The following is a 203,990-nucleotide window of genomic DNA, read 5'->3' on the forward strand; positions in this document are numbered from 1 at the left end:
GGGCTTTGGAGGGTTGCCGAATCGTGTAATCTGGCGATGAGGCCAGGGCCTGCGCTTTCTCTCTCTCTCTCTCTCTCTCTCTCTCTCTCTCTCTCTCTCTCTTGCTTGCTCTGCACGCGTACGCACGCATTGAGCATGAACATGCACATGGACACGCACACGGGCTTGTTTGGCGTTGAGTAGCGGAGGAAAGCTTGAATGGGATGAGGGAATGCGCTGTGTTGGCCTCACCCTCAATCCCCTCAGCCCTGGGTGCCGGGTGCATGAAACACCTAATATAGCTGCCATTTGCTATAAGCCCAGCTTTCCGGGACTGAGACAGCTAACAGTAGAGAGCCCAAAGAAAACGTGGAGAATGGGCTATAAGAGCCGTGGTATAGTGGTAGCAGGTAGGGGACGGCGGGGAAGCCGGTTCAGCCGTTGCTGCCAACTGGCTCCAGCGCCCACCGGAACGCGCAGAAGGCCCAGAGTTCTGCCCGGAGAGCCCCCACTGCCTGGAAAGACGGGACGGTTGATACCGCTAGCCTCGAAAAGACCAGACGAACAGGGCGTTTGGGGCTAAGCGGCTAGTAGGTTTTAGGACAACCAGGTGAAAATACAGCACTCTGGCACTACCATGAGCAGGCAAGCCGCCCAGTCGACTTGACATACTCAGAACCTCATACGACCCTGATCCGACCTTGGCAACAACTGGAAAGACACACGACGACGACGACAACGACGACGACAACGACGACGACGACGACGACCGCAGAGACGACAACAACCCCGACAGGGTGGTCCGACGTCCGAGGTTCGGGTAATCTCTACGTAAGCCAGCTCGTCCAAATTTTCACCAGCACGCCAAGTTTCAACTCCCAGAAGTTGGCAGGACTAGCACGCAAGTAGACATAGTCCCGCAGCGCTTGAACGACGCTTCACCGGGTTTCCGCGGCCATGACAAGGACAGCGATTGCTGTGGCCATGACTTACATACATTGCCTACCCTACCCATGGTGGATCAATGCTACCTATCCACGTTGTTGCGAACGATGACATTCCATTGCTGCTACTACAGGGTAGATCCTCGCGATGCGCGCCTGTCAGCCAGTCTAGCTATCCATCGGGGCAGGCATTCTCGTCTGAACTTTGCATTGGGGTTTTCCTCAGCCCTTTGGTTTGACGCCGGGGTCGTTTCGCTCTTTGCATGCGTGTGCATGTCTGTGATGAGAATGCCCCCCGTATATACATAGTAGACGGACAGCTTTGAACCCATTGATCTGCACCAGCATTTGTGACCGAGGAGCACCACATGCAACTTGGGCGCGTAGTCGTTCAAGCCTCGGCACCTGGCGGCGATTCATGACTTCTGGCATGGCCCTTCCCTATCCCACTCTCTCCCTCTCTCTCTCTCTCTTATCTATACGCCCCCGTCTTCCTCAGGGGGATCGAAGATGTCGAAGATGAAGACGTGGCTGTATAATGGGTCAGGTCCTGGCTGCCCCACAGCTATTCGTTTCACTCGCTCGTCGTCCGTTAGGACTTCCTGCACCCGATCCAATGCTGCACGCGCGCCTAGCGACCGCAAGAGCCTTTGCCAGACTGTAAGACTGTAACCGTAACAGTCTTCCTTCTACGGCGCGGTTGGGCACCATCTGTCTGCAAGGCGCAGTGGTGTAGGGGGTGTGCCAAACTACCTACATACCTACCCAACCTGATCAGGGGAGCTTCTAAGACGTATACGATGCGCACCTATTTGTCGAGGGGTTCTAGCTTAAATCGCTTCCCACGCCACACCTCTGGAGAGAAATGACTTCATACAATCTACGCACACCTGCTTGCGGGCTGCGGCGAGACGGGTTATAGGGTCGCTTCGACGTCGTGAATAGGGCGAGTGCTGCTGATCAAACACGCTGCAGGAATATCAGCGACCTACTTACATGAACGACACGCAAAGTATTTTCAAACGCCTAGCTGTACCCCATGTTCTCGGCAAAGAATCCCCTGCTCAATACGAAGTCTCCGCCGAGACTTCGTTTTCTTCGTCTACGCACATCTTAGATATGAGCATAGACGTTGCCCGTCATGCAATGCGAGACTACTATACAAATCCTGGCCAGCGGAGGCTATTGCTCCTCTTTTCTCCACAGACGCACCTATGGGTCTCCTGGATGCATGTATGGATGCATGTGTAGGTCTAGCCAAGTACGTGTAGATTGTACGCATGATGCTCAACACATACATATGCTTGTGTGTACCCGGTCCAACCTCGGACACACGTAACGGATGTGCATGATACGGCCATGTACGTACAGATAAACCGCATACTGAAGTCTCCATGAACCGCCCTGGGTTTTTAGTCTGTCGCCCACACCCGCCCTCTCGCATCAACCTAGCGAGGAGGTTTCCCGAGATGAATAAGGATCGCGCCACCGTTTCTCATCTAACCTTACTTGCATACCAAGGAGGTGCGAGGAGCAGGCGGGAAAGGGTGACAGGCAGGCAGGCGAGCAGCCTCTCCCGGCTGTCATACCAGCATACCCCACAGGGGCGAAGCTCGCTACACATACACGCAACTGCTCCCTTTGGGCTCCTTTGCACGACGTCTTCATGGGCCCATGACTTGAATCAGCCGCATGCTGCTGTCGACCGTTACTGATCGAGGCTCTAGCTAGACCTTTTCGGAATCACGCGTCGCTTCCTACCCTCCTGGGAAGTCTAAATATAGGGAAGTCGGTGCGACCTCCGCATCTAGACCCTAACGTCGCCCTGCCATTCGACTTGCTCTTGGAGACGTGAGTCCCATCTCAGGGATTTCAAAGCAAGCCCCTGTGAACATGCTCAAGCAGTTGGCGACATTCTGCCAATCTCGACCAATAATGGCAGCATCTTGGTGCACAGGCTGCGTATCCTCCGCTCCAGGGACGGACTAGGAAAGCACACAAAGGGTATCGTCCGGCCGAGTGGCGGAGTTGGAGAGCGTACATGGCTCGTTTGTCTAATTTTAGGCCAACTAAGATTGTTCTATGTTTTCGAAAGGCCCGTACGTCACCGAAGAAGCCCCCGAAGCGTTCGGATTTAGTAGATCACGAGCCGGAACTGCACTGGATATTACTAGATAGGATCAGCAGCTGCTAATTCCAATATCCGAAAGTCAAATGTCAAGAGCACAGCACGCGCGTAATAAGAGTCTCAGGGCAAGCAAAAGTTGCCACAACAATCAGTCCGCCACCCCTTGATTTCCCACCTGTTCCCACTTGTTCCCACCTGCGATAAACGACGTCGATACTAGTCTAAAGAATAGGAGCAAGAAGAGAGATATGGAGTCGTCTACCTCCCGATCGACATACTTTGGGCTTCTAAGCTGATATGACAACACGTGGATAGCAGGTACCACCCAGACAACGCTCCAGTACCTGTGTCCCCAGCCCCTATCTCGTACAGGTGCTTTTTATTATACGGAGTTCACGAAAGTCCGTCCATGTAGACTGCGTGACACAGTATCGCACAGAGAGAACGAAGTATCATACACATCGAATACGCGGCCCTGTTCCATACACATAGACACGTCTCTCATTGCAACTTGCTTCTCTGGTCTGGGCCAACGATCACGTTGTTGGCCTCCGGATGAGAGGTCTAGATGCTGATGGTTTCGTTGCCGCATAGGATGGAAACCGGACAGCGTGTTTGAAATAAACGTACCTGATTCGACGCCGCTTGAGATCTGAGCAATACGCGCATCCCTCCAAGAGTGTTAAGTCAGCTTGTACTCAGTTCACGAGTGAAGCCTATTTCATTGTATACACTACACATACTGAAGTGAAGCTAGCTGCATCCTACTCGCCACCCTCTTGCGAATACATAATCGACAAAAAGAAAAAGAAAGTGGTATATCCATACGTTTCCCAATAGTGTCAGCTAACCAAAAGTTCTCATTCGTCTGTGCGGATACATCCAATGGTTATAAACAGAACTCGCGCCTCCCACTCCATAAAAGCGAACACCCCTGACTTATAACGCCGTATACATGCCATACCCGACTGCTTTCTCTCCGAATCCAGGCGACATCAACGCCTGGCCCTCTGTATTAACGTGACACCAAAATGGTCCAAGATATACTAGAGTTGTAAATTCTTCTCTAGTCGCGTGGTACATCATGAGCTGTACGTGCATCGAGTCAGACACAAATAGGAGGGATGATCGCCTTTTGCTTTCGGGTGATCATGGCTAGCACAGGGACGCATATGAGATTCAGAACATGCCCCGTCCGCTCGCTAGCCGCACGAAGCTATACGGTACGTTTTGGCCAACCAGAAGCCTCAAGGTTTCGACCGTCGTGAACGCCGAAGAGTCCGCAACGCCGTAAGCCGCAAATCCGCTCTGCTCTGCCACAATTCCCGGGTCTCCTTTCCGCGGTCCCTCAGCCAAGTCCAAGAATACTTTCTGTGTGTTCGGGGGCTGCGAACTCTTCGATCCACCAAACACACGAAGCAGCATGCCGACGATGTTGCTCTTATCCGGGCTTAAGGCAGAAACAATAACAAAAGGACTCGCCTCGTCGCCTACCATGCGCGCACGCTGCAGGCTCTCGAGACTGTTAAAGGGTTCGATATCCATGCCTCGAGCAAGCGAAAATGGTGTCTTAAACCCAACAGTGTAAACCTTGCCTATCCTCAGGGCCTTGAGGGCGTAGATCGTGGATGCGGCATCGTCAGAATTCGAACCAAGCACCAGGGCGGATCGGCCAAAATAGGCCGAGGGGGCCAGGTCGCGTGTAAGTGTACTCAGTATACCACGCCAGCTGGCGTTGTCGAGAATTAGGGTAGAGCTAGGGTGCAGGCCGGAATTGGCAACCTGAAACCCTGAATGATTCGAATCACCACGCCGACTTGGACTCGAGGGGATGGAAGCTGGCGCGGAGTCGGGTGTTGAGCTTGCCCCTGAACGCACAACAATGGTGTCGATCATGCCGATAATCCGCGCGGCATCAGTGAGTACTGGGCCGGAGCCTTCGCGTAACCGAGCGAAGAATGGGTTATTGCGCACCAAGCTAGAATAAGGAACAGGCGGGCTTAAGTATGCACCGCCAAAAGATCTCTGATCGCACCACGTTTCAATACCGCCCGCTTTTGGGTGTCTTTCTACCACGGAAAATGCATGAGGCAATCCTAGCTCATTGAAACATTTCTCATAAAACGGCGCTTGGGGTGTGGCGACACGTGAAGCTGGGGTACTAATTCCGTATATGCTCCTTTTCGGTAATTGACCAAGCAGCGAGAGCGCAGCGTTGATCTCGGCTGCACTCATCTGACCCGGAGCAGCGATGATGGGAAGCAGGGGATGCGTTATAGGCGTGAACACTTTATTGAGCGTACGCGATAGCTGCCCCGTTTCGCCCATGTTTACCATAGAAAGGGGCGGTGTCTCCGGATATTCTGCTTGTATTCTAGAGCGAAAGTATTCGAGCTCAAAATTTTCGTTATGTTCACTGATGAAAGCAATCATCTTGACGATGTCTGCGTATTTTCTTGATTCGAGAAAGACGGATTGAGCCTGAGCCGAGGGCCACTTGAAAGTACTTGAGAAATCATGAAATGCGGACATGATGCGACTGTTTCCCCTTTTCTCGTAAAGTTTTTGTCGTATAGATTCTGGGAGCCAAACTTCCACGTCGATATACTCCACGCCCCACTGGATTGCGCGGTATAGGTACTCGTAGTACAACTCTGGAGTTTCCATGGGGAAGCGGCCGTTTTCTCTGGTGCAGCGAGTAGTGAAGATGAGAGGCAATTCTGTCCTCTGTCGCAGCAGCATGACCTGCTCGCCCACATAACTCAAACTGGGCACCGCCGAGAAACTGCCGTCATCGAGTGGTTCCTTGAGCAAGTCAACGCGTATTTCTACAGCATCGGCCCCGACCGTTAGTATATCCAGGTTCGGAAGCGCTGCTCGCACATCTGGGAAGGTGGTCGAGATGAAGTAAGTCCGAGGTTTTGCCATTAGCTCCTCATGGTGGTTGATTTGACCGAGGACAAAAGACGTGAATCGTGCCAGGTCCCTACGGAAGAAAGGGGATTCCGTGTATAGAAACTCATAGTCGCAATTCGATGACAAGGCTGTATCTGGTGGCATGCCAAGGGCCACACAATGCGCATTGATGACGACCATCAGAGTCTTGTCGCGGGCGGCTATGCCCGCCTTGGCCTTCTCCGCAGGAATACCGACCACGGATTCTGCATCTGCGGACGTGACATTAGAGGATTCCTGTGCCAATCGAAAGGGCTTCCCCAGTACATCCGCAAATATCGAAACGATTTGTTCCTGGCCCGACCCATAAACAATGACGGGAATTCTTGTGTCGCCTCGTTGTGGTCCGCTACCGAACCTGACCCCGTTCGTCGCAGGTAGCTCCGAACGACTGTCGATTTCCATCTCAACCGCTGGCGCCGTCGTTGCCCCAACCATACTTCGGGGACGAGGCGTAGACGGCGTTGGCGTCGCCTGGAACTGATGCACTGTGGTCATGTTGCGTGCGGACGGCCGACGGCGTTTCTGACGATAACACCACAAGCTAGCCGTCAAAATCCGACCAGAATTCGCTAGCCCAATTTCACGGACAGGATGAGTACTGCCCGAGGTTAGATGGTCACGCGGTTGTTGCCTGATGATGAGTCCTAGCCTCAAACCGACCAAGAGGTGATCACGTACCCCAGAGGAGTATCTTTATGGCGTCAACGTTGAATCTCGCATGACAAAATTGATGGGGGTGGTCGATGCGCAGTGACGATTCAGGCGGCTAGATACACGATCGCGCTTGCTGCCGAAGGTATTGGGGAGAACGCCGACCCTCGTGACGGGCAGATATCTAGATAAGTGAGAATCTGGAAACCGAGGCAAATCGTCAAGTGGGAACGAACCAGCGGGTTATTGGTGGTAATAGATTGCAGACACGGCACCGTCACCTGTCACGAAAAGGTGGGGTGTGAATCGACCGCGATGATCTTCAGTGGATGAGGTTCTTCCTTGACACCAGCGTCTGTATGGCTTATTAAGTCGAGGCAGAGTCAGATCGAATTACAGCGTTGCAAGCCGTGGCGGGGGAGCACAACGCTATCGCAGGGAGACGGCGAAGTGATACCACCTATACAAGGCGAGATAAGATAGATGACCGGAATAATATGTCTGAGCGGCCAGAGCCGATTGTGAGTCGTGTCCAGGAAGCGGTGGCTATAATTATTCCAGCTACCAAATCGCAGGATTCTCCAAGACTCGGCCTCGGCGTAATCGGGTTGGTTGGCTGGGGATAAGCCTCTCAGCCCACCTCACCTCAGTCAGGGCAGGCTGCCGGGGTCGAGGGTGCTCGTCGTGGAGGGGGCTGCTGGGGTAGCAAACCTTGAAACGAAGCTGGCTCTCTTGTTGATATATGTTTGTTGCCGTTGTTCCTGCTTCGCTTTGAGGCCGGATAGTCGGAGATCTGGATCTGAGCTTCCTTTAGGGGCTTTCCCTTTGATGGCCAGGCCAGATACAGCGTGATAGATGTCCTCGTCGCGTACTGGATGGATAAAGCCGGGTAAAACCGAGGCCAGCTTAATTGCCCTGAGAAGCCAGGCAGGCTGAATAGGCAAGATAGGTATGTATGGTTGGGTGGAGGGCGCGCATACAAGCAAGCGAAAGGTGCTTACCTCTTTTTAACATCTGGAGAAACCCAATGCAGACAGGCCCAGCTCCAAGCCCCCTTGCAATTGCGAGACACGTCTAAAAGCGATCTGAAAGAAAGTTCGTGGAGATGCTTGGGGGGCCTTCGCTAGCCCGTGGGGAACGTGGTCCACCACGAGCACGCCAAGCTCAAGCGGAATAAATCACCAACGCCCCGACGGCCGGAGTTCAGCTGCAGGCAGTACGGAGCCGTATGCTGTTGCCCATGGCGAAGATAGCACGAATCCAACGGGTTGAGACTCGAGACTGGACATTGGTCTTTGGATGGGATGCAACACTATGGTGGACGGAAAGAATGCAGCACGCAAGCACGCAGGCAGGCAGTAGGCAGCTTCCCCTACCCAGGGGCCTGGGGCGGGCCCAGGCAACGGTGGGGTACTACCCAAGTAAAGCACGTGCAGTGAGTGCATGTTCCCAGCCTTCCTCTTCACACTCTTCTACTGTCTCTGCTGCTGATCAGGCGTTACATAACTAGAATCCGCTGGGTGGCCGGATAAATTGTTGGCAGCTTGTCAACGTACGTTCGTCGGGTTTCAGCTCGATGAACATGTACAGGTAGGGGTCATGCGCCTTGGCTCTGATACGTCTTTTCCTCCAGTCACGACGTTTCCGGATCGATACCAACGTCCTTTTCAAGCTTCTACGACCTGTGGGTCTTCCACTTATAGAATCTTGGGCCGTCGAGGCTTGGGAGGGAAGGATGGGGGCATGCGACAGCAGGTGCTCTCATAGGCTCGCCGACGTTCCAGGTAGACAGCGGCTTCGGTATATCCAATGGGAAGGAGTGTATTCGAGTTTCTGTCCGATGTTTGGTGTTCACAGTACCGTGCTATAAGTAAGTAAGCCCGCTACTGCATCGGACATTTCTTTTCCAAGACCAATGATGGACGGGACTGAGGGGTCTTCTACAGTGGGGTTAGCTGTCATCCATCCCAAAACTTGGGGTCCTGCCAAGATTCGCCGTCCGCGTTGATTTCTCCGCCAATCACGTCCCTCCGAATCTACCAGGTTTGATAACGAGAGAGCGGCTGGATATCCCGACGTCCCAAATGTATACACCTTGGCGTTCACGAATTGTGTTTCGGGTTCGATCCTCGATAGGTTTCAACATTGCTTACAGGCGATTTGGCCTCCTGGAGATATCAATTGGTGGACATGGCCTCTTTGTCCGAAACAAGCCCGCGTCGTTCGACATGCCTCTAGAACCATCGGCCCACACATAGCCTGGTGCGTAACATCCCGCAAGACGGACACTTATCTCGATTGCGGTCCTGCAGGAGAATGGCAGGGAGGACAACATCATCATGCTATGTACGTGTCACCCGGGCCTCGGCTTAACGATGACCGATTGCTAGTTAGTCTCAGATATATAATGTGAGCTTCATATATAGAATACTGTATGCTCGTTAGTGGTAGGGCAGGCTATCTGCTTCCTTCTTAAAGGGGTGCTCGCAATATGTAGTTGGAAATATATCCGCTGAGACAGGTTTGCATACAGTAAGGAGGAATGGCATGAGTGGACTAACGGAAAAGATCCGCATCTGTCCCGATCTCCTCGAAAACACTCAACCCTTTTCTACCGAGGGCGGTAGCCAGTCCAACCGCTCTAGCACCGGCTCCTCTCATTCTTCTGTAACCAGCACCGTCTTCCACGCCCCCTGTACCGATGATAACCACATGCTTGGTCAACTCATCTTGATCCAGCATCCTCCTCAAAGTCGATACGTTGCCCAGAGCCAGCGGGTGCAAAGGTGCCCCGGCCATTCCCCTATACCCAAGCCAGGAAGCCGGGGCTTTCCTGGGACGTTGATGTGATCGGCTAAAACAAGACACGACCCTAAGGTATTAGTTGCTGTCAGGAAACTGAGAGGACACGGCGAGTCTCCAGGCGTCAGGGCAGATATCAATGTCGTGAACTGCTCTATGTAGGTATACGGCGGAGTCTTAAGCCCGAAGGGTAGTCGTGAAAGGTCGGGCGCTGAGCCAATGACAGTCTTCAGAGCGGCCAGGTACCGATAAATAGCTTCGCCGGAGTATGCTGGCGGCGGCGCATTGGGTATATTCGGACAGCTCAGGTTGACCTCCATAGCCAATGGCATGTCCACGGTGAGGCTGTGCTCCGCAATGAGGCGATAACATTCGGCCACCTCTTCCGGTGTACCGGTCACGGAAACGATGATTAATTTTCTTGTCGGTGGCGACTGCTCTGTGGAGATATCACTTATATAGGAGAGGTACGTTCGGAGCGGAATTGGACTGTAACCCAGTGTATTGAGGCTTGCTGTCTCAGAAACAAGAGCGGACGAAGATGGTGATCCCGCGGCGCCATGGGTGACGTGAGTCACCGGGTCGAAGAACGTGTGCTGGTGGATGTCAGGATCATGGTGAAACCCCTCGAGCAGAGACGTCCTGATGGTAATCGCCCCCGTGAATGAACAACGGAAAAGGGCCTGCAGGTCTTCCAGGGTCGTGGCCCACGGGCATGCGGAGTTGAGGAGCGGCGGGGATATGTCGATCCGCGGCACACTATGCGACATGACGACCGAACTTGATCCAAAATGCTAGAAGAAAATCGGAATTGAGATACCTGATGCCATGCTTTTCAGAATATCTTCTAAGATCAATGTGATGCATGCAGCAGAATAAGACATCCCAAACTCCGTATCAGGATGGCACCTCCAAATATCGAGATAAGATAAGCTTTCGGTCTTCGGCAGGCGCCGCTCTAGTCCACTCACTGGCGCATGCCTTGGTGGGTACATTCGAGAGGTGGCCATGTCGACGACGATGTCGACGACGATGGGAGAGCTTGCTGCTTGCGACCGCTGGAGGTGGGCTTGACGGCGACTCTGCGAAACCTGCCACCACTTTCGCCCCGCTTCGTATTCCAAGCAGATTTCCAAGGACCTCGGGAAGTGCCATTCCAGCCCACATCTAGGAGTACGGCGGCGCCGACGACAACGCTAGTCTGTTAGTTCTTCTAGGACACGCCAACGACCATCATGCCCCGAAGATGCCGCGACGGTATTTATTGCAAGTGCCGGCCACGTACTATGTATATACTGGCCGCGTCTATCTCGCCTCGGTGTTCGGCGCTCAGTTGAAAGGACCGATTTCTGCGAGTAGTTCCAAAACGCAGAAATGCCCGGCGGGCAGGATTAAGTTCATCCTGTCACACACCCCAGAGAACATACCCACTCAACCTGCCAATGCCCGCCGGATACGTGGATGTTGAAGGGGTAAAGACCCCCCATGGTGGGCGACTTGTTAGCGCCGTCGTGTCATGAACTTGGACGTATAAAGCAGCCCGACCTACCACAGCCCCCGCCCCCCCTGGCAGAATTTCTGTATATTGTTGTTGTAGCAGCTCTTTTCACTAACCATCATCATCATGTCGTGGACCAACCCGCCAACGGAGAACAGAAGCATCGCCATCTTGGGCGCCGGCGTCCTGGGCCGCCGCATCGGCGCCGTCTGGGCCGCGGGCGGCTACACGGTGCACCTGCGCGACCCGGACGCGAAGCAGCTGTCGGCTGCGCACGAGTACATTCTGGAACACGCGCGTGACTACAAGGAGGATGTACGCAGCAGCGACCTGCGGGTCGAGCTGTTCGAAGAGCTCGAGCCCGCAGTCCAAAACGCTTTCATCGTCGTCGAGTGCGTGCCCGAGAAGCTGCCCATCAAGCAGGAGACCTTCTCGGCGCTCGAGCGGCTGGCCCCCGCCGACGCCGTACTGACGACCAACTCATCGTCGTACAAGTCGCGCGAGATGTCGCGGCACCTGCAGCCCGAGACGCGCGCGCGCCTGCTCAACATGCACTACATGATGCCGCCGCGAAACCGCGTGGTCGAGCTCATGACGTGCGGCGACACGCACGAGGCCATCTTCCCATGGCTCCTAGAAATTCTCAAGACGCTCACCATGGTGCCCGTTCAGGCCCGCAAGGAGTCGACCGGTTTCGTCATCAACCGCATCTGGGCCGCCATCAAGCGAGAGTCTCTCATGGTGCTGGCCGAGGGCGTCGCGACGCCCGAGGACCTCGACGCCGTCTGGCACGAGATGTTTGTCAAGAGCGAAATCCCGCCCTGCGGCGGCATGGACCTCGTCGGACTCGACACTGTTTCTTACATTGAGAAGCACTACATCGAGGAGCGCGGGCTTCAGGACCCGGGCGTGATCGACTACTTGCAGAAGCACATTGACGAGGGGAGGCTTGGCAACAAGACCGCGGATAAGGGCGGATTACACCCACCCAAGGCCCAATAATGAGGCTGGATCAAGGCCAAAGATCTTAGTGTATTAGAGGTCGCTACGAATGACACGTGAACCCGAAGATTGTTTGCTCCGTTATGATCGCTAAGTGCATACGATTCCTAGATGAGAAAACAGGCTCGCATGGTTGTATCTCCTGCGTATTATTCGGCACCATGGGAAAGGTTTGCCACTTTTCATCTATCCTCGTAGCCAGTCACGAAGTATGTTCCCTCACCTCCTATTTGTGGCGCATACAAACATTACGACCCTACGTCCATCAACCACATTGCGAAACGAAAACTGGCCTCACTCTGACGACCCATCACCTGGAACATATAAGGATCGTCCAAAATAGATGTTGAATTTGTACTTGTCATTGGGGGATGGAAGAGTGTGTGACTTGCGTGTTTTGCTGGCTTGGCTTCCACGCCTCCCGCTCGGCGATCCCTTACGTCCCCATCACACGCATAACGAGCCGCGCGATTGGCTTTCGGCAGATGTGAGAAACGGCGGCGTATCGGTATTCCAGAACCAATGGTTCCTCTCGCAGCCGATACCTATCGTTCATGGTCTCCAGGTTTTCTCATCTGTCCCTGTTCTAGGGCACGCTTAGAATGCCTTGACGCGTAAGGCAAATTTATGGCCGGCAGCATCCACCCCGTCCACATTGGAGTAGCCCATGCAAAGGGAAGCGATGACTCCCTTCCTTTCTTTGCTGTGAGCGAGTCGCTTCTCGCTATTTGTAATCCCTTTGGCGGCAACCTCCATGGTTGGCTGAAGCAGCCTACCTACTATGCTAGAAATGCATGTAATCTAGATGTACTCGCCTAAAGCAATAGTGGATTCATCATCACGACATCGATCCCAATAATTGTCCCGTGGCAAAGCATGTACAACAGATGCTACCTTTTATCCAGTTGCGAAAGCTAGATGCCAGGATATAGAGAAACAAGTAGTTCAATTTGAGTATTAGTGACCGGAACTCCATGCGCGCACGAGCTTTGGTATCAATGAGCGACAGGTCGAAAGGCGACCATATAGACAGTAATTCCCACCAAAACAAAATTCCAATCCCAAATGCCAATCCGTCTGATAGAAAAGAAAAAGCCCTGGGCCTGCCCCAGCCCCAGCACCACAATCCCCAGAAACGTCGATGCCAAGGGCCTGTTCCTCCGGGCGAGATGTGAGTAACGCGATAAGTGTAGAGGGTATCTTGAAGTGTGTACTATGATTGGAATTTCAAAAAGAGACGAGCGAGCTGTTGGGCAATTCTTGTTGAATCACCAAAGAGCTTCACTGTCCACCATGTTCTGCTGCGGAGAGTTGTATTTCCTAGGCGAGTTGCGAGGCGAGTAGCTCTTGCTGGACTTGATGCTCTGACGGTAGTGTGTAGGCGCATACGTCGGTTGCAGTTGGACGGGCGCGGTCGGGTATGGTCGCTCAGGTCTACTAGCGAATCGGCGCTCCTGGATCGAAGCTGAAGGCAGCGTTGTGCCAAGGAGCCTCCCAGGAAAGGAGACAAGAGCTGCGACTACAGCCAGGAGGACCATAACACCGTCTAAAACCAGGAAGGAAACTTCATCCTGGGCTACTGGGCTAGAAAAGCCTTGTGAGATGGGGACGATCCGGTAGATTGCTCTGATCGTGAGTAAGAATGCTGCAATAGTCAGACCTTTGGGGTTTGGTTAGTTCAGGACGTTTGTCGTATGGCGTGCTGGCTTACCAATCAGAAACGTTTTGAACCTCCGAGTCTTGTGCACCGTCAACTTGCTCGCATTGAGTATATCCTTTTGTTGGCGCACGGCAAAAGCGAAGCGCAGACCAAGAAGCACGAACAGAAGGATGCTCAACAGGTGTATGGCAAGGCCGGCTACGAGAAGCCGACTTCCGGTATCAAGCTAGGAGAGATCAGTCGCAGCTCTTCCTTATCATCCTGCTTCGAACTCACTGTATTTGGGTCTGTTGGGACAGTGGCCAAGACAGCACCGGCCACCTGCAAGACAACACAGACGGCCGTGAATGCATAGAAGACAGAGTTGTGCCATTGTGGCCTCCATGTCTGAAAATTGTCTCCGTACGTCGCCACGATGGGTGGCAGAAGTCGGAATAAGGCCAGTGCTATGATGGTCGGGGCCAGTACCGTCCCGACTAGGAACAAGATGAAGTCTGTCTTGGTTGAAGCATCGTCCACCGCCAAAAGAAGTCGACCTATGTAGCCGAGGACTTCCAACGCGAGTCCTGTGATGATGGTCGTGGCGAAAATGGAGGTCTGGTACCGGACGCCGAGTGCGAAAGCGATGGGTATCAGGATCGCGAATATGGCTAGGAGAACGACAGAGCCAGCCAGCGAGGGCTTTTCATGGAAGAAGGTCTCGGAGCAGCCGACGGTCGTGCTGCAGTTTCCTGTAGTCACCACCATTTCGTCTGATGTCTAAGTATTCATGTCTTGGCTGAAGCGAGGCCAACAGTAGGAAGGACCCTCAGGTAGGACGATGGGAAAGGTCTGCATGTGGCGCCGAGACCCGGTAGATATATAGATCTCGAGGCTGGGGGATGCTCATGGCCCAAGATAAGAGAAGGGGGAAGCGGGTGCCTATTTCGCCCTCTCGCAAGTGGGAAGACCATGCCGAGGGGGTGCAGGCAAGCACCGGACCGAGTGGAGTTCATCCAAGCATGACCCGATGCCACCAACCCTGTCTCTCATCATGGAAGGCGAATCGTCTTTCAACGATGGAGCTCCCTCCCATGCCTGCATATGCGGTGTCACCCGGTGTTGGGAGTTGCCAACCATTTTAGCTCCCCCTTTGGATAGGGCAGTGATCCGCCCCTCCCTACATCAGAGCATCCTGGACAGGAAAACGGACGTGTGCTGTACGGATGGCACTGCCGGGACCATCCCTAGCTTCAAGTAGAGTAGCTTGTAGATGGCAACGTCCGGCATGGGAGTCATCTATGACAAGATGGGCGATAGCACACGAAGTGTTACTACTGTCGTACCGTGGGTCGAGCGATGTTTGTCTCCAACTCCAATAGCTTTGAGGAGGACGGTTCCCGGCAGTTTGGGTCTGCTATAGAACCCCTGATCAGCAGCAGCCAATGAGCGGCCCGGCAACATATTAACGCGGCTATGGAAAGCGGCCGTGTGGACTCGCTTAGCGAAGCCCGCTAAATTGCATATACAACCGCGACATTGTGTTGGCCTGTTGGTTGTGTTGGTTCGGAAGCAGAGGGGCCTTGGGGGCCTAAACCTTGACGGACAGCAATCAAACTCGTACCATGGCTGCAGATGGGCGTCGCGATCAACAGTGGCCTGCACCCGTTGCGGCTGTCAACAGGGTTGGGGCCCTCCCAGAATCCCACTGTGACTATGAAGCCGTCCGGCAGCGAACACGATAGGGACAAACAAGGCCAGATTGGGGGGCCGGCCCCACCAGATCAGATGTGTGTGCTGTGCTGTGCTGTGCTGAAGGCTGTATGCGAAAAAGCGGCGGGTGGTTCGCGACGACAAGCTCTTGTCCAGCTGTGCAGGAAGACCAGTCGGTGGTGGTGGCAGGGAACGAGGTTGATCCTGTGACTGTGCCTGTATGTGTGTTGGTTGCCAGATAGATTAATATGCCGGGACCACTTCTTCATCTAGATGCGGTGGCACTGGGCTGAGAGCCATTGCTGAATCGCTGAATGCTCAGCCCCCCACAGCGGTCAATTGCTGCTACGGCGCCGGCCCGTAGGGAAGCAGCCGAGCCTAGTAGTTGTAGGACCAGGCAGCATCTACGCCCGAAAAGGTGCACAAGGGTGATCAAGTTGCGCTAGCGACGTGACATCATCCGCCTCTTTTGCATATCACGCTGCGCGCCAAACCCTCCAATGTCGGGATGCCAAAACCCCCATACACACACGCACACATATACATGTGAATTTCGGTTTCTGGCGGTGAGCACGTCTCGATCGTCCGCTAGCAAACCAACTGCGTATATCCTGCTGTGCTAAGGGTCGCAATGACCCAGAGCACGAGCAGATGCTTATCGGCTCGCTCTATTAGCCACCTCTGCCGCCCGGCTCGAATCGCTGCCATTACGACCCGGTCTGTTCGGCCCTCTGTGCGTCAATGGCCCTCGCCGCCTGCGCCGCACCGCGGTTACTCTACCTCTGATGACGGCGATCCGCGACTGAGGGAGCTAGGTCGGCGCATACAGGACGACTACGCCTATATCAGAGATAATTATGGTGAGCCCCTCTGCCCGCCTCCCCCCAAAACATGCGTGTCCCGCCATTGCTATTGCTGACCCAACCGCAGCCACCCCGAAGCACCCCATCGTTCTGGCACATGGCCTCCTGGGCTTTGCCGAGCTAAAAGTAGCCGGGCCTTTATTCCCGGCCGTCCAGTACTGGCGTGGCATATCAGAAGCCCTGAGAGCAAATGGCGTCGAGGTCTTCGCCTCCGCCGTGCCACCCTCCGGCAGTATAGAGCAGAGGGCCGAGAAGCTCGCCCAAGGCATTGCCGAGGTGGCCAAGGGCAAAAGTGTTAACATCATTGCCCACTCGATGGGCGGCTTAGACGCGCGCTACATGATATCGAACCTGCAGCCCGAGGACGTCGATGTCAAGTCGCTCGTCACAGTGGCCTCCCCGCACCACGGCAGTGCCTTTGCGGACTACCTCTTTGACGAAATCGGCTCGGAACGTTTGCCGAGTGTCTACAAGCTCGTAGAGGGCGCAGGTTTCGAGACGGGCGCCTTCTCACAGCTAACTCAAAAGTACATGAAAGACAAGTTCAACCCAGAGACCCCCGACGACCCAAGCGTGCGTTACTTCTCGTATGGCGCCATGGTGGAACGCCTGCCATTCCTGAGCCCCTTCCGCCTCTCTCACGATATCATGAAAAGGCTTGAAGGACCAAACGATGGTCTTGTTAGCGTCAGCTCAAGCCAATGGGGGCAGTACAAAGGCACTCTGGTTGGTGTTAGCCACCTGGATCTGATCAACTGGACAAATCGCCTCCGGTGGATGATGCGGAAGCTTTGGGCAGGCAGAGATCCTCAGTGAGTTTACATGACCCTGGGCGACGGAGATGCCAGTTTACTAACGTGACGGCTGCAGTTTTAATGCCATTGCATTCTACCTCGATATCGCAGATATGCTTGCGAAAGAAGGCCTCTAATTGGCCCTGTTTCCAACTACCTGTTGTATGTGTTCATTAGTTGGATGGTCAGACTTTACCATGGACAACAAGACCGTAACACATAGATGAACATACAAAAGAAAGTAGAAGACTGCATGCTTTCCTTTTTTCTACGTCATTCCAGCAAGCGATAGATATATATGGAATTGACATCACGTCCAGGTTCAATATCATGAAGTGAGCACGCGAGGAGCATATCTAGATACATGAAGCTTGCTAATCACATAGCTCTCTTGATGAGAGCGGTTGAGCCAGAACCTCAGGGCTGTCCCGCCTCTCAATTTGGCAATTCGTCAACCCCCATCCCGTAGCTGCCGCTTCTCCTCTCCATCATCAGACCCTGGAACACGCGCACCGCCTGCTCGTTCTGGCCCCGCACGTCGAACTGGTTAGTAAAGGCCGCCATCTCGGCAAAGAAGGCCTTCATCCGCGCCGGATCCTCGTGCATGCCGTCCTCAGCGTACGCGTAGACGCGGCCGAACCGGCGCGCCAGGTCCACGACGGCCTGGGACCGGGGGCGGCGCACGGTGTCGTAGGCCGCGAATATTTTCTCGGCTACGCCCTCGTCGTGTAAGCTGGCAGAGAAGGAGGAGGTCGACGGGGAAAAGGAAGCAAAGAGGGTATGCAGCACGGCCGCGTCCTCGAGCGCTTGCGCCGCCCCGTTGCCCGCGAAGGGAAGCGAGGCGTGCGCCGCGTCGCCCAGCAGGCACACGCGGCCCCGGCAGTAGGTCGGGGCGTGGTCGTGGTCCGCCGCAGTCCAGGACGCGCTGGTATCGGCGGCAACGAGGCGGACGATCTGCTGTGCCTCCTCTGTGTAGTCTGCGTACAGGGCCGGGTCCAGCGTTGGCTTCGACTGCGGATTGTCCTCGTCATCCGGCGCGGCCGACGAGAGGGTACGGAGGACGTTGCCGCGGACGGCGACGCCGGCGCTGAGCCGCGTGTTTTTGCTCAGCGGGATGCAGTTGATGTGGCCCCGGGGTCCCATCATGATGGGCACACTAGTCGTCCACTTGGGGTTGATCTTCTGCCGCGCCTCCTCTGTCGACACCAGCGTCCGGTAGACGGCCCAACCGTCGTGATTCTTGGGCTCGGTGGCCGGGTGGTCGGCGCCCAGGAGGTATCGCCGCGCGGCGCTATGGATACCGTCGGCGCCAATCAGAGCGTCCGCCTCCGCGGTCGTGCCGTCCTTAAAAGACAGCTTGATTACCACGCCCCCAGGCTTAGAAGTAGCTTCCTCTGAAATCCCCTCGAGCCGCTTCCCGAACTGCACCGTCTCCTCGGGCACGAGCTCCAAGAACCCCTGGATAAGGTCGGATCGCGCGATGGACTTGCGGCCCTTGGCACGCCCCAGCTCGGCAACTGTGGTGCCGGCATAGGGCCCCTGGGCCAGAATGACCGTCGTGGCCATCTCGGTGTCCTCCTCGGCGGCCATGGTGAGGGCCCGTTCAAAGTAGGCACGCTGCAACTCCGGGCCCAACAAAGCCATGGCCTTGATGGCATTGAGGTGCAGCGCGAGTCCCGCCCCGACGTCCTTGTACTCGGGCACGGCCTCGTAGACGCTAACGGCTAGCTGCTCGTGGCAGGACTTGGTCAACGCCGCGGCAAGAGCGAGGCCTGCGATGCCGCCGCCCGCGATAGCCAGGCGGAATTTGGGCTTTTGCTGCGTGAACGGCATGCTTTGTTCTCAGGTGTAAATCCTAACAATGCAATATGTGCTAAAATCAAACAAAAGCAGTAGGGGGTCGTTTTGCTTTTTCACGCCGAAGCAAGTACTGACCGATACCACAGGACAAACAAGAGGATGCGGGATATGATTGCCAGTGAAGAGGTATCATTCATGAAGATCATCTACAGGTAATGCCAACTACGTCCTTCCAACGTTTCTAAGCTGAGTATCTCTTTCCTCACGAATACGCGGTAGAACAGTCTTGATAATACCGTGGGGGTGTCCGTGTTACTGAGACAGATCGCATAGTAACTTCAGACCAGAGCAGCCCCGACTAGTGCTCAAGGTCGCAGTGGCGTGCTTCGGGTTACGAAAAAGAAACTCAAACTCATTTGTCTTTGAACTTCATGTCCCAGTCGCAAAATAAGGGCTGCTGGTATTTCATGATTAGAGTCATGATCTGCCCGCCATGGTCCATATCATTGACCCTCACGTTTCGAAGTAAAATCAAAGGGCCGGCGGAATGTTGATTTTCCGTCAGAGGTGTAAGGTTTTCAATGATGAGTATATAGAAATATAATGCGAGCGGATCTAGCCAAAGTCAAGAACCCAGGTTTCGGATAAACACTGTGGTCATCGTCATGAGTAGATGTAATCATGTCTCACTACTTCGAATTATGTAAATCCTAAGTGCGGCTAGACGAACCTGCCTTCGTCTTCTCGTGGGCGACTTCGTCTTCGTCACTGTCATCGCCAATGTCGTAATGCTCCTTCCTCGCTTCCGTCGGTGTCTGAACATGGAGATCATCCAATTCGCTTTCGTCAAAATCGGCAGCCTCCACATCGCGGTGCGACCTCTGGTTGCGGAATGTCTCCAAGCCAGTGCTTCGAGCCCGATTTGCAAGACTGGACAATCCCTCGTAGCCTTGGGTTCGCTGGCGACCTCGCCAGACAAAGAAGCCCCAAGCGCCGGCTGCGACAATGACGATGATCAGGACGAGTTCACCAGACTTGTAGTAGGCAGACCACTTCGCATCCTCAACCTCCTTGTCCTTTGCGGCTTGGTCTGCGCTCGTGTTGTTACTTGAACCACCAACCGTAGTATCTGGCAATTTCGCACCATCCAGCACACTTTGTGCAGGGGTTCCGCCGATGCTACTGATATTGACATCCATGAACCGGTCCAGCATGTCGCGCGTGCGGCGAGAGTAGTCGAAAGGCACCATGTGCGAAGAGTTGTAAAACAAGACGTATGTCAAGTTCCGTGCCTCTTGCCAGAAACCGGCCTTTTCGCCCTCAAAGGTCCAATCTCGTCGCGGGGCCCAGTTTCCAGGGGTGATCTCGAACCCTTTCCCTCCGCTCCATTCCATGTTGCTAATGAAAGCCTCGGTACCCTTATGGTTGCAGATGAGGTCCTCGGCTCCGGAGAAGAGCAAGATCTCAATTTCTTGGAGCAATTCTGGGAAGAATGTGACTGATGGTTTCGAGTTCTTCGCCCCGAAAGCAGCGCCGACGCCACCGTTACACTCTTGCCACCCGGTGTTCAGTTTGTCGCTGATATGGAGCGCGGCGGTAACATCGGTTCTTCGGAGGTAGGGCGTGACGTTTTCCAAATCCGGAGGCCAGTTCATGCCGCAGCTCGGGTAGGTGTCATCCAGGCGGACGTCGTACATGTTGACGCATCTTCCATTCTTCTGTGTCAGGCGGAGCATATCCTGTAGAACGGCTTCGCAGCTCTGGTTGTCCACCTCTTGCAAGTGCTTAGAAGCCATCTCTCTTGAACAGACACGATAGGAATTCTCAAGTTGTTGCGAAATATCGGAGCCCTTTTTCACGAGGCCCTTCTCATAGGCAAAGGTTAGGTAAGCCTCGTACTGCTCCGGCGGCGAAACCCAGCCGTTTCCAATCAAGATGCCCTTTAGATTCCAATTATGCATGTCGTTAGGGCTATTGGGATTGCCAACAACCTGTGGGTTTTTGTTTCGTTTCAGGATAGCGCGAGCAATATACGGGATGTGTTGGCCAGCGAATGATTCCCCGGCAATGTAAAGCTGCATTACTTTGTTAGTGCATGTTGGCAATGGATACTGGCGACTTTCTCACATCGTCGTGTTCGTATTGGGGGAATAGCTTGAACCATTTCTCTAGAAACTTGACGAACTGGTCGGCCATTTCGTCCAGCTCGTGGATATAGTGGTTGGTGTCGACAAAGCTGAACCCAGTGCCGACTGGGTTGTCAACGAATAGGAGGTTTGCGAATTCGTGCCAGGAGCCATTGTTGGGCACCAGAGTGTCCTTATCTTTCGTCCGGAAAGGGCCGATCTCCATCATTGCGCCATCCTCGGAACTACAGCCAGGGCCACCGTTTAGCCAGATGACGGTTCGCTGTCGGTCAGCGATGTGCTGGTTCTCGAAATGCCAGAAGAAGAGGTTTCCATTGGTTTCGGGGGTGACTTCGATGTGACTGGAGCCATTAGGGTCAGCATCAAGCATTAAGGTCAAGAGTGCTGACGGGACGATCTTACCCAGCATGCATCTTCACCAACGTGTCCTTGGGCGCGCCAGGCAATGAGTGGACAAAGTAATCGGCCGCCGTCTTCTCTGCGCCGGCTGCCAGAACCCGTGAGGCCAGGGCAAGCAGCCCGAAGGCGGCCAGCCGTATGGGAGAGGCAATTGAAGCCATGTCTGCTAAGCTGTCGCGTAAGAGCGACGGCGGAGTAGGGGCGACTTCAATGCCCCGGAAGGAAAACGGGATGGCAAGGCAAGACAAAGGGGGACAAAAGCCGGCCACTCCCAGTCTCAAAATGGACCAATACAGGAGTCGAGAGACGCGAAGATGAAAGAAAGCCCAGGACAATAACAGATTGAAGAACAGGCCGGAAAGCTGGGCTTCTGGCGATGTCGAAACAGAAAGGCAGGAAGGATGAAGTGGCCTTTCAAATTCTCGTCAGCCCCCGATACGTCCGATGGCGATGTGTTTGGATTGGGGGATCAAAGCAGGGACGTGGTTACCTAAAGCTCTCCAGGGCCCTCGTCCAAAGAGGCTCCAAGGCCCCGTGGCTGACGAACGCGACGGGGACTAGGACCCGGTTTTAGGGGGCATCCGCCATACCGGTTGGGCCATTTCAGTGCTAGAGATTGGGTTAGTAGGTTGGGTAGTTTAGGCGTGTTCCAAGTGGGACTGCGGCTGCTGGGCAGTGAGGTCTATTTACGTACACGGCATAGCATTCAGCTCCAGCTCCAGCTCCAGCTCCAGCTCCAGTGCGACCAAAGAGGTAGCTGCATACGCCTATGCGTCTGTTCATGTGGTCAACGAGGCCGATGGCATATCCATCACTCGGTCGGTCTGCTTGCTGTGCCTGGATTTGCTTGGATCCGTGGCTTGAGGTTTCGGACGAGGTCGTCCATGTTTGCAGGTTAGCGGGACGTTTCATGATTGCTGTAAGTCAGTTGTTCGTCAAACTCGCCACCTCCACCTCCACCTTATGTTCTCGGCCAGCTGCGACCCCAGCGAGCATGCGAATAGCGTCTGAACCGCCCACCGGCGCTACTAATTTGGACTCGTCAGGTCAAGTCAACTGTTCCTGTGTCAACCGGATGAGCTCTGCACCTCACTTTCACTCGGGCCTTCGAAGTTGCGGCAAGCCTTGGCATTGAGTCTTGTCTGATATGTCCATGCAAATGAGGCCTGCATATAGATGGCCTATTCGCGACTGGCAATCCACCCAACACCGCCAACCTTCTATTCTAGTAGGTACATCTACCATCAAGCAATCAGAAGACGAACTACAGAGTCAACCCGTCTATCAACCCGAACAAGCCATCACGGACCTTGGCAGGAGACGAAAGCGGCAGACAAATCCCAGTACCTCGGCGCGAAAGCGACATGCAGCAACCGCATTAGACATTACAGGTAATAACTCGTCATACTGTCATCACCCATTGCCACCGCCATCACCCCCGTCACCGAGGCGCTGCTAGTATTATGTTCATCATCGCATCGATCGCTCGATCCCCCTCATCCTCAGTAATTATGCCCAGTTCATGCAGCGTCATCACCACATCGCCAACCCAGTGCTGGCACCCCCAGCTTGGGTCATCGTTGTTGATCACGACCCCCTTGATCGTGTCGTGCAAAGATGTACCCGCGACCGACGTGGCGGGCAGTGTTGCGACATGGATCTGGGAGCGGTAGTCGGGCCTCAGCCGGGGAGCCGCCAGATTCGGCAATTCGCCTGCTCTATAACTTCCGGGCCGGCCATCTAGTCGAAATGTGCTGTTCGTGTTGCTGTCATCACTCGCCGCCACATATAGATCTGTGATTCGTGCCGCTGGCGTGTCTTCGGGCCGTCCTCTGAAAATCAAGATGGAAAGAGTTTGGGAACGATTCCGACTTGGCGCGGCCGCTGCGTCGGCACCATGATTTCCTGCCGGCGTTTCCTCCTTCGCTTGCTCGGCGCCGGGTTCCCTTGCTGCGATCGAGCTGCTCATTGGAGTCTCGCCGTGCAGATAGAAGAGCCGCCTCCTGCGCGTGACCATATACCAGCCGTTTAGGCCTTCCGAAGTGTGGTGGTCCTGCTCAAGAGCCACAGATTGCGCACACACAATTTCGAGGGACTAGTGGTGGGTGTGCCTGTTTCAGAGAGAGCCAACTCCAGCCGCTGTGATGTTGATTTATGACGAAGATGGGTGAGTTTTCCGCCCGGTTCTCAGGATCGGAGGCGGAAAGTCTTGCGGTAGATTCGGGGTTCAAAGGGGGCGAGCGAGGGAAAGTTGTGTGGTGTGCGTGTTTAGACGTGCGTGGTTGTTACCTTAACACACCCACTCGCACAGCTTGGCTGGCGGCAGCGGGCTTGATATTGCTTGCTACACACTAAAGAGCCCGAAAGCACCAAATGCAGCTCGCTCAAGTAATCATACCACCTATTCCTTTCCTATGCAAAACTAGGCGATCGTTTCTATAAATCAGGGGACCATGCATAGGATCGACAACCGTCTTAGCCTACAATTGATCCACCCTCCTTTGCTTCGGTTCCTTGTTGTCAGCGCGCCGGTGGCTTGTGGCCTGTGGATCTGAGGATGAATGAATGCCCGCTTCTGTCTTCTGGAAGCCCGTCAAGTCACCTTGGCCCTGGTGGGAGAGCGCTCGGGCTGGGGGAAACGGCCCAAGGTCGGCCGTGGGACGCTGGGACGCTGGGACGCTGGGACGCTGGGACCCTGAGTGGCAGCACGTAGGTAGGCCTGGCAGGCTTCCACGGGCGATAGGGCGTACTGTAATGTATGTATGTATGTATGTATGTATGTACGTGTGTATGTGGTAGGTAGGCAGTAGGGTTGCCTGGTTGCCTTTTTCTAGACGTCCGCATTTCATGCATGCATGGCCCACCCCACCGAACGGCCTAGACTCTTTCATCACCTCAGATTGACGAGACAAACAACGGGCGAGAGACATCCAATTTGCCCAAAGAGGATTACGGGCTGCTCTGCTCTTCAGTCTTTCGTGTTCGACCCTTCCCCTCCAAGGGCAAGCCTGCCAGCCTGCCCACCGCCCACCGAGGCGGCGCCGGGCCCCTCGGTGCTATCGACAAGTTTATTAAACACGGATTGCGACGAGCTTAATCCACGAGTTGCAATCTGCGACACCCACCCATTGGCTATCGGACCTACCGCCATCCCTACACAGAAATGTGTATTTGAAACAGAGCCCTACATGATCAACAATGCACCGTTGCGACCATTTGCCATGCAGTTGATATCGGAGCTGTCAGCTTCTGCCCTGCCTGCAGCAGTAAGTGCCCTGGACAGGCAACCACTGCATTATCACCTGTAGCTGGCTGCCAGCAACGCCTACCAAGTTGCTCCGTCAGCGCAATGATCCGAACCCCATCGTTTGCGGCTCAAGAAACGACTGCTATGGGCTAACGGCCGGCACTGGAGGACAAATGGTGGCCCGCTAGGCTCCTCTTTCCTTTCTACCTTGGCACCGTTCCAATCACGCAAGTTTGAGCCCACGAAAGTGCCGAGGTAAAGAAGAATCTGTAATGGATCAATATCAGAGACTTTCTGGCCGCCATTTTCCGTCCGGACTACTTACTGCCCGGACGAAATAGCAATGATACACCGAGCAAGTACTTTCCAAAGACATGCGTCCTCGGCGGTCGGCACAGCTCTTGTCAGATGCATTGGGGGAGAGGGAGCAGTATATGCCTAATGGGACTCGCTCCATGCATGCTGCAAGCAAGCATCTCTGTGTCGACTGACCACCAGCCCGCAGGAGCACACGGGCGGCTGGGATACGTATGCAAGGCCCTTGATGAGGACTCGAAAAGCATCGGGGTCATTCACAAATTGTTTCGCCCGTTGACTCACTGTTGCCCACAGGTAGGTGATTTATGATATGCCAATGGGAAAACCGGTGTGATCTCGCCAAGAGAAAGCGGCTGAGCGGATCCAGAACCCGAAGCCACAATATCACAAAAGGAGATATACACATGTCAGCAAGCTCCCCTGTTGAGTGTATGCCTGGTGTGTCGGTCAGGCTTCGTAAGCCATGATGATAAGTAACATCATCAACTCACGGCATCCTCGGCATACAAACTCATCGATGCATGAGACGTTGTTGACCGCCCCCGTCTCTCACAAGAGATGTTTCCTGTAATGTCATTTGGGCACAGGTTCGGACATTTCAGGTCCTAGGATGAGCAATACGGCACATCCATTACTCTTAACTTCTCATTAAATTCCGAGGTGGTGATTGTTTCCCTTGCTCACGGCGGCATGCAAGGACGCCCACGCCTCCGGCGATCATTTATTGATCTTCTCGATGATTGGAGTCACTCACGCTGAAACATATGATTAGGGAGCTGGTGTCTGGCCGTAAAGCATATGATAGCATCCAGATAGGCAATGCCAACTCATCCCCGGTTTCTTCAGACCCATCTAGAACTATGAGAGTATTGCGACTTTGGCATGACTATGTTTGCTTCTCCAAGAGCAGAGCGCTCAGCCCCTTATTGTTGCTATTACTGCTACTGTCATCGCGATCTGTTTATCCCAGATGCTGCCGTATATGGGGACGACTAGCTTCGCAACCAGTTGCCATGTTGCCTCTTTGAACGAACCGGACACGACAAGAACAGTTTACCATTAGATATGAAGTCAGTATTTTGGGTATCGGGCCGAGGGTGACCTGGGGTATGCACCTGCCAGGGCCCGCACCCGATCTCTCGGCTCTTTACCGAGTCACCAGGGAGGAGATGCAGAGCTTTTAAAGCTTTCTACAGCCAATGCACACAAACATCACCCCTGCACTTTGCTACTGGCTGGGTCTTGAGACATCCATATAACCGGTCCATGTAGCCAGGGAATAACTACCAAAGTATGGCTTTAGTTCAGTCGCGTGTCTTTGCAGCGTTCAAGGAGCCCTCTCCGAAGCCTATCGAATCTACAATCTGTGTTGAGGCTTTGACGGGTAGCCCTCGAAAACCACTTTCTAGTGTGTCTTCATAACCACAACTCGGATAAACTTGCTATGTCCCTGGACAAGGCACTGTGTTCGGGTCCTCAGTCAACGATGGCGCGATTCGTCTCCCATCCTCCGTAAAAATGTTCCAAGCTTGCCGTAGTAGACAGTTGTGGCAGTTCTCTTCTATAATCCTATCGTGCTCCCATGTTAGATTCGTCGTTTGAAGGGGTACATCTCAACACTAAAGAACCAAAGGCCACGGGCTAGTTATAAGCCCCCCAGCCGGAGCCCATGTGACAAAAGAATATGGCAGCTATAGATCATTGTTCATGTTCAGGGCATATCTATTTGTCTGTCATCTGTAGGTGGTTGTGGGCAGCCGACGCATGGGCGTAACCATGGCGTTTCCCACCGATTTGGTCTCAGCCTTGTCCGAAACCCATATATGCTGAGGTAGTCAGCCTCGCAAACGCATGGATAGGGTCTACCATCTTTTGACACATAGGTAGCAAGGGGAGTGAAACAAGCGTGTATCTTTCTTGTTTGTATCCTTGAATGGCCGAGTCCGACTGTGCAGAGTCCAGAAACATCCACAAAACATCTGCTATCCGGCTTATCCCTCACCCCCTTCCCCCTTTCATAGACCTCATGGGTTCATTTCGAGATCTTGGTAAAGTTCTTTCTCGACGCTTTGCCAATTCATAAGACATTCCAAATACCGATAAAGACCCCGAGGACATCTCTAGTGAAATCTGGTTATGATGTAATGCGCGTCTTGCAGGCCTCTCGGGTACTGCTTTGTTGATTGTTGCCGGGGAATTAGGCACACGGGGCCCAGGCAGAAAAGGCCAGGGAATAATACTAACGAAAAAAAGAATCAAGGAAAAGGGAATATTGATGCGACAGCAGTGTTGTCAGGCCGGTATATGAGCACAGTATGAAAGGAAGAACAAAAACACCCCAGAAAGGAGCTCTCACAGAGGCTTCCACAAGAAGGAATGGGTACTATTGCCAAAATATGCGTGGATGCCCGCTCGGTTTGCTGTCGTATATGACACAAGAAGATTACGTTTATAAGAACAATCAAGAAGGTTATCAACCGCCTAGAGTAGTGATGGGTCATGGACTATGAGCTCCCAGTGACCCTCATGCGCTCTGTGGAGGGGGCTTGGGATGAGAGAAAGGACAGATTGCCGCCTTTCTCTTCGAATGCAGCCTTCCGAGCGCTCGAACTTTCCACGCGCTGAAGTCCAAGCTTCTCCAAGCCTGAGACAGCACTATCAACTTCGCCAAAGGAGATGCCAAGGCCATTCTGTTTTTCATCGTCGCCCTCTGGAGACTCAGGGTTCTCGGCCTTTTCGTCAAGGTTCATCAATGCGGGTGGTCGGTGTCGCATTTGGCGGGCTTTGGTGAGCGATATTGTTTTCTGCTGGTAGGTCGACGTCATGGGCTTCGTGTCGTCGCGATCAATAGTCGCCTTCATTAATGCGGCCATCCATAGACGACCTTGCTTTAGATTGGAGCAGGCAAAGTAATGTACTGTCGGTTTCGTGAAGTTGACGGCTCGCGATAAACCGGCTCGGGGCGGCATTAATTTGAAGATGAACATGGCATCGTCACCCTTTTCCAGTGTTTCCGAAGCAAGGTTACTATCAGCGGGCGTCACCGGGGTGTTGCTAGCACCTGTGATGGTGGCGTGAAGTCCCGTCAATCGATCAGTATCAGCAGGAAGAACACGATGGAAGGAGATGTCAATGAGGCCCTTCTCCTCTGTGTCATCTTCCGAGTAAAAGTAAGACAGACGCCGGCCCTTGAGAACAAAGAGTCTCGGTTTCCAGGTTGTCATGAGATTGCTGTTTTTCTTCTTCATCCAGCCACTGTAGTCTGCTCCCTTAACAGCCTCGCGTGGCGAGATCTTCAACAATCCTCGCGTATAAGCGCTCGTCTCTTGCTTCGTCTTCTGCTTGGGAGCCTTGCGATTTTGACTCCCCGTGGCAGAAAGAGGGCTCTTGGCGGCACCAGGCGACTCCAAGTCGAGGCTTGGCCCGCCAGATGGCGTACTAGACCCCGTTGTCTTCGCAGAGTCACGTAGGGACCCATCGCTTGGAGACGCAAGTTTTGCCCTCTCGGTTCCAGTTACAGCATCCGATATGGCGCGCAGGCCACCAAACCCGGACATCTTGGCTGGCTTGGCAAGCCAGTCGCCGTGCAATCCTTGTCGGCTCGCAGGAGAAGTAGGCGGCGAGCTTCCCTCAACTTCTCCGTTATGTAGCTTCGTCACAGTGGGTGCAGGGCCGTCCTTCATTGGCGGAACAGGTCGGAATGAATCTGTAGTCGCGGTCGATGTCCTCCGTTGTGACCCAGATCTACCGTAGTACGTCTGAGCTGCAGTTGGTGGATCTCTGGAGGAGTCAACGCTTCCGAACCGGGAATGTCGAGATAGAGCTGTCGCACTTCTAACACGTTGTTCTTCGGTATAGCTTCCCTTGTGGGAATGCCCTGCGATACTGTCGCTTCGTTTCTTGAGCGTATTGCGCTTATTGCGCCCGTCCGCATCGGTGCCTGAGAAATAACCCCGGTCAACGTCCAAACCTGAGGCAGCCGCAACATTCTCCGCCGATGTGTTCAAATCTTGCATCCCAGTCGAAGACAGAGGACGAGCGGGAAAGGCAGTAGTCGTCGACGCCCCACCCATAGTCCAATTGCGATCGAATGAAGGCTGCTTCTTATGACTCGATGGTTGGCTCTGGGCTAAGGGACCGACCGACGAAGTCTTGACGCTACTGTTCGCCACGGTAGTTCCTGTAAGACGATAGTCTGTGGACGAATGGCGTCGCGAATGGTGCAGGTCTCGCACAGAGGCAGCCGAAGGCCTCTTTTGATGTGACGGCCTAGTTGGGCTGTCCTGTAGAAGATGTGGAGAGATCGGTGTAATGGGGCTCATGGGGTCAACTTTGGGCGTAGATTGAGACAAACGCCTGTTATGATCAATCGACCCCATTCTGTTGGAATTAGTCAAAGTGTTGGTTCGACTGCGCATCCTCGAGCCTTCGCTTCCAGCGTCACTTCCATGCGACGCCGTATTCCTCCGGCCCATCGAGATGCCGTTGACCTCATCTTGCAGGTTCTTGACTTTCTGCCATGTCTTCAGCCTCCGGCCTACAGAGCCGAGATCGAATGCTTTAAGGAATAGCGAGGACTGATCCATGCTGAGTAAGACCTCGCCGGTTATTTCTTGATCGCGGAAGACTTCACAGTGTTTCTTATCAACGCCGATGGTGAATAAGTACTCGGCCACATCATCGGAAGTCCATGCTTCGACTTGTGCTCGTGTATGCGCATCGTCTTCCTCCTCGTCTGTCTCTTCGCCTTGTATGTAAGAGAGCCGGTCCGCCAAGGGGGCGCTGTACTCGCTACTCGAATCGTTGGCAGTGTGGTGGGCTCTGCTGTTAGGTTTCCCGTGTAAGTCGTTCATATGCTCATCAATGACAGTCAGAGTCTCGTGGAGGACGGGACTGTCCTGGCTTTGCGCGTGACTTCCTAAGCGACCAGCGGCGGCCCCGCCATATCCTGAGCTTCCTGACATGCTCCTACTGCTGCCCGACGTATTGGAATTGACAGTTGCAACAGGTTTGCTTTCCGACTTCGTCGAATTCAAGGGAAGGGTAACTGGGTCGGGTTTGGTTGAGGATCCATTGGCCGTAGCTGGACGAACATCGCTTGCCAGAGGGGCAGCTTTGGTCGACAGGTGTACCTCCCCATTTTTGGCCGCAGGTTGGACCGCTGGAGCAGTTTTGGGTGCTGATACGGTGGATGTTATACCTCTGGGCGCAGGCCGAGTGTAAACTACATCAGGCGACTGTGTTAACAGACGAACTCAAGCGTATTCATGGTGGCTGCAATCGCATGGAGAGTAGGGCACGAACCTTCTGGAAAGAGCCCACTGTTGTCGTTATTTAGATGTTGGCCCAAGAACCAGCCATCACCAAACTCGTCGTCTCGTTCGATTAACTTGATACGGTCACCCTTGGCTAGACTTAACTCGTCGGAGCTCCTAGCTAAGAAATCATCTTTGCCATAAATGGTCAGCGAAGGTGTGCATATAGACAGCCGCTTTGTTGATGGGGAAATATGGCCTTGACGTCGAAGTTCCCAACGAGCAATTCAAGAGATATGGTTGGTGAGACAAGTGAGCGAACAAGGGAGGCCACTTACGAATGACCACAAGGATGTCGCCGACGTCGGGTTTTGTCTGGAATTCTGAACGTGACGCCATCTTTCGCTTCCTTCAAATATGACGAGACCAAGAGTCTTCCAGGTGCGCCCAGGAATGAGAGCGGAAAGGGGGCGCAGACGACGATGGAATAAACGGATGCGACACCCAAAAGTTGTTGGCGGGAGGCCTTGGTGCGCACACCAGGTTAGGCTGGCCTGACTGAGCCTGAAGAAGCGAGTGACCCAAGGTGACGTCCAGTGTGTTGTGCTTGTCGCTTGCACGTCCGATGCAATCAGCTTGTAGGGCAGATGACAGGCAATAATAATCGTGCCGGTCGAGGGTGGTCTTGGTGCTCGGCGTCTGATTCGCTCAATGTTTCATCGACGGGTTGAATGCATTGAAGGGGGCATCGAGGATCGCAGCCACAGCCGTGGATCCAAACAGCGAAGGAACTGTAAGGAAGGTGGGAGGTGTGCAGGTTTGTCTCTAATTCAGGCGTCCGATGTTGAGCCACGTTTTGGCTGTTAGGGTCGAGTGATTCCTTTTCCTCTCCTTCTTCGCGTCGCTTGCTGGGATTGGGTATCAGTCCCCGTTGTTGTGTGTTTTGACCCGATATATCTCGCTACGAGGGATTATGGCAACGAGGGCGGGCGGGATCCTCGAATGCGAAAAAAAGGGCAGAGGATTCAATTGAGATGAACGGGGGGCAGTAGAGGCGGAACTCGCTCTACCGTCGAGTGTCAATGTCACGTCACACTGGGCGCTACAAATATCCTTTTGGCCCACCAGCTATTTCGACGGGTGCAACAACTTCAGGCAGATGTGCAAGCAGAGCGATGTTGAGGAATTTCCATGCACAAATGGAGTGGGATAAAGATTAGAATTGCTGACAGACAGGCCTACCTGCTACGTAGGCGGTTGTAAATGCACCCTCCCTCAGCTGCTGATATCCACCGATGCTATCTGTGCCTGCTCTGCTCGCTAGAAAATCACACTGACTGCTTGGGCAAAGTGGGGTGATCCAGGCCATGGTACCTGGGCCCCTCGCCAGGAAGGCGCTGAAGACTCTGGCTTTCTGGGAGTTTGCGTACCCCAAGCCCCGTACCCAGGCCGTGATGGTCGTGATACAATAGCGCTCGGCTGCCCATGCTTTAATCAAATGTTTCTCCCCACTTCTGCCTTTCTTCGACGGACCACCTCCCATTACGGGGTCCTGTCCGATTTGATAACTCTCCCCAACCCTCCCAGGCACTGTTGAGTCCGAAGTCTAGTATACGCTGCCAAGGTTTCTCATTGGACGTTGCCGACTTGATCGGTTATTAGGTTTTCGAGTATGTCGCTTGTTATAAGATAAGGCACACCACACCACACACCGTCGAGGCAAGGACATGCTGCACTCTTAAGATGGTTCCAAGCGAAACAAACAATCCTGTACTGCGACTTCACCAAAGTCCACTTCCGTGGATTATTGAAGAGATGGCTTGTATGCTACGTTGGTTAGTCGCGATCTAAAGGGGATTGCCGACCTTGTGTGGCGGGGTTCAGTCATAAGCTCATCGGCAGATCAGGTACACGATTTGTACATAAAGTATCAACCAGGTAGTATGTCTGTGAGCGGCGTCAGTGTGAGAGTGTCCCATCCAACATAACATACATGTAGGATTCCAAACAGACCTAAACTCGGCATGCAAGACTGCATCTTACATCGTGCACCCACCCGTTTCCACCGCTCAGACATTCCAGTCGCTTTATATCCGAGTGTCGTGCGAAAATTGCAAACTACCTAGCCATGGCGCTCCGAGAAGCGGGAGCTAGCAAGATTGCTGTGTCCTGGTTAATTGCTGATGTCTGCCGGGCTAAATAACTTGGCACAAGGCACGACCTTTGATGGCAGGCAAAGCATGGCAATCCTGGCTATGGCCTCAGCACTGCAGAGTAGGGATTTCAGCTGTACAATCACCAGAAGGATGGATCTTGAGGTGAGCTTTCGCTCTTCCTTGTCTCTAGAACAGAACGTAAAAAAGAAAGAAGAAGAGAGAAAAAGAGAAAGAAGGCATACATAGTTCGTTATATCTTTACTACAGCTCAGCCAGCCAGTTTTGCGCACTTCGCTTGGACAGGGGCTGAAGACAATCACAGCTTTGTACCTCGGAGCAACACCCACCATGGTCCAAACGCTCTCTTACAATCCAACATTTCACAATAAAGATGATGTTGGCGAGGTGGCTACTCATTGCCATAATCGGTGCCATTCGTCGGCACCTGGAACTTGTTCTGGATACTGGAGACATAACGGGATCTTCATCCTACTGCCCCTGCCTGCCAAGTTGCGCGCACTTTGGGACTCCTTATCTCGACACGGAGGATATGGTTCTGGTCAAAACATCAACGTCTCGGTAGGTTATGCCGTATAACATGGTAGCCCGAGGACAAACAACGTTTTTCATATCTACCTATACACCTCCATCCGGGTCATGATCTCCATGTTCTCGTTTGCAACGATGTCTTAGCTCTGAGGCTAATGAGATGCATCTTCTCGGGGCTCACGTGACCCCATGTTTGGGGCTGACGGACGTAACTGGCATATTCCCATTCGACTGCTGGGCCTACAATAAGAGCAGGTTTGGTTTGCTATATTACATGTAGATGCTTGAAGCACCTGGCCGCGCAAGCAATGCTTAGTCAGGTGTGTAAGTAACACCCTCCACTGGATATTAGCTTCCCTTAGCCAGCTGGCCAGATGCTAGGGTGGTTATGTGAGTGTAATGCGAGTGTGATACACAGTCTATTCGGGTTCTGGCTTGTGAACGGTACATTACTACGGGCTCTTCCCCCTCCTCCTTCTTTCGCCTGATGCCACGTACATATAGCTTCGATCTTCTATGGCCTGCTGGATACATCCAAGGCCTTCACCCCCCCCTGTCAACAACAAGTACCCTATAAGTCTTCATAGTGTAAGTATGTAAATCTCGCAGGTGTAAGATCGCAGATGTATTGGGCGACCGGTCAAACAGGGCCCCTCTTCCCGAACGCGGCTATGAGTGAAAAGGGCAAAGTGCGGATGCAAGGTGAGGGTCTTGGGCGCAAAGGCCCGCCAGCCCGCTTCAGCCCGGGAGCCTCCAACACCAACACCAACACTAACATACTATAGAGGTATGAAGGTATGTAAGTAGGCACGAGATGTTGAGACGATTGGCCGGGGTGAGAGAGAGAGATAGAGCTTCAACCGGACTGGACCACTGCAGGCGTAAATAACTAAACTAATTCACGCGCACTTGCATTCAATCCATTGCAGGAGATATATTCTGCAACTGCTCATTTTCAAATGGGGCGAGCGGGTGTCAGTCACACTGCGAATCTTATTCATAACCTTCTCCAGCCATTCGACGGTGTTGAGTCACTAAAACTTGCTTGCCGCGATCCTGACGAGGGAAGAAAAAGCCCTGCACAACGCATGCCGATGCACGAAATGTTTTGAGTTGTGCTTGAATCGCCCTCACAATTGATATTTTCTTCTGTTCAACGGCAAATACGGTGATTAACTCGCTGGCGGCGCCAGACGAGACCTGCAGCTTCGACAGCCCAAAAAAATACAACATAGGATTGCACGCGCAACACCCCGATCACTCTATCGTATGTATGTGGCAGGCGGCGTATTGGCCACTTGACACGCTCGGAACCGGGGAAAGATAACAAACTGCGATGAATGCGTGGATCCATGGCGCCTGCTGGGGGCAACAACCGTCTGCGCCGCGCAGGGCCTCGGGCTCTGCTCCCGTCAACTATCGGCAGATTGCCGAAGCGAACTCGACTGTCGAGACGTTTTTAGGTGGACGTAAGCCTTCATGGATGAACAACGCCGCCGCTACCAAGCCCACACCTCGCCCTGCTCACTACCAGGCCCCGAAACCTTTCACGCAGTCGGCCCAAGCTGCAATCCCCGTCGCAAAGCAGACACTACAGACACTACAACCAACACGCGACAATCAAACTGTTTCTTCCTTATCATCAAAGCAGCCTTTGTCGGGTCAAGTCGTGTCTTCGCTCCCTCCGTCTGTCCCGGCTCGAGGCTCCGCGTCGTAAGATTACCTGATCCGTCATCCGAAATTTTCAGCTTTGATCGTTTCTTTACTTGCTGTGGATTTAACGTTGTCTTTTCAGGGCCTCAACTGCTCCTGCGGTACTTCCGTCTCCAGCTCCAAGTGACGAACCAAGCCCGGCTGTGTCAATACCACCATATGAAGCATTTAGCCCCCCGAAAAGTACAGCTGCGAACCCTCTCCCGAGCACCACCGAAGCGCGTTTTGAGGTGAACTCCGCCAGCGCGGAAGCAGTGCACGCTGCCCACCCACTGAGTGACAACACTCTACCGAATGGGTCGATATCGCCCCCCACCGGCGAAGTCAGACCTATGTTGACCTCGACGACTTCGCCCGCAGTTCTCGTAACTTCAGCTGGGACCTCACTCCAAACCCCACCGACACCGAGCATACCTATATTCAACCATGCGACTGCTCCCCCGTGCCAGGGCAAGATCAAGAACACCCAGCGAAACGGCGCCGAATGGTTACTGGGTGAGTAGAGGTTCTTTCTCTCTTTTGGGTGAGGCCCTAGTTGCTGACATGCGTGCCACAGGTTAAGTCTTCTCCAAGCCCTCAAGGCGATTCCTGTCCTCGATGCGCAGATACGAAATAGTGGTGGAGCCGAGGCTCTGGAAGCCACTGTAGAAAGACCACGATACCAACTCCTGAAGGAGGCGTGTGAAGATGGAGACATTTTCTTCGTCGTTCTTCACCAGATATTCTGTCTATGGTCGACCAACCCACGCGAAACACACAAGCTTTACACCCAAGGCGTACATGATCCTGCTTTGATTGATAGCGCATTTGGACAGATGAGCACGATTCTAAAGAGCAATTCTCTAATCCGTTCTGAGCAACTTGATTGGTTTGTACAGTTTCCCGGGCCTCTCGATGTACTGCGTAATACATTCTCCGAATACAGCCATGTTGTCCGACTCGTGCTGAACTTCTTGATTCGACTCACGCAGTACTGGATGGTTGTCAACAACGAACATAGGAAACTAGGATACCCGTTTCTTGTCGATGAGTTGCTCAGCACGTTCCAACTGTATTCAACTGTTCTTCAAACCATCGTCTTTAGAGCTTCCAGGCGGACGTGTGGTGTTCATGATGGAGTGATTGGCACACAAATGGACAGGCTGTTCTTGGAGGACCAGGCGCAACATCGACAGAGCAACGGCTCTTTCGTGGTCAGAACGAACCGGGACTTCGACAAAGAGCCAATCAATCAGATCATTATTCAAAAATACCAAGCACTTGCTGCGAAACAGCAGATGCCCAATAATGCCGCATATATGCCGTATAATATGTCACCTGACCTTCGGCAGCAGGCAATCCAACAACAGCAGCAGAGGGTAAACAATTCGTCGCCTTTCCAGGCAGGGCCTCCAACTTCCCATGCGCAGTTTGTCCGAGCGACGGCCTCTGCTTCTACATCGGCTGGTCCGTCACCCGTGATACCAACAGCACAGCTTGGGTCGCCGGGCACGCATGGCGGTGCACCTTCACCCCCAGAGCAGCAGAGTCAATCCCCCTTAACACAAGTACCCGCACAATTTCTGTTATACTCCAATTCGCCATCGGTACAGAGTATACCAGGAAATGGTCAACAGCCTCAGGCGAAACACTCGCCACATATGGCGCAGGGTCACTTAAATCAACCGCAGCAGATGCAAGGGTTTCAGCAACAACCTACGCCGATGCCACAATTTCATCCATATGGCTCGAGACGTCCTTCTCAGAATCATGCGCAGGGAACTAACGGCAGGTCTCCCCAGCTTCAAAACATTGCTTTTTTGCCATCTCAGTCACATAATTCTTATATCTCTCCCATGAATGGCCAGAACCAGCAGAATCGTCCTGTCAGTCACGCATCACCAAACCTTCAAACCTTCATGCAAGCTCCTGTGACATCCCCTCAGATGAGCAACACGACTATACCAATGCCGTTGGAAACGACGGTTGGAAATGTGTCAAGAGCTCTGGCCCCAGCCGGCGCTATGGATCAGTCTGGCAACGATGGCCAGTTGTCACAATATAATCAGCAACAAATGCAGTACCGTCTTGCCATTCAGCAGCAGCAGCAGCAGCAGCAACAACAGCGCCAGGTGCAATATGTGCAACAGCATCAACAGGCCCGTTTGCAAATGCAAACCCAGGCCGTACATCAGCGTTCGAGGCAGCCACAGCAGCAAGTTGGACAACAGCCAATCCCTGTTAATGCTGTGGGCCAACAGGGCCGTGTCAGACCTCCGGGCGCGAGAGGTAATTCGCAGTTACAAGGCGATTCATCTCGTGTGCATGGACGCAATCAGCCATCTAGGAGCATCCTCTTCCCACCCATTCCTCTGATAGACTACCCGCACGACCCTTACGACCGAAAGTCTGTGGCAAATTCACTACACCAAGCTGACATCAGAAGTCCAAAGCGCGTGTTGAGTGGCAGCTTCAAGCTGTTAAGTAACGAGAGATATTACCAGTTCGTCAAATACTTGGCATTGAGCCCCTCGGCCATCCCGCCTCATGCCCATTTGTATACATTCAGTTTTAGCCTTTCCACCGAGGAGCATGCCAGGATATCCAGGGACTCAATCGGATCTGATGGCTTTGTTTCTGCAATACCGGTCAATGTGTTCTCCAATAGATCCTTGCGTCTCCGGCTACGATGCGTCTGTCGAAGACCAGACGTGGTATCAATTCCGGAGGCGCTGTGGGTTAAGGAGGATACTGACTGGCCCGATCAAATATTCATACAATTGAACAATTATAACCTGACGATAAGGCGCAAACAGCACTATGCTCAAGACCAACCAATTGAGATTGGCCATCTTGTTAATCCAGGTCCCAATGAGCTCAGGATCTCTGTTCCTCCGAGCATTTCCAAGGAGAGGCTCAAGAAGAAGCCATTCGTTGCTGTCGAAGTCGTGGAGAACCTCAGCCATAGCACCATCCTTGCGCTAGACAACTTGAACCCTGTCTCCAAGATCCCAGCCGAGAAGACTTTGAGCGTCATCAAGAAGCGTCTAGGAGGGCCATCGGGTGGTACAGATGATGACGAGATCGCTATAGTGGCCAGTGATCTGACGATCAGAGTCGCCGACCCCTTCAGCTCCTGCCTCTTCAATACACCTGTCCGTGGGGTTAGCTGTGAGCATTTGGAGTGCTTTGATCTCCAGACGTGGCTTAACACACGTCCAAGCAAGAAATCGTGTGTTTGCGGTAGCCGGGAAGCTCATTGCAAAGTCTGTCCTCCAGAGCCCTCGTCCGCCGACAAATGGAAATGTCCCATCTGCGGCGAAGATGCACGGCCGCAAGTACTTCGTATCGATGGCTTCTTGTCCGACGTAAGGGCGTCATTGGCAGCGCAGGGTAGACTTGATACCAAAGACATCGCTGTCTCTGCGGATGGGTCTTGGAAACCAATAATGGACTCGGACGATGAGGGCGACGATGATAGTGACGTCGACGTAATACCGACTATAGCCCGATCAGCCCGATCACGTTCGGCATCTAAACCGATGCTACAGCGAGCACCCGTCGAGGTTATCACGCTCGACGATGACTAGGACAGCGCGAGATAAGGATATTTCAGTCCTACATTTTGCTGGAGTTCCGGAGCAGCCCTCATGGGCAGCAATACGCTCAACATATGAGCGTGTAATTATCAAACCCATGTTTCTTTTCTTTTCCGACCCTGAGTAAGCGAGCAAGGCGTTGTAAGGTATATGGGAAACAAGGGTCTACACTACAGCATTTCTCATAGGAATGACGGAGTTAGGATCAACGCAATAGCCAAAGCGCGTTAAGGAACGAGGAGGACCTGGTTTTGCATGGCCATGATTTATCTGACTTGAAATGTATGTAGACTACCCGGCGGCAAGTGGCAATGTCATATGCTCATCTTTCGAGGTAGATTCACGAGATGCTCGTAAAGGGGGTTTGCACCGCACTCTGTTGAACATAATGATGAGCTACTTGCCCAAAGGATTTTGTCCGAGTGGTGGATGGATGTAAAAGGTGGACCGCATGAATGAAGCAAATGAAGAAGGCATTGGAGGCTATTCGGCCTTTAGTTTGCAAAGCCCAAGCCGCTAGACGAACTCGGCATGATGGCTGAGGGTCTAAGAAATCCTGTTTCCCATTCTCTTGATCTGGCATCATCTTCAACAGCTCGACCGCAACAACTACACGGCAGCAGGGCTGCTTAGATTGCCATTTTGCTGTGTCTACGGCGACCCGAGACACTTCCGCAAAAACAGCTTCGCATCGTGGCTTATGACTGCGCCAATATCCCGTAACAGTAAGCCCGATGAGATGGGCCGAAGACTAATGAGTGCACGGGGCCGTAAGCTTCGTCTCGGACCAGGCGGTGTTGAGTCGAAGCTGGTTGTTCTATTTCGGGAACGGCTCTGCCTAGACTAGGACTTAGCCAAACAGCTAATACAAATACAGGAGTCTTGCTATTCTAGACGCTCCGTTTCGAAAGATTCAGTATTGCAACTTGCAAACAACACACCTCGTACTCCCTTTGTCTCTCCCTTCCTGCTTCAACTCTAGGATACACATTTTCCAAAGCAGAAACAAGCAAGAATCTACTTGCCCACCCACAGGCATAGACACGTTTACCCGGAGATACAACAGTAGCAACAGCAACACACCACAGCAACCATGTCCACCAACCTGACCCTGGGCTCAACGGACGGCTACTCGTGCACTATCGGCCGCATTCGTGAGGCCACGGTGCCCGCTGGCATCTCGGTTGGCGAGATCGCCTACTGGCCGTCGCGGAATCCCCAGGGGAACGCGACACGGCCGCAGGACACGTACGAGTGGAAGGCGCTGGCCCCTTGCTGCGAGAGCGCCCAGAATGTGACCAAGGTGGACGACGACTGCGTGCTCTGGTGCGAGCTGCCGCGCGACAAGTTCCCGCCCAACCCGTCGCATGACCCGCCGAAGGAGGGCAAGTACATGGACCGCTTCACGGATTGTCTCAAGAAAAACCTACCCAAGGGCTTTGACGACTACGCCACCTTCGTCCGATACCCCAACAACGTGAACAAGACCAATGGCGACAGGCCGGCGGCGTCGACGTCGACGCACCTGCCTTCGCCGACGGCGGGGGCTCCCAATGGCTCGCCGAGTGATAAGAGCGCTGCGGTCTCGGTGTTGAGGACGCCGAACGTGCTTAGTCTGGGACTGGTTACGGTTATGGCTGGGGTGTACACGATGCTGTCCTGAGGTGCGCGTATTCGATAAGATGGGAGGGGGCTGAGAGAGGCGGTTGAGGGGCGCTTGATATGATGATGATGATGATGCTGCTGTTGCTGTTGATGTTACACGAATGGAGACTTACTAATCGGCGTGCCTGGGTATCTCTTCCATTGAGCACAGCGATGGCGTTTGCAATGTATAGATGTTATGGTTTTGGCATTTAGAGCTCCATGTTTTTCTCATGTTGATAATTGTTTCCAACCCCATTGCCGTCCCACCCTCCCCCGACGCAGCCAGTGTGTAGGTTTGCCAGAAGATTGCTGGGGATCCCGACTTTTCTCAACCATCGCTCGATCTGGCTACTCATACATCAGCTGCGCATACTAGCCAAGTGTTTAGGGCTCGTCCGTACCGTTATTATCGCGAAAGCAGGGAGGCAGCAGTCATAGGTGAGCCCAAAAATATATATTCAGGTAGAATCTAAAAGGTATTTATGTGCAAGATTGCGGGCTCGTTTTGCTCGACCAACCATCTAGTTTTGACGTATGTACAAGATATCATCATCATCAACAAGACTCCCCCATGTTTCACCCCCGGCATCACCAGAAGGAGAAAACACTTTCCACAACTCAACTCTCTCCTCCCATCCAGCTACTCTTCTCCCAGCGTCGATTCATGTTCTTCGGTAAACGTGCTACTACCGCTTTACTGGTAGGGGTTGTAGCCGAGGCACTTGGCGTAGTCGGCAGAGCAAAGGCTCTGGTTGGCGCCAGGGGCGGTGCGGCAGGCATCATCAGCCTTCTTGCAGCTTTCCTCGCTGCGCTTGGCGTAAGGGTTGGAGCCCAGGCACTTAGCATAGTCGGCAGAGCAGAGGCTCTGGTTGGCACCGGGGGCGGTGCGGCAAGCATCAGCCTCAGCCTTGCAGCTCTCCTCGCTGCGCTTAGCATAAGGGTTGGAGCCCAGGCACTTGGCGTAGTCGGCAGAGCAAAGGCTCTGGTTAGCGCCAGGGGCAGTGCGGCAGGCGTCGGCCTCGGCCTTGCAGCTCTCCTCGCTGCGCTTGGCGTAAGGGTTGTAGCCAAGGCAGTCGGCGTAGTTTGCCGAGCACAGCGACATGTTGGCGTCGGGAGCGGCGCGGCAGGCATCGTCAGCCTTCTTGCAGCTCTCCTCGCTGCGCTTGTGGAAGGGGTTCTCGCCCAGGCACTTGGAGTAATCGGAAGCGCACAGCGACATGTTGGCATCGGGGGCGGTGCGGCAGCCGTCGTAGGAGCTGTAGCAGGCGCTGTGGCAGGCAGCCTGGTCAGCGGAGCATGCGGACATGTTGGCATCGGGGGCGGTGCGGCAGGCATCGTCCTTGAGCTTGCAGTCGGAGGCCGAGGGAGCGGCGGCAGCGACGTAGCTGAGGATGGCGATGGCGATGGCTTGAGTGAACTGCATTTTGGCGGTTGGTGTTGAAGTAGCAAGAACGATTAGAGATTACTGGCTATGGGGGAGGTGTTGAAGGATGGTGATGGTGGTGATGTAGAAGAAGAAGACGATGGTGGTGGTGATATCGGGTTTTCTGTCAGTTAGAGGGGGACATCCAGGACTTCTTTATACGTCGAATGGCGAACCGGTCTTGGCGAGTGGTGTTCCCTTTCTCGAAGCAAGGCCACTGGCAAGACATCGCCAATAACTCACCCCAGTCGCCCACTCGAGCTAAGATCGTCATATGCCGGCGCTACTGTGCCTGGCTGCGGAGCCGTTCTCGTATTTGACGGCGGGACGGCACTCCGCTGAGCCCCTTTGTCCGTGCCGACTCCATAGCAACGTGCCCACCGCGACCCGCCCTGCCGCCCCTGGCGATGGTTATGCTTGCTGGCAATGAACCGTCCTTTGACCTGCCTACGTGTGTGGACGTGGGTTGCGCGTGACTGAAAATAGAAGCATCGCATACATACATTCATACATTCCTACATACATACATGCATACACACTATCACGACGGGCTCGCTAAGAGTTGGATGCTGCAAGGTAAATCAGTCAAACACCTGTTATGTAAACGATATATTGGCTGGATGCTGGACCCCCTGACTCACCCCTGGACCAGAGTGGACACGAGGCTGTGAAACAGTAAGGATCGGCGTTTTACAAGGTGTTCACGCACTGCATGCTCTTTCTTCGGCCCCCTAACTACATATGCGGAACCGGGTTGCCGGTAGTTCGCAACGGCCTGGTTTGAAATCACCCGGCAGTGTATGCATGCACGTACATGTAACCCGCATTTCGACCAAGGGGGTCGGAGGACCCCCTGCCCAGCACCCCGTCCACGGCCACTTACGGACAACACAAAGATCCAATCCCGAATTCCAGAGGTGCACCAAACCCGGCCCTTCCCTGGCCCCTGGTACCGAGTATATCGGCTTTACAAACAGCTCAAGCTGTACCTACCTACAAGTATGTAGCGGCGGCGGTGTGGAATGTGGAAGAAACCCCTGCGTTCTGCATCTATGGCATTTCTCGAAAAAGCGGCATCTGACAATCGTCGAATAGTCTCCCCAGAAGCCTCCCCCTGCGTTAGTGTATGATTAGGGCCATGCACGAGTGATCTGGCAGTCGTGATTCCATTTCAGTATCATCTTCATACTATGCAATGGTCTAGAGACAAAGGAGTTGAGTTGGTTGTGTGCCGCACGGGCTCAATATCACTGTGATCTGCATTGCAGAAAACTCCAAATTTCCACTTTCCTCGTATATGCGTTGAGGGAAGACGATTGTATTGGGAAAACTGGATCTGCATTCTGTCCATCAGGGGAGATAAGACCATCGAATCCTATGTAGGGCTGTCCTATTTCTATTTTTAACGGCTTCGACTGGCGATCGTTCGATACAACCAACGCCGACATAGTATATACAAATGCTCAAGAACATCTTACAGCTCTCTTGGATAGAGGTTTTTCCATCGGGTTTCTGTAAGGGCCACAGGGGGTTATTTCAAGTACCGCACCCTGCGAGGTTAATCACATACATTGACACCCATCGCACGCACTCCCAGTTGGATGAATACATCTCCATTAGCAATTTCCCTCGACCTACAAGGGTAAGATCTCAGCCAACTCCGCGCTATAGCGTTTGCAAGAAATAGAATGAGAGACTGTGGGTGTACAACGACTTTATAATCTGCTAACACGAGAGCTGCCCTGACCTGGATACGAATCCATCAAGATTTGTTTCTGGGCTTCGGGGGAGAGAGCAACCTTCAGCTCTTCTTTCTTCCAGCTAGTAAATGCCTTTTGTCTATTCAACCAACCGTGACTGGCTGGGTGTAGCTTCATGTCAAAGTTCCAGATGACACGAGACAGAATCGTTTTGATCTCGGCCATTGCAAGGCTGATTATCCCAAATTAGCAAGGCAGGAGCATATCTTCTCCCGGGGGTCGCATCGACTTACTTCTTGCCAATGCAGTTCCTTGGGCCGTACGAGAAAGGCTGGCAGGCAGCTTTGTCATCCTTGACGAAGTGAAGATCCCCGAGCCACCTTTCGGGCAGGAAAGACTCGGGATCGGCAAAGTTGCGGCTCGATCGATCTGCTGCGAGCTGGTGAACCCCCACAGTAAAACCTCCGGGGACGAACTGACCGCAGACGACTCTGCCTCCCTCGGGCACCACGCGTGGGAACACGGCTGGGCCTGGAGGGCACATTCGCAACGATTCCTGCACCACCGCGCTCAGATAAGGAAGCTCTGCAGTGCTTTGTATTGTGATGTCGTCTTCGCTGCCAAACCGATCCTCGATTTCCGCAGTGAGCCGCTTGAGGGCCTCGGCGTTCTCCAGGAGAAGAGAGGTTGCGCCAGTCAGCGCCGTGGCTGTGGTCTCGCTTCCGGCTACGATCAGCACTTGTGCGCAAACATAGGTCTCTTCCATGGACATGGCCTTGTCGCCCTCGGCCTTCAGGATATATGAAACTACAAACGAGTCAGGTTGTTAGATCCCCACGCCACAATGCGGCTGCCCTGTTCCAAAAAGGAGCAACTTACGAAAATCAGGTCGGTCCGTGGTCATTTGCAACCGTCGGTTGACACGCTCCACGGTGAACATGAACTGATCCATCCGGTTCTTGACCAGTTTCTTCGGGACAAACAGCCAGGCCAGAATGCTTGGAAGCGGCCACGAAAGGCGCCTCGCGGCACGCATAAAGACACCGTCCTGGAATAGATCGAACACAGCGTCGAGCCACCAGTGGTTGACGGCTTCCCAGAGGCAGTGAAAAGGCTCGCCGAAGGCCAGGTCGCCGATAATGTCGAACGTGGTGAAGTTGTACCAGGCTACCATGTCTGTAGTGGCGGTGCCCGGGTCCGACGCCAGCCCGTGCAGCTTCTGAATGAGCAGGTCGATGTACCCCTTGATGACGCTCTCCTGGGACCGCAGAGCCTTATCCGAGAAGGCTGGGTTCTGCAGCCGCCGCATGAGCCGGTGGCCGTCCTCGTCGGCATCTACGATGCTGAGAATACCCGAGGGGGCTTTGTTCCACCACTGGGGGTCCTTCTCGAAGTTGCCCGTGCCATCTTTGTTTGGGAAGCCTAATAGTAAAAGATTAGTATCTTCAGCACAATTGGCAGTTTGTGTTCTTCCCTCCTCATCTGACGCTTACCGTAGATAGCCGGCCACGCCTGACTGTCGGTATACGATAGCTCATCAGGGGCTATACGGACGACAGGCCCGTACTTCTCGTGCCAGTCCTTGACTGTCCAGACACTAACGCCGCTGATATCGTAGTAAGCGTGGTAGAGCCTCGTGGCCCGAGCCAAAAGGGGGCCAGGATACGACGCCAATGGGTGGAAGTATAAGTTGTATACCGTTTTACCGATAGCGCAGAGGAGAAGTGCTAACGGCACCGCGCACGCGATGAAAGGCGCTCCTGATATGGCCCGTTGGGCAACAGACTGCATGAAGTCCGACATTGCCAATATGATGATATGACAATGTCTCGGAGACGCGGCGGAAGTTGAATAAAACCGGCTTATGTCAGACCTTCTGACTTGCTGGCAGAGAAGACGGAAGGAGCTTTGCTACAGCAACCCTTATAGAGTATCTTCCATAGAGCATTTGGTATCCAAACTATATTCTTACCTACTCTGCTTGCGTATCGGGCACGTATCGGAAGTGGATACCCGGAAAATGCCGAGCCCTTGGCCTGCATCAAGGGATTCCTTGGTCTGACGGGAGCGAGCTCGAGTCAGTCGCTATCTTGAGTGCTTCGGAGCTACTTACTTACAAGAGAAGCAAGAGAAGCTGTCAGGGAAGGCAATGGGGCCCGCTAAGCATCCCAGCACCAGAAAACCCATGCAAGACCGGGATCGGCACGCCTTCAGACACACTGACGGAACCTCCCAGGCTTACTTGCAAGGTCAAGGACCACGAGTGTTCCGATAAGGAATTGGTCTGGAATGTCGACAAGGCCTTGGGTGCACCCAGATGCCTGATTAGAGCCGCTGCAACCCACGCTGACACAATCTCTGCGTTGTCAGGGGAGAAAGGCCCCAAGAAGCACAAGCTGGATGATCTGGACTGGAAAGGGTTACCATCGAAATGCCCGTCTGCACCACCTGGTCTTGACCCATGGCAGTGGGATGGGGGTGGACTCCGGGGAAGACGAGGCGGGTGTAAGATGCTGTATGCTGATCTCAGACCTTGTCCAACCCTGGTAGAAACCAAGCGAACCGGAGTACGCCTGGGAAAGAGGTTAGAGAATGTCTGAGAAATAAGCGTGTATAAGGGACTTCTGAAGTCACCGAGAGTGTCCAAGGAACAAATGGGCATCGGCTTACCTGCTCGTTCCCATCTGCCTTCCTACCCTTCTACACTTCCATACCAAACCTGTTGGGAAAATGCCAGAAGTTACATTGGACACGCCTTGCCACACCCCCTAGGGAGGAAGATGCTTTGGCATTCCAGACTCCTATTGCCAATGAGCCTTGGTCACAGCTCAACCGAGTCCTCACCTTTCGCTTCACAGATGCCCAGTTCTGGTGGAACAAGACAGGCCACGTGTTTGCCAGGCTCCTGCAGAGAGCAGGATACACGCCTGCGGAACAGTACAACGAGCTTATCTTCTATGCCCTTTTCGTCGCCCCTGAGCTGGGCCTGGCACCGGACGAGAACGGCAACGTCAGAGGCTGGCGGAGTCCCGGCACGCCGGACTCGACGCCCATCGACTTCAGCTGGGAATGGGGCTCTGGGGGCCGCGCCACCATCCGCTACTCTTTCGAGCCCATCGGCGCCCACGCCGGCACGCCCCTAGACCCTTTGAACCGGACCGCCACCAACCGGTGGATCGCGAAGCTCCGCGAGCAGAACATGGTGCCTGGCCTGGACCTGGAGTGGTACGACCACTTCACCAGCCAGATCCTGCCGCACAAGGACATGGAGCGCACCAAGACCGCCGACGTCTTCGTCGAAGAGACGACGCCCAAGGCGGGGACCGTCGTGGCCCTGGACCTCGAGAAGTCGGGCCCCGTGATGAAAATGTACATCTACCCGGGTCTCAAGGCGGAGGAGCTCGGCATCACCAACCTGCAGCTTGTGCAGCAGTCGATCCGCCGTCTGCCGCAGTACGCGTCGCTGCGCGTCGAGCCCCTGCTCGAATACCTCGACGAGGGCACGGCCAAGTACGGCTTCGAGACAGGCATCGTGGGTATCGACTGCCTCAAGCCCCAGGACGCGCGCATCAAGATCTATGTGCGCGCCCCGCACACCACCGTCGACTACATGATGGACGCCCTCACGCTGGGCGGCCGGCTGGAGATGAAGGCGAGCGAGGAGTGCCTCGCCGACCTTCGCGGCTTCTGGAACGCGTTCCTGGCTGACGCACCCGCCGTGCTGCCCGCCGACGCCCCCGGCCGCGCCAGCCCCGGCTTCTACTACACCGTCGGCTGCGACAGAGACATCTCGCCCAAGGTGTACATCTCGCCGGGCTACTTCTGCAGGAGCGATGCTGACGTGCTCGATCGGTTGCGCAAGTTCTTCAGCACACGCCGCTCGGACGGCATGATGGACAACTATGAGAAGGCGATGCGAGATGTCTTCGACGCCCAGACGCTCGCGAGTCGCTGTGGAAGCCAGTACTACGTCGGCTGCGCTCTCCACCAGAACAAGTTGCGCGTGGTGACCTATCTGAGCCCACAGACTTTTGATTGTGAGCGAGACGTCGTCTCTGGCCGACAAAAGTAGCTGGGCTCCTGGGTAAGGTCTGGGAGGTTGGACACTTTGGTGTACTTGGTAATGGGGTTTGTCTATGGGTTTCCCATCTTGTTAAGCATATTATTATATTTGATATACAAGATATATTGATGCGCTGTAGAGGACAATAACAAGTGCCTCTGTTCCTCTCTATCCACGCTTTTCTACACGAGACCGAGCGATAGCATCTTCCAACATCTGACAAGCCTTGGCTGCCCCACCTTGCCATCTCAACTCGTCGCCAATCCTCACGGCGCTCTCCTTGTACTTGGCGTCCTCCAGGACCGCCTTCACGGCCGACTTCATGCTCTCGACACTGGGCCTCTCCGTCCCGAGGTCCACGCCGGCACCGACGTATCGCACGCGCGCCGCCGTATCCTTCTTGTCCTCGGACGTGCCCGCGCACACCAGTGGCACCCCCGACGCGAGCGCTTGCGTCACGCTTCCGTAGCCGCCGTTGGTGACGAGGGCACTGCACAGAGGCAGCAAATGGTCGTACGGGACCCAGGGTGCGATACGCACGTTGTTGCTCTCCTGGGAAGCCCCGCCAAGATGGGCGCGAATGGCCTCCTCGTGAGGAGACGGCACGACAAGCAGAAGAGAGGGGTCGTCTCGCAGCGCCTCAATGGCGGGGATCAGCAGAGAGGTTGGATCCATGGCGAAGGTGCCTTGCGTGATGCCTATGATGCGCCGACTGCCGGTGGACGCGGCGCCCAGGACGTCGTCCCACCACACTGGAAGCTCGGGGGCTTTGGTTTGCTGACTCACGAGTGGCCCAACATATTGCGTTTGGGGCATGGGCTGGTGATACTCGAGCGACGGACACGAAGCTTGGATATGCAGTTGCGTGCTGTACTGCACTACGTCGGGTTCGGAGAGAGGCTTGAGTCCCAAAGCCTCTCGCTGCGGATTGATCACCGGCAGGGTCCAGCTGTGCTGGGTCATGAGAGTTCCAAGCGCGGACGTAGGGGCGTGCTCCCCAGCGTCGGGCAGGTACAGAGGGACGACGCCAAGAGTGGCGAACATCGGGACCTCGCCCAGGTCATACAGCGCCGCGGCCCCTGCGGGAGCGCATCGTTGAGTAGACAATCCGGCGAGTACGATGCCAGAACGCGACGCAGATCGGCAACCTGGGCAGTCAGGCGGCCCCCGAAAAGCACATCGACACACCCTTCGAGCGTGGTAGGCTCTGTGGTCTTGAGAATCGTGTCGACTTTGACGACCTCCTCAGTGGGCACAAATCTGGCCCCCGAAGCCTCAACGCGCGCTTTCTGGTCTGGGCTTGCTAGCCAAACAACCTCGTGTCCCCGCTGAACGAGCGCTTGCGCCACGGCTTGCATGGGAAGTACATGGCCGGTAGCATAGAAAGTGTGTAGAAGGAATCTGTACCTTGGCTTATCTCCTAACAAGGGAGCATCAGGTTGGGCAGGCATATTTTCTTGGTACGTTTTCAGCATTAGAATTGGACATTGTTGAGAGCTCCTTGAGATACACCTCTATGGCTGCCTCTAGACGGCCCTGGGAAGGGCTCTTGTAGACTGTCCCGCCCACAGGAGATGCTAGCCAAGACGATCGAGATCATCATGACCCAATCCTAGTTCGGGGGTCGATACCAACACCGGCGGGATTGCAGCTTGAGTCAAGAGAATGCGTATTAGTAACTAGCCAGACACAGCAGTGGGACTTAAGGTTCTTTCCGGATCGCGATCCACCATCAACACCACGCCTATACCGGAGCGGGTCTTATCGTGAAGACCCAGGGGTGTGGTTGTTGGGCCCAGAGTCAGGGGTCAGGGGTCAGGGGTCAGGGTCAGGGGTCAGGGTCAGGGGTCAGGGTCAAGGCCAGGAATCAAGCCGGACCAGTGGGTGGAGCAGTTGGCCTGCCAAGGAGATTGTCGAATGCTTATCTTGGTGCTGCTGCTGGTGTTTGCTCAAAAAGAACAGCTCGCCGAGGATTTGCAGTCACTGACCAGTGATCCAAGGTCAAACAACTCCAAATCGCGGAAATGTCTCGAACTGCACTGAACAAGCTGCCAGAGCCCTCACCACTGCACCAAATGCGGGTGGTCGGCCTTGGTGCAAGTCGGTGAGTGTGCCTCTCTCGTAGCATTTCGAGAAAATCCAGACTGACCGGTCTTGGAGGACCGGAACATTGGGCGTGTTCCTGGCCCTCAAGATGCTCGGCTACAGGCCATTCCACATATCCGAGCTACTCCCCCATGGCGTTCGACAGATGCAGGCGCTCGAAGAGGCCATGGTTGCCAGCTCCACAGACACCCCTTACACCAGAGCTGAGCTTGACAAGCTCTTTGGAGACTACGACGTAAGTTGGGCCGCAAGAGGTGGCAAACCTCAACAAGCATCAGGCAAAGACGCTGACCAATTGGCAGTGCTTGATAGAAAGCCCGTGTTACTTGGGTGCCAGCGGTATTCAGACCTACGTTGATGACCCTAACATCAAGTTCATACTCACACAAAGGAGCCCCGAATCCTTCGCGAAGTCGTTGTCCGGATCACTGGGTTGCTACTATGCAAAGCTCCACGAGTGGCCCCTGACAGCGGCACGGGTATGCGACGGCTTCGTCTGGGAGCTAGAGAGAATGTTCCGGCTGATGACCTTTCGATGGTCCCACGGGTTGCACCCGTCCGACCCCGACTTCCGGAGCGCTTTGGAACAAAGCTACCTTGAATAGTAGGCTGTCGCTTTCCATGCCACGATCTGATATGTCCTGAAGACGCTAACTAATCGACGTAGCATGAAAACTGTACGCTCGCTTGTCCCGGCTGAGCGAGTCCTCGTACTCGATTTAGATAAGGGATTTGGCTGGGAGGAGATATGCAACTTCCTTGAGTGTGAAGTTCCAGAGGAGCCATACCCACGATCAAACTCCATGGCTGAGTTCCATGTGGCTGCTGAGGTGGTCTTGGCGCCGGCAGTGCGGAAAACCATGGTGCTCCTTGCTACTTCAACCGCTGCCCTTGTTGGATTCGGTGCATGGTATCTACAGAGATTGCGCAAATAGTATTCTTAGCATCCACTAGGTACAATCGAGTCATAGATAACGCTAGGAAGGCTTTGCCCCTCATATAATAACGAGTGGTTGAATTCAGGGGTAACACATACGAAGCACACCCTTTAAACAACATATTTCTCTTAGACTTGTGAAAGCTCATCTTCAAGCGTCGCGTGACAAAAGACAAAGGACCAGGTAGTTTGTCTTGGTTTACCCCTGATATCCCGGAAGTCGCCTCTTTCATCTGTGGTGACTTTCGCTTCGCATGACTCGTACAGGGTGATAACACATACAGGGGTAAATAGCCCCCTGTCTTGCGGAGTACCCCAGACCCCAGCTTGACATCCATATGGATCTCCATAGACCCATTGCTAAAAACCCTATAGGCGAGAAAATGTTGGGCATCTCCTGGCTCGAAGGTCTACTGTCTCCCGTGATAGAGGTTCCATCAATGGCCAGGTCAATGCTAGGTGACACACATACTAGCAGGAAAAAAGACGGTGAGAGCAAGATCTGCATCTCAGTCATGCAAATGGACCCCCAACACGAGGATCAGGGGATTAGAAGTGGAAACTACCGAACATAGCTATGATATGTCTAATAGAGAACGGTCAAAGGGTAGATTCTAATCCTGCTCATAATCAAGTATCAATTGTACGTCAATTCCATACGCGAAAATGGCCGCATCTCAGGAAAATCATAGAGAGGGGGTAACCACAACGATCGACTATTTTGATGATCCCGGTGTGCCCTTGATTCCCATGGTGATTGGAGGGTATGTGGCTCTTCACTCACTTTCCCCCTGATGTCAGCCAGTGTCTCAGAACAGCTACTGACTATTATACAACAGCCCTGAGAAACCCAAGCGCCAGCCCAAGATTGCAACGCCCGTGACTATCAAAAATGTTCGAGGACAGGAGGACAGCTTTACTCTTGACAAACAAGGGTTTCAGTATGTCAAGCACAAGTCGAAGTTCACCAGCTTCGACGACGCCGAGCTGGTCAAGCGGGAGCACTATCCCGAATTGGAAGTGATGCTGCGAGAAGTTCTTGAAAACACCAAGGGGCTGTAAGCTATATTCTTTCTGCTTCATTTGCTTCGACCAAGCCACTGACCCATAACTCCAGACCCAAGCCCTCCAGCATTCACATGATGACACATATTCAGCGGTATAGCCCGGTCGAAGGCGAGGCGCCCAAGGGGCCCGCGGGGCCTCTTTACGGCGTGCACGTAGACCAGTCCTTCGCGGCGGCCGAGGGCGTGGGGCAGCGCTGGCTTGGCGACCGGGCCGAGGAGCTGCTGCGGAAGCCGCGGTACATGATCATCAACATCTGGCGGCCGGTGCAGACCATCACGCGGGACCCGCTGGCCGTGTGCGACGCGCTGTCGGTGCCGGACTCGGACCTTGTCTTCGTGCCCGTCCAGTTCCCCGATCACAAGACCGAGGCCGTCGAGGTCAAGCCACCGCGCGCCACCGAGGCGCCGCACCGCTGGTACTTTATGGACCGGCAGACGCCCGAGGATGTACTGCTCTTCAAGCAGGTCGACTCTTGCGCGACCCCCGGCGTCCCGCGCCGCACTCCCCACTGCGCGTTCAAAGACACGAGGCTCGCAGAGGGCGAGGGGGAGCCAAGGCAAAGTATAGAGATCCGGGCTTTTGTATTCTTCGACCAAGTATTAGCAGATGAGGAGTAACTAGCATATACTGCAAGAGTGGATAATTATGCGCTTAATAAATTAGAAGTCTTAAGCTATATAAGAAATATATTAAAATTTATAATTCTATAGCTAAAATATAATCTTAAAATTATAAACTATAGTAGTTAAATCTTATATAGTATACTTTATTAAAGAGGGCTTTAAATCTATTAAGGTATCTCTTATAATAAGTCTTACATTTATTATCCTTTTAATCCTATACTACCTCTATAACTTTAAGAAGATTACTAAGCCCCTTTCCCAGAACTTGAAGCCTAGCCACTGACAAAGCCTATGTTGAACTTAAAGTGCTGCTCTAAAATCATGGCCACATCTTTGGGTGCAAACCGGGGTAGATCATTTCCCTAGCGCATCGACCTATTCGAAGGGCGGGTTGTCGACTGACGTGCCAACGGAGATAGCTGATGCCACGTATTTGGGAAGATGAAATTTGTTCCTGGCTTTGATCCCTTCTTTCTCCCGCCTCCGGCGTTCCGGGGAGGTACTGGGAAACCAACTCCAATAATTATGGCTTGGCAAGATATGCTCAAGGGGACTGTTGGTTCGTCCGGAGCTCAGCTAAAAGGCCATAGGTTGGGTTGCGCTTATTTACTTTAATTTGAAAAGTAGAGTCATAGTTTGTGCATCACTTCGGGGTCAGAGGCACCCTGGTGGATATATTGGGAGGGAGCCAAGTGGACACATACAAGTCGCTGACGGGCTAGATGTACGGATAGTATCAGTAATTTCGTCCTCGACTAATGACCCCTTCAACTCTAGACTAATCTTTAGAGGGATGGCCATACAACTTGAGTAAGGACGGGATCAATACGCCTAACTCTGTTAAGGAGACGCATCAGATAGAATATCAACCAGGACATCAGAGGGAGTAAATTATGTAAATGGCATTCGATTGCACTGTAAAACATGACATTATGTCGGTTGACGACTACACTCATCAGCTGGATCTCGTTTTCCGCTAGCATCAACGGCTCTGCGGTACTTAAAGATGGTTCTGTACATCTTCGTGGCCTGCACTCATTGCTGAAACTCAAGTTTGTATGGATATCAATATACATTGCAGTTTATACTGGACTGCTCGCTCCAAGATAGGGCTGGAAATCCGAGCCTCTATCCAAATCTATGACCGTGACCTGATTTTAGTACCTAACGCCTATACATGCCTATCATAGCTGAACATCGTTGTTCAACAGTCGAACTTCCTCTCCAGGCTTGAAAGCCGGCATGCCAATGTACGGACACCCGTCACACCTGAAGGCATCGCCGAGCGAGCAGTTGCCACATGAACCAACCTTGCCTTTGACGGTAAAATCCACCTCGGTCAGGTCGTCTGCGCCGAGCTTCAACGACTGAAGCTTGGAGTCGGCCTCTGCTCGTTTCTTGTCATCCTCTTGAGCCAGGCGTTCTGCGAGACCACATGTGCAGTCCTTGCAGGCGCGGCGCCGCTTGCCGACCTTGGGAACACACTCCGTAGCTACACGGGATGTTAGTAGGCTTGCTTGCTAATAGCTAGGAGAGGTACTCACGTATCTCCAGAGGCTTGTTAAGATCCTCCTCAGTCAAAAGCGTATCCTCGTCGATCAGGTCATCATCGCCTTCGACTAAGTCGAAGTCATCACTGAAATCGACGAGGCCCATGCCAGCCGGCTTAGCTGCGGGGGGCTGCATGTTGAGCTTTGTGTCGGTACCGTTGGCTTGGTGTACCATCATACTCTCAACGGCGGGCCCAGCAGTGCTCTTTTTCTTGTTCTTTCCAAATCCGAGCTTCAGCGGCACTGCCGCCTCGGCTTCGTCTGCCTTCGAGAAACCATTGTCAGCCGCGACGAGGCCAGCGAGCACGGCTTCGCGCACATCCGGGCCGTTATTGTTGGCGCCGAAAGAGCCGTCTTGTGCCTGGAACTGGCCACCCACTTTCAAGGCCGGTACGACCTTGCTGAAGACGTCGCGATTGAGAAGAAGCGTTGACTCGGCTCGCGTGCCATCAGCGTCTGTCAAGACCAGGATCAGGTCGTAGGTGGCATTCGGGAGCGAGACGAGGCCCGCAGAGAGGCGGTCAAGCATCTGCAGGTCTGTGGTAGATCGCTCGTGGGCGGCGAGGACATCGCGTAACTTCTCCTCGTGGCTCGCGATCGATGGCGGGGCAAGGAGCAGAGTGCGGGCGGGGGCAGCCCCTCCTTGTGCGGCCGCCGAGGGCGCGACGAAATCGCCGGTGTTGTCGATGGTGACGGTCGCGGGCGACATGTCGGAATATGGTGCAACGGCGCACGAAGGCGTCGTAATCGGCTGAGGGAATTTACCGCGAATTTTATCCTCGTGATCTCTTGGAGATCTAGATAATGCAGAATGGGTGGGGCCCAAAAAATGGGCGGTTGATGAGGCGAGTGAGGGGTGTTCAATGCGAGGCTCTTAAGTTCTCGTACGAGCAACAAACAATTCGGGAATCAGTTGACTTCGAAATGGAGATGGGACCCAATGCGCAAGACGGCATGTGCAAGGAAGGCGACAGATAAATGCTATCAGGTGGCTTACAAATGCCTGTTCGATGATTATGTGCAGTATTTTCGAAGCGGAGATGCTGACACGATTAGTCAGTCTCCCATATGGGCAGCGATGCAAACAAATTTTCGTTCAGGTCGCAAGGCTTCTCCGGACAAGCCCGCCCTCCACTGCCGTTATCAGATCCGATAGCGGCGGCCGTGGGGTGGCAGAATGGGTGACGTCGGGGCTCTTCTTACCTCTGGCAACGCCTGCTGGAGAGACACCACGCCCCTCTGCGCAATGCGCCATACATGGCGCACATCGTCTATACCACCTCCCTTTTTCCAGACACGGAATGCCTCTTACTCCATATATGATCATCGTTGAAGAATTGACCTCCATGTTCTTGCTCTGTTCAGGCCTCTCCCAAGAGTGGGGCTCATTCGTTGGACAGGCTTCTACATACCCCTGATTTTAGCACCCCATGGAGCAAGGGAATTTTCAGCCGCGGCGAGGAACGACTTGCAGCTGAGCCTACGCTATTTCCTGTGACCACTATACAACAACCGATTCGCGGCGAGGATGTTGGCTTCGTGTTTTCGACGTCTCTCCAATGCTGGCGAAGTTGTTGCTGTTGCTGCTGTCTAAAGAAGCCACTAGAGAATTACCAGGTGAGGACAGACGAATCAAGTGGTGAAACGAGTCAGTCGTCTATTGACTTCTGGCTGCAAATGGTTTGCAAGGAGCAAGGCAAACGACCAATCAAGACGGCGAATCCCGATTGACGACAAACTGGAGAGGGAAATCGTCATGTTTGCGGGCAGGCCGGAATACTGACGGTCTTGCAGTACCAGACAAAGTGGGTTCTTCCCCGCATCAAGGATTCCAGCTGGCGCAGGCCCCTAACTTTAAAGAGGCTAGAAGGCACGTCGCGGATGCGGATGGAGACCTGTGACATAAACGTGCAGCTCTGGTGTCTGGCCAGGATCCGGCCTCCGTCGATGCTGTTTGCTTTTGCTTTTGCTTCTGCTTCTGTTTCTCCTCACCCCCAAAAACAATCTTTGATGCACGGCTGGGAAGAACCCAAGCAACCAATTGGCCGCGTAATTGCAATGAACCAGACCTGCAGCGTGATCACCAGCAACGGCCACATCCCTGTGCGTTCCGTTTACGTAGCGGGCGCTTTCAAGGTTGGGAGGTTTACGTACGAACTGCCCGCTCTCTGCTGCCATGGCAAGACAAGCTTACAACATGGCATTCCGGCGAAGCGTGTACTGCTACCGACACGTACATTACTCACTGGTCTTCCGCTAATAAACTGGGGTTACGGAGGCGGCGCCGTTAAATGTCGCGGCTACTTTAGCAGTTGTCGCACCCAATTTCAAGGGAGGCAGGAGGAGCAATCGGCCATCATCTGATGATCGCGTGGGGAGTTGCCTGAGGGTCACGCGACTTAGACCCCGATGCTTGGCTTCCTCCTGGCTCGCCCAATGGAAGGATTGCAAACCCGCAGCCATTGACTTTGTAACTCTGCCGTACCTGTTCTTGCAGAGAGCCACATCGTCGCTAGGTCCAATTCCCTCAACTTGTTGGGGCATTGAGCATCTGACTGCCGGCAGCGGCATCTCGTCCGGTCTCTGGTCTCTGGTCTCTTGTGCGGTTGATGCCATGGACGGTAGTTAATAAAAAGAGCAGCAGCTTCCCCCAAACCCAAACGCTCTGCCCCTACTGTACCTTCCTCCTGCCCATCCATCCTCCTCTCCCCCAAACCAAAGCAGAGCAAACATCGTATATTCCAATAGAGAAACACGGTCTGGCCTGCAACCCGTACCAATTGTATCAATCAATTGACCGTGTTATCAATTGATTAGCTGTTGGAAGTACTGCACGGCACGTAGGCTTCAAGGGAAACGGCATCCGGCACCCCCACCCACCACCTCCAGCTCCAGCTCCAGCTCCAGCGCCCAACGCCAACTTCACTCGCACCCATCCCCGTCAACAACCCCAAACAAGCATCCGGTTCTATTTTCTCTCCCAATCTTTTATCACCCTCCAACTTCCAATCTCAACCCGCCTTATTCTCCCATCAACTCCATCCATTCCCATCTCCAATCCGTCGTCATCCAAGTATTCCAACAACCAACAACCCCTATCACTCCACTCCAGCCATCACCAGTAAGTCTTCCTCGGTGGTATCACCATCTCCTTGATTATCCCCAAACCCCGCATGATTGCCCTCTGACGTGGCCTTGATCTCGTCTGACTACTTGTCTGTTGCTATCACCATGAATCCTTCCTATGCCTATCCCATCTATCAACTAAGCAGGCTAAATATCATACCTGTCGGCTTCACATACAAGCGGTTCGGCATGGGAGCTTTCGCCTGATATACTACATGTCACCTATCCTCTGTAAGCGAATGAGGTGTATTGATTGCTGACGTTGATCACCCTTGCAGTGACTCGATCTCACAAGTACAACGAGAAGGACCACGCCGGCCTGGCTGAGGGCACTGTTCTGCCCCAGGACAATCTTCCCAAGTTCTTCGCCAAGAACGGCTTCGACGGCGTCGACCCCAAGAAGACGAAGAAGAATGGTGGCGGTCGTGGCAACTGGTGAGTTTTCTTAATCTCTTTCTTCATCGCCAATACCGCCGTTCAGGCGAAGCCCATCTATCGGGGTAGGGGCTCACCATCTCCAGGGGTGGTCTTGGAACCGAGGTAGTCGATGAGGAGTTCAGCTTCACCAACGCCCGCCGCCGCTCCAACAGCAGCGGCTACTCAAACCATCTCCACGACTTCAAGACAAAGTTTGAGGTCAACGAGCCCGAGCCCGTCTTCGAGGAGAGCATCCATGGCCCTGAGCATGAGGACGACGACGCTCTCACCAAGACCGAGAGCTCCTCGAGCGCCGGCAGCTCTGTGGACGAGAAGGACCACAAGTAAGATGTAATATTTCTCAAGCTCCCCAGAAGGGACAAGCACATGCCCCAGCACCCACATATGAAACAACATAAGCACCCGACATCTTTGCTGTAAGCTGGCACACTAGGATTGACACTGGCGTCTGAAACGGCATTGTTACGAGACATGATCGGTCTCCTTGCGTTAAGTTTTGATGGTTGCAGAGATGTCTACAAGGGTGGCAGGGGCGTCACTGAATGTAACAATAGCCACAGCTCGTGGAGTCTTTGGCTCTCCAAATGAGATATGACAAATCGACCTTGTACCAAGATTATGTCTGACTTGTTCTCAAACCAGTGCTTGTAGTAAATGTTGAGACTGAGTAAGCCAACTGCAATATCTTTCAAAGCGGTTGGAAGACAGACTATTTACTCTTGACTGCTAAGGCCTGCCACTTGATACTATTCCCAAAACCCAAGATATTGATTAGTATTATGTTTAATATAATGGTCGAGAACTTGTTTTGCAGGCTTGGCACTCGAGCCTTCAACTTTCAAGCGTTCAACCCTCAGGCAGCGGAGCGGACCTTCCAGTAAGCTTTCAGGCCTATCAAAGAGATAGATGCTGTCATCGCCTTTTTTCGGCGATATACCACAGATTGCCGAACTTGGCCAGAGCTGGTTTCTGCCAGGACTCGACATGCGTCTCCCAGATCTTCAAATTTCGAACGGATATGTCCGAGCGACTGTTAGGCATGGTTTTGATCACAATATCGTCATCAACTTTGTCTAGAACAACGCGGCGGGTCCGTTCAACAGTCCGTTCAACACCCTCCTCGGATCCCATGACGCGGAACCAAAGAGGTCCTATAACGCGCTGTGCAAGCACAATGGAGTCGATGATGCCTGCGCCCTCTATGTGGTTGGGATGTACTTGCCTTTCCGTGGAGCGGTGCTTCGCAAGCTCGTCAGCCTCGTTTGATTGTGAGGTGACGAATCTGTAGAGGTTTCGGTCTTCGGGGAGGATCTTTGGGGCATACAATGCTGCTGCAGACTTGCCCTGGCCCTGGTTTTGGCGATGCTGTTCCTCAAGTGGTGGGACATGCACCCCGTCCCGCAGACCCTGGACGAGCATCTGGGCCCCAATGGGCGTGGCGAGCTCGAGGAGCTGCGGGTACGTGCACTTGGGCGGGATCTGGATTAGATCATCGTCTCGGGATTGGGCGAGCACCAGGCCCTTGTCGAACTCATGCGGGTGCATAGTCTGGAGCGTCACGCCCGTCGCCTCCAAGCGGCGCAGCAGGGCATGGTACAGCGGCGCCGGGCCGCGTAGGTCGGGCAGCAGGGAAGGGTGCACGTTGAGCCCGCCATACTTGGCGGCCGCGAGGAGACGCGCGGGTACGAGCAAGCCGAAAGAGACGGCGATGATCAGATTGATCGCTGGGGGCATCTACAAAGAAGCATCAGCCTTCTGGTTCGCATAAACAACTCGAACGGGCACGACTGTGAGTGCGGAGAGGGAAGTGGCTATTGGAGCTTGGAGATGGGCGGCAAGAGGTTGACGCAAATGGTGGTGACTCACTTCCCATTTGGTGAAGGTATCTCGCTCATGGACGGGAAGCCATAGCTCATCGGCTACGGCCCTGATAGGCGCTGACGGCGATGTTAGTGTACGTGGCCCTCTATGTGCATCAGATGGAGAAAAAGGCAGTAGTGAGTGAGTGAAAGGCCGGCGATCAAGAGTGGTGCAGGTAGAAGAGCTGTCAAGACTCACGATGTTTTGTTAGCTTCAATCCCCGACCGTAAGGTTTTCCCGGCCGGACCACGACGTCTATGGACTCGACCAGGCCAGGGTTTTGCAGCTTCTCCTCGTACAGGGCTCGCAGCGAGGCGCAGCTGAACGCGTCGGTGCCGCAGAACAGAATGCGCAGGGGGTCGGACTGCTTCTTCGGCTGCTCTTGCAGACGGCGAGCTGAGGTAGAGAATCCCCTTGGAGTAGAGAAGCAGCAGTAGTGCCACCGTAGCTGGTGAGAGGGGTGTGCATGGCAGCACGCCGCTCGCAACGGCCAGGGGACGGCGTATCGCCATTGTCCTGCTCATTGTGGGCGCGCCTGGTGGATGATTGGCTATGCTTCCAACACCTGGCGTACCATGGGTGCCTCCTTATACAACTAATTCAATTGCGTGTGTTGCCAACCTCGTGAAATATGAAATGTGAAATCAATCAATGTGGATCCAAGCTTGACGCGCTTCCAAATGCTATGGGCCCGCTTAATACGATATGCATTTAACAGTGACTGCCTTCTAAAGGAAGCCCCTTTTCTCCAAGCGTTAAGTACTTCTTCAAACCCAACATTCCCAATATTCACGCAGAACACAAATCAACCAGTTATGGCACCTATGCATGATATATTAATTCACGAGAGGTACTCTGTTTTCTGTACTCGGTTTGGTGTCAAGTAAGCCACTTAGTGAAACCCAAAAACTCGTACTCATCAAACCTCCTCCAATTATCAAAGATTGACAAGAAGAGAGCGGCGTGTCCAGTGGCCTCGAACCCTTCATCATCGAACCAGCCTGTGTGCTCTCCCCGTAGATCGGCATTATATCAGCATCAACATCCAAAACGATTTTCAACGAGTGTCCCTTTCCTTATTGCTCCTCTTGTTTCAGTGATGTCATACAAGAGACTCTATCCAGAAGCAAGCTACTAGGCAGGGCTTCATGGGCTTGAGGCCACTCATCTGAATCAGACTTAGAGTTTCATGGGGCATGGAGCTCTACCACCAGGTGCTTTTTGGAGGCCGTACTTGAAATTGTCGAAAAGAACACCATAGCCAGTAATAGGGTTGCCCCCGAGCAGCTGAGCGATGCTATCAGGAAGATAAGTGACCTTGATGGCAAGCGCCGGAAGAAACTGAGGCTTGCTAATCTTGTGTGTATCGAAGTCGTCGTCTTTCAAGGCCGACAGCTCGACCCGCTGCTCGCGCTTGTACTTGAACGTGTCGATGGCGGGCTTGGTGAGGTCTTGATTGTCCAAAACTTCGATGGTGCAATCAATCAGGTAGTTCACAAGGGCGGCGCCGGTCCGGGCAATACAGACCGTCGAGTACTGCTCCAGCTTTAGCTGGGAGAAGCTCACGGCGTCAACCCTAATGCGTGGCGTTACCGTCAGGCTGTCGCCATTCGTAAAGAAGATGAACCTGTTGGGGTTGAGGATCTCCTCGATGGCGGTGCTCTGATAGACGCCGAACTCGGGGGAGTATTCCAGTCCGCGATAAGGGTTTGGTAGCTTGTTGTCCATAGGGATCGTGGCGCTTAGGGCTCCCGCTCGGAGAGAGGGGTCTTGGAACTATCGAATATGCTAGGTCAGACGGCCCCTACGAGCGACTAAGCAAGGCACAAAGTGTTTAGAGAACGTACATCTATCGTGACCTCGCAGTCCACCGGGTCGTTGGTGCCAGAGACAGCGGCCGAGAAGGCCAGGATGGCAACGAAGCGCAAGGAAAGCATGTTGAGTCCGTGAACTTCAGTTTGTTGTCTGTTCGAGTTGGTGATTGCAAATTGTATTGAAGATTGAGTCTGATTTCTAAACCTGTATATCTGCAAAGCCGAGTCCGGGGTCTTTATATAGCTGAAAGTAGGGCCCTGAATGTCTATATTCATGTAGCCATGACTTGAGGGGCTTGTTATTGCGAAGCCATTTTATCACAACACGGCCGTAGGATAACTTCTCTGTCACACCGGCAGGGAAATCGAACCTGACATGGTCCTACTGAGGCCATTCTGGAGGGGAAGTTCGATGTGGTACTCGTTTTCGATCGTGGGCCCAATTCAACAAGAAGCTTCAAAAGCCGCTAACAACAGCTGAGATGTTTGTGTTATCAAGTCGGTTGCAATAACTGGACACACAACACCGGGTCCGAGAGACACTGTAAAGTGGCTGTCTGGATGGTGTACAGACCCAATAGGTCCAGGTCCTCGGGAGACACGCCGATTCCTCGCGTTCAACAGATCCGGTGTGGCAATAAGGCGTAGCTGAGAAAGTTGAGAAACACTCCATGAGGGCTAGAACGTTCCTTTGGTCCCCGTACAACTTCAAGCAATCTGTCATCGAACTCTCGCATACGAAACAATCGAATTTCGTGTTATCCAGCCTTGGTCTGCAGTTAGGTTCAGAGCAAGGTATACACAACTTCGCAGAGCTAGTAATGAGAATGGCTTCTGGCGGCAAGATCATCTCCATGATTCCATTTTATCTGAACAGTAGCAAGACTGATTCCCCACACTCCGCTCTTCCAACTCGAATTGCCAGTAAACGCCGGTGTGAGCTTATGACATCGGCTTCTTCGCCACCATAAGGTACATGGGGGTAAACAGTTTTCTCTTGCCACCCTCCACCAGCGCATCCGCCGCCTTTCCCAGACTCTCGGCAGTCTTCCGCGTGCCCGCCGGTACGACCCAAGCCGCCTCGAGGATGCTGAGGAAGTTGTGCGAGATGATGCGGCCCCACCTGTTCATACGCAGCATCGTGAGAACATCGCCCAGCGTTTGCGCGTGCCGCAGGTCGCTGCCGAGGGGCCAGTACCATGGGGCCGCCGATTGTATCCCTTCGTCGTCTTCGTCCGCCGCCGCCAGGTCTTGGTGCAGTTCAAGCTCGAAGCCCGCGGCCTTGATGGCCGCCAGCCCGTCGGCGACCTTGAACATCTGCGGAATGCCGTCCCCTTGCTCGATGTCGAGACGGATCCGCCGGTGCTCCAGATCCTCGTTGTCGTACGCGTCCGTCATGAGCCACTCATACACCCCGAAGGTGCCTCCGGGTTTCAGGACACGCCGGATCTCGCTGTAGACCCCTTCGAGAGATGGGGCGTGGACCGTGGCCTCTATGGCGTAAATAGCGTCGAAGGAGTTGTCGGGAAATGGAATATGCTACAAAAAAAGACGACAAGAGTTTCTGGCGTTAGCTTCTTGGGCTTCAATGCCAATATTTCTGGGCGGTGGGATTATATCAAGCTTACCATGAAGTCGCCTTGCACAAAGTCTAGCTTGTGTGAGAGTCCCTCCTTCGCGGCATAACTCCTCGCTCGCTGGACCTGGTAGTCGTTGAGGTTCAGGCCCGTGACGTGACACCCGGCGAACTTGACGATCTCGCGGGCTGGCCCGCCCACGCCGCATCCAACGTCCAGGACGCGCATGCCACGCTTCAGTCCCATGCTGTGGGCCAAATAGTGTTCGTGCCGTGCTATCGCTTTCGAAAAGGCTTCGCCGTATGCGAACCGGCAGAAATGGAAGGATTCGCACCAACCATATTCATAGAGATCGGTAGCTAGGTTGTAGTATCTATTCGCGGAAGGATGGAAGATCGTCAGCCTTCGCCTCGTTTGAAGTCGTGGGTGCAGCAGTGGAGGGCAACTTACTGTCGGCTGATAGTTGCGTAATCGGCAGTCCTGGCTTGTCGTATCTCATCCGTTTCATCTTCGGCCTTTTTGTCGTCCCAATGTTGGAAATACTCCTCAACGGCTATATTCTGGGCCGCGCTGTTTTTGTTCCTCATGGCTCGAAGGCCGCCTTGGGCTTTCTTCGAATTTCGATGTAGGGCATTGTCGAAGGCCGACATCTTGGCCATGTCGGCCGTGATCAGCTCTTTGCTCTTGGACATGATGGGAAGGTGGTGTTTTGATTTGGAGTGACTGGAGGATATGGGAGAAATAAACACACTGGGTGATAGATATCAGGATGTAATATTTATATAAGGGCGTTTTTGTTTTGTAATGTCTATGTCCTTCAATAGTGTTGTCCAGATGTTTAGATCCATATACTTGTTCTATAGCGCAGAGCGATTGCTTAGTCGTGATTGGTCGGACTGTAGTATAATAGGATCCGAATACGAACACGTCTTTTTAAACGATTGGCTCAATGAGAATATCTCTCCGCGGCGTAATTTATTAATTTAACCAATATACGAATACTATGGTCTCAGTCGTCCGTATACGACGTATTCGTAACCATTTCCGAATCCGTGTTCGGCACGCATTAAAATCTGTACGAAGTCGCTTCTCGATTCACACATCATAATCAGTTGCAACGCGATTCGTTTGTGCCTCATTTTGGACTTTAGCTGACAACTCCCAGTTGGTCACTACTTTGAAATGACAAGTAGCTTAGCAGATTGTCTTGCATAATTACTGTAAATATGAAATGGCGCAGCCATCATGTACATCCAGACCTACTCCATGCCCCCTGAGATGCCGGACCCTAGAGCGGTTGCCTTGAGCTTGCCGGTTTCTACTTTGTTCCGCACATATATTAAATCGCCATTTCACACCTTGGACGGAGGGCCAAGAACTCATTATAACTAGTTGATGCTATAGGAAGACGGGAAAGTCGATTTATCTCAAACTTACTTCTAACCGTCTACGTGCCGCAACATGGCTATACCTGAGTTCCACAGCAGTGCTTTCTTAGTACGAAGTACGTACGATCCTCACTACCGTCACCCAGTGAGTCGTTTACTCCAAGGATCTTTCGCAATCGGCATACACGTCATAGCTGGGGCAAAGAATTAGCGATTCTGCCGAAAGCGACAACCTCGGAGCTACAAGGGTATCATACTTGGAGTCATGCACAAAACGTTCGTGAAGTGACGTTGGCGCCTTGGGAACCGTCTCATCCAGATATGGCCCCATCTTGTTTGCAACTTTGCTTTCGCGCCCAGCCCGTACACTTGATAGGATTTGTATGCGGGCAACCCGGTTTCTGCGGATGGTCTGGAACAAAGAAAGGGCGCTTTCGGTTTCGACACCATCCTCGCTTTGGCTCTTGAGCAGAACTCCCAAGGCGGCCCCATCCTCCATCCCCTGGGCAGCGCCCTGGCCGCCAAACGGCAGCATGGGGTGAGCGGCATCACCGATGAGCACAACGCGCCCACGGACCCATGATGAGAGTGGAATGTGGTGGAAAAGGGGCCATCGTTTGATGTGGTTGGATAACGCGATGATTTTCTGGACTTTCGGGTCGAAGTGGCTGAACTCGGCCATCATGGCCGCCTTGAGCTCTTCGGTGTCGTCCTCGATGGTTGTCGAGCTCGAGGGATGGAAGCCCACGAAGTTGAGCAGCTCTCCGCTAGCCATTACGTTTTAGTTAAGTTCTCATTCCAAGATACATGGAGAACTGGCATAGGGGCAGTCAACATACCCATGACATGTATACCATACCATGTGCCTCTCCTTCACCGTTTCGGCCGGATCCGCCAGTATGTGCACCGCATCCATCGACGTCTCCATCCACGATGCAAGATATTCATCTGCCCGTATCGTGGCGGATTCGATAAGAAAGCGGAACGCTGCTATACCAGAGAAGCCGGCCCTCCCCGCCTCCTCTCCCGCAACGTATTTCTTTGTCACAGAGTGTACGCCGTCAGCTCCAACCACCAGATCGCCACGCACCTGCTCTCCGCTCTCCAACACCACTCCCATGCCGTCTTCACTCACACACCTCACCTCGCATCCTACGCGGATTTCCACGGGCGGGCCCCAAGACAATGACGATGAAGACGCAGGATCAGCCTGGCACTCTGGCGCGTTCATCGTGGCAAGCCGCAGCAGCTCCTCGTTCAGATCGGCGCGGTGCACGGCGAAGTTATCGCCCATCGGCGTGGAGTTCAGCTGGCGTAAATCGGCACCGTTGAGGATATACGCGTAGCGTTGGGGACAGACGCGGGCTCGCGCCAGATCGAAGCCGAGACGCGCGAGCACGCGGCCGCCATTGGGCGTGACGTTGATGGCGGCGCCGGCCACGTTCGACACGGCGTACTTTTCCAAGATGACGATCCTGTGGCCGGCTTGCCTTAGCGCCGTAGCGGCAGTGAGGCCGGCGATGCCAGCGCCAACGACGACAATATGGAGGGGCATGATGACTGGATATGGGTGTAGTAAAATATCGCAGAGCACTCAAGAGCTAAAGCTCAGCCCAGGAACTATACGTAGGGACATTCGTGACGCCAGAGATTCATCGCATGGATATTATTCAGACCCGTCAAAGCCCATCAGAGCCCATCGAAGCTGACCAACAGGGACTTCCAGCTCTTTCGGAGGGCCTGCATGCTTTGTTTCATTTTGCTTCCGGGCATATGCCGCATGCTTCACTCGATCAGCAGTACGCTCCGCGGCGACCAAGTCAGACTGCAGCATGCAAGTATCCGACGTATGCATGTATACGAGTATGGAATTAGCAGATACAAGGTACAAGGCGTGATGGCATATGACATAGCCCAGAGCGGCGTGCTTGCATTACGTGGGGTAGGAGGCTGAGCATCCCGAAGCTTCCCTTGGATCCTCGGCGACGCCATCGTCGACTTTTGCGATACAATGCGCCCACACTGCTCGTCTTCTTCAAATACCTCTAGGCTGGTTCTGTGCTCTCCCGATTTCTTCCCAGTATGACCGGATAGTCTCTGCTTTTAGCATTCCCACCACTCGGCCGCGCAACAAGAATATGTTCTTCTACGGAATCAGCCCATTGTAGAGCCGTCTTACCCGGCAAACACATCGAACCGAATCGCATCGTGTACCTTGGCGACCGACCCTCCAACCTCGCTCGTTCACCACCAAAACGATAGCTGTACTTGCCCACAATGTCGATACGAATATCGCTCGACAATGCGCCCGACTTCTTCACCAACCTCGATTTCGTTTCCGGGCGAATCCTCTTGGGCATCAACAGGCCGGAAAATGTGGGCAACATCGTAGTCAAGCTCGAGGGGGAAGCGAGGACTGCGCTCTCGGCGCCAGAGTTCGTCGACTACGATCGCCGCCGTGCCTCTATGCCAGGCCCCGGCTCTGGCGATGTCGTTACCGAGAACCACAAGCTGCTTTACATGGTGCAGCAGATATATCCCGACCAGAGAACCCTCGGATCGTCATCTATGAACTCGATGCCCGGGGTGCTACATCCTGGACAACACGAGTTCCCCCTTCAAGTTCAAGTTGCCTTTGAACAATATATGCGGCGACACCAACGCCATGGCGGCCCTGAATGGCGTGGGCGGGGTTGGAGGCTCGTCAAATCAGGGCTTGCTGGGTTTGGGCGGCTATAGGACCATGGATGGAACCAAACAATTAATGCTCCAGCACGTCAAAACTACGCTGCCCCCTTCGCTGACCGGCTTCCCTCGCGAAGCTGAGATACGCTACTATATTAAAGTCACCATCCAAAGACCAGGCTTCTTCAAAGAGAACTGGCGTTACCAGGTTGGTTTCAAGTTCCTCCCAGTCGAGCCGCCGCGACCTCCCAAGACCTCCCAAGAGGCCTTCGCCCGGCGGCCATTCAGCTTCAAGCCACGATCGCCGGCGCCTATCAAGCCAAAGCGCTCTTTCTTCGGTTCCAAAACGAACCTGGAGAATGCGGACGAGGCACAGGAGAAGCCTCCGCAAATAGAAATGTCGGCGCGCCTGCCCTTCCCCAGTATCCTCACTTGCAACCAGCCCGTGCCTCTACGCCTGATCGCCAAGAAGCTCGAGCAGTCCACGGCGCAAATCTTCGTTATCTCGCTCGAGGTCGCTCTCATCGGCTTCACCAGCGTGCGGGCGCACCATCTGCAGAACACCGAAGTCACGCGCTGGGTCGTCTGCTCCGAGTCGAATTTGCAGATCCCCGTCGGCAAGCCCGCGGACGCCGTCGACTCTGAGTTCGTCATTCCGGACGGGCTGTGGGCAAACCGGCCCCTGCCAAACACCATCGCGCCCTCGTTTACTGCTTGCAACCTCCAGCGGCGGTACGAGCTCGAGGTCAAAATCGGTCTGAGCTGGGGCCTTCCCAACCACAAGGGGAAGGATGTCACCATGTATCCGCAGACGCTGTACCTACCCCTGAAATTGTCCAAGGTGGAGGTTTTCTCGGGCATCTCGCCCCCTTCACAGCTTCTCGACTCCTCTAGCTACCGACCTCAGCAGGCGACGGCACAGCAACCTCCCCTGCCGCCCAGAACGTCGGGCCCAGGCGCTACGGTTCCGCAGCAGCAGCAGCAACAGCCACCGCCAGCTGATGCACTTTACCCGCCACAACTAGGTCCGAACAACATGCCCGGTCACGACGATGCGCCGCCGCCAAGCTATGATGAAGCAATGGCACAGGACCTTACAGCTCCAGTCGAGCGCCCAGCGTACAGTGGAGTGACGGCGGAGAATGCCCCGAGTAGCATGCCGCCGGAGAAGTCGGGTCTACATTAAAGGCCCTTGATCAAGAAGAGTAAATAAAGCAGCTATTGGTTTTGGTGGGGAGTGAATACCAGCCTTGGCCTCATGCCTAAGCAGTCGTACGGCGCATGGAGGGAACAAGAGTGCAGTGTAAAAGCTGGCATGGCAATTATACCCAGGAGGATGGCGTTCGGTGTGCAGCATTGCAGTAGCGTACATAACGAATAATGATGATTGTGCAGCCTAGGCATCAAGTCACTTTACCAAGTTTGCTGGGATGAAGACCATTTGCAGAGGGGGTGAACCCTGGGAGTTCACTGTCAAATTGTGTCGTGACACACGTATGCTAGTAGTAGAACGTTGATGACCAGACCCTACGCCGACCAATCCATTTGGCAGACCAGCCCCTGGTCAGACTCCTCCGTTGTGAATTGCAAACCACCTTCGAAATTGAAAAGAAAAATTCTGTATGCACACTGCAACACTGGTAGCTGAAATTCGTTGTGCGCGAATAACTGACCGAGCTGATACCGTCCACAAAGCTTAACCTTGTGAAACGTTAGATTGAATTATTGCGGTACAACTATTTCAAATCTAACTCCGGTTAGACCTCGTCCTCGAGATACCTATAGGCGAACTTAAAGTCGGCCTTGCGACGATTCATCCTGTAAGTATTGTTAGCAATCTGCTCAGTACCTTTCAGGTATCATAAATTGATCGGCCCCTCATGCCAACTGGAGTTAATTGTCACCGATAAAGTTCAGTGAAAGGGGTAGGGAGAACATTATGAGAACAATACATAGGGTACAAACTCCTTCCTAACTGAACACTGGGGTATAACAATACGAGAGGAGATAGAAAACCACAGTCGGAAACAAGAAACTGTGTACAAAGAACCCGATGATACACAGAATTCGGTACACCAAAGCTCACTTTCTCTTTCGCTCTCTCTCTCTCTTTCTCTCTCTAGTGCACTAGCACTGTGCCTCATCAAACGCAGCAAAATTAAGGGCTTGCGAGAAGAGTTTTACTAACCATGTGGACTCGTAGTCGAAGAAGCGGTAAGTGCCTTGCTCAAACTCCTCCGTAATCGACTTGGGCTCTTCATGTCGTTGAAACCATGTCTGGTATTGTTTGTGGAACCTCCAGCTCTGGTCCTTCAGCGCCTTGGCGGCGAGGTACTGTTGATACGTTCCCTGCTTGTAGTAGAAGACATAGAATAGCGTATCGGGGTCAATCCGAGAATAAAGTCGCGGGTCATCAAAGATGGCCAGGGGTTCCTGGGGATATTGAGACAGCGAAGAATGACGATTCTCAGGTCGATACTTCCGGGGGGCATCGGCATCCACAAGATCCGGGGTACTTGTTTGTGACGCGTGCATCATCCTAAGGTGCGCTTGCGAAGACACCGGCAGCTCGCGTTTTCTAGTTACGTTGAACGAGTCAAGTAGATCTGAAAGAGACGCAGGCAGATGATAGATGGACTCTTCCTCGTCCTCCTGGTCGATGGCCTTGACGCCGTTGGATGCGCCATTCGTTTGCGGGGCTATCCAAATAATTAGTAATTTCTTGTAGCAGTGTGCGTGACGGGGTCACCTACCTTTGGACAGAGAAACAGGCTGTGCCGGGGACTTGCCTGCGGCCCTGGAGGCCGCCTTCTCTTTCTTAGCCACAGCTGCAACAGCCGGTATGGGCTCGGATATCCTGGAGTCGGTGATGCTGGATGGCGCAGAAGGCCTCGACTCTGAAGGGGCGGGCTGTATGGATGCGATGCTTGGTGAACTTGTAGCACTTGTCCGTACACCGGGTAAAGGCGAGACGCCCGTCGAAGGCAACACCGGCAGTGAGCCCGGAGGCGGGGGTAAAGGAGCAATACCAAGGTTGTTCTTTTCCGCTGCAGCCGCTGCAGCCGAAGCATATTTCAAACCCTCCCCAACAGGCCGTATCGGCAAAGGAGCCGGCTTTATACTTGTGTTCGTGCTGCTACCATTAGGAACTGTCGCCAAGGGGTTGTGCAGCGTTGCCAGAGTGGGCAGCGGGGACTTGAGTTGTGCGGACGGTCGTCGACCAGCCGCCGCAACTGCATCAACTGCCCGCGATGGTTTTCCTGGCAAGCTACTTGGCCGCGGCTCAGGCTCCGGAATATCGTCTTGTATTGACTGGGCATCCTGGGAAGAGACACGGTCGTCGGGGTTTAGTCCAAAGACCTCCTCGTCTTCTTGCAGCTCCAACTCGTCGTAGAGCTCCTCATCCTCGGCAAAGTCATCGTTCATGCCATCGGATACGTAATAGCGAATGCTTTCTTCCAGATCTGTGACCTGCTCCGATTCGACACCACCGTTCTCCAGAGAGCGCCGGATTAGCTCCATTTTGGATTGATGCCACTTGTGTCGCTCGATGATATGCTCAATTGCTGCTATCCGGTCCGCCTTCGCTGTGTTGGCCTTGCCCTTCTTCATGGTGGCTTGTATCGACTCGCTCTCGGCTTCCAAGGCCTCGATCTGTTGTTCCAGCTCGTCCACCATGCCGGCCAAGAATTCGCTCGATTCGACCTTGGCCTGCTCTTTGGGGTCGAGTTTTGCTTGAGCCGATAAACCCTCTTTGGAGTACGCTTTAGTCTTCATGGCCTTCTCCACGGCCTTGAACCTCTCCATTTGCTGGACGATGATATTTTAGCCATGTTCAACTGCACGTTCAGGTAGTATTAGGCACCAACCGTTTCTATCAGCTTGCGGTGCTCCAACAGCGGAGCCTTGTCCTTGATGTCATTGCTTGCCGCCCAAGTCTTTATCTGGTCTCGCAAGCGCTGGAGCTTCTTGATCTCACGCTTCAAGTTGTCCTCTAGCTTCTCCTTCTGGGCGGGATTATTCGATTGCTCTATCTTCTCATAAATCGCCTCGAATTCAGCTACGCCCTCGGCCACCTTCTTGAAGCATTTGTCAACTTCTTGTTGCAACTTTCGTGCCGCCATTGTGACAAAAGCTCCTGTGGCGGAGGATGATAGGACGGGATAGAAATGGTGGAAGTAATGATTCTGGAATCGGGCTGTGCCCCGGGATTAGATGTTTAGTTGCGAATCAATCGATCGTCGATGAGCTCGGGATGTGTCGTTCGATCGAAAGGGTTCGATGCTTTCACACAGAGTGGGCGCCCTGTGATTATTGCCGAGACGGGTGGTTGTTCGGCTGAGGTGGCAATACGGGGATGAGTTGGCCAGCCAGGTGCCTGATGTGATGCTGCTCGGGTTTCGAGTTGGAAAGGCGATCCAATCGCAACGAGATAGCCGGGCAAGACAAGCAAAACCAGTTGCCGCTGGAGGGGTCGGTGGGAGACTGAACAGCGTGCAAAAGCTGCGATGCGACTTTGACGTTTTGTCGCTCGGAATGGGTTGAACCGAGAGAGAAAAACACGAAACGTTGCGAACGGGAAGTTGGCAAGCCGTTTGTTCCTTCGGCAAGGCAGGCGCAAGTGACGGTCGAAGTGAGGCTGGGGCGTGTGTGCGGAAAAAGATCTTGTAACAGAGCTCTCCGACCGGAAGTCAGATGGGCGGCGACCGATCAAGCAATCAGTCTAATAACAAAAGCTGATAGATCAATACGAAATCACCATGCGACGGCGTGATCAGCTTGGCTGCTGAAGCGTGCTCGCAATTGCAATTTTAGAGCGTCGATACGTACAACGTGGATGCTGTAGGCATTTGGCCTTGTGTCAGAGGTTACGTGAGGTGAGGTGGAATTAGAAAGGCCGGGCCACTTATTCCTGCTAGCAGCGAGTAATGTTAGCAGCTGGGTTGATTTCTGCTGGAACAATGAACGTCAATCCAATCAGTAGCGCAGCTCTCTTGTCGGAGTACAACTAATACGTGCTGCGTGCTGCGTGCTGCGTGCAACTACAGTGGGCGGGGGGCCCTGGAAGCAGCTTTTCTCCTCTCGTTTGCACGGCTGGGCTTGTTGGTCTTAAAGGCACTTCAACTTCAATACTCTATGTGATGTGTGCCTTACAGCTAACTGCGTTTGCCAGCCTGCCACCAGCCTCACCCGTTTCCCCAGAAAAGAACGTGGACTTTTGCAATTGCACATCTGCATCTCTCCGTGACCTAGTGACCAGCCAATCCCGCCCCCTCCCCCACGTTCCTCTTTGCCTGCCTGGACATCGAACCTTGCCAGCTTTACGGTTAGCTATCTTCAAGCGCAATCCCGCACGCCGCACGCGCACACGCACTCAGCTGCTGCTGCTGTTTCCTCTCTCATACTCTTAAAAGGGACATAACACCAGCCCAAGGCGAAGATGAAAGGTATGTGTATAAGAAAGCAAACAAGACACACAATATGGAGAGCCGTTGATGTCCTGACTTCGTGTTTGTCTCTTCGATGCAGCCATCCTGCAGCGCGTGCTGTCCGCGTCCGTGACGGTGGATAAAGAGGTAGTCTCCTCTATCGGCAAGGGCGTCTTGGTATTCGCTGCCGTCGCGCCGGGCGATACGAAGAAGGAGGCGGACTCATTAGCAGCCAAGGTGCTGAAGATGAAACTGTGGGATGACGAAGCCGGTGGCAGAGTACGACATAGACCCTTTACACCCCCTTTCTTGATCGTGCTGCTCCCCCAACCCCCTTTGGCTGAGGCTCAGCCCAGGTTCTCCGTTAACTCCGTTACGGCTCACTTATAGTGGAAAAAGAGCGTACAAGATATTGAAGGCGAAGTGTTATGTGGTAGGTTCCAGTCGCTTTCATGGGCCCCGAAATGCATGTTGTCGTCGTTTGCTCATTCATTGACTCCCTTATAGTATCACAATTCACGCTTCTGGCCCAGACGAAAAAGGGGAACAAGCCTGATTTTCATGGCGCCATGGGAGGCGATGAAGCTAAATTGTTATATGATTACTTCTTCTCCAAGGTGCAGCAAAGCTATAATCCAGAGAAGGTGAAGAACGGCGTCTTCCAAGCCATGATGGAAGTGGCTCTGGTGAACGACGGACCGGTAAGAGGACTTCTAATCCCAGTCCTTTTCAACGATGCAGTAGTCGCTTACCATTTATTGCAGGTCACTCTCGAGTTGAATGCTGGTAAGAATACGCCCGCATAATTTAACCACCAAGTTCTGTTGGAAATTCAAATGGTGGCGTGCGAGAAAAGTCCTTCATGCTCGGTAGATCTGAGGTACCCTACGCGCATTAATTCCCATAATACACACCAATGGCCACGTTGGCTTTTGAGGGAAGAGATGCGTATATAGAGATTAGATCCTGCGTTATGCCCAAACATTATATAATGCTCATAGAAGAAGGGTATCGACAATGTTGGTAACCAATCTAGACCAAGCAGCAGCATTTGCCTTACCGAACACCAAATAACTCCAGAGACAATCCATATCTCAAAACCCAAAAACTCCAGTAGTAAATCCCCTATGGCTTCTGGTCGTGACGATATTCGGGTGCATGAGTAACCACAAAATGCTTCCTAACCAACGCCAATATGTGACTTAATTAAGTCAGACCCAATAACAAGACTAATACATGTATGATCAATAGGTACCAGTAAATTCATCACAGCCCTCGGCGAGAGGGCCGTGGAGCTTTGTGGGCTCTTCTCTTGGCAACGACTGCCGGGTCCCACGTGCCCGAGAAGATATCGTCGCATTCATCCTCGTCCTCTGAGTCGAAGACGATCGGCTCAGCATCCATCGTCTTCTTGGGTTTCTGAGTCGTCGCAGTCGCCGGAAATTCCGGGACTCCCAAGCTGGTGGTGTCATCATCCCAGTGTTTAAAGTCAACCGTCCGGTTGGTTTCCAGTATGTATTTTCCGACTTTGTATTTCTGGGCATCCTCCTTGGCATCGACGTACTTCCATCCCAACTTGGCGTGGCATATGTTGCAGGTTATGTCAGCCACGTCATGCGAGCCTGTTACCAGCATGCGCGATTCGGTTTTTCCAATCTTAATATTTATGAGTTTCCCCGCGCCTGGTTCCCCCTGCCTTCGCCACCAGGTGGCGAGACGAGGTAGGCTCTGCCATACCGACCGGTGAAGCCCTTACTCACGATCTGCGAGGCGAAGGCCAGGTCCGTCGAGCACGTCGAGCACCTGATCGTGTCCGGGTAAACTTTCAGGAGCCTCGAGTTCCCAGGCAGCGACTGCGCTTGCACCTCTACGCTTGGGACGTAGTCGTCAGAGGAAGAGGCGAAGGAGGGCCGCGAAGGTGCGTATGAAGACACCGAGGAGCTTCCGACCGAGCTCGAGAGTGTAGACTCTGTGGGCGAACTGGAAAGAGGTGGCACGGCGTTCTCAGCAGGAGGGGTGGAGAAGCAGGGGGTTCACCGGCGAGACTTGTCGTCGCTTGAACGGGAGACTAAAGCTCGGGAGTAGATACGACGCGTATCGCGGCGGCGGACCGGCGGGAATGGGAGTGCCGTCGGCCATATTGAGTTAGCACGTTGTGTTTCAGGTTGGTTGACGGACAGTCAGGCCTGTGGGTAGGTTTTTATTGCCGGTTATGGTGCTGCTGGACCTTACTCAGTAACACAGAAGTCGAAGGGTTGTGCTATGGCCGTAACAATGTGAGGTCAGTGAGGTAGGTAGTTGGTACCCGGCCTAGAGGAGTGCTATGAGCGTTCCCCACGTCACAGAGAGAGGAGTCAAGAACCAAGTCGGGTGAAACCATAGCACCGTCTCTATGTTTCTTGACTTGCATAGCAGGGGAGTGAAGAAGAAGAGGAGGAAGAAGAAGAAGAAGGAAAAGAAGAAGGGAAGGCAAGCCTCAACTTATCAGTAGAGGGGGAGCGAGCCCAGTATGGATAACACGCTCACGAGATTCACAGATAAACGCGCTCTTAGTAGCAAGTTAGCAAGAATATGGTGCCCGTGGCTTGTCATCAGGTCAGGTCTGGAACTCCCCCTCCTGCTTCTCTCCGCTTATCGTTGCAACCCAAAAGTCAACTTTATTAACAATTATGGCCATGCCGCATGCCTTCTGCCATGCCGGCAGCAGCCAGAATGCCCCGGTCACCCGTCTCCCGTGACCCTTGTTTAGGTCATGCCTTATCGATGCCCATTTCCGCTTAATGGCAAGAATGGCGAGAATGGGGAGTGGAGACCCTCCTCCGCCTGTGAATGCGGGGCATGCCGTCTGTGTTTCTTCCCCAAGCAGTCAGTACATACACACATACCCAAGTGCGCCCAAGTGCCCCCTACTTCGGACGAGACCAACCACACACCCCCAAAAAAGCAGATGTGGAACAAAGTGGGTGGCAGGACGCGAGGGAGCGGGTGGCATGCAGGAGACTAGGAGGCTCTGGAGCAGTATGTAGAGTGCTAGATGCATGATGCCTTCATGCCTCGTGCAGCACACCAAGCAAAGTCCCGATGGCTACGGGGATGGAACCGTTGAGTAGGACAAGGGACTCTACCAGACGCCAAGCGCTTGGTCACTGCTGGACCAGCAACCGGCCGTCTCGGAACCCAAGTCGGGACGCTATGGAGCCAAACCAAATAGTCAATGGAACCTTGGGAGTCGATGATTTTGACGTCGAAGAGTGCGGTGTAAGCCGAAACAGATGACTCGAATGATGGGAAGGGTACCGGCGACCGGTGTGCTCCAATATTGCGTTCCTGCTAGACCCCAGCGCCGAGCTCTTACCGGCCATGATAGTCATTGATAGCCCAGCCAACATCTGTTCTCCGACACTTGGCACTTGGTGACTCAACATCGAACCACTGTGTAGTAATAGACCCCGGTGTTTCTGTCCCGAACACTTGGGATTGCTTGATTCTCTCGTAATCTGTGGTGTAGTATGACTGACTGTAGGAGTGAAAGGAACTGATTGAATGGACGGATGAATGAGTGAATGCATGCAAGACGGTGTTGCCACTACTACAGGCTTGGTAAGTGCTGGAGTCAAAAGGCCGTTTCCAGAACTTAGCTTGGGATTGGTGCACTGGCCGCCCAATCAGATCCACTCCCCTGCAATCTGCACTGCTATTTCTCCTCCTCCTCCCTCCCCCGTTTCTTACTTTCGCTTTTCCTTTTGACCGCTGTCACCACAACACCGACTTCCCGAACACCACCACGTCGAACCCATTTTTCGCACACAAACACAACCCTCTTCGCCTTCGCGGTTGCATATCCGCAAAGCCAATTGACGCAGCAACATCGCTTTCTGCACACGAGTCAGACAAGACCAACTCCGAACACCCAGCCAGCCACTGCCGCCGACTGTCTACGGACTCGCCTCGCACCACTTCACCCGAAACCCTTTCCCCAAGAACAGCCCTGGAGTCAATCGAGAGCAATGGCGCCAATGAAAAATAACAGTAGTAATAATTTAAGTAGTAGCTATGGCGAGGCCGTCGCGCGCCAGGCCAATGTCCTCGCCAGTTGCTACCTCGTCGACCCTTCGGCGTCGCTGAAGGGCATGCACTACTGCACTACCGTGGCTGCAGGGGCCGAGTGGTATTCCTGAGGTTCCTATCTCAGGCCTACCATCCCCTCCGACAAGTCCCCCCTCGCGGCCATCACCTCGAACAACGAGCTCGCTCTGAAGCCCAAAGCCAAGAAGCACACCAGTTCGACACGCCGCCACACCACCAGCCGCCGAGGGGGGCAACACTCCAGATCAGGGAAGAATGTGAGAGATTCTTTTGCGAGACCATGAAAACCGTGTTCCAGGTTGAGGGGAACATGGCCGGTAATGGCTCCGTCCTGACGGGTGTTCAAACACCACCTACACCACCTGACGATTACTTCACCCCACCGTCTTCCTATTCCTCCAGCGTCGGCAGCCACATGATGATGAAACATGGCGCCGCAGGACTCTGTGGATGGATGGAGTTCTGGGACTACGTTGGAGGTGCTAGCTTCCGCGCATTCCTTGCCGACGACGGAGAAGAGAAATCACTCTTTGCCTTCTTTGACTCGGGACTGATCGGCCGCGACTTGAAGCAAGCGTATGTTTTCTCCCCCTTTTCCAACCCACCTACCTAACCTCAGTTCGTGTGCTAACTTGCATTACCTAGCCTAATCGGCCTGATCGAGCTCGCCGACCCATTGGATTGTTCCCGTGTCGTCATTTGCATGGAACGATCGATACCGGAGGACGACGCCAAAGCACTGATGAGAAGTCTTCAGTGGGTTGGCTTCGAACTCACAACACTGGACCACTGGTCCAAAGACTTGGACACCACCAGCAGCAAGTGGTTGTTCATGGGCATGGAAGTCTAAGAAACCCAGCCCAGCATCTGTCAACTCGCTAAGAGTTGCAGCTTTGCCAACGGCATTTTCCTTGTCCATCGCTCGATACCGTCATTTTCGATTGCATCGTCTGTTTGGGGTTTCGGGACATCTGCTAGCCTTTCGCGTATCGTGTTTTAATGGTTTTCTCGCGTTCTTCTTCTGAGGCTTAATTAACTCTGCATTGGCGACACCCATGCATTTTGGCGTTTCTTTCGGGAAACCAACATCTTAAGTACGTAACTCGTGTTAGTCAGATTGTTGGTTGCCAAACCCAGTCTATACTTGTACTTGTCTTTGTCCATTTGGTTCTTTGGGGATTGTGTTTCGGGTCGTTTTGTAACAGGTGAATTTGGCCATCGGTTTCATACATAGTTTTCACGAGAGGGTAAAAGCTTTCAATACAGCGATTTGTGTTCCTCGGATATCAATCAGTAGCTTTTATAATATGTGCTATGTGACATGAAGACACGTTTACTTGCGTGTGTTACTGTTGGATGTGGTGGTACATTCGTCTACCCAGAAACCTCTATTCGTCCTAGACTTCGTAACCCATAAGTAGGAATTGATATCTTATGCCATCGTTTATACGTTCCTCTCCATAATGCCCAATGAACTTCAACCTTCTTTTTCCATGCCGTAGTTGCCACCCATTCATTCACCTTTCCTCAGACCCCTATAACTCACCCTCGAACTGCCTGACCTCGAGCCCCTTTTCGGCCAGGAAATCCTTGACTTGTTGCACCGTGTACTCGCCTCGGTGGAACATACCCGCGCCCAGCGCGGCGTCCGTGGGGGTCTTTTTGGAAGACCTCCTCAAAGTGGGCCGGGTTGCCGGCGCCGCTCGAGGCGATGACGGGAATGCGGATGGAGCTCTTGACCTGGTTAATGAGCTCGAGGTCGAAACCGCTGTTGGTGCCGTCGCGATCGATGCAGTTGAGAAGGACCTCGCCAGCGCCCATCGCCTCGACGGCCTGGACGAGCTCGACGACGTCCATGTCGCGGGTCTCGCGGCCGCCCTTGATGGTGCAGGCGTACCAGCAGTACTCCTCGCCCTTGGGGCCGGGGAAGGCGGTGCGGATGGTCGCGTGTCGCGTAGCGTCTTGCTTGGGCACGAAGACGCGCTTGGGGTCGATGGAGACGACGACCGCCTGGTTGCCGTAGGCCCGGCTGATCTGCTCGATGGCCGTGTTGCCGAACAACTTCCTGCCGAGACTGTAATACTCCTCGGCTGCCAGTACGGCGTCACTTCCAATGCTTACTTTGTCGGCGCCGCTCTTGAAGTACATGGTAGCGATCTCCAGGGCTGAGACTTTGGTACCGTCAGTATCCACAGTGTCACGGATGCCCCCGCCAATCGTTAGGGGGACAAAGACGGTTTCTGCCGTGCGCCGCAGGATTTCGAGCATGGGAAGATCTGCAATCGGGCAGTCGCGGAAGGAAGTAATGTTCAAGAACGTTACTTCGTCGGCGCCTTGCTCGTAGTATTTCTTGGCCATCTCGACGGGCTTGCCAAGATTCCGCACGCCACGGTCGTCACCCTTTTCGCGCACATCGTATTGGTCGCCCTTGGTCACGACCAGGTCACCCTGGTCGTTCGTCCGCACATCGAGACATGCTATCACGCGACGGGTCAGTCCGCCGGTCGGCGCAGGCCCGGAGAGCTGCTGGCCCAGCGACTTCACGCCTTCGCCGGTGAGGAAGGACTTGAGGACCCTCAGACCTGCGACGCCGCTCTTCTCGGGATGGAATTGCGTGGCCAAGATGTTGTCCTTGGCTACTGCGCCCACGAAGGTCTCTGTTCCATATGTTCCTGTGGCCACTGTCCACCCTTGGGCCTCGAGTTCGCCGGCCTTATAGGGGTACTTGTAGCTATGCACATAGTAGTACTTGCTTCCCGGCTGTAAGTCGTGTAAGCTTTTCGAGCGCGAGTCGGCACAGTTCCAGCCGATGTGCGGTACACTCTTGTCCTTGTCGTCGAACCGATCCAAGTTTCCCTTTATGAGTCCCAAGCCTGGGACGCCTGGATCCTCCACCGAGCCTTCGAATAATGCTTGTATGCCGACGCAGATGGCCATGAATGGCTTGCCGGCTGCGATGTGGGCCTTAACGGCGGGCAGGTAGCCAGCCGATGCGAGCTGCGACAGGCAGTGGCCGAAGTGGCCGACGCCCGGGAGGATCAGCTTGTCGGCATTGGCGACCTCTTCGGGGGAGCGGACCCAAGAGACAGTGTAGCCACACTTTTCGATGGCGTTGGCGAGGGAGCGAACGTTGCCCGCTACGTAGTCGAGCAAGTAGACTGTCGGCATAGCGGCCGGTAGGTGTAGTTACTTTTTCCTACACGAAATAGGCAAACACGGGGGCGAATTCGTATACAAGAGGGGCGGCAACGGACGAGTAGGGCTGCGGCGCAGTTTGGGGGAGATAATATTGTATTTGCTTGGAGAAATACGTAGGCAAAGGATTTTATAGGTTACGAGGCGGCTCGAGATGGACCTAGGTTCGGATATGAGTCAACGGGCGGACCGGGTGGGTGGTGGTATCGGAGTAGAAAACATTAGCACGGCAGCCCTTCAGCTGATGGAATGGATGGTGGACGGTGGATGGTGGATGGTGGATGGTGGATGGAGGATGGAGGGGTAGCAAAGCGCTGACTGAATCGACTTGGTAAAATAAATGCCCCGCCATGTGATGGAAACCCGTGTCCACCCAGAACCAGCAGCAAGAGCAAGCATCTTCATTCACATACACACAAACACACACACACACACACACACACACACCTTACAAGCCAGCCAGCACGTTTAGTAGCCGAACATCTCTCAATGCAACCCCCCTTCAAGCCCTCAACCTACTCGACTGCCAGACGCCCAGATGGATAACCTTCACCCGCCAGGGGCTTTCTCAAACGCCGCTAGGCAAGATCCCAACCTCACTAACATCCCTGGTGCAGTACCGCTTGACAAGGAAGACGACGACTCGGAATGGGAATATGAGTATTCTACTACAGAAACCGAGGTGAGTTTCCCAACATGACCACCGCCTGCTTGCCGTATGGATTTGCTCACATCGACTAGACATACTATGTGACCCTAGATCTTTCCAAGACTGATTTCATCAGCAAACAACAAAAGACTGTTATGAACGGTCGCGGTGGCCTGAAGGAAAAGTCTCACGATGACATGCTGGCAATTCGATTCAGCGAGGATCGTGCCAAGTTCAGCCAGGACCCTGCCGCGGATGACGACGAGGAGAATGCCGCCGAGGCTGGCGATGGGGAGTTTGCCGACCAAGGCGACGATCCTGACGCCACCGAGGAAGTGCAAATTCTCGAGCTGCACTCTGCCAACCCTGTAATATCCTACCGGGGTCGGACATACGAGGGTCAATGGTCGGAGAACGTGGGGACCGAGCTGCTCCTCACTCAGCACAATGACGCAGCACCGCTGCCGGCTGTTCGGCAGCTAGAGGGCGATGTCGACCTCCTTGCCGTCTCGTCGGCTAGAATCATGACCTCGGAGAAAGTGCTGCAGCCGACCAACGAGAAGACCATGCGCCGGCAACGTAAGATAATGTTTGACGAAGACGACTACGAGATCAGTGACAGCGAGAACAACCAGGAGCTCCTGGTCCCGAGGCCCGAGCCGGGCGCTTCTCGGGAGAGGGTCGAGCAGGGCAACTTCTTAGCTAATTTCATCAAGCTCAAGAAAAGATGGGGGAGACGGATGAGGTAACCGTTGTAGCTAAGACGCAAGACAATAAGTGCCGAAGGAAGTCCACCAAAAGAAAGCCTCGGGAACAGCGTGCGGATGGAGGTTTGCTACTGCAAGGCACTCAGCCTCAAGAAGACACGAGCGCCGGAGGGCGAGCTGTTTCTAACTCTAGAACCGTAAGCTCGGATGAACACGAGTCTCGAGCAACTCCAGTTCCTCGGCGTGAGTTTCGTGGTGCCTCTGCGATGAGCATAAATCAAGACGATGAGGGTCAGATGGACAGTGAAAATACCTTGGATGAAGGCAGCGACCAAGACGAAGACGATGAAGATATGGACATGGATGAGAACTAGGCAAACCTGCAAACCCACAGAAGCAGATGTGCCGCTTATTTTTCACACGCATCATGGAGTCCGCAAACCTCTACAAGGATGCACTGGATGGTAAGCACAACAAAATCAGTTCTACATACACCTCCAAGTACTTATAAGCACGACTATGTACAGTTTACTTCTAGCCGAACAACAAAGGGAAATTATTTTACGGAAGACACAGGATCCCAAGCTTTCGTCATCTATCTCGGAATAGAGATCGTAAGGGTCAATTCATCCAAACAAGCCGCTTTAAATTGCCAACACACGGCTCAACAACTCAACGAAGCTGTTGGAAAATCGAGACTCGCCATCAGGCGGAGCAGCTAAAGTGTCTCTCGTTAGACAGGAATGGGCGGGGAAAACTCGTATCCGCGAATACCAGGAAACGCATCGTATCGTGCTGCCGCGCGTGCCCAGAGTAGCAGGGTCGATCTGCGGTATCCAAGGGGCGTGATCGTGTCCAGAGCTTGTTCCTATGGCGATTCGTCTCATGCCCTCAAGCTCTCGTTAGGGGGAGTCAAATGGACCAGCCAGAGGTGGCCATCAAAGTGCGGACGAACAAACCTTCCAACAACGAATGACTCGAGGGTCGAGTCCCTGCTGGATGAACTGTGATCTTGCTTCCGCATTGCCGACATTTCATACCACTACGGCTACTTAGTATTAGCAAGGCCTCTGTATTTCAGCCCACTAATAAGTACCAACTGATTATCGAACAAACCTTCCAATTCGGGATCTAGATCAGTCTTCTTTCCGTTGTTTACTTACACGTATGATCGGTTCAAACTAGTGGGTTGATTCTTTTCACTACAGTTGACAAAGTAGTCAACAAACTGTTGATTCCGATCAGAGGGATAGTATAACCTCTCCGGGCATCATTGTAGGCATTTGTATTTTGCTATCGATTCATGCCCTCCTCGAGGTCCTGGGGGACGGCAGAGATGGTGACGTCCGTGTACGATACGATAGTTGCCTAACCCTTTCCTTTGTTGTTGTTTTCCTAACCCGGCCAAATCCTGGCAACTGTGATTGGCTTTGCGGCTCCAGGCAGGTCCTTGGATTCTGACCGAGTCTCGTGGCTGGCTAGCTTGCGCGTTCGTCCGTCCCAAGTTGGTGGCCAGGCGTGCCAAATTCTCCGTTCACTGACGTACCACTTTGTTTTCATTTGTCAATGGAGGGGAGGCGCCTTCGCAATGTCATAGAGCCTTGGTATATATCGTTGCCACATATTCGTCTTCTTCTTCTCCCTTCGGCGAGATCTAATATAATATGATTGCCGCAAGATGAGCCCAAACGTCTTCTAGCCTCCCAGCAGCAGCACCATCTCCACAGACGGCATAACATTTGCCGCAACGACAAATCTAACACTCGCTTATTGCTCATACTAGCTCGCCAGCCAGCGATCATGAACTCTCGTCGGCACCTGGCGGCCATATGGTGGTGTGCTGCTGCTGTTGTTTTGGGGTGTGCTTTAGCCAACGATAACCCCGATGGCTATAGCTATGGTTACGGTTATGGTAGCGAGGGTGCAAACAAGTGTCTAATGGTGGCCATCAAAGAAGTCCCAAAGTGTGCCCAAAAGTGTTTCATGAAAGGAGCCCCGGATATAGGGTGCTCTGGTACCGACTTCGGCTGCCAGTGTGGACAGAAGGCGTCCATGATGGCAGCTATTGAGGGCTGTGTAAAGGATGGATGTCCCTCGGCGAAGTACCAAGCCGTCATCGACGGTGGCCAAGCAGGTCAGTCGTATTCTTAACTTCCTCCTCCCAGGCCTTTCTCCTGCATAAGAACAGAGAACGTCGACTGACAATTAACGTGACGAGAGCAGTATGCGATTGCGTCAAGACTTGTAAGAGTTCGGCCCCAGGGGCTGCCAGCGTCTCAGCCTCAGGCGCGAGTGGTATGGGCAGTGCCGGCGGGGGATACAGTGCCTCGGCCTCGGCAAGTGCGGTAGCAAGTGGTGGCAGAGGAGGTGGCGGCGGCGGTGGCGGAAGCTATATGACAATAGTCCCGACCCCCGCGGCGACATATACGACGAAGGCGCCGTCGACTCCTGCTGTCTCGGTCTCGGTGTCCGTGACTGCTGGATCAACTGGTGGCGGCGGCGGAGCCGGAGGAGGAGGTGGTGGTGGTGGTGGTGTATCAGTAACCGTGTCGGTCACTGCTGGGGCTACCAGCGCAAGTGGAGGCGCCGGTGCTAGCGGAGGTGGCAGCACCTACATGACTTCTTCGTCACCGGCCGTGGCATCTACTACCCTAACAACACCTCCCCCTGCTGTGACGGCGGCCGCGTCGGGATCTCGAGCCCCTATCAGCTTGGTGGCTGGTGTTGCTGTGGCTATGGCCTTTCTCTGAGACGGTACATCATGATCGCTTCCTGGACCATGGGACATTATTGACCTACGGGTGCATATGACTGAGAGAGCCCCAGAAAGGGGCTTGTTTGAGGAGGCTCTACATGGAGGGCTGTCTGTCTCCGCCTGTGCGGTAAGCATACTGCCTGCGGATGTTGCTGGCCAAGCTGGGCTAACAGTCCAAGTGACACCACCACGTCTTGCCTCCTCACTACGACTACCTGTTTGGCGTAAATGATTTACAAGAGTGGATCAGCAACTGTGTTATGGGGATAGGGGTAGTAAGAGGTGGTGATACGAAGAGTTGTATTGGAGGGTCACTTGGAGTGAAGCGAGCATGGACGTGGTTCTTCTTCGCGAGATCATAGCAGAGAGCGGCGATATCGTAAGGCCTTGTTTTATACCAAACGGCGCTGGCGCTCAATTTGACGTCTATGTTATGAACCCCCTTTTCTGACTGGCAGCAATGGCTGATTGGTTGGCGTCTCTCTGGCAAGGGACGCCATGCATTTCTTGCCCAGTCTTGTTTTCTTCGAAGATTAGTAATCATGTTCCACGACGTATTCCAATAAGATAGACATGGAAAAAAACACCGATTGCCTTTTTTATTGTTACGTTGACGTTGAGTAGCACATGAACCCCAAGTTTCCACAACTTCGACGGCTTGATGTTTGTGTTTATGCTCATTATATCGGTGAAACAGCAAGCAAAGGAAAATCGGGGTTCTCGTCGGTCAAGTTTGAGTGATCCATCGTACTCGACCAGTACGATACCTAGTGGTTGTGGTTTCCCCTCACCGGGGTTCCTAGGCCTTGATTCCGTGGGACTCCTTTGGTCAGAGGTTGGAGGTTCTGCAAACTTGTCGTCAGCTTTATTGAGGTGAGGCGAAGGTGTATCTATTGATCACACTGGCAACAGATGGTTCCCTCATCTGAATTACCAGTCTTGTTTCATGACGGGAAGCAATCGGAGCCCAAGTATCACACTGTTAGCAACTTGTTCCTAGAAGGTGTTGCCACAGCAAAAATAGGTAAATTGAGCCGGTACCTAACTCTGGTGCGAACGTGTTGCTCTGTTGGGGCGGCTGCACCTATCCACTCATTCCTGTAATCTTACATAGGCATTTCCCGCGGCCCATGGGCGTGTGTGGGCAGGTGTATGTAATTTTTGGGTGCAAAGCACGCATGCCGTCGATCAGATAGACGAGGCGACGGCATATGAGAATGATTTCCCAATCGAGAGGTTGTACCTTAGATGCAGCAACAAAACGAGCACTGCCGTCGAATATGAGGCAAGGCAACTTATTTCTCCGTAGGACCCTTCAGTGCAGGGAGGATATCTGATAAGGCAGACCTTCTTTCCTCATTCGTTTTGTTCCCGATAGTTCCGAATGAATCCATACGAGATTGGCCCGCTCGTGCCTACGCACAATCGAGAGCCGCGTACGCACTGCTGTGCAGCCAGCCAGGGGACACGATTTCTTCTGCTCATCCAGTTACGGTTAGTCAGTAGAGCCTGACAAGGGTGGTAGACACCCCTATCATCTTTCAACAGTCCTATGCGATGTGCAAAATATTGTTTTGAAGATACGCATCACAATTTGGGGCGGATGACAGCGTTCCACACCTTCGATAGCCTGCGAGAATGTTGCTTGCTACCGTGTCTTCTGGCCAGGTACAGCCCTGCCTACAGACGAATCGAATTATCGTACTCGAGCAGATCAGGGCGGTCTCTTCACAAGTCCTACCAACCCACACTGTTTGGGTGGAGGCTTAGCCAGCCTGGTCCTAGAAGCCAAGTGTCGTCCAGTCTGTCAGAATAAAGCCTTGCGTCGAATCGGTGGCATTGCGTAAAAGCTACCATATGTGGCGTCGGTCATGATGGCCAAGCCATACAGTGCCAGACCACCATACTCTCAGGGCATCCGAGTAGAGTCAATACCCCGTTCAGATGTTGTAACAGCCCAGACAGAGTGATGATTCGCCGACTGGTCACTTTAACACATACTTGCCTTTTCGACAGAATGAACTGGGCCATGTGTTCCACCAAAACATATCGTCGGAGGGACAGAAGGTGAAGAAGCATCAAGCCGCCAGCCAACAGGGCGTCAACGTCATGCCGAGAAAATAATCGAAGGACGTATGAGATGTTAGTCATTGTGCGGGGCCCGACGCGCCTCATCAGCTAACGGAATAAGTCTTTGTATTACATCGACCCTTCAAAGTTGATATCTGTAGAAGTGGTGTTGGTGGTCGAAGGACAAGGCCCACCGCCGTGATCTTAGCGCGAGGCTATACGGGCATCTTCTCATTGGTTTGACAACTCAGTATAGTAAATATCATCACGTAGACAGAATACAACATGATATATGGCTACATGAGGGAAATGACTAATGGTCACGTCCATTGGTGCATCGCTTAAGACTCGTTGGTGCTTGGAGGAACGTGGCACCACTTGCGGAGTAGCCAAAGTCTGGTTGAAGTACATTGATAGCTATTAAAAGCAATTCTGGGTTACAATGATTGGTACATGCGTTGGTGCCCAATGCCAGTTAGGGAGCGATACAGTCCTAGTATAAAATCGCAAAATCGTAAAATGGTATAAAGCAAACTGGCATCAGTCAAGTTTTGCCAGGAGTATTTGCTGGACAATACGTATCTGTTGAATATGTGTAAGTCTTACCGAGGATGACATGGAATTGGCTGACATTTAGGGTGCTGCTGTATGCGAATTAGAGCTTCTTGATCGGCAAACTTGAAGGTTCGATGCAGTGGCATTGCTGCCAGACACACACTTTTCAAGTAGCTCCCATCTTGGGGCTGCAGGATCGATCGATTAAGCGTCGGCCACGGCATTGAGGGACAGGACAGCGAAATGGGAGGCTTTCGGTGTCCAAATGGGTGGCCAAACATCCTGTGGTGCTGACACGGCAGCTCACCTCAATGGACAAGAACGGAACCGGGATTCCAAAGGGGGAGACGCCAAAAGCTTTGCGCTGACGACTTGGTCGCTGGGTGGAAGCTATCTTGTAGTGGGAGCAAGCCCATGTCTCAGTCTCGCCTCACTGTTGTCAGGCCCTCACCATGCGCTCTTTTACGCACAACAACATGCACCGAAGAGTCAAGCAGGGGAAGGGATTCACAACGAGGGTGGTGGTACTGGACTTGAACGCATGCAGTCATTGCCCATCTACCACGACGCGGGCAAATGGGCATCAAAAGGAATCGTAACCACCAGGTGTGTTGGCAAGGCAGCCTGTGAGGGCAACCTCCAGGGCAAACAATCGACTTTGCAAAGTCTTGACCGATCCGGTCACCGCCCGCCTCCGGAAACGAATGAAACCAGAGCATTTTGAGAACCGGGCAGACAGTGTGTAAGTGACAGAGTATTTGCATGTTTGTTTGGGCCAGGGGGGGAAGGCCTGCATCATTACTAGATGAACGAAGAAACGGATGGGCTTCCCCGGATGCAATGCAAACCAAGGGGAGATAAGGCTCATCAGAATCAGAACGCAGGACCGCCCACGCCAGACGGGAAGATGCGCACTCATCCATGTATGGAATACAACGGCATGGCATGGCTGTAATTCACATTCGTTAAGGAAGGCGAAGGGAACAAAGTCCGGAGAGTCATAAGAGCCCAGTTGAGGCTGTGAGATTTTTAAGGTTTAGGCAGCTATCTACTTGGCCATGAGCTGGTCCGGTTTGATTGGCCGGCCCTCCTCCTCCCTGTAGGATTCCAACATGTCGCGGTTGCGAGAACACAACGGCTCCCTTCAATAAACATGGGAAGGGACGTCGAGCAGGTCATGGGGGTTGGGGTTGGGGATTGGGGGGGGGTGCTCATTCAGCATCCAGGCCAATTGAAGTCCCCTTCGGTACCGATAGACGACATGTCAGCTCGACCTACGCAGATGTGTACACCCTACACTAACCCAGATGAACAGCAAGGCCCCTTTTCTTCTGTACTTGACCGACCAAGCCGCAAGCCCCATATTCCAGAAAGATAAAAGAACCCTGTGTTGATTGGCGAGTGGGGGTTACATCTCACAAGGCAGACTGTCCTCGTCTTAGGCGTTCTGCCGGAGAGCTATCATATGTGTCAAGCAAAGCGTGAGCAGTCCCCATAGCCACAATGGCCTAGCTCCCCGATAGGCCGCCGACGACGACACACCGAATCTGATGCCATGCTGGCGACATGCCGGAAGGGCCCAACTCAACAGAGCAGGCCCATGTGTGAATCTGGAAGGCCTAGGGCTTTGGCTGATTGCTTTTTTGGCTCCTTGGCCGCATGCTCCCGCGATTGGCTGGTGAAGGCACGCTTGGCTCCCAATCCCGAGCTCGACTACATCCCATAGCCGTATCGAGTCCATTGGCGACCCTCATGTACCTTCTCCGGCATGCGCAATAGCTAGGATGAGTGCCATGACATGCCGTCTGGGCGAGCCTGCTCTCATAGCTCGGGTGCATGCATGTTAGGCTAGTATTTGGAGGCATTAGATGCGTCGACCACCTTTACACCGGACGCCATACACACCATACTGCCTCGATCTATGCAAGCCTCACTAAATGGAAGTGCAATTGTTTCGGTTTCCAAAAGTCCAAACAAGAGAATGCACAACTTGTTACGCCTCAATACATATACCCATGTGTCTGTCCCTCTGCCCCTTGGACCTCATCCCATCTTTTCGCCAAACAATCCTTGTTACCATCCCGCAACACAAACACCCAAAGTCCCTACAGCACTTGTCATCTAAGTTAAAGGGGATCAAATATCCCCCCACCAGTTCACTTAAGTTTGCTCCCAATACTAAATGGTTGAACCGGCCTAGTTCGCAGGTCACACTGCTATATCTAGGAGAGCGGACTTCGCTATTATATGTGTGCCTTGTCCTAGCTGCCTCCCCCATGCCGGACCAACAGAACGGCAGAAACGTAACGACAGTATCATCCCTCCCTGTTGCAGCCGGCAAAGCAGAAGCAACAACATGGACAACAACACATTCTACTACCATCCCCAAGCCCCAGCTTACGACTACAATCTAGGTCTACCTTCAGGTGATGCGGCAAGCTACTCACCTACCACCCCGCCACCTCCTATGAGTCGTGGTGGTTCCAACGAATCATACCACTCCTCCTCGTCCAGCAGTACCCAGTATCCTGAAGTGCGCGCCAACCCTATGCCAGAGGAAATGTCATACCATGACAACAACGCAGTGTACAGCGAGTACAGCCAGTTTTATCCGTCAGGAGGTGTAAAGCGCGAGGATGATGAGTGGCAGACGACCTTTTCTCCCGATGAGAGCCATGTATACTACGAGTTCGCGGCTTCTGAGCCTGTCCCGCCGAACTATACTACATCTCCCGCGTCCGCCATGCCTCTTTCGCCATGTCCTCTGGAAGATACGATGTAGGTGATCCGCCATTGATTGAGAATTGAGAACCAAACCGCCACACATGCTGACTGGTTATCCCTGGACAGTCCTCGCACCGAGCCTATGTCGCCGGTAGGCCAGCCCGAAGGGCACACCTGCCTTTTCCCTCAATGTGACTCCAAGCCCTTCAAACGCAAGGCCGACCTGGACCGGCATTGGGAGCATGTGCATCTCCCGCCCGATCAGAAGGCCACCTACTTCTGCGACTACTCCAAGTGTTCTAGGCACGAAGAGCCCTTCAATCGGTTGGACCACTGCCGAGACCACTTGCGCGAATACCACAAGGAAGACCTGGTCCGCAAGAACGGCAAAGAGGACGACGAGTGGTACCGCAACCGCAAGGTATCGTCCAAGTGGTTTCGCTGCACCAAGTGCCTCCGTCGCAACCAGATCAGGGATTCTGGCTGGGCCTGCCTGCACTGCAATTCCGCTTGTGATAAGAAGCGACAAACGCTGCGAGCTCGTTAAAGAGCAGTACTACAATCCGATGCGGTCCCCAAAATACAAACTGGCATTGGAATCTTGCCACGGCCGCAGATGCGATGATCGCGGACTTGAGTGGAATTGCTCCCCCCCTTTTAAGCACCCAAAATCCCAACCCGGCGGCGCCAGCCCCCATGGACGGTCGGGCTTCCATACGGATATGGCTCAATTCTGACATCCTACCCCCTTTTTACGTCCATTGTCTCTTTTTGCATCACGGATCGCGAATGGAATTGCCTGTACGACGATGACGAGTTGCATTGTTCCTGGAGTTTTTTATGGCCAGAATCTACGATTTCGTCTCCTCCTCAAACAACCACCACCACTATTTTCGAAACCCTACGGAGCCAGGTGGACACACTCTCGCTGACGAATCTGGAATTTATTGCCTTTCCTTTTTGTCTAATTCTTTCTAGTACTTACGATGGGAGCCTTTGGGGAGGTAGCAAACATTTGCGCATTGTGGTTGCTGATTTTGGTGTTTCGGTTCAAAAGGGTGGTGTGGCGCAGCTTGCATGTGTAGAAACCAAACCAGGTTTTTGAGGGGTAGGAAGGGGAAGAGGAGGTACGTTAGAGCTGCATGGCGCGGTTCAGCCTAGGCGGACCAGGCGGCCTTACCTGCAAGCTGCATGCGTGGATGCGACGACAACGACGATGCAGAAGGGGAGGATTGCTCATGATTTTCCAAAGGACTTTCGCGCGATGATCACTCATCGATTCTTTCTGATCTCATTGGCTTGGGTGGCACCGCGTCATGAGATTCTTGAGACACAAGGCTGAGGCGGGCGAGGGGGTGGGAGAGCACGCATGCAGCATGCCGTCGATCGTGAGGCCAATTGCCTGACCTAGGCAGCACTCACCCAAGCCAGCCGAGTTCTTGCTGCTTTCTGCGCACTCGGGCTGATTTCAACGTTTATTAGGTGATAAGATAGAGAGATACCCTTCCCCGGCTCAGAATGCCGAGGATACTAAGCCATCAATCAATACAAATAAAGTTAAAGATTACCTAACCTACTAACCTCGCGTCTCTATCGAATATGCAGCATGTCATTACCTAATGTCAGCAAGTCGAGGGTAGTCAGTAGTCGGCGCAGTAGTCGGCGCAGCTGGCGGCGGCGGTACTAGTATATTTCTTTTGGCTGGTAACCGACAGACACACCAGCGTTGACGTGCATCTGACAGCCGCTGGCTAAGGTTTGCAATTGAACGTAATGCCCACCCGCCATCCACGGAATGATATTGCTACTGTACCATCATGACCGATGCTGGCTGTCTGTGTCTGCCGTTCGTCCGAGAGCCCTTTGCCTCGTGGGCAGGCTACTGACGACGTCTGTGCCTTATCAGGCAAGTCGCCCTTTTTGCAGGCAGACCCATCACCATCTCCGCGAATCGGCAGAATGTGGGGGATACAGACCCTTGCCAAAGGGTCTGCGATGATACGGTGCTGGCTGCCCCTCTTTTAGCCCTGCAGACTTTTGCCTATGTGTGAAGCAGCGGCGGAGCATCACACGATCGATGGGCCCGAAACTCATTCCGGTCCTAGCTCCGACTGTGCCTGTCGTCAGTCAGTCCGATATCGAGCGAGGTGGGAGGTGTTGTGTTGCGTCGACAGGCAAAGCATTGCGTATGTCCAGCACCGAGTGCACATGCGCCGCATCTCTCTCCTCACTCAGGTTCCTTGCACTTGCAGCGTTGCGGAATATCGCTAGTATCGTATCTCTTGGGGGCTTGTCATCCCTAATCAACCTGTAAGCCAGGTAGTAGGTAAGAATTGATCAATCGGCGTGTGCTATATAATAACCCCGAAGGCACCTCTCTTCTGTCAACATCCTACCGGGCCTGTTGGCAAGCTTCTTCGTGTCACCACCAGCCTCAATTGCTGTTCCCAGTCTTGCTTATAGTCAGTCGTCCCTAATATAGATCGCGCGCCTCATCGGCTTTTCATTTTCCGCCGCCACCCCTACGCCTTCGGTCGCCGCTCCCATACGGCTCTTCGGTCAACTCCCGAGCTCAAAACCGCCCGCAGACATAACCCGACCCACACGAGCTCTCGACTTCATCCTCGGTTCAGCGTCTAAGCAGGAAACCGCGCTCGACTATAAATACAGACTTCCGCAGTTTGCGCGCATACCCTCGGAAACCGCCACCATGAGTACCTTCTACGCCGGGGCCGTTCGATCTATCCGCCCTACTGCCGCCGCTTTCTCCAGAAACCCAAGGCCCGCGTTGTTCAAGGCCGCCCTGAACTCGCCTTCGCGACCTGCCACTGCTGCTGTTCCCGTCGCCTTCTTCCACTATACCCGACTCAACATGGCTGCCCAGAAGATAAAGGTCAAGAATCCCGTCGTGGAGCTCGACGGCGATGAGATGACCCGCGTCATCTGGCAAGACATCAAGGACAAGTTCATCCACCCTTATCTGGACATCGATCTCAAGTACTACGATCTGGGTCTTCCCTATCGTGACGAGACGAACGACCAGGTCACTCTGGACGCGGCCGAGGCGATCAAGAAGTACTCGGTTGGAGTCAAGTGCGCCACTATCACCCCCGACGAAGCGCGCGTAGAAGAGTTCAAATTGAAGCAGAGTAAGCCACCCTATGGCCACCCTATGCATGCATCCCCAAACTCTCGGCATGCCCGTTGTCTTACTTGCTCTTACTTGCGCATCACCCCGCATCTGCGGTCTGTGCAGACACAATGCCGTTGCAGTGCATCCGCATAGCAACCTAATCTCTACCTCTATTGCAACTACAGACTTGCATTGCGACGAAAGACTTGGAATGCTGATGTCCTGCAGTGTGGCTTTCCCCCAATGGAACGATCCGAAATGCACTCGGCGGCACCGTCTTCCGCGAGCCCATCGTCATCCCCAGCATCCCCCGCCTCGTCCCTAGCTGGAAGAAGCCCATTATCATCGGACGACACGCATTCGGCGACCAGTACCGGGCCAAGGACCGGGTGATCTCTGGCCCCGGCAAGCTCTCCATGGTTTTCACCCCCGAGGGCGGCAAGCCGGAGGAGATTGAGGTCTTCCAGTTCAAGGACGGCGGCGTTGCGCAGACGCAGTACAACACAGACGAGAGCATTCGCGGATTCGCGCACGCCAGCTTCAAGCTGGCGCTCGATAAGGAGCTCCCCCTGTACATGAGCACCAAGAACACCATCCTCAAGAAGTACGACGGCCGCTTTAAGGACATTTTCCAGGAGATTTACGCCTCCACGTACCAGAAGGAGTTCGAGGCCAAGAAAATCTGGTACGAGCATCGCCTGATCGACGACATGGTCGCGCAGATGATCAAGAGCTCGGGTGGATACATCATGGCGCTCAAGAGTAAGTGATCAAAAGACTTGCCTAAAGTGCTCTCTGGGACAAGGCTAATGGGTTTGTGCCAGACTACGACGGTGATGTGCAATCCGATATTGTGGCCCAGGGTTTCGGCTCGCTGGGTCTCATGACCTCTGTGCTTATTACGCCTGACGGCAAGACATTCGAGTCCGAAGCCGCCCACGGCACTGTGACTCGCCACTTCCGCGAGCACCAGAAGGGCCGCGAGACTTCAACCAACCCTATTGCTTCCATTTTCGCATGGACCCGAGGACTGATCCAGCGTGGCAAGCTCGATAACACGCCCGAGCTCGTGGCCTTTGCCGAGAGCTTGGAGAAGGCTTGTGTTGACACGGTTGATCAAGATAAGATCATGACCAAGGATTTGGCTTTGGTAAGTTTCCCCTTGCGCCTGACAAGACGACTCGAGAATTATGGCTGATATTTTGGGTGCCACAGGCTATGGGCAAGACAGCTCGCGAGGACTACGTCACCACCACCGAGTACCTCAATGCCGTAGAGAAGAGAATGAAGGGATTACTCAAGGAGAAGCTGTAAAAGGTATGATGTTAGATACATAGAATGCATTTGAGCAGAATTATCTTCCGTAAGAGCTGCAGGAGTTGAGGATGCCGCTTGCCTTGATAGCTCCCGAGATTCGTGGGGGTGGGGCGTTTTGAGGCAGTCATGCACTGGACAGAACGGGGGGCCGAGGGGTTTGTTTGCTTTTGCCTCCTGATGCAGCATATATTTTATGCTTCTTCCCTTGGGTAGACCTTAAGACCAGGGGACTGTAAATAACAGCTACGCTGTATTCTGGTATACACAATATATATACTTGGAGCATCGCATGAGCGGCAATCTCGTTTGCCCAGGATAACAACTATTCCGTCATTGGTTCGTGTTTGCCATGAGATGGCACACCCGGGGGATTGTGGAGATCGCCCCTCCGTATATGGACCACTGCCAGACTGCCGTCTTCAGGTTCCCAGCCAGCTTCCAAGCCAGTTCGCTTCATCTTTTTTCTTTGGACGGCTTACCAGTTGGTTCCTTGATGCAGGCGCAAAACACGATGCGCTTGACCAGACACCCGAATCTTCGCCATTCAGCGCGCGCTCGTTAACTAATCCAATCGGCCAGTGCTCAGCGCTTCAGAAATACACAAGAACGTACGTACGGCACGGCTGGCCATCTCCTTCACGTCGTAAGGGCAAGGGTGCCTACAATGCACCGTCCATCTGCACCTCGATTTGATTACCAACCTCGGCATGAAATGCGTCGGAGTGCTTCCACCCCGGTTCTCTATATATATATCTCGTCCTCGTGGAAAAACAATAGGCCGCGCTGATCTGAACCCGATCAGCGACATAGCATGCATGCAGCCCTGCCTGCGACAATCCGCAGATGTATGTCAGATTATAGATCCGCTGCATTCAATTGATGTTGACCCGGCTACTTGGGAGTCATCATCATCACCCGCCTATAGTCTCCCTCTCATGGACGTTACAGTGAGTTCACTGCCATCTCCAGATGTTCCTTTTAATTGTTCCCAGTCCTCTCACGGCGTGGCATGAATTACCAAAACGCTTACGGTTCCAAAAAGTTGCCTTCTCGACACAAAAACATCAATAAGATGAAGGCCCACGGTCCCTCCATCACCATCATGCCGCCTGCTCAGCAACAGCAGCAGCAGCAGCAGTGGGCGCGGCCCTTCGATTGGAGCCTACGCCGCAGCATCATTACCCAGCTTTACATACTCGATGACTTCCCTCTGAAAGAGGTCGAGGAGATCATGAGAAACGACTATCAATTCTATGCGACGTAAGTTCCCCACCGATCCCGGTTTATCCTTCTTTGTGAGCTTTAGTCATCTCAGAGTATACGTGCTGACTTGCGCAGTCAGAAAATGTACAAGGTGAGAGCCTCTGCGCCCCCTTCTAGCTGTGTCCAAACACACCCTGAATCCTTCCAATGCTCGTGGACGGAAGCACGTCTGTTGCCCCAGAGCATGTCACGGATGATCTCTCTGATCTACAGTCATTAATTTCCTACATTCTCATCACTGATCAACTACGAAGGATCACTTCAGAAAATGGGGTTTGCGGAAGAATCTTAGCTCCCAGTTTGTTGAAGATCTCTTGACCCGCAATGGTCAACGAAACTCGCCCGCCTCTGCACATACCCCTAATGGCGCCTTGATAGTACGCAACTTGAACAGGCGCGTGAACAGATATGTTCGGTCCGGGCCCGGCTTGGGTCCCAATGCCGAACTGGTCCATCTTCTAAATGGCATGAATCGCCCTCTGCAGTTTGGATCACCGGGCACCCTGGGACATGCCGAACGGTCCAGTATGTTATCTTGCCCCGAGTGGCCGCCGTCTGTCGTTGGCTGTGTTCGCCTTGCTGTGATGGCGTTTATTAGGACGGTGCTGACTTCCGGTTGTCTTAGTGTGCATGATACGCGACTATGTCACAGCTATGGACTCCATGTCCAGTAGGGGCCCAAAAATCCGGCCCCTTGGGGCCGGCCTATAACACGGCGGCGGGGACTACTTACTATTGGATAACACTCATTGGGATAGCCCGAAACTTTCTACATGAGAATCGCTTTGAGCTCGGCTTCGCACTACTCAACCAGTGTTTCGATATGTTCACGAAGATGCTCGACCCCAGCCCGTGGCTCATTCTCGCAGCATTTTATGGGGCGTACGACCTAACCCGAATCGACCCTCGGCTAGGAACAATTTTTATGCAGTACATCGACGACCTTACCAACGTTGGGACTGCCGCCGCGCCACATGCTTTCCATACGCTGTTCAAAATCTTACGACAGTCCGGCGCGGAAGGGGTGCTGGAAAGCTTCGAGGCGGTCGTTCTGGAATGCTTCATGAACCTGATGGCAAGCAGTTTCACCGGAAAAAGACCGGTGTTTGATATCATGCGCAGCTTCTGCCGTGGCTTCGTCAAGGCCTACCCGATCACTGCGCCTTGCATCGAGGCTCCCCGCGCCACAGTGGTGAAGGCCTTTGATAAACTGAAAGGCAAGCCAGACTCGTTGTTCATCAAGCCGATAGCTGTGAAGGGCCGGCCAAGCAGTGGGCTAAAAGCTATTGTGTGCTTTCCGAAGTTCCCCATGGACAATTTCCTTCGAAAATGGGCCAGCACTCGTCCGTCATCGTCCAGTTCTAGCCCTCCTTCCACCTCGTCGTCCGAGACGTCAACAACTGAATCGGACCCTAAAGGGCATGATAGCAAGAGGGCAGAGAGCCCCCTGGTTTTTGATCCGTCGCTGGCCGAGCTCATTATTGACAAGGTCATCGGGGAGACGCTAGTGGAGCTACACTCAGGCAACCTCAGCGTCTCGGCTCGGTTCATGGATCTGAAGGATTGCTTTAACCCATCGCCTTCCGTGAAGTACACCGATATCGAGGAGCTCAGGCCCGCATACCAGTATCTGAAAGCGTTCTACGGAAATAACGCCAGTATCTACCTCCAGTAGAAAAAAGAAAAAGAAAAGCCACAACTTCAAGCAAGTTCGGACATCGACAACATGTACAGATGATAAATGGCAAACGAGAAGAGGTAATACTTGGTGGACGTTCACTCGGGAACGAACAGAGCACCCGTGGCGTGTTTTAGAGGCGTTATAGCGGCTCGCTCTTTCTAAACACAGGGGAGATTTCCCTGCATCCTCGCGTATAACCCGACCTGCCCACCTTAGGACAGCTCACATGGCGTTTTGGGTTGACAGTGCGCATTACTTGTGGCTGGGGAAATGGCTGCAGGCAAGCCGCGATGAGGCAGTGCCTTGCAAAAAGGAACTGTTCATGGCGCTGTCACAGAACGAGGGTCGACGCTGCTCTCACCTACGCACAGCAGATGCATCCTTGGCTGGCTGGCCAACAAGAAGAAGCACCTAATAGGCGACTCGAATTGAGACGACGTTGGATAGATACCCCGTTTTCCGCGCTAGGAATGCCTGAGTTTAATATAGGGACAGTATATAGATATCACATGGATATCGACGTGTAGTAATGCGAGCTAGAGGTTCTTCAGCTCACGATATGTTGTATACCGAAACCAACCACACGGTGCGTTGAAGTCGCCGTTGCGCTCCATTCTTGGCTAGCCACGTCCAATGGAGCTCGGAGGTCGGCAGTATGCACATATGCGCTACTAGGGATGCGTGTATTTTCCCTCCCAAAGTGCCGTCTACCCGAATCGGCTCGCAACTGCCCGGCATCTTCCATTTTCTCCCGTGCGGCCTACCAGCAATGGTGTGCATGTATGGCTTGGCAGATTCGCCGTCACGGGAGCGTCCGCGAGCTGCCATGGGGGCTGTGTGCGTCTGCAGTGTGCGTCATCCCTCACAGCCAGCCGCCGGCTTTTTGCCAATCAGACAGCCGCACACGACAATGCATGCTGACCTGAAAACAAAACGCCCCGTGGCTCCCGAGATTCCAGATGCGCAGTCGTTCGCAATCGGTCGCAAGCACGCCTGTCTAGCTGTCTGGGGCCTTCGGAAAGCGCCAAGTTTAAGATTGCCTCTTCCCGGGTTTGCTTGTTGTCCATTGTCCAATGTCCAAGAACCCCACCCCTCTACTAAGTCTAGGTTCAATAGAGAGAAAGCACGCCTCGGCCGGTCGCTTTCTTTCGCATTTTTGACACCTCGCAGTCCCGGGCTGGCAACCTGCGCATCTCCAATCCTGTCCACCACCCCTTCCAAGCGTGTACGCAACAATGGCCCAGGCGGAGGCGAACGGAGAGGAGCAGGCGAAGCACGAGCGGAAACGCGACAAGTTCAACGCATTCCTGTAAGTCGATTGCGACAACCAGCCAACCCCACTCTCCTGGCGAGGGAACCAGGTTCTGGACTGACCATGACGGTATATCGACCATGGGAGCAGAAAACAAAGCTATGACAAGGCCGAAGAAGGCACCGTCAAGGGATTCCTGAAGGGCAAGCTCGCCCTGGAGCAAAGCCTGGGCCTGGGCCACCGGCCCAACGCCGTGCCGCCCATGGAGGCCGTGGCCCACGGCCCGCACCGCAAGGTCGAGATCGGCTGGCACCCGGTGGCCGGGCTGGCGGGCAAGTGGTTCGCCGAGCAGACGGGGCTGGGCAAGATGATCACGGAGAAGATCCGTTCGTACCCGGACCCGACGCAGCACTGGGCGCTGCTGGTCGGCGACTACGCCCACCAGCTGTGGATGGACGAGCACCTCGACGTCATCTACACCAACGAGCGCATCGACCCCCAGCACCGCGCCGACGGCACCTGGCGCACCTTCGAGGTCGGCGAGACGCGCTTCAACGACGAGGCGCTGCGCCAGGCCGCCGAGATGGTCATCCACAACATGCGCGAGCGCCGGCCCGCCTACAACCTCATCAGCAACAACTGCCAGAACTTCGCCGTCAACCTGCTCGACGTCATCCACGTCGGCGCCCACCGCGAGTTCGGCACCACCTTCGCCATCTACCAGCGCGCCACCGGCAAGGGCAGGATCATGGACCTCTTCGCCCAGGAGGACGCCGACGACGTCCAGGCCGGCGCCGAGGGCCAGCCGCCGGGCGAGGCTCACGCCCAGGCCGTCAACCACGCGCAGCAGGTCATGGATGACAACACGCAAAAGCTGGATACGCAGCCGGCGGAGAGGGGCCTGGATCCGGGTCAGGGCGAGGGCGAGGGTCAAGGACTTGTCAAAAAACGTCCCTGGTGGCGTCCAAGGTAAAAGGGGGCTTTTCACTCATACCCATTTTACGGGCAGGCACACTCTGTGTGCGTTTGCCTCTTGAGCGGCTGTGGCACCTTGGTGGTACACTGGAAAGCCAATTTGGGCTGGAAGTTGGGAAGAGGGGTGTGTATTTGGCTTTTGACATGATGGAATTAAGCGAGGGAGTTTCGACATGATACCCATACTCGGCATGGGACAGGTAGCATCATATAATATACCGTATTGTTTAATCATAAAGCCACATGAGTTAAATGTAAATGTAGATTGATTTTACGCCAAGTATTTCCATTCTTTTAGAGCGTGCATACTGGTTGGTCGTCGATGCATTTAGAACAAATCATCGATGCTCTTATCCGCATCCTTCTTGATCAAGTCGACCATGCCCTGGAAAGCCAAGGTGTTAGTGGCGTTGCCAGCCGGGGAGGATAGCAGAAGAAAAGGAAGAGGTGTAGCTCACCTCGGGCATTATCGGCTTTCCGTCTTTGCCCTTGACGTAGCGGAACGGCATCTCGGTGCTCTCCTTCTCGCCGAACTTGAGCTCGGGGTGGTCAAGATAGGGAATCATGTCCAAGGTGTCTGGACCCGCCCTCGATTAGCCACGTTGATATCACAAGAAGCGAGGTTGGTCACTTACATTGCTCTTCGACCACCATCCGCGTCACTCGGACGGCCGTGTCGGTCGTCATCTGGACGGGTCCCAGCCGGCGGCCCGTGAAGCCTTTCTTGCGGAGTTCTGATGTGCGATCTAGAGGGAACAGACATGCCAGTGTGTTAGTGGACATCTCCGGTTGTGTGCCGGTCATGGACCAGAACTGGGGAGATGGGACATACCGCGTGGCGGGTCGTCACCTTTACCATACGTCAGCACAGCGTGTACAGATTGGCGACAAGATCCGCGGGAACCAAGCAAGCAGGGAAGCAAGACTCACCTAAGATGCCGCCAAACAGGAACACGTCAAAGTCCCGCTTGTCGTCCGGGTTCAGGTCCTCGTCGGCGGCCGGGTCCAGGAGGCAAACCCGCTCCTTGCCCTTGCCGGCCGGGTACAAGTCCTCGACGCCGCGGGTCTCGGCGCGGAAGGCCTTCTCCTGCTTCAGCTCCTCGGGGACCTGGAAGCCCTCGGGCAGCGACGAGAGCATAAAGACGCCGTTGCAGCCGGCCGTCTCGCGCGCGATGGCGCGGTACTCGAGGGACGACCAGGGCCCGAGCTCCGGGTCGAGGTGCTCGACTATGTACGTCTTTTGCTCCGGCATATTTGCGGGTTTTCTCCAAGTGATTCTGTGTCTGAAGTCTCGAAGGTACTCTATGCCAGACGACTGTATGCAAGCCGTAGATGTTCTCTAGAGAGGGATAGAGAGGCAGTCGGTTGTAAGAGACGAGTTTAATATGGGGGGGGATTTGACTATAAGAAAAGATCGGGCAGGGTGGAGATGACGTTTTCATGTACCGCCTACTACATGCAGTGTGGAAGTACACTATAATCAGGCCTTCGCAGCTCCCACGAGGATCAATAGCAGAGCCCAATAAGCTCCAACAGACTTGTATATCACTTGGCTTTCTCTGTGACGAATCCTCTCAGGATCATACCAGTATCGTATTGGAGTTCTCGGTCGCACAACACCTCGTACGGAAAAAGGTGACGAATGCTCTACTTTTGCCGGGGCTTTTACTGCAGAATCGATTCGTGCATTTGGAGGGATGGCCACGACCAATAGGGCATGGCGATGTTTGAACCTTGTTGGCATCACGAAGCCATTCAGGCGTAGCGAGTATTTGTCTTCAATTTAGGGAATCCTGCCCGGGAGTCGTGGGCCGCTGGAAAAGCCAGGTACTTTCCTATATTACAACATCTCCCTATCAAATTCATCCGACCCCATTCCGCACCCCGTGTGCCATGAGTTCTAGTAGTACATCCGGTTTACCTACCGAAGCGCCGTCAAGTGCAGTTTCGTATCGTACGCGTTGAGTTGCAAAGACCAGTAACGACCAATCCGTTGCCTGTGCAAACTATGGGATCGACTTGCGAGCCCTGGGCGTGCTCGACCCCAGATCTCTGCTCTTGCGCTTCTTGGTGGGCCGACTTGCGCCTCCCTTTGGGCGGTAGCCTGGGTCCTCGTCATTTCTCTTCCGCTTGCCTCTCGCACTGCCCATGGCCGAAGCATCATAGCCAGCCTCCTCTTCCCAGTCCATGCTCTCCGCAGCATCCTTACGACTGGCAATAGATTGGCGCTTGCCGCCGCTCTTGGCGATGCTCTTACGCTTGCTGCCGCCGTCCGCCTTGTCGCCATGGTCGTGGTCCTTCTCCTTGAGCTTCTCCTTGTCCTTTTCCTTCTCCAGGTCTTGCAGGAATGTTTTGGGTGCATGCCGTCTGAGCCAGTTGTAGACACTGGTGGGATTGCGCAGCGCGAAGTTGGCAGCTGCTCCGCTGTGACTGGGAATGCTAGAAGCAGCAGGGGGTACCGTGGGCTTGGCCTTGAGGCCCAGGCGTGCATCGAGTTCGGCAACGTAGTTGTCGACATCCTCGGCTTTGAGGAAAGACGTCGGGTAGAGTTCGGGGTCTTTGGGCGCAATCTCTTCCAAGACCTCGGGGGAAGTGCTCTACGGTGTCAGCGAAGGAATTGTGCGGCACCTCTTCAATCAATCGCCTCAGGGACTTGGCAGGCTTCTGGGCTGCGGCCTCCTCGTCTTCGGTCTCGTCGTCCTCGTCTTCCACATTCAAGTCTATGCGACGCTCCGGGGGGATTTGGGGCGAGTCGTTGATGCTGATCAGCATGTCCATCAAGCGGCTGCAGGGGCCCGGTCAGTAACATATTCAGAGTGACGACGGCGATGGCGATGCTCACTCGTTTTCGATGGCCAGGCGCTTGGCAGTTTGAAGGGCCTTCTGCTCCAATTGATGCAGATCCTCGCTCTGCTGCATGCGGTTGTCGAACTGCAGGCGCATCTTTCTGTACTTCTTCTTCCACGACTTGTAGGATGGTTTCGCGTCGCCTTTATCCTCGTCATCGAGGCTGCGATCCCGAAAGCCAGGCTCGGCTTTGATGCTGGTGTCATCCATGCCGAAGGGCGACGTGACGTGAATTACGTGGTGTTTGTTATGGTGCAGGGAGGTAGAAGTGGCCGCGAGACGAAATCGATGAACGGTACGGTACGTTGGTGTTGGGTTGGTGTCAGGATTGTGCACTGCGCTTCTTTTGAGCGCGACAGAAGTAAGCAAGGCTTGGGTGCTACTACTAATGGATGGGTTGAGGGTGGAAATCGTGACAATCAATACATAAAACGGAGTAAAAGGGAAAGAGGACTTTTGTGTTGGCACTGCAAGTAGCTGATGCAGAGGAGAAGAAGAGAAGTATCAATGATCAGGCTTCCAAATCAGACGTTCGGTCCCGGATGCAGCCCCAACATTGAACGAGAATGAGTCCATCATTTCAATGTTCCATTGCTAAATGCGCCATGCCGGTAGCTGCTCTCCCAATTTCTGGGGAGCGTGTGTCGCGTTCCATTTCGAGGGCGCCATGTTCTGCCGACGCCGACGCCGACGCTAAAAGCCCCCAAGCAGGACACGATACCAAAGTGCAAGTACCCTGAAATCCCATCAACCCCACCATCCACAGCTACTGGCTATAGTACCTACTGGTCGATCCGGCCATCCCACCTTCTGCCAACTACCACCTCCATTTCCGTCCCCATCCCAACAGAGACAGAGATCGAGACAGTCGCCAGCACCACTACCGCCACGTTCGAAATCGCATGCTCCGCAGCGCCCTCAAAATGGCCGAATCAGCATCCAAGCGTCTCAAGACCGAAGGCTCGTCGGGCCTGAAGATCGGCACCCACAATGGCCACTTCCACGCCGACGAGGCCCTGGCCGTCTACATGCTGCGCCAGCTGCCCGCCTACCGCGACGCCGGCCTGGTGCGCACCCGCGACCCGGCCCTGCTGGAGACGTGTCACACCGTCGTCGATGTCGGCGGCGAGTACGACGCCGCCAAGAACCGCTACGACCACCACCAGCGCACCTTTGCCACCACCTTCCCCGGCCGCCCGACCAAGCTGAGCAGCGCCGGCTTGGTGTACCTGCACTTCGGCCGCGCCCTGGTCGCCCAGCAGCTGCAGAACAAGCACGCCGAGGACAGCGAGGAGGTCGGTCTGCTGTGGAACAAGCTGTACGAGTCCTTCATCGAGGCCCTTGACGCCCACGACAACGGCATCTCGTCCTACGACCCCGCCGCCATCGCCGCCGCGGGGCTCGAGAAGCGCTTCTCCTCGGGCGGCTTCACCCTCGGCGCCATGGTCGGCCGCCTGAACCCCAACTGGAACGACCCGACCCCGTCGGACCCCGCCGAGGCCCAGGCCGCCGAGGACGCCCGCTTCGTCGAGGCCAGCGAGCGCATCGGCACCGAGTTCTCCCGCGACCTCGAGTTCTACGCCAAGGCCTGGCTGCCCGCCCGCGAGATCGTCCGCGCCGCCTACGACAAGCGCCTCGAGTACGACCCCTCGGGCCGCGTCATGGTACTCGAGGGCCAAAGCGTGCCGTGGAAGGACCACCTCTACACCCTCGAGGACGCCGAAGGCAACGTCGACAAGAAGGTGATGTACGTCCTGTATGCCGAGAAGCCGGTGCCCGACGCCAAGTGGAGGATACAGTGCGTGCCTGAGACCAAGGACTCGTTCCAGAGCAGAAAGCCTCTGCCCGAGCCCTGGAGGGGTGCCAGAGACGAGGCTCTGGACGCTATCACAAGCATTCCCGGCGGAGTCTTTGTTCATGCAGCTGGCTTCATCGGAGGACACAAGACCTTTGACGGCGCCAAGGAAATGGCTATCAAGGCCCTGACTTTGTGATGCTGGACATCAGGAAACGCCTTCGCCTAGTTATGGGTGGAAGACTTCAGGATATGGCTCTTATGAACAAAAGAAAAGGGTCGTTGCACGTTAGTTATGAGTCACGGCATAGACAAAAAAAAGATACGAATAGAGGCGACGGTAGCTGTTGATAAGCTTCACGCCATCTTCCCCATGATCGACTAATTCGTCGTCTTGATGGCGATTGCATATTCATGATGGTGCAAGACGTGAAACAGCATGACTGCATATCTTGTGGTTTATCCGTAGCATCTGCACCACTAGTAACATGTACGACGAATGCAAGTGATAACTCTCGATGGCTGGCAGGCTGCTGCGCGACGGATATGTCAAAACAGAGGATGGCGACCGCGCGCAAGGTCAGCGGCGGGCAACAGTGGCAATGACGGAATAACAAAATCGGGTTCGTAGAGTACCACGTGATTCTCGTGCCTTGATATCATCAGAGCAAGGAAACAAAATAAACATCGACCCCCCAAAACGCCATGAAACTTGTTTCCCCTCGTAGCCTTTGTGAAAACAGAACCACAAGAACCCTTCTCCTCCTCACCATCGTCACCAAAATCCCTGTGCTGCAGATCTTCTGTGACCCCCCTCTGGGAGATATAAAAATTCCCATGTTGGAGGTCTTGATACACTATGCCGATAGAATAGCGACTTAACTCCAGAAGCGAGCGTTTGTGGCCCCGGGGCCATGTTTGGGCGGGATATAGAAATATATCTCCCATGGGATAGATAGACCTTTCCCAAAATCTGGCGTAGACCGCCCAATCTCCTTCTCTCGAAAGTACACCGACTTTTGAGCGCTATTGTTTCAGATTTGCCGAGATCTAGAGTGTGCCTGTGCCTGTCTTCCAACGCCGCGCGTGGGAGTCCAAAGCTTTTGGGAACGGCACCGTCATTTCTCGGCCCTTTGGTCTTTTTTGTCTTTGGCCGACTTCTCTTCATTTAGCTGAGAAGGGCTACCCAAAAGAAAGCCTGTTTGGGTCCCATCTATCTCCGGATCGGGATAGCCTGGGCCTCAGTTTCCGTAGTAGTAGTAGCAGGAGCTGCCTCTGTTGTCGCGGCGGCGGCGGCGTTCCCCTTTTCCTCAGTGTCGTCGGCGCTGGTCTCGCAGTTGAGGAAGCTGCTCTCCTTGATGGGGGAGGAGCTGTTGCCCGGGTGGCCCGCCAGTGGGCCACCTCCCACGCCGCCGGGCGAGGTGCCCGAGAAGCTGCCGTGGTGCTGGGCACCGTGGGCATTGGTGCCGTTGGGAGAGTTGAGGTGGGGGATGTTCTCGGGGGCCGGGTGCTGGGTGCCCACGGAGCCCGTGTCGACGCTGTCGCCCTTGCCGGCCTTGGACATGGCATAGTCGCCCGAGTCGAAGTACTTGCGGTCCTTGAGGTGCTTGGCGAAGTGGTCTGACTTAGAGGGCAGCTTGCCGTAGAGGCGGAAGAGGCGCTGCTCGTCAGGCGAGAGCGACTGTGGCACGTTTAGTAGGACGGTTAGCTAACAGGTCTCTCGAATGGGGGCAAACAAGAGATGGGGTTCCGGGAAAAGGTAGCCATTGTGCAGCAGTACATCACGTAGACTTGGTTCCCCGGCTCCTCAAACTTCTTTGTGCTGCTGTGCCATGCCGCTGGGCGTTGGGCGCAGGTTGGAAGATGGGTAGCGGGCGGATGAGGTGGGGTGGGCTGATAGCATGCAACAGGCAAAACGAGGAATTGGGAGAGCTCACCTTGACGTCAATCTTGTTCTTCTGGTGAGGATTCATCTTGCCGGTTCAGGGTCGAATTGGCTGTAAGCGAGAAAGGAATGTTGTGTGCAGGTGTGTGTTTGTGTGTTTGTGGGTGTGGGAAGGCGGAAATAATTATTTGGTGTCGTTGCTGGTGCCCAGTTTGGTAACAAGTTTACTGGCGGTAGAATGGGCTTTGGCTGGGTTTCGCAGGGTTGGGTTCGTTGTTTGAAGTTCCTGGGCTCCGAGGGGGGGTTGGAGTCGAGTGGAAGCGGGGGATGAAATAATAATCTAGGGGACACACACACAGCTACGGGACTCGGGACAGCCTAGCGTAATGCGTTGCGTTGCGTTGCGCAGGCCTGACCGATCGACTTGGGCTGGCTTGTCAATTGATGGATGGATGGGTGGATGGATGGATGGGTGGAATGTCGCAGTGGTCAGTCAGTCAGTCAGTCAAGGTATAGGGTGGGAGGTGATGGTGGATTGCCCGTGGGTTTGGAAGGGGGTCTTGGAAGTCCAATCAAGGGCGGGTTTGGAGCCTACAGTAGGCTAAGCTGCCGGTCTTGTCCCTTCTTTGTTTATGGGCAGTCTGGGCAGTATATCCCGTTTGTATCTCTCTCGAACAGAAGGTGGCTTCTGCGGTGAATCTTATTTACCTAACCTAGTGCCTAGCTACATCAGTATAGCACTGGCTGGAAACTTCCAGGGTTCAACTGGCTTGCTGGGAGCCCATCGAGCCAATCTGGCATCCTTTGCCATGCCAAGCAGCAGAGCTGAAGAACTAAGCGTTGTCTGTCGTTCATGCATCTGGTGGAGAACATCGTCCACGCGGCATGCTTGATCACGGTATAACATATCATATATATTCGCTGTTGATGGCATTGAGGATCTCGATAGCTACATAGCGGACTAGCCGACTCCTCCAAGTCGATCACTAGGGGAAGATCACCAGAGCTATTGCGATCCGAATGGCAACTGGCCTGGGGAAGAAATGCATCAAGCAGCAAAGCAGCAAGCTACTGGCCGACCCTGTCGATCCTAGCTTCTCCTGATGCCTCACAAGACCGGCGAACGGATGCATGGGCTTCTTCTCTCTCTTCCTCCCTCTCCTCTCCTCTCTCTCCCTCTCCCTCTCCCTCCCTCTCTCCAAATCCCCATCCCCAAAGGCAATTGACCCCAAAAGCTCGCACTCAGCACGTCGACAAGGATTGTGACGTAAGGCTACGCAATACCACTCAACTTATGTCCCTGCGAACCTTACCTCTTCTCACATTCCACCAATGTCTTGGCGCCACCCGAGTCTAGATCGTCGGCGGCATACTCCTTTGTCTGGGGAGGCTTTTCCACTGCCGGCCCCCCGACCCCCTAGCCCCCTGCACCTGGCGGGTGAGACTCCAAAGACTTGCGACCGGCCACTACCGACTTACCTTTGGATTGATACAAAGTAGATCGAGAGCATGGCAACTGTGGGCCATGAAATAGAGTTCGCTAGATGGACGCACTCGGTGCGTATAGGGGGTCGGCTCGACATTTCCGTTCGCAGCAATCCCTCGGACTGCAAGTCCTGGCTACCAACCTACTGCTTTCACTTTCTCTCCCGTCAGAAACGTAATATCATGTCTACATGCCTACATGCCAGTAGGAGTAGGTGTGCCACTCTGCTGCCAGTACGATATCGTCTGACTATGCGATGCTAGCCATGCAAGGAGGCCTGCACGGCAGATGCAGCTAGCTAGTCCCCCCGACGGCTTCTAATGGCTGAACTGCTTGGTCGACACACCTCGATCATGCGACCCCGTTGTAGCTCGAGATGCGGCGCCAGAGGCATGCATCCGGCCGACGCATCAGCTCTGTACTTACCACGAAGCCAATTTGGTACTGTTGTACATTGGTGGCTATCTTTCACTATTCCCAGCCTGTCATAATGCCCCGGAGGCTGAGTGGAAAAAAAAGCAAACTGGCAGCACCCCTCATGGCAAGTGCAGTATCTTAAAAGTCGTAGGGCGGAGTCGGTCCTCTCCGCATACAGTAGAATCCGGCGGCAACTCATCCGCTTGGATAGAAGGAGAGACAGGCGAGCCACCCGGCTTCCGGCTATGTATTAGTACGTGCGTGTTCATTACGTCGACAACTGTGAAAGTCCGACTGCTGCCTCTCACACCCTGTGGAAGGTTAGCTACCAATCGCAGTCCAACGGCATCACCGCATCTACTGCTGCATCGAGTCGACTCCCCTCAAGGTCGCAAAACTGGTCGCCATGTCCCCGCAATCGCAGCCGCAGCCGCAGCCGACGCAGCCCGTCCATCTGGCCCGGGCCGCCGACCTCCAGACTTCGGGTGGCCAGACGGACGGCATGCTTCGCCAGAATGCCATAACCGATCTTTGTGACGGAATTTGCGCTTCCCGTGTAAGTTTCTGTCGGCAATTCTGCCCCTAATGATCGACCGGCTCATGGTCCCTCCGCACAGATGATAGCCAAACCCCACTCGTCGTCCGCCGTGCATCACCACGGCGCCCAAGACACGATTGTCCTCGCGCTCTCGGGCCACGGCACTGTCGTCAGCGAGGGTGGCAACAAGCGCGTCGATCTGAAACCGGGCGACTTCTGCCTGATCCCGGCGTGGGCCGAGCATCAGGAGGTGAACGATGGCAACGAGGACGTGGTTTGGGGCATCGTGCGGAGCGGCCGCGCGCCAGAGGTGGTGAATCTCACGGGATGGGGCGGTGACGTAGCTGGCGGGGGTAAATGAGGCTGTGGTTTCTGTCTACTTTCCAGCTTAGGTGTGGTTCGTGGCCGACCGAAGTGCCATCATCAGTAAGACAGAGCTAGAGCTGGCTGATGACCCGACCCTTCACACTATCTGGTATCTGATAGTCGCTGCTTTCACCATCAAATCAACGATAGTCGGGGGATGTGGTCTAGTGGTATGACGTTTCCTTAGCATGGAAAAGGTTCTGGGTTCGATTCCCAGCCTCTCCACGATAATCACTTTTGCCTCATCTAGAGGTGACCTTGTCTTTTTGATCTTCTATTCCCACAGCTTTCACGGTTATTTCCATTACGTGGGACCGTGTTATGCAGGTTGGCCCTGGTGGTCGGGAGCGCACTGATACTCTGCAGCGTGTATAGCATCGCCCTGTCAGCGTCATGTTGTACAGTCGAGTACAAACAAAGAGGGTTGACTCGACCGTGTTCTTAGTGAGTCGTTAAGCTTGCCTTTGTGCCCAAACAAGGTTGTCAATGGGAAGCCAACATGAAAACAGACTCTTTGAAGCGTCTTTTGGTGAGAGCTGTGCATGAAAAGGCTTTCATGAGGACATGAATACATTACTTGATAGAATGTGACAGAGCATGAGGTACCCTGGTCTGTAAATGCCATTGCATAGGAACAGTACACAAGAAGTGTCGCTTACAGGACAAGAGAGAAAACTGACGAATAATGGACGATCCGGCGAAGGTTACGACGTCGACCGGGACCCAGCTCTCCAGCCCCCTTGTGACGAACCCTGACGGCGAGCAGAAGAAGGAGAAATGGCATGACTGGAAGTATATGTACAAGCAGATCGAATCAATCAAGGCTGAAGACATTGAGTCGTACAGGGATGGCGGATTCCACCCGGTGAAGCTAGGGGACCGCCTTCACAGCGATTTTGAGGTGGTGGCCAAGCTGGGAAACGGTGGCTTCGGGACAGTATGGCTTTGCGAGGAAGGGTACGCCTACGAAGGCAACACGAACTGGAAAGCAGTGAAGGTTATCGCGGCCAGCGAGTCGAACGAGGACAACCCCGAACTAAAGACCATCCGGGAGCTGCAGGACCAGGGCGTCACGCGGGCGCAGTGGGAGACGGCGGGCATCATGCTGCCGTCGCGGCACTTCTGGATCGAAGGCCCCAACGGGCGGCATCTGTGTCTGGTGTTCCCCGTCATGGGTCCTAACCTCCGGTCCCAGCTCGAGGCCAGCAGCGAGACCATCAAGGACATCCTCGCGCAGGCGGGAAGGTCGCTGCAGTTCCTCCACCGCCACGGCATCTGCCACGGCGACTTCCGGACCGACAACATCCTGCTCCACGTCAACGACGTCGAGAAGCTCAGCAGGAAGGAGATGATGACCCTCCTGGAGGCGCCGCGGACCGAGCAGGTGAAACTGGCCGACGGAACCGACCTCAACCCGGCGCCCGACGAGGTGTGCCGCGCACCCCCTATCTCGTCGAGGCGAGCGACCTCGGCATCTTGGGCCCCAAGACCCAGACCGCCACCATCGACTTCGGCATCTCCTACCGTACCGGGGACCCCCCAGGGTTCGTCGGCATTCCCGCGCAGTGGGCGGCGCCCGAGGCGTTTTTCAGCACGGGCAACACGGGTGAGGGCAGCGACGTGTGGTCTTTTATCGCCATGATCCAGGAGATCAGGTGCCGGGGCGAGTTCTGGGACGACTCAACGCGGGCCGCTTACGTGCTAGACCTCGAGACTCTCCTGGGGCCCCTGCCCCCTCGTACCGCAGGGAATGGAAGCGAGATTTGGCGAACGAGGGAGTAATTGATGCCAACCTCGACGATGACAGCAACGACGGGGATGTTCTCCAGCCCGTATCCGAGACCGCGGCGGAGCTGGAGGAGCGCAGGCAGTCCATGATAAGGCTGGCCGGGTACGCCGACTATCTTCAAACACTCATCGGGGTCGACCGCGGGCACATGCAATACCAGCGAGACGTCGACTACGTCCCGTCACCGACCTTCGTGCCGTGGAGGGTGCCGGAGGAGGAAGTATACCAGCTTGCCGACCTGTTCGGGAAAGTGCTCCGGTATGACCCAGGCGAGCGCATCAGCATAGACGAAGTGATGCAGCATGAGTGGTTCAAGACGGTCGCGGAGAAAGGAAAGAAAGGCGGTACCGTCCCCAACTCCCCGTCGTCCAACAACGCATCCCCGCCTAAAGGAGCGAAGGGAGAATCTTCTGCTTCTCACGGTAAAAGCAACCCCAAACCCAACGACCCTTCTAAGGAAACCCCAGTTTCAGCCCCTGAGAGCAACGCAGCCGTCCATAATCACCATCATCTGTCCGCCGGACAACAAGCCCTCGACTACTGCATCCACCTGATGGTCTACCTCATTCTCCTCGGCGCCATTGCCATCGTTATGCTGCCCATACTTCTACCGATAACAATGCCGGCACCACCGCCGCCGCCGCTGCCATCTAGCAGCGCCCACGCCCACCCAGCATCCCACTTTTCCAACATCGTCGCCATCCGCCAATTCTGGTGTGCCACCCACGGCGGCTGCGGCAGCGACAACATAACAGCGGCAGTGCCGATCCCGTGGTTCCAAACCCGTAGCGTCTCGCCACACTCCGTTTTTTACGAGGGCATTTATGAAACTACATCGGCCCATGGTTCAAGCCGCCAGATCGGATCAGGGGTTGGAGAAGGCAAGAAAAGGTTTGAGGGCTTACTTGTTATTCCGAGTGTATAGACATCAATGCGGCTTGAGACTGCGAGTCATGTTATGTAAAGGATTCAACAGTGTTCAGAGCAAGGTCATCAGGCAGGCAGGCGGGTTATGGTTATAGAATATGGAAGAACGGCATATCATGACAAAAGCCCTGTGACATCACTCTAAACCACCGAATCAAGCTTGTGGTATTTCCTATCTATAATTTCTAAACTTCCTTCAAAACGCCAGCCGATGCAAGTTCCTCAGGAATGCCAACTGCCCTTCTTCCCCTCGGAGAGACTGTGTATAATCTTGCACCTCCACAAGATGCACATCTTCTCGCGCCCCAGATTCTTGTGCTTAGGGCCTGTCGGGCCCGTTACATAATGGTATTGGCCGAATAAACGGTATTGCCGGGTATCATCTAGTCCATATAATTTGTCTCCCCAAGGCCCCCCGTAATGAAACCAGTTCGTCGGCTCGTCGGGGTTCTCTTTGGTGGGCTCGAGGCCCTGGGTATCGTCTTCTTCTCCTTCTTTCGTATAATCGTACCAGTAAGATCTGATATTTCGTGCCGGATCCCACAGCGGTCCACGGTCCGTCTGGTCTTTGAGCAGGTTGAACGGCAACACATAGGGGTGATCACCAGGCGCGGCGTACATGGCGTGGCTGCCAACAGCGCTGTAGATGACGGGCCGCTGCACTTGCGAGGTTGCGTTTTGTCGCTTTTCTACTGCGTGCCAAGCGTATGCCTGCCCACCTTCGTGCTCGCTGAAGAACACACCCCGCGGCATGCCATGTTCGAAGCGTATCATGCAGTGCTCCCAGTCTCCTACATGGTTCCCAAAGCGCATGCCCATCACAGTTTGCCCCAGATTGTAGGCATAGAAAAAGAACCAGAACGCGTCAACTATGCCTGAACCTTTGTCCACCAGGACCAGTGTGGCAGGAGCCTTGGAGTGGCCAGACTCATCTGGTTTGTACTGGGGCGTAGAGGGGATCGAGCTAGCATCCCTGCGTGACCAACGAGGAGCACCCCGCCCACGTTGCCCAAATAGGCCTTGGCGCTTGCGAGGATCAGATATCCTGCGAAGGGGATGTTTGCGATCAACTTCGTACCAAGTGGTGCTCTCGCCTGGTCCTGTTCTGCCCTCTTCGTGGTCTGGCGCAGGCATTATGCCATCCTCGTCGTCGCCGCCATCCTCTGGGAAAGGCGCAGGTATGTTTGAGTGGCTATGCAGCCATTCTGGCCGTGTCTCTACGTCATCGTTGCTCTTCAGATACACGAAGCCTGGTTCCGCATCCAGGCCATGCATGGAATTCAAGGTAACTGTGCGGGACATGTTGGCGTGCGTATCGTTCACATACGGGGACATGTGCTTGACGTGCTCGGCGATATCGGAGGGCCAGAAGTTCTCGCCAGAGTACAAATGTACCAGCGGCGCAAACTTAAGCACATAGTCGGGTATCTCTTTTAGATTGCTCTTCGACCCGACGGGTGGGGATTTGGTGGAAAAGGTATCTTGGAGTTTCGGATCGTAATCGAAGTCATTCAGTGACCGTAGTTCTATGTTCCTGAGTTCGCCCTGATCTGGGTCGTCATCGGCGGTGTTCCTCAAAGCCGCAGGATCCGAACGTATGTGGAGCACGCCGCATACGCTCAGCCAGCGACAGGCCTGCCGGTCAAGCCAGTAAGGTGAAGTGTCGATCCATAACTTATTCTGTTCGCGCTGCTCTTCGCTCGGCTTAACCGGATTGAGCGCACGCGGCAGATATGTGACGAGGGCGATCAGGCCGGAGAATGCGACGAAAGCGATCGCCAATCGCCGAATGGTGAACATCGGAGGGGCAGGGTGTTGAGCGGCAGCTTCGGAGAAGCCGCATCAGACGTTAGGGAGTTGGTTGCGAAGAATAAACGGTAGGAATGACAGGTGCCAGTATATTCGAACCAGCGAACGAGCGTAAAGAGCGAGCTTCCAAAGCACTCCTTGGTTGCGATCAAGAGATAGGTCGGGTTGGGTACGGCCAGGGCGTACAAAGCAAGCCAAGCAAAGACGGCTTGGCGAGGTCCTCCAACCTGTAGACAAAAAGCAGCAAAGAGAACACACTGGTTGTGAATGGCAGTAATTTGTCTCCCTGAGATGTAGCAACAATAAAGGAAAGAAACTCCGTCGAGGAGCCAAGGTGGCTGGGTGTTGCGCCAGGAAGGTAGATTGAAGTATACGGATCCGCGATTTGGGGCGGGAGCGAAGAAGGAAAGGCAATGTTGAGGCTGTATATAGGGTAGGCGGGAGGAAGATGGGATGGTTTATCGAGTACGGAGTAAGTACTGTCAACTGGACTGCGCTCTACGGCGGACCTGATTGCGACTGGTGGGGGTGCTTGTTCGGTTCTTCTGGGCTGCTTTCTGGGCCCTTTTTGGATCTTTTTAGGGGGCCTTTTAGGGGGTTCTTTTGGCCTTGGGGGCGCCGGCCAGGACGGCCAGAAGCCGGCAGCAGGGCGGGTGGATCGAGTAAGCAAGACAGTGGCTCAGGTGCCAGTGAAGATCAGGGAGATCAGGGACTTGCATGCTTAGCAGTGACTTCATCGGCCCCGATCCCGTCGGGCTTGTTGGCGGGGGTTTGACGTGTTTCGACAAGTACCTCTCTATCGTGCATCCCTCTCGAGCTCTCAGCTGCTGCGTGTCAACGTTCTAGCTCGCATGCAGGAGTGGCTTGGCAGGCAACTATTGCCAACTCTGTCCAACCATGGATGCCGGTTCCCGTAGGACGTGGCTTACCCGTTGGATGGGATTTTCCCCATTTGCGCTGAGCCACCACCGCGTTCCCAGAATAGACAAACCTATCGCTGTCTTTAGCATCAGGTTAATGCTTCTGACTCTGGCTGCCGAGAATAGCATGAGCCATATAAATGCATCTGAGTCGCGCGGGCTCGTGTCATTTACATCGAACGGGCCGAAGAAGGTTATATCCCACAGGTGCGTTTCGCGATGCATGTAATGCACGTTTTCGTAGGCCTGCTTGACCGCCCACACGTCCGTCTCCGTCATGCCACATTGCGACTGTGCCCCCTCATGATTCTACCGATATGACCGGACCAACTGTCGATGGTGGTGACAGTGTCCTTGTGCTTACATTTTCCATGCTCTTGTATCATTCGATACTTTTTGTTGAGGCACGAAGCACGCAGCACGCAGCACCCGAGTATAGGTATGCATGCACTGGGACACCGCTATACTCGATCGTCCCAGAGTGAGAAGATGTTCCATGTTTCATTCCAGTGGACGTTGGGGTAACAAGACATGACGCAAAACCCCCATACGTGCTTTCGTATCTCATACTTACAATACCTACTTAGCCTACGTAGTATCTGCCCATGTCCTGGAAACGACATGTCTTGACATTTGCACAAAAACAGCACCGATTCGTCGTCGGCTCGCAGCGATGATGCACAAACAGTCCTATTGTATGGGACAACAGTCGTGGCCAGGGACTCGGAGAAGCCAGATGGCCGTGGCGGTTTGTAGTGGAGGAGTCCCATCGACTGGGAGGAAGTATGACGTCGCTATGAGTCGATGTCGATTTCTTCTCATGTCTCTGGGCTCGTTGTTGGATATATCTGCACGAACGAGACCGGGGGGAGGCCAGCCCCGACAACGCGTCCACATTGAAGAGAAAGGCCCATGCTAGTCTTTGCGCCGCATAATGAAACAGTGAGGGCGACCAATTGTTGTATTAGTAGGTGGCAGCAATACCCCATCCTCGGGTAGAATCCAACCTCTGAGAGTTGCGGTTGCAACATGGGTAACTTACCAAGCAGCTGGTCTCGTGCGGCGCATTCGGGCCATTGCTTCCTGAGTAGGAAGGCTTGGCCGGTCAGCGGGAAATTGGTCGTCTCAGCAACATCTTCTCATACGAGCGAGTAAGAAAGAATCGGGTGAAGTGTTCACATGGCTGGGAGTTGGGAGTTGAGCAAGAGAAAGCGGCGTGAACAAGCAACGAGCAGTCCAATGGCCACCCGGTGGTGCATCAGGATACAGAAGACGAATCGAAAGACGAACGCCCTTTTCACTTTCAAGCCGAGGGAGCTTGTCCTCTTCTCCAAAACTGCCATGTCACCTTGGGGTAAATACTGGGGGCGGAGACCGGGTCTCCCCGCAAATATACCATTTCCCCAGACCAAACCCAGATTCAGGCGTTGAAGCCCGACGATATCTCTGTACGGCATTGGTGCGCCTGTACACACCCCGGTCCGTAACCATCCCAGACCATGCGATTTCCCACAAATCCCCCGGCCGCGGGACCTAATAACTCCAGCATCCATCACATGTTCACCCAGTCCGTTACCCGGGGAATGGGGAGACGATGGAGAAGTTTCCGCTTCGGCCGTCACGGTGCCGCTTCAGCGAGTCGCCTTATATAGCCACCACGCGACGCTGTCGGTGTGACTTTCGCTCTGCCGAGCATTCTTCTACCTCAGCATCTCCAACTTTTCCCTGCTGTTTGTAGGTGAGGACTACCAAGATGCCTCTCTCACCCCATACCTATCAGGTAAAGAACCCGCTCACCGATGTTGAGGCTGCCCTCCACAGCAGTATGTGCTAACAGTGGTGGTTGACAGTTCCTCGTCGGCGTATTCGCGTCGGTGGGCTCCATTCTCTATGGATACGATCTCGGAGTCATCGCTGGCGTTATTGGGAGCCAGGTATACAAAGACAGGTTTTCGCCTGGTGTGCCGGAGGGTGACCCGGTGAGGAACGGTGCTGTCGGTACGTAACCTTGGAATGAACCAAGGTATTCTGGGCCATTCTGGGGAGAACATGCTAATATCTACGGTGTACAAGTGTCTCTCTTCACCGGCGGCGCTTTCTTCGGAGCCTTCTTTGCCGGTCCCTCGGGTGACTGGTTCGGTCGACGTTGGACCATCTTTATCGGCGCGATGATATTCATCCTAGGTGGCGGTCTCCAGACGGGCGCCCAGTCTTACGAGTTCCTCTATGCTGGGCGAGCCATGGCTGGTCTCGGTGTCGGCTTCTTAACCATGATCATCCCCGTCTACCAAGGAGAGATCTGCCATCCATCGATCCGAGGCCGCGTGACGGGTCTGCAGCAGTTCATGTTAGGTATCGGCGCCTTGGTCGCCACATGGCTGACTTGGGGCACGAACGTCAACCTTCACGACGAGCGCCAATGGAGGATCCCGCTTGGTGTCCAGATTATACCCGCTGTCATCCTGGCTGCGCTTATATTCATGTGAGAAGATAACCTATGCTCGGATGGGCCCTTTATTAGACGGAAGCCCTTGCTAAACTAGTTCCCCAGTTTCCCCGAGTCCCCGCGATGGCTCATCGACCACAAGCAGCCCGAGTTGGGCCTACACACCCTGGCCAGGCTCCATGCCAATGGAAATATCAACGATCCGTGGGTGCAGGCCGAATATGCCCAGATCCAGGTGAGTCTCATTTGTATACCCAACAACCCACTTGGAACTCGGCGGCTGACGCCGAGACAACAAGGAAACTATCAACTTTGAGCACGAACACGAAGCCAAGAGCTACATGGAGCTTTTCACCAACAAGTCGGCCTTCCGTCGCCTCTTCCTCGCCGTCGCTTTGCAGGCCTCCGTACAGATGACGGGTGTCTCTGCCATCCAGTACTTCTCCGTCAACATCTTCAAGCAGATTGGCATCTCGCAAGAGAATGCGCTCAAGTACCAGGCCATCAACTCGATCCTGGCGCTGATTGCCCAGATGTCCTGCCTCTTCACGATCGACAAGTTTGGCCGAAGGTGGACGCTCATCACGGGCAACCTCGTGAACTGTATCATGTTTATGGTAGCCACCGTTTTACTTGGTAGGTACCAGGACTGAAACCCGATAAGGGGCTTGTCGCTAACATATGAAAAGCCATGTTCCCTCCAGATGCCGAAGGAGGCAATGGAAGCGCCGGTTGGGGCTTCATCGTTGTGTAAGCCCTCAAAATTTCCACGTGGATTCGTCCCCAGAATCGCCGCTGACCTTGACTTTTAGGACTTGGCTGTACAATATATCATTTTCTTATGCATGCGGGCCGCTCAGCTGGTAAGTGCATTGTGCATAGTTCCTCAGCGTCCTTTCCCGCCCCCCCTTTTGGAAGGATATAAGCTAACATCCCCTCCCTCCCAATAGGATCATCCCCGCCGAGATCTTCGACACGCACACTCGCTCCAAGGGCGTCTCGATCGCGACCATGGTCTCGTTCGCCTTCAACACCATGATCGGGCAGGTGACGGACATTGCGATCCAGAACATCGGCGGCTGGCGCTACTTCATCGTCTTCACCGTCTGCAACTTCACCAACGCCGTCTTCTTCTGGCTCGTCCTGCCCGAGACAAAGCAGATCCCTCTCGAGGAGATGAACTACCTCTTCACCAACGCGCCCTGGATCGTCGTCGGCGCCGACAAAAGCAAATACCGCGACAACCTCGGCCAGGATCTCGAACGGCGTGCCGCCGAGGTCCGGGAGAAGGGCATTCACGAGGAGTACCACGAATAACAGATGAATAATTAAAGGCCCACTCGAGACAATAAAATACAAATAGACACGCCGCGTACGCAAGTGCCGGCAATAGTCGTATATTCATCTAGATTTTGCTGGACTTTGTCACTGATACTACGTAGCACATGTTGGTTTTCGTCGACACTCATGAAAGGCCTCAAACTTGACCTCTACAACAGATGAACTCATCACTTCAGATAATCACTTCGGACATATAGCCAGCCCACGTCAACATACTGAAAGTAATAGAATTCCATCCGAAAGGTTCATCATTTAAACAAACCATTATCCACGGTCCTCCAGCTAGCTACAAAGCTGAGTACGCATGCTGCTTACATTTAAACAGATACCCGTGACACCCAGGTCTCATTCTTCGTCTTCTATCATTCTCTCTCTTTCCCCATTTGGATGGGCTCTAATGGAACTGATCCTCCGTGACGCCCTTGCCCATGGCGCTCGTGCTCGAGATGCCGCCCGTGACCATTTTGAGCAGCTCGTCCGAGTAGTTGGCGCCGCTCCACTTCTGATGCTTGACGACGTCGACGCCACCCTCCATCTCGGGCTCCTGGACGCGCTCGCCGTAGGCGCGCATACCCTGGGCCGCGTAGGCCTGTGCGAACTGGTGGCTGATGAGCGCCGTCGTATGCAGGCCCGCCAGCGTGATGAACTGCCAGCAGTAGCCCAGCGTCGCGAGGCGCTGAATGTACGTCTCTTGCTCTTCGCGCGGCATCGCCGTCTTCCAGTTGAAGGAGGGGGAGAGATTGTAGGCCAGTCTGATGGTAGCGTCAAGCGTTAGTTGTATGGCATCGGGGAGATGAAAGATGTACGAGGGTTTATGGAAATATATACAAAGAGAGACTCACTTTTGCTCGGGCCAGACGGCATGCACGCCCTTCGCAAACTCCTCGGCCTGCTTGAAGTCGGGCAGCTTGCTCTCCATCCAGATGGCGTCAGCGTAGGGCGCGTAGGCGATGGCCCGGTTGACGGCGCAATCGCAGCCGCCCTTGAGACGGTAGTAGCCCTCGCGGGTGCGGGGCGCGTCCCAGTCGAAGAAAACGTCGACGCCCGTGATGCCGTGGGCGACGGCGCGGGCCTCGGAGTTGCTCTTGCCCTTGGACTCGGCCATGTAGCGGGCCACGAGGCCCTTTTTGTCGGCGTACGACCCGGCGTTAATGGCGTCGACGACGGCCTCGTCGAAGCGCTTCAGGCCGGCCTGCTGCAGCCAGGCGTCCTCAATGGTCTGGAGCTGGTCCCCGTTCTTGCCGGCGCGCTCCGCGGCCACCATGAGATCGTTGAGGGGCTGCAGGCTGGGGTTGGTGGCGCCCATGATGAAAGCGTGGTCGCGCGGGTCAATGGTGGTGGTGATGAGGGTGGCGGCCTCGGCGTCGGTACGGGCCACGGCTAACAGGTCGGTGCCCATGATGTCGGCCTGGGCTCGGATGGCGACCAGGCGGTTGATGTGCTCGCTGATGGGCACCAGGACCTTGCCGGCCATGTGTCCGCACTTCTTGGTACCCGGGGCCTGGTCCTCGATGTGGATCCCCGCGGCCCCGGACTCGATGAACAGCTTTGTCAGCTTCATGACGGCCGTCAGGCCGCCGTGGCCCGTGTCGGCGTCGGCGATGATGGGCCGCAGGTAGTCAATGTTGGCCAGGTTGGCGCGGGCAGACTTGGGGGTGCTGACGCGCTCGTTCCGCTGTTTGCGGTCGTGGAACATCTGGGCCATGAACAGGTGCTTCACCTTGTTCGGTACTGTGGTCTGTTTGCGGTGATATGTCAGCCTTCTCGTGTGTTCCCATCAACAGTCCCGCATCAGACCTAAAGAAGCTTACATAGGGGTAATCAGCCAGGTCTGGGCCGGGCTCGTCGGACGAAGACGCGGTCGAAGAGGATTGCCAGCCAGAGACGTAGACGGTGTCCAGATACTTTGCCATCTGCGTGACCATGGTGGGTTCTAAGCACCCGTAGGTGTAACTGGCGTCGCGGTTCTTTGTTCTGTCAGTGTATACGAGGGAGTACTATCGTCGGGGAAAACAGTGCTCACCTTGAAGCGGCCCTCGAGAATTTTCCAGAGCTTCTTAGACTGGGAATTGCTGGGATACTCGACCTTCAAATGCCCCCCGTTTCGAGACGATTTGCTCGGCTGTGAACGGTCTCTTGGTGTACCTCCATCTCGAATCTGACCACCATTTCTGGGCCTCTTCGACCTCCTTCCTGAACAGCTCATCTTCGATGTTGGGATCGACGGCATTGTTGATCATGTTGTTGTACGCCATGATGGGCAAGCGTGTGTCTGCGAGTATCCAACGCAGGGTCCAGCGGTATGTACTTCGAAGTGGATAGATGTACAGGCTACGTCAAGCTAGGGAATGGATGGAGGATGAAGAGAGAAAGGGGAACAAGTCTATCCGACAGAGCAAGAAAAGACGGCAGTTATTGTATGCATCTATATGACTCCCCTCGCTCTCACGGCAGGGCGCATGCTCGGCCAAGATCCGAGTGACGTCTCGGGAAGGGTCGGTCGAGCGGCTGCATGGCCCAAAGGCAAGCAACATGCCAGCCACGAAGAGGTACATGCAAGTACTCTTTAGAAATCACCCAGGCCCCAAGGCACAGGGCCTTCCAAGGGCCAAGCAGCCAAGGGTCGCCCTCGGCGTCATGGCGTCCTGGCGTCCTGGCGTCCTGGCGCCCGTCACCAAAAGTCGCAGCCAGTTGGAAGGTCGACGGATTCGGCCCAAAGGGGTGTTAGTCAGGCTGGGAAGTTGCCGTGATTGGCCGCAATGCCGAGCGCGAACTTACATCCCCGCAATAATGGCATTTGACAATCGCCAGCATATAGGCAGTGGTTATATCGACATATTCTGCCCGCTACGTGGTGCGTGGGGTAGCTTGAGGTAGCTTGAGCCGCCGCCCACGGATGGTTCTTGCTTTGCCATGGCCCCAAAACATCATCCTGACATGTGAAGGTTTGGGTAGTCAGTCGCCCAAAAAGACAACATCAGCACGACCAACAACAACATATTACATACTGTACATGCTGGAGGTGAATGCAGCTACTTAGCTGTACTTGCACGAGAATGCATCAAAGACATGCTTCGAGGTGCGATTCAGCCGAGATGTCAGCAGGTTTCGTTTCACACGTCTAGCTGCTTGCAGAGCCTCGGCTTTGGCATTCGTTTATTGGAGAAAGGACTGCCGGATGACTTCACAGCCATCCCATCCGATGCAGGGAGCTCGACCCGTTGTTTGTCACATGCCCGAGCGCTCTATTCGGTCCCTGACTCTCCAAGCCACTTCCTACCTAAAACTGTCGGATCCCTTTCTCAGTATGGGACCTGACAGTGACATTCGTCAGTTGCACATCAGCTTCTAACGCATCCCCAGGCCCTCCGACATTGGCTTTCACACGGGATGGAAATGCAGTCACAATAGAGACACAACCCCCAGTTGCAACTATAAATGCTTGGTTCTGTATACCTGTAATCACGTTGATTGTTTATCTTCGTTGCCGATTTCTCTATACCAGGTCCGACAGAATCTTCTCCTCTTTCAGTTGCTGCGCCTTTTCGTAGGAATCCCACGGAGTCAAGGTCCCGAGTGCTCGCTTCATCTCCGTGTTGACAAATCCAAGGCCGTAGACGTAGCTGGCATTGACCCATCCAAATCTGCGAAAAGTTAGTCAGCAGCCGTGATTTGGCGGGCATCATGGAATAGACATACCCTTCTTTAGCAACGCCCTTGAAATCCGATCCCTGGTTGCCGTACTCCGCATCAACCCGGTGGGGGTCAACCGGACGGGTCACGTCGTACTTCTCGACAACCACGCCGTTGAAGTCGAAGAAGGCCTTTGTCACCATGAACAGCCATCGGTACGCCAATCGCTGAGCTAGGTCTTGGTAGCCGTACCGATAGAGACCGGTCCAAGCCAGCATCTGCTGCGGCGCCCAGCCGTAGGGATAATCCCACTGTCGGTTGGGCCTTTCCAAACTGACAGCCCCTCGGGACTCTTCTGTGCCCGAGAGAAGACCTCCGTACGCTTCGAACTTGGGCACGGCATTCTTGACAACCTTGGCAGCCCTGTCGGGATCGGGCACACCTGCCCAAAGAGGCCAGAACGTTGTACATGTTTCATACGTACACTGTTCCTGCTTAGCTGTATCGTAGTCAAAGTACATGCCCTTCTCGTCGTTCCAAAGGTACTTGTGGATCGCAGCACGGCGCCTCTTCCATCTGCGGTCCCAGATGGCCGAGGTCTCAATTTGACCAGGCTTCATTGTCCCATCGCACCACTCGGCAGGGATTTCAAGCTTGTCCCCGAAGACTTGGCGAATGATACGCGCAATGTCCATCTCATACTTGTAGATCAAGGAGTTCAAGTCAACCGTGGCGAGATCGGCGCACACGCGCTCGAGGCGGTAAGACGTATCGTGGCCAGACTCTCGAACGGCGCGATCATGGAGGAAATAATCGTCAAGCTCCGGCTCTGAAACTTCCTGGTGATTGTACGCTCGGACAAATTCCTTGAACGTCATGCCATGCCTCTTGGCATAGGGCTCCAGGATGTGAACGAAGTGAGAAGCCTCAGTCTCGGGGGTACACCACGTCCCTCGGGACGATATCGTGACAGACCCGTTTTGGGGTCCAGCCGCGGCTCCGCCATCCATACACAGTAGTATTCCTTGATCGCAGCCAAGAAGGCAGTGCGAAGGAACTCCGTAGCGCCGGGCTCGTGCTTGATCTTTTCGTACACCCGGAGAGTCATGTCGGTCAGGAATGGAGGCTGGGACCGGCAAAGGTAATACGATCGGGTGGCATTGAGGATCTTGCCATAGTGCCGGATGCAGAAGCAGAAGTTCTGGACCATTGACTTGGCGAGATGCACCTTGTCGTTGACCAACAAACCCAGAGACTCCATGTAGCTGTCCCAGCCATACAACTCGTTGAAGCGGCCTCCAGGAACGACGAAAGGAAGACCACGCAGGGTCTCCTCTCCAGTCCGGGGGTCAGTGTAGTCCTCCATAGCTACTGCGAGCAGACCGGGTTTGTCATTCATCTGTACCACCATCTCGGGAGTGATCTTCTCTGGGAGCTCGACGACGTCCAATCGCATTTCCGGGCGGTCAATTGCCACCTTCTGGTAGAACTTGAGTTGCGCGGGAGCTCCGGGCGGAACGTAGATTCTGGGGCGAGGATCGTCTGTCCAATCTTTGGGATCCTTGGCGGCGATTTCAACAGTGGACGCATCAATCCGGCGAGTCAGGCGCTCCCAAAATTGATCTTTAATAAGGCGTGAAAGACGGTTCACGGGGTTCTCGTTCAATCTTCCGATATCGAGAATGACCTGTTTACGACCAAATTCCTTGGCCATGTATAGTTCTTGCAAGAGGTTCGAAAGCATGTAGGTTCCCCGGATATCAAAACGGTTATGGCCTCCGGAGGCTGCTGTCCGCAGCGAAATGACCTTGGGGCCAGAGTCTTCAATTGTGATTTGCATGTTGTTGTCGGTATCCTCCTGAGCCTGTAAGCTCTCGAGGGTATGGTCGACATCGACTAGGAATTGGCGCTGGTGAGGCCTGCTGGATTCGTCTGAAGGTTTCAGGTTAGCAACTTGGTCATCTCAGGCAATGGGAATAGACATCTCATACCGTGACTACCTCTTCGGTGAGGTTCTGCCAAGCCTAAGCGTTCCATCTGTTGCTCCAAGCCATTCTAGTTGCCAATTAGCTGCCGAATCCCCGCATCACAGGCCAAAGGCCGCGGGGTAGGACTTACTTGAGAATATGTGCGAGCTCTTGCATGGTGACGACCGGAGTCGCGTGCTTCAGCAGAATAGTATGTTTTGGCATCCTCGTAAATGGAGGCTTCGTCAACAGAGCTGAAGCTGCCGTCCTGTCGGCGTTGTCGAACTACGGGGGCCGGAGGAAGGGGCATTAACAAGTCGTCTTTCGTGGGAGGCGCCATTCGTGCGGTTGGGCGCGATAGCGAGAGGAATCAGGGAAAGGGCGGTCGAGCGCGTAAAGTGATCAAGAGAGATGGTATTGCAAGCCTCGGAGGTGGATCGGAGCTGCTTATGTTGTGGGGGGGGTGAATGTGATGGCAGCGTTCTGACCAGCTTCCTTTCAGTCTTAGCAGCGAACTGGTTAGAGGCGATGATAGGACCGGAATTGAAAGGCAAGGTCCGCGCTGTAGCCAATGCAGAAATGCGGTCTGAGGTCGGAAAGTCGCCGAGAAGGTGGTGCAGACGACAGCGAGACAGGATTGCTGGCAGTCGTACCGTAGATGGGGAGTCGAATGTCGAGGGTCGAAACAAAGAAAGCTGACCGCCACCCCACGCTGGAAGGAGGGGCACTGGGATCAGACACCGGCCGTGATCTTGAGACAGGGCAACGTAAGATGAGTGGTTATGTATACTCGGGGTAACTCAAAAAGGTGCGTGTAGGTGGATGTTGACAGAGATGGGTTTTGCAGGAGAGGCCAGGGAAAGGCAACGTCTATTTGACGACGGACAGCTGAATCGGTGTAGTGAGGGGTTGGCGGATGATAAGTTTGCAACATGCCTCCGAAGAATTTTGAAGCCGTTCGTTTTCTCTGCCCACGATCGATGGGAGGATGATATCATCGCGGTACTTGGGACTTGAACTGAGTAGCGAGGTTCACAATCGTTGCCTCCACTAAATGACGCTAGCAGTGGGTTCTGCTGTCTGGCTGCTGGTAGGCAGTAGGAAATCAGATATCTCTCGCCATACCCGGTCATATCTATTCCGGGTCTTTACTTGCTCTCCCTGCTCTTTATGCCATGTATGTACATACATCTTCCCATGCATCCTGGGCAACTGGGCAACTTTGGCAGGGGGAGCACAGATTGTTGCCCGACAGACAGCTGTTGTCCGCCACCCCCAATTGCCAATGTCCTACTATTAAGTTTGTCTCTCGAAACTGCGTCATGAGGGCGGCCCCTCGATCCCACCTAGCCCACTACAAGCTTTCTTCCTATGCATTTGCCGCTGGCTTGTGTCGTCAATTGCTAATAGAATTGCCCATCGTGTCACACTGGAAACCCTGACAGCTGAGGCTGCTACGCCTGCGCAATGACAAAGTGCTACCCCACCAAAACGGCTTGTCTGTCTGGTCGCACCAATGGGAATCGCCATGTTGTACATGAGCACACCCTCAAGTGACGGGCGTCGCAACCGAGTGGTTGACAATTATCGTGCGGCTTAAACCAGGCACGCACATGCTACCCACGATCGCTTCACTTTCTAGCCATGATCTCGTACCTACTTTGCATATCTCGCTGTGCACTGCTTGACGAAGTCAGCGGGTGGCTAGAAACTCGCCTGACACACTGCCGCAGGGCTATTTCGGTGCTTGAAGCGGCTACTCGATCTTGGTGGCCGTCCTACCATGTCACAAGTCCCCGAATCGCCCGTTTACGTACACACGTACACGGTGTCAAGTGTATAGATACTCGACGGCGTAGACAGCCAGCTGTTCTGTGGCCTTCAGGCTTTGGGCGACAGGATGAGAGACAACACACCCGAGTGCTCTAATCGGCACATAGGACCTATAGCGATTATCACCATAAGGGGAGAACGAGCTCTATTTCTATTTTCGGTAGTTCTGGCACACGTGAGCATCATAACTTATACATTGTGGTGAGTACGGGGGATAGACAAGCCTACCAAGAGTGTGTCAGTATCAAAATCGCCCTATACAGCGCTGAGTATTGACTTGCTAGACCCCTCCGAGTTGAGACCGGATTTAAGAGGCGCTGTCTATTCCTCGACGTTCGGGCATATCTATACGTGCGTTATCGTTACTACAATACTTCGAACTTACTTATATGTCGATTACCTTTCATTGGGCCAGCGTGATATTTACCGTTGATTTGTCTACAGCCGGTCGCTAGTGGACGGTTGCTAGGAGGAAACGTATGCGCTTAGCTACATACATGCTGTCGAACTATGAACGATGTTTTGCAACAGAATGAATTTAATACCTGCCATAACGGAAAAGCTAACGATCCATCTTTGGCGCGACAGTGACACGAACTAATCTTTCTCACAGCCAATGCCTACAGCCTCTTAGCGACGCTCTCGTGCCTTGCTGACCGGGTGATACTTCACACGCCCAGGAGGAACTGCAGCTTCAATAGTGGTGAGTGGCGTATAAGGGATGTTAACGAGTGTACATACCCTAAGGTTTCTAGTCCGAAGAAAAAAAAAAGAGAAACACGGACAATAAACGAAATGGATGGGCAACAAAATGCGAAAAGAGTAAAAAATATAAACGACCCAGACGGGATTCGAACTGAATGGTGATGTTAGTAGATGATACAGTGGACTAGTCAGAGTTGGTAGAACATACCCCGCAATCTTCAGAGATTGAGATATCGGTGAACCGAAATCTGACGCGATACCATTTCGCCACCAGGCCGTGTTGATGGTTGCCCAATCGATGAGAGAAACCTTTGTTAGCAGAGTATACGTATGATAGCACAGCTGTGAGGGGTAGCCACTTTGTACATCTAGACTTGCATTCTTATCAATTGGCCGGAACCAGATGCTAGCGCCTGCTAGCGTTCGCTAAAACCCACGTGCCTTTCCTCAAAAAAACAGATCCAGGATTCAGCTCAATTAGTGAGGTTGATACTCAAAAGTCAAGTAATCTGTCTGCACCGGAAGCACGCAGGTGTTACGCAATAATCCAAACTCGGAGAAGAGCTTCGGCATGGAAAGGAAGCATCAAGGAACCTGAGTGTTTGACTCGAAGAGACCGGGCGAGCCGACAAGACCGACTACGCTGCATGTCCTCTTGTGGATAGCGATCGCAAAGTCTTGACTCGGGTGGGCAGAAAACGGATAACACCCCCGCACCGCCGCCGCACTCATTCCGTGCGACCTATCGCACTGGGTGCTGGTAAGCTAACAGCAGAGACTTTTTTTGAACTTGTCGAGAATACTGGGGGGAGGGCCATGCATGTCCTCTTGTCCTACTACGGCTCTGCCAGGAGGGAACCTTCAACGCACCCAACCAACCAGCCCGTGACATGCGGCCTGTCCCAGCACATTTGGCGCTCAGCAGTCGTGTCATGGCGTTCTACCTGCAGCAATAGACCTGCAATAAAGCTACTCTTACACACACCCGGCTCCCGGACGATAATGCAATATTGGTGCTCGTAACATTGACGCTACCCAAGACCACTTTTCCTCCAGTTCTTCGGAGATCCTGCGTCGACATGAGAACAAACAGCAAAGTACTCGATCCCCCTCGAACTTGCACAAGTCTTCCATCTACCGAGGCAAGCCCGCGGTCCGGCAAGTCTAAAAGCAACAGCCGGCGCTGAGCGGAAGATTTGAATCAGAAATCTCTGAAGTCGAACTGGATGCAAGGGAGGGCCTTGGTTAGCGTGCGGCTCAGGGCCGAATTCCCTTTGCGGATAACAAAACGCCTCCAGAGCGCAGCTGAATCGACAATCTCTATTGGGAAGCGCCTCGGCAGTTTCGAAGGTGCTTGTAGCACAATCCACAGCTGCCATGGTCGCGCCTCTTTAATTTTGCTAAATCAGTCTCGACCCGTTCACGATCCGGCAGCTCGGCGCTCCCAGCAGCCTGAGCGGAGCCGGGGCTGAGGAAGGTTAAACTTTGATACCACGTAAAATCGTCTGGACTTGATCGCCCGATCCTGGCCTGGGTGTTCATCCCAGGGGCCAGGAGTATTAGCCCCCGAACTCTTTTCCCAGTAAAAGACGGCTAGCCGGGATCCAGGGGCCCGCCGTCCGTCGACTAGCAAACCTGAAATCTATGTAACAACCCACAAACACACACATTTGCTGAGGCTTCCAATACCGCGATGGGAGTCGACCATGAAATCTGGAAGTGCATGCCTGCTTGCAAGCGGGATTTGCTGGACTGGAAACATGGACAGAAAGAACAAAAGTTCGTATCCGTTGGATCATGGGATGATGTGCTGGCAGATATCCAAGAAGAGAAATTTGCTGTTAGTCCTGAGTAGACAAGGCACATTGTCAGATCCGCCACTAAAGAGCAGTCTGGATGGAAAAGCAAGATCGAGTACCAGTCGGGGCCGTCTTCCGTCTCGAGTCTCTGCAGCGCAGCGGCTGGTTTCAGGCCGTGCTGCCATCGAACAAAAAGTCCTTTTTCTTTTAGCGACCCCCTCTCAGGCGGCCACTATCGAAATCCCGCTATTTTTAGTTTCTCGTGAGCGAAAGTCTCAGGAGACTGGACAATCGTGCCCTCCTTATCAGTTGTTGTTGGGCCTGTCCGCCCTCTCTCGAAATCGGATTGGACCGGCGCGCCTGTATCTGTACGACCTGGCATGCACTCGACGTCGTATTCCCGCAGTAGCCATGTATCCCCCCTCCCCAAGTCGGTATGGGCCGAGTCCCGATCCACCAAAACCTGTTCGCCTAGTGGTACACCGTCTGCTCGTTCGGTGCAAGACGGTCTGCCAGACTTTTTACGTCGATCCTCTCAACGAGCTCGAAAGTCTACGCTGTCATTTCACTGGCATCAGTGTGGGCTCCTGTCCTCACAGACTGACACATGGGCGATGCGACAAAGTATTGTTCTGGGCTGAACCCAGAGACCACCGAGAAAGTGACAGTAGTCGAGCTGCCAGGTTGTAGACGTTGCACCACGTTTTCAGGTGTGCCAATACATGCCATATCACCCACCCCTGGACTAAACTCGATAAACGTGCCAGGGGCCCCGGCGACTATCCATGTAGCGCATCTGCAGGGCTGCTTCGTAATTTACACCACTGCCTGTGGTTGGCCCGGCCGGCTACCACGTACGGTCGAGTCGCCCGTCCATGGCCAAAGAACTCGAGGGCAAGATCAAGATGCAACCACACTTCAGGAAACCAGACCATTCCCTTGGCTGCTTGCTCGTACCCCCCTCACAGCTTGGAGCATGTCAGATCAGGTGGGGTCGCTCAGAATTCCAACCCGCTCTGTAAAAAGGCATCGTTCGTGGTGGGCAGGCCCGTCGTGATGGCTGGGCTTTTGTGACTTATCGCGTCCAGTGTCTAGACAACGACCGATCCCCGACTATCTCGACTAGCCACCCACACCCACGCCAGCGGACTATACTGCGGCTGGATCTGATCCGGAGTCATGGCGCTCTAGAAGAACGCGCTACGATTAGAGCGAGCGTATCCCATCATCGCTGCGGTTCCCGTTCCTGGAGCTAGCCTGTGGTGCCTGTCTAAGTTATTTCCTCTCTTCCCTCCCACCCCCGGGACCTGGCTTTTACTTCCAGTTTCTCCTCGCTACTTGGGATTTCATCTTCGACGAGTAGGAGGACAGTCACTCGTTTTTCTTCACCACTCCTGTCAAGATGGGCATCAAGTCGTACTTTGCCCCCGGGCAGAAGAAGGAAGACGAGAAGAACGGCCATGACAAGAAGCCGTCGGGCACGGTCGACCTCAAGACATTACCACCGGCCAAGCAGGGAGCAACCCCAGGAACACCCGCCCCGAAGCCGATGTCTGGTCTTACCACGCCCAAGAGCCCGTACGGCTCTCGCCCCGGCTCGCTCTATTCTAACCACCGCGCGTCATACTTCCCGCAAGGTGACTTTCGAAACCAGCCCGACAACCTGGCCGACGTCAAGGCCGATGTTATGTGCAGTTGGCTGTACCAGTCCCAGTTGGAGAGGCAGTATGCCACTGGCATGCTCCCGGGAGAAGGTGTCGTCCTGAAGAAGGGCAAGAACAACTTCGCCTGCTGCCCACCCCAGCTGCGCGACATACCCAATGGCCTATACGAGTCGGCCATGGAGCTGAACGTCAGAGTAAGTTGCAGTACCTACCCCCTTTTCTCGAGAATGGTTCGCTGATTCATTGACAGTGCGCCATGACAGTGAACACCAGAGTTATCGGCGTCATTCTAGGCTCTCGGAGGACGACGGCTGACTACATTCCAATCTCGGATAATTTGCAATTGCAAGTGCTCCCGTCTCTGCGCGAGCTTCCCCGATGCCAGAAGCACCACTTCGCAGCCTTCATTCAGGATCAACAAATCCTTGTAGTCTGGGACGACGAGCCGAAGAAGGTGCTGGCGCGTGCAGATCACCTCGAGCGCCAGCTGATGAAGATGATCTGGGGCACTGGGGAAGAGGAGGACGTAGAAACAGACGAAAAGGATGAGAAGAACCCTGTCGAGGTCGGCGTCTCAGCTGTCGACCTCGAATCCGCCCTCCATGACGAACAAAGGAGGATCAAGCTTACCAATCCTTTCCAAGTGGCCCTTGCCGCGGCGCTTTGCTTGTCGTGTATGGGTCTTGGATACCGGAAGCTCGCCTTGGAGGTCGCAACGGATGGCAACTATTTGCGCCTGCTCATCCTCATCTACGTCCCAATATCCATCTTCATCTCCGCCTTCTTCTTCAACATCATTATCAGTGGCTTGTACCAACTGTTCGGGCCCATCTCGCAGGTCGACCAGAACTCCCGGAACTATTCTGGCAAGGCCCCTAAGCGTCTGGATCGCAACTACCACAACATCCCGCACATCACCATCCAGATGCCCGTCTACAAAGAGGGCCTGAATGCTGTCATCAGGCCCACGGTTCAGTCTATCAAGCAGGCCATTTCGACATTCGAGATGCAAGGCGGGTCTGCCAACATCTTCATCAACGATGACGGTATGCAGCTCATTTCCGAAGAAGACGCCATAGCGCGACGCGAGTTCTACGAGGAAAACAACATCGGCTGGGTCTCTCGACCGAAGCACAACCCCACCCCCGAGGACGGCTCGGCTCCGTTCCAGCGTCGTGGCAAGTTCAAGAAGGCATCCAACATGAACTATGCCATGATGGTCAGCAACCGTGTGGAAGACAAGCTGTTGCACGTCCCCCGCGGGTCGCATTGGAACCAGGCCGAGGAGAGTGCCGCCTACCAAAGGTGCCTTGCTGAAGTCTTGCAAGAGGACGAAAACCGAACCTGGGCCGAAGGCAACATTCGAATCGGCGACTACATCCTCCTCATCGACTCGGACACGCGTGTGCCGGCCGACTGCCTCCTCGACGCCGTGAGCGAGATGGAACAGTCGCCCGAGGTCGCCATCCTGCAGTATACTTCTGGCGTCATGACCGTCACCTCTTCCTTCTTTGAGAGTGGTGTAACCTGGTTCACCAACCTGATTTACTCGTCCATTACCTTTGTCGTGGCGAACGGCGATGCCTGCCCCTTCGTTGGCCACAATGCCTTCCTCCGTTGGTCCGCCCTCCAGGACGCTGCATCATACTTCGACGAAGATGGCTACGAGAAGTTTTGGTCCGAGTCACACGTGTCCGAGGATTTCGACATGTCCCTGCGCCTCCAGGTGGCCGGCTACTATATGCGCTTCGCCAGCTACACCGGCGACGGCTTCGAAGAAGGTGTCTCCCTGACCGTCTACGACGAACTGGCCCGATGGGAGAAGTACGCCTATGGTTGCAACGAGTTGGTATTCAATCCCCTGAAGTACTGGATCACCCGTGGGCCTATCACCCCTCTGTTCCGAAAGTTCCTTGGCTCCAACATCCACTTTCCCAAGAAGCTTACTATCTGCGCCTATATTGGGACGTACTACGCCATTGGCGGTGCTTGGATCATGACTATTGTCAACTACTTCCTAACCGGATGGTTCTTTGGTCTGTACGACAAGTGGTATATGGATTCGTTCGCCATTTATATCTCTCTCATTGTTGTCTTCTCGGGTTTCGGCAACGTTGCACTAGCCGTCTTGCGATATCGTCTCAACCAAAAGTCCCTCCTTTCAGCCCGTAAGTATAGTCGATCCGTCTCCTTGCCCGTCTACTCATCTTTCACGAGAATCACTCACATTATTTTTTCGTACAGTGTTCGAAAACTTCAAGTGGGTTCCGCTCATGTCCATCTTCCTCGGCGGCCTCTCGCTGCACGTTTCGCAGGCGCTGCTCTCGCACTTCTTCTCCATTGACATGACGTGGGGTGCCACGGCCAAGGAGCTCGAGGAGGTCAACTTCGTCGAGGAGATCCCGCGGCTGCTCAAGCGGTTCAAGGGCACCTTCGTCTTCTGCTTCCTGATGACGGCGCTCGTCATCTGCGCGTACTACGTCTTCCCCTACAATTGGCAAATCAGGACGTTCGCCTCCATCTACCCCTTGTGCAATATCATCGTCTGTCACTTCCTGCTGCCCGTCGCCCTGAACCCTGCACTCATGGTGTTCAACTGGTAAAGGATGGCAGCAGGAGAGGAAGAAGACGGGGGAAGGAGATGTGTCTGTGTGTGTAGCTGGGAGAGAAAGAGCGACAGAGCCGAGGGACGCAAAGCAAAGGAGCACACGCTCTCTCTCCTCAGATCAGCTGGTAATGATAAAGTACATAAGGTACCATAATGTTTAACTCGGTCGCACGGTGTTTTAGGGATAGAAATGGGCATGCATAGATATGAAGTTACTTTCTGGATAGTTGGCGTGTACAAGTCGTCCTTTCCCCGTCTCTATCTGCTTCGCCAGGGCATATCAAGCAGGGTCTCATTCGTTTGACGCTTCGAATAAAATTATTATTACTACTGCCAATACAACACAATACGATATTTGTTTCGGGAAGACACGAATACTTTCTTGACGAGTTGTACATCTATATGTATGTATTGATCACCCCCACATCTGCAGGTAGCGGCAGATCAGCACCGATCAGCTAGTGCTACCGACTTTACTTTACTTACGTACCTGCAAGGAGGGGCAAACCCGTCGACAGCCTCGACCTCGAAGCAAGCTTGAGTAATCCCCCATCTCGAGTTCACTGCTCCGTCGAGTGACTTTGCCAGAGACGAAGCATATGAGAATAGCCTCGTTTCAATGTGGCAATAGCCTTAAAATAGAAAGACGAAAGGACAGGGCACATTTATCTTGGTATCATTGTTCGGTCGGTCCTTTTGTGCATGCTTCGCTTCACGACTGCACCCCTCCACCACCGCCATGGCTATATTCGTGGATCTAGACGAAGAGGACGAGCCGACCAGCCCCGCGAGCCACCTGAACCACAACGGAGGCTTCCACGAACTTCCCATCGCTACCGCCACAACGGGCCCAAAGCCATGGGCTCGCGATCCGGACGGCGACAATAGTAACGCCACTTTCGAGGGCTCTCTCCCCACTACCTCTACATCTACACCCTCCCAGCAGCCACCGCCGACGATGCCGACGCCGACGGTCTCTTTCAGCAATGGAATGACGGAGGCTCTCGGATGCTATCCGTAGGCTCATTCCCTCTCCTCGTGCTATTCTTGACGAGCAATGCGCCTCAAGGAATACCAAACACGTTGTTCTTTCCCTCCCCACTGATGGGCAAGGCAAATAAACAAGGGAATAAAAACATGAAAACCAAAACAAAAAAACGCAGCTGTGTATAGTAGGAACATCTATAGAAGGCTAACAAATGGAACCTCTCTTTGCAGTATCGCCATGGCCGTGGCGTCCTTGCTGGACCTCAACGCGCTGGACAACCTCTCGCGGACCTGCCGGGGCGTAAGGCAGGGTCTCCTACAATATCGCAGCTCCCTCGTCACCCATACCCTCCACTGCGTCAACGAGGATATCGTAGTCGATCCAGAAGACACGTTCCGCTACCGCGCGCGCGCGGGCAACTGGTTCTACATGCAGGAGATGGGCGGCGACCGCTACAACGGGAAGAGCGGGAGCTGCGCGCGGGACATGGTGGCCGAGTGTCGGCGGTGCGCCAAGGTGGTTTGTCGGGTAAAGTTTTTCTCTCTCCCTCTCTTTATTTTTATTTATTTTACCTCTTTACCGTTCTCTCTCCCGCGACATCGATGAAAACGCTCTCTCCTGCGTGCGAGGACGGACATAAAGGGGTGGGAAGGGGGGATTAGTATTCTACGTTGGTGACCGTACACTCACACACAAGAGGATTCCAGAACTGTGCGATCAAGCCGCCAGCTCCGATCGTGCTACGGGATCGACACCGACGCCTATGTATCCCATGCACCAAAGCACCGCTCGGCACTCTCGCCAAGCCGCCGCTGTTGCCTGAGACCCCCCTCGATGCGGATCTCATGAAGAACGCGATTTGCACGTGTCAGAACGAAGGAGTCTGGCTGTGCCACCCATGTGGACGAAGTATCCGCGGTACGGATCATGATTATCAGTCGTATGTGCCAGAAAACCTTCCCCGCCGATATCACCCATTCGCTCCCCTCGCATATTGTATGCACAATAACACTAGAAACACAAAACTGGCTAGTTTTCCTGGCATGAAGAAGCCAAAGGGTTTTGTGGTGCATTCACCGCCATAAGGTTAAGTAAATACAACAAAAGACTAACTTGTTATAATTGAAATAGCATCTGGCGTTGGCGCAATCAATATGGCGAGGTCCTGGGCGGCCTGGGGACCGGTATCGGCGATGGGGACCGAGGAGTCATCTGTGGCCGGGACTGGGAGTGCGTGGCCTCGAAAGAGCGCGAGCAGGAGACCGACTGCGATGCCGAAGACGCTCGCGAGCGGTCCCACTGCAACACGCCTCTGCCGTGGATAGCCACGGTGACGGCCACCTCCACCACGGTATCCTCGTCTCTTCCCTCCTCGTCATCGACGGCCTCTACCAGCGCTCTCCGCCCACCATCCTCGGCCTCCACTTCGAGCTCAGGGGGCGGCGGCGGCGAAGTGACCGGAAACGTCCAGCAGCAGCCGCCGCAGTACTCCTCCTCCCCGCTGGGACCGGGTTACGTGCGCCACGAAATCGAGGGCATCGGCGGCGTGGTCAAAACCAAGCGCCTCACCATGGTCAAGGTCGGCGCCTGCGTCCCCGAGTGGGAGGATGAGAAGAACCGCGGCGAGATCCTTGGCCGCGAGGTCAAGGGCATCGCGCGGAGCTGGTGCGGCTGGTGTTGGCGAGTCATTCCTGGTAAAAAGGACGTCGAGGATTCATCAGCAGCTCGACACAGCTCCGGTCCTAGCGGGACGGCGATTTCGGGAGAGATGGTCGTCCGCTAGGCTCTATAGGGGTTTTGCGTAAAGGTGTGTGTATATGTATAATAGTCGTGTGTTCATACAGTGAGGGCATTGATGCCTTAGCTAACCAGCCAAGGCAAGGGATAATGGATCCGGGTAAGGATCCTGTTATGCAGTGGACATACCTCGCTCCGTTCTCCGGGCGCGCGCAACATGGGTGTGAGAGAGATGGATTTTGGGGGGTTGACGGAAGGCAAAGGCGGACAATGTTCAGTATTTGGATATAATACGATATACGGAACATCACGGACGCATGATATCTATTCCAAATGACATATTCGGGAAACAATACAGTTATCCCAAACATGAGGTTGTTATGTCATATTGTTGATTATCTGTTTATACAAGGTTTATCTGCTCTGATGTACAGTTTGTAGTAGCGGAAGGTAGAAGGGAGATTCGGCTCGACGAAACTGCGCCTCTTTCCGTCTCTCCATGACATGGTGCTACCTCCAACGTCATGAGTTTGGCTGTGCCAGATGCATGAGGATCAGTGTATGTCGACCCGCGTACCCCTTTCTCATCGGGTTCTGCAGTCCTTTTAATATCGTCACCTCCGGTTTCCGTTGATAACAATGCCGTCTCCCTTATCGTACAGCTCCCTCTTATACCAAAGGTTTAAGAAAACCATGGGTTTTTCTGTAAAACCCGCTCTCCTAGGCCAAAACTTGACTCATACCGTTCCTCATGAGTCCAGCTGCCTACGAGTCCCCCTTCGGATATCCTTCGGGTATCGTGGCCGAGCCATACTGACAGAGCAGTCCAAGTCCCACAACGTGGCTACAGCTTTCCGAGCGAATGACCGCTACTACGCTATAGTTCACTCCGCAGCAGTAAAGTGCGTCTCTTCTTGCGGTCCTCGCGAGCCTGTGTCCGGATAGGGCCCCAGCTCGACTTGATGGCCTCTTTCCGCTCGCGCTCCTTCGCCTGGTGCTCGGCACTGGCCTTGCAGCACATCATGACGAAGAGGTTCGAGCACTCGAACTTCTCGGCCAGTCGCACCACACTCCACTTCATGGGGTCGGCCGCCCTCAGTGCCCGCATCTCCGCCACCTGCTCTCGGGTCACATTGTACTTGGGCGTCGGCGTCTGGTGCTTGTCCTCCAACGCGGGGATCGACTGTGTCGTCGTTGTCGCAGGAGTGGCCGAACCGCGCAGAAGGGTTGAGAGCTGGGCTTGCCGCCGCGGGTCCGAGGGGTGGGAGGAACTTGAAGGGAGTATGGTAGACGTTCGGCGCAGCGCTCGGGGGTTGTAGATAATATGGTCCGCTTCGGCGGCAGAGGCGAGGAAGGACGGGTGCGGCGGGAGCTTCAGGGCCTTCTTGGTGCGCCGTGTCGTGGACTGGAGACGCGTTTGGCCGGCACGGCTGCAGCTGCCGAGGAGCGTCTTCAATGGACGTAGAACTGGTCGGTATTCCATATTTCTTTGTGTATCTCCCTCAAGCGAGTCGGATCGGGGTTGAGAGAAGCGAGAGAGAAGCGCCAGCAAAGACGCTCGTCAAAAAGTCTGAGGCGAGGTGGGGGACAAAAGAAAGATGTGGGTGAAGAAACAGCTGAGGCGTGCCCAATTGATGTGTTCGCCGATAAACCGTATCTCTAACCGCCTGTTTCTAACTTGCTAGTTGCCTCCCTAAAGCTTCCACGCAATCTCTAGACGCAGGACATTTGCTGGCGATAGCTTCAGTCATTCGAGGTTTCTCGGAGAGTGGGATTGAGAATTTCCACGGAGCTTTGACGGCCCGGCCAGCTGGTTCAATCGGGGATGGCACGTGCTCTCCACAAAGACTTCGGAGTTGCTGGCATCCTTCATCGTATTCATTGGCCGAAGCTTACTTAATCAGCTACTTGCCAGCCTGCTGAACACAGCACACAGCAGGACCTTCGTCAATGGCATTTCTTCGTTGAGCCATCTAAGTAATTGGGTACAATGTTTCTTACAGTATGGCTCTCAATTAGTATAGATTGTGAATCAGAGAGCTAAGGGCTCATGAAGCTTATGAAGATAGTCGTAGCAAGCAACACCTGAGTTTCTGCCGAGATGAGGACTCTGCTAGGAGACGATTCAGCGTGTCTTTAACAACGGCACCAGAAAACGCAGCATGCGACTCGCAATTTGCGAGTGGTCTTTTCAGGGCGAGATTCTTGGAGAGGCCACAGGAATGGCCAATCGAGATCCCCGATCGGATGTGGCAGGACTCATGATCAACCTGAATCGTATGCTCAAGAGCGCCGAGCCCAGTTGCCAGTATCACGCCTCGTCGGCTTCACGGGGATTTTGTGTCCGCCACGAGATCAAGACGAGATTGGCAAGATATGACTCAGAATGGGAAGAGCCGGCGATACCCCCATAATCGTGCGCCTAGCACGTTATACCATACATACTGACAGACCAGACGTCAATCAGAAAATACGCCTTGGAGTTATGTATTATGTGTCTGAAAATAGCCCGCCCCACTGCCCACCAACCTACAACCTGCCTGTTTCAAGGATACCTATCGTAATGTTGGTGGTCGAGATTCTTGGGAAAGCGAACCCCTCTTTCCAGAGATCTTCTATTGTCCATGCTCTGTGACGTACCCCCTGGCGCCAAATCTCGGTGGGTTGATTGCCTTGGGGTGTCCAAATGGATCTTCAGGTGCAGAAATGCACTCGCCTGAACCAATCTGGACATGTACTACTATGCTTGTATGTATGTAGGCAGTCCCAGATGGAGGTATGGCATTTCAGCTTACATGAGTTGAGTTGCAGTGTGATGTGGTGCAACTCAATAGTGGCCATGACCGAGTCGCTGTGAATGGCGTTGTCAGTCAGCAGATGCGTTGGAATTGGAATGGCTCTATTTCGGGGTTCTCCCATGAACCTCCCGCGAGTGAGTAAGCAGCAGACCGGTACATTGGGTACCTGATAGAGTCATCAATCTGAGACTGTGCCGGCCCATTCCCCCTATTGATGCCCTCGCGAATTGAAACATGCTGATGACGACTTCTGCCATTTGAGGTGATCAATGCCCGACAAGCGAGCCCTCTATTAGAGTTTCAGTGGATGTTGGCATCGATCCTGCTTTTCTAGTTTGTTTCTGCGGGTCCGTTGATCTTCAGGGTATCCCGCTAACACTTCTACATACATAAGCCCATTGGTAATCCAGGCGGCAGGGGGCGGCTGTGCAGAAGACAGGACAGAGCAGAGAGGCAGATATGGCCAAGCTTTCTTCGCTTCGTGTTAGGTGTCTGATGTCGTGGGAGTACTGGTGGGAGGCCAGAAGGATGGGGCAGAGATCATTCCACTTGCTTCCCCATGATCCATCCCTACCAAATACAACTCGACGGCACAGCAATGGTAACTAAAGCACCTGGCGCCTGGCAGCCTACAGGGCCGCAGGCTGTGACAAGACCTATTTGGGGCAACGCTGACCGGCACTGGCCGCGGGATTGACCGCATTGCATTGACTTATGCTATGCGATGGCCACTGGCAACTGGGTGGTCGTTAATGAGGAAGTGCATCGTATCGACCTCCTGTGAGCTGAGCACCAAGAAAGACCCTCTTTCCAGCCCAACCAGTGTTCCCTGTTTGTCTCCAAGTCTGGCCAACAATCTTACAGAAAATGACCTGGAAAGGTCGGGCGGTTCAGCTTGAAAACGGCCGCTCCCTCCTGTTTCTGTGTGACCGGGAGAGGCAAGAGGATTGATTGACTGGTTGACTATGTGATTGACAGACGGGGGTCTTATTAAAGTACTGCACTCGAAACACCCTGCTCAGCCATACTGGTATGAAGTGATGTTTCCGCTCTGTTCCTGATTTGCCTACCGACGTCAGGCAAGCAGTTTCTGCAAGTAGGTCAAGCCTTCCAAGTATATAGCACCTGGCGATCCCAAGATCTGCCGGCCGCTTATCAGTGTTAGCCAATACATCAATTCCAATTGTCTAACCAATTCCCCTACTAGTCGGCAATTCTACCAGGCGAGACCAACCTCAGAAGCGTCACCTACTACACCAGAAGAGTATCCAATAAGTAGACACTGCGGAAGTCTCCAAAGCCAAACCTCCAACTGTTTGGATCCTGCTTGTCGCTTCAACAACCGACAACAAACCACTCTATCCTGCCCAAGTACCCAGCGCAGGCACTTTATTTCTTCTCCGCCATCAGCAGGAGCAACTTGGCGTCTCCTCGTGCTGGGCATCCCAACCGGCCAGGCCGTGAGCATTGATTTGTGTGCCGGGTACCTGAGCCTGCGCCCTCTTGGCGACATATCCAAGAAGAAACGAACTCAACAACAAGAGTGGCTTGGAAGGACTGTCTGCATCATTGCGTCTTCATCCCGCATTGCAGTGCATTAGCCACCGAATCAACTGACACTCGTCTGGGTTGGTTGCAAGTTCCAGTAAGTGAGGTCCCTCCGATACTATCCTTTCCGCTCTTTGAAACGCGAAAGCACCTCCCCCGACAAATTGATGCCTTGTCATCCATCCTGCCGCCAACTCGGCTTGCCCTCGTGATCGAATCCCGCTCTTTATCCTGTCGTCCTCTCTCGTCTTTCATTTCGCGCCCGGAACTGGTGCCAGAAACAGACCTCGTGGTCCGCAGGCATTGCTTACTTGTACTCGTGTGCCGGTGCCCTTGCTGTTCCTGCTCTAACCTTAGGCGGTTCCTCCTGCCTCCCCCACAATTGACCGTTTCCCTGATAGTGGGACGACCGTCACTCCCTCCGCCTTGTCTTTTGGCTATAACACCCCACTGATCGATGTCGCCTGTCGCCTGAGCTGCCCGCCGCCGTCCATTTATTATCTCGAGCTTACTAACTGTAGCTCCGCGCTATAGTTCCTACTACTGTCTCTAAACCTCCTTGATTTGGAAACCGTCACGATTACGAATACAACCCAACTCAAATCCTACAATCACAATGAGTCTTGCTCCCGCACCTGAAATACAGAAGGGCTCTGTTGAGGGTTCCATGGCCCCTCCACCCCTCAACGAACAAGGCGCCGAACGCAACTCGGCCAACAACGAACCGGCTACCAAGAAGAAGCGAAGTCTATTTGGTTTCGGCAAGAAGAAGACGGACGATAAGGCAACCGCCGCGGATCCCATCAAGACGACGTCGAAACCAGAGACAAGTCTCCCCAGTCCTCCGCTTGGTAGGGATTTGTCCCAGCTTTCCTCCGCTCCGTCGGCGACGACGTCTCCCATTCCAATGGATGCATCACACAAAGCACCCTCGTCCCCTGGCCGGGGTATGTCTTCGTCGCCCCGGCTGTCCTCGCCTGCGACCTCCCAGATCTTCGAGCGAGATGTTCAAGAAAGCTCGGTAGCCATGCCTAATTCGCCAGCCATTCCGTCGCATATTCAAGTGGAGAACCACATCCCCCCGCGCTTGATGCGACTTCGGAAGCCATCACGGATGACCACCTCAACCCCGACAGTGTCGAAATTGTTACACACGCTTCGCACCAACCCGCCGCCGTCACCGTCACTGGTGCAGGCCCTTATGACGCGCAGAGCTCTTCATGGGTCGATGAGTTGCAATCACTGGCTGAGAAGGACGAAGCAGCCTCCAATTACGGGTCCCTGGACTCTACCGACATACGCCGCCTGAGCTTCATCTCTTTCGCAGATGTCGTTCAAGCAGAGCAAGGAAATAATAACGTAGCTGCCAGCAGTCGAGAATCGATGCGAATCCCCGGTCTGACCTCTCTTTCATCGGCCGCGATCAACCGCTCCCCCTCACCGATTAGATCACCCATTTCCTCTCATGCCGAAACGTCACCGCCTACCAGTAAATCTGGGTCGATCAAAGGACTGGACATGTCGCCCAGTAGACGGCCTCTGGGCAGCCCCTCTTCTGGTGCCCACACCCTCGGTGCGACGACTGGCACTGATTTGAACATTGAGACAATGTCCCAGGCTTTGAGGCGTACTGGAAGCACAGACTTGAGCACCGCTCGCAGCCCCCCAATCAGCCCCATCGACGGCCCATCCCGTTAGACGCGGGCACGATCGTACGGGAGTCCTTCCCTGAGCCCTGGATTCTGGAGAGGAAGTGCTCCTGTGGCGGATAACCTTACCACCTAAAATTCTGGACCGTGACTATCGAGATGTCATAGCCAAACGGCTGGCTCACTTTTGGGAAGTTGTTTGGAGGCGTTTGCATCATGGTGACACCCATTGTTCTGGCAATGGGAAGCGATGCAATCATAGAGGGGGGCGGCAACTCGATTGGAGGTATCCGACAGCCCGTTGAGTTTATCATGAACATCTGTGGATGGCTGGAATCAAACTAGCCTAGGGTCCAGAAAGATATTCATTTCAACAAAGCTGGTCTGCTACGGGTACATTTTGGCGCTTTTTTGTTTTGGTTTTTGTTTTTTGTTGGTACACACGGCTAGTTGAGGAGGTAGGGGAAGTGAACGGAAGGAGAGGTGACCTGGGAAGGTCTGGCTGGCTTCATTTTTATTTTTCGAATATATTCCCCATTGAGCGTTCAACTGAGAAAGAAAGCGATGTTAGGATTTTGGTCAGGGGAACAAACTGGTACTTGAAGTTCTTAGGGCGGTTTGTGGTCACATACATAGGCATAGTGTAACTGAATTCGGAAGGAGAAGTTGTATATGCATTCTTATTTCTGCTCTTTGCACCAGGATCTCCCCACGTGGATTCTATCCGTGATCTAGTTGAATGCCGGATTAGCCACGGGTACCAAAGAGCATCCTATATCTAGTCCGGGGTTTAACCAAATCCAATAAGCCGTGTATTCAGCATCTGTTGTCGTCCTCGGGACATCTACAGCAGCCTGACCTCCAAAGCACCATCTGGTTAACGCGCCGCTACCACACGTAACGTCATATACCTTACATTCCCCATCTTAACCTACTTGAAAAGCTTCAACCATCTCTGGCGAGATAAACGGCAAAACATAATAGACCCACGAAACGACTTCATGTCGGATCGTAAAGCCAGAAGCAAGAAAGAGACCCGTGCTATCAGGTGTACAAGCCCAGCCTGCTAACTGTGACCGAACATGGCATCCGGCTTGTCAGCTTACTGGTGGTATAGTTTCGAGGAGCCAGCCGACGTGTGGAACTAGGGGCAGCTCGTATATTTCGTCCCAGAAAGCCAGGTAGGGAACAATCATGAATCGAGTCAAGATAAAATGAGCATTTCTCTCAGCAGCGCTTTGCAACTTGGTTATCTCGTATAGAGATGCCCTGCTTAGGATTGACATGTTCACGACAGCAATCAAACATATGCTTAGTGTCTAGGCATGAAATATTTGCCCGTAGTATGCCTACGAGGAGCTCGACAGTATATCTTGGAAGAAAACCAATTTGGTGGCTTGAAATCAGCAACCCAGGTGTTTATGCCGGTTGTCACACATGAACATCCCGCCCTTTCAATGAATGAACAAGACGACTTGAGGGGCCTAGGACAGAACACCACGTGTACGTAGATTTGAGAAGTAGTCATATAACCACACCAGTATAACGCGGTGATACATAGGAATAGGATACCCTCGATGACTTCTCATTGCCTTTAAGACCATGGAACACATATGTCAAGGGCAGTCTACATTGAGCCTATCCCCATTCATGTTTCCAGTGAGCCTGGCTAGTTCAATATTAGAGTACCGAGTAGTTACTTTCACTAGGCCCTTTCACAGCCACCGGGTTGAGGGATGGATGAAAGTTTCAAAGACTTGGTGTATATGTTTCAGGAGCTCACCAACACCTTACGTAACAATCTACACTTCCTCCAGTCCATATTTGCCAGTAGGGAGTCAAACATTTTGTGAGTGATTCAATCCACCATCAATATGTCGAGTCGGTTTGCCGAATATGGTTACTCATAACGCCCTTGGCTGGTCATCCGTTTCCACGCCATTCTGCCAACCAGAAGTCGAGAGGTGGCTCCCCTGTCCAGTTGGTTTACGGATGCATGAAACGCATGGCCGGCACTCGTCGAAGCCAGGTAAAGAGTCTCTCATCTCGCCTACGCTAAAGTGAAATATGGGATTTCGGTCACCTGCATGAGGTTCAGCCCAAGCCACAAAGTGACTAACACTTGCGATTTCACGCTCAGGCACCAGGCGATTGCTTCCACCGGGCTATCCAAGCAAGCACCCCGGCCACTCCCTGTTCTTGAGACTTTGTTAGAGGCTCGTCGATCGTCGCCGCTATCTCAGCTAGAGTCGGCACCAAGACTTGTGCGGAGCCCTCTTCGGCACCTCTTTAGGACTGTTTGCAGGACTGCAAACTACACTATACCATTTCTTGGCCAAGAAGGGCGATTGTATATGGATGTGATATAGTGGAAAGGAGTGTGTTTGCGCATGACAAGGGATCGAAACAGAACTACCGGCGGAGAGAATTTCATGATCCTTGAGCAAGAAAGCCCCTGTCTACATTAGGGGAGCAAGCATACGAATATGCATATTTGGGGGATCGGCGTGGCTTATAGTAAGCGATTACCAAATTCCTGGCACCACCCAGCGCAAATCCACCGGATGGCTCACCAAGAGCATGTCGCATTACTGCAGGGGGCCGCACGTATGCTGGTATGTAGAGCCGGCATGCCGAACTCGAACTTGGTGGTCAGCATCTGGGCATGCAAGCAAGGGCAGAAGAGCTGGGTCACGTTATGAGACTTTCGACCAGGGGAGGGGTTCGTGACGATGGTGTTTGCTACGTGCAAATATGTACAGGCGATTGATTACCTGCGTGCCAGTGCCGAGGAGAAGGAGGTTGGTTTTCTCCGGATTGGGCTCTCTCTCAATCATTATTATTATTGTTCTCTTTTTCTTTTCTTGTAGACTTGGGTATGGTGGAAACCAAGACCAAAAGATCAGTCGCTGCACCTAAGCAGCAGGCAGGCACAGGGGGTATACTTGGCACTTGGTTGATCAGGTCGAGTGCGATTGGAGGAGGCGTCAAGGATGGGGCGTTGAAAAGAAAGGCACCGAGAATCGATATATGACAACGCCGAGAAGTGTTTCTGACGAGTTCGAGATTGGCAATTGGAGATTGGATGATACCTTTCCGCGTGCATGTATATACATCAGTAAAGTGAAGGAGGACCGTTGGAGGCGGCCGGAGCTGAAAGCCCGTTGGAAGAAGTCTATGGCCCCCGATTGACCACCTGTGTTCGCACCTTGAAAAAGGAGACATTCAGTCCAACCAATCCTTGACCAATCAATATATCAGCAGCTATTTTCGGTGGAAGCGTGCCTCATCTCCGCCGACTCCGTGTATGGCCAGCCTGTCCCATGGCATTGGCCGGCCTCGTTTGGAGACACCGGGACTTTCATCTCGTCCAGAGGGGGATGCACGTGGCAAGAGACGATCCAAGACAGCAAACGGCAATTTGTTGGTGTCAGGAGTTTCCCAAGACGTGTGGTGGACCCAATATCTTGGAACTCGGAGAATTCAAGCATCAAGTATCAGTTTTACCATCGAACGAAGCCTAGGAGCTGGGAGGATCACGTTTAATGTGCCATCACCCGTGTGAAAGGTGGTTCAGTGGATGACCCCCCTGGAGAGGAAGGAGGACGAAAATGCAAAAAGGTCAAAGGTCACAAAGAGGCTAGTCACGATGGAAGGAGGAACAAAGGATAAGTGCTTGCGCCTCCAGATCGTCATTTTTGAGTTGTTCGAGAAGGAAATGGGAGACATCCATCGTGCATACGGGGTATACAGGTATACGGTTAGGGGGCGCTGTCTGTGGCCACGTAGGGATCGAGTACCTTCCTCCCTCTTGGAGGCATGCATGTAACTGTAACACACCGGATGATGCTCATGTTAGTCATTTATTGACCCCGGTCCGCCGGCGAGCTGGCATGCTGGAAAAGAACAAGCCCGTTCCCGTCGAGTCGGGCAGTGCCACTTCACTCCAGCAACAGCGAATCCAGAAATACATTGGAACTTCCGCCATCGTTTTATTGTTCGTAACGAAACCGACCACGCTTCTCCACCTAGACGGGCACCCGCCAAGACAAATTGCCCATGGCCTAGCCGGTTGCTGAACGAACGAACGAAACATCGTCGCGCTGTAGTGCGTGCAGCACACCCACACCGTCGGTCGCCTCAAAACAGCCGGAAAGGGCCAGGCCAGGCAAGTCGAGAAAAGAAAGTAGGGGCAGCCAGCGATACCCGCAGCCGAAGCTCCTTGCCGTCCGTCATCCAATCGACACTACTGCCTAGCTGTCTCGTCCATTGGGGAGGGGGATCCAGTCTTCCCAGCCGATTCGAAGAAGCCCAGTCGGCCAGTCAGTCAGTCGGTTCAGTCAGGGCATGGCATGGCACCTCTCTCACACCTGTGCCTGTCCCTGTCTGGTATCTGCATAGAAGAAAAGTAGATTGCAGCGACTCCTGCAATGCTGTACATACAGCTGTCGCCCAACAAACGAATAGGATCGAACGACCTGGCCAGCACCCAAGGTGGCCCCCCGCGCACGACGACCACCTCCTCCATTAATCTCTTGCTCTAACCTAGCTCAACAACCAATCCCGTTTCCCCGACAAGGCAGGCATACCCTTTGTTCTTCCACCGACCATCTTGCACGCTTGTCATACGTCCACTTTTGAGTACCGGCGCTGCCGTTTGATTATTCTCTCCATGCCGGAATAGCGGACTGGGATGAGCAATGACCAGTAGCAATACACTGCAGTCGAAGATATGATAATTGCATCGGATATACCCCCGGACGCTGATTTTTCTTCTGGAACGCGCCTTGATTCCTTCTTAATCCCAGAAAGCGTCGTGGTGCGGATCGAGGGAACCGGCCCCAGAAAAACACAAGCGAATCACCATTGACCGACAGAAAGACAACGCCGCATCCCAATTCCACCGGACTTCTAGAATGATAAACTCTCCAAGGGATCGGCTGCTATTAGAGAACCTCGCACTTCAGAGACTTGGCTACGACTTATGACCCGGCGCCGACGCATGCAGCACTCGAAACGAATCGCATCGCCGATCTTACTCCCCCAAAACAGTATTGCTGCTGATAGAAGCTGAACGACCACGGCGTGCATACACACACTCCGTACATATTTATACCGAAAGCCTGTCTACATGCAATTGCGAGCACGACATAAGCCTCTACCACATCTCCTGGCCCTTTGGTCACATGCAAGTCTGCGAGCGCGCCCAATGCACACCCTCCTCCTCGACCGCTGGTGCAAACTTTCAGGCCGACAACGGGATTATGAGAAGCCTCCTTCCTGCGGGAATGGACGGACGAACACACAACGGCGACGGCGCGGTTGCTGCCGGCGGCGGCAGCAGCAGTAGCAGCAGCAGCAGCAGCAACGTCATACAAGATGGTAGCAAACAGCCACAACAAGCGGCAGAGAAGTCGCAAGCTTCAGCCGGCTCAGCGCACGCCATCGACGACACGGGAAGGGAACGCGAACGGGGAAGAAGTGGCACTATGCATGGCACCAGTTTCACACCCAGTGTTCACTCGCAGAGTACCATCCGAACCGTTACACCAGAGCCCGCAGAGAAGAATGGCCATGCTGTGAACCTCGACACCACGGTAGCGCAGGCTTCACAGGGCTCCCGGGGTTACGGCACCACGTCCGCACAAACTTCTCCCCGATCTATACCTGGAGGGGAGAGCAGGCGCTTGGGCATTGTATTTAATGACGCCTTTGGCGATTCCTGCAACGACTCGGAATCGAGTCCTCCCACTCAGTCGAATTCCGCGGCCCGGCCCCGCACACATACCATGGATGGCTCGCTTGCGATACGTCAGCAACAGCAGTCAACTGCCACGTCGACAGACAACAGACACCGCGTGGGATCGTTTTCATCGACGGGGTCTACCCAAATTGCTGACCCCGAAGGTCGCCCAGCGGCGGCAGGCTTGGATTCGGTAGGATATCCGTCCATCGCGCCAATTCGATCGCCAGCAGACCTCAAGATTTCGATTTCATCGAAAGACAAGAGATCCGTGAACAAGCGCCTCGTAAAACGTGCATCGTCACGCCCTACTTCACCTCTTATTTCGCCGCCGCCTTCCGTGGATTCTTTACCGCTTCCAGTACCCACAGATGATGCAAATAAGGTTTTATTGCTGATGAAGACATTATGTGGTCGGATGAAAGGCCAAGTGGAATATCAGAGCGAACCCAGCGGTCCGTGGCACGCTGGTGTTTGTTATATAGACGAGGAGCGAGGTAGTCTGTTATTTGATCCGGGCCAGAATGGGCCCTTTCATATTCCCATTGTTGGCGATCTCCGCGGCTGCCGAGTTCTTCCTACCGAAGCACCCGATGGCACAGGCCGATGTCTCGAGCTGATGAGCCAGAAAATGGGCATTGAGTTGTTACTCAAACCCGTTGTGTCGGCCGAAGTGGACTTCTGGTTAGCCGCGCTGCTCTGTTGGCAGCAACTGCGGCCGAGTGGTGTGCGCTTCCCCAATGGCCGGGGCACCAACTCGCCCTCAGCTGCTCCCGGCCGACCAGAGATGCGCCGCCGAAGCTCAGCTACACCCGGTTCCGCCACCGCGAAAGATGCTGCCATCATCAAGGTTGGCAAGGTTATGTTATGGGACAAGGGGGTCGCTACCTCGCCGCGAGCGATTGTGAAGAGACCCTCGACGCGGGACCTGCGAGGCTCCGTCACTGCTTGGAGAAGGGTTTCCTGTATACTGCAAGACAATGGCGCATTCAAGCTGATGACGGAGAACGACGTCTCCGTCTTATCCATCATCGAACTGTCGCAGCTATCTCGCTGCGCTGTGCAACAACTCGACAAATCAGTCCTCGATGAAGATTATTGCATCGCTATATTTCCCATCTACTCTACCACATCAAAACAACTATCAATATTCAGGCCAGTATATATAGCATTGGACACAAGGGTGCTGTTTGAGGTATGGTTCGTTCTTCTTCGAGCGTTTGCGGTACCCGATCTTTATGGTCTGGAGGCAGTTTCCCAGGGGGCCGTGGAGATCACCGACTTCGAGAACGAATTCGATGGCCAGATGTTCAGGCTCGAAAAGACGATACAAGTGAGGGTCACAGAGGCCAAACTTAAGAAAGCTGTTACACCGCCAGAATTGACTGAGCGGCAAGCACGGCAAGATCGGGATGCTCTTGTGGGCAATTACCTGGCAGAAGTCATTCTGGATGGCGAGGTTCGGGCGCGGACAACTACGCAGCCCGACACCAAGAATCCGTTCTGGAGAGAAGCCGTTCAGTTCACAGAGGTTTCCTCGGCGCTGCCATACTTGTCGGTGGTCCTGAAACGGGTCGATGGCAACCTCGAGAGCTTCAGTCACCAGCTTCAAGCATCGCTAGGACTCCCGAAAACGGGCAATCTTACCGAAGTCATGTGCGGGGCCGTTGACATATCCTTGGACAAATTAGATCGTGCAAAGGACCATGAGCAGTGGTTGCCCATACACGACGAAAGGAATGAGTCGATTGGTACCATGTTTGTCAAAGTCAATCACGACGAGCTGGTGGTTTTAATGGCCAAAGATTACAAGCCATTGTCTGCTCTGCTGCACAAATTCAGCGTCGGGTTGACGGGCCAGATTGCCGCAGCAATGCCTCAACAGCTTCGGCGGCTGGCCGAGATCTTTCTCAACATCTTTCAGGTTTCCAACAGCTCTGTCGAGTGGCTTTTGGCTCTTGTCGAAGAAGAGATCGATGGCGTCAATGGTCAGAATAGCATGAAGAAGATGCGCTTCAGCCGTCGCATGAAGTCGAATGAGTCGACAGGCTCCTCGAGCGACCGAGAAGCTCTGGTTCGGGATATGGGGAAGACCCTTGCTGGCGAAGCCAACCTCCTCTTCCGCGGCAACTCGCTTCTGACCCAGGCCTTGGAGTTTCACATGCGTCGCCTTGGCAAGGAATACCTTGAAGACATACTGAGCGACAAGGTTTTCGAGATCAACGAAATCAATCCGGACTGCGAAGTCGACCCCAGCAGGATACAGCACGGCGATGACCTCGACCAGCACTGGGCGCAGCTAGTGCAGATCACGACGGAAGTTTGGGAGTGCATTGCGGAATCGGCAAATCGACTGCCTGCCGAATTACGGCAGATTCTGAAGTACGTCCGGGCCGTGGCCGAGGATCGCTATGGAGACTTTCTACGAACTGTTACCTATACCAGCGTGTCGGGCTTCCTCTTTCTACGCTTCATCTGCCCAGCCATCCTCAACCCCAAGCTCTTTGGACTTCTCCGAGACAACCCAAGGCAGCGAGCCCAACGAACGCTCACCCTCGTAGCCAAGGGGCTGCAGGCACTGGGCAATCTCTCGACGTTCGGACGGAAAGAGGGCTGGATGGAGCCCATGAATAAATTCCTCAACACGCAGCGACAGCCATTCAAGGAGTTCATTGACCAGATCTGCTCAATCCCCACGGAGCGAGCGGCCACGGCCTCGCTCCCCGCCACCTACATGGCGCCGGTCACTATCCTTGGGCGTCTGTCTCCGATTGCAAGAGAAGGGTTCCCTGCGCTGCCGTATTTGATTGACCACCCCAGGAACTTCTCCGCGCTGGTCAAGCTTTGGCTGGATACACATCACCCCACTGATGCCGAAAGCAACACGTTTGAGGGGGAGCTGGGCGAATTCCACGAGCTCTGCGTCATGCTTCAGAAGCGATCCGACGAGTGCTTGAGCAAGATCGAGGCTCTCCGAGCTGCCGAGGAGCAGTCCATTATGACGGACGACTTCGCGGAAAGCTTAGAAAAGTCGTCGTTCATCGAATCGGCAAGCCTCTCGCAAATCCATTCGCCGGCGTGGGTGGACAATGACCCGTACCGGGCGCCCGGGTCGTCGGGCAGCGAGCAGGAAGGCGAGCGCGAGCGCTCTGTCTTCCGGGAGCTCAAGTTCGGCAGCGGGCGGCACGGGGCGGAGAGTTCGTCGTCGCGACAAGCGTCGGACAATTCGGAAGTGAGCCTGTCGCACCACCTGAGCGGGACGCTCCGGCGGAACGGGAAGCTTCCTCGAAACCTGTTCGGGCTGATTGGCAGCAAGAAATCCAAGGGGGACACCACGCCGACTTCGAGCGGCGGGACGATGCGGGAGAGGCACCGCGAGGACAAAGACAAGGGGTTCCTGCGAGGCATCTCGGAGGGCTGGCAGAAGGAGAGCGGCGGGGACCACTCGAGGCATTAGTGCTGTCTCGAGGTACCGGGCGGCTACCATTATCACCAAGTTATAGTAGGCCGAGCGGGCGGCAGGAATGTTCTCCGGAAACGGCGAGGTCCGTGGCCATGATGCGGTTAGACAATGAAGGAAGGATTGGCGTTGGTGCTGTTATTCTGCTACGACCAGGCTGGTTACGTGTGTGAGGGCGTTAGAGCATCATACAAGTGTTGGAAATACAATACCCTTGCTATGTCTACTACTACTTCTTTATACTGCTATATTTACATGTCGACTTTGGTCTGTTGTGGTGATTGTCGTATCCAATTCAGCCAATCAATTAATTACCCCTCGCCTGCCTCTGTTCCTTCCCTGCATAGCTCGAAGGCGGGGTCCCCTAGAAGCTTCTACGCGGCTTCAGGCGTCTGCAGCCTTCGCAGCTACTATTTAAAAATCCAAATCCAAATCGAAGTCGGGCTTCCAGCCTGGCCCATTGTTTGTTGATTGATTTGTTGACCTGAGGAATTAGTATTTGCTTGGACTGCAGCCTCGTCGAACGATCAATAGCAATCAATAGGCCCGCACACTCTACCAACCACTCACTCACTGGTTTTCTCTCCTTCTTCCGAGACTACTACTACTACTACTACTACTACTACCACCACTACTGGGCCCTTCTTCCCACCTCGAATCAACTCCCCTCGCCTCAGTAAACACCGAGCAACATGGCCGAAGACAAGGCTACCCGCAGCAAGGTCTTCTTCGACATCACCATTGGCAAGAAGGCCGCCGGCCGCGTCACCTTCGAGCTTTACGATGACATCGTTCCCAAGACGGCCGACAACTTCCGCGCCCTCTGCACCGGCGAGAAGGGCCTGGGCAAGAGTGGCAAGCCCCTCCACTACAAAGGCAGCATCTTCCACCGCGTCATCAAGCAGTTCATGATCCAGGGTGGTGACTTCACCGAGGGCAATGGCACCGGCGGCGAGAGCATCTACGGCGAAAAGTTCGACGACGAGAACTTCGAGAAGAAGCACGACCGCCCCTTCCTTCTGAGCATGGCCAATGCCGGTCCAGGTGAGTGCACTCTTCTTCTAGCCACGTATAGAGAAACGGGCGGGCTAACATGGCGGAAAACAAACAGGCACCAACGGCTCCCAGTTCTTCGTCACCACCGTTGCCACCCCCACCTCGACAACAAGCATGTCGTCTTCGGCGAGGTCCGCAGCGGCAAGTCCATTATCCGCCAGGTCGAGAACTTGCGAACAGAGGGCGGCGACAAGCCCACTCAAGACGCCGTCATTAGCGACTGCGGTCAGCTTACCGGCGCCGCCGCCGAGGCTGTGGGCGTCGACTCCAAGGCCGCCGATGCCCTCGGTGATGCTTACGAGGACTTCCCCGAGGACATGGACGAGAAGCTGGATGCGGTCAAGATCCTCGAGATCGCCGCCAACTGCAAGGACTACGGCAACAAGGCTTTCAAGGGCGGCGACGCCACCCTGGCCCTGGACAAGTACCAGAAGGGCCTGCGCTACCTGAACGAGGAACCTGACCTGGACGGCGCGCCCGCTGACACCAAGTCCAAGATGGACGCCCTGCGTTTCACCCTCAACAGCAACTCGGCCATGATGAACATCAAGCTTGAGGCCTGGAGCGACGCCGAGCATGCCGCCACGACCGCGCTGGCCGTCTCCGGCATCAGTGATACGGAGAAGGCCAAGGCCCTGTACCGCCGCGGCGTGGCCCTGATCAAGATGAAGGACGAGGAATCGGCCATCAAGTCTCTCGAGGAGGCCAAGAAGCTGGTGCCCGGCGATGCTGCCATCAACAAGGAGCTCGACGCAGTCAAGAAGGCGGCCGCGGACCGGTTGAAGAAGGAGAAGGCGGCTTACAAGAAGTTCTTCGCTTAAGCACATTGACTACTCACGGAGAAGAGATATCTTTCATCATGCGGCCACTAACTTTGTCCCCGCGAAAAGGCCATACATGATGAAAGCGACAGCATGAAAACATGGATTTGGAGTCGAGTTCGAAGAAGGATTAAACATGTCCTATCTACGACACAATAAAGGAAGACAATCCAAGGCTATCTCATAGACTATTGACGATAGAAACATGATAAACGACGAAAAATAAATACAAATGGAATGAAATATGAACAATGAGACTTCCCCGGCCCTTGTTTGATCATGTGTGACATGTGATGAATGGCTGAATGACGACTACGGGTCTTCTTCTTCACGCCCCCGTACGTGACGGAGAAGCGCAATGAAAAAGTATTGGAATGTATGAGGGTGTACACGTTCTCCTCTCCGAAGCGGCCTAGACAAGGCCGACAGGAGAAGGGACGCGCACGCGCACACACAAACACACATGCACCGAAACAGTACTATGTACCTGTCAGCAACGATGAAAGGAATAAGCCATCAAAAATTACACCATCCGCACCCCCGCAAAGGGAAGACGCGACGCTGGCCCAGCCCACGCTGTGCTATATGGTCTGGGAAACCAACGGGACCTACGCGGAATACCCTTCTTGATCGGGGTAGGTCCTTGGAATTAGTAAGTATGGGGAAAGAAAAGGGGAAGGGAGGAAAGGGAAGTGGGCATTTATAGGGGTTGTGTTTGAACGAAGGGGCAAGAGGGACTAAGCTGCATGGCGGATAAAGGAGTGAATAAAGGGATATATGGCTGGTTGTGTTGCTCGTTTGGGTTGCTCGCAGCGGCTGTGAAGGGGTCAAAGAGAGAGATTTCTGGCCAAGCCGTGATGACAGAAACAACAACCGAGCCACATAGCCACTCTTTCATTGTGCCGAATTATAGAGCTGACTGGTTGTAGGGACAAGTAGTCATGGTGATTGAGGTTTTTTTCTTCTTTTCTTTTCGACGCAGCACGTTCGTTTCTCTATAATCTATTTTTCATAATATGGTACAGTATTTGAGTCCCGAGGAGAGAGTGTCGCTCTTGTGGTGCCCATCACCCAGCGGTGGAGGGGGCAGGCAAGCGTAGGATATTGCTCTCGTAGACTCGCGGCCTCATGGGTATATCCACCGTGAAGCTGTTCCTGGCTGTGGGCGTCATGATTTCGCCCGCCTTCAGCGCGGCATGTACGGTGCGGTCCATTTCGTAAGCCTCCAACAGCTTCGAAGCGAAAGCCTCCGAGGGCTCGTACAACAAGGCCTGGGCCGCATAACGCCTGGCAATCCTAAAGCTGCTCAGTCGTTTGCCATGTTTTCGTCGCAGGGCCCGGAGCTCGTCCTGGCCGAATATGGCATCTTCCCACGTCTTCAGGAGTGCGCGTCGACTAGACAGGTTTCTGTCCTCCTTCAGCAGAACATCGAATTTGTCCATCGTATGGCTGCTGATCAGCATCGCAAAGGCGGCGTAACGCCAAATGACCCGGAGCTGGTTCGGGCCGCGGTTACTCCAGGCTAGTTGGAAGAGGAGATCGAAGGTGACCTCATCCGGAAGCACCGTAGCCCACCGCTCTCGCAACGAGCGAATCGTGGCTATATGGGTTTGGATATTCCGGCCATGCGTTATCATGGTGTTCAGCGAAACGGTGTCAGGTCTGACTCGGCCTGATGCCGCGGCATAGTCCAACAGGTCGTTGCACAGATCCAGCCTGCTGTTTCTCCCGAGTACTTCGAGCAAGTTGTTGAGCGTGATTGTGTTCAACCATTCCCGGCCATGAGAATGGTCCTGGTCCAGTATGAAGCGTTCCATTCCCAATGGTTTCCGAAAGTATGAATGGAGCTTGTAGGGGGCCATGTGGCTACCAACTTGGACAAGCGTTGACTGGATGCGAGCGAGGCCCTTTCTTTCCATTTTGGCGACGATGTCTTGTTTTGCCTTGAAATCCCGGACCAGATGCAGCAGTTCTAGCCATGTTCTGCTGTCAGGATGGTATCCCTTGCGCAGCATAAGCTTCACCGTCGAGTGAAATCCGTCGAGATCTCCCGCAGTCGCACAGCCCTTGAGGAACAGATTGCAGGTCTGCGTGTCCATTGGGACCTTGTGGATATCGGCTTGGTCGAAAATCGCACGAGCGGCTGGGCGTAGCGAGAGACCCCCTTCTGCAGAAATGCAAGGGCGAGGTGAAGGGCGTTGGTAGATATGAGCGACTGTGTTTCCTCTGATTCGAATAGCTCAAGCAGAATCGAGGCTACAGTCTCTTTGTGTTTGGGGGAACCTCGGTTTTTCCCGTATATTTTACCAACCAGATGGCGGGGCACCACACCATATACCAAGGCAGCTATGTAAGCTTCGAGGCCTGCTGCGGTCCACTGGGCGGGACGCTTAATCTTGTTTGGATGGTGGCCAAGCGTGTAGTAACGGAACGATGATGGGATACGCCTTTCGGAGGCAATTCCCTTCTGTACTGTGAGTGAGTTGGCGTCCAGGGCGCCATCCGCCCCGTCCGACATTTTGATCGATAGAGGCTCGTTGTTTTTTTGTGCCCAGAGATCCAGGAGGATTTCTTTGGAATCCGGATCCATCACTCTCACGGCTGTTAGGCTGCCTACTGCCTTGAGGATGTCCGACATGGCCTTTCGAACAGAGTGTTCGGCGCCTGAGAGAGACAGCGTCACCATCTCTGTCTCGTGGTCGACGTGTTCGATGCGGACGATACACCCCGATCTCCTCTGCGTAACAGACGTCGCGGCTGCGGTCGATCCCGTGAGCATCTCCAGTACCTTTTGCGCAACCGTCTTCCCCACCACCACTTTGAAGTCGAAGAGCCGGCCAAACTGGGGCGTGTACTTGATCAGGAGAGCCAGGATGTTCTGCCAGGGGGTGGCCGGCTGCTCCTTGGCCGCCCGCCAAAAGTCGAACAATTCCTGACGGTCGGCGCTCGCGCGATGCTTCCTAGCACTCCGCTCCGTCTCATGCTTGCTGGGATATTGCATTTTCGGGAGGACGAGGGCTTGATTGCTGGGCGGCGAACCCGTCTTCTCTCTGAAGGTGGCCATTCGTTTGATGACTCGGCGAAGCTTTGCTCGTCGGTAGGCCGAGACCGAAGGCCCCACGATCGTGCGCCCCTGGACCAAGGCATCTGCGGTCTGCTCTGCTGTCGGCGGTGCCATGCCATGACCATTGGCCGGCGGCCCGTCATGGCGAATCAGATGGGCATTGGGTGTGTTGGAGGTATATGGTCGAGTGCCAACGGCACGTAGTAGCAGCGGTAGGCGTGGATGGATCTCCCTAGGAATCAAGGAGAGCCCTTGGGCACGCATCGTGCAGATGGGGGCTCTCCATACTGAGTTGACTCCCAGGGACATGAGCTATAAATGGAGCATTATTTGTGATAAGGCAGGGTGAGCCCAGATGTAGGGCGGAAAGGGAACTGGTGATCGAATGGAGTGCTTGATAGCTGGCACCCCGTCGCATCATGTGTATGTACACCGATGTAGAATTTTAGGAACATCTTATCGGCTAGCGGGTCATCCTTATCAGCCCTGGCACCTGGGGGAGGGGGGTACCCGGGGATGTTCTCAACTACGTACTCCTCGATTAGTGAGATCCAGATCCGTAATCCCACGCCGTCAGATATGGGTGCCATAGGAAAACGCTTCATATAATAAGAACCCACCAAGCCGTGTCCCCGTCTCCCACTAATACACTGTTCAGCACATCGTCTTCGCACATCGTCTTCGCCCCAAGAGCCGGGTCGGAATCCAAGGTCTATCACTCTTGCTGCCTTGGCGTTTAGCTAGTTTCTCGACCAGAGGGTTCCGAGGAAACTGCTGCCTCTGCCGGCTTTACGCTACTGGGTGTCCGCAACCGTGTAACAATGGCAATAGTGGTATCATCATCTCGCCCTATGTCTCGCTTATCGCCCATGCCCCTCTGAAAGAGTTAGGAGAGAGCAGCAGCAGTCTGCTAACCACCAACACCCCCATTTCCATCCATATTGCCGACCTCTAGCTGTCATCTCCAGATGCTGCTGACCAGAACAAGCTTCAACGTTCGATTCCCCTGCTAATTTGCACGGTCTATCCTCCCGCCCAGAACATCGCGCGTAAAATGACATGCAATGAGTTTCGGTTTTCAAAGGCATCTTCAACCCAGTGTCGCGTATACCATCTTCAGACGTGTTAGAAATATCCCAAGTGCAGTACTCAATCCTTGGTCGTGGCGCTCGTCGCGGTCTTGGCCTCCTCTTCCTTCTTCTCCGTCTTGGTCTCGGTCGCAGGGGTATCTTTCGTAGCAGGCTCCGTCTTGGTCTCGGTCTCGGTAGACTCGCCTGACTTCTTCTCGTTTGCGGGTTGCGAAGGGGCTTGGGGAGGGTGGCCGTCGTTGGTCTCCTCGCCCTCTCCCGAGTTGGATTTGGACACTTGGCTGTCGAGGTCCTTGTCCTCGTCGACGTTGTCGAACATCTCGGCGTCGTCTGAGTCTGTCAAGACCTCAGTGCCATCGCCAAGAAAAATTATACGACCTTTGTACCCACCAATACCGAAGCTTCTGGACTTCTGACCCGTCTCCATATCATAACCGCTGTCGCTATCATCGAAATTATGGTGAACACCAGGTCCGCGGAATTCGGCTGGATCGGCACGGGTCAGTGGATTTGTCCAGAAGTACTTCAGCCCGGAAGTCGCTTAAGATGCCATACCGTATTCTGGCGGCGCACAGGGACCATCGCCCTTGGCTACGCGACTGCTGACCTCCTCGTACCAGGTCTCCTTGTTCTTGCCGCGTAGGAAGCCGATGACCATCATGGTCATGTTGTCGCAACCAACGCCGCCGGTCTCGGAATTCGAGGCGAGGCAGTTATCCATCATGTTCTCGCAAATCTTCTCGAGATCCTGTTTCGCCGCCACACCTCGTCGGACAAACTCCACAACAGCTTGAGAAGATTGGCAATCCCAGATACCTATATTCAGCGTCAGTGGGTGTCCAATGGTTCTCCGGAGAGGAAGGTATGGATACCGTCACAAGCAAGCACCAAAAACTCATCGTCGTCACTCAAATCGTGAACAGTGACGTCAGGGTAGGCGGTGACGATCTGTTGCTCCGGGGCAAGTTCGGCGCTCTTCTTGAACTCAAAGTCTCCGATAGCACGAGACAAAGCAAGGTTACCGTTGACGCGGCCGAAATCGACAAACCCACCGGCGGCCGTAATGCGAGCCTTTTCGCCTGTCCGAACGAGTCATATGTCAGTATAGTACTATAAGCAGAGCCAGCATTGGCACGGGATATGGCACGAACCTTCATTTTGCGGCTTGTGGTCGAAGGACAGAGGCTTGGCCCGACCCTTGACTCCCAGAACACTCCGAGAATCGCCGGCATTTGCCTGGCAACGTGTCAGTATATCGGAATGTAAGCCTTGGCAAAAGGTCGACGCACAATGTAGATCTTGTCGTCGGTGATAAGACCGACACAGGCAGTGCACCCAGAAACCTCCTCCTCGTACTTGGGATCTGCACAGGGGTTGATTGGTCAGCTTCTCCGTCTTGCCCATATTATTTTTCATCGCGGGGTGCTTTGCAGTGCATACCGCTGAGGATGGCGCGGTCGGTCGCGAGGAAGCAATCCTTGAGGGCCTGTTCGTAGTTGCCGGCCTTAAACGTGTCCTGCTTCAGGAGAATGTCGTACATGTGTTGTCCGGCAAATTGCGCAACCTTATCTCCGCCGTGTCCGTCAAAGACGCCGAAGAAGGATAATTGGGACGAATGTTGTTTCGCATCCTCGGAGTCGGACTTGATCAGGTTGAGGACGCTGCAATGGGCGTCTTCCATGCTAATGCGCCACCCCTGCATCGCCGATACGCCATAGAGCATGCGAGCATCTTCGCCTTTTTGTGACTCCTACAGCATTACATCATTTGTCAGCGGGCCGTCGTGTACTGTGTGTGTGCGGGATTCAACTGCCCCGCAATAAACAATTTGGGAAGAAACATATGGCTCCAGGTCGGGATGCTCGTTTTCTCCGTGGCAGGTGTGTGGTGAGATGCCGAGCAGATGCGCGCCATTGCCATTGCCGCTGCCCTCCGGCAGAGGGGATGAGGGTTAAGGCACACGAGTGTGGAGCATGAAAGCACGGGGTTGCGCGGCAAGAAGCCAGCGTCGGACGCGGCCAAGAAGACGGGGGAGGCCAGGAGAAAGACGCGGGCTCCAAAGATGAGGCATGTAGATGGCATTTGGCTTACCTTGTCGACGATGGGCTCCGAGAGTGTTTGACCCATGGTGAAAGGACTTTCTACCGCAGCGGCAGGCTACGGGCGTGAGGGTTTGGCGGGGATGGTGGCTGTAGTGGGATGGGAGGAATCGCCGAGGAGAAATGTGGTAGCTGGCAACAAAGGTGATGTCAAAATAGGGAAAGGAGGTTGCAGCTGGAGGTGAGGAAAGGAAGCCCGTCGTCGGAAGAAGGATTGAATTTTTCCACACTACCAAAGTGTGATATGGCTTGGTGTTGTTTGGGCCGGAGGACTAAGGTTAAGGTGACTTATTAACCACAGTGATGCAGGACAGTGACAGTGAGCAAAGGGTCGGTGCAGGTGCGCAATTGATTTGAAAATCCAGTCAAGGATGGGATTTGACTTGGGCCTTGGGCTTTTTGGTATCGATGTATCTCTTTGCCGCAAAGAGGGACGCTTCTTTGAAGGCGGGGTACAACAACAACAACCAGGCACCTCCCTCCCTCTCCCTCTCGCCCTCTCTCTTCTCTCTTCCCTCTCACCCTCTCCATCTCTGTCTGCCTGTCTGTCTCTCTCCCTCTGGTTCTCGCCCAGTACTCGCCCGCCCACTCGCCTCTTCTGCCTGTACATAGGCAGTAGGGGTGTCGGTGCAAGGTGTGCTCTGACCTTTCTACATATGGGTTCGTCTTACCTACCGTCCGGTGGGTTAGGTACTGTGTACTTCCACTGCGTCCAGTACCTGCAAGTAACGGGCTCACTGCCGTCTGCACTTGGGTTGCTTGACACACCAGATACCTGAATGGCCTAAATTGACCAAGATGCAATCGATTTGTATAATAGGTACCTAATATATACTGCTGGATAAGAGATATGCGTACATAACTGGTGGGCAGCGAGTCCGCTACCCATCCGTCTTGAGAGAGTACCGAGGTAGGTACTCACACGTCTGGGAGTCGTTTAGGTCTGTACGGATACCTAACCGCCTCCGTGTCCACATGCCACCAGATGCTGGATGCATCCGTCAAGGCATACTGTACGTACGTTAGTTACATAGCCATCGGTCGACAAACCAAGTTGGAATGCTAGGCATGGCCCTGATATCCAAGTCTTGGGAAGAATGTGGAAGAGGCAAACAAGAAACATGGGTATATTTGGCCCCATGACACGTTGGCCACCAAATTCAGGCCAGAAAAAAAAGAGCAGACTGGCTTGCTATGCGACAATCAGTCTGTATAATCCACCATGTAGCCACGGAGATACTCAGCCAATCAGCTAATCGTATGGGGCTCGGGCTATGTGTCAGATGAAGACGTGATGGGCAGCCTGTGAAAGAGTGGTGAGTGGTCTAGATTCAGCATTATAGAAGCTCCATGAGTCTCGGGTCTGCAGTACATTTGGGCAAGGCTTTCTCGGTCTTCCCACTAGGCTGGCTGGGCAGTCTGGCTTCCCTCCTCCCTCTATTCTGTACTTGCTTGTTTGTATATAGTCTCTAATCATCTCTAGCCCCTACGAGGGACCTCGAACGAAAGTGGATCGATCGTGGGAGCTGTGGGATCATGGATGGGTGGGCGCATCGGAGGAGTCCTGTGGAATTTTAGCTGTGTCGTTATCACCATTCATCCAGTCAGTCCGTGACTTGTTTTAAAATTTTCTTTCCATCAAGCGCGCGCAACCAGGGGGTTCCGGTCTCTCTTTCCCCCTCTTCCCCCTTTATTAATAGCATAGTTCTCTGGAAGGCTGCAGGCAGGTATGGATTGCGGGCAGCAACCCGGTATCACCAAGTCGACGGTTGGTCGCGTGTCTATCTCGGATTTTTGGAGGGTCACCGGCCAATGGCTTCTTGCACGGCTTAGGCTGTCCGGCCCTTATGCTGCCATGACAAGCAATACATAAGCGAGGATCTGGACTCTGGAGAGCGACGGCGGCGTTCTCTGGCCCGTGCCCGTCAAGCTTGGTCCCTCTCGTTTCCCCCTCGTTTCCCTTACTCGTGGTGTCAGGATAAGAGATGCTTATCGGTGACATCATATTTTCCAAACTAACGCTCATGGTCAGTCCCCCGAGTGTCTCACGGTAATTGCGCAGATGACCAGATGACTGCTTCGAGTAACAAAACCATCTCGGCTTGCTTTTTATTTCATCCTCGAGTTATGTGGTGCTTCCCAGTGGGACATCGTCACCGCCCATCAGCTAGGCAACGTTTCTTCTTCCCTGGTCCCCACGCCATAGATTGGCCGAGGCCGGAGAAACACTGCGGCTTAGTCGAATACGACAGATGCAGCTCGACAATCCCATCAGACAGAAATTACCCTACATAGGTTCTGGTAGAGGTGATGAATGACGTCGTTATGCGACTTTTAGACTATGATATTTGTTTAACCAATTGTCATTATGGTCTTGGAAGAGCCATTTTGTCGAAATAAGGGAACTCGGGGGCTGCGAGATGAGAGGGGGGTCGAGATGTCCAGAGGATACCAATAATGCCAAATTACTATGATAAGCCCGATCCTTCCGTAGCATGCCGGTGCGTAGTGCTTACCACAAACTCCGCAAACGAGAGAAGAGCAAGCCCCCCCCTCCCCTATGGTGCAACGCCCATTCGGGACTAAGCAGCAATTCTCAGTATGCATACAGCCATCCATCGACCCCAAGCCCAAAGCTTGCCGTGAAGCTGCATGAGCCCTCCAAATACGATACATTATGACTATAGGACAGAGAAACAAAAATAGAAGAGGAAAGAAGAAAAGAGATAGGATGGAAGGCCCTGTCATATCAAAACCGGGCAACTCCCATTGGTAGAACTTCTCGCAAACGAAGACGATTCATCCGGCCTCACGTCTTCCCAGCCATCGTCCGTGTCATTCGTACGCACGCTGGCGAAGGTCTTGTTGGATCGTTTGGACATGTTGCTCCGGCCCCTTGCCCACTGGGTTGCTCCCGCGCGGGATGCCCCGTTCGGCCTCTCCACTAGGGGCCGCCGGGTAGGGTCTCGGGAAGAGGCCGCTGCGGTGGGGCCGCCGATGGACGCGGCCACTCTTTGGGAGACGGCGTGGCCGACTTTGATGTCGGCAGAGATCGGGCGCTGGTAGCAGCAGCAACTTGCTGCTGTTGATGTTTCCGTATCCGACTGACGTTGAGCTGTTGGTCTCTATGGGGGGCACGTCGTGTTGTTCTTCGCTTGGCGCTGTCCACAGAACTTGTTGATGACGACTCAGACGGAGGCATAGACCCCTGGGGCGATGCAATCAAATTAGGGTAGAGTGATAATCTAGAGGCCGCCTTGGGCAAGCCTGGTCCCTCGGTGCTGCTGTCCATCTTTAGTCGGAGCCATTGATCGGACAACATGAGATTCTTGGAGTTCAGGTTGCTCCAGTTCGGACCGTTGGGACCTTGGCCAGTGGCTTTACCAAATACGCTCGTCGGCTTCACCTGGGGTGGCTTCAGGTCTTTGTACGCAATCCCCAGCGAGTCCCGCGCGATCCGGTCCCACGACGTATCACTATCGCGTGACAATGCAGTGAAAGTCTGCAGCGCCGGGGGTGGTCTCTGGATATCGTCGGTCGTAGAGGCAGCAGAAGAGGTGGCGGAAGACTGGGCGATTGGCGTCAGGGTTCTGCTGGGAGAGTTGGCAATGGAGCCACCCCCGAACAGCGGGCTGGAGTCGTCCACACGCCTGCTGATCTGCCGTACCTCTCCCGGCCTGCTGGTTATGTGGACGATGGTCGGCCTCGAGATGACGTTGGTAGTGACCGGTTTCTCGGCGGCTATGCCGGTCGTCAGGATACTTGTACGGGCCGTCTGGGCACTGGATGCGCTCTGATAGCTCTTGCGCTTGTATTCCTCCAGTAACTTAGACGGGGTGCCTTGTTTCCAGGCACGTGAGACTCGTTGGCTCATGCCGCGGAGGCCCAACACAGAGTCACGGTTCCTGGAAATCGCGATGCCTACGTCTCCTATATCCTCCCGCACAAGCTCAACGCTCGATTCGTAGTCGCTCCCACCTCGATAGGCAATCTCGGGCGTACTTTGGATGCTGAAAGGCTCATGTATCACCGGGATGTCCAAGTACGGATTGCCGAGCCGTTCGTGCTCGGTTCCGCCACCAGCAAGCAACTCAGAATCTCCATGCGCGATATCGTATTCGTCATCCCCGATACTTGTATCTGATAGCATACTGTTGCCGTTTCGGACAACAGTCGGAACTCGCAACGGGGGAACCACCGGGTCTCCTACTCCCCGTTGTTGTTCCACGTGTGAGGTATGTGAGCCCTCCTCAGGCGACCTCAACATGACAAACTGCTCTCTTGTTGTTTGCCCATGTGTGCTATCTTGTGAACTCCCTGTGAAAGACGTTGCCGACGATTCCGAATTTGGCGTTGCGGTACCGTGGCGGGTGGACCTCCTCTTTCGCCTTCTACGTGATGATCCTATATCGAACATGGTGTGCAGCAAGCCATTTTCGGGACCACCCGTGTCGTGGCGTATAAATGAGCCTGGAATTGGTGCAGACACTTCCAGGACTCTATCTTCCTCATTTGGTCGATTTCTACGACGAAGGCATAGCAACACTACTATTACTGCTATCAGCAGTATTAGAAGTAATGGAAGAAGGACTGCCAAAAGAAGAGGCGCGTTGGTAGCGGGTACCTCCGGATTTGCCCCTGTTGTCGGTGTAGTCGTCGGCGTTGAAGTTGGTAGATCGGTGGTGGTTGGCACAACATCTCCGGGGTTAAGTTGTATTGCCATATTGCGTGTCTCCTTCTGCTTGGTGGACCTGGATATCGCGGTAATGGCAATTGAGCTGTTCAGCGCATTTTGCACGCTTGGAGCTGTCCCGGACACCGTGAGGCTTGACGAGTCGAGTTTGAGCCACGGGTTAGTTGGCTCGCTGCTCAGCTCGAGGTCTACGTCTGGCGGGTTCCAAAGGAATTCCTTCAGATCTACCAAGACACTACTACCAGCTGTGACATTGAGAGAATTGATATCCCGTCGAAATAAGCCTGGTGAGATTTGGATGGCCAGAGCGATGTTGACAGTGTCGGAGAAGGTATCTTGCAATGCCACGGTGATGTTCGACGACTTCGCGGTTGGTCCGGGTGTGCCACTCAACTCCCAAGTCTCATTACTGAACGCGAGCCAACTGGGAAGGCTGGATGTTGTTATCAACTTCACCTCCTCGGGCCTTATTGGTCTATTGTCGAGCTTTACAGCCTTTTTTATGTCATTGTATTCGAAACGTTCTCCCCTGGTTGCGTTTAGTGTTATCAACGGAGATGCCAAAACAAGCTCATGGACGCCAACAACCAGCGAAAACTTCAAGGGAGCTGATGCGAACCCGAATACATCGGAGGCTACCAGTTGAATATCGAACGCCTGGGGAGGCTGGATCAGCGACTCGAACGGAGGGGTTGTGCCTGTGAAGGATAGGTTCTTGGGGTTGAAGCTGATCCATGACGGCAAGGGCGCATTATCTCCAGACACTGCATAGTAATTCAACTCAGAAGCACTGCCTGCTTGGAATGTGTTCCGATCGAAAGTAAAGGCGAATGGCTTTAGAGGATGTAACAGCAGTGACGATGGTGGCGAGAAGGGGCCGAATCCATTCGCCTGGTCTGCCAGAGGAATCTTCACTGTCGGGGATGGGTTTCTTGATACTACCAACGTCGCGTTGGTCGTTGTTGTGCCCGACTGATCTCTCGCTTGTAACCCGATAGGGACCCCAACAACATTGCCAGGTGGGACGTCTTCGTCCTTTGGCTGACCAAACAGGCGTCTAGTGCTACTGTCGATCGAGAGCCACGCTGGGGCATCCACCAGGCTGTATGATATCGGGTAGGGGGAAGAGAAGGTCGAAGGTGAGAAAACGAAGGAAAAAGGCTCCGAGATACGAGCCACTGGGGGTAGTTGCGAGTTGATGGGGAAGTAATCTTGAGGTGAAGATATAGCCCAGCTGACGAATAGGTAGACCGTCGCTACGAGAGTCCGCCGCGATTTCATGATGCAAAGAACATATCACCACCTTCCCAGCGCTGCATGCGCAAACGAATGTTATACGGCGACAAGACAAACAGCCATTACGCGCACAATAGTTGGGCAGGAGAGCGCAAGAAGGTTGGCTACGAGAGAAGTCATCATGTAAAAGGCGGTCTTTGGGATGATAGCACGTACAATGCCGGACGCGTACAACTACATTTCGCGTCGACCGTCTCGACTTTGCGGTGGAATTTGACATGTCTCGCCGCACATATCTGTGCTAGTAGACGATCAAATTCCTCTGCCGGGCCCAGCACATGGCCTTTTCGAAGCGTCGCCTCCGGAAACCGATACTTAGGTGGGATTGGTTTGTGAACATCGGAGGATTAAGATAAGATGAAGAACCACGCCCCCTCCCCCTCCCCCTCCCTTCAATATATCGAAGTGGGAGATTGGGCCCGAGATAGGGAAGCTGGAGCTCCTGTCCACGATCGCCGACCAACGGGCCGGCAAAGTCGCACTAGCAGACCTTGCCAGTCGAATAGCCTCTCGCACACCTCAGGGAACCCGCCTTTGAGCCAAAGGGCAAGGGAGGCAGAGTGATAAGGATACTATTGACCTAAAGAACTTTGCTGAAACATCGCCCTCAAAAAGTGACCATGTGTCCTGCAGTCTCCCCTTTCCTCCCTCCCTTCTTCATATAACCAACCATGGAGTCGAAAACGTCGCGGTCGCCGTCTCCCGAGTTCTCACCACTTGCCATCGGCACTGACTTGGCACCGCCACGGGAACTCAAAGCCGCGGCCACCACCAATCTCGATTTCTCGGGTCTCCTCTCAGATGCCATCCGGCTGCACGAGGATCTGAAGTCAGGTAATGGAGGGCAGGCATGGCCAGCTGGCATGGTCCTGGCAAAGCACATGCTCCGTTATCACCGGCATGATTTGAAAAATTCTAGAATGTGGGTTCGAACTTGCGCATGATGGCTTGTTACCCTATGTGTGTTACCTGAAAACCAGCGGGGCGCCTTCGGGTGCTCAGGCTTGTGAAGAAGGCCGGAGTGAGTGGCATGGATCTGCAGAAATCGATTGCTGATGCTTCACGTCATGACCACAGTCTAGAACTCGGTGCTGGTGGAGGTCTGGTCGGACTGGGAGTAGCCAGTGGATGCGATATCGAGCAGCCTGTGTACGTTACCGACCAGGTTAACATGTTACCCCTCATGGAGAAGAACGTGGCATTGAACAAGCTTGGCTCTCGGGTCCAGCCCGCCGTGTTGAATTGGTAAGTGATATTCCACCGACGACGCCCCCAATAGGAACCGAACCGTGCCGCCACTGTTATGTGAACAATTGCCTACTACTCTACACCTGCGTGTTCTTACTGCAGACAGTCTGACCGCATATTGGTGTTACAGGGGAGAACCGCTTGGGGCAGACGTGGTCAGCTTCAAGCCAGATGTCATCCTAGCCGCCGACTGCGTCTATTTTGAACCTGCATTCCCCCTCTTACTCGCCACACTGTCAGATCTGCTGGTCTTGTGTCCGACTGCAACCATTTACTTCTGCTTCAAAAAGAGGAGACGGGCAGACATGCAGTTTCTCAAGAAGGCCCAGAAGGCTTTTCGGACGGTAGAGCTCGTCGACCAAGACCGCGATGTCTTCTCGCGCGAGAACATCTTCCTGTACAGTTTTAGAAGTAAGGCACAGGAGGGTAAGAGTGCTTCTTGAATGTGAATAGAAACTCGGCACCCCTGAACCCATTTCGAGAGGGCTATACTTAGTGAATTCCCTTCTAATAGCCAAGACCGATGCCCCAGGGAGCTGGCCTAGGCCACACCGACTCCCTTGATCCTTCAGCTTGACAGGCAGGCAGTCGCCCAGCCCCGACTCCTCCTCGATTCTCGAAGTAGTCTGCCGCAGTCGCTTATGTACGTACATGCCGACCATCCCCATCATGTGTGAGGAATGCTCCATTTTTGGGAGGCTATTGCGTGTTCCGACCAAGATCTCCAACCCATTGTACGATTCCTTGGTTTTTGGGTTTTTTTTTCAATTATTATTATTAATATCTCTCATAGTAGAAATCAATCGATGCACATGAAGATGTCATTAGCCGACCGCATCTTGGTCCTGACGAACATGATATGCCGTCAATCTACCGATTTGCGACATGGGCATGGGCAAGACCAGGCCCTAAAGCGGGGTGTTTCCTCGCGGTTGGGTGCCTCCCTCCCGCTTTTCTTGCTGCTCGCACAACTGACATCAGCAATTTTTGTCGTTGTACGGAGTACAGTAAGTAACCTACCTGCCTCTGTATGTATTTTCTGCGACTCAGAACCACTGTTGACTGCATCGTGCAGTCGTGCCAGTTTCAACATTGATTACCACTGCACCGTACGGCCTTCGCTCAGGGACTAATCAGGGACCACCCACACCACCCGTTCACTGTCTCGGAGGTCAACCTCTCAGGAGGAGAGGGGGATACTTTTCGTAGCAAGCTGGCTGTACCGTACCTACATACGTGGAAGGGCTTACAGCCTCGACGCCATCGGCAATTACCAAGTGCCTCACTTTGCTACTCGTATGGAGCGATTCAATTAGGTGTGGTGGAGCTCGAGTGCGCAAGAGTTTTTTTTTCTCTCTTTCTTTCTTCTTTTTTCTCCCTCGGTTTCGAAAACGAGTCGACACGAGCGAGCGGAGAGCTGGGTGCCTGGAGCCCTGAACGGAGGCCTGCTAATGCAAGCCACGGGTGTGTTGGGTGGTAGCCCGGAGTAGTACGACGCACGATATAGCACAGCACTTTAACAGCATCAGCTTAGCCTATTGACCCACCCCATCCCACCATTCCCGGTCACAGCAACGGGGATTGGAGAGATCGTCAGGAACGGATGCGCTCTGTCTTTGTGTCGAGCTAATCCAGTTTAATTCAAGGGGGGGCAGAGGGCAGAGCCGGCGCGCTCATTGGCTTCTTGAATCATGGCGTTCCCCCTGCAGCTGCAAGGTACCAACTTTGGAGTAGAGCAGAGCGGATAGCCCCCGGGTTCCGGTTTGTCCACGCCAGCAAGGCCAGCAGCAGCCAGCTTGTGATGTGCCACCATCTCTCACTAAACCAACTGCCAACTGCCTTGCTCTCGCTCTTCTGCCCTCGTTGCTACCTACTTACAAGATACCCACACCCACACCAGCCGCAGCCCCAAATGTGCGCCTTTTGTTTTAGACCCAAATCCACCCAATAAGGTCAGGCTATCGGGGAGGAAACGAGATGCTCTAGGCCGACTAGACCGATTCCCTCTACCCAGTCAGGCCAGTTAGGGCCGAATGTCTGCACCAGCAACGTTTTCCCCCTGCGCTCTGCCGGGACTCCCTCGTCTGTCTTTGTGCCGCTGCCCATGCCCCCCTGTTGCCCAGACTAGAGGAAGCCAAATAAAGAGAGCCAACTTCCTTTCACCTCAGCCATGATCAGTTCCCTCTTGTGATCACCACAACCAACATTCCTTCCTTTCCTTGAGCAGCGCTCACTGTATACATTCATTTCAGGTCACAGCAACAGCTACCTGCTCTCCACACTCATTCTCTGCGGAGGAACTGGACAACACTTTACGACACGATACCCTCACGACTATATTGCACTTTTCTGTTGCAAGCGTCAGCAACTGATAAGTCGAGCCACTCCTTGAGTTAGCCCACTACTTGGAATTACTTCCCAATACCCCTATCAGGCTGGGTCCTAGATCACCACGACTTGCTTTGAACATTCGAATCAATACCCTCATACAAGATGAAGTCTGCCACTTTTGCTACTGCCTTGTTGGCCTCTGTCGCCATTGCGCAGCCCCACGGCCATGCCCGCCGCCACCTCCACGAGAAGCGTGACTTGGTTGTCGAATGGACCACCGAGTGGGTGACCGAGACTGTCTACGTCGACGATGCCACGACCTCGACAGCCGCCGCCGCCTTGACGACTGCTGCTCCCGCTGCCAACCCTACCCCCAGCAGCAAGGCTCCGGCTCAGTTCTTCGAGGCTCCCACTCAGCCCCAGCCTTCGGTTCCTGAAGTGAAGCCGACCATCGAAGCTGCCAAGCCCGTTGAGCCTTCGCCATCTCCAGAGCCGGTTACTACCAGCCCTCCCCCTCCTCCTCCTCCTCCCCCGGTGGTCGCGCCCACGACTCTCATTCCCGCTCCTAAGCCATCCGTGGCTTCGCCCCCTCCTCCCCCACCTCCTGCGTCTACTACCGTTGTCGCTCCTCCCCCGCCTGTCCAGAACACTGCTCAGCCTTCCCCTGCCCCGGCCCCATCTGCCCCCTCCGCTCCCTCAACTGGCGGAGGTGAGAAGAAGTTCACCGGTGACATCACCTACTACCAGCCCGGTATGGGATCTTGTGGCTACGACGACAGTGCCCCCAAGGGCAACGTCGTCGCTGTCGCCAAGGATTGGTTCATGAAGGTCGGCAACGGCAAGACCAGCCTGGGCGTCAACCAGCCTGCCAACATTCTCTGCGACAAGACAATCACCATCAGCGCCAAGGGCAAGACGACCACTGCTACCATCCGCGATTCTTGCCCTGGTTGCGCGCCTGGCTCGATCGATGTCACCGAGGGCGCTTTCATGGAGCTCTTTGGCAGTCTCGATGTTGGCCGATCTGAGGTTACTTGGTGGCTCAACGAGGCCGTTGCCGGCGCTTAAGTTGTCGGCCACGAGGCCTCGCAAAATCCCATTCTTCTTGGGCTTACTATCAAGGCGCATGGAAACACTACCTTTCATGGCCTACGGGGCAAAACTTGTTTCCCAAGTTTTTTGGGCCAGGCGTTCAAGGGGGAAATTCCAGGGGGGAAACCAGATGACACTTTTTCATCTCGCGGGACAGGAAAATTTTAGATTCAATTTCTTGTATATATCTTAGCAAGGCCGTTTTACGATATAAACGGTTATTCACACTCACAAATTCAGACGAATCGTCTCATCAACTGTCAGCCATGAGCTGTCAACCCCATTCTCGTTGTCCCGTGTCGTTTGTCTTTTCTTTCGGTTGTCAATCAAACAAAACCTTGCCGTTTACAATAATTGGCCTGATCTTGTCCCACTCTTTCACCAGGATCTTCACATTGGAAGTCTACTATAAGTGCCAGGCGCATTCGAGGATTACCCGTGCGAAATTACAGAGTTCCCTCTAGAAGGCGCAGCATTACATACTTATTCTTAGTCCATCCTCATCACCCCGGGGATTTCCCATTAGGATCTTCGCACGGCGCAATACGAGAGACCTGACGGAGAAGGTATCTATGTATGTATGTACTGTATCGTATCCACCAGCTCAGCACAGCGCATTCGGGGCTCCGAATCTCCACGTTTCTTTGCGCGACAAATCTGCAACAGCAAGCAGCGTTCTTGGTGAATGACGCGATGAGCTTGGACACGGTCACCCTCCATGTGGTTATTGCGCTGCTCCACAAGCATATAAACAAATGCATACATATGTACATACTGCCCTCTGCGCAAAGAGATGAAACGATGGAACCACAGAGATCTGGTTCTCGCTCGAGCGTTACGAAGTAACGTTGGGTGATGGCGCACCCCTGCTTATACGCAACTACATCTACAATCTTACACGATATGACTCGCGCGTGCATCGTAGTCTGCGCTGTTGGTTTTTTTCTTCATGAGTGCCAAGTGCCTGAGGTTACGGAAGATGATTTCGACTAATCAACGGACGGCTCGGTCCAGGACGATTCAGCAGGCTGAAGTGGATGAGATGCTAGTAGCATAGCGGTTCCTGTTCCGTCCCAGATAGCGCTCACCCTAAACAACGCCACGCCGTTGGGGGCTGACTGATTGGACGCACGCACAGGCTATGTAGATATTCACCGGCCAACAGCACGGTGCTGATGCTGAGGTGATGCGATCTCTTAAGGGCGAGTCGACGGATCTTCCTTTTCGTGGCGGACAAAGGCGGTTGAGGCTATATCCTCCCTTGGGATGCTACGAAGAACTTTCCTTTACAAGCAGATCACACCAGGCAAGCAGCTAGCGTAACGTAGTTTGGGAAGGTTTCCAGCCGGCATTCTACCCAGGCGATGCTGGAGGAGGCAATGAAAGAGAATAATTCATCCCAGCCGTAGCCAACATTCCCACCGGTAAGGCGTCACTCCAATATCCTCTCCTGGTGTCTGTGGGCAGAGATCTCGCCTCGATAAGGTTGCCGCGACGTCGGACATGATGGTAATCAAAGTCTGAAAAGCTCACGTTAGACAATTTCCTCCACTACCACTACACGATTGAACATGAGTGATGCCAAGTGGAATACATGATTTCTCACTAAGTACGCAGGCGCATCAGTTTATTGATACGGCAGTGAACTGGCAGAAACCGCGATGCGACAGATATGGACAATCGTCCAAACTTGGCTGTAAACATTCCTGGCAGAAGGGTCCATCTGACATATGTTACCGCTGGGTACCATCGTCCATGTTGGCCCCGGTGCGCGGTGAGTTTGTGAAAATGCAGGGCGACGGAACCACCCCAACCGACCGAGTCCTGACTCGGGGAGGCTTCTTCAGAACCCCATCTCACGGTTTCGGACCATATGGCAACCGCTGGCCTGCAACCTACGTCTCAGGTATTCACCTTGCGTTTGTCGCGGTGTGCTATTCGCTACTGCAATTGCCAATACTGGTAGCAAGGACTATTCGCTACCCACAGGTCACTGGCCATTTGTCTCGTGTATAAGACCAGCGGGAGATACGGAGTATGCTGCTTGAGTACCTGATCATCATCCAGTGGGCCCGAAGTTCTGATATAATACCCGCTCAATCGTGTGAAGCTGGCAATCTTCAACTCAGTTTACCACCGAGAGATCCGCATGTCTCAGCGTTTCGTTGCTTTTCCTTGCCGAACTGCCGGCGTCATGTTCACCTGGTGGCTTCTCAACAGAACAAACATCTGAAGCATGAATTCTAGCTGAAAATACACATAGTCATCGACGCAACTCGGTCATGGCCTCATTCGACACGGCCCGGTGCTAACAGGCGAATACATAAGGGTATTTCATGACTACAGCACAGTCGACTTTGTAGGGTTCCAGAAACACCAATGGCGATTACTATTTTAAACCCAGGCCGCCACCCCTTCGCAGGAATCAGATTTGAGCAGCTGATTGGACAGAATCCCACCATGTCAGAACTTGGATTTCCTTATGGACCAATTCGGGGGAAGCATGAGGCCTCCCCCTGCTTCACCTGCCTCCCGGAAGAGGCCTAGTCGTGTCCCTTGCCGCCGGAGCTACCCAGCCAAGTCATGGGGGCAAGCAGACGAGTGTGCCATTCGGAGCCGACCTTGGGGTTGCTTGGCAGGTCGTGCAGATCAAACCGTCTGTTCTCTCTCCCACCCTCTCCCCGGATGGGGGCTGTCATGCCTGAGGCGAACTGACAGCTTTTTTTCCTTTTTGTCTCCCACTGAGAACTCGGGGCTGAACCCGAGCCAAGAGTGTGACTTATTTCATCTCATGTTCATGTTCCTCCCAGGTAACCTTAATCTCACTGGCTCTTATCCTTTCCCTACCTTATCTATATACGGCGATAGCTTCATCCTATACTTTATCTCATACTACTTTGGATGGCCGTTAGCATACCAAACTCAGTGAAACAGCCCTCATCAAAAAGTCCCTTTTATCTACTCATTTTTGCCCTCAGCCAAGAAGTCATCCTAGGCTTGGACTGGCCGTGTTCCTATTATGAAGGAAAGCTAGACTGAGGCGTCCATTCATTACACTACACTCGCTTGCTCGTCTCTGGCTATTTGTTGTCTCGTCGTTGATGATATCTAAGCATCGGCGCAACTGTGACTATGGCGCAGCAGGGCGACCCCTTGCACTCAGAAACGACCTCAGCCCAGACCCGCCACAGTTTACTGCACAAGGTCTCAGAGATATCGGATGCCCCTTACGACGATGAACACCCACACGCGCGCATCAAGGGTCGAGCCTCTTTGGTTTCTCTGCAGTCAAATTACGACGAGTCATCACTGCGTATTCCATCACATGCCAGTGGTCTATGGTCAACCCCCTCAGGAGCCCGTCAGGATACCAACCAGTGGGTAGAACTGGCGATAGTCCACCAAGATCTACTCGAAGCAAAAAATATCGGACGAAATCTCGACATGCTATCATTGAAGATGAGGGCTACGATATGTCCTTGCTGAAAGCTGCAGCACCTATGGCCGCGTTCGATAATCAACCGACGGGGAATGAGGAGGGCTACGGGTCACTCTATGATGTGACCTCCTTTTCAGGACCTATGGGGGCCCAAGACGAGGAGTTCCTTAAATCATTACAGAAGCAGGAAGCCAGTGGAAAGTTAACAGGAGGCATAGGGGCTGGCGACGTGCCGAAAACACAGATTAAAAGTGACACACTGTTAGCCACCAGCCCTACGGTAACACGAAGCTTTTCGCGCTCCCTGACGCTGAAGCGCAAAGCAACGTCCAAAAAGGAAGCCATCAAAGGCCTGGGGCAAAACGAGGCCAACAAGACCGGTGCAGTCATTGAGGTTATCATCGAAGACCCTGTGGACAAGCAGTCTGGCGTAGATTTGAGTAACATGGTTGGCCCAACTCCTCTAGGAATCGACCCCAACAGGATGCGCCAAACCACTTTTCCGAAATCGACCAAGAGCACAGAAATATTTTATCCCCAGCCTAATTGGAAGCCGTTCTCGATGCGGTGGCCATATCTGACAGTTTTGATCCTACTGTCCCTCATTCTCGCTATTGGCGTGGAACTGATATATCAATCCTCAACTCGGGTGCCTTTGATGAGGTTTCGCAAACCCGGAGATATCGACCCCTTTGACTACTTCGTCCTAAGGTTTGTGCCGACTCTCGTGACAGTCACTTATGGCGTATTGTGGCAAATCACGGATGTGGAAGTCCGTCGACTGGAAGCATTCTATCAAATGTCCAAGGACGGCGGGGCACTCGCTGCCGAATCGATCAATGTCGACTACATCACCAGCTTCAGCTTCTCGCGGCCTATCCGCGCCTTTCAGCGCAAGCACTATGCCGTAGCGGTCTCGTCTATCGCGACGCTGTTGGCCGTCTCTTTGGTGCCGACACTAGGGGCTGCGTCGATTGTTATGCTTCCAGACAGAGCCACTCGCCAGGCCACAAAAACAAACGTGGAAAAGACCATTGTCATGAACGCCGTGTTATCTCACCTTCTTACAAGTACATTTGTCATCATTGCAGCCCTTGGCTGCATCTTATTCTACCAACTCCACAGCAGGAGGTCTGGGCTCCTGGCTGACGTGAAAGGCATTGCAGGGCTGGCCTCTATGGCAGTCGTCAGTCACGTCATGATGGATTTCAAGGATATGGACGTCGCCAAACCCAAGGATATCCACAAGAAACTCAAGAATCATCGCTATGTGCTCCGTAACTCGTCGTTGGCGCCGGATGACTCAGCACCGATGACAGCAAAGGATACGGAGAAGCACAAAGAAATCGACGTTTCTGAGAACCCCCATCCGCTCATGCTTCGAGCGGAGGGTGGCGTGCCGTTCATCATCGGCATATTGCTCTTCCTAATTTTCCTCCCAATTGTCTTGTTTACAAAGGCAAACGAGCTGACGGACAAAGCTCCCTGGGTAATCACTGCCCTCGCAGTCAGCATCAAATTGGCGTGGGGTTCTCTGGAGACCAGCATCCGAATGATGGAGCCGTATTATATACTCTCCAAAAGACACGCTCCAGCGAAGACCTTGGGACTTGACTATACTGCAATGCCCTTTGCCTGGGTGGCGTTCGCCGCCTTTTTTAACAGGCACTGGATGGTCTTCCTAGTCGGTTTTGGCACCGTCCTTGCCGAGACTCTCACGATATTTGTGACCAGTCTGGCGACTGTGTCCGGCAGGGACTTTCTCGAACAGGCCAACCTGGACCATGACAGTAATAGCGACCCGGGCAATTTGCGCCGAGCAGGAAACAAGATTAACTCGGGCCAGGAGACGGTCGTGTCGTTCACCGTCTCGCTGACGCTCACGTGCTTCATCCTGCTCTATATGTTCATCGTAGCCACTATCGTCTTCGTACGCCGGCGCCACCCGTTCCTCCCACGCCAGCCCAACACCATCTCGAGCGTGCTGGCCTTCATGCACCAGAGCAAGATGCTGTACGACTTCGTGGGCACGGCCAAGTTCACCAACGCCCAGATGGCGCAGAGGCTCGAGGGGCTCGGCAAGACATACGGCCTCGGCTGGTTCGAGGGCCGCGACGGGCAGACGCACTGTGGCGTTGACGAGGAGGAGCTGACGGGCAGCTACAAGCACGGGATCGACTATTCCCGGGGCAATAAACCCTGGGATCGCGAGTGGCAGTTCTTCTAAAGTAGAAATATTTTATGTATGAATTGAACAGATATGTAAGGGGGGGGTGGGGGGAGAGATGTATGTGTCTCTATATATACTGAGCAGACGGCGCAGAGAAAGGAGACGGACGTGATAACGAGAAATGGATAACGGCCAAAAACAAAACACAATTGGACAGATTACCCAAGCATACGAAGGACAAGATATTTCTTTGTATGCAGATGATTCAGGACTTTTCCATGAAAGCGATGCCGCAGGAACACAATCGGTTGGTACGTGGTCCATAACGGACTTGAGTCCGGCCTGGAATAGCACTATATCGTCCCTAATCCCGTCTTCTATGGCTGCATTCCTCCACCTATCAACCCAGCCGGTGTTGTCCTCGAAGGATTTCAATACGAGATCGGACACGGTGACAGGAATGCACGATACTTATCACCCGACGGGGCATGTTCAAGTGCCTGGCGCCTAAAGGAGCAACGGCTGGCCAATTGAGCGATCCTACATTCTGCCCCGCAGCGTCCCTCACTCAATTGGCCATTGACATTTGACGAGGAGCCCGTTCCATTCATGGGGTGATGTGGTGTGTGGATGTTACCGACATATGGGACAGTGTGTACCTGCATTAGGTCTTACTGCGTTGGATGTGTTTAGATTGATCCTACCAGATTGGCCAATCGATGTCAGGGGCATATTCCTGTGATAGGTTTGTACTCGGACAAGTTCTCCAAGCACAAGGAACAGCCAGAGATGGGAACAATGATCTGCCGATGGCCGACCGAGCAGTGGTTGACAGACAAGGACCGCAGTCGGTTCAAATTGGCCCATTAAAACATCACGAAACCAGATTGATCGAATATCATCTACCGGTGAAAGGGGCACCGGACAGGCATTCGAAGCCGCCAGAACCGTTATGAAGTACGTGTAGGCCGCAAAAAGAAGAGCAGAAGCCAGTCCAACTACCAGAAGAGTAAAACAGATGGCCTGCTGTCACTTTACGAAGCCGCGTTCGTCAAAGCATGACATATTGATTCAATGGGGGGACGCCATATAATTAGAAATACCAAGGCGCCACATGCACATGGGGGCTATATGAAAGCAAAAAGTAGGGGTCGCTGACACGGGTAAGAGCCAGCCCGAAGTCTGTATCCCGACAAGAGACGGGCAGAAAGACGGGCTCAAGGGAATAACGTTAGCACTAGCTCTTCATCTGATACACGGGAGAAAGTGGGTTAGAGGGCGCCGAGGCCGTGGCTTTCTAAGATCTACGATTCTGTCAGAGGCACGCAATTGGCAAGTAATCCGGGAGTCGACGGGCATCAACTTTTCTGTAGCGACGAAACAGAAAATCCTTCCAGACCGCGAAGATCCAATGTTGATGAAAGAAGTGGGCAGGTGTGTTTCGCGGAAACCGGCAACAGATTTAACGCTGCGACTCTCCTGCCGTGGAGCAGCCCCCTTCCCCGCCAGATTAGGTAGTGCGATGAAGTTCTCCAGTGAGCTGACGAGGCCTCGAAGAACCGGCCCTTTGACCCCTTGGTTGTAATCACGTCAATGTCTACCTACGACTATCAGCATTTTGCCATGCCTGCGCGGAATGGCCAGGTTGCCGGTTGTCGGCTGGAAAACATGGCGGGCAGCGGCTGTGTGTATACGGGCCAAGTAAACGCCAATATGCCAATATGATGTTTACTCGGGATCATGCTGAACGAGATCCCGGCGAAGAGAAACTCTGTACGATAGTTTCCAAGCCGGCCAAGCTTCTAAGCCGGCGCGCCGAGCCTCAACCTTGGGAGCTAGAGTTCCAAGAAGAAGCTGACCTGCAAGCCTGCCAGCTACCAGCAAAGCCAGCAAGCTTGCCAATTTAGCTTTCTACACTACCTATACCGTACATACATAAGTCGTCGCACTATTGGCGGCAACGGGCGTCGGGCTGTGGTGCGTCCTGGCTGACGCGCTGATGCCGGGTATACGGCTGGCTACGAGATGGCAAGGCAGAAACGATCTGACTCTGGGAATGGTCGAGGTCTATCACCAGAGAGATGAGATGAGATTCGTCAGCTCGTGATATTAATGATTTTCAGCGATTTGACACACAAAGAATGAGCGTGGGCAGTCGCTGGGCAGTATGCAGTAGATGATTCCCAAATTCCCGGCGGCCGAGTCGCCATGTCCAATTTCCCTGGGATGGGTCAAACGTGACTGGAGCAGGCGCAGGCGCAGTTCAGGGCGACCGGGAGGGGTGGCAGTGCAAGCCCATCCGGTCTTATAATTGTTTTTAGAGGATGGGTTGAGGGGAATAGAGGGAAATATGGTGGTGATTGACTGAACCTGACCCCGGCTACAGAACCCTCCCCAGCCAGTGATCTGCTGCTAGCCTGGTACGGCGCCCAAAACACGCATTGTCGCAGGGGTCAAGGTCGAAGTATTGCGAAACGTTGTCATGCTAAGAGCGAGAGCCAAATGAAATCCATCCAGAGGTTGTGCAGCAGCCAGAGTATGTACCTAGTGCTCACAGAGGGACAGCACCACCAACAGCCAGGTGATAGATACATAGATAGTGATTGACGAGGCTGAATGCCGACGACGACCAACAACAGTATGTATGTAAGTTGGTTTCCGGTGTCGGGAAGGAAAATTTGATCGTCGGCCGGCTACAGTGCACTAAGCCCGGAAAGAGAGGTTCTGCAGAACATCAGATGGGCCCTGATTCGTAACATCACCCCAGCCTTACATATTCGTTCCAGTAGTTTAAGATGGTGATGCACATTGGTGTTTGCGCATGCCGTCATCGAGGGTTACACATTTTTTATAGTTGTTTCTTACAGTAGATCGTTGGATTCTTGACGATCTACCTACGTGGAAAGAATCGCGTGGTTGTGTGTTATGTACGCATGTAGCCACCAGCTAGCCAGCCTACACCATGCAGGAAGAAGAGGAAGCAGACCGCTGCCGCTTTGCCTAACAAGGTTTAACTTGGTCAAAATGTAAATGCATTGCTTGAATGCAAAGCCATGCGTGACTGCGCGTACGTAGAGGATATTGAATTGGACACTCGGCAATCCTGATATACTCTCCCCCGAGGCAGGACTCTTCGGTCGAGAATACATACACACATGCGGCACTCGAGGAGCCAAGCTTCTAGTCCAGGAGGGAGGAGGACGCGCGCGACTTGATGCGATCGTTCCGGGATGTGTGTGCACTGAGAACTAAGAATCCTTCGTACCTCGCAGCCGGCCAGCCAGCCCTTGGGCGATGGCCTGGTAGCAAAAGTGACCTAGAATGCGGGTGGCGCCCTCAGCAAAGTTTGCGTGTAGGCCAAGGTACCCCATGTTGGCTGCATGACAAGTTCACTCAGGGGACGCAGTCCACAGGTACCAAAACCACATGGTGGTGGGAGTGCGTAATTTGGTCAACCTCACACGGCATTCCCACTCTTTCACGACCCCGGGCGTCAGGTTTTGATTTGTGCCAATGTCTCGTCCACTGACAGGCTTACAGGACACCAACAAACCCCCTGACCAGAACCCTGACCACCCCCGTATTCTCTTGGTGCATACCCACCTGCATGTCTGGGCTTGGCGCTGGATATCTTGTACCCGCCCCTTGCCTAATCTGGTAGGAGCCCCAGAATCATATCCCAGTTTCCCAGCGGCCAAACCCTCCTACCCTCCTGTGATTGAGGTCCCCCTTCCCATTCCCATTGTCGTCTCCTGTTCTGTCAACACCACGCTACAATCCCCAAGAGGAACCAGTCCAGCCTCTTTTTCTCTTCCCTCTTCCTCCCTTTTCCCCCACTATTCCCCCATTCTCTCAACCCTCATCTTTCCCCCGTCAAGACTCAAGAATCGCCTATTTCCGTGAAACGGGCTGATATCGACATCGCTCGAGTCTAGAGTAGATTCCCTTCTGCTCGCCTTCGGGTCTTTTTTTTTTGTCGTTTCTTAATTGGCCTCGGGCCTCCTTTTAGTACCTCTTTTTTGGTGACGTTGCCACCATTGCGCTCATTTAGAGTTGATAGGAAGGGTCGCGGACGCGGACTGGGACGACCGGACGATCGATCATCGAAATCAACAACACAACAACCACAATCCAACCGACGACGGATAATATCTACCACCCAGTCGCCAACCACTCTCGCTAACCAGAATTCTTCTGCTGTTTACTTGAAATATCCGGGCTGTCCTTTTCTGTATCGGATTGGACCCCTACAAATTCGATAAAAGAAGAAACGATACATAGAGGAACACGCGGTGGACGTGTTTCGTGCTTTGTATCTCGCCAACAAAGGCCTTCTTCTTACACCACCGGATATTGAACATCCTCTAATCAACCCACTACTTCTTACACGACATCACTCAAAATGAGGTTCTCTTCCTTGCGGCCGCTGGCCCTTCTAACAGCAGTGGCATCGATACTACCCGGCACCGCCACTGCCGAGCCGATGCTTACATCCAACTCTCTCAACTCATGCCAAGAGGACTCTAGTTTCACAGCCAGTCTGTTTCACGTCGTGTTCACGCCGCAGAACAATTCCGCGTCGGTTAACATTGTTGCGACATCTTCCGTAGAAGGCCATGTTGTATTCGACTTCGCCATTTCCGCGTACGGATACGAAATCATGCGGAAAACCATCAACCCTTGCGATACGAAACTTGCCGGTCTTTGCCCTATGACTGCGGGAAAAATTCCCCTCAAGTTCAACATTCCTGTTGACGCGGCCGCCATCAAGCAAGTTCCTAGCATTGCTTACAACTTCCCCGATCTGGACGCCACGGTCCGTGTGTTCTTGAACATGACGGACGGAAAGACCAACAGGGGCCCGAGTGTAGCTTGCGTCGAGGCCGACGTTTCCAACGGAAAGACGGTCGATTTGGTCGGAGTCAAATGGGTTCTGGCCGTTATTGCTGGACTGGCTCTTGTCTCATCAGCTATCATCAATGGTCTAGGCCACTCGAATGCCGCCGCCCATATTGCCTCTGGTGCCTTGTCGCTTTTCGGATTCTTCCAGGCGCAAGCCATGCTCGGTCTCACTGCTATCCACTTACCTCCTGTGGTCCAGGCATGGACTCAGGACTTCCAATGGTCGATGGGCATCATCAAGGTCGGATTCATGCAGGACATCTTCACATGGTACCAGCGCGCTACTGGTGGAACCCCCTCCACTATCTTCGACTCTTTGACTACCGTTTCCGTTCAGGTCGAAAAGCGCGGCCTTTCTGAAACTGCCATGAACGTCTTTCGCCGAACGGCTTCTATGATGCCCAGGTCTACCGAGATCGTGAGACGCGCCAACATCCAGACGGGATCTGGCAGCTATATTGTCTACGGAATCCAGCGTGTGGCTTTCAAGGCTGGTATCGAGACTACGAACCTGTTCATGACTGGGCTTACATTCTTCTGTCTGTTCGTCCTCATTACTGCGCTGTCTGTGGCAGCCTTCAAGGGTTGGTGCGAGATGGCCGCGAAGCAAAAATGGATCAAGGGCGACACGTTCTTGGAGTTCCGCAACGGCTGGCTCACTGTTCTGAAGGGTATCCTCTTCCGACTGACCCTCATTGGTTATCCGCAGATGAGCATTCTCTGCCTTTGGGAGTTCACGCAGGTTGACTCGCCTGCTGAAGTTGTCCTGGCCGTATTCTTCTTTTTCGGCATGACCGCTACTCTGGGCTGGGCCGCTTCCAAGGTGATCCGCATTGCCCGCCGCTCTGTCGCCATGCACCGCAACCCTGCTTATATCCTGTTCTCGGATCCCCAGGCCTTGAACAAGTGGGGTTTCCTCTATATCCAGTTCCGGGCTTCCGCTTACTACTTCATCATTCCCGTCGTCTGCTATACCCTGATCAAGAGCATGTTTATCGCTTTTGCTCAGGGCAGTGGGACTGCTCAGGCTGTTGGTTTCCTCCTTATCGAGGCCATCGCCCTGATCGGAGCCAGTGTCCTCCGACCTTGGATGGACAAGAGCACCAACTCTTTCAACATCGCCATTTGTGTCATCAACTTCATTAACGCCATCTTTCTTTTGATCTTCTCGGATGTTTTCAACCAGCCACCCCTGGTCAACGGTGTCATCGGTCTTATTCTCTTCTTCTTCAACGCCATTTTCGCCCTTGTTCTCCTTCTGGTTGTTATTGCCACGACTATCATTGTCATTGTCCGTAACAACCCCGACACCCGTTACCAGTTCATGGCCGATGACCGAGCCTCGTTCATGAAGTCGCAAAGCCAACTTACCGGAACCACTGAATTGGAGGCCCTGGGTGCGACTGCCCGCGGTGACAAGGCCGGCTTCAAGCCTGGCCTGGATCTGGATGACGACAACGAGTCTATTACCTCGGATTCCATGCGTCGCCGGACCGATTCGTCCATGCTGGGCGCGCGACCCATGTCTAACTCGACGCCTTTGGGAGGAAACGGTCATCACCAAGGTCCTCCGAGGTCACCTGTGGACCCATCAGTTCCGCTGTTCCCAGCAGCCCCCAATGGCAACTCGCGAACGCCGAGTCCGTACGGTGGGCAGTTCCGAGACCAAAACAACGCTAGCCCAGCTGGGTTCCGATCGAATCAGACTGCTAGGTGAGTCTAACCCCACGACGCCGTGATCTTGTTCTATTACTAACTATTACGATAGCCCATGGCAGCGAGGAGCTGGCTACGAACACTAAGCGAGGCGTGCGACGCGTGATGAACCACTATACCACGTCTGATTTGGACAATATAGTCCACCTTGTTCATATTCGGAATCAATTATGACAAATGGTGTCGGAGTTAACTGCTTTTAATCCATCTACATGGAACGGATGATTCAGCGTGAAATTAGGTAGAGGACCACCAACCTACCCTCCATTGGATAGCTGCGAAAAGTAGACGGGAACACTGACGGACGCCGACTCACTATCCATGGTACCCCACAGATAGAAGGTTAGCCGGGTTGATGAATTCAGCCTCCGGCAGCCGGGTCACGTGCCACGGTTCTCAGTGAGATCTAGCAGAAAACCACAGCCGCCTGTAATATCCCGAAACAGGCTCCCCAGAGACAGGCGCCCCCCCAATTCGCTGTATCAGCTGTGGAACGCATCACTTCTTGTACATAGTCTCAGCAGCTTATAAACAAGGGAGCAGGAGCATTTTCTCCGTGTACAACTGGACAGGGCGTTGGGCAAACGGATGTACTGTATTATCTATCCAAGGTGTGTTGCCCTCATGGCACAACGTAACAGCTAATTTGATTTTATCGCTATTGAGAGCTACAAGCAATGTGAAGTTAGTACGGAATCGTGACAGTGAGCAAGAAGTTCCTAATGGTTAAAGCGTTGAAGATGATGCGCAAAAACGGCATATTGGCTAAAGGTTTTAGCCCATGTATTCCGTAGTCTTGCATGGTCTTTGGGTTGTTGGCTGTTTAGTACCGGGATTCCCGATATCATGGACAACAGTGATCGGTGAAGGCATTGCCATGCATGCGTGCTTGCATTTGCATCTAACCCGGTTTCTAGATTGTCGCCTTTGCCGAACTGAGGCTGCAGCAATGTGGGATGTGATAGGCCATGCAACGGGGGATGCCGGTGTAGACTTGGTGAGAATGGCATGAGGGATCGCGATCCCCTCAGCCCCAAGAGCCCCAAGCTTGATGGCTCACTGAAGCGCCGATCCCCAGGGGGCAGCCCCACCGAGCTCTAGGAAGAAGACTTCCGTGGCTTCCATCCTAGCCATCCTCCCCAAGCACGCCCGCCACCCGCTGCACGAACAACAACACCCAAAAGAAGCCGTTGTTCGCGCTTGCAGTCCTTGGAAACGGGGATGGCTGGCTGGCCGAGACGTCAATCAACGAGTGCTTGCTTATTATTAGACCTGCATACAAAGTAGGTACTGTTATGGGGCCTAGACCTGGCTCTGACGTTGGCAGTGGTCGCTTATCGTGGTCGGTTGATTTTTATGTCATACCGTTCCTGATATCAGCTAAATACAACAGGAGCCGCCTTCTTCTCATTCCACTCGACAGAGACCACAGCTTCAATTTTGTGACCTGTTATACGGAGGGGGCATGCTGCTGTGATTTTGGGTTCCCCACGCATCATATTCGGCCTTGGTTCCCCTGTCAGAAGCCCTGTCAATTGGGCAGATACTGATCAACATCCACCTGTTACATTCGAGAGAAGATCTTGGGGATCGCGATCCGGAGCGGTTACAATTCTAGTGCGGCCCTATTCTCACGGTTTTGAAGCACCTCATGGACGTTTTCTTCCTGCTTACGTCCCAACGTTGACCCCGAGAGTCAAACATCTTCTACGTTATTGCTGCTCTCCAGAAGACGGCCGAATCTTCAACATCTTTGTTTTTTTTTGTTTTGTTTTTTTGCTTCTTGCCGTTTGTTATCTGAGCTCCACCACCAGAAATGGGCACGCCAGCTTCGCCCCCACCGGCCTCCGTTGTGCCGGCGCAGCTAGGCTTCCTCGCCATCTTCAACCCGAGCCTGGGCGCCACCGACGACACCCTCGACGATCAGATCGTGTATTATGCCTCCGTAGACTCCCACAGCGCCGCGCCCGCCGCCGCCCCGCGGAAGCGCAATCGATCCGCCCGCAACGGTCGGCCCACCGAGGCCCTGTCGCCCGAGGAGCGCAATGAACGCCTACGCCAGATCGGGCTTGCCCAGGGCATGCTCGAGTTCAGCCGTGGCTTCGCCGGTGGCAAGACGCTCGACTCGATCGAGACGGAGAAATCGCGGGTCGTGCTGCACGAGCTCGAACCGGGCTGGTGGATTCTTGCCGTGAGTTCGGAGCCTGCCTAGTTGACAGACCAACCAACCAAACAAACCCACTTGGGAGAAGATACGCGATGCATTGATGTAGTATACTGACAATAGGCATTGGTTTATAGTCCATCGATCTGACAAAACTACCTCTCCCTCCCCGGCTCGGCAACTCTGGACAACAAGACTCGTCCGAGAACGTCGAATACTCCTCCCGAGAGGTCAAGCCAGCTGCGCTCCTGATGCAAGATCTGCTCCGCGCTCATTCTATGTTCCTGCTGCACCATGCAGCGTCTTTAAGCGCATTGTTTGTGCGGACCAGGAGACCCAAGTTCGTGGCCATGCTGAGCCGGTACTGGGACATATATCTCTCCACCTGGAACGTCATGCTCCATGGTAACCCGGCTTGCGCCGTATATGGAGGCATCAAAATCGCAGCCTCGGGGAGCTTGGGGTAGGCGTAGGTGAGGAGGAGAGGGGCAGCGGAGAGCGCGAAGTTCTGGAAGGTTTCGTGGGAAGAATCGACGGGCTCGTGGATCTGGTCGTGTCGAAATTCGGAGATGCCGAGCCCGAGTCGACAGCTGAGCAAAGCAAGGGGGCCAAGTCGGAAGGCCCTGAGCAACAGCAGTGGCTAGGTCTAGGGGAAGAGCCTGGCGCCGAAGACGGTGCCATATTCCTAGGTACTGGGGCCTTGTCCAAGAACTCGTTACGAGATATCGTCTACTGGATGGAAGATCTCTTTACATGGGGCGAGGGCGCCTACGGCGTCAGGGAAAGTCCGAATTCGACGCGGAACAGGACGAAACGAACGAGGCCCAGGGCTGGCACGATTGATAAAGGCTCTGTGCCGCACCCGGTCACAGCAATCGGCCCGGAAGATGCAAAGCAAGGAAACTCTCGAAGCCCCCGCCCAACAAAACTCTACCCCTAATGGCTCTGACGGCCCTGATGCCAATGGAATGGACAAGTTCGTCAGCTATCTCAAACTGGGCTACGGTACTCACTGGTCTCTGGGTTCCAACAGCAAGAACTCCTCCGATCCCCCTCCAGTAGCCCTTCCGGCCCCTCCGGCCTCCTCAGCAAATGGTAGCGCAACTAAGGAGATCGAGTCGCGGCCAGAGTTGCCGAGGAGTGCTTCCAAGGTTATCGATGACGCGGCAGGCCATTACCTGATTGGTCTAAAAGGCGCTGTTGACGATGCCGGCAGTGATTCCCCCGAATCAGACGGCTCGGAGGGAGAAACCCGCACGCTCCTCCGAACTCTGACGGTAGAGTTGGAGAGTGAAATGCTGAACAAACCTGAGAACGAGATGATGCATGATCTTGGAAGCGGCGAGAACGAATTACGATTGACTAAGTTTGGCCACAAAGACTCCAGGGACAAAGAATCGCACTTTGATAGCCAAGATCGCAACAAGACTAAGAAGGTTCGAGTTGTAGTCTACGTGAGTAGACCGTTCATCTACACATTCCTGTTTGAAAACCGGACCGACTCTTTGGCCTATGAAAGTCTATACAGGTCGCTACATCACCAACTGGCCCCCTTGCGAAAGCCCCTTGCTGTATCGACTTCGTACCGACCAGAAAGGCCCGAAGCTGGCAACAACACTCCAAGCCACATATTCGACCTCGTCTGGGATTCGCGAGCGCTGACGATCCACTCCACAATACCCTGTATTCCAGACCATGCCTCTGCAGCTCGCTATCACAATGGCGAGCAGAAGCAGCCGTCTTTTTGGTCACGGGTGGAGGCTGTCAACACGCACATGCAGATTCTTAATACGTACTCGAATACGCGGTTTGGCAGCAAGGAAGTCGAACGTACCTGCAAGACCAGCCGCGGCTGGTGGGTGGTTTGGACACGCATCGAGTCCAAGAAGGGGGCTCGATGACCATGAATGCCATTGCTGAGGATCATGAGCCACCTCGCTTGACCTCGGAAGAGAGCAACGATTCCACGGATGCGGAGCAGAGCCAAGAATCGTTAGACAGTGTGGCCGTCACGAGTGAGCAGACATCTCGCAACGATGCAGCCGAGGAAGCTGCTAGATCTATATCGGTGCACCAACATCAAAAGGAGCAGCAAGAGCGGAGAGAGAAGCATAGAAAGCACGGCCCCTCGACGAGCAAAGAGATCGTGCTGATCCGCCGGGCTGGCGAGCATGGCACGAGTAGGAGTCGAAGCGGCTCGCTGATGAGCCGCGACGGCGAAGCGGCAGGATGGACAGAAGGTGCCAGTCGCCTGGCCCAGGGCATTGGTGTCGATACGCGGAAATATATCGACGAGCTCATTAGTATGGGCCAGTAACGGATCCCACTCCCCGGTCTGTCAATAAATGATGTGCGTAAGGCGCCGGACTCTTGGACAATGGATTTAAGGGGGCGCTGGCATGACACCCAAGCGCCTTTCTAGATATGGGATTTCGGGTTCTCCGGCGCAACTTGGGGCTTAAAGCGGAACACGTGCATAGTGTATAGTTACAAAAGAATGGCATGCAATTTTTAAGGAGGATGGCCTAGCCCGTGCTTGAACGAACTGCCTAAATGGGCAGGCGAGGGAGAAAAGTTTTGGCCCGCCAGAGCCCGACCTCGACCGCCTAAACACCGACAAGCATTCCATTCTACGTACACACTCCGGCCTGCCTGCCTACGCAGCTACCTACCTACCTGTAACACCTTAGCCCGCTTTGCCACTCGCTTTCTCATTGGCCCGCCCGCGCCCTCCTCGCCCTCCTCGCCCTCCTCGCCCTCCTCGCCCTCCTCGCCCTCCTCGCCCAGGATTGCCGCAACCCCTCCATGGCTTCTGCAACGCCCCGCATCTCCCTCGCACGACTACACGTCTCGTCGACCCGATGCACGTGGAATTGGAATCATAAGCCTGCATCCACTCTCTTTGGTTTTTCTTCGTCTCCTCCGACTTGTACATCCAGACGCCCCATCTCGACAGTAGCCAGAAAACCTACACGCTCCCCTGTCTTGACTGCCAACACCGCTACTACCTCCCGACGAAGCTACCTGACCAACGAGCTCCGCTCCCATCAAGCCCGCAACATGGCGCCCCAACTGGACGGCTACTTCTCCAAGGTGGATGAGCTCTCGTCGCACTTCATCGACAGACTCTCCAAGGCCGTCGCCATCCCTTCCATCAGCTCCGAAGCCGCCCGCCGCCCCGATGTCGTCCGCATGGGCGAGTGGCTGCAGACCGAGCTGAAGGCCCTCGGCGCCGAGGTCGAGATGCGGCCCCTGGGCAAGCAGCCCGACCACCCCGAGCTCGACCTCCCGCCCGTCGTCCTCGCCCGCTACGGCCGCGACAAGAGCAAGCGCACCATCCTCGTCTACGGCCACTACGACGTCCAGCCCGCCGAGAAGAGCGACGGCTGGGCCACCGAGCCCCTTCACCCTCACCGTCGGCGAGGACGGCCGCATGTTCGGCCGCGGCAGCACAGACGACAAGGGCCCCGTCCTTGGCTGGCTCAACGCCATCGAGGCCCACCAGAAGGCCGGCGTCGACTTCCCCGTCAACCTGCTCATGTGCTTCGAGGGCATGGAGGAGTACGGTTCCGAGGGGCTCGAGGAGCTGATTGAGAAGGAGGGCAAGGGCTACTTTGCCGACGCCGACGCCGTCTGCATCTCGGACAACTACTGGCTCGGCACCGAGAAGCCATGCCTCACCTACGGCCTGCGCGGATGCAACTACTACAGCGTCGAGATCTCGGGGCCCGGCGCCGACTTGCACTCGGGCGTCTTCGGCGGTACCGCACAGGAGCCCATGACTGACCTGGTGCGCGTTCTGGGCAGCCTGGTGGACACGCACGGCAAGATCCAGATTCCCGGCATCATGGAGCAGGTGGCGGCTGTCACGGCCGACGAGGAGTCGCTCTACGACAACATCAGCTTCACCATGGACAACCTCCACGAGTCGCTGGGCTCCAAGACGACCATCTTCGAGGACAAGAAGCCCACGCTCATGGCCCGCTGGCGCTACCCCTCGCTCTCGGTGCACGGCGTCGAGGGCGCCTTCTCGGCCCCCGGCGCCAAGACGGTCATCCCCGCCAAGGTGATCGGCAAGTTCTCCATCCGCACGGTCCCGGACATGGACATCGACCAGACCAACGAGTGCGTGTACAAGTTTGTGCGCGAGACGTTCGCCAAGCTGGGCCCAAGAACACGCTCAATGTGTACGCCCAGCACACGGGCAAGTGGTGGGTGGCGAGCCCGAACCATTGGAACTTCCGCGCCGCCGGCAAGGCCGTCGAGCGCGTCTGGGGCGTCCAGCCCGACTTCACCCGCGAGGGCGGCAGCATCCCCGTTACCCTCACCTTCGAGCAGGCCACGGGCAAGAACGTGCTGCTGCTGCCCATGGGCAGCTCCACCGACGGCGCCCATTCCATCAACGAGAAGTTGGACAAGAAGAACTACATCGAGGGCATCAAGCTCTTGGGGGCTTATCTGCACTATGTCGCCGAGGAGCAGCAGATCTAAGCGATCTCAGGTCTTGTGATAAGCAAGGGGCCACTTGGGTCACGTAATGGCCCAACATCAAATGTCAAGCCGTGTAGGTGGAACCTGGTGAGACGAAGTAGTTGTTAGTATACCAACTATAAAACATACGTCTTATACACGCATAAGCTACTCCTGCTGAAGGCATTTGGTATATGGTTTGCGTCCACATCCACACGCGCACTGTTCTAATGGCGTATCATGCAATTGGATGTTTAAAGAGTTGACGATTTCAAATCCGAATTTATCCTTGAATTATACCATTACACCGTCCTACGCATATAATATCGTCTCATGATGTCGTATCATAACAAAATCAAGTGTCGCGAAACCCTTCTCTTCCTGCCCTGTCCCAATAACCCTGGAGACGGGGACAGATTCAAAGGTGAATAATTAGAAACAATGAAGCGCAACTTTTAGGCCTCCATTTGCTCGTCATCGACTCAGTCAAAGCCCAAATGTTGGACATTACTTGCTTCCGCCGAACCAGCTCGAGATGCCGCTCTTGGCCTCGGCCGTCTTTGTCTCGACCTTGCGATCGAACTCGTTCACCTTCTTCAGGGTGTCTTGCTTGAGGTCCTTGCCGTAGTTCTCGACTTCAGCCTTGACCTTGCCCAGGTCTGCTTGTGTCTTGTTGGCCTGTGATTGGGGGATCACCGGTTAGCTTTCTCTCTGAGTATTGATTTTGGGGTGTAGAGGGGGAGGATGCAAGACTCCGACTCACAAACTGGTCGATCTTGGCGCCGGCTTGGGCGCCGTACTTCTCGGCATCCTTCTCGGCTTGCGAGGCGCGGCCGGGGATGTGGCTCTTGGCTTCGGCGCTGAACTTGTGGGCGTCGGCTGCGTGTTATGGTCAGCATAACTTGGCTCCGAAGGCAGGCTGTCGCAACTGTATGGCAGGGGAGAGGTTGTGACTACTCACCCTCAGCCTTCTTCTGGGCGACCTTGGGGTTGCCACCCGCGCTGTACAGGTAGTATCCCACACCACCAGCGGCACCGAGGCCGAGGATGAGGGGCATGCGTGAACGAGACATGTTGTTTGTGTGTTGTAGAGGGCGTGGGATCCTTTGGTGACGATGATGCGTAGGATGGGAGAGATGGTGAGGGAAGCTCGAAAGGGGAAAAAGGAGCTGTGGTTGGATTTAAGTTGTTTGGAAATGGATGGGATTGGAGAGGAGGGGAAGACAAACGAAGTCACACATGGGCAGGAGGACAAAAATACGCAGGGAAGGCGGGGGGGGGAGGACAGGTAGGTTGGGTTCCTGTTACGGGATGTGTGATGGCATGATTACTACATACGTGCATGTACGTAGTGTGTATGCACTCTACTTCTTGGATTTCTTTTGCTTCGAGCATTGCCTTTTAGGTACCACGGACTGCGGACGGGAGATCCGGACTACAGATCGATCCATGTGCCATGTGCCATGCTGCTGCTGCTGCTGCTGCTGCTCTACACAAGTCGCAAGTCGCAAGTCGCAAGTCGCGACAACCTGAATGACGTAGATGGCCTAAGCAACTGAGCTTGCCGAGGAGCCAAGAGCTCCTCCCCTGTACGTACGTATGTATGTATGTATGTATGTAGCGCTGTTGCTGGGAATGGTCCAGGCAGAGGAAAGTGGGTTCGGATATTTCCCGTCCCAATTGCCAAATGTCCTGCTGCTGCTGCACGCATCTCAGGTCCGTGTAGATTACATCATCAGTGACTGGAGATGGCATCTCGCGACATGGAACACCGTCGCATACCGTGGCCAGCTTGATGCTGAGACGGAAGACGGATTCCATTCCTACTTTGCATGCCTTAGCCGTCCTCGTCATCGCCCCGTCGTCGCAAATCCCGCTGCATACAGCTAATACAACTAACTAGCTACTTGAGTAGCTCTTTTCAGTCTCACAGGCTAGTCTGCATACTTGCATCTTGCTCCTTGCTCCTTGCTCCTTGCTCCTTGCTCCTTGCTCCTTGCTCCTTGCTCCTTGCTCCTTGCAACTGCCTCGCAAAAACCACTTTCCGCTCCCCTTTCTCACGTTACTCCTCAGTCCCTCCTGGGCCGCGCACATCTATCCCGTCTTTTCCCCAGGAGACGGAAGAGGAAGAAACAAAAAAAAAAAAAAAAAAAGAAACTCACCTGCTTACTTGCTTGTGACTAGCTAGCATGGTCTAATCGCGCGATCACATTCTTCCCCCTTTGTTCCGGCCTCTCACTGCACTTTGCAAGTCCGGGGCCCCCACACAATGAAACACAGAGTGCGCACATCACGGCGCGTATCACCTCTCAAAGATAGCGATATCGATCATGAGATTATCCTGGTAGACCATTCGGGCACCTCTGCCATCGGGGGCAACGGCTCTCCTCGACCCGCCCAAAGCCCCGATCCAGACAACACCACTTCCAGCCATCTCGCCAACACCCCGGGAGCCAACCGGCCCTCGTCCTTCTCCGAAAGCCGGCTACCATTGCGGGATGCTGCTGCCCCCATCTCTGAACACGGCGCCGACGACACGCGGGGACAGCCAAGTGGTACCTCGAACGATTCGAGCAACAGCAACAACAAGAACGCTCCTCCCGAAGATCGAGAGCCCCAGGTAACCGAAGAAGCTGGCCCCTCGCGGGGAGTGACAGGACAAACAGCGACGGACGCAGCGGCTGTGTCAGAGGATGGGCAGCGCAGGAAAGATAAACACACCCGCTCACATCACAAACCGCCGGAAACGGCGATTGATATACTCTACGAAAATGAGAGAGGCGGCTTTCTCTGTGGCATACCTCTATTCTCCTCGGCTGCGCTAGGCAACCTCGACCCCTCGGCCTGGACCAACTCTAACCACAAGCCGAGTCCGACCAGCCCCAAAACTGCGCAACCGCCAGATCCAAGCTGGGAGTGGGCGTGGCCCGAGTGGCGGGTGAATAAAGATGATGCGATCGATGCAGATCAGGATGGCTGGGAGTACTCGTTCATGTTTGCTAAGAAATTCTCATGGCACGGCCCCAAGTGGTGGAATTCCTTCGTGCGAAGGCGGGCCTGGATCCGGCGGCGCATAAAGAAGGGGATCGGTTATCAAGCCAACGACCCCCATCTGCTCAACCCAGAATACTTTACTGTCGAGGCTTCCGCGACAAAGCACCTTCCCTTGCGCGATGGCGCGGCCAGCATGCTCGATTCGGCTTCGCGCACCAGCGCGTGTGTGCTCCATGAGGAAGACAATGTATCGGAGAAGAAGGACATCGAATCCGTGGACACGCTAATGGTGCTCCTGAGGGTATCACGTATCGATCGGGAGAAGTTGGATGCTGTCCAGAACTACCTCGAGCACGCGGCGGACGACTGGTTGGATCTGCAGAACCACATGCACGAGATCATGTCCATGTTCGTGTTCCAGGCGTCGCGCCGACTGCTGTTAACGAGACTTATGAGCATGCACGACGAAGTCGCCAAGAAGGACGAGGAAGGAGGCAGCGAAAGGGTGAAACACCTGGCGGCGGCAGTGACGCACGCCGAAGAGGAACTGCGCCGGCTCGAGTACTGGAGCGACGTTAAGGGCGTGGCGGAAGACGTCGAGGACAATGGAGACCTGAAGCCGTAGTAGTAGTACGTGGTGGCATGGTGTGCATGGACGATTCTCACGGTTATTTATTGGGCGGCGTACATAAAGCGGATGGTGAAGGAAGACTTGGTCACATTGATACCCTGGAATAAAATATAGCAGTAATACTAATCATTCCGTTTCGTAACGTTATCATCCCAGTATGAAGTACGGCAGCGGGAAGGGCATATGAATAGCTGGTTAAACAACTTCTATGAAAGCCCTTGTCGTCCTGTCCTGGTGGCCTGGCATATTTCCGTCTTCACGGGGAGCGCATAAATTTGCTCCAGGACAGATGATTAGAGGTCAAGGCAGAAATTGCAGAAGTGGTTTGGTTTCCCGAATGGATATCATTTAACAAAACGCCCCCTGCCTCTTTGAACAGGCAGGTATGATTTCGCCCAAACTCCAGTCGCCATGGTCTACGAAACTTTTTGCTATTTCTCGGCCGAGTCCATAACGCCACAAGATGCCAAAGGGATAGCAACAGACCGTGTGATACGAACATATATCCATCGATCATGAGAAGTGGATGTTCTCCGAGTTGAAGGCGTACAGCAGCTTCAGGAAATCCGTCTCGTCGAGCTTTCCGGACCGCTGGTCCGCCAGCTTGGTGTCGTCTTCGAGGACCTTGCGGATCTTCTCGCGGACGAGCAGCGCCACCCGTGTCTTACGGCGCTTGCTCTGAGTCTTGGGCACCACCGCGTTCCCACTGCCGAAGAAGGAGGGCGTGGTGTCATTGTCGGCGTCTTCGACGTCCATAATGCCGCCCCAGCCCTCCTCATCGAGCGGCTCGTCGCCCGCGCTGGGCTCCACGTTCTCCTGCTGATCTATATCCATTTCCTCGTCGTCTTCCACCTCGGCGTCGTCAACCGGGCTATCGTCAACCGGCACGTTGTTCAGCGAACACCAGATCCGGTAGTTGCGCTCAACCATACCGAGGACCTCTTTGGTGAACCACGACGCGCGGAGAGTTTTGTTACGACGGTTGAAGCAGATCTGTGACCGGTCAGCGTTACATTCGATGGCAATCACAAGGCTCTGCGGTGTCTAATAGTCTGATAAGACCTGAAAACGGCAAGGGATGCGCAACGTACTCTCAGCATGCCATCCCACTCCTCAAAACTGACGTTAGGACGGTCGCTTCCCATCTTGGGTTCAATGCGAACTACTGCTGACTCCACCAGGGGCGGTGGTGAGAAGTTCTGCGGAGTTTATGTGTAAGCTGCCATAGTTCGTAGGTGGGAGTCCACAAGGGTTCATTATCATGCCCAATGCATCTTAGTTAGTTAGTTGCCTACTTACCTTCTTGCCAACCTTCAGAATGCTATTTCTTTTAGTCAGCCTCGGATTCACACGACTTCTCATGCAAGGAAAGACTTACTGTGTGATTTTAGCCCAGAACTGACTGTTCACCGAAAGCCGACAGTAGAGCGAATCTCCAGGCTTAGCTGTGAGGCGAAGAGCAAACTCTCTCTGAAACCTGACCGGGTGTGAGCAACTATCCGGTATAGATGATATTCGTTCTAGGCCTACTCACATAAGAACGCAGCATCGTGGCGGCTTGGGCATTTGCAGAATCCTGTGTGGCCATTGTTAGTCAAGTTTCGTGACAAACAACCACGCGAGCATTTCAGGAACCCTATGTAGACAGTAGCACTTACTTGAAGACCAAAGGACTCGAAATCTGATATGGTGTGTTGCTGACCAGCACGTCGAACTCAGGTAGTTTCTCCATCTTGATGACGTCTAGGAGCCCGGTCAGTATCAGCCGTTGAACTGGGTGTGGGTGACATTACCTCCCAGCAAGACTTCCAATTTCCGTTGCTCAGGTTTTCTAGGCCCAGGTTAGCACATGCTCTTTTGACGATGGCCCAAGTATTCCGCGCATGCCCCAGGGGTGTTAATGGTGATGCCAAGCCTCGGCCGCCCCTGAGACATGATTCGAAGAAAGAGTCCAAGTGCAAGAATAGCTTACCCCTGAACACGCTTCGTGACCTCGGCCGCCTATTAGCCAGGTGTTAGCCGCCCTGTCTCTCACAGCTCCCAGCCCGGCCCAGCAAGGGTATGTATTTACCATTCGGGGATCGATTTCCACGGCGATTAACTTTCGGGCTTTCTCTAGGATGCGAATTGAGATGTTTCCTGTTCCCGGACCGACTTCGAGGACTGTGTCGGTTTCCTGAAAAGGAGGGTGAGCATGCAAGGTTCGTTGTCGAGATATGGTGTAGACAGGGTTCCACCTACTTTGATGAAGGCCTTCTGTACAATAGCATCTGCCAATAATCATCAGCCATGGTTCAGGATAGGTTGTACTTTGCTCTCACCTGCGATACCCGGGTTCTTCAGAATATGCTGGCCATAGCTGGGAGGCGAGATATCAGCATGGGCGCATCAAGCGGACGGAGCTGTACAAGGCGCCTACCTCGACGTATTGAATTTGAAGATGTTATTGGGAGCCTGCTGCTTCTTTCCTCCAGAAGGGCGGTCGTAGGGACTGGCCGGGGCGCCATTGCGGCCCTTTGCTGTCTTTGCCTTGCCCATGTTGCAGAAGGTGAGAGTGGGTGATTGCGCCAAAGGAACAAGCGACGCGGAGGTGCACGACGATGAGGGGCGGAGGGATGGCGCTCGAAATATTTTGGGAGGTTTCTGGTTATCGGCCGCTTATCTTAGCAGTGGTTTTCGTTCGGCGCAGGCCTAAACCGATCCCTGTCATTCTGGGAAGTCAGATTGGCGGGGCATCGACCTGTCCAATCGAGGGACCTGACGCGCCCGAAGCAAGCACCTGAAGCACCTGGAGCACCTGGAGCACCTGGAAGCAGGCGCAAATGGCCCCGTTTTTCTTTCTCTCTGTATATAAACATGAACACCATGGCCGGCACGAATCAAGCACGGATGGCCCGATCATCGTAACATCGCGCCAGTCAACATTCACTCTATCCACGCTCGAGGAACTACGGGCCAGGACCGACTGCTGCAAGCTGAAGCTGCAAGCTGCAACGACCTCCATCGATACACGCCCTTCCTTCGATCGCCGACACCAACAGACACCACACGTATACGGCGCTTGGGGAGAGCTTCTCCCTTGAGACCATTGCCCGCCATGGCAAACCGACAGAGCTTCCTCGACATGCCCGCGCCGGAAAACTACGTCGCCGGCTTGGGTCGAGGCGCCACCGGTTTCACCACTCGATCAGATCTGGGTCCCGCCCGCGAAGGCCCTTCCGAAGATCAGATCAAGGAAGCCCTGGCCAAGAGAGCCGCACAGCTGGGGTTTGGCGATGCAGCCAAGAAGGACGACGACAAAGAGGACGACAACGCCAACGACGAGCGGTTCCAGGACCCCGACAGTGAGGTCGGTCTGTTCTCCGGCGGCATTTATGACAAAGAAGATGACGAGGCCGACCGCATCTACAAAGAAGTCGACGAGAAGATGGCGCGGAGGGGAAAGAAGCGCCGAGAGGCCAGGGAGCAAGCCGAGAAGGACGAGCTTGAGCGCAACAACCCCAAGATACAACATCAATTCTCCGATTTAAAACGTGGCCTGGAGAAGGTAACCGTTGATGAGTGGGCCAACCTCCCGGAAGTCAGCGATCTCACAGGCAAAGCCCGGAGAGCAAGAGAGGCCCGGAATAACCAGCGCAGCTATGCCGTGCCCGACAGTGTCATTGCTGCTGCTTCGGGCGCTGGCGAGCTCGGCTCCATGGTCGTGGATGGACCCGAGCCGTCTGGCGCATCCGCCGAAGGGACCATGACAAATTTCGCCAAGATTGGTGAGGCGCGAGACAAAGTCCTTCAAGTTAGGCTGGACCAGGCGTCGCAAAGCAGTGGCACAGCCTCCACGGTCGGGAGCGCGAGCAGTATCGACCCCAAAGGCTACCTCACCAGCCTGGCCAAGTCCCAGCTACCCGAGAGCGCCGCACAGGTCGGAGACATCAACCGTGTTCGCGAGCTGCTAAACTCGGTCATCAAGACGAACCCGAACAACGGCCCTGGCTGGATCGCGGCTGCGCGCCTGGAAGAGATGGCTGGCAAGATCGTACAAGCACGGAACCTCATGTCCAAAGGATGTCAACAGTGTCCCAAAAACGAGGATGTATGGCTGGAGAACATCCGACTCAACGAAGGACGGAACGCCAAAATCATTGCAGCCGACGCCATCAAACTAAACAACAGTTCCGTGAGATTGTGGGTCGAGGCCATGAAGCTGGAGACAGATCCCAGAAGCAAGAAGATTGTCATCAGAAAAGCCTTGGATCACATTCCTGAATCGGAGGCATTGTGGAAAGAGGCAGTGAACCTGGAGGAAGACCCAGGAGATGCGCGACTACTCCTCGCCAAGGCCACGGAGCTCATCCCGAGATCTCTTGATCTATGGCTGGCTCTGGCCCACCTGGAAACCCCCGAGAACGCCCAGAAAGTGCTCAACAAGGCGCGCAAACATCTCCCGACTTCGCACGAGATCTGGATCGCTGCGGCAAGACTGCAGGAGCAGCTGGGCACAGCCACCAAACTCAACGTGCCCAAGCGTGCGGTCCAAGTTCTGGCAAAGGAAGGGGCTATGCCCAAACGCGAAGTCTGGATCGAGGAGGCTGAGAAGTGCGAGGCCGAGGGTGCCGTCGTCACCTGTGGCTTGATTGTTCAAGAGACGCTGGGTTGGAATCTCGACGAGGATGACGACCGTAAAGACACATGGATGGAAGATGCTCGCTCCAGTATTAATAGAGGCATGTACATCACAGCTAGGGCCATATATGCCTATGCTCTGCGCGTGTTCCCGACGAGCAAAACCATCTGGCTGGCGGCGGCTGATCTGGAGCGGGTTCACGGCACCAAGGACGAGTTGTGGGCCGTTCTCGAGAAGGCTGTGAACGCCTGTCCACGGTCCGAGATCTTGTGGATGATGCTTGCCAAGGAGAAGTGGCTTGCCGGGGAGATTGACAATGCGCGACGAGTGCTCGGCCGCGCTTTCCAACAGAACCCCAACAACGAGGATATCTGGTTGGCTGCGGTCAAGCTCGAAGCCGAGAACAACCAGATCCAGCAAGCGCGCGAGTTGCTGAAGAAGGCGCGCCAAGAGGCGCCCACTGACCGTGTCTGGATGAAGTCAGCAGCCTTTGAGCGGACACTCGAGGACAACGACGCCGCCTTGGATCTGGCTAGTGAGGCCTTGGACCAGTTCCCCGCCTTCCCCAAGCTGTGGATGATCAAGGGTCAGATCTACGAAGACATGGGCAAACCTCTGCAGGCCCGCGAGGCTTATGGCACGGGCGTGAAGGCCTGTCCATCCTCGGTACCGCTCTGGCTCCTCTACGTTCGGCTCGAGGAGAAGCTGGGCCAACTTCCCAAGGCGCGCTCCGTGCTCGACCGCGCCCGCCTCGCCGTCCCCAAGAACCCAGAGCTCTGGTGCGAGAGCGTACGCATCGAGCGCCGCGCCGGCAACACCAAGCAGGCCGAGGCCATCATGGAGCGGGCCCTGCGCGACGTCCCCAAACCCGCCCAGGGCGCGCTCTGGTCCGAGAAGATCTGGCACCTGACGCAGCGGCCCCAGCGCAAGGCCCGCGGCCTCGAGGCCATCAAAGAGGTCGACAACGACCCCACGCTGCTCGTGGCCGTGGCCCGCATCTTCTGGGGCGAGCGCAAGCTCGACAAGGCCCAGAACTGGTTCGAGAAAGCCCTCGTCCGCGACGCCGACCTCGGCGACTCTTGGGCCTGGTACTACAAGTTCCTCCTCGAGCACGGCACGTCCGAGAAGCGCGGCGAGGTCGTCGACAAGTGCGTCCAGGTCGAGCCTCGCCACGGCGAGGTCTGGCAGCGCATCGCCAAGACGCCGGCCAACTCGCGCAAGGGTGTCGAGGAGATCCTCCAGGCCGTGGCTACCGAGCTACGGTGATGATCACAAGGCGTCTCTCTCCGTCTCTCGGTTGGGCATTTACGTGTTTTTGGGATGGATGGATGATAAGATGTAGAGACGAACAGAAAGAGAGAAAATGAATTCGTACAAATATACCCTCACGATCGTATTTACCTGCCTAGGTAATTAATCAGCCAGAGCTTATTAAGAACAGATACTAGCATCTCCAATTTAACAGAATCTTGGCAATAAGTGCCCACGGAATTGACATTATGCTTGGGGAGAGGAGTGATCGACCTAGCCCCTATTTCGTCGGCCTCGACGTGTTTCGCGTGATTATAAGTCTTTCAAGAGTAGATCAATCATGTAGAATCACCCAAGGATATGGAGCATATGGTGAGACTTCTTCTACAAACAAAAGCATACACTGCGAAAGCCAGCCGTCATCTTCTAGCTTCTTGCTCGTTCGCCGCTCTCTTTCTCTCGATTAACTCGGCCTTCCCTTCACTCTTCGCTGCGCTTTTCCACAGGGGGTATATCCTCCTCAACAATTTCGCTATGGAACAGTAACAACAGCATACTTTGTTCGCTTCTTCCTGGTGATTTGCTGATGTTTGTATTTTTGGACGCTTCCTGGCCATCAACAAATTCCGATAATAATGCACAAACGCAGGAGAGAGAAACAAAACGAAACCTAGGATTTCCTCGTCTACTTTCAAACGCCGTCCAGAAAAGATCTCTTCTGCTTGCTTCTACAATTCGTCAATTTTTTGGGGGGGGGGGGGCTCAATGGTAAAAAGCAGATGCAGAGGGGACAAAGGAGAAACAACAGTCCGTGTTTTCACGCTCTGTTTAAGTTGCCCATGGCTCATGAATAAAGCATACATAAAATAAAAGGAACATGGAGAAGAAAATGAACATGCTAATGAGCACAAGGTATGGTGATGAATACCAGCGTGGTGTGGCCGTGTGGTCCCAGATTCTGTCGTTGCTGTTTGTTGCTGTTGTTCCCAATCTTTGACGCCTCCATAAATCTCGAGTAGCCCTCCCCCAATCGAGCGCTAATCGCCTCCAAATCAAATTGCAAGCCAATGCTGCGGCTTTGGGAGGATCAAATACAAGAACTTCGGCCGTGTAGAAAGAACAGAGGGGATGAGGGGGTTAAAAATGTAAAGTCCAACGCCGAGAGCTCCAAATGCGATGATGCCATGCCATGCCATGCTCGCTCGATATACAGAATCAAAAAAAAATGTAATCATCAAAGCAGACCACAAACAAGGAAAGAAAAGTGTTGACGCAGGAATGCGATTATCAAGGCCTCAACGTGGTGAGGTAAAAGTCGTTAGGATATGCCGATCTCAAAGTCGGTCCCATTAGGTCGTAAAGTTGGGTCGTTTGCCGAATTCGGCTTCACCTTTGTCTGCGCCGTCACCGTCGCACTCCTGATGCGTTGGCTGAGCGGCAAAGTGTATTTCAGCACTCCTTTGACAATGAGCAAGAACTCGTCGTTGAGGATACGCTCCCATCGCTCAGAACCTCCGTCCGTGTCGTTACCGGGCCGGGCAAGACGCAGTTCACCCGAGGCCAGCGATAAGCCAGAGCGGAAAAAAGACCCTTCAAAATTTAGGGGGCTATCCAATGTGACGATATTGCCGAGTCGCATGTTCGGCGCAGACTTGTTCCCTGGGGGCCCCTCTGGTGGACCGACAGGAGGATCGTTTGGAGGATCATCGAGGATATCGAATCCGTCCCCATGGGGGCTTCGCCACCACTCCGAGTCGGTCCCTGCATGGCGTGACTTGGCAAACACTTCCAAGTCGGCCGCGTCCACTGAAACAACCACAATGTTGGGGTTGTGCGCCCTGACGGTAATGTCCATCATGAGCTCCTGTCCGCTGGCCAGCACATTGGAGATATTCACGAGCTCCATGTCCAGGAGAGGCTGCGAAGTCGCAAACATGAACCCGATCGCCCCAGTAATAACAAGAAGCAGCATCACTGTGAGAACCAAACAGCTAGCAAATCGATTAAGGAACGAAGGTCGCTGGCGGTGATAAGATCTCGACTCCAAGTCTTGCTCCCGTTGAATGCGCCGGCTTCGAGGCGACCTATTCGAGCGGATAGAATTTCCGTTGTGTATCAACGGCGTTCGTTCGTCGTCAGCACCCGTCGTAGTGTCGTCCATGTCATAACCGCCGACCATGGTCATCTGGCGTTTGTTCCCATTCATTGGCACGCTTCGGTGGGGAGGAAAGCGCGGGCTGGGTGGGTTGGATGAGACTCTAGACGTGGCACCAGATAGTTTGGAGCGTGCGGCGTTAGGGAATGGAGACTCGTTATCGAAGAGAGAAAGATGGTTGCTGCCATTGCCGCGCCCCCAACGACCCGCGTGGTGATGGTGACGCCCCGTGCCCCTTGCCGAGCCAGAGTTGCTGCGGCTTATTCCTCCATTGCCGTCATCCTCGCCGGTCATACTCTCAGCTCCATTGCTGTTGTAGGTATTGACGAATTTCATATTCTTTCTTATGGCTGGGTTTGCGGCAGTGGTGCCTTCGACGAGGGTATGTATGTTGCGCAGTCCGTTCCGGTCAAGCTGGCTCACCATAGACGTCGCGCTCGGTGTACGTGAGTGATAACGCCGTGGCCTGTCGCTCACATCTGGAGGGTTAGAGTCATACACAAATGTTTCGTCCGAGTCGGATGAATTTGCTTCTTCAACGGCGCTGGCGACTTTGGCCTCGAAGATATCTGCTTTGGATGATGCTACACGTGGCCCTCCTGTTAGCAAGTTGGTCATATGGGCAGTTATACTGGGAGAGCGCAGTGCCAGCTTGGAAGGCTGCTGTGGACTTGTGGCTGCTTCCGTGTGCGACCCTTGGCCGTGCAACTTGACTGGCGATCGACAAGAGGACACCGCAGATGAGATCGACCTTGTCGACTGACTGTGGCGCAACTTGGGTGGTCTTGTATTAAGTAAATTTGACGGCTCACCAGTGCCAGATGTTGGCTGCTTCCGAGTTGTTTTCTTCTTCTCCTTCTTCGGCCTAATCGTTTCAGAGCTCGGCTTGGTTTTTAAGCTCCCGCTTACACCTTGGCCAGGGTCTTTGAGACCCAATGTTACACGGGGCATTGTGTTGACCTCCTCCTCCTCAACTGTGATATGTTTCGATGACGTCTCCCCCGTAGTATGGCCCTTTCCTCCAAACTTCAGTGCCGTACTTGACTGCCGGCTATGTAGCACGGGTGGCGGAGCGACAGAGCTAGACCTTCGCGTGGTGGCTTTTACGCTGCCGCTATCACTACCGCTCTCGCTATTTGTACCATTTCTGCCGGTCCTAGAAGGCATGTGCACAGCAGGATCGGACCTGGAAGCCATCTCGGAGGACGCAGCTGCCGCTTGCGACAGCTTCGCTATGGCCATGTCGAGATTGGGGCCTGGGGTATTGGGTTGGCTGACCTCCTGGACTGTTTCCAGCGTCGAGCTGGTACCACTAGGCCCTCTCGCCGGCGTCCTCATGCCAGAGGGCAACATAACTCCGTCCTCACCTTCGGCATCTGAAGGTGCCTGCGACGAGGCTTCCGTAGGGCGTGGGTTTGGTGAAGGCGTCGCTCGCTGCACATTGATTGCTGGAGGCTCCTGGTCGTTCTTACGGAAAGCCTGAGACGGTGGCACGGCAGGTTTGTTGAGGGCTGGCGGCGGCGACTTCAAGCGCGGCGATACGGGCCAGCGGGGCGAGCTGGCTGGGTGCTCTGTCGCAACCGAGGGCTTCTGGGGCTGCGGTGTACGTGGAATAGGTTCAGGCGTTGAAGGTGGCGGTAGTGTGGGCGTTGTTGCCGCCGAGATCTGCTGCCGGGAAGCTGCGGTGGGAAGATGAGTCGACCTTGACCTTGATGGGCTTGGGTCTTGCGGGGTGTTCTTTCGTTCTTGCAGACTGTTTTTGCGTGAAAGACTGGCTGTCGATGTTACCGATGGACGGGTTGACCTGGCTGTAGGCTTTCCGTGTGTCCTCGCCGGCGAAGTCTCCCTCGATGCTAGAGGTGAGGCTGTGAGAGAAGTGTTTGTAGACGTCCACTTTGATTGTTGTGTGTCGAGATTGGCGTCATGGTCAACCGAGTTCAGGCTCGAGACACTGGCATCCAAGCCGGCGGCAGTGCTGGCGCTATTTGGCAAGGTACCGGACCTGTCCATATTGGCGGGTGTTGAAGTGGGCTCTAACACTGGCAAGGGTTTTGCAAGCACGCCTGGCGTCTCTGGATACTCTGCCACGACTTCCAAAGTTTGCTTTAGCTCGACAATCGGGTGCTCGTGGGTCGAGGGCGGCTGATCATGATGAATCTGGCAGTGGGACTATTGTTGTGACTGGGCCACGGACCGAGCGAGTGGTCGACTAGGGGGCAGATCGCGCAGGTGTGTGTTCGTAGGTTCGTATGACGGGGCAAGCGTTGGGCCGAGGATTCCAGGTGCGAATGGCGAAGTGATGGGTAGCAGTTTGCCCAAGACTATGTTCTCCGACGTGTCGTCCCCCACACAAAGCCCTAGACTCAGAAAAATGCCGGGGCCAGATGGTTTGCGATGATTTGTTTGTTGGTCGATAGTCCTTTCTCCCAGGCCAGAGGCAAGGGCTAACTAAAGGTGCAAGAGTACAACGGGTTGAACTTGGAGAGGCGCCGGTCGTGGGGTGCGGGTAACGGTAGGCCTGCAAGTGGGCAAAGATGGATAGCAACAACCAAAAGACGTACGGCAGAGAAGTACGTAACGCAGAGGAGTCGCAGTGCAGGATGCAGACAGACGTGTGTTGTTGGAAAACCCGTCGTCGGCTGGTTTAACTGGATGACGAAATGTGGAGTTTTGCAGGTGGATGGGGGAGTTTGGAGTCGGCGGGTGGCAGCATTCGTCCCAGTTTGTTCCCAGCGTTGAGTGGTATGTATTTGATGGACAGCACGGGGGGAGAATACGGTAAAGTAGGTAGGGAGGGCGTGCCGACGTCAGACTAAAACAGACAGATAGACAGACAGATAGACAGACAGACAGACGGGAAGACTACGAAGTAGGCCAGCAGACACGAGCAGAATTAGAGAGAAAATAAAACCAGATGATGTAACCTGGGGGGAGAGAGCCCAAGGGGAGAGAGAAAAAGACAAAGTCAGGTTGTCGCATCCATACAATGCTAGCGGTCGAGGGCGAGTGGCCTAGCCTAGCTGGTAGGGCGCTATAATTGTCCGGTGGAAAATGGGCTTTCGGCGCACGAGGGAGAGGGCAGAGGGAGAGCCGGGCAGGGCGGGATGGGGGTGGTTGATGGCTGGCTTAGGGGGCCTTCAGTAATTTTTCATCGAGAGACCAGGGTTTGGTTGGCCGAATCCCCCGTTCAACCACATGCAGACATGCAGACGTGCAGACACGCATAAAGTACCTCTCCTACCATCCTCATACATACCCAGATGCCTATCAGTAGCGTCCATACATATACTTGCCAGGTGCGTAGCCGTACCTGAAGTACCCAAGTACCGTCACAGTCGCTCCCTCCCTCCCTCCCTCTCTAAAACGGCCGTCTACTGTCTACATGTACAATATCCTCGATCGATTCTGATCGCCCGCCTGCATTATGGCTTCTACCTAGTAGCACACAAGTGTACGTACCTGCCGTGTAAGGGTTAATTGCGCTGAAACCAGACAGAGGTCGGGAAATGGTCGCCTTTTATTCAACGCCGACTTTGTGATCTTTCGGTTTCACGTGGATACTGGGTAATCCCCGACCGCTCTCAGGTTTGTGCAACATCCAATATCAATCGTCGCTGATCAAATCTTGATAGATTGCTGCCCTATGGGCCAATCTATCAATAGATTTATGCTCCCAGGTGCCGGGCTCTGCTCTGCTCTGCTCTGCTCTTCTTCAGTCCTGCCGCTGCCAGTCAACACGTCACCATTAGTGCGCCAGCAAAAGATCTCAAAGATGAACAAGGCGCAGGTGATCGCTGGCCAATCATGCAGGAGCAGGTGGTAAGCACAGGAACGCCCGACAGCTCGGATCCAAGCAGATATGGTAAAGCTTGGCTGCTTGGGGGCTTCGTTTTGGTCCGTAAGCAAGTGCAAGTCAGACACTCGGAGTCTAGGTCGAAATCCAGTCACGAGAAAACGGCCGGGAAATATCCGTTTTCGTCATCGACTTGTTGAAGCCTTGGGCCGTTTCGGGCCAAGCTATCCGTACCCAAAACCTGTCCGCTGGGAGTTCTAGTATGTACAAGGTATTGTGTCTTCTGATGAGTCCATCTGCTGCTGCAGGCGATTTACTGGGAGAATAGGGCACACGCACACTTTTCTTCGTCTGTTACACCCCTGACTGTCAAAGTCTAGACAGCGCCATTTCCACGCCAATTTCAGCTCTTGCCCGAGGATCCCGCACAGCATGTACATACAGTACCGCAAGCTTACATATATGGCCATTCCTCTGGAAGACTTGAACAAACCCGGCTTCCAAAGGCTTCGAGCGATAGTACCATGCGGTTGGTTTCTTTATTGATATCGTGACAGTTGATCCGCCAGAGGGCTCCGGCTTCTGCATGTCGACCCCCATTGCGCGTTCTATTACTCCACGCCATTTGACGGTGTGCTAGAAAAACCCACGATCATCAAGAGTCGGGTACAAGCAGGTCGAAAAAAGGCTCCCCCAAGCCATGGTGGTGAAGCCGAGAGATGCCTCCCACGCTTCCGGGGCTCCGGGAAGTGGGTAGGGAGGGAAAAGTGGGAGCACAACGTCCGGCATTGTCGGGCAATGCAAGTTGAGACTACTACGCATTTACAGACCGATGTGGCCAGGCGGCAGCAATTGGAGAAGTGCCAAAGAAGTACCCGTGACTTTGGTCCTGCTGACGACCTGGACTGCTCCTAGACAACTCGAGAAGCCCTACGGATTGTTCCATGGCTTCTTCTCCACGCTGCCACACACGCGCCCCTCGAGGTTTTCTGCCTGCATTGTTTTTGCATCGTGAATTGCAGGGCCTGCACCCCACCGATGCTTGGTTACCGCCATTTGGCAGAGACGCCGATTCCACGCCCAATGATTCCCCCTCCATCCAGTTGCCCAGGTACTCTCCTCAATGCGGTCTTGACAGGAAAATAAGAGGTTGGGATGCACACGCACAAGCGGGTGACTGTCTTGGCACATAATCCCCTACAGAACGAGCGCACAATCAATTCGAGATGCAATACTAATAGAGGGAGGGTATCTTACTCAGCCTCGTGGCATTACATTGCTTCTATCAACCTTGTCCATATGTCTCTAGATGTCATGTCAATGCTGAGACACAGACTGCTAATCCTACCAGCCTGTCAGGAGAGGACATGTGGGCAGACTGGCGATGTGACTGTTTTCAACGTTGTATCGCTTATTGTCTTGCCAACGTGTACGGATGGAGAGAAAAATCCATTGGTGACTTGATCGGGAGCCTTGATTTAAGGTAGCATCCCGAACTGGTTTAACCGGACTTTCATTTAAAGCAGTCACTTCCAGTATGGCCAACCCAACGCGTGAGAGATCTTGCGCAACTGTCGGCTTCTCCATTTTCGTGGTATGTCTGCGTTTGAGCGCATATTCCATGCTTTGGATGGTTGCTGAGGCGTTACCAGGCTTGTCGAGGCTGACACCTACACACCCATCCAAAGTTGCTCCTACATCGAGGACGGTAGCACATCTATTTGCGTGTGTACGGCCGGAAGCAGGGGGCGATCGTGTGCCCTACCTACCGAGTAGATCCGGGACCATCCGCCCGTCAATGTCTTTGGCACATTGTAGTTGGAACGCCCGAGCCTTGCGCACATCTTGAAGCGATTTAGCTTCTCAGACGAGGAGATTGTGTTTGGCTCCTGTGAGCGAGCCAATCCACATTTACTACTTAATTAGAAACAGGCACACGGGCAAGTCGTTTGGCTGTCTGACACCATAATCTGACATAATACACCCAAGCAACGGGCCGTCCAGACGGGCTCTGCCTGCCTTGGCTCAACATCTTGCTGGCCATATATACTGGATTACTGGATTACCTCTCTCGCAAGTGACGGGCAGGGGCCCAGGGCACAACATCCACCCCTTTGTTGGTGATCTGACTTGCCGCTAGCTATGTCAGATTTCCACATTCCCTTCTTGTCTGGTTCTCTGTGTAAGCTTGTTGCGTTGTCCCGTTATCCCGTTCCGGACGGCCTTGGGGTCATCTGCGCAGGAACCCGAGATGGCTATAGGCTCGCCA

At 54.0% G+C, this 203,990-nt stretch overlaps 66 protein-coding genes across 66 annotated transcripts; 34 read left to right on the forward strand and 32 right to left on the reverse strand.

Moving 5' to 3' along the window:
- Positions 1-4,230: 4,230 nt before the first annotated feature.
- On the reverse strand, positions 4,231-6,504 carry PG998_013891 (pentafunctional arom; the record flags this gene model as incomplete). Its single annotated transcript, XM_066880707.1, has 1 exon — positions 4,231-6,504. The coding sequence occupies one exon, from the start codon at positions 6,502-6,504 to the stop codon at positions 4,231-4,233; it is 2,274 nt and encodes a 757-aa protein (XP_066724846.1).
- Positions 6,505-9,216: 2,712 nt separating this feature from the next.
- On the reverse strand, positions 9,217-10,232 carry PG998_013892 (dihydroorotate dehydrogenase-like protein; the record flags this gene model as incomplete). Its single annotated transcript, XM_066880708.1, has 2 exons — positions 9,217-9,463; positions 9,571-10,232. 2 exons carry the CDS (start codon positions 10,230-10,232, stop codon positions 9,217-9,219), a joined length of 909 nt encoding a protein of 302 aa, XP_066724847.1.
- An 854-nt stretch (positions 10,233-11,086) lies between these two features.
- Positions 11,087-11,962, forward strand: PG998_013893 (uncharacterized protein; the record flags this gene model as incomplete). The annotated part of the gene is made up of 1 exon (XM_066880709.1): positions 11,087-11,962. One exon carries the CDS (start codon positions 11,087-11,089, stop codon positions 11,960-11,962), a length of 876 nt encoding a protein of 291 aa, XP_066724848.1.
- Positions 11,963-13,230: 1,268 nt separating this feature from the next.
- PG998_013894 (uncharacterized protein) lies at positions 13,231-14,369 on the reverse strand (the record flags this gene model as incomplete). Its single annotated transcript, XM_066880710.1, has 3 exons — positions 13,231-13,622; positions 13,674-13,848; positions 13,899-14,369. 3 exons carry the CDS (start codon positions 14,367-14,369, stop codon positions 13,231-13,233), a joined length of 1,038 nt encoding a protein of 345 aa, XP_066724849.1.
- A 1,576-nt stretch (positions 14,370-15,945) lies between these two features.
- PG998_013895 (triacylglycerol lipase) lies at positions 15,946-17,108 on the forward strand (the record flags this gene model as incomplete). The annotated part of the gene is made up of 3 exons (XM_066880711.1): positions 15,946-16,174; positions 16,245-16,989; positions 17,048-17,108. The coding sequence occupies 3 exons, from the start codon at positions 15,946-15,948 to the stop codon at positions 17,106-17,108; spliced, it is 1,035 nt and encodes a 344-aa protein (XP_066724850.1).
- A 298-nt stretch (positions 17,109-17,406) lies between these two features.
- On the reverse strand, positions 17,407-18,804 carry PG998_013896 (uncharacterized protein; the record flags this gene model as incomplete). Its single annotated transcript, XM_066880712.1, has 1 exon — positions 17,407-18,804. The coding sequence occupies one exon, from the start codon at positions 18,802-18,804 to the stop codon at positions 17,407-17,409; it is 1,398 nt and encodes a 465-aa protein (XP_066724851.1).
- A 677-nt stretch (positions 18,805-19,481) lies between these two features.
- On the reverse strand, positions 19,482-21,478 carry PG998_013897 (pheromone-processing carboxypeptidase KEX1; the record flags this gene model as incomplete). The annotated part of the gene is made up of 3 exons (XM_066880713.1): positions 19,482-20,846; positions 20,899-21,259; positions 21,321-21,478. The coding sequence occupies 3 exons, from the start codon at positions 21,476-21,478 to the stop codon at positions 19,482-19,484; spliced, it is 1,884 nt and encodes a 627-aa protein (XP_066724852.1).
- Positions 21,479-21,807: 329 nt separating this feature from the next.
- PG998_013898 (uncharacterized protein) lies at positions 21,808-22,229 on the reverse strand (the record flags this gene model as incomplete). The annotated part of the gene is made up of 2 exons (XM_066880714.1): positions 21,808-21,874; positions 22,012-22,229. 2 exons carry the CDS (start codon positions 22,227-22,229, stop codon positions 21,808-21,810), a joined length of 285 nt encoding a protein of 94 aa, XP_066724853.1.
- Positions 22,230-22,758: 529 nt separating this feature from the next.
- On the reverse strand, positions 22,759-23,286 carry PG998_013899 (uncharacterized protein; the record flags this gene model as incomplete). The annotated part of the gene is made up of 1 exon (XM_066880715.1): positions 22,759-23,286. The coding sequence occupies one exon, from the start codon at positions 23,284-23,286 to the stop codon at positions 22,759-22,761; it is 528 nt and encodes a 175-aa protein (XP_066724854.1).
- Positions 23,287-27,386: 4,100 nt separating this feature from the next.
- Positions 27,387-30,536, reverse strand: PG998_013900 (uncharacterized protein; the record flags this gene model as incomplete). The annotated part of the gene is made up of 3 exons (XM_066880716.1): positions 27,387-30,106; positions 30,187-30,396; positions 30,476-30,536. The coding sequence occupies 3 exons, from the start codon at positions 30,534-30,536 to the stop codon at positions 27,387-27,389; spliced, it is 2,991 nt and encodes a 996-aa protein (XP_066724855.1).
- Positions 30,537-36,501: 5,965 nt separating this feature from the next.
- PG998_013901 (uncharacterized protein) lies at positions 36,502-38,124 on the forward strand (the record flags this gene model as incomplete). Its single annotated transcript, XM_066880717.1, has 1 exon — positions 36,502-38,124. One exon carries the CDS (start codon positions 36,502-36,504, stop codon positions 38,122-38,124), a length of 1,623 nt encoding a protein of 540 aa, XP_066724856.1.
- Positions 38,125-39,226: 1,102 nt separating this feature from the next.
- Positions 39,227-39,796, forward strand: PG998_013902 (uncharacterized protein; the record flags this gene model as incomplete). The annotated part of the gene is made up of 1 exon (XM_066880718.1): positions 39,227-39,796. One exon carries the CDS (start codon positions 39,227-39,229, stop codon positions 39,794-39,796), a length of 570 nt encoding a protein of 189 aa, XP_066724857.1.
- A 678-nt stretch (positions 39,797-40,474) lies between these two features.
- On the reverse strand, positions 40,475-41,203 carry PG998_013903 (uncharacterized protein; the record flags this gene model as incomplete). The annotated part of the gene is made up of 1 exon (XM_066880719.1): positions 40,475-41,203. One exon carries the CDS (start codon positions 41,201-41,203, stop codon positions 40,475-40,477), a length of 729 nt encoding a protein of 242 aa, XP_066724858.1.
- A 1,748-nt stretch (positions 41,204-42,951) lies between these two features.
- PG998_013904 (cytochrome P450 monooxygenase) lies at positions 42,952-44,706 on the reverse strand (the record flags this gene model as incomplete). Its single annotated transcript, XM_066880720.1, has 4 exons — positions 42,952-43,135; positions 43,197-43,710; positions 43,783-44,325; positions 44,397-44,706. Coding segments are annotated over 4 exons (1,551 nt in total), but the record flags the coding sequence as incomplete, so codon positions are not given.
- Positions 44,707-45,413: 707 nt separating this feature from the next.
- PG998_013905 (aromatic prenyltransferase) lies at positions 45,414-46,975 on the forward strand (the record flags this gene model as incomplete). Its single annotated transcript, XM_066880721.1, has 2 exons — positions 45,414-45,418; positions 45,676-46,975. 2 exons carry the CDS (start codon positions 45,414-45,416, stop codon positions 46,973-46,975), a joined length of 1,305 nt encoding a protein of 434 aa, XP_066724860.1.
- A 159-nt stretch (positions 46,976-47,134) lies between these two features.
- On the reverse strand, positions 47,135-48,417 carry PG998_013906 (uncharacterized protein; the record flags this gene model as incomplete). The annotated part of the gene is made up of 2 exons (XM_066880722.1): positions 47,135-48,045; positions 48,102-48,417. The coding sequence occupies 2 exons, from the start codon at positions 48,415-48,417 to the stop codon at positions 47,135-47,137; spliced, it is 1,227 nt and encodes a 408-aa protein (XP_066724861.1).
- Positions 48,418-49,160: 743 nt separating this feature from the next.
- On the forward strand, positions 49,161-50,007 carry PG998_013907 (uncharacterized protein; the record flags this gene model as incomplete). The annotated part of the gene is made up of 3 exons (XM_066880723.1): positions 49,161-49,307; positions 49,375-49,676; positions 49,740-50,007. The coding sequence occupies 3 exons, from the start codon at positions 49,161-49,163 to the stop codon at positions 50,005-50,007; spliced, it is 717 nt and encodes a 238-aa protein (XP_066724862.1).
- A 668-nt stretch (positions 50,008-50,675) lies between these two features.
- On the forward strand, positions 50,676-51,694 carry PG998_013908 (uncharacterized protein; the record flags this gene model as incomplete). Its single annotated transcript, XM_066880724.1, has 3 exons — positions 50,676-50,773; positions 50,849-51,067; positions 51,127-51,694. 3 exons carry the CDS (start codon positions 50,676-50,678, stop codon positions 51,692-51,694), a joined length of 885 nt encoding a protein of 294 aa, XP_066724863.1.
- A 1,190-nt stretch (positions 51,695-52,884) lies between these two features.
- PG998_013909 (uncharacterized protein) lies at positions 52,885-53,959 on the reverse strand (the record flags this gene model as incomplete). The annotated part of the gene is made up of 2 exons (XM_066880725.1): positions 52,885-53,192; positions 53,245-53,959. 2 exons carry the CDS (start codon positions 53,957-53,959, stop codon positions 52,885-52,887), a joined length of 1,023 nt encoding a protein of 340 aa, XP_066724864.1.
- A 2,697-nt stretch (positions 53,960-56,656) lies between these two features.
- Positions 56,657-57,141, forward strand: PG998_013910 (uncharacterized protein; the record flags this gene model as incomplete). Its single annotated transcript, XM_066880726.1, has 2 exons — positions 56,657-56,811; positions 56,898-57,141. Coding segments are annotated over 2 exons (399 nt in total), but the record flags the coding sequence as incomplete, so codon positions are not given.
- Positions 57,142-57,726: 585 nt separating this feature from the next.
- PG998_013911 (formyl transferase) lies at positions 57,727-59,251 on the reverse strand (the record flags this gene model as incomplete). The annotated part of the gene is made up of 4 exons (XM_066880727.1): positions 57,727-58,548; positions 58,681-58,751; positions 58,873-59,050; positions 59,249-59,251. The coding sequence occupies 4 exons, from the start codon at positions 59,249-59,251 to the stop codon at positions 57,727-57,729; spliced, it is 1,074 nt and encodes a 357-aa protein (XP_066724866.1).
- Positions 59,252-59,853: 602 nt separating this feature from the next.
- On the reverse strand, positions 59,854-60,611 carry PG998_013912 (uncharacterized protein; the record flags this gene model as incomplete). Its single annotated transcript, XM_066880728.1, has 2 exons — positions 59,854-60,450; positions 60,522-60,611. The coding sequence occupies 2 exons, from the start codon at positions 60,609-60,611 to the stop codon at positions 59,854-59,856; spliced, it is 687 nt and encodes a 228-aa protein (XP_066724867.1).
- Positions 60,612-61,430: 819 nt separating this feature from the next.
- On the reverse strand, positions 61,431-62,757 carry PG998_013913 (uncharacterized protein; the record flags this gene model as incomplete). Its single annotated transcript, XM_066880729.1, has 3 exons — positions 61,431-62,027; positions 62,117-62,468; positions 62,516-62,757. The coding sequence occupies 3 exons, from the start codon at positions 62,755-62,757 to the stop codon at positions 61,431-61,433; spliced, it is 1,191 nt and encodes a 396-aa protein (XP_066724868.1).
- Positions 62,758-63,607: 850 nt separating this feature from the next.
- On the reverse strand, positions 63,608-65,008 carry PG998_013914 (salicylate hydroxylase; the record flags this gene model as incomplete). The annotated part of the gene is made up of 2 exons (XM_066880730.1): positions 63,608-64,220; positions 64,293-65,008. The coding sequence occupies 2 exons, from the start codon at positions 65,006-65,008 to the stop codon at positions 63,608-63,610; spliced, it is 1,329 nt and encodes a 442-aa protein (XP_066724869.1).
- Positions 65,009-65,730: 722 nt separating this feature from the next.
- Positions 65,731-67,324, forward strand: PG998_013915 (uncharacterized protein; the record flags this gene model as incomplete). The annotated part of the gene is made up of 2 exons (XM_066880731.1): positions 65,731-66,039; positions 66,077-67,324. The coding sequence occupies 2 exons, from the start codon at positions 65,731-65,733 to the stop codon at positions 67,322-67,324; spliced, it is 1,557 nt and encodes a 518-aa protein (XP_066724870.1).
- Positions 67,325-67,895: 571 nt separating this feature from the next.
- Positions 67,896-70,262, reverse strand: PG998_013916 (N.t1.c1 N-terminal domain- CCR4-Not complex component-domain-containing protein; the record flags this gene model as incomplete). The annotated part of the gene is made up of 4 exons (XM_066880732.1): positions 67,896-67,956; positions 68,327-68,837; positions 68,892-69,948; positions 70,008-70,262. 4 exons carry the CDS (start codon positions 70,260-70,262, stop codon positions 67,896-67,898), a joined length of 1,884 nt encoding a protein of 627 aa, XP_066724871.1.
- Positions 70,263-71,669: 1,407 nt separating this feature from the next.
- PG998_013917 (uncharacterized protein) lies at positions 71,670-72,373 on the forward strand (the record flags this gene model as incomplete). Its single annotated transcript, XM_066880733.1, has 4 exons — positions 71,670-71,846; positions 71,958-72,000; positions 72,075-72,268; positions 72,332-72,373. Coding segments are annotated over 4 exons (456 nt in total), but the record flags the coding sequence as incomplete, so codon positions are not given.
- A 460-nt stretch (positions 72,374-72,833) lies between these two features.
- Positions 72,834-73,706, reverse strand: PG998_013918 (yippee zinc-binding/DNA-binding /Mis18- centromere assembly-domain-containing protein; the record flags this gene model as incomplete). The annotated part of the gene is made up of 4 exons (XM_066880734.1): positions 72,834-73,189; positions 73,328-73,439; positions 73,500-73,547; positions 73,614-73,706. The coding sequence occupies 4 exons, from the start codon at positions 73,704-73,706 to the stop codon at positions 72,834-72,836; spliced, it is 609 nt and encodes a 202-aa protein (XP_066724873.1).
- A 1,914-nt stretch (positions 73,707-75,620) lies between these two features.
- PG998_013919 (ornithine decarboxylase antizyme) lies at positions 75,621-76,503 on the forward strand (the record flags this gene model as incomplete). The annotated part of the gene is made up of 3 exons (XM_066880735.1): positions 75,621-75,670; positions 75,726-76,229; positions 76,299-76,503. The coding sequence occupies 3 exons, from the start codon at positions 75,621-75,623 to the stop codon at positions 76,501-76,503; spliced, it is 759 nt and encodes a 252-aa protein (XP_066724874.1).
- Positions 76,504-77,188: 685 nt separating this feature from the next.
- PG998_013920 (imidazole glycerol phosphate synthase hisHF) lies at positions 77,189-78,821 on the reverse strand (the record flags this gene model as incomplete). The annotated part of the gene is given in 2 exon segments (XM_066880736.1): positions 77,189-77,311; positions 77,325-78,821. 2 exon segments carry the CDS (start codon positions 78,819-78,821, stop codon positions 77,189-77,191), a joined length of 1,620 nt encoding a protein of 539 aa, XP_066724875.1.
- Positions 78,822-79,386: 565 nt separating this feature from the next.
- PG998_013921 (transcription factor TFIIIC- tau55-related protein) lies at positions 79,387-80,246 on the forward strand (the record flags this gene model as incomplete). The annotated part of the gene is made up of 2 exons (XM_066880737.1): positions 79,387-79,530; positions 79,590-80,246. 2 exons carry the CDS (start codon positions 79,387-79,389, stop codon positions 80,244-80,246), a joined length of 801 nt encoding a protein of 266 aa, XP_066724876.1.
- A 1,758-nt stretch (positions 80,247-82,004) lies between these two features.
- On the forward strand, positions 82,005-82,954 carry PG998_013922 (uncharacterized protein; the record flags this gene model as incomplete). The annotated part of the gene is made up of 2 exons (XM_066880738.1): positions 82,005-82,338; positions 82,428-82,954. The coding sequence occupies 2 exons, from the start codon at positions 82,005-82,007 to the stop codon at positions 82,952-82,954; spliced, it is 861 nt and encodes a 286-aa protein (XP_066724877.1).
- Positions 82,955-87,940: 4,986 nt separating this feature from the next.
- Positions 87,941-88,855, forward strand: PG998_013923 (uncharacterized protein; the record flags this gene model as incomplete). Its single annotated transcript, XM_066880739.1, has 2 exons — positions 87,941-88,362; positions 88,435-88,855. The coding sequence occupies 2 exons, from the start codon at positions 87,941-87,943 to the stop codon at positions 88,853-88,855; spliced, it is 843 nt and encodes a 280-aa protein (XP_066724878.1).
- A 2,163-nt stretch (positions 88,856-91,018) lies between these two features.
- PG998_013924 (uncharacterized protein) lies at positions 91,019-92,755 on the forward strand (the record flags this gene model as incomplete). Its single annotated transcript, XM_066880740.1, has 4 exons — positions 91,019-91,457; positions 91,670-92,203; positions 92,266-92,591; positions 92,657-92,755. The coding sequence occupies 4 exons, from the start codon at positions 91,019-91,021 to the stop codon at positions 92,753-92,755; spliced, it is 1,398 nt and encodes a 465-aa protein (XP_066724879.1).
- Positions 92,756-93,860: 1,105 nt separating this feature from the next.
- On the forward strand, positions 93,861-95,696 carry PG998_013925 (uncharacterized protein; the record flags this gene model as incomplete). Its single annotated transcript, XM_066880741.1, has 3 exons — positions 93,861-94,018; positions 94,287-94,546; positions 94,693-95,696. 3 exons carry the CDS (start codon positions 93,861-93,863, stop codon positions 95,694-95,696), a joined length of 1,422 nt encoding a protein of 473 aa, XP_066724880.1.
- A 1,241-nt stretch (positions 95,697-96,937) lies between these two features.
- PG998_013926 (uncharacterized protein) lies at positions 96,938-97,927 on the forward strand (the record flags this gene model as incomplete). The annotated part of the gene is made up of 2 exons (XM_066880742.1): positions 96,938-97,011; positions 97,105-97,927. 2 exons carry the CDS (start codon positions 96,938-96,940, stop codon positions 97,925-97,927), a joined length of 897 nt encoding a protein of 298 aa, XP_066724881.1.
- Positions 97,928-98,257: 330 nt separating this feature from the next.
- Positions 98,258-99,181, reverse strand: PG998_013927 (carboxypeptidase D; the record flags this gene model as incomplete). The annotated part of the gene is made up of 5 exons (XM_066880743.1): positions 98,258-98,314; positions 98,388-98,506; positions 98,565-98,675; positions 98,762-98,779; positions 98,860-99,181. The coding sequence occupies 5 exons, from the start codon at positions 99,179-99,181 to the stop codon at positions 98,258-98,260; spliced, it is 627 nt and encodes a 208-aa protein (XP_066724882.1).
- A 754-nt stretch (positions 99,182-99,935) lies between these two features.
- On the reverse strand, positions 99,936-100,986 carry PG998_013928 (uncharacterized protein; the record flags this gene model as incomplete). The annotated part of the gene is made up of 3 exons (XM_066880744.1): positions 99,936-100,524; positions 100,583-100,714; positions 100,772-100,986. 3 exons carry the CDS (start codon positions 100,984-100,986, stop codon positions 99,936-99,938), a joined length of 936 nt encoding a protein of 311 aa, XP_066724883.1.
- A 713-nt stretch (positions 100,987-101,699) lies between these two features.
- Positions 101,700-102,770, forward strand: PG998_013929 (metal-dependent protein hydrolase; the record flags this gene model as incomplete). The annotated part of the gene is made up of 1 exon (XM_066880745.1): positions 101,700-102,770. One exon carries the CDS (start codon positions 101,700-101,702, stop codon positions 102,768-102,770), a length of 1,071 nt encoding a protein of 356 aa, XP_066724884.1.
- Positions 102,771-103,784: 1,014 nt separating this feature from the next.
- PG998_013930 (mRNA stability protein) lies at positions 103,785-104,544 on the reverse strand (the record flags this gene model as incomplete). The annotated part of the gene is made up of 2 exons (XM_066880746.1): positions 103,785-104,252; positions 104,509-104,544. The coding sequence occupies 2 exons, from the start codon at positions 104,542-104,544 to the stop codon at positions 103,785-103,787; spliced, it is 504 nt and encodes a 167-aa protein (XP_066724885.1).
- Positions 104,545-106,765: 2,221 nt separating this feature from the next.
- On the forward strand, positions 106,766-107,258 carry PG998_013931 (uncharacterized protein; the record flags this gene model as incomplete). The annotated part of the gene is made up of 2 exons (XM_066880747.1): positions 106,766-106,915; positions 106,977-107,258. The coding sequence occupies 2 exons, from the start codon at positions 106,766-106,768 to the stop codon at positions 107,256-107,258; spliced, it is 432 nt and encodes a 143-aa protein (XP_066724886.1).
- Positions 107,259-107,948: 690 nt separating this feature from the next.
- On the forward strand, positions 107,949-109,977 carry PG998_013932 (kinase-like protein; the record flags this gene model as incomplete). Its single annotated transcript, XM_066880748.1, has 3 exons — positions 107,949-108,692; positions 108,758-108,918; positions 108,969-109,977. The coding sequence occupies 3 exons, from the start codon at positions 107,949-107,951 to the stop codon at positions 109,975-109,977; spliced, it is 1,914 nt and encodes a 637-aa protein (XP_066724887.1).
- A 224-nt stretch (positions 109,978-110,201) lies between these two features.
- Positions 110,202-111,779, reverse strand: PG998_013933 (vacuolar protein sorting protein 62; the record flags this gene model as incomplete). The annotated part of the gene is made up of 1 exon (XM_066880749.1): positions 110,202-111,779. The coding sequence occupies one exon, from the start codon at positions 111,777-111,779 to the stop codon at positions 110,202-110,204; it is 1,578 nt and encodes a 525-aa protein (XP_066724888.1).
- A 2,682-nt stretch (positions 111,780-114,461) lies between these two features.
- On the forward strand, positions 114,462-116,471 carry PG998_013934 (uncharacterized protein; the record flags this gene model as incomplete). Its single annotated transcript, XM_066880750.1, has 8 exons — positions 114,462-114,488; positions 114,559-114,706; positions 114,782-115,190; positions 115,260-115,389; positions 115,454-115,790; positions 115,844-115,904; positions 115,967-116,017; positions 116,105-116,471. 8 exons carry the CDS (start codon positions 114,462-114,464, stop codon positions 116,469-116,471), a joined length of 1,530 nt encoding a protein of 509 aa, XP_066724889.1.
- A 418-nt stretch (positions 116,472-116,889) lies between these two features.
- Positions 116,890-118,750, reverse strand: PG998_013935 (Isocitrate lyase; the record flags this gene model as incomplete). Its single annotated transcript, XM_066880751.1, is given in 5 exon segments — positions 116,890-117,247; positions 117,338-118,233; positions 118,307-118,462; positions 118,519-118,557; positions 118,577-118,750. 5 exon segments carry the CDS (start codon positions 118,748-118,750, stop codon positions 116,890-116,892), a joined length of 1,623 nt encoding a protein of 540 aa, XP_066724890.1.
- A 1,241-nt stretch (positions 118,751-119,991) lies between these two features.
- On the reverse strand, positions 119,992-122,435 carry PG998_013936 (uncharacterized protein; the record flags this gene model as incomplete). The annotated part of the gene is given in 5 exon segments (XM_066880752.1): positions 119,992-120,139; positions 120,195-121,060; positions 121,072-122,037; positions 122,120-122,152; positions 122,247-122,435. The coding sequence occupies 5 exon segments, from the start codon at positions 122,433-122,435 to the stop codon at positions 119,992-119,994; spliced, it is 2,202 nt and encodes a 733-aa protein (XP_066724891.1).
- Positions 122,436-127,834: 5,399 nt separating this feature from the next.
- On the forward strand, positions 127,835-130,699 carry PG998_013937 (Nucleotide-diphospho-sugar transferase; the record flags this gene model as incomplete). Its single annotated transcript, XM_066880753.1, has 3 exons — positions 127,835-128,290; positions 128,347-130,264; positions 130,341-130,699. The coding sequence occupies 3 exons, from the start codon at positions 127,835-127,837 to the stop codon at positions 130,697-130,699; spliced, it is 2,733 nt and encodes a 910-aa protein (XP_066724892.1).
- Positions 130,700-131,443: 744 nt separating this feature from the next.
- On the forward strand, positions 131,444-133,475 carry PG998_013938 (uncharacterized protein; the record flags this gene model as incomplete). Its single annotated transcript, XM_066880754.1, has 4 exons — positions 131,444-131,721; positions 131,923-132,211; positions 132,400-132,632; positions 132,824-133,475. 4 exons carry the CDS (start codon positions 131,444-131,446, stop codon positions 133,473-133,475), a joined length of 1,452 nt encoding a protein of 483 aa, XP_066724893.1.
- Positions 133,476-134,306: 831 nt separating this feature from the next.
- Positions 134,307-134,912, reverse strand: PG998_013939 (mitochondrial 54S ribosomal protein mL58; the record flags this gene model as incomplete). The annotated part of the gene is made up of 1 exon (XM_066880755.1): positions 134,307-134,912. The coding sequence occupies one exon, from the start codon at positions 134,910-134,912 to the stop codon at positions 134,307-134,309; it is 606 nt and encodes a 201-aa protein (XP_066724894.1).
- Positions 134,913-138,391: 3,479 nt separating this feature from the next.
- Positions 138,392-139,473, forward strand: PG998_013940 (uncharacterized protein; the record flags this gene model as incomplete). Its single annotated transcript, XM_066880756.1, has 2 exons — positions 138,392-138,722; positions 138,881-139,473. 2 exons carry the CDS (start codon positions 138,392-138,394, stop codon positions 139,471-139,473), a joined length of 924 nt encoding a protein of 307 aa, XP_066724895.1.
- A 5,137-nt stretch (positions 139,474-144,610) lies between these two features.
- Positions 144,611-148,624, forward strand: PG998_013941 (uncharacterized protein; the record flags this gene model as incomplete). Its single annotated transcript, XM_066880757.1, has 1 exon — positions 144,611-148,624. The coding sequence occupies one exon, from the start codon at positions 144,611-144,613 to the stop codon at positions 148,622-148,624; it is 4,014 nt and encodes a 1,337-aa protein (XP_066724896.1).
- Positions 148,625-149,319: 695 nt separating this feature from the next.
- PG998_013942 (peptidyl-prolyl cis-trans isomerase) lies at positions 149,320-150,504 on the forward strand (the record flags this gene model as incomplete). The annotated part of the gene is made up of 1 exon (XM_066880758.1): positions 149,320-150,504. One exon carries the CDS (start codon positions 149,320-149,322, stop codon positions 150,502-150,504), a length of 1,185 nt encoding a protein of 394 aa, XP_066724897.1.
- Positions 150,505-151,571: 1,067 nt separating this feature from the next.
- On the reverse strand, positions 151,572-153,832 carry PG998_013943 (uncharacterized protein; the record flags this gene model as incomplete). Its single annotated transcript, XM_066880759.1, has 2 exons — positions 151,572-152,728; positions 152,812-153,832. The coding sequence occupies 2 exons, from the start codon at positions 153,830-153,832 to the stop codon at positions 151,572-151,574; spliced, it is 2,178 nt and encodes a 725-aa protein (XP_066724898.1).
- Positions 153,833-154,717: 885 nt separating this feature from the next.
- PG998_013944 (Protein phosphatase 2C-like protein 2) lies at positions 154,718-156,783 on the reverse strand (the record flags this gene model as incomplete). Its single annotated transcript, XM_066880760.1, has 7 exons — positions 154,718-155,142; positions 155,212-155,472; positions 155,529-155,735; positions 155,808-155,892; positions 155,946-156,019; positions 156,097-156,406; positions 156,748-156,783. The coding sequence occupies 7 exons, from the start codon at positions 156,781-156,783 to the stop codon at positions 154,718-154,720; spliced, it is 1,398 nt and encodes a 465-aa protein (XP_066724899.1).
- A 2,916-nt stretch (positions 156,784-159,699) lies between these two features.
- On the reverse strand, positions 159,700-162,729 carry PG998_013945 (uncharacterized protein; the record flags this gene model as incomplete). Its single annotated transcript, XM_066880761.1, has 1 exon — positions 159,700-162,729. One exon carries the CDS (start codon positions 162,727-162,729, stop codon positions 159,700-159,702), a length of 3,030 nt encoding a protein of 1,009 aa, XP_066724900.1.
- A 686-nt stretch (positions 162,730-163,415) lies between these two features.
- On the forward strand, positions 163,416-164,435 carry PG998_013946 (uncharacterized protein; the record flags this gene model as incomplete). The annotated part of the gene is made up of 3 exons (XM_066880762.1): positions 163,416-163,666; positions 163,747-163,989; positions 164,123-164,435. 3 exons carry the CDS (start codon positions 163,416-163,418, stop codon positions 164,433-164,435), a joined length of 807 nt encoding a protein of 268 aa, XP_066724901.1.
- Positions 164,436-166,485: 2,050 nt separating this feature from the next.
- On the forward strand, positions 166,486-167,391 carry PG998_013947 (uncharacterized protein; the record flags this gene model as incomplete). Its single annotated transcript, XM_066880763.1, has 1 exon — positions 166,486-167,391. One exon carries the CDS (start codon positions 166,486-166,488, stop codon positions 167,389-167,391), a length of 906 nt encoding a protein of 301 aa, XP_066724902.1.
- A 3,497-nt stretch (positions 167,392-170,888) lies between these two features.
- On the forward strand, positions 170,889-173,081 carry PG998_013948 (uncharacterized protein; the record flags this gene model as incomplete). The annotated part of the gene is made up of 1 exon (XM_066880764.1): positions 170,889-173,081. The coding sequence occupies one exon, from the start codon at positions 170,889-170,891 to the stop codon at positions 173,079-173,081; it is 2,193 nt and encodes a 730-aa protein (XP_066724903.1).
- Positions 173,082-177,426: 4,345 nt separating this feature from the next.
- PG998_013949 (transient receptor potential ion channel) lies at positions 177,427-179,728 on the forward strand (the record flags this gene model as incomplete). The annotated part of the gene is made up of 2 exons (XM_066880765.1): positions 177,427-179,639; positions 179,695-179,728. 2 exons carry the CDS (start codon positions 177,427-177,429, stop codon positions 179,726-179,728), a joined length of 2,247 nt encoding a protein of 748 aa, XP_066724904.1.
- Positions 179,729-181,458: 1,730 nt separating this feature from the next.
- PG998_013950 (uncharacterized protein) lies at positions 181,459-184,123 on the forward strand (the record flags this gene model as incomplete). Its single annotated transcript, XM_066880766.1, has 5 exons — positions 181,459-181,833; positions 181,944-182,211; positions 182,274-182,581; positions 182,655-183,260; positions 183,653-184,123. The coding sequence occupies 5 exons, from the start codon at positions 181,459-181,461 to the stop codon at positions 184,121-184,123; spliced, it is 2,028 nt and encodes a 675-aa protein (XP_066724905.1).
- Positions 184,124-184,866: 743 nt separating this feature from the next.
- On the forward strand, positions 184,867-186,297 carry PG998_013951 (cytosolic nonspecific dipeptidase; the record flags this gene model as incomplete). Its single annotated transcript, XM_066880767.1, has 3 exons — positions 184,867-185,166; positions 185,231-185,947; positions 186,004-186,297. 3 exons carry the CDS (start codon positions 184,867-184,869, stop codon positions 186,295-186,297), a joined length of 1,311 nt encoding a protein of 436 aa, XP_066724906.1.
- A 486-nt stretch (positions 186,298-186,783) lies between these two features.
- Positions 186,784-187,349, reverse strand: PG998_013952 (uncharacterized protein; the record flags this gene model as incomplete). The annotated part of the gene is made up of 3 exons (XM_066880768.1): positions 186,784-186,954; positions 187,040-187,155; positions 187,238-187,349. The coding sequence occupies 3 exons, from the start codon at positions 187,347-187,349 to the stop codon at positions 186,784-186,786; spliced, it is 399 nt and encodes a 132-aa protein (XP_066724907.1).
- A 1,196-nt stretch (positions 187,350-188,545) lies between these two features.
- PG998_013953 (uncharacterized protein) lies at positions 188,546-189,895 on the forward strand (the record flags this gene model as incomplete). Its single annotated transcript, XM_066880769.1, has 1 exon — positions 188,546-189,895. One exon carries the CDS (start codon positions 188,546-188,548, stop codon positions 189,893-189,895), a length of 1,350 nt encoding a protein of 449 aa, XP_066724908.1.
- Positions 189,896-190,414: 519 nt separating this feature from the next.
- PG998_013954 (Dimethyladenosine transferase) lies at positions 190,415-192,439 on the reverse strand (the record flags this gene model as incomplete). Its single annotated transcript, XM_066880770.1, has 12 exons — positions 190,415-190,936; positions 190,993-191,100; positions 191,201-191,222; positions 191,280-191,378; positions 191,436-191,477; positions 191,560-191,644; positions 191,695-191,732; positions 191,874-191,902; positions 191,973-192,077; positions 192,143-192,171; positions 192,223-192,260; positions 192,321-192,439. The coding sequence occupies 12 exons, from the start codon at positions 192,437-192,439 to the stop codon at positions 190,415-190,417; spliced, it is 1,236 nt and encodes a 411-aa protein (XP_066724909.1).
- Positions 192,440-192,998: 559 nt separating this feature from the next.
- Positions 192,999-195,788, forward strand: PG998_013955 (pre-mRNA-splicing factor prp1; the record flags this gene model as incomplete). Its single annotated transcript, XM_066880771.1, has 1 exon — positions 192,999-195,788. One exon carries the CDS (start codon positions 192,999-193,001, stop codon positions 195,786-195,788), a length of 2,790 nt encoding a protein of 929 aa, XP_066724910.1.
- Positions 195,789-197,091: 1,303 nt separating this feature from the next.
- Positions 197,092-199,938, reverse strand: PG998_013956 (phospholipid metabolism enzyme regulator; the record flags this gene model as incomplete). The annotated part of the gene is made up of 1 exon (XM_066880772.1): positions 197,092-199,938. One exon carries the CDS (start codon positions 199,936-199,938, stop codon positions 197,092-197,094), a length of 2,847 nt encoding a protein of 948 aa, XP_066724911.1.
- Between the last annotated feature and the right edge of the window lie 4,052 nt (positions 199,939-203,990).

This window comes from Apiospora kogelbergensis (genome assembly GCF_038363985.1).
Source record: "Apiospora kogelbergensis strain CBS 113332 chromosome Unknown utg000009l_segment0_segment0, whole genome shotgun sequence".
In the NCBI taxonomy this organism is placed as follows: Eukaryota; Fungi; Ascomycota; class Sordariomycetes; order Amphisphaeriales; family Apiosporaceae; genus Apiospora; species Apiospora kogelbergensis.